This window comes from Wyeomyia smithii, chromosome 2, assembly GCF_029784165.1.
Source record: "Wyeomyia smithii strain HCP4-BCI-WySm-NY-G18 chromosome 2, ASM2978416v1, whole genome shotgun sequence".
NCBI classification, from domain to species: domain Eukaryota; kingdom Metazoa; phylum Arthropoda; class Insecta; order Diptera; family Culicidae; genus Wyeomyia; species Wyeomyia smithii.
Genome location: NC_073695.1, coordinates 175,701,054 through 175,989,411, shown reverse-complemented (window position 1 = coordinate 175,989,411; position 288,358 = coordinate 175,701,054). Strand labels below are relative to the sequence as shown.

The 288,358-nt window shown below is 38.2% G+C and overlaps 4 protein-coding genes and 1 long non-coding RNA gene across 8 annotated transcripts; 3 read left to right on the top strand and 2 right to left on the bottom strand.

The window, feature by feature from the left end:
- The first annotated feature begins 29,647 nt into the window (after positions 1–29,647).
- Positions 29,648–57,412, top strand: LOC129721875 (E3 ubiquitin-protein ligase ariadne-1). The gene is made up of 9 exons (XM_055674956.1): positions 29,648–30,542; positions 42,659–42,814; positions 42,936–42,992; positions 43,870–44,085; positions 44,148–44,423; positions 44,481–44,638; positions 44,699–44,822; positions 44,892–45,118; positions 55,716–57,412. Exons 1-9 carry the CDS (start codon positions 30,339–30,341, stop codon positions 55,795–55,797), a joined length of 1,500 nt encoding a protein of 499 aa, XP_055530931.1. The 5' UTR covers positions 29,648–30,338; the 3' UTR covers positions 55,798–57,412.
- A 27,180-nt stretch (positions 57,413–84,592) lies between these two features.
- Positions 84,593–170,914, top strand: LOC129722494 (synaptic vesicle glycoprotein 2C-like). Of its 4 annotated transcripts, none has more exons than XM_055675954.1 (6): positions 84,593–85,304; positions 168,160–168,277; positions 168,740–169,280; positions 169,337–169,485; positions 169,555–170,374; positions 170,437–170,914. In XM_055675954.1, the coding sequence occupies exons 2-6, from the start codon at positions 168,241–168,243 to the stop codon at positions 170,618–170,620; spliced, it is 1,731 nt and encodes a 576-aa protein (XP_055531929.1). In that variant the 5' UTR covers positions 84,593–85,304; positions 168,160–168,240; the 3' UTR covers positions 170,621–170,914. The 4 variants fall into 4 exon arrangements, with proteins under 4 accessions (XP_055531929.1, XP_055531924.1, XP_055531927.1 ...); XM_055675949.1 differs by lacking the exon at positions 84,593–85,304 and adding an exon at positions 123,609–123,758; XM_055675952.1 differs by lacking the exon at positions 84,593–85,304 and adding an exon at positions 151,325–151,965.
- LOC129722495 (uncharacterized) lies at positions 118,354–119,174 on the bottom strand. Its single transcript, XR_008727608.1, has 3 exons — positions 118,861–119,174; positions 118,692–118,806; positions 118,354–118,613 (listed from the first exon to the last, which is right to left on the bottom strand). It is a non-coding gene; the product is annotated as an uncharacterized LOC129722495 (long non-coding RNA).
- A 16,224-nt stretch (positions 170,915–187,138) lies between the features above and the next one.
- Positions 187,139–259,260, top strand: LOC129721818 (oxysterol-binding protein 1). Its single transcript, XM_055674831.1, has 11 exons — positions 187,139–187,602; positions 209,954–210,043; positions 221,866–221,964; positions 228,195–228,383; positions 228,467–228,725; positions 228,814–228,973; positions 256,189–256,379; positions 256,446–256,702; positions 256,769–256,979; positions 257,034–257,677; positions 257,838–259,260. The coding sequence occupies exons 1-11, from the start codon at positions 187,424–187,426 to the stop codon at positions 258,046–258,048; spliced, it is 2,490 nt and encodes an 829-aa protein (XP_055530806.1). The 5' UTR covers positions 187,139–187,423; the 3' UTR covers positions 258,049–259,260.
- Positions 259,261–272,852: 13,592 nt separating this feature from the next.
- Positions 272,853–275,530, bottom strand: LOC129721500 (signal recognition particle receptor subunit alpha homolog). The gene is made up of 5 exons (XM_055674154.1): positions 275,448–275,530; positions 275,201–275,389; positions 273,677–275,143; positions 273,372–273,539; positions 272,853–273,297 (listed from the first exon to the last, which is right to left on the bottom strand). Exons 2-5 carry the CDS (start codon positions 275,315–275,317, stop codon positions 273,172–273,174), a joined length of 1,878 nt encoding a protein of 625 aa, XP_055530129.1. The 5' UTR covers positions 275,318–275,389; positions 275,448–275,530; the 3' UTR covers positions 272,853–273,171.
- Between the last annotated feature and the right edge of the window lie 12,828 nt (positions 275,531–288,358).

Genomic DNA, 288,358 nt, shown 5'->3' with positions numbered 1-288,358 from the left:
TTTTTTAGCACGAGTTCATCTTGTCTGTATTGAGAGAAAAAAAAACGCAATAAAGCGTGGCTGGAGGACAAAGCTGACTAACGAGATGAAAAATTCACACACAACAGTAAAGAAATAAGGAAAGGCAACGAAAATCTCGTGAATCACAGCAGTAGTGCGGCTCAAGATATTTAATTGGCTATCCCGCATGCTAGGGCAAGAGATCAATAAATGGTATTGAAGGCTATATATATGCGCAATTGTCTGTCTATCTGGTGTTTTTGCTCACAGTATAACAAAAACGATAAAAAAATGCATACATGGATGCTGTTATATAAGATAAAATTGTAAAAATAACTTAATATTGTAAATTCTATTTTTTTTCAAACCCGAAAATGAATTTTTAATAAGTATTTATAATATAGATGTAAACACCATTGTATCGAGAAATGTGTTGCTATTGAAACAGTCTAATCATTCGTGTTTAATCCCAGCTCCCAGCTCAGTGCGGGTAAATGGCCGTCATGTGAAGGTTGGCAGCGTCAAAAGCTACTAGCTATAGAAAAAAGATCTATATACACAGTAAACTGTAGAGCGGTAGGTACCTATACCCGACCTGCAGCTATCAAGCGCGAATCTTTACGTACGGTGCGGTTCCGTTTGATGATAGACAAAAATTTTGTATGAAACCAAGGAAACCATGAACGGTCGTAGTAGTCTCGTAGCAAGAGTCAGGCTTCTAAAAATCAACTGACCACTGTACCCTTCAACTGGTGCAAATGTAAGCGATTGAAGCGAATGTACCTAAAGTAGATACATACATAATCATGTCGTATTTATTAGCATCTCTACTCATATTTTTTATGGTATTTAATTTAGCTATTCAAAGATTCGATTGAATATAAAGTTTCAATCTAAATTTTGATTTGTGTAATGGACGCTACGCTCAACAATTTGAATAGAAAAAAAACAGGTAATTGTATGTAGTAAAAATATTTTAAAGAGAAAACATGTCGTCGGTTTCGTGCAACACTGGCACAACTCAAAATTTTGCATTTTTGAGTTTTTGATGGCAAACGATGCGAAATATAGTTAAGTTTGAAACTTTACCCACGAAACCCGTTTCAAAATTCCCAAAAAATCTAGAGTTATTAGTAAAAGTGCCTTTGCTGCACAAATCAAAATTTCTTCCTAAAGTTAGTAAAAATACGGTTTTAACTTTGACAACGTGCTAATAATATGTGCGTAATATACCTAAAAGTGTTAAATGAGGATTGGTAATTTTAAACTTCAAAGTTTTCTTGAAAATCGAAAAATAAATTTTCGACGCAAATTTTTCTCGAAATTATGATTTTTTAGTTGTGCCAGTGTTGCACGAACCATGATGTAATCTTTGAATATTGCCTGGATATTTCTTGAAATTCAAGTACTATTTATCTTTCTATTTGGTTTCTAGGTACGATGTGGGTTAAACGGAGTCAGTCGCTTGATGTTCGAGTCCCGAATAGTAGGGGAAACTGTTAAGCCCTGGCCATAGTGGACACGAACAGCAGCGCGAAATGATTCGCCCTGCCGTAAGTTAATGTACAGCCGTAAGTAGAGCTGTACATTTGGGGTGTTACGGATATCCGCATCTGTTTGCACTGGAGCGGGACATGCTCATGCGAAATAAGCAAAATAAAACACAAAGGATGCTATGGATATCCGCATCTGCATCCGTAAATGCGAAAATTTCCGCATGGAAATTGACATCCGCATCTACATCTGCATCCGTAATCACATATCCGCATCTGCAGATCTCTGAAAATCACATCCGTAACATCCCTTCTGCACATTAACCTACGGCAGGGCGAATCGGTTCGCGTCCACTATGGCCAGGACCTTAGGGAGAGTAGGATCATAACGCTACCCGCGTAATCAATAACCATAAAATGTCCCCAACATGTGTCCCCAATAATAAACACAAGTTTTGCCATAGAGCTCACACTAGAAAAAGAAAGATTAGAGCTTTTCAACCATTCCTGTGAATGATGGTGTTGGAGTTTTCTCGTGAGTAAACGTAAAACGGACAAACCCAGCGGGAATTACGCTGCAGGTCTTCTGACGCACTTTGAAACAAACTACCTTTTTTCTTTTTGTTTTTCACAGGTAACATTTTTTGAAAGGACAAAATTATGATCTACAACTTTGCCAAAAACACTATGCCAATTAAACAAACCGTTTTGACCGTAAAAATATGTTTAATCATCAATGAGTGCTCTAATGATTTGAAACTTCTATGCAAAGTGTCAGCCAAATCAAAAATTGTCGATTGAGTTGTTGCCCGTTTTTTATAGAACTGAACTGCTGTCATTCAACAGTTTGGTAATTTTTGACGTAGTATTACGTCTTACGGCAACATTCTGGGATAGTGGTGCAAATTGAAATACCGAAAACATATCGAGCGCGTCGAAAATATTCAAATTCAAATTCTTATAATTCCGTCAGTCTTCAACGAATTTTTTTCATTTAATTTTAACCGTCCACCAAAATGCGGAAAATCGTATTTTTGAGATGCTAGCTATTGTACTGCTGAAAAATGTGGTGCCTTGTTTTGAATGCAAATCAATCAATCAGAGCTGGAAACAATGCCAAATACTGGCCATTATGGGTATTTTGGGAACCAGGATGATACCAATTACCAGATTGATGGGTTCTTATTTAAATTATTTAAAACAGTGTTGTTATCATTGTCTCGTATAGTGTTTAACCGGACCGAAACGAATCTTTGAATGCGAGTTCCAGTTTGGTCGAAAATGGGATCGATCCCGTTCCGATTCGTTTGGAGTTTATCCGATGGCTCCGCTCCGGTCCGGTTCAAAGTCAACGTCTGGGAACGAAAGTTTCGAAAAAGCATTGTTTAGTGAAAGAACCAATCACAACGTTTTTTATGCATGTTTTGAACTGTTTGAAATCGAGGCTAAAAAAGTTAGACACAAGACTATTTAGTATATTTTTTCAATATTAAATTTCAATTTCAATCAATAGTTCAACCGAAATCATTGCCGAATTCTAGCTCTGTTTAAGCGGATTCGTCGTTTAGTTCCTAATTGTCAATTTACGCAGTTATGATATATCTACCCTGAGTCAAAACCGTTGAGACTTCTCTATACATCACACACAATACTAATTTTCATCATTTCATCAATGGGTCACCCGAAAAAATGTTAAATGCTAAGATATGGGCGGTTGTTTTGGTGAATGACAAACTGTTTACATCTGCCGTGCTTGACAAGCATCTGCGGGATGTATTTTAACAGAATACACCTGCCAAAGACGTACGATACCCTCCATAATTTTTCCACATTTTTGCGAAGAGCTGAATGTGAAAAATGTTGAAAGTAACAGAGCTTCGATTGTCTTATTGATAACATTCCAGAAAATATTTTTCTTGTTGTTGCACCGTCACAGTGATTATTGTGATTTAATTTATTTTAAACTGGTCTTTTCCGGATTCCGGAAGCACTACCCAGTTCGGTTAGCTTTATTGTGGTCAGTTCTGAAAAAAGTCGGACTTTGAAGATTCCGATCCGATTTGAGCTCGGACTGGACTTTCTGGACTCTCGGCCCTATGTCGAATATCAAATTCTGAATAAACGACGATATAACCGTTCGACTGCATTTCAACATTGTTGAGTGTTGTGTCAGACAGTAAATTTTCTCAAGGCGGAGCAAGTGCGAAACTAAAAAAGCTTTCGCTCTTTTCAACTTTTCACTAATTTACTATTGCCGTTATAATAAATTCGAACATTCGTTCATTCGGAAATAAGAATAGCATTTTTCAATTCGTTCGAATCAATTTGCTTTTTCTTATCTGTTGTACGAGAGTCTGCTTTTAACCGGGTTGCCAGTTTTCCCGGAAAAAACTTAGCATTAAACATTTGAAAAATAGATACTTTCAATTTGAGATTCTCAGCATCCAATGACGTTTTTTGATAATTTTGGTTAAATTATAAATGTGTCTACAGAGCATTTTATTATTTTAAATATATAGGATGTCACGTCGTTATTGCAAGTTCAAGTAGCAACACTCAACTCAACACACTTACTCAAACTTCTTCTCTGTCAAAAATCGGATTATTTTTCAAATTCCTAATCAATTCAATTTGAATACAATTCGTCAATTTGAATTTATACTATACACACTACGATATGATTGGGATGCGTTCCAAATTTGTATGGGACTGCGTAGAAAGACTTTTTTGAGTTGACAGTATAATGAAAATGGTCCTAAAATGCCTAAACTCATTCGAATATATTAGTGGTCAATCTAAAGATCAAAATTCAGTATGTACTATAAATTTTCTTTGAATTTGTATGGAGTTTTTGATATTGATATTGATGATTCAAGGTATCCGGAACATCAAAAAAAATTCATTCCGGATAATCGAAACATAGAAAAAATATTCAAATTTGCTATTAACGAACATAAAATAAATATTTCTTTTTATTTTATTTTACTCGTATGATGCAGTGGCGTAACCAGAAATTATTTCTGAGGCGAAAAGGGTAAAATCTTGAGAAGCAAAAAAAATTGAACATTGATTATTTTCACTTAATTCGAACATGTCCCAAACATGCCGAAAGTGACATAAATGGTCACAAATATGCCAGAAGGGATGGTAAAGGTAAAATTTCGGAATAAAAATTAAAAACGAACACCAAAAAAATAAAATTACGGATAATCGAGTCTAAAATTCCGGATAATCAAGTTTCCGGATAATCGAGTCCGACCTGTATTAAATTTTACCTAAATGATGACTTCCGTACAGGTACTCGAGGTACGTACTACGGGTGTTAAATTTTATGTTTAGGTTTACATACAAAAGGTTTGTGAACTACCAATTGAAAATCACTGTGATAAAGCAATTTTGGAGCATTCTCAATTCATTGTTTAGTCATAGAACACGAAAAACGCGTGAAAATAAAAATATCCTTCATTGTACCTGATTGCAATACCTCTCGATGTGTTACCTTTTTTATTCATTTGGATCGGATTTTGACAAGTCCGTTTGGCTCACAACATTTTCTTCGCATATCTCTCCCTGCTAGGTAGAACTACGCCGCATATCACCTGATTTCGCCAGATGATATCGGATATCACTTTGGGTGTTCTCACTACAGTGAGATGATATGGTTTGACATTTGTTTCGTTTGATTTGGTAATTGAAATAGGAAGAAAACAAAAACAGGTCAAAGCAAAAACAAGCGATATCATGTAGCCGAGGTGATATGTGATGACAGCTCGGCTGTATGGATATGGTTGGTGATATGGCCTCCATAGCACGAATCACCTGATATCAGGTGATATGCGTTGTAGTGTGAACGGGGTATTAAAAACAATAATTTTGTGAAAAAATAAACAAAACAGAGGGCTATGATTTGACGACAAACCTATACCGATGAAAATGTTGGAACATATACATGAATGAATGTATAGACCAAGGCAAATAAACCACATCTTCTAACTTAATGTATTACCAACCACTAGGGACGGGTCGGTTTGAAAATTTTTGAAAGTGTCGGGTACGGGTCGGGTTCGGGCTTGGTGGAAAAAAATCAGGTTCGGGTCGGGCTGGGTTTGAAGATGTCTGGTTTTGGTTTGAAAACTCGAAACTTGGATATAACAAATAAGCATATTTAAAAGATAATGACGTCTAATTTCATGCAACTGTAAAAATCACTAACATTTTAATACTCAAGGCTTCAGGGCAGCCTCAAATTGGTTTAAAAAACCGACCTCCGAAAAATCTCGGATTTGGGTCGGGCTCGGGTTTTACAGCTTCGGGTTTCCCAGGAATAAAATCTTCGGGTTCGGGTCGGGTTCTGGTTTGATTGAAAAAAAAAGTTTCGGATTCGAGTCGGGTTCAGGTTTCAACCGAAAAAAAAATCGGGTACGGGTTTGAAAAAAGCCAAACCCGACCATCTCTACCAACCACATTGCATTTCCTAATGTCATATCTACTGGGCGATGAGGATAGAACATGACCGTTCACCATAGTTTGGATTTAGCTTTTAACACGAAGAAGCAGCATCACAAATGGTACACAACAAGTTTTTACCTAACCCTCCTAACATTTTCAGTATCCTATAAGTCTAGCTGATCTGTAATCGCTGTCGTCGAATGTCAATTATCTCCCTCTCCACTCTGCAATTTGTGCATAGGACCCATAGAAGCAAAGTAATAATGCTCTATTGGAAAAAAAGAGAAAAGTCAGATATCGAGTGTGTTCAGCATGTCAAGAAAAGCGACAGTCAGGCTGCATGAAATCTGGAACGTGCAATGACCGCCAAACATGTACCAACCAACCAACCAAGCCGATTTGAACAAAACCAGCCCCAGCCGAACCAAGTCGCATCACATCATGAAACATTCAAGCATTATTCCCTATATATCGGAGGCCTCACGAGCGAGACTATCCAGACCCGACCTCCTCCGGCGATTGCACACTAGCGTCACTGGCGTTCGGTTTAGCAGCTCCGTCTTTTCCGCCGGGTATAGCGTCGCTCGCATGATTCGTCATCATCGCAACTTCGGCGGGTTTTCGCCACATGTATGAAAAAAAAGAAAAACCTTTGGTGAAAACCCCACTCCAAGGGTGAGTTGGCATTAGCTGTACTTTGACAAACGGTTGCCCCAAAACGAAACCGAGTATAAGCAGCATTGCGGGTCTGACTGTTGGTATCACTTTGGTTTATTTTTGGACGGGTTTCAACCAATAAAATAATAAAACATAACATACATTATTTATTTGGACCATACAGACTATTTTAAAAATTAACACATTTTCTTCACTCATTTACATTGTGAATCTATGAGAACAAAACATTCTGTATTGTTCTTAATTGCGATTTATAAGTTTAATACTTTTTTATATAACAATGTTTATACTCATGAACTTTAGGTTTTCAAGTATCGTCGATAGTCCATACACACTTAATTGCGTAATGTTTTCTCGGCAAAGTAAAATACCGAACTACTTGAAAACATTTTAATTCACCGTTGTTCGGTAAGAACATTACTGAGAAATCGAAAACCTTACGTGTTTACCGGAATAACATAAATTTTTTTACCGAAAAAATCCGTAAAACTGAAAATTTCCGAGTTCAGTTAATTAAAATACCGAATCTCGGAAACATGTTTTGAGCGCTGAATATCGCATTAAATTTTTTTCAGCTTCGTATGTGTGTGTGTGTGTGCGTGTGTGTGTGCGTGTGTGTGTGTGTGTGTTTACAATTCTGTTCCCACTTGCCGGCAGTGCTTTTATGGAAAAACCGAAATTAATCCACCTTTCTCATTCAAACTTATTATTTGTAAAAATAGATTTAAATGAATGCTTATATCCAGGTTCATTAAGCAGACAGTATGTGAAGTAAAGAGAGCGAAAAATAAGCGAACTGGAAATATGATACAGATTTGGAAAAATATACCGCATCCCGACGGGACTTGAACCCGCAATATCCCTGTCTCCAGCATGGTGTTTTGACCAATTAAACTACGGGGGACGGTGGTACTGTTCTACAATAAAATATGAAATTTGACGTAATGTTAGTGCTTACGAAATAGCGAAATAAAAGAAATGGCTCTTAATTTCGAACAATTCAATCACGAGCGATACCGGGAACGTTCAAATAGTACGATACCACATTTAAATCATGTTGAGGCCATATATATTGATCAAAGCAGGTATAGTTTTGAATAGTCTTTGAATTTCTTTTCGTTCCAAAACTTTTGAACCACATATCAAATTGTTATGAAGTTTGTTATTTGTAAGTTTGAGAGATGACTCGTTTGTATGACACTAGTTATATTCAAATAAGTCGTGTAATCTTTGAGAAAATAGACTTTCGTTGTTTTAACAATTTAATACATAACGGTTGCTTAAGTTCAATTATAATCAAATGAAAAGGGAACGTATAGGGCAGCCAACATTTGAAACCACGTGTTCACGTGTAATTCATCCGTTAACCCTTAACTAGCCCGTTCATCTTATTGTTCAAATTTATTGTATTATTGTTCAAATCGGTTGTGTAGTTTCTAAGATAATGAAGTTTCGTGATTTTCACATTTCGATACATTACAGACGAAGTTACAGTCCAATTACAGCAAAATTCAATAGGGTGTTATGAGGCAGCTAGACCTTTCATTTGACATTAATTTTGTGAAAATCGGTTCAACCATCTCTGAGAAAAGTAAGTGAGTTTATGGAGTCTTTGGAATATGTTTCTTTTCATACCTGGATTTCACATTTTGAAACATAACAGGCAATAGTCCGATTACAAAAAAATCAATATGGTCTTATGGGGCAGCAAGACTTTCCATATGACACTGATTTTATGAAAATCGGTCCAGCCATCTGTAAGAAACACGAGTGAGATTAAATAGTCTCCAGAACACGTTTATTTCCATAAATTCTGAACCACAGGTTCAATCTTCATAAAATTCAAAAGTTAAGGGTTTTTCAGGTAGCCCGTTCTTTTGAAATTAATTTTGTTCAAATCGGTTATGTAGTTTCTGAGATATTGATGTTTCGTGATTTTCACATTTTGATACATAACCTCGAAAGCAAAAATCCGATTACAATAAAATTCAATAGGGTCTTATGGGGCAATTAGACCTTTCATTTGCAATTAATTCCATTGAAATCGGTCCAGCCATCTCTGAGAAAATCGAGTGAGATTGGGAGAGCGTTACATACACACACATACAGAAAATGCTCAGCATCCGGCCCTTCTGAGCACTTTTATACCTTTAGTTTTTGCAGTGATTGCTATACCTTTCTAGGAGAAAGGCAAAACCTATCTGCATCCATTTCTATTTGAAGCTGGTATATATTTTATTTTTTAATATATTTCATAATATATGGATGCAAATAGAGCGGGGGCCTAGTGTGGTTGGTAACGTCTCCGCCAACCACGCTCGACGCCTGGGTTCGAATCCCACCGCCGACATAGGTGTCGATGGTTGTGAGGTGGCGTGATCCACTCACAACCAACCCAACTGGTCTAGATTCAATCCTAGCCGACACCGGGAGATTTTCTGAGGCGAAAAATCTCTGGGATCACGCCTTCCATCGCATGAGGAAGTAAAGCCGTTGGCGCCGGTCCGTTAATAAACGGCTCGTGAGTTAGGGTCCTGGGTGTGGAGTCGCCTCCCTGGGCGTCGGTGATTGGCCACAACAGTGGCGGAACTAGACCGACGGAAAATAAGCGAGAATAAAAAAAAAAATGGATGCAAATATTTTTAGCCCTGGAGATGAAAGGTGACAGCTCTAGTGTTCATCCAACGACCCATTTCAAGAATGCCTGATAATACGCGTACATTCCGAGATCGCCTCCATAAACACTAAAGGCCCAAACACAATGGGTACGTTTGCGTTGCATTGACATTAATTTGACAGAATATGTATGCACTAACGTATGCTAATTCGTTTATCCGCCAGTGAACGAAACGAAAACACACCACATGCCTTGATCATCCTCCAGTCCGCGTCCCTTAACACGCCTTCTAGGTGGGCGAATGAGAAAACCCCTAAATTGGTCTCGAAGATGTTCCGATGCTAAACGCTTCACTTTTAGTAAAGCAGAGCCCTGCACATAGGAGTATTTGAGCCAAAAAGCTGGCCAAAAGTCCAAGTCGCTCTATTTTGGTAGTAATTGGATAGATTTACATTAAAAACGTGTTATTTTCGTATAATCAACACAAAAAAGGTGACATCCATTAAAAACGACACCCAATATGTAAAATATTACTTTGAATTCGCTTACTCTATTTTTTAGTGCCTTTTTACACATGATGTAAAACAAAGATTAAGAAATTTCCATATAAATCTTCATTTAATAAAATGTCAATGAAATAAAAAAGAGGAACCAGGAGGAAGATTTTTCTTTTCGTATATTTTCAGAAGGCTTTGACCTTTCTGTCAGTGAATAAAGCTTCGAGGGGACCTTCCCGGAAGGTTACTAAATTATAAAATTAATTTCACAATATTATGGATTTTTCGCGGTCGGTTTTCACGATCACTTATTTCGTTAACAATCCATGATTATTTTATGCATTCAACGTTTTAAATATTTCAAAACATTTTACTTATCTTGTAGATTATGTCCTGTGAGAGAGAAAAACTATTTGACAAAATTTTTCATTTTTTTACGCCACCCCAGCAGTAGCACGAATTTTTCAAACTGATCAATTTACTGTGGAATAACTTTGAAATATAACAGTTTGGTTTATGTGATAAGACACCAATGGGTTCTGGGATGGCATGAGGGTATGTTTTAACTGAAATCAATTAAAAATAATGAAAATCGTGTATTCTGTATGTCGGACTTTTGACCAACTTTTTGGGTCAAATACTCCTATGTGCCCTGGTTCAAAAGTCTACACCTAATTCACAATAACTATAACGAAATTTTAATGACGTCCAGGAGCTAGTTGGACCAGCACTAGTTTTCAATTTTTCTTAATTATTTAATAAATTCTCTTTTGCACAATTAACCACATTTTAACCGAGAAAATGCACTAAATTGACTCAATTACATTTAATTTCGATTACGTACACTCCTCAAAACCATAAAAATATATTCTGTTCCGAAATATCACGCGAGTGAAAAATCTTTTTTTTTTTCAGCTTCGCGTATCAAAACTTTGTGTATCAAAAAACGCAAACTCGTGTATCAACGACCGGGAAATTTAATAAGGAAAATTTAAAAGAAAAAGGTGAAGAAAATCGGTTCAGTAGTTTTACCGCAATCGTAAGCACGGCAGTCATATTTTGTGAAACACCATTCCGAGATAAACGCGCATAAAGTTCCAAGTTTAGCTTATGCCTCGTTCAGACTACGACGCATACCACCTGATATCGCCAGATGATATCGGATATCACCTCGGGTGTTCACACTACAGTCAGATGGTTTGGTTTGACACTTGATTTGGTAATTGAAAAGAGCAGAAAACAAAATCAGGTCAGGCCAAAAACAAGACAACAAGAGCAATGTTATAAGGATACAGATGTCAGCTAGTTGGCTCGCACCAACGCGATTGTCAAAATGTGCGGGATGACAAAAACAAAAATATTTCATTCCTTCTTTTTCGCATGCAACGCGAATTTCGAAATTCGTAGGGTTGCGTCAAATGTCTTTTGATAGTGATGCCAACTGCTGTAAATCTGGTTTTTATTGGTTTTCGAACATGATATCCGCGATATCACGTAGCCGAGGTGATATCCGATGACAGCTCGAGTGTATGGGATATCAGGTAATATGGATGGTGATATGGCCTCGATAGCACGAATCGCCTGATATCAGGTGATATGCGGGGTAGTGTGAACGGGATATTATGCGACCGTGACGAGGCGCGCTTTAAATTGCTTTAACTTTCTCCCTATCGCTCAGATGTTCATTCATGGAAATGTTCTCAAGAAGTTGTACTTCAAGAAAATGCAATAAAATTTTTTTCGATTTTGGCACCCCTTCGACCCCTTAACGTTGAAAACCAAAATGAATATTCCACACTGAAAATAAAGCACGCTTATCCCTAATACTCTTTACTTATGAATGTCAATAAATGAACCTAATCATTATATTATGTCGACCCATATCGATTTTTATTGGAATCTACGGTATTTTAACGTGTTTTGGCATTTGACGTGTGTAACCATTGAAATCTGAGTGTAAAATGATTGATTTTGGTATGAATGACATGGCGAACCGAAGTGTAAGACACTTGATTTTGTGCTGTGAACTGAAACTCAAGTGTATTCCACGTGAATATGAAATGTTTCATCTATTAGCACAGAAGTAAGTGGAATCCACTTGGCAGTAACGTGTCGATTTTTCACAGTGCGGTATACGGGTGAGTGTACTTATTAAAAATAATACTAATTTGAAAATACATTTTTTTGTATTGCGATAACGCAGACAGTTCGAACTATACCCCGAATAGGCTGGGAAGCATTTTTTCCTTCACCTAACATTCATTTAATATGGCACAAACACAATTTGGATTTTTTGGTCTGTGATACAGATATACCTACAGATATTTTTGAAAAAAATATTCATAAATAAATATGGTGACCCTGGTGTAAAGTTGTTTGCGAGTTCACGGCTAAAAAAGCCTTCCTGTGCCAATAAACAATGCGGAATACAATATTTTAAATGACATTTGCTTATTTTTGGAGATCTACGTTACCACCCAAAAGCACGTGATTTTTGCCTATTTTTCGCTACTAATATAGACAAATGCCTTCTTCTTCCGCACCTATATACACTAAGGTCACTTTTTACGCGGATTCCGGAACCTACCCGGTTTTTTAAGCGGATTCCGAAATTTACGGTATTTTCCGGGTACGGTTTCTCTTCACTCGAATTGCAGAATTAACGTGTTTTTTTACGCAGATTCCGGAATATACGCGGTTTTTTTTGTACGCGGATTCAGGAATTTACGCGGTTTTTTTACGCGGCACGTATTTCCTGCGTAAAAAGCGACTTTAGTGTATACCTAATATACAGGGTGACAAAAAAGTCCGGTCACACCGGAAAATCTGAATATTTCAAAGAATAAGAAGAAAATCTGAATCTGGCTTTCATAGCTTTATTCAGTAACTCATAAAGATACTTCACAGACGATATCTCGGAATTACACCACCTTTCTCTGATCGAACCAGCTTCAGACGTCTCGGAAAGTCGTCGCAAGCGGCGCGCACGTGCTCCATCGGCATCTCGTCCCAGATTTTCGTAATAACTCACTTGAATTGCTCCAAATTTGTTATTTTATAGTCGTTCAGCTTCGACATCATGTATCCCCACACGAAATAATCCAGTGGATTCAGATCCGGAGACGACGGAGGCCATTCATTCTTCGAAATGAAATCGGTCAAGTTTTCCTCACACCACGCCTGAACAACCTTTGCGGTGTGGGATTGGGCGCCATCTTGCTGGAAGCAGTAGTAATCGTCTTCAAACAATAGTTCAGCTTGAGGTAGAACATTTTTATTCAAAACCGTGTCCAGGTAGTACGCTGCCTTGATTTTAACCCCTTTATCGATGAAAATAAGAGGCAGTTTACATCTCTTGCAAATGGCTCCCCAAACCATCACTGACGTCTTATTTTGGAACCGGGAAACGTTCAGCTTGTCCGCAGGAGCTTGCTGGAGGCTCACACTCCAAACTCGATCATTTTGGCGATTGACTGTTTGCTCCAAAACGAACAGCTTCTCGTCCGAAAAAATAATCTCGTCATCTGCGCGCCAACCGAGCAACTCCCGCGACCGTTGGTACCTCTTGTCCTTTGTAGCTTTGGTAACCCCATGAACCACCTGTTTTTTGTACGGTGTAAGTTTTAAATCCTTGCGCAGAAGCAGGCGGATTGATTCTCGGTTCATTTTAAGGTTCCTGGCCGGCTTCCGTGCAGCTTGGGCGGGATTCCGGCGAATCTGGTCTCGTATAATCTTTTTCAGCCTTGGAGTTCTCACAGACCTCGGTCGTCCAGATCGTGCCTTGTCCTCGGTGCCTCCGGTCTCTAGGTACCGATTTATGGTCCGGTACACGAATTTCCGGTTGATTCCGAGCGGTTTCAGGCGTTTGAATATGTGTCCGGGTTTGTACCCTTTCACATATTCAGCGATAACAGCTGCTCTTAGCTCTGCCATGGCTCACAACTCAATGTAAACAAACTGCACAGAAACGAAACTCTGCCACTTTGGGCAGCAAAGTTATCCCTTTCATTTGACATATAGATGGCACCAGAGAGATGCAACGTGTAGGCTACAGGCGACCCCAAAAAGTGTGACCGGACTTTTTTGTCACCGTGTACATTGGAAAGACAAAATTTACAACTTTGCAGAAGACGTTATACCAAGCAAACAAACCGATCTGGTTTTGATTTTCTTTTATTTTTTCGAAAAGTTTAACTTTTTAATTTTTTATTTTTTCATGATCAGCTTACCAACCATGTTTAGCTATTTTTTGTAGTTAAACTTGAGCTTGTTGAAAAAAAACAAACAGTTTCAAATAATATAGTTTCGTTTTTTTGTTGGTAAATAAAGATTTTTTTCACGGTGAATATTTTTTCAGAGAAATGAAAAAAATAAAAAAAAAATAAAACGAATTAAAAAAATTCAAATTTATCAATATGGAAATGTTTAAAAACGATGTTTTTATATTTTATATTTTTTAGTGGAATTAGTGAATAGTATAATTCTTTGTATATATTCGTAAAACAACAAAGCATTTATGTAAAATAAATATTTTTTTGATTATAAATCCCTATAAAAACTATAACTTTGAAAAAAAAACGAACAGTAATCGAGTCCGATCTAGCCCGTACCAAAGATGACTAGACCAAGATACCTGACTGTTGCAGAATTCATCGGACATGATTGTCGCTGCGCGTGAGCAAAAGTCGAACTAATTTATACACTGTTAATATGATGTATACTTAACGTCAAAATCAACTGACGACAAGGCCAAGACATGACTGCTGAAAGGTGAAACAATTTTTTCAGTATCCATGTGGACGACTGTACGGTGCTGCCTTCCGAAAAATGATAATAATGTGTACGAATGTTTAGTCTACAAACATGAAACTTTCCGGAAGAATCAAGAATTATCGGCGCATCATTTAAGATTGAGCATACCATCAGCACTTTCAGCTTAACCGCTATGAGCACTCTCTACAGCCAAATTTTCCACTCTTTCCGAGGTTAATTAAGCAAAAATCGGGTGCCTTGGTGAATCTGACCATATGCACAATGGTTCTGAGACCTGGCTTGCGACATATCAAACTTTAAGTTTTGGTAGAATGGTACCTGAAAATAAATATAATCCCTCAATATAAACCCCCACTCTGACAGTCAATTTCACACTTTTCTTTCGTACTTTGAAGTGCAAAAAATATGGCAATAGCATTAAGTGCAAAAAATGACAATATCATTAATCTGCATGTTATCTTAAGCGTCGAGCTGACCAAACTGCTACACCTTTTTCATATACATTCTCGAACAGCTAAACGATCGATGACGGACTATGCACGATAAAACGGTTTTGCTCATAGTAACAATTTTATGAGAATTTAAGTTATCAGATGGCAGCACTAACCGTCGGAAATCGGTCGTGTTCAAAATATATGGAAAATATGAAAGTTAGGTATCTTGTTCTAGTTATCTTTGCCCGTACCCTCTTTGTATAAACCCTTTTCAAAAATTAGTCGTAATTACCAACAGCACAAGATGACATCTTTAGCCCAAAATCTATAGAAAGATTCAGCCAAACAAAAATTGACAAATGATTTTTTCTTCAAATTGGGACTGTTTTTGTGGAATTGCTCTATAGATATGATCAACAGTTTCAAATAATATAGTTTCGTTGACTCAATTGCGACCGTTTTACCACCATTGTTCGTTCGAACAGTCACAAACCCAGAAAAAGTGGAAAAATCATGCTTATCGACGTAGCCCAATACCAATACATTCGCTGAAACGTCTTGGGGCCGGCGATAAAAAAATAATTGTAATATTAGCCTCGATTAAAGAGTTTTTGTTTTTTCTATGTGTTCGAAGTTAGAGGCAAAACGGTATGGTAATACTTAGCACACATTTTGTCCCAAAAAAATGTGGTAACTCACACGCATAAATGAAATTGGCAGAGTCGAATCACGCGAATTTAACGCATGATCTGTTTTACTTTGTTGAAATATTGACTGGGGTTGAAGCTTTTTCTATATAAATGACACCAAATAGCACTAAGATTTAATTCTCATGGGTGTGCTATAAAAGTAATCGTGCCTGTGTGTACAGTGTGCAGATGTGCGAGGGTCAAAAGTAAGCGCCTACAATTAAAAACACCCTGTCATGTTACAGCGAAAATAGAAACTCTCAAAACAGGAATAGTCTCTTCAACACGATAGGCTCCTACAGCGACAAATTTCAAAACAGCAGCAGCACACAAGTCAAACATCATGAAATAAGCTGGGTGTGGAGGAGTGTGAGAGAGTGGGTTGGTGAGCAAACATTCAAAAACGTCGAGAATGTGGTTGAACGGCATAAAGCGTTGGGGGTGGCAGGAGCAGTGGCAGCGGCAGTCTCTTCCAAACAAACTCAAATGCTCGAGCAGTTGCGTGAACTTCTCACTGTCGCTCGTCTCCAGTACCAGTAACAGGTGATTTTCCACGCCAATTTTGCGAGCACAGTAAATGCAGCTCCAAAACAAAGGCTATCCATCGAAACATAGAAACGATAGTACATAGGTTAGAAGCATGTAGCATTCAACGCGGGCTATGTAGACTGTTGCAACAGAAACAGCATCCAAAGCTTATGTGCTGTGCTGTGCTGCGCTGTTGGCAAAAGTAAGCATCTACTGGAGCGTTCCGAAGTATCAGTTTTGTCTCGCGCAAAAAAGTGATCTCATCGATGGTGATTGCATTTGCACGTTTCTTTTGATGATATTCAAAGCTCGCAGAGATGAGATACAACATTTACGTTATTCACCGTATTTATATTATATGCCAAGATATACATGGTACTTTACAAAAATACAACTAAATGCTGAATGCATGTTGTACGTGGGCTGATAAGATATCGATGTTTCTGAAAGTGTTGGAAACCAATAAAAAACAACGATATCTTAGTTTTCCAAGTTCTACATTTCTTTTGTAATGACAGACTTCATTCTTAATCCAAAATAATGTCAATCCAGTTTGCAATAACGAAAAACTCACGAGGAAAACATTTTGAATTGAACGAAAAGCTTCCCGGAATTTTTTGGCAAAAATGCTCACAACGTAAATATTACTCTATCCCATAATCGTGATTATGCTTGCCACCTGACCCAAATCCTTCTCCCGAAGATTTTCGTCTTGGTGGGGGTTGGGTTGGCGTAGTAAATGAGGTCTATCGAATTGCTTATAAAAGATAAGAAGTAATATATGGTTTTTTTTCTGTACTAAATCTACAAATTAAGTCTTAGTCTGAATTGTATGAAGCATAATTGTTCTCTGAGTCAAAACTGTGGATACATTCTAAATATGAACGATCAAAATTTATTATGCAGAGATATGGCTGTGCGAGATTTTGAATGATTTCGTATAATATCGCAAAGCTCGAAATTTAAGTTTCGCGGAATTGCAGAAAATGTCTTAAAATTTCGCCTAATTCCGCCTAAAGTTTCGAAAAATTAAAATTTCAACCTCGACGATTTTCAACAACCTACATATTACATTATTTTCTGGTTTGCACCAAAAGTGTCTAAACAGATATTGTCTCCACAAACAAAAGTCAGAGTTAGAAAAATAAACTTTCAACTGGCATTGTTTGTTCTTAAAGACTTGACCGATATCATTTTGTGTGGATTAAAGCCAAATTTAACGTAGGTATTTCAATGTCAATGGCATTCTATGGCTCAAAAATATTGTGAATTTTCGAGTGTTTTAGAGTTTTTCACGAGGTTTACGACCGGAGAAAGCCTAGAATAGAGTGCGATATATTGGTGCTTAGCATGACAATATCTTTGCATTTTCTGCTGGTGAAAGTATCTTTACTCCTCAGTGTAACTAGTGGACCCTACAAACTTTTAAAAATTAGTAGGTATCTACCCATAGTTAGAGAATGGGCTAATACGACATAGACATGCAATAAAAAACGCACTTTAAAGGTTTTCGTCAGTACAAAAAGGTTTGAACGTCCATAATAACTTTTTTAGGAGTATGTATGCAGAAACCTTGCGGTTGAGTTACAAGCGAGCGCCATATGAGCCGTTGAGGAACAGAGTGGTTTAAGACCATTTTTTCCGAAAATGAGTTTTTTTTGCATTAACCGCATCTACTCAAGAAACTGAAGTCGGGAGATTAAGAAAATTTCGAAAAATCGAACTTTAAGGCTGATTTATACCGTGTTGAAATTTCGTCCGAAACAGAATGGTCATTCTGTTTCGGAACAGTGTGGTCTATGTACATAAATCGGTGTAATACTATCATGTAACACGTAACATCCCAGTCAACCTTTTCATACGTATAATAATGTTTCGATTCCAATATCCGCACTCATATGTATCATACAAACTCGTAATTGATGCACAAAAACAGCATATGCGTACTATTTTGGAGGCGATATACGTACTGAGGAATAATGCAATTTATTGATATACATTTTTAAATCTGATAATTTCCGATTGAAAGTGATTTGTTTCACACTATCTTACAATTTTGATCCTACAATCGTAAATCGGTTAGATTCCGCCATGATATACAATTAAATCTGAATTTCTGCGCATGATAATAAGCGTGGTATACGATTTCGACTTCGTTTAGATATATTTGCGATGATTTTCACACATTGATATACGATTTGTGGTTGACTGGGATGTAGCATATTACATGTGATAAGTAGCATGTCACTTGTTCTGTACATGTCACACGTAATATGTAACATGTTACACGCAATGTAACACGAAGAATGTAACATGTAAAATATTATGTAATATGTAACATTTTGTGTTACATGTAATGTTACACGTGACATCTTACATGTGACATGCTATATGTACCATATAACATGTGAAACTAGCCATTTAATACGAGTTACCATCATTTTCTTTGTCTTCACCTGGTTTGTGTACATAGACCACTCTGTTCCGAATCGATTCGAGGATTCCAGTGAATATATATATGAAGTCAGAGTGGTCTATGTACATTGGTGAGATAAAATCACCGATTTCACAAAAAAACTGTTAATTTTATGTGTCCCCATGTTAAACCACTTCATAACCTTTATATTAGAACATTTTGTTTGAAAGAATCCTCTGAACAGAATTTTATTGAGAGATTTTTCGAAAATTGCTTCTCCTGAACAATTTGCTCGATGGCACATAGACCACTCTGTTCCGCAACGGCTCATATAGCGGAAGCATTACCAGCTACGCTTGGACAACGGTTACACATCCTTTGAAAATAAGATAAACGTCTGTTTTCTGTGGCCAAATTATACCATCAATTCTCGCGTAATTTTTCAAAGGGACCTAAGTAACAATGACAGATTCTCTCATCTCTCACTTTGTTTCGTTAATTACGTCGTCATTAACGTCTAAGCTTTCTTCCCCTTAATCGAGAAATAGTAATACTGTCTTGCTTACTATGCATTGAGTTTTATGAAATATGAAAAAAAAACATTATTATTGATCAAAGAAAAAGTAAACAAAGAGAGTCTCTCAATGTTAGATAGGTCGCTTCGAAAAATTACACGAGAATTATTTTAACACATTAGGCATTTTTTCATTCGTAAACGCAAGGACCGTGCTCGGTTTGTGATCAAAATTGAAGTTTCAAGTTTCAAGTAAACAGTATGAAAGTACAAGTGAGGACAAGAAGGACGTCGAATCAAATGATCCGTGCATCCCGATCAAACCATTGCGAAATCCTGGTACTTTCCTACCAGAGATCACTTGAGCAAGATTCAATCGGCTGATTCCGACATATCATCAACAGTGAAATTCCGAATTTTGCCGAATGGAGTTGAATTCACACACAAACAAGGTATAATTCAAAAAGTTGTACCGTTCTTACCTTTCAGAAATAATGTATAGGTATACACTTCCAACACATGAGGATGGACCTAATAAGAAACCATAATATTGTATTTTATGTCTATCTTAAGGGTAATTTGAATAATTTGAATAACACACATGGTGTACATGCGGGTTGAAAACATCTTGGATATTACCCAAATTGTTTCACTGTTGCTACCTTTACAAATGCATTTTTGCAATGGTAGAGACGTTGTTGGGGGTGTTCACTATCTTGAGAAAATGTTTTCTCAATTTTGGAAAAATGACATACTAGCCTATTGACCTCTCCAATCGTGCATGTATTGGTGCACTTTACACCGTGTAGTCGGTTGGAAAATGAGGCAAACAAAGTGCTGTCAAAATGCCTGCATTGATTGCGAAACGTTTATTTCTTTCACTGGTTTGGAAGTTAATTTATTCCTGCGCGAACTGTGTAATTTGTTTACGGATAATATATTTTCAAATCAAGGATGACGGATAGATTTTTTTTCAGATTACATGCAGATTTTTCTGGTTTTTTGAGCAGTTGCAGACATTTTTCAAAAACATCTGGCATCTTTGTTATTAGTAGTGTGTGGTGCTTAAATATTAAAGGATTACTGTAAGTGTTCTGAAGGGTAGTATATTCTACCAATAATAATAATAGTAATAATTCTACATCCAAACGATGATTTTATAGAAAAAAATTGTTCAAAGTGTTATTTCTGTTAGTCTGTGGTATAGTCATTACTTGGTAACAGCATTGTTATAACCACAGTAGCCACCTTGTTGATTATACTGATTATACACGAGCTATCCAAATAATCGTGAGGTAAGACGTGTTACTATACTAGTGCTACATGAGCTGGGTGATTCCTCTATAAAAGTATGCAGTTTTCACAAGCCGGTACCTTTGGCCGTGCTGCAAAAACTGTCGATAATTTTGGTTTACACTTTCTGCTTACAACTTTTCGAAATACGAAATTTCATTCGCTGACTTGAAAATGCTTCTATTGGTACGCGGATTGTGTGATTTGTTCACGGATAGTATCTTAGGAACCATTCAAATATTACATAACGCGGAATTTGGCAATTTTCAATTCCCCCCCCCCCCTCTCCAAAGCAATTCTACATGTTTGCCACATGCAATATAACGCTTCGCTGAATAACCCCCCACCCCTGAGCACGTTATGTATTATTTGAATGATCCCTTACGAAGTTATCAATTAATTTCCAGGACCGAGCAACTCAGAAAAGAATATATTTTTCCTTTTGTTTTACCCCGGTAGAGTAAAGCAAAAGTCAATTATGAGGCAAACAACCTGAATTTAGTGTGCGTGACTGAGTTGTCAGAAAGCTCTATAGACCTTTTTACGTACGAATGTGTTAGTGCCACTAGTTGAGGAAAGTATTTACAAATAGCTGTTTTGTTTGCAATGCTATGTTTTTAACAGCTGGACAAATATTCAGTTGAACACTCGTGATATGTTTTGAACTTGATACTGAATTCATTTTTTCATTCGTGATCAGGAATCGGAAGAAGCTGCTGAACATAATCGACCAAAAATGGTAAAAAGTGATAAAAGTCGAAGCAACGAGATGCGATGATTTTCAGTTAGGTAGAAACAAAAGCAACTGCTCCGACTTTTATCACTTTTCATTTTTGGTCGATTATGTTCAGCAGCTTCTTCCGATTTCTGATCACGAATGAAAAAATTTATTCAAAAAACAAGTTTAAAACATATAATGAGTGATCAACTGAACATTTCTCCAGCTGCTAAAAACATAGCATTGCAAACAAAACAGCTATTGGTAAATATTTTCCTCAACTAGTTGCACTAACACATTCGTACGTAGAAAAATCTATAGACCTTTTAACGTACGAATGTGTTAGTGCCACTCATGAGGAAAATATTTACAAATCGCTCTTTTGTTTGCAATGCTATGTTTCCAGCAGATGGACAGATAATTAGTTAAACACTTATTATAAGTTCTAAACTCGTTTCTGAATAAATTCAGGGTGGCCACTCTACCGGGAAAAACGGGAGAAGCGGGAAAAAGACGGGAATTTCAATTCACCGGGAAAAAAAGACAGGAAAACCGGGAAATCGGGCTCCACACCGGGAAAATCATCTTCCTGTTTGTCATCCGCTTTATTTGTTCAACTATTTCTGAGAAAATACCAAAGTGAAAATCTGAAACTTTTTGCATGACGACCTAATTGCCTTGATTCTGCTGGTTGCAAGAAAGCTGATTGTGGTTTTCTGCCGAAGCCAGAAGCGTTTTCATAACAAAATCTAGATTCAATTATATGAAGCTCGATCAGGCGGATAAACATATTTTGCTGTTTTGTAATATATCTTGTCATGTTTTCGAACAAAAATGTTCAAACGGTCTCTCCTTACGTATCCAACGGCCTTTTCACGTGAACGAGGATTGTACAGCTTTGAACGAAATGGAAGAAACGTTGATTGCCCAAAACATCGTATAGGAGGCTATCAGCGTCGCGGAAGGCGTATTGAATGTTCTTGTGAATAGTGTTCGACATCGGACCGGGTAATGTACGAAAAGTCCGCCGAAAAAGCAGGCAGGACCGAACTTTAAAGTGTAGATTTCGGTTTGTTTTTTTCGGCCGGATCGAGTAATGCTGAAAAAGTCCGGTTTTGTTATTCTGTGTTTGTCCTTTTGATTACTAAATCTTGTTAAGGAAAGACGTCACCTTGAAGAATTATTTGGAAGTGATTTCTCAGATTTTTCAGATTTTTTTTACATCGAAAACAAACTAACACAAAAGGGAGAAAACTATTCAAGTGCCTTCAAATTAAAATGTCATTGAGGTATGGAAAAAAAGACTTTTCGAAACCGTGAATGTAGTGTTCTACAGAAAAATTTTTAAAACGTAACAATTTCTATTTTTATTTATAAATGAAACACATCAAGTAGTTTGCATTTCAAATGAAAGACAAAACATGAGTATTTTTGATTTGAATGAAACTTTGCATTTGCTCTCAACTAGATGACTTTTTCACAGATATTTGGACGATTTTGACTTAAGCAATATATTTTAAAAGGGGGTTTCGGTTCTAGTAGATAAAATCATTGAAAAATCTCAGAAATCTCAGAGATTTCTACTATGCATCATCAAAAATTCATAAATTTTTATACATCGACGAGTAGTAAAATTACTAGACTTAGAAAAAATGTACTATAATAAAGATTCAAAAATATTTAATCACAAAATACCAAAAAAAAAATTCTCTTAAACATAAAATTAAATCATCCACTTTTTGCAATAGTACTATTGTTTTTTTTTCTTTCAAATTTTAACGATGTAGATGTCATTTAAAAACTTGTAAACTGGTGGAAATTTTTTTTTAAATTTTTTGACAAATTATTTTTGACATATTTCAGAATTTTCAAGACGATTTTGTTAGGATGTGTTGTATACTGTTTTAAAAAAGAAGCACACATTTACCGAATTCCTAAAAAAACTGGCATGATTTCTTTTGAAATTATAGGTTAAATTGCTTTTTATACAGTTTTGGCGTGGTTTTTACGCGTCTTTTCAATGCGAATTTCAGAATTTTTGAGGATTTCCAGGATTTCCAGGAAAAGTTGGATTCAACTGTGATTAATTCGAATATTTTTTTCAAGTCGTTCATTAAAAGTTACAGAATTTGTCATATATTCCATTGGCCCCAGTTCGACAATTCTGTAAGTCTCAGGAAAGTCGAGGTTTTCAAAAAAAAAAAATGTTTTGATATAACAACAGACGTTGCATTTCTAAGACATTCGGCATTTTTGTGAACAAAAAAAAAGACATCTGGCATCAACAAAAAAATTCAATTTTCATGTGCATTTTTTCATTGGTCAGAAAAGTAAAATTTTGATAACTTTGAAGCTTTTCTTCCCTAAGTCTATTTGAGATCAAATTTAGCATCAGGCCTTTTTTTGAGAAGACAAAACTCCTAAGCCCTAATGCAAAGCGAAGTTCTATGGTTAACTTTTTTCCATACATTCTATTGGCACTCTAATAGAGAAGCATTGGAAGCCCACAGTGAAATAGCAAAAGGAAGGAAAAAAGCACCAACGATTTGTAAACAAAAAGAGCGAAAATTGTACATCACTAAAGATGGAAGTACAAAATTAGCATTTGTCAAAACTTTCCATGCACGAAGCATTTAATTGTCATCTAATTGTATCGAAAGGTTTCTGCTCGTTGTCAGAGAAAAATATTTGAAAAAATCGGAACCTAAATCAATAAAATTATGATGAAAACAATAAAATCAACATGAAATCCAGGGTTTACCGAGAAGATCTACTAAACAAAGAATTGGCGGAGTAATAAATTCGCCATTATGGCATTCAATGAGCATCGAATAAGCACTGAATTTTCATGCTATGATCTATTTGTTCTGCTGACTTAGTACTCCCAGCTTTAGTGACGTGAAAATCGACGAAAAGCTAAAAGCGATGAAAATGAAATATTTTCCATAGGGTATTACAACTGTTTATGTAAATTGATGTTTTTCTCATAACTTTTCAAAATAAAACACCATGAATCATGAATCGGAAGAAGTTGCTAAACATAACCGACCAAAAATGGTAAAAAGTGGTAAAAAGTCGAAGCAACGAGATGTGATGATTTACAGTTTGGAGGAAACAAAAGCAACTCTACACGGGTTTACACCAGAGATGCCAGATGTTTTTGAAAAATGTCTACAACTGCTCGAAAAACCGGAAAAATGTGCTCGAAATCTAAAAAAAAATCTATCCGTGACCCGAAAAAATTTCGCACGAGCAGGCAAAGGTCTGTGAAAATCTGCAAACATTTTAAGAAAATCTGCGCAAATATAAGGAGACTCTGGCAAAAATCTGCTGAAACCGTGGAAAAACTGCAAATATCTGCAAATCAATAAATATCTGCACATGGACTCCAAAAATCTGCGTTTTGCAGACAAATCTGCACATTTGGTATCCCTGGTTTACACGTTCACTAGTGTGCGTAGGTGAAAAGTCACTTATCTCTATGGGCAAACCGGGCAAACTGTCATTGAATGGATTTCGGGTTGTTTTTTTTTTATTTTTTATTTAAAAATCGAAGGACAACGATAAACATTATTTTAAAATCACGTTCTGCTCAGAAAACGCATCTTCTTCAAATGATATATGAAAACAGATATAGCTTTTCAACTCAATTTCGTTTCTTTTCTAGAAATCTAAATCTACCTTGATTTTGTTTCGGCTAGTTCTTGTTCTTTGATTTGGACCACTGCGACCATTGTTTTAATCTTTTGTGGTTCAAAAGTGGTATAAGGCCAATGAGGTATATACAGGTGAGTCATTTGTCATTTGTGTCGTCATTTGTCTGTATTAGTAACAAAAAAGGGGCAAAACACGTACATTTGGGACATGACGTAGATCTTGGTCAACGAGCAAATGCCATTTGAAACGATATTTCGCATTGTTAGTAAAAAAGGCATTTTCAGCTCAAAACTTGTGAAAAAATCTTGAAAAAATCTAACGAACAATATTTATTTCACAATGTTTTTGGAGTTCTACTTCATCACTGTTAACAAAAAAGAGCCCCTAAACCTGAGATTCGAACCATCTCCGTACCTTTATACATTTCATTGGTATAAAACAATCCATCACTCGAAATATTCTTCACGTTACACTGAAAAAACTGGGCACAAGTGTTTCATCAATTGGATATGAAAATGACTCTGCATTGTTATTTGTAGAATTTCTTTCATCGAATTCAATGATTTTTCACTTTCGTTTCAAGTTGTCGCACACATCAACTTACATCCATGAGCCGCACTCCACTAACGTATGATTCCAACATCCCTTTCAGGTGAATTGCACTTGAATCTGCCCCACTGTTTCATCACAGAGATTATCATGTGCGAAACACTTTCATTTACGTATGATTCCAACATCCCTTTCAAGTGAATTGCACATGAATCTGCCCCACTGTTTCATTACAGTGATTATCATGTGCGAAACACTTTCAGTTGATTTGTTTTGTTTTTATATGTCAAATGATGTGCCGTTTGGGCTGAAAAGTAGAAAAATGGAGACAGATGAAAAGTAAACGAGTATCATACGGCTCAGAAGTTTATCAGAAGTAAATTTTTGGAAGGTAAGTGATTTATGTCACGTAAAAGAATCGAATTCTAATCTTTTTTCGTCCTTCCAGCACAAGATCACAGAGATTCTGATGAAAACATCTTTACGCTAGAGGCAAGTATTTGTTTACTGAAACATCGATTATTTATATTAAACTAATTTGAATCTTTGTTTGCTTTGCAGGCTTCTTCAACAGAAAAGGATAGTTGATAAGTTTTTTAGTGAAATTTTAATTTTATAAATAAAAAATATTATATGCAATCATATCCATATAAAACTGTTTTCATTTTTAAATCGAATAAAAATCATTCGAAGCTCGGTAAACATTTATTTGAGATTCAAAATCCAAACACTTTATGTCTATATGTCATAACACCAGAACTTAAAGTGTTTTCCTTTTGAAAATGAGATGTTGCACGATGAATAATTCTAAAGTGTTTCGCATATGAATTCTATATGTTTTGACCAGTAGGGCGAATTCAAGTGCAAAACACTTTATAATGTCGTGTCGATTTCTTTCAGTGTATTGTTACGTGAAATTTCCTATACTTGCTCATTTTCTGTCATTTTGCATGATTTATGTGACAAACATAGCATCGACGTGAAAATCACATGCATACTATGTTTTATCATGTAGCATCTACGTCAACTTGGCAACGTCGAACAGAATGAAGTATCGCGTGAACTCTCCGTGCAAAAAATTCATAGAAATCAAAATAACGAAGCTGTTGCCTGATTCAGTCATTGAACATAAAAAGGAATTTATCGATGACTTGCCAATCAGTGAGCTTTAAGAAAACCATAAGAATCCGACATCGAGTCTTGAGCTTACAGATTTTACACAGATTCTGTTCAAATGGCAAGGACTTACCTGAACATAAATAGTTGCCGCTAACAGTAATCATCGCCGGCGAATCTCGCAATATCATTTTGTCATTTCATTTACGAATTGGCGATTTTACATGCCCGTGCGACTTATCAAGCAACATATTTGGATAATGTCTATAAACTATTTCCAGTCTCTCAAAAATTTGACAAACCTCAATTGGAAATTATACGTTTTATAAAACGTGGTAGCTATCAAACAATTAAATGCTTTTCACTTTACCGGTAGTTGATTTCTACGTGAAACTCACATGAAATGCAAATGTGTGCTGAATGAGATTCACAGGATAAATCATATCACCAGTTCATGATGAACCCAAATGACAATCACGTAAAATCTACGCGAAAATGACTGTGGAAAATATTCACATAACTTTTCCAGTAATTATAACGTGAAAAATATGTTGAGTGATGGGTGAAGTTGCACGGGTTTCACGGTGTGGAGGTTTGTTATGGTTGTTGTTTTTCAAGTTCCAAAACCAAAACATAACCAAATACGAAAGCTTTGGCACTCGCGATACTGGAGCATCCGATCGGACAACAATTGTTTTTTACGATTTTCCATCCGGATTGTGTCCAAGATGCGATCGTTCAAACATTCCAGTGGCTGTCAAAAGTTGAAAACAAACTGAAATCAGCTGATTGCAACTGTTTCGTGGAATTCACGTTGACGACGTTGAAAGAAATTCCAAAGGCTGCTCGCATCTATGCGAACTATGTGATTGTCACAATGTGCGGGATGACGAAAGTAATAATATTTTCTCCCTTCTTCTTTGCATGCTAAAACCAAACAAATAACAACAACACTGTCAACGCGAATGCCTTTTTGCTAAAACATACATAGAATTGCGGCATACTCAATTCTCATTTTTTATCATTTTTTACTCATTTTTTATTATCACATGTAGCTCTTAACAAAATAAATTAATTGAAAAAAAGGAAATGAGTTAAATTTTTCGCGTAATGAGAACATCATTCCAGGGAAACAATGAACAATTTTCAAGTTTACACATGTTGCTTCCGCGACTCGTTTCACTCACAATTTGTTTAAATGAAATATAACACCTTCATCCTAGACTTTTTAGATTAAATGAAACATCATTTGAAAATTGGCCGCTATTTTGATCCACGAAAAAAAATCGTGGTACGTCTGCTCATCTGTGGTGAAAACCTCATACAAAATGTTGATTTTTTCACACCCGTGAAAAATGCAACCTGCAAAAATTTCACATCGCTTGGAACTGTAAACAACTTCGATCCAGCAAAATCGAAGATTATGGATCGCATCTTTTTCACTTGGCCTTCTTTTTTCACGCATGCACACATTAGCAAAAAGAAGCAACTAGCGAAAGCTTGACATTCTAGCGGATTTATATTCTGTCACACCGTTTCACTTGGCAAATTTTTCGCTTCGCTTGGAACTGCAAACAATGCTTAATGCAGAGACAAACAGACGTGCCTCTTCGAACAAAAATCCTGAAAAATCTTCGTCCTTATTCGAAACGTTACACTCATGCGCCACCATGTGAGTTTATTGCCTACTAACTTGTTTTCGTAAAACGGTTTTTATCTTTGCTAATGGGTGTGCACACTTGCTTAAATCAACACAAGCTGCACTACTGATGATTTTTATCTTTGATAATAAAACGGCACGCTTGCTTATAGCGACACTAGCAGCATTGTTGTCCACTAAGCAAAATTTTAAAATTATCGTTATTTTTCTGGTCGATGAAATCGTCATCGAGTGGCACGTCTGTTCGTCTATGCTCAATGTGTGGATGCGAGTAAAAGTAAGCCAAAGTAAAAAAGATGCGATCCACAACCTTTGATTTCGCTGCATCGAATCTGTTTATAGTTCTAAGCGAATTGAATCTTTTGCGGGTTGCATTTTTCACGCGCGTGAAAAACTGAACATTTTGTATGAGATTTTAACTTTGCTTGAAATCTGAACACGGCTTCACCTTGTATGAATCAGCAAAAACCGCAAAAACATACATTCTATTTTACTTTAAATGTTGCTTTTTGGACATCGAGGTTGGTCCAATCTTTGAGTGTATCACATAGAGATTAACACCGTAGCTTCTCTTCACGGTAAGGCCTCTGCCATGCTAAACGCCAACGCGAGCGATTGGGCGAGATTCTTGCCGTAGATTAATGAACAGTTCTAAATACTTATGCCTACCCATGATTGGATTTTCCTTTCTTACCGTGTTGGTAAAACATCTGCTATGTTTTATTCATTAAAAACGCGTCCGGTTCCCTCGTTCGAAAAAATGTCGAATAATAACATCGCACGGCTGACTTCCCGTCCGTCAAAACTGCTCGTTGCGATCTTTATTCCCGTACTACCGCCAAGTATAGATGACAGTTCTAAAAGGTATGCTATTCACGTCAATGCATTAGTATTAGTGATCGTTATGAACTTTTTCCAATTTTGTATGAAATTTGAAATGATTTTGCATTTTAAACTAAAATTATGAAACATACTTTCCTGAAAAGTTATAGACATGATGTTGAAACATGTTTTAATTGTGGGGAATACATAAACATGCTGCGGTTTAGGTAAAATATGCTGTTTTTCATCAATTTGCCGGTAACCTTTTCGCACTTTTCGTTTTTTCTTGTACTCTAATAGCGCTTCTAAATAGAGTCGCTTATATTTCATACAGTAACAAAAGTCATGAGCTATGACAATGACTAAGATTATGCTCCAACTTTTAGAAATATAGCATTTTTATATATTTTATTTCGACATATTGTCGCAATTTTTCACACTAAATCTTAATTAATATCAATTTCTAGTGTGTTTCAACTGGAAAATCACTCTCCAACCAAAAAAAATCAGATATAAAACAACATAAAACGAGAAATTTCCAAAAATGTTCTGAATTCCATACAAAACACGAAATTTTTCAAAACGAGATTTGTTTGTGTGCGTGGATAGACAAAAATGTAGCATACCTTGTAGAACTGTCATCTATACTTGGGTCCTTCCGAACTGTCAAAGTAAGGCAAAACAGCTTGTGTTTGTATTGTAGCAATCCCAATCGTAGTGAAGCAATCAATTCGTTTTTGGCTTGGTATTAGTTGTTTTGGGTCGTGGAGTCGATGGGTGGTGGAGCATTGCAATCTTTTTTCTACGCTGTAGGTAGCCTGTGGAAGGTCTAATTGTACTACTACACTACAGAAGCTTTCAAGCACACCACTACCACAATACACCACGGGTAGCGATATTCGCTGCTGTACAGATATGAACTGAACAAGCAAGGAAGAGTGTGAAAAGAAAGAAGGCTGCGAAAAGTTTTTTACCCTTCGGATATTCGTTTTGAAGAAGTTTTCTCTACGACTGTGAATAGTTTTCGAACGTGAAAAACCCGTGAATACGTTGGAAAATGACGTGTTCATAGTAAATTTCCAGTACGAAGAAATCAAGTGCAGACGAGGTCAATTTGGTGTTTGAGAAAAAAAAGATTCAAGTGAGAAAATAAGAAGGCCAAGTTTTTCCTGCTGCCACAAATTGCAATCTTCGTCGACGTTGTTGTTTTTTCCCCTGCTGCAATCTGGTGCCTGGTGACGATCAAGTGAACTGTGCTGAATTTGGATTAATAGAACAACAGTGTGTGGATTGGATATTACGTTTCTGATTTCGTTGTTCGATTCGAAAAGCTGCGAAGCGCAGTGGGAAGTGAGAAACAGTTGTAAACTGCGAACAAAACAAGTCTGCGAAGTTTGAAAAACGCAGGGAGACAAGAGCAGACGAAAAAATAAAGATGGATTCCGATGATGAGAGTTTTGGTGAGCACGATTCCGGAAACGTTTCCAGCGGAGATGATGATTTTGCGATGGATGTGGACATCAACAATCCACGGGACCGTGGCCAGCAGGAGGAAGACTACCCGTACGAGGTTCTTACGACGGAGGAAATAGTTCAGCATATGGTCGATTGCATCAAAGACGTCAACACTGTGGTAGAGGTGAGTCATATATATTTTTGTAAGATATCTGAAAGTTTGTGATGGATTTTTCAGGCGTTTTGTTAATACACAATTATTGCTTTAACTGTTAATGTGCAAGACTTCACGATGTTTTGTGATGGCGTTTTTTGGTTTAGACTTTTGTTTTTGTTTATGTAACCATGTTACAGTTAAATGTTAGGGTTAAATTGAATTAAATCACAGAACTGCACCTAATGTTTATGAAACTGTTGTACGAACTTATCAATATTTACTAATTTGAAATTGTTAATAATTGGGGAACATTTATTGTTTCCGAGATTTTACTAATTATTTAGACGAATTTTTCATTCGTTGAGAATGAGTCATCAAAATCGTAAATTTGTTCACTTGCAACAATCAGTTTATAAATTATGTATTGTTTTCAAAATCGGATTATAAACATCGAAAATCAGAAATTGAAGCATTTTCATTTACATCATTGTAGAAAGATTTCTTTTTTCGGTAATATAGAAAACTCAGAAAAAATGTGTAGTACATACATGCATCTTTGAAACGACATAAGTTAAGTTACTGATTTTTTCAGTACTTTATTCTTCAATTCGAATTCTTCAATCTTCAGCACAGCTTGCCATGCTTTAAACACTAGGTACCTGGAACAATGCGGTTGCATTTCAAAAGAAATTTCCGTTCTAACATGACAGTTTATAATTCTCCACATTCTGGCGTGTTAGATGCTCATCACGATGCAGAGAATATACGACCCGCGCAATAGCGGGGCAACCAAAGAAGGCGGAAGGGAAGTTAACCTTGTAGAGCCTACAAACCTTGAAATGCCTACAAACCTTGAAATGCATACAAGCCGTGAAATGCCTAAAAACGATAACAGTGTCCCAGTACCCGATATCCTTAAGATCAAAAGAGAAATTAGGTCACTAAAGAACAATCGAGCAGCAGGTAAGGACAGACTACCGTCAGAGCTCTATAAACACGACAAAGAGGCACTAGTAGCGGCCAATCCAATGTGTAATTTCTAGGATTTGAGAAGAACAGAGATTACCGGACGAATTAATAGATGGAGTTGTATGCCCATCTACAAAAAGGTTATTGTCTACAACGAGCATTTTCCATGGCATAACGTCGCTTGCAAAGTCCCCTCTCAGATTCTGCTACACCGTATTTCTTCTCTATCAAAAAGATTCGTATGGCAGTACCGAGCGGGCTTTACGCAAGCACGCGCTACTGTGGATCAAATCTTCACTCTCTGGCAGATCCTTCAGAAATGCCGGAAGTACAACGGGCCCAGACATCACATCTTCGTGAATTTCAAGGTAGCGTATGATACAGATGTTTACCGAAGCGAAACGTACTTCGGATTGGGCGCAGTACAGAGAGCACTTACTGAATACAATAAAAAAATAAATTCCAAGAGGAGAGCTTAGATTCAAACGTGTAAAAGTATAGACAATACACCTACGGTTGCTAGACTACACAAAACGCTTGCCAAGAATCACACTATTGAACTTGGTAGCCTGAAGCATCAGAATGGAGCTTCCACGAAGGCACCCGCTGACATGCCTAATCTGATGATGGAAACCCATTTTCCGGGCTCGGCTGTTTGCGTCTCAACTTCTATCATACTTTACGAAATTTTCACGTAGACCACAGTGGAAAATGCTGTGAGATCTTTCCAGTCTTTCAAGTCTGCAGGTGTTGACGGAGTCGGAAACCTTGCCTTAAAAAGGTGAGGCAACCCTGATACCGTTACTAACACAGAATTTCAAGGTCTTTTAAACTACATTTCGTCAAAACGGAAGGCAGTGCGGGTTATCTTTATACCAAAAACGATCAATAGAGTAGAAATAACCCCAAATCTTTTAGACCCATAAGCTCGTCTTCGATCAATGATCGAGACAATGGAAAAGGTACTAAAGGAGTATTGAAATGCAACTTACATGCCTGGATGACCTTATGCCTGGATGACCTTAATCTAAATTTTAATTTGCATATCAAACAGATGCCAGGTGACAAAAATTGAAAGATCCCTTCCAGTGAGGGACCATACTTAAATGACGTAGCATTTATGGGAAGAGGGGGGATATCATCGTTTTGTGACAAGCTGTGACAAGGGGGGGGGAGATTGGAATAAAATCGACGTAGCATTTATTTTGAAAGACCGATTTTTTTACTGGAGAAATGTATACTAAAGTACACTAAGAATTCCGGAACACTTTCTGTGTTTTCTACAGACATAGATCACGCGAAGTTGTATAAACATCTTTCGTTCTCGTACCAAAACACAAACCCTTCGAAGCAGAAGACATTAATCCAGAGCGAAGTTAATGAAAATCATATGAAATGCTATCACGAGTGTATGAGTGATAAATAAATTGAACTAGACATGGTGATTGTTTTTCAAGTATTTTTTGTAGTATATACGTTACCACTTGTATTTTCGTACATTTTTCTCAGAGCCGGAGGGGGGGGGGGGTTAAAGTTTTGTGACCAAATGCTACGAGGGGGGAGGGAGGGTTTGAAAGTCACGAAAAAAATGCTACGTCATTTAAGTATGTTCCCTATAAGAAATTGCACTATGCTCTTTGTTGACTATTGAAGGTGCTTTCGATAACACGACCTATTCTTCTATGGCGAATGCGATGAAGAAGAAGATGTTTAACACATGCATAGTTAACTGGATTCATGCCATGCTTGCACAAAGAATAATCCCTTCGGAGCTTGGGGGAACATCCAAAACTGTAAGAGCTACGAAAAGATGCTCTCAAGGCGGAGTACTTTTACCACTGCTGTGGACATTAATTTTGGATGACTTCAAAAGCTTAGAAGATAAATGTTTTGAAGTTGTAGGTTTCGCAGACGACATTGTCATTATGGTAAGAGAAAAGTTTGACAATGTAGTCTCGGAAAGAATGCAGCTTGCTAAAAACGTAACCCATCTCTGGTGTAAAAAAGAGGGTACGAACATCGACCCGGCAAAAGTTACAGTAGTACCTTTCACTAAAAGGAGAAAACTTAACCTAATATCTCTTATGCTCAAGGGAAGTTCTATCCAGTTTAGCGAAAGAGGTAAATTTCTAGGATTAACTCTAGATGCGAAACTTAACTTAAACGCCAATCTAGACGGTACAGTAAGCAAAGCGGTCAGTGCGTTTTGGTTATGTTCCAAAACGGTTGGTAGAAAATTGTCAGAATACCAGAAAAGGTCAGATAGATCTACACACAAACCATAATCTTAAAAAAAACATACGTTTCCTTAGTGCGGTGACCTAAAATAAAAGAGGCTACTGCGAGGACAAAGTCAGCAATGCTTCGGCGACTTGCGTGTATTGCCATGACTGGAGCAATGCCCAGCACACCATCGAAAGCGTTGGATGCAATCCTTCATCTGCTCTCTCTCTGCATTAATTTGTCAATTAAAGCAGAAAGACGTGCGCTGCGGCTCAAATCTCTTAAAGAGGTCTTACCTGGTGATCTTGATGGTCATCTGGGTATTCTGCAATATTTTAAAATCGAGTATGTGCGGAGACTCGATGAAACCTTCGGACAACATACCACATTTTCTACAAGGTGTGAGGAATATCGCGCTTCGACTGGAAGCGCGGAGTTAATATGGTTCGTCAGGGGTCAACGGTATTCTTCACGGTCGACTCAAAACTGGTTCGAAAACTGGTGCGGGAATCTTCAGTCCTGATGTACAGATATCGATGGTAATGGGCAACTGGCCTACGGTATTCCAAACAGAGATTTACGCTATAATCGAATGTGTCAACGTTTGCCTGAAGAGAAATTATAAACATGCGAATATTTGCTTTTTCTGATAGTCAAGTCTGGAAGTGTGTTCTCGCACTGCGAAAGCTGTGTCGTATGAACTCTGTCAATTTAGACTGGGTTCCAGGGCACTGCGGCATAGATGGCAATGAAAAGGCAGACCAACTGGCCAAACAAAGCTCCAACTCGAAATTTGTTGGTCTGGAACCCTTTTTCGGTATCTCAAATCGCACAATAAAAATGGAACTTGAATACTGGGAAGAACAACAAGTGACAGCCAACTGGAAGGCTGTCAGAGGATGTCACCAGTCAAAATTTACTAAAAAGCTCCTAGAGCTCAACAAGTGGACTAATAACTAGGCGCTGCCCGAGTAACTATTGCTTAAAGAAGTTGGTCGAGTTCAGGATGACACTTGTCGCTTCTGTAACATGGAATGCGAAGCCTCGGAACATCTGTTATGCAGCTGTGGTGCATTATACATGAACAGAATCAAATTTCTTAGCAAGGCTGCTTGCAACCAAGTGAGATTTGTTCTGCTGATCCTGGAAAGATAGTTTGATTTATAAACCACATTCTACCAGACTGAGAGCGTGTTGAGGCAACCAGCCATTTACTCAATCAGTAGAGGGGGACTGATTATCCTAAATATTACGTACAGTAATGGGGATATACTACCATAGAGATAAGTGACTTTTCACCTACGCACACTAGTAAACGTGTGAACCCGTGTAAAGTTGCTTTTGTTTCTTCCAACCTGTAAATCATCGCATCTCGTTGCTTCGACTTTTATCACTTTTTCACCATTTTTGGTCGATTATATTTAGCGCCTTCTTCCGAATTCTGATTACGAATGAGAAAATTAATTCAGAAACAAGTTTAAAACATATAATGAGTGTTCAACTGAATTTTTGTCCAGCTGCCAAAAACATAGCATTGCAAACAAAACAGCTATTTATAAATATTTTCCCCAACTAGTGGCACTAACACATTCGTACGTAAAAAGGTCTATAGTTCTAATTATTAAAAGCAGTAGTTTAATTCCACTAAAAAATAAAAACATGATACAGACACCCTCAAATCTCTCAAAGTTCGTATACTTGGGATATCTGATAACTGCCGACAATAACAGAAGTAGGGAGATCCAACGACGTATTGAAGCTGGTAGTCAGGCCTACTTTGGTCTTCGAGGGACACTTCGATTTACTAGCATACGGCGCCGTACGAAACTGACGATGTACAGAAGCCTAGTAGTTCTATATACGAGCACTGGCCGCATTTGAGTCGAAAGTGTTGCGGACAATATTTGGTGGAGTACAACTCGAAAGCGGAGAATGGTGCAGGCGTATGAATGATGAGCTGCAGGCACTACTTGGAGATATTCCCATTGTGCACCTGACGAAGATCGGGAAGTCGCGATGGGTCATGGTAAGCATCTCCAAACCATGTAAAACGGACTTGTAATACCGTGGATTATAAATATCGATCATCTAATTTGTTTTATATTATCGGAATCAAATACTTGGAACTTGAACTCATCGTAATCGGAGCTTCGTAACAATCCAGTTTAAATGGTTTAAAAGGGGGAATTGAACTTTAGCCATACTCGATCAATTCATCAAGTTTGCAAATCAAGAAACTGTCGAATTTGTCGACGTGATGAGTAATAACAATCACTATGTTTAAAATCGTGACAGTTGCTTGATTGCTTTATCGCAAATTTTTTATCGCCTAATTTGGATCAGTGCTATTTGTGAATTTTCCCGAGTGTGACTCTTTAAAAAAGTATATGATTGCTTGTAACTTGTCAATACTTGCGGCTGGAGTTATATCTCATTGGCTGAGAGTAGCTACTACTATCCTGTTGTTTAACCCTCTAGCGCCTAAATTAATTTTTAGACGGACTTCGAAAAAATCACTATGTATCTTCATAAAAATTTTTTGAGTTATTATTAAAAATTTTTAGAGGTTCAATTGAAGACTGCCTAAAGGCGGTACTGGGCAAGAGTTAATTTATGCCCGGCACTGTAGAGCCTAAATGAAAAATATTTATTTAATGAATACATATTTGGAAAGAGTACTGTGTTAAGTTTTAAAAGGGAATTCGGATGTTTGCAATGAAAAAAATTAATTGGTTTCATAACATACGCAAATGAAAAATTATTAAAAATCATTTAATAAAAATTTATAAATCGACCTACCGTGAAGGTGCCATATTCTGCGCAGTTAAACCAATTTCAAAAGTTCAACCCTAGTTCGCAGATTTTTTACATGCATTCAAACAAATAATAGGTCCCACATGTTGTATGACTTTCGAAAACACAGAAAAAAAAGTTAGACACATGTACAGTCGAAAACAACAGTATGAGAAGAAAATTTTGCATTTATGTTTGGTGCCTAATTCTGCGCACTTGCTTGAGCATGTTCCTAATTCTGCGCAGTTTTGTTCCTAATTCTGCGCAGCCAAAAAATTACATTGATTGTTTTAACAAAATTGTTTATTTAAAAGGAAAGTAATTTAAACATTTTCTATAGAAGTTTTTCCATCATTTGAAGCCTTCGTTATTGTTTTTTTTTGGCGCTTCTCTTGTACTAACTGCTTTTTATTTTCACGGGCTACTTTTCACCTTGCAAAACTTAGTGGTCTGAAGAGAAACGTGCGATTTACGGCCATCTTTGAAAAGTAAAATGGGAAGAGCTACCTTGTATCGCAGTAGCCATGGGTGGAGAACATTTTTTAAATATTCATAAAAAATCTCATGCCACTGATACATTTTTCTCAATAGACCAACCATCCGGAGTACTATTGACGATTTCTGCCGGCAGACGAGTTCCAACGAAACTAGGTCGCCCAATCGATTTGAGGTAATGTGCCACAGATGTCTTTAGCCTCTGAGAATCCACCCGAAATCCAGCTCTCGCTATCTGAATAATCCAATCGACAATCCGGCCTTCCTCTTGCGTTGTGAACGCTTTTGGCCTCCCGGAACGCGTCGCAGAGTTCAACTAAACACCAGCTGAAAACTTTGCACGAAGTGTGCTTTCGAGAATCCCATATTTCCTTGCGGCTCGGCGTATGGAAAAGCCTATTCTTACCTTGTCCACATTCGCAAGCATTTTGTTCTTATCATATTGCATGTGCTTCCGCCTAATTTTTCCAGAATTCATCTCTGTGAAACTGCGCATAGTTAGGAACACAAAAAACAAATTTGGTGCGTAAATCTGCGCATTATTTTTTTGCACTTTTTCAGCACTATGCGCTACTTAGCGTAAGCTAATATTTCATTTTACCTAAATCATGACTAATACTAACTTTTATTACCAACTACGATGTTTGTTTATATCGTTGCACTCGTTTTAAGAGGAAATGAATAAAACTATTTCCTGCCGTTTTCTTTTCGTTACTACGAACAAAGGTGTTTGCGACGTTGATCGTATTGACAATTCAGATTTTTTTTCTTCTATTCGCATGTATTCTTGATATTATTGTGACCACTGACACAGAATCAATAATTCTATTTAAGAAAAATAAAATATGCTTATAGTTACAAAAAATATAATAAGACATAAGTATAACAAAAATTGCGCAGAATTAGGAACTGCGCAGAATTAGGCACGGTAACGGTAGTTAAAGTTGACAAATGAGCCGTTGAGAGCAAAAGTGGTACATGTGCCATTTTTTCACTTTTTGTTTTTTTTTTAATTAAAGAACGCCAGGTCTAAATTGATAGCTTCCCTGCAGGCCGAGGGTAGACAGCCGGCTGTTTCTGTTCGTGATGTCTTGGCGAGCCTTGACCTTCCCTACATGTCCTCCATATACATTTTCCTAAAATCCATCCATGCACCAGTCTAGCCCCACTCCTTTCCTTCTACATCCAACTTAACCGCAGGTACACGTTTGGACCCCCGATCCAGAACCAGCAACTAGACCCTGCACGATACCAGCAACTAGAGGCCCGAAAAAGTCCATTTTCCAGTTCGTGTCTTGGTTTAGCAGAACATAACAAATAAGCTGCTCATTGTTTTTGGCTGTTTGAAGAACATCATGACGCCTCAACAACAAATCATATTTAAAACGCATTTAATTTTAGTTTTAATCTTAGATTTAATTTCAACTCGTAGTCGGCAGCGAGGATAAAAAATTTGTCTTTAGTTTTTAAGATACTTTATGAAGTAAAATTCTAGAAATAATTGGCTCCGTAAAACATTAACTTGTATTGTGCCGTATCAAATAAACGTTGATTAAAAAAACGCAATAATATACCATAATATTAAAGAAAAGCCGAGATCTGATATCTTATACCAGGGTTAGAATCAAAATAGTTTTCATTTTTCCTCTTCTACGGTATTTCTAGATCCGGAGGGCAACCGGTAATCTACCGAAAGTTGAACCGTGTAGTTATTATCAGCCAAATAACAATCCTAAAGTACCAGGGTGTTCTCCTTTGAATTGGCCCCAGTCGATCTAGATTATGTAAAATTTCTTCTGTTACCAAATTCCTTAACAAACAGATCATTCGTGTATAGTACTCAATCACTAGTAGAGTAGAGTTGTCCATACTGAAGACTTGAATGTTCTATGTCCTAAGATTAGCGAGCTATAATGCATCCTTCATGCTTAGACTAGACATGTACCACTGTTGCTCTTAACGTTTTCTGATTGTCATTTTTTTACCTATAGAACAAATGTGGTACATGTTTTTCCACTGAAGTTTGTATAAGTTTCTCAACCAAAACTCGTTCTGCTTTCATGTATCGTCTTTTGAAACCTTTCTAGCAATGATTTAGTGCAGTTATGTTTGAAAATAAAATTACTACTAATTACTAGTGTTTACGTTTATCGCGTCTCCTGAAAAATTTACTTATTGGCACATGTACCACTTTTGCTCTCAACGGCTCAAAAAATGGTGGTAACCTGAGAATGGTAACATTTTTTCATATCAATTTACCTCATTTTCGAAATGCTCTGAGTGGGCAAAATTACAAATGACCAACTAAATCAAATGTCTAAAACGGGTAATGTCAACAACGCACAGTGGTCTGGAACTGTAAGAAAAAAGTCAATTTTTCAACTTAAGGGGTTATATACCTTTTTTAGTTTTCAAAAAACCGAAAAAAATTTTATTGCATTATCTTCAAATACAACATCTTGAGAACATTTTCACAAATTTTCATTAAGATCTGAGCAATAGGAAGAAAGTTAGAGCGATTTGCAGCGCGCCTCGCCACGGCCGCATAAGCTAAACACGAAATTTACACGCGATTATCTCGGAATAGTGTTTTCCGAAAAATTACTTTGCCGTAATCCTGATTGCGGAAAAACTACCGAACCAATTTCCTTCATCTTTTTTTTTTAAATTTTCGTTATTGAATTCGCCGGTCCTTGAACGATCGCTTTTCGAAACATAAAGTTACATTTTTCCGCAAAAATTTTTTTAATGAAATTTTTAGCGCTCAAAACGTGCATATTTTGGGAAAAACGTTCCCGTTTGCAATGAAAACAAAATACTCATAAAAGCGATCGTTCAAGGACACGGCACACTTCTAAACTAATGAAATAATATGAGTTTTTCGATTCCGGTTGACCCGCTGAGTCTCTATCAGGATCACCGCTAGCCTCTGCAAAAAAATAGCGTTCCGGGGAAACGGCCATTACTCCAGTAATAATTGGCATATCTCAAAATCGAACGTATTTTGTTGTTGTTGATGAACTGTACTTTCCTACTTTTAACTGTACTTGCCTCCCCAGCTGATCTCGAGGTACGATGCTGGCCTAACAAGCCAGTCGTCGTAGGTTCGAGTCTTGACGCGAGAGAGATTGTTAGTGTCAGTAGGATCGTAGCGCTAGCCCCGCAATTGTCCTGTACACTTAACGGTTGGCTACGAACTCTGTGTATAGTAAACAGAAGGTCGAGTTCCGAATCGGAATGTAGAACTAAGGCTTTGCTTTTTTTAAACTGTACTTTCAGAAAAATACCACTTTGATGCAATGAAAATGGTACTATGCACTTAAAAATAAATTCAAACTTTCCTCATTTATCTCGTCAAAAAGGTATATAACCCCTTAATGCATCGAGCAGGTACTCTTCGGGAATCATTTTTGCAAGGCTTAAATTATGTGAAAATGCATCAAAATGTTCGGATTATTAATGCTGTCATACAAATAACTTCGTTGTGAAAGTAGGCTTATTATTATCTTATTTTCACATTGTTTACCCAGGTGGTTTATTACAAAATGCAGAAGTACTGAACTGCCGCTATTTGCATAATAGTCCTATGTAAAAGTTGCGAATCCTATGTAAATTTTGCGAAAATGGATCCATTTTGGCATGTTTTTTAAGAATAACCATTAGAAAAGTGAGGTTTGATTCCCACAACCTCGAATTTAATGTCTACTCTTGTAGAGCATGCCAGAATGGAACCATATCCGCAAAAAATAAGAAAACATAGGACTTCTACATAGGACTGTTATGCGAATAGCGGCAGTGAACCTCTCAGATAGCCTCGAGGTACGATGCTGGTCTATCAAGCCAGTCGTCGTAGGTTCGAGTCTCGACTCGGGAGAGGCTGTTTGTGTCAGTAGGATCGTAGCGCTAGCCCCGCAATTGTCCTGTACCTGTACACTAAACAGTCGGCTGCGAAGTCTGTGTATAAATAAACAGACGGTCTAGTTCCGAATCGGAATGTAGCACCAAGGCTTTGCTTTGCTTAGAAGTACTAGAGAATGTAACAATGGTGTCAAATTAATAAATATGGTCTTACTCTAGCATTCTAACAACTTCAGATATCCTTTTTTGAGTTGTTTTTTGGAAATAAGCCATCCACAAAAAAAAGTATAATAAAATAATTGCACTCCAAATTTATGTTGAGTTTTAAATGGTATCCCCGCTAGTACCCGCGGTCATTCAAAGACTAGAATATTCCCCCGTGTTCATAGAGACAGGAACATGAAAGTTTTCTGGGCAATTTTCGCCTAAACATTCACAATATCAAACACAAGAACGAGCGTGCGATGCGCAAGCGGCCATTCTTTATCAAGCAATTTTAGCTTAGAGCACCACTCATAAAATTAAAATTCGAACTTCCAAAATCTTAATCGCCGTTACATATGCCTAAACTTTATTTGATATATCTGGCTCGTGAAATCCGTATTTTTTGGGGCTTTATTTTTCGACATATTAGAGGTAGCCGTAAACCATGGTTTATCAGACTCATTGCTAAATTTCTCAAAAAATAGTTTCTCAAAATACTATTCTCTGAAAACTACTTTTAGACATTATCCTTCTATTTTGCTTTCTTGAGAAATTAGCAACAGCGCTACCCTAGCGGTGAAGTTTTGAACTACATAGCCATTACCAAAAGTTGGCCAAAAGATTAAGAATCAGCATGCGAAAAGACATCGTCCATCTAGAAAGCAACCATTAGGAGTTATTATTTTGCCCTGATTTCAGTCCTTTCCGACCACTGTGCAACGCATTGCACAAAATTTGTGATTGGTCTTGAAAAAAGGCACGTTTACTGACAAAACTGCAGGACCTTATTTCAAGAAGATTCTTGGAATTGAACGAATCCATAGATTTTTTAATTTCAAATGCCACCAAAATTCCACAATCATTTATCTACTATTCAAAAAAAACAGTGTCCCCTGCAGTTAACCCGTTAATCTCAAAAACAATTGTGACAAAATAAGTAACTTGAATAGTAAAAGCAGAGTTTTAAAAAGACGTTTTAAAATCGCGGTTTGTTTATATAAAAATAATCTTAATTTAAATCTAATAATAAAATTAAAAAGTTCAAGGGTGGAATTCTGTTTCTTTTTTGTAATGGTAGCTTAGCTAGATTTGATCCTACACTGTAAAAAATCGACACGCTACTGCCAAGTGGATTCCACTTACTTCTGTGCTAATAGATGAATCATTTCATATTTACGTGAAATACACTTGCGTTTCAGTTCACAGCACAAAATCAAGTGTTTTACACTTCGGTTTACCATGTCATGCATACCAAAACCCCGGTCCTTGAACCCCGGTCATTTTACACTCAGATTTCAATGCTTACACACGTCAAATGCCAAAACACGTTTGTGGATTCCAAAAAAAATCGATATGGGCGACATAATTGAATGATGATTGGGTTTGTTTATTGATATTCATATGTATAGAGCATTAGGGATTAGCGTGCGATTTATTTTCAGTGTATTATAAGAACTGTTATGGAACAGATGCTGGGCACTCGTCGACCATTGGCTTGAAGTTGTCCAAACTTGTTGCTGATTTTGTTATGAATAGACATACATACTTCTGAAATAAACGTTATAACTGAAATATAATCTACCAATCTATTCTTTTCTCAGATACCTGCGACGATCACTCGGATCCTGTTGAATCATTTCAAATGGGACAAAGAAAAGCTGATGGAGCGCTATTACGATGGTGATCAGGAAAAATTATTCAAGGACGCGCATGTTATTAACCCTTTTCGAAAACCGAGCACAGTCAGTAAGCCAAAGGTAATAATATAACAGCGACCGGCGAAACGCACACTGCTACGGCATTCTCAGCAAAATTTAATGCGTTCGACGAAACAAAGGATTTGTGCTCGACCTAATTCCAAGTTCTCTCACTTTGTAGATCAAAAAATCTGGAACAGAGGATTGCGAGATTTGCTATTCGTCATTTCCCCCTAGTGTAAGTATACCTATTGCTTACCTCTTTGTTTATATTCCGCCTAAACATTTATCAAAGTAAAAGACGTTAGTTGTTTCTTAGTGATTGTTCTTGAAAAAAAAAATTATTGCATTTGATAACCCTCAGAATTTGTTTTGCAAACTACTTTGTTTCAATCAGACTGTTTTAAATTTAAAAAAAATGATAAATTGCATACTAAAACATTAGCCGCTGCAATTAGAACGCACAATTTAAACGCACACAGCACATGTCTAGTAGATCGCAATAAATGAAAACAAAGGCAGAGCCAAATATCTGCTCCAAGGTCAAAACGAAAACAGGAATCAGCAAGTGTTTGCCAACAATTACACTCGTCTCTGCGATCGTCTCGTTTGATCGGGATGCAGATGCATTTACTCTGGTTGTTGTGTTGATAAGAAATTAATTCACTTTCGGATTTGATGGCGCGTGGAACACTTTATTTAGAGTGTTGTTACTATTCCTGCCAAAAATGTGCCAGGTGTGGGACCTTTCCTGAAATATATGCAGATGCGTTTTACGTTTACACTTGTTGGTGTTTTGCACAGTGAGAAAAATATTTCCCAAGTTTTTAAAGAATACAGTTTTTATTAAGCTTCCAAAATTACAATTGAAAACATTATTGAAATATCAGTTTTAATTCAAAACATGAATGCTTACTTATAGCTTATGTGCGATATGTCAATATTGCTTTTATTACAGAAAGGAAAATCATAGTCACTCAATGAACTCTAGTTCAAAAACAATTGCTATTACAATACTATTTTACAAAAAAGAACAATGACAACAATAACTATAGCGAAAAAAGGTGTTGAAGCCTATCAAGTAAATCTTAACTCATCAAAATTCTCTCTCGCAGATGATGACTGGGTTGGAATGTGGTCACCGTTTCTGCACGCAATGCTGGCAAGAGTACCTGACCACCAAGATCGTCGAAGAGGGATTAGGCCAATCAATCGCCTGCGCGGCGCATGGATGCGACATCTTGGTGGACGATGTAACCGTAATGCGGCTGGTGCAGGACTCACGCGTCAAGCTCAAGTACCAGCATCTGATCACAAATAGCTTTGTAGAGGTATGCGTCGTTATGAAGCAAAGAATAAGTTGGTACCATCTGATTGAACATTCCTTTTTCAGTGCAATCGTCTACTTCGCTGGTGTCCATCGGTGGACTGCAACTACGCGATCAAGGTACAGTACGTCGACCCGCGGCCAGTCGTTTGCAAATGCAACCACGTGTTCTGCTTCGAATGTGGTGAAAACTGGCACGACCCGGTACAGTGCCGTCTGTTGAAAAAATGGATAAAGAAGTGCGACGATGATTCCGAGACGTCGAATTGGATTGCAGCAAACACCAAGGAGTGTCCGAAATGTAACGTCACGATTGAGAAAGATGGTGGTTGCAATCACATGGTAAGTGTTTTTACAATTTTTCACCAAAATAGAAATGTAATGACGGTTTTATTCAAGGTTTGCAAAAATCAAAACTGTAAGTACGATTTCTGCTGGGTTTGTTTGGGATCTTGGGAACCGCATGGTTCGTCTTGGTATAACTGCAACCGATATGATGAAGATGAAGCTCGTGCTGCACGTGATGCTCAGGAAAAGTTTAGATCATCGTTGGCAAGGTAAAATATTGTCCAACGAATTGTTTCGGTCTCAAATTTTTCTTTGTATTGTATTTTTAGATACCTGCATTATTATAACCGTTACATGAACCACATGCAATCGTTGAAATTTGAACACAAACTGTACGCCTCGGTTAAAGCCAAAATGGAAGAAATGCAGCAGCATAACATGTCCTGGATTGAGGTAATTTGAGTTGTCCTGAATTGGCGGAAGATATTTAAAAAAAAAACCTATTGTTATACCATGCATTAGGTCCAATTTCTGAAGAAAGCTGTAGATATCCTTTGCCAGTGCCGTCAAACTCTAATGTGCACCTACGTGTTCGCGTACTACCTACGTAAAAATAATCAGTCGCTCATCTTTGAGGATAATCAGAAGGATTTGGAGACAGCTACGGAGAAGCTTTCCGAGTTCTTGGAACGTGATATTACGTCGGAAAACCTGGCCGACATAAAACAGAAAGTACAAGATAAGTATCGGTAAGTGTCAATTACCTTGTTGTTAATAATATTCGCATAGGCACCTCCTTCAGTCGTTTACATTCTATCTCAGTATTCTAAGAGCTGTTCTCTTAGTAGCTCTTAGAAGCTGTGCCATAATCATCATAGAGGCTGGAATTTAGGGGTTATATACCTTTTTGCTCGAGAAAAATGAGGAAAGTTTGGAAATTTTTTAGGCGTGTAGCACTTTTTTATTGCATAAAAATAGTAATTTTCTGAAAATTCAGTGAATCAACAACAAAAAAACACATTTGTTTATAAGAAATACCAATTGTGGAGTAATGGCCTTTTCCCCGAAACGCTTTTTATTTGCAGAGGTTTACGGTGTTTACGATAGAGACCCACCAGATCAACTGAAATCAATAAACTCATTATATCATTAGATTAGAAGTATGCCGGGTATCTTAACGATCATTTTCATAATTATTAAAAAAAAATTTCGGCATTCGTAAGTCAAAAGTCAAAAAACGTAACGTAAGTCAAAAGTCAAAAAACGACCGGGGAATTCAATAAGGAACATTGAAAAAAAAGGTGAAGAAAATCGGTTCAGTAGTTTTGCCGCAATCGTAAACACGGCAAAATCATTTTTTAGTAACACCATCCCGAGATAAACGCGTATAAAGATTCAAGTTTAGCTCATGCGGCCATGGCGAGGCGCGTTTCAAATCGCTCTAACTTTCTTCCTATTGCTCAGAACTTTATGAAAATCTGTGAAAATGTTCTTTACTTAAAGATAATGCAATAAGAAAATTTCGATTTTTTAAACTAAAAAGGTATATAATCCCTTAAAAGAATGATGATACATATCAATGAGAATTCAATTTTTGCAAATGAGCAGTTTGGTTTTCGCCATGGGCATTCGACTACTCATCAGTTACTTAGAGTAACTAATAGGTATAATTCGTACTAATAAATCTGAAGGTCACTGGAGCTGCTCTTCTAGACATAGAAAAGGTATTCGACAGCGTTTGGCAATAGCTAAAATGTCCAATTTCCGTTTTCCTCTTTACATCACAAAAGTCATACAAAGTTACTTGACTGACCGCATTAGCCAGGCTAACTATTTAAATGGTAAATCTGATAGATGGCCTGTTAAAGCTTGTGTACCTCAAGAAAGTATCTCGGGCCTAATTTTAAAGAATATTTATACTTCTGATCTTCCTGATTTACCACAATGATGTGAGAAATCTCTGTTTTGTGACGACACAATCATTGCCGTTAAAGTAAAAAGCCTTCGTGTCATATGGAAGCGGCCGCAACAAAGTCTAGATATATTTTCACCATACTTGCAGAAATGGAAGATTTCTCCTAATGCATCAAAAACACAATTATTTTTCCTCATAAACCAAGAGTCTTTTTTCCCAAACCCACTAATAATCATGTTGTTAAGATGAACGGTGCAATCTTAAATTGGTCTGATCAAGTTAAATACTTAGGGCTAATTTATGTTGAAAATCTTACTTTCAAGGAAAAATATATAAAATGTTTTTATCCTCTTATCAACAGAAATTCTAGACTTCGTTTAAAAAAAACTGTTAATTTACAAACAAATATTTAGACCATCAATGTTATATGCAGTCCTACAACAATTATATTTCCTATTTCCTACAATTATATTCACTCAACTGCGAAAGCAATTACAATCTAATAATAAAATAAAATTTAAAATATATGTAATAGTGTTGATATGTAAGCGTTCGTGGCAGACCACACAAAATAAATTCCAGATAAATATTGTGAATAATCAAAAAAAGAAGATGCTCAATCCTAAGCGTTGAAATAAGAAATGTATGACTGTTTATACACGTAAAGATCAACAGGGAGAACTATTGAAATCAAGAAATTTGAAGTCAACTAGTTCAAATTTTTGGGAATCTTCATCACAACAATCCAAAACCGATGATTCATTCGCTTTTTAAGTTGATGTTCTACTCTTTTTTGGAACGCTTTCAACAATTACCATAATGAGTCGTGTGATGCGTTCATTTCAAATATTAGAAAGGTGGATGGGTTTTTACGAGCAATTAAAATGCATGCTGCAAAAATTGTAATTCTCCTGGAACTGCAAACAGATTCCAGCAAAATCAATTTTTTCCCGATTTATTGTTTTCAACCTCACAGAGCAATCAGCCGTGAATCGAAGAGAGCTGGCAACAAGGCCAACTTAGTGCTGTGCGTGTACAGCCTTTATGTGAAACTTAAAAAAAGGCGGTTTCCCGCTTAAAAGAATGGTGTAATTAGTGAAATCGTGAAGTTCATGTTCCCCTGTTATCTAGAATAGCGAATGCGTGAATTTGAGTTTACGTTACTTTTTGGTACATATGAGAGAGTTACTTAACCGTGTCCTCTAGTATTTAAACAAATATTGTGAAATGTTCACATTTTTGCCTCTCTCCTAGAAAGGTATAGCAATCACTTGCAAAACCGAAAGTATACATGCTCCAAAGGGCCAAATGGCATATATCACTCGACTCAGCTCGACGAGCTGAGCATTTTCTGTATGTATATGTGTGTGTATGTGTGTGTATGTGCAGATTTTTATTCTCACTCACTTTTCTCAGAGATGGCTGGACAAAATGAAAGGTCTTGTTGTCCCATAAGACCTTATTAAATTTTATTGTAATCGGATTTTCAGTTCAGAGGTTATGTATCAAAATGTAAAAATCATGAAACATCATTATCTCGAAAACTACACAACCGATTTGAACAAAATTGATTTCAAATGAACGGGCTACCTGGAAAACCCTTAACTTTTGAGTTCTATAAAGATTGAACTTGTGGTTCAAAAGTTATCAAAAGAAATCAATCTGAAGACTGTTTAATCCCACTCATGTTTCTCAGAGATGGCTGAACCGATTTCCACAAAATTAGTGTCAAATGAAAAGTCTAGCTGCTTCATAACACCCTATTGAATTTTACTGTAATCGAACTGTAACTTCGTGTGTAATGTACCGAAATGTGAAAATCACGAAACTTCATTATCGCAGAAACTACACAACCGATTTGATCAATATTATTATCAGATGAGCGGACTAGTTAAGCGTTAACTGATGAATTATGATTGAACATGTGGTTTCAAAATTTGGCTGCCTTATACGTTCCCATTTTATTTGATTATAATCGAACTTAAGCAACCGTTATGTATTAAATTGTTAATAAAACAACGTAAGTCTATTATCTCAAAGATTACATGACTTATTTGAACATAACTAGTGTCATACGAAGGAGTCATCTCTCAAACTTACTAATAACAAACCTCATAATTTGATGTGTGGCTCAAATGTTATGGAAAGAAAAGAAATTCAGAGACTATTTGAAACTATACTCGCTTTGATCGATATATGTGGCCTCAACATAATTTATATGTAGTGTTGTACTATTTGAACGTTCCAAATGCATTGATTCCTTGCGATGTGTTTAAAGTCTGCAAATGCGCGACGAATCGGCCATAGGATATGATCAAAGTCAAATAACAAATCGTTTGAAATGATTGGTTTTATCGAAATGACAACATCCTCGGCTTTGGGCTTCTGTACATCGCCTTAGTTCTGAATATATTCATATTGGGTGGTATTCGGTCATTTTCAGTAGATTTGGCATCAATATGACACCGGAAATACCCATTTTGGGAGGTATTTAGTTCGCGAGATGTGCAGAAATTTGTACAGAAACATGTGCTTCCAGAAGAGAGAGGGGCGGCGAACCATTATGGACATATCTTTTACCTCTAAAAACATTCTCATACCAAATTTGGTTGTATTTTCTTGATTGGTTATTGAGCTGTGCGAAAATTGTAGTACATTTGCATGGGACCCCTCCCTTATAGAAAAGGGAGGGGTGTCAAACCATTATGCACATATTTGTTACTTTTAAAAATATTCACCTGTCAAATTTGGTTCCATTCAGTTGGTTAGTTTTCAGGATGTGCAGAAATCTGTGTTTCATTTGTATGGCACCCCTCCCTTCCAAAAAAGGAGGGGTGTCAAAACATTATGGACATATTTTTTACCACTAAAAACATTTATCTGCCAAATTTGGTTCCATTTAGTTGATTAGTTCTCGAGATGTGCAGAAATTTGTGTTACATATAAATTTTCACGTCGATCGGTTCGGTAGTTTTAGAGCCTATATGAATCAGACAGCCAGACAGACAGACAGACCGGACTGCATTTTTATATGTATAGATTACAACATCAATTTATTAGAACCTTAAGAGTGAATATACATTTATTGGATTGAAGCGTTAATGTAAATCTATTTTTACAAATAATAAGTTTGAATGAGAAAGGCTGGGTCTGACCGCTAGGTGGATTAATTTAGGTTTTTAATTGATCATGTTGACAACGTGGAAAACTACTCATATAAATTCTCAAAATTTTGTATGAACCGTAGACATTACACATGACCCCTCCCCCCCTCATCACCCTTGAAAGGACGCGACTTTTGACGAAAAAACATTATCGATGTCTCGAACAAGTGAAGAGTTATCAACGTTTTTATTTCATTGATAAAAAATTGATATCTCTGTTTGGGGCAAACATAAAAAATACCATTTGAAAGAACATATATTGTACTTTATTGTGAAAAAATATTCAAGATATACTATCTTTAAAACAGTATAAATCATTCGAAATTGTTCACTTTTCAATAATTTTTCTAGCAAATTGCCTCTGGCCACTGTAAAAATGCGTCAACTTACGGCAAAGTGTCGCATAGTAAGAGGACACCCGAAAAAATGTTCAATGCTACGAGATGGTGCTTTAGTGGTAGTGGTAGTAAAATCGAAATTTCCACGAGCATTTTGCTTAATGACCGGAAAAACTGCTATTAGTCACCCTTTTTATATTATTCTAACTTTCTAGTATTTACTTCTACTCTACGCAATCTATTTTTATAGAAAACTTGATTTTCCTATACAACTGCATTGAGTCAATGGAGTTGTGTAGGAAAATCAAGTTTTTTGATAAAAATAGATTGCATATTAGGGTGGGGAATCGTTATATAAAAAAACGAAACTTGATAGCAGATAGCCAGAACCAAGTTTTTTTTTGTTCTATTTGGGGCCCCAAACAATCCTAAATTTATCGGAAATCGATTGGTTTGGTCTCCGCTTGGCGCATTGCATTTCAAATTTATATGGAGATTTGTTCTAAAGAGCTTAAAATGGCTCAAATCATAGATTTCATGACTTCAAATGGTAGGTTTTTTGAGGAACGATTGACCACCGATCGAAAGCCCAGAAGTGGAGGAAAAAGTATTCCGTACAACACCAAAAATCACAACCGCGTAGTTGGGGCCTTTAACCGAAACCCGAACGCCTCCGTTCGGGATGTGGCTAAGAAGCTGCACCTAAGCCAAAGTTTTGTCCAGAAGGCCAGAACTAAGGCTGGACTTCGAACGTTCAAGGTACAATAGGCTCCTAATCGCGACGAGAAGCAGAACAAGTCCGCCAAAACCCGTGCCAGGAAGTTGTACCTCAACATGCTGACGAAAGCTGAATGCTGCATCATGGACGACGAAACATATGTGAAGGCCGACTTCAAATAGATCCCCGGCAACCTGTTTTTCACGACCAAGGATAAGTTCAGCGTTCCGGTGCATGTCCGCACTCAAAAGATGTCCAAATTTGCGAAGAAATTCCTGGTTTGGCAAGCCATCTGCACGTGCGGGAAGCGGAGTGCACCTTTCGTGACCCAGGACACGATGAACGGACAGGTGTACATGAAAGAGTGCCTCCAGAAGCGGCTGCTTCCTCTCCTGAAGGCCCACAACGTCCCAACAATCTTCTGGCCGGATTTGGCCTCATGCCACTACTCCAAGGACGTGCTGAAGTGGTATGCGGACAATAAGGTCAATTTCGTGCCGAAAATGTTCAACCCTCTCAACACTCCGGAGCTCCGCCCCATCGAAAAGTACTGGGCGATTATGAAGCAGCACCTTCTTAACCAACCTAAGGTAGTGAAGACAGTCGAGGAACTGAAGAAGTATGGGTTTACATGCAAAAAAAACGGTTGATTCACAGGTTGTGCACAATCTTATGGCCGGGGTTAGGGCCAAGGTGCGGGCATTTGCGTATAGACTGTAAATAAAATACGAGTAAAATGGTAAAATGAAGTTTAGTTATTTTTCAATCCCTGAAAATTTGATGGCAATCGGATGAAAACTCGAATTTTGCGAATCAATTTTGTGTGTGGCAATTTCATCGTGGACACCCTTTATCCAGCTGAGTGTACAAAATCGTAATGACAGGTCGCTTCTGATGGGAATCCTACTGATGCCGGTACATTGGTAATGTTGACAGAAAACAAGATTTTTTGTATTTAAATCGACATACTCAACTTTGAACAGATATAGCTCTTCTTAGGGACATTCTAGCTCTTCAGTGTCCTCTGCAAAGTTGTTAGGCATCTGAAATACTATACTTTAACATAATGTATTTTATTATTAGAGCATTATTGAGCTCTCTAGCAAAGGTAAATACAAAAAAGTAGGTTTTCCCATATAAATTTTCATACAAATTTGTAATGCAGTGCGCCGAGCGGAGACAAAACCAATCGACTTCAGGTAAGTTTAGGGTTGTTTGGGGCCCCAAAAGAAATAAAAAAAACTTGGTTCTGGAAAATTGATCACTTTTCCCCACCCTATTGCTTATAGTAAAAGTACTAGAAAGTTAGAATAATATAAAAACACGGTAACTAATAGCAGTTAAATAGCAAAATGCTCGAGGAAATTTCGATTTTACTACCACTATCACTATAGCGCCATCTCTTAGCATTGAACATTTTTTCGGGTGTCCCATTGCTTGCCAGGTTCGCTATAAGCTCTTAATTTTTCCAGTTTGAGCTTTAGGGTCACACCTGTGTTACCAACGCGCTACAGTTTTCGGTATAGAAAGGACCACTTCACAAGGAAATAATAGGAGTAGCGAGGCGTTAACGTGGATACATTTTTCGTAGCTTTCGCAAGGCTAGTAGCAAGTCACTTTTTAGTGTTTTTTTAACTATTTTGAGCCTGGTCTCTATCTTACAGCAGAATGGAGTGGAGAAAACCTGGAAAATCAGGGAGTGTCAGGGAATTCATTTTTCGATCAGAGAAATCAGGGAATTTCAGGGAAAACAAAATAATACTCAGGAAAAAAAATTTAACCGGGGAGAGTTTCTTTTTCAAACGATTTTTGCGTAAAAACTGATTTTTATAGCAAAGAAGGCCAATTCGGGACCTCTAGGGTTCGGGTTCATATCCGATTGAATACTTTTTTCACTGGGATTACAGAGTTGCGTTCATCTACGTTGCATTTTTTGTGCCGAATGCTGAAAAATATCAGGGAAAACAATGTTATATTTCAGGAAAAATCAGGGAATTTGATTTTGAAAACTTTTTCGTCAATGCTTTGTCTTATGTATATTTGTCTTATGGTCTTAAATTATCTCTTATTCTAGTGTTAAAAGTAGTTTTAGACATTCCAAACTCATGGACACTACAGAGGTCATTGAATGCCCTAAGACAGGAGTCGTAAGGGCTATTACGTCCGTAATTTGTTCTGTGAAACGGTACATTAATGACAGGAAAACTACGAAGAGCACGCTGGGGCACGTTGAAGTTAATTTGTTGTAACAGTTCAGGACAGTCGATATTTCCTTCTATGATGTCGAACACGAACATTCGTTGCAGTTTGAGACGACGAGCTGTTAATGTTTCCATGCTAATGAGCATGCAACGGGAAGGGTAGTCAGGCAGATTGACGGGATCATTCCATGGTAGTTGTCGTAGGGCATACCGAATAAATAGCTTCTGTGTCCGCTCTAGTTTTAAAGTATGCACAAGCTGGTACGGTGCCCAGATGGGAACAGCGTATTCAAGGATGCTACGAACTAAGGAGCAGAATAGCGTTTTCAGTGTATACACGTCCGTAAAATGAAGTGTTAATCTTCGAATAAAGCCAAGCACCGCATAAGCCTTGGCTACTGTGATTGAAATATGCACGTTGAAGCGCAGTTTAGCGTCGATAGTTACTTCCAAATCTCGAATAGTATCGACACGTTCGAGCGCGTTGTCACCGATACAATACGGGTGATGTATTGCATTCTGGTGAATGAAATCACTCTGCATTTTGTGGCATTGATTCTCATGCCATTCTCATTGCACCACGATAAAATTTCGTTTACATCGTCTTGGAGCGCGAGACAGTCCACAGGGGAAGTAATAATTCTGTACAATTTGAGGTCATCGGCAAACATTTGTTTGGCAGATTTCAGTCGGGAGTACACGTCATTCACAAACATGCTTTGGAGAAGTCGACATAGATTGAGTCAACCTGGTGTTTATTCTCGATTTCCTTGAACAGGAGGTTTGTGTAACACATTAAATTTGTCGTCGTTGATCTACGTTGTACAAAACCATGTTGGTACCCCGATATCAATGGATGTGCAGCTCTGTTAACTATTGCTTGGACCATAGACTCGAAAACCTTGCCGAGCGTATATAAAATCGATATTCCACGGTAATTTTCAACACGGTGGGTACTGCCTGATTTGTGTATCGGTATAATTCTGGCAGATTTCCAAATCGCTGGGAAAGTCCTTTCTGAGAGCGATTGGTAAAAGGGGCAAGCAACGGGAAAGGAGAGTGAAGAAGCACAATGACTCAGGAACAATGGTGGTAGGCCGTCGACGCCAGCTCCTTTGGCAACGGAAACTTCTTCGAGCTCTTTTTGATCTTCGGTATTTGAGAACATGATTTGAGGTAGATTCATTTCGTACGTTGATACACGGTGGAAACAACCCGGAAACAACGAGGGCGTCGTTGTGGTGTAGACGGTCTGAAAAAACTCGGCAAATAGATTGGCCGCTTCGGTTGTTGAACTTGAAAATTTTCCATTAAATTTCATTTTATAGCGGCCGGATTTTGCTTTAAACTCTCTTGAACGTTTTGTGTGTACGACCTATAGGTTTCAGCAAGAAAATTTTTGTACGCAGTTTCCATGCTTCGGAGGAAGTGGAGATCGACCGTGGATTTCGACTTGAAGTACCGTTTTCTTATTTTGCGGAGAGAATTCCTCCTTTTAGCTTTAAATGAGCAAACAAACTATTTCTGTATAAAAAGAAACATTAAAAATAGCGCTTCTCATTCACCGAATATTCGGACAGTTTGGTTCGTTAGGCTTTTTCATTGACTTTTCCATCATTTTCTAATCTCTCATTGGAGTGATCAGTGCAGCATGTATACGAACAAACTGTCTGAGAACTGCCAATGTAAAGGCTTATTCCAAAAGCTGTCCGCGACTTTAATCAGTGTTGTGCGGATTGGCTGTGGTCTGGCGACGCACTCGCGACGGCTGTGATCAAGTTTTGTGATAATCTGCTAGATATTAGAGGAATTGATAAACTTGTGGTAGAGTGAGACGTTGGGTGATGTTGGAAACTAGTCCTTCTTGCGTTCAAGAACGATTCATTGATTTAAAAAAATCTTCATAATCCAAAAACTTTTTTGGACTTTGAGTAGGTTGTCAAAAAAAAAGCAAAGCCATGGTACTACATTCCGTATCGGAAACTGACCTTCTGATTATTATACACAGACTTCGCAGCTCACTGTTAGTAGTGTACAGGATAATTGATGGGTTAGCTGCTAGCGCTATAATCCTCGACTCGAACATAGGACGACTGGTTTGTTAGGCCAGCATCGTACCTCGAGACCTGTAACGAAGTTGCAATAAAATAATAGCCTATCTCAATAATAATGGAGGTTTTTGAATTAAAGTCCTCATCTACAGTTTACCTGAGTATGTGTGTCTATTTTTGTGCAATTTTTAATCTGTACGATTGTTTTTACGTAATTTTTAGAGCGATGCATGAACAAACGAACTCATTTGTCAGATTTGTCGGAAATTTGGTTTTTCGACTCTTGAATAAATAATACATCGATGAATCCGATATATGAGTGTTACATCAGCCAATTCCAGTTTAAATCTGTTCAAAATAGTCCAACACTCTATCTATTTTGATTGTAAAGCGCGTAAATGACTGCGCCCAAAAAACGGGAAAACCTACCCATTCACTATCATTTCCTTATCAGCGTGTGAAGTCTACTGTATTTTGGGCGGCATTGTATTTTGAGTTCAATTTGTCTAGGGAAAAAAAACAGCATTCTAGACAAAGCGATTTCTGTCGATAATGTGCCATTCATACTGCTGAGATTTCAAAAGATTATCGATGCTGATGTCTGACTGTCTTGTCAAGTGTCAACAGGTAGACGGTGTTAATGTTTACAAGAACGAAATCCGCAACTAATGATGTGTCGCGCAGTTTTCCACAAGAAGTGACTGGGCACTTTCAGATTGTCTGATGCAACTCATGATTTACAATTCATGCAAATGGTTTAGCCTGATTCTAATGAAAATGCAACGAATAGAAATTTACGAACATACAATGTAATAAACAGGGGATATCCAAACTAGTTCGGCTAACGGTATTTGCACAAGGATAAAAAAATGCTTTTGTGCGAATTTGATCAATATTTTACCTTCGACGATTAATAGTAGATTTAAAAAAATTGCAATAAATTTTATTTCTCACTACAGGTACTGCGAAAAACGTCGAAAAGTGTTACTGGATCACGTGCATGAAGGCTATGAAAAAGATTGGTGGGACTATACCGATTGATAAGATATTCTCGGCCACAACAGAATAGGGATTTCGCTCCGAGTGAAAGCACCGGAAAAAACGAGTAATCCCTTTTGGTGCACTCAAAATCGAATGAGTGTGTTAGATGGTGAGTCCTAGCAGCAAACGTAAATATAATAATAGAAGAAATCAAATATTTGCGATCCGAAAGCATTCAGCATACTAGCTTATCGAGAGAAATAGCAAAACATGAAAACAAAGAAAAATCTTCAAAGTATTTAACGTGTAAGGCGTACTTTTATTTTCGCCGCAGCCCAAAATCCGATTTTCAGATTATGTAGGAAAAACGCGAAAGACGAATGTATTTGTAAAAAAAGCTACAATAATTAAGAAATACTGTTGTTATTTGACTGTTCTTTCTTGTTCTTTTTATTATTTGCTTGAATTAAATTCGTTCACTTTGAAGACGAAAGGCATAAACAACGGATACGGAGTACAATAAATTGGCGTTTTGTGTAGTTTGACTATCTAGTTTAAAACTGTAGAAAAAGGGTGTATAAACGGTTGTACACACAATGCATAAGCTTTCAAATTAGTCATCACACTGCAAAAAGAAATTCCGGAGTCGAACCGTCATGTTACTTGCGACTTCGAACTACACTCTGCTATGTTCAACAACTCTTGTTTCTATTTATTACATTTCAAAACTTCTTTCCTCATACTATTTTATTCTTGATCTTCCAAAAAACGTGTCCAAGCTTAGCTATACAAACTATAACGCAACAGATTGAGAAGTTATTGATTTATCTATTTCATAGAAAAAGAAACAAGCAGAATCATGTCAACTTCAAAGTGTTGTATATGTGGAACACTATAAAACATACTGATTACAAATCCCGACTATCTTAGACTACATGATATCGAAATCCCGACATAACCCACTACATATTTTGTTGACTCCAATACTACTTACTCTTTTATAATTTAGCTTGACGATTCTAAATTTAGTTGGTAAGACGCGAACTCATGCACTCGATACTTGCTGTAATAGTCTGGCCCTTCTCTAGATAGATTGCAAGCCGCTACTTTCGTGGGTGTAGGAGATAATTGCATCTCATTTCGTAGGTTCGAGTTCGGTTTCCGTCGGTACGTTCGTTTCACAATATGCAATTCGAAAACTTGTGCACCTTGTCTCTTTTCCTGTCTAGTCTGGAGCGTTTTTAAACAGTTTCTCGTATTTTTTTAGTATACACTCCACAAGCGAACAGCGCAGTAGTGTCCGCAACAATATCCTTGTTCACTTTTGCTAGCCTTCATTAGTAGGACGCTTAAAACGGATTTGTGCTAAAAAACCATATGAATTAAAGTTTTTGACAAAGTGATATAAAGTTTTAACGAAAAGAATAATGCAAAAAAAAAAGATTATATATAAAAAAGTGATGTGAAAGAGGTTTATAATAAAACTGAACATAACAAGAGAAAGTAAACAATTATATACGGATTATGAAGTGGATATGTTAGAATTTGTCATTTTCCATTTTGTTGATCTACAGCGGTAAATGAATAACTACAGACATGATAAATTACAATGTAAAATCCGATCGGATCGAAGAACAGAATAAACAAGAGATAAAATTAAAATAGTTTCCTAGTCGGTGGATGTTTTTGATTTATATTCCGAAAAGTTTCCCAAGTAAGAGTGTTAGGCTTACCCAACCTGTTATTATTGACAATTTATTGATTCACGAAATTCTCTATGTCGCAAATGACGAGCTTCACTCAGATTCCTGGACAGGAATATCATACTGCAACTGAAAAAATGGGCGAGATTCTGAGACACTTTGTGCTGTCGAAGTTCGCAAAGAAATATCTTGTGTGGCAATCCATCTATTCTTTCGGTTGGTAAGGCGACATTTTTATCGCGACCGGGACTATCAACCAGGAAATTTATGTGCAGGAGTACCTGAAAAAGTGTCCTCAACCAATACAATTATTTCGTGCTAAACACTTATGCTAGACTATAAAAACGGTTTTCTTATTGTTTGCCGAAAACCAAAATTACATTACAATCTACATTGCGCTACATCTCGAAGAATTTTTTAGCGCGGGGAAACTTTCAACTCAAAAGTAGGGTACTCGCTCCATTATTCATCTAAACAGCTTGGTGTACCTATATTCATCTTATTTCTCTTATTTATCCAATTTACCGTCAAATTTCTAAAAAATTTTGAAAGTAGATCTATTTGCTTCTCGATTTTCTTAAGTGGCTGAAAGTGTTACGTTGAAAATATGGTAAAATTTGACGAGAAATTGTTCAAAAAACGATGATGCGATGAATATAGGTACTGAGATGAATATAGGAGCGGTTACCCTATATTTTATGCAGAGTGTCGTAGTATACTATGATAAACTAGGTAACAGGGTATGTATGTTTTTGATAAAATTAAAAAATTATGAAATTTATGATTATTTTTTCGAGAAAGACCAACTATGTGTTTGTTAAGGCCTTTAAGATTTCAGGTAAGGCGTCGTACACAAATTACGTAACGCATGAAGGGGGGGGGGTCAAGTTTGCGTTACTTATTGTTACATAGGGGGGAGGGGGGGTAGTTGAGACCGTTACGTAACTGTGATGTTTGCTCAAAATTGCAAATTTGGATGGGGGGGCAGGTTGTCCAGCGTTACGTAATTTTAGGGTAAGGGGGGGGAATCATATCGAACGTTACTTATCGTTACATAGGGGGGGGGGGGGAGGGGTCTGAAATCTAAGTTTTTAGCGTTACGTAATTTGTGTACGACGCCTAATCACACTATAAAAAATCGATACGTTACTGCCAAGTGTATTCCACTTACTTCTGTGCTAATAGATGAAACATTTCATATCTAAGTGGAATACACTTGCGTTTCACTTCGCAGTACAAAATCAAGCTGAAAAAACAATGATATAGCGTGGTTTAACATGGATGGGAACGGAGGAGCTAATAAAAAAAATTAACTTAAAGTTTGATCCCTGGAGAATTTGTTTGAAATTTTAAAAGACAAATGTAGAAATGTTTAAAAAATGTGCATTTTTTATCAAAAACATCAGAAAACCTATAAAAAAGTTGGAAATATGCTATGTTCGGCAGAATGATGTATTTCTCAAATATGTAAAAATGTTCAGAATATAGTAAGCCTCTGAAATCACACCCAAAAAAAGTTGATTGGAATTTTTTGGTTTTCAAACATTTAAGGAATGTGTGTATAAAACTACCTGTTTGTGATCAATATTCAAGAGATAGAATCAAAGCGTCTTCAGCAAAATTTTTCTGCATAATATTACCTACAACTTTGCTAAAGACTTAACTTTTATTTGATAAGTTACTAAAAAAAAATAAATTCATTGCACTTTTAGGCAGATTAATCAAAAATCTATTTGCATCAAAAGTTTCCCCTTAAGATAAACAAAAACTTTGTCGAGTACACTATAGCATTTTCACTCTCAAAAGGTTGACGATCACCTTTTTCACGTTTTAAACCAGTGTGCAAAGTGCAACTTTAGGTCACCCAAGGGGCCGTTCAATAATTACGTAAGCATATTTTTCCACATTCTCAACCTCCCCTACCCCCTTGTAACACATCGTAAGATTTTTTGCACCTAAATTGTTTGACGACAATTTTATACAAGGTAAAAATAGACACAATATATAACTAGTAACAAAAATAAATATAAATAAATTAGGAGCACCGGCGGAAATTTACACCGATCACGGAACGAATTTTGTTGGTGCGAGCAGAGAACTAGCTTCTCAGATTGCTGCGATGAACCAAGAACTTTCAGCGACTTTCACGAACACCAATACACGTTGGATCTTCATTCCACCATCCTCCCCGCACATGGGCGGTGCGTGCGAAAGGATGGTACGATCGGTTAAAACAGCAATGAACTCCATACACCGTACCCAGGCGCCATCTGAAGAAGTGTTCCATACAGTGTTGTGCGAAGCGGAATCAATGGTCAATTCTAGGCCATTGATATATATGCCTTTGGAAACATCGGACCAGGAGGCATTGACTCCGAACCACTTCATCTTTCTGAGCTCGAACGGGGTTAAGCAGACGGAGAAAGCGCCAACTGCGGAAAATGAGACACTGCGGGGTGGATGGAATTTATGTCGACATATACTAGATTAATTCTGGATCAGATGAACTCGAGAATATCTACCCGATCTGACTAGGCGTACCAAGTGGCATCAGGACGTGAGGCCAGTTCAGGATGGGGACGTTGTATTCATTATGGGTGAGGTCATACGGAACCAGTGGATTCGTGGGAAGGTATTAAAGGTCATTACGGGGAAAGATGGTCGCATCCGGCAGGCCTATGTTCAGACTAGTACAGGAGTTCTACGACGTTCCGTAACAAAACTAGCTGCCCTCAATGTACTTTCGAGAGGTAATCCTGCAGTAACGGAGCAGAATTACGGAGAGGGGAATGTTGCGGGAGACGTTACGGCCGGTAACGGCTCAGGCAACGAATCTTTCACAGGGAATCCAGAATCTCGTTGACGTCTCTATTGTTTGAAGAAACCTCAACAAGCTGTAAGTAGATATGTGCGAGAGTAGGCTGTCATTTCACACGAAGAATGCTTATCATCAAAACAAATCCATGCGTGCAGTAAATCACTTATGTGCGGAAAATCTTTCCAATTAAACTTATAAATTATTATTTAGAATTAAATAATACGCGTAGTGTTTGAAAGATAAAGATTAAAAACGTGTAATTTTCTCTCAATTTCCCATATCGATTATATTGAGTGTATTCGGCTCATTGCTAAAATTAAAACAAAACTACGATTATAGGTTATTATTCCAACCAATCTCATCCTCGGTATTAAAATATTCAATCTTTTTAATACAAATGTTAGTAATGAAAGTAAATTTATTATATTCTAAGCTCGTGCATTACTCAAATTAAGAATTACTCAATTATGTTAGGTAATGCTACTTGCAAACTAAAATCACAGGCAAAATAGTCGTGGGATCTCATTGAAGAACCACCGAATTGTGAGAATTTCTCAAAAAACTTTTTCAATTATTAATGATTAAACAACTTTTATACAGTCCCCCCACGATTATGGGTCACTTAACAAGATGTATGAATGCAAAAAATCATTTCTAACCAATTTTATTGTTTAGAAGTAATCTATAAATGACCAGATAATACTAAGAATCTGGGCGGACGAATAAATGCCGAACGACTGGTTGGAAGGCCTCATATGCCCTATCTATAAGAAGGGCCATCGATTGAATTGTGGCAACTATCGAGGGATAAAGTTGCTCAACTCCGCATATAAAGTGCTCTCCCGTATCCTGTTCTTCAGATTGAGACCGTTAACGGAATCCTTTGTTGGCGAATACCAGGCTGGTTTTCGACAAGGGCGTTCCACGACGGATCAAATCTTCACCCTGCGACAGATCCTCGATAAGTTCCGGGAGTACAACTCACCGACTCACTGGACTTCAGGGCGGCATACGTCTCAGTGAAAAGAAACGAGCTGTGGCAGATCATGCTGGAACACGGTTTTCCTACGAAACTAATTAAGCTGAGTCGTATGACACTGGAGGGATCAAAATCGTGCGTGCGGATAGCTGGCGAGACATCAGCCGCGTTCGTAACGTTGGATGGACTGAAGCAGGGGGATGCGCTCTCCAACCTACTGTTTGACATCGCTCTTGAGGGTGCAGTACGAAGGGCAAACGTCGAAAAAAACGGTACGATCATCACGAAATCTCACATGCTTCTTGGTTTTGCGGACGACGTCGATATCATCGGTATCAACCGTAAGGCCGTGGAGGAGGCTTTCGTACCTTTTAAGAGAGAAGCAGCGAGATTGGGACTTGTCATTAACTCTGCCAAAACGAAGTACATGGTAGCTGGCATCGAGATGGAGTGTGGCGCAGACGCATGAATCACGAGTTGTACCAGGTATACAAACATGGTGATATAGTGAAGGTAATACAGCGGGGCAGGCTCCAGTGGGCTGGACATGTAGCCAGGATGCCTGACGAGAGAGCCGCCAAAACTAACTTCAGTAGAGAACCAGGAAGATGCCGTCGAAACCGTGGTAGGCCTCGCACGCGGTGGATGTGCGCGGTGGAAGAAGATGCACGATCTGCTGGGGTACGGGGAGACTGGAGAACGGCTGCCCAAGACAGAAGAAGCTGGACATCTCTAATTCGTTCGACCATAGACCGGTGAACGGTCCGTTAGCCAAAAAAGTAAAGTAAAGTAAGTAATCTATAAATGTTTTCAGTCACAGAAATATGTAATCTTCCACTTTATTGAGTATTTATTTCCATGTTTTGTGAATATTTCTCAGAAAATATTTTTATATCATAACTCAGCAAATACACAACTATGGATCACTTTTGAGAGCGGTTCTAATTATGAAACAATTCGCATCATGTTATGGATCAGTATAATGAAAACAGCTTTTGGCAACGAATTCATTCAAAAAACTTTATTCAAATTATGTAATTGGAAGAAATAACATATTTCAAATCGTATTAAATATCCCGCATGGCCTGGCCACATTTTATGTGGCTTTTGAGGTTGCAGTTAGATCGAGAGTCCAGGTCTGTCGCTCCCGAAGGTAGCAATGAAAATGAACCATTGTATAGTGTACATCATAACAGTTACCCGCTTTACGTAGTTTTCCTGTCCTTCGTGCCTTGGAAATAATATTTTTCAAAGGCTCAGCACTGTTTAGCTTCCGTTTAGAGCTCAATAGTAGTTGAGAGGGTGTTTTAATTGGTGAAAATCACATTTGATTTGAGTGATCCATATTTATAGAGAACTATCTTGTCTCGGTCCCTATTATGGAACACTTAGAACATAACCAGTTTTTACAGAAAAACGTTATCAACCATCAATATTTTGATAAATCGTGCAGAACCTACCTTGATCTTCGTGTATGCGTTAGTTTTTACACGAGAATTAGCGATTCTATCACATATGAACCTTATGAATGATGAGTGTGCTACTTACGCTGATTGAGAAAAACTACAAAAATTTTGATAGATTCTGGAAGACAATATTTCACGCTTATAGAAAACACATCAATCTAGGAATAAGAACGATGTTTTCTGTGTTCAAAGCTAGCAAATATGGCATATTTTACTGCAAAAATGTTACATGCCTTCGAACCGTTAGTTTAACTGAGTTAAATAACATGAGACACAAAAGTGATCCGTAATTGTGGGAGTTCCATAATTGTGGGGGGAGTGTATTTAGCTTTAGAGCTTTTGCGAATAAAGTGATTGCTACGGAACAGTGACTACGATTCTGCGATTTATGCTGTGAGAATACTTATCTTTATCTTGCTCGCCAGTAGGGCATTGAGCGATTGTATAACAATTCCTCGAAAACTATTCCCCAGAAAATAAAACGCCGAAGCTCTTTCCCCAGAAAACAAAATCCCAGAATGTACCAATCAACAGAAAACTGTTACCCAGAAAGTACTGATCCCCAGAAAGTTATTATCCGGAATGAACCAATGCCCAGAAAAAAACGTTTTCCAGAAAACTGTTATCCAAAAACGAAGAAATATGCATTTTTATTTTTTTAACATGGAAAATCTATTAAAAACTGAGTTTTTGTATATCTGAAATGTATAACGATTCTATCATTTGAATCAACTTATTGTCAACTAATACATTTGTTCTTTTATGTAATAAACAAGTGAGCGCTTGACACCAGGCCATAGTCATAAAATCAGAGAGCTTTCAGTAATCGTTTATGGCTGAATGAACATCACAAGTCGACCACAAAAACACAGTAGCGAATTGATTTCTGAGGCTTTTTGACCAAAAATCTAAAATACCCCTTCTTATCTTAATTCGGTTAATCTAGTTCACATGGGGGGCAGCCCCCCCTGCAGAAATTACCTCTGTAGAGGTTCGTTCGTTTACCTGGGTTGATGCAACAGCCGGAGCCTGTTGAGTATACGTTTGCATTGGCGTGCACACCGGAAACGGTAGCGCCTTTGTAATCATGGGAACATGAATCCTTTCTTCCGAGAAGCCAACAAGAGATATCGGAAGAGTTTTCTTTTCTGTTTAACAGTCATACTAGCCATGGAAGTCTTTCATAGAGAGATATGGTTGGACAGGCTAGTAGAGCATGGTATTAAATTGCTGTGTCGATATTCTCTTCTTGGACCTTGAAAATCGAAGACTGGGGCACGCAAACTCTCAACAGCTTGTACCGAATCCGCAGCAGGTCTCCAAGGTTTAGAGTCTCTAGTCGATAGATCAGTGTAGGTAAGGGAAGTGGACAAATTAGATCCGTAACTTCGGGATAAGGATTGGCTCTGAAGACTGGGATGACTCGGGCTACGGGGCTGCCGGGTCGCGGGTCTGCGGTCGTGCTCCTGCTTCGTGTCGCGCCGTGGGCCTGCCGGCGCTTCTGCCTCAACGCACTCCGGGGCGTCCGGCCGTGTGGTGGTGTGGGCCGCCCGTTCGTCCGCCTCACGCGGGCGTGCGGTGCGCTCGTATCCTGGTAACTAGTATATTCTGGGATTTGGTATTCTGGAGAATGGTTCATTCTGGGGAAAATCCTTCGACACTTTATTTTCTGGGGAATGGTTTTCTAGGAAAAGTCGGACAACCCATTGAGCAAAACATCTAGTCTAATACTACGTCTAATGCGTATCCTTAAAACAAATACAATATTGTATTCACACGATTTGAACTACACTTTTTGAGTTCTAGCCACCTCCCACCAATCTATTAAATTTTTTCGATTACCGGATTTTAAACACTTGTAATTTGCACAAATTTCAGCCAAACTTGTATTTGCTTTCTGTTTGCTCACCCGTAACACGCATAAATTTGCGCTAAGAAAAAAGGCGGCAACTCGTTCATGTGAATGACAGCTGTATTGCCGAAACACGGCAACGAGTAAAATTTGTGTCGAGATACCAGTTCCTAGTGTTTCTGCTGACCTCAGCATCAACAGTGTTTAATGATAAATTGGGCAAAAAATAAAGACGAGATTCGTCAAGCTTAGTTTTTTGGACAACCGGCATTTTTTTGCTGAAATATCGGTTGAAACCAAAGTTGCCGAGTGAACTCGGATGTTTTTTTGCCGAGCTCAAGATCCAGTTTTAAGTGTGTACATTAGCCAAACCCGGCGCAAGTTCAAAGTTCGTCTAAAAGAACATTAAAAAGCTGTAGCCAACAAACGAACCAACGACTCAAGTGTGGCAAGTCATGCTATCTCCCTCCAACACAATGCTGATTGGGACAACGCGAAAATTTAGAAAAGTGTTAGAAAATTGTCGCAACTTAATGCATGGGAGTCGATGCATATCAATGATATGATATCATAACATCGGAACAGCCGCTTATGAACGAGGATGATGCTCCCATATTATCGCCTCTCTTCCACCTCACCAAACTGAAACTGTAACTCTCTTCTATTAAACATTTTTTTTTTTGAATAAGGCTACAACTAAACTTCTATAACACTGTAAACATAGGTTTTGCCCAAACGCTCAAACTAAAAGAAACTGAGAGATAATAGCTTTTTTACCATTCCTCTGAATTTCGGTGCTCCTGACAAAGATTCCAGAGACTTAAATGAGTTTTTCCGTAAGTCAACGAACCCGGCGAGCAATTACTCTGCGGGTTTTTGATGCATTTCTAACCAAACTATGGGCACCAAATTTCACAGGAATGGGTAAATTGCTATAATCTTTTTAGGGCAACTTTTTTCGTTTTTGTCGACAGGCGTAATTAAACGTTCAATCATTTAATCAATCATCGTATTGTTCAAAATCCTCAAAATCCAACACAACGATTGATGCGTTGCTCTCTTGAAACACCTGAGATGAAGATACGGAAAACAATCAGAGGTAAGCAGGATTTTACCCATTCCCAGATTGTTAAAATTGTCTGAATAGGTTTTTTCTTGATGAAGATAATAGAGAAAAGAGATCTGATGGCATTGTCACATCAAAAGCGGCGCAGTTTTCGACGAGAAAAGAAGGCTTATCAATTAATGGGGGTGGAGTGTCTCTATGAATGAGTACAATCTTTTCAAGGGGGATTAACTTTTAGGTAAAAAACAGAATTACGGCGAAATGAAGTAAGACCATAGAAAAGTGTGTTTTGGAAAGCAAGAATATTTAGTAATGTTTCATAGAGGTTCTAAAAATTGTACTGCTCAATGCTCATCATAACAGGGTCTCCCTGTCATATCTGAACATTTGGTTAAGTATTAGAAAGTATTGTGTAAAAGTGTTTTTAGGATATCGTCCCGAGAAGCGCTGGATTACAAAATTAATACATTTGTTGTAAAGATAATTAAAACACGGGACTATTCGCCCGCGCCACCACGGATCAGATATTCGCGGTTCGGCAGGTTATGCAGAAATGCCGCGAATATAACGTGCCCACACATCATTTGTTCATCGATTTTAAATCGGCGTACGATACAATCGATCGGGACAAGCTATGGCAAATTATGCACGACTACGGATTTCCGGACAAACTGACGCGGTTGGTCAAAGAGACGATGGATCGAGTGATGAGTGTAGTTCGAGTTTCGGGGGCACTCTCGAGCCGCTTCGAAACCCGAAGAGGTCTAAGGCAAGGTGATGGTCTCTCGTGCCTACTGTTTAACATTGCCCCTACTGTTTAACATTGCCCTGGAAGGTGTCATTAGAAGAGCGGGGATTAAAACGAGTGGCACGATATTCCAAAAGTCGGTTCAACTGTTTGGTTTCGCCGACGATATCGACATTGTGGCTCGGACCTTTGTGAAGATGGCGGATACGTACGTCGTACTAAAGGCTGAAGCCAAACGGATTAGACTGGTCATCAATGCATCGAAGACGAAGTACATGAAAGGAAGGGGTTCACGAGAGGACAGTGCTAACCTCCCACCTCGAGTTCAAATTGGTGGTGATGAAATCGAGGTGGTTGATGAGTTCGTGTATCTGGGCTCACTGGTAACTGCCGACAACGATACCAGCAGAGATATTCAACGGCGCATTATGGTAGGAAATCGTGCATACTTTGGTCTCCGGAGGACGCTCCGATCGAGTAGAGCTCTTCGCCGCACCAAGTTAACCATTTACAAGACGCTGATCAGACCGGTAGTCCTCTACGGGCATGAGACATGGACTATGCTTGTGGAGGACCAACGCGCCCTTGCGGTTTTCGAGCGGAAGGCGTTGCGTACCATCTTCGGTGGACTGCAGATGGAAAACGGGGTGTGGAGAAGGCGAATGAACCACGAACTGCATGAGCTGCTTGGGGAGCCATCTATCGTCCACACCGCTAAGATAGGCAGGTTGCGGTGGGCTTGGTATGTTGTGAGGATGTCAGACGACAGCCCGGTAAAGATGGCTCTTGAAACCAATCCGTCAGGGACGAGACGGAGAGGTGCACAGCGGGCAAGGTGGATCGATTAGGTGGAAGACGACCTGCGGACCCTACGCAGACCGCAGAGCTGGCGAACTGCAGCCATGGACCGAGTGGAATGGAGACGACTCTCACGTACAGCAAAAGCCACACCACGGCTTGGGACTGTTTGGTGATGGTGGTATGTCTGTTATCAAAAATAAACCGGGCTAGAGTGATGCATAACATTAGCCTCAGCAATTAATGTTCGCATAGTGTTGTTCAATTACAAGTAAAGCTATGAAAAGTAATATTTTCTTGTTGATGCTAATGTAAAAAAAAATTAATTGAAAAATACAAATAAATGTCAGAACTCTAATACCAAGATGGAATGAATTTGGTTTTCCTCTATACCGCCACCGCGGGATGCAACTATATCAAACTTAATTCATTAAGCTAGCAAAATATAATAATCAGTACAGCTTATTTACCTACCTATTCAAAGATCTGTACGAAGGCTTTTGGTTTTCTATTGTCTCTTATTTATATTTATATTTATATTTATATTTATATTTATATTTATATTTATATTTATATTATTAAGTTATTTTAATAAATCTAAGAAAAACAGAGTGTAGAGTTCAAAAATAAGCAACGCATCTTATCTGTCCAATGCATCAAATTTGTACACACTTAATAAAAAAAAGTCGTTCGGTAATATTTTTTACAATAATCCATCGGTAAAGTGTAGTAATACCGGTATTCCTGCAAAAAAGCATGAAATTAACGACTGTTCTGTAAGATCTGTATGTTTTACCATAATTTTGTTAATTTTTACCGAAATATTTGCTTAATTTTACATTCACCGAAATCTGTATAACTTTTTTTCGAACAACCTGTAAAAATGCCAAATTGTGAATGTGGTGGCCATTTTTCTCTAACGTGCAACCGTGCAAGACGCGAATGTTTTCTACTGGTGCTGCTGATTTGTTTTAATTGTTGTTTTGTGTAAACAAAGGATATTTATAATTTGGAAAGTATTTATGGTGAATTACTGAAACAGGATGTACGAGTCGCTAACATTTTTCGTAAGTAATCTGGTTAATTTAGTTTGATTTTTCTGCCACCGGTACTTTTTACAGGTGCGTTCGGTATTTTTGTTCATTTTTAAAGTTTCTTTCGGTAAATTTTACTGGCTGCTCGGTTTGGAACATTACCAAAAAGCTGCGAAAATTACCGACCACTCGGTTGGTGGTTTCACAAACTGTTCGGTAATTTTCGGAAACACCGAAGATTTCACCGAACGTTCAGCTGTTGAGATTCTGGTAAAATTTTACCGAATTCGGTGTTTTATTTTAAGTGTGTATACCTCTTAAATTTATACGCCTCTACCGACACGTGCGGGCGGCGCAGCGTATTTTGCGGCAGCCGAATAATCATATTGAATACTGATATTTGCTACTATACGAAACAAGAAGAAGAAGACAATTCAAACGACAATTCGATTGTGTTCCAAATCACAACACGATACCTACGCGTTAACCCAACACGCCTCACTGTGCGTCGGCAGAGGCAATGTAGTCTTCATTTGGCTTGGCTGCATGCAAATAAACATCGAGTTTTGCACTGATGGACGACGAGTGACCAGCGCTCTATTCATTTATTGCTCGGTGCAGTACTGTTGCCTGTGTCAGCATGTTTTTCTTCAAGACATCAGTTTTAATTACCTTCCAACAGCAGATCGTTAAACTGTCTGATAAAGGAGGTTGTCATGAACTTTCCGAAAAAGCTTCACCTTCAAGACATCAAAACAGTCTAGGCTCATGGAAGCAAACATTATATAACCTATTGGGACGGGGAGATTCTGTCAATTTTTTTTTTGCCTCTGCTATACAGGATATCACAGCAGGCAGTTGGTGTCTACTCATGAAGTCTGTGCCAGACGTGCTCGCATGTGATTGGTATATTGTTTGTGAAAATTCGACCTTGAAACTTTTATGAAATTTTCACTGTTTAACAATGAAGTGATAATGATGACTAAAGAATCACAAAATTGTCCATCATTTTTTCCAATCCAACGACATATTGATTATTGTGATCCATCATGTGGTTACATCAGTATTAAGGTTTGAAATCTTTCATTCCGACGTTACACCTTGGATTTTATTTTTCGCAGAATGTATCTCGATATAGTGCGGTTAGACGTAGTCCTACGTCAAAACAGAACTGTATAGTTCTTGGCAACAAACGGCACAAAAACTGTGTTGCCGAAACGATAGATTTTCTCTTTGTGCGACTCTATATACTCTGCTCTATATAGACTCTGCTTCAAACCACTGCAATCATAAAGTATCAACTGGTGTTCAGCAGGCTGGTATTGTTGAAGAAGTGCAGCCAGCAATCAATACTAATAAGTAGGGTACTGACTAAATGAATGAAAATATTAACTGATCGATGCACTTTCATGATTCTGACCATTTACACAACATCAACGAATCATTAACAACTAATGAGCCATTTGATTCGTTCTCAACATTTTGCATTTAACTATGACTTTGGTTTTATTCTGGTTTTACGCATTCGGTTTTACGTTAAGGCCCAAACACAATGGATACGTTTACGTTTCGTTGACGTTAATTTGACAGAAAATGTATGGACTAACTGTCAAATTGCCGCAAACGCAGCCGCAACGTACCCATTGTGTTTAGGCCTTTACAGGCACCATTGTCGGTTAATTATGTGGCAAAAAACATCGTCAATGTCTGTTTTGACTGGAGACCGTGATTTTTGGGATGGCTCATCGCATTTCACACATTTTTTGTGCGAATTCAGAGCAATTATTGTGCGTTTAGAGAGGACACTTTACATTGGTTGATTAGGGCTTGAACTTTCACGTGTACATATTATTGCCACGCATCAAAATTGGATATCATAAGAAAATCAGGACAAATTCTAGAATATGAAAAAGAAATCAGGACGCTCAAATAGGATCTCAAAATCAGGACATGTCCTGCTTAATCAGGACGGATGGTATCGCTATCTTTTGAAAGCTTCACCGCGAACCAACATTGAGAAGTCAAAGTGAAATACTACAAGGTATACAGCCCTAGGGTTGTATGAAATGGTGACGTGGGACTAAACACTGTAATTATGGGATTTTTTGTTACAAAATATACAGAGTCTGCAGACAGAATTAATGTGTTTGCTCAGCGACTGTACATATTTTTATTTTTAGGCTCCCCTGAAAATCAATTTTTGAAATATATTCAACAACACTCGAAAGAATATCGTTCATATTTGGCAGTATTATGTCTGTAGTATTTTTTTGTGCAAACAACATGTATTTGACAAGGCACAAGCATATCGTGCTTGCTGAAGAAGCACCAAGAATTTATCGTAATGCGTCAAAGTCAGAATTAACTCTATATCCTCAAAAACCAAATCTAATAATACTTACGTTAACATAATGAATAATTTTGTCTTATTTAACTCAGATTAAATCAAATCTATAATATGGATCTTACTTTCAAAATAATATGGAAACCCTTACAAAGGTTCATTGATGGGCAAACATAAAAAGATATGTTGAACAAAATTTTTAACAAGTTCCAGCAAAAAATCGTAGCAGTCAACAATTCCATTTTTGTTTTTTGCTTGACAATTTTTTTTCATTTGCCTACAACTACATTCGCTGTATTACGAAGACAGCTAATATACGTTCATCATGTTGAAGCTTAGAATAATAATAAAACATCTTACAATTTTGAAATGTAAAACGAGATTCTGAATGAATCTTGATAGATAAAACAAAAACTCACAAGCATTCGCAGGCTCTTACTCTGCTATAAGAGGGTATATTTGGGAATTTACTCTTTCGATACTATCCGGTCACGATTATTTAGTAAATATCGAAGATAAAATAAATTAAATATTCGTTACAAAAATTTACAATTCTTGTTGAGTAATTTATGGTAATAATATTTTCGAGATAAACTTTCAATCACCATCAACAGCAGCATTGCAGTTTTTCCTCGTTTGCACACGAATAGAAATGTACCAACAAAAGTGTACCACTGCAATACGAATTGTACCGCTGCAGTACGAATAGAAGAGTAAGCAAAGCCTTGGTGCTACATTCCGATTCGGAACTTCTGTTCGGACCTTCTGTTTATTATACACAGACTTCGCAGCCAACTGTTAAGTGTACAGGACAATTGCGGGGCCAGGCGATACGATCCTACTAACACTAACAGTCTCTCCCGAGCCGAGACTCGAACCTACGACAACTGGCTTGTTAGGCCAGCATCGTACCTCGAGACCAGCTGGGAGGAATAGAAGAGTACCGCTGCAATAATAGACGACGAGAGATCTACGGTTCTTTACTCAACTGGAACTGTTGCTTTTACCGGCATGTTTTCTTTCAAGACATCAGTTTTTATTAGGTTCTGAAAGAAGGTTTAGAAATTGTTCAAGGATGGGGATTGTTTCAAACTTTTTGGAAAACTTTTACCTTCGAGACATCATATTAGTCTAAGCTCATGGAAGCAGTGTTTCTGCTTGACCTATTGGGACGGGGAGACTCTGTCCATTTTCATTTCGATATTGATACAGAAAATATCACAGGGAACGGATGGTGTCCATTCACGTCGCCTGTGCTAGGAATGCTCGCATGTAATTGGTTCATTATTCGCGTAAATTCGTTATTGAAGCTTTTAATCAATTTTACCGCTTAGCAATGAAATTAGAGTGATAACTAGCATATTACAAATTGTTATAAATTTTATCTATCCAACAACATATTGGTTATTGAAATCCATCATGTGGTTATGCTGTTATTAGCGTTTGAAATCTGACGCAACATTTGCCAGTTTCATTTTTAATTTTACAGAATGCATCCCAGTATAATAAACAAAGACGTAGTCCCACGTCAAAAGGTGTTTGTTTTCTGTGGTTTGATCTATTTATAATTCAGCTACAGAAACAGAATAGGCATGATTGTTGTTTCTGTCGTTAAAACTTAGCATCCATGGTAGCACTGACCATAAAAAATACTTAATAAAAGAACTTGGCAGAACGCCAAGCTGCTTATGTTAAAAATCAATCGTTGCTTCATTCTAGTAGATTATCATAAGTGTAAAAGTTGTAAAATTATGCTACAGTTGCACCTGAATAGCTCCTAGAAAATGATTTCTAAAACTCATTAACGCACCTATAATTTCAATAATAGCGCATAACCAATACACAATAATCCAAATTAGGCACATATTGCGTATATTAAATTTATTATCTTGTTAGGATTGGTATCGCAAGTATTAAAAGATACTTCGACATCGATTACGACTTCTAATTGAGAAAAATTTCATTATCAGCAATAAGTATCTTATCCGGAACTGAACCGTTTATTTGAATCGCCTAACTGGTTTCTGCGCCATTGTTGCTGAATCTTACTATGAATTATCGTTTGTTGCTAAGTCAAAATTAAACGTACGTGATGTCAGCGGTAAACTAACCTGAAACGTACAATAAATTATTCTACCATTTGTGTTGAAACATTCCAATTAAAAATCCATCAGATATGGATTTTATGGATGAGTTGTAGTCCTTCTTCCGGGTTTAGTATGTACATCAGTGAAATCGGAATAAAAAATCCATTATTTTGTTAACTGAAAACAAATTAGCTCTTAACGAAGCTCACTCATCTCTAAGGGGCACGTACACGTGAGGCAAAATAGTTCAAAAAATCCATATACTGTGCATAACAAAAATTTACTTTTTCAATCAGAAAAATTTAATAAACTTTTCTAAGCTTTCTAAGAGTCACATTCTAAAGTAATATTATAACAAAACCGGATAGTATGTAAAATTTTCAGCAATTTTTGGCAGGTTATGATAATATGCCATGTTCCCAAAATAAACTAAAAATTCACAAAAATCATGATAAAAATTACAACACGTAAATAAAAGGAGAAAGTTTCACCCATTCACCTTCTGAATTCAATATTTCTAAGAAGGAACTTTCAACGTTAAAGTTTTTTTTGTTGGGTACATTTTCCACTGCGACCAGTGATGTAAGCCTCATCAGGGTGTCCTACCACTATTTGATTGAGTGGTTTCCACTTGCTGATTATAGGCATCGTTCCAATAGGGTATTATTGAACGAATAAAGTTCACTGCCTTATTTGGAGAAGTCATCCAAACATCTTATGGTTGTAATAAGTTTTTATCAAAAAATTGCTTCCTCTTTTATAAGAGTGCTTCGCAGTCACATAGTAAATGTTCCGAGGTTTCTCTATCTAGGTTACAGAAGCGACAAGCATCATCTTGCACCTTACCTATCTGCTTTAAGTAATATCTGCTTAAGCAGTGACCCATCACAAGGCCACTGAAGGTACAAAGATCTTTTTTGGAGATATTGAGTAGTTTTTGAGTTACTGTTTTGTTGGGTGATATAAATCTCCTCGATTGTCGAGCTGTTTCATTGTTTTTCCAGATGTTATCTATTATTGATTTTTCCCACTTCTTGAGTTCCATTTTGAGAAACATTCTGAGATCCCACCAAATGGTTCTGGTCCTATGAATGCGTTGCGTTGATCCATTTCTCGCCAACAGATCAGCTCTTTCATTCCCTTCAACACCACAATGTCCAGGTACCCGCAATAGGTTCACTTTACTATTTCTAGCTGCCTGTTGTAGTAATTGAAAACAATTCCAAACCAATTTTGAAGTACAGGAAGGGGATTTCAGTGTTTTTAGAGCAGCTTGACTATCCGAAAAAATACATATATTTGCATGTCTATAGTTGCGTCGTAAATAAACTATAGCGCATTCAATTATTGCCTGTATTTCTGCTTGAAACACAGTTGGCCATTCACCCATCGGTATAGATACGTTGACTCCAAGACCTGTTACCCCAGCCCCAACTCTATTGTTCAGCCTGGAACCATCCGTGTAGAAAACTATTGAGCCTGGTTGAATACTGGGCCCTCCTGATTCCCATTCAGTACGACTTGGCTCAGTCACTTGGAATAGTCGTTCAAAGTTATACTGCCTATCCATCCAGTCTTCCTGAGTTAACAGCGCATTGATCTTGAAGTTTTTAAGAATACTAAGGTGTCCCCTAAGGTCTCCTTCAGAGAACTTTTCTGTCCTTTGTAGCCTTAGTGCGTTTTTCTCAGCTTCCAATTGTACCTACAAATAAATACAATGGAAGTATACTTAACATAGCATCTAATGCTTTCTTCAATAAGTAAACTGTTTGAGAGAATTATTCCTAACAGAATGATGTCACACATCAACGAAAATTTAATTTTTGCAAATGAACAGTTTGGATTTCGCCATGGGCATTCCACAACTCATCAATTGCTCAGAGTTACTAATATGATACGAGCTAACAAATCTGAAGGTTATTCCACTGGAGCTGCTCTTTTAGACATAGAAAAAGCATTCGACAGTGTTTGGCATAAAGGTTTGATTGCGAAATTGCAAACTTTTAATTTTCCAATTTTCCTAATCAAAATTTTAAAAAATTATCTTACTGATCGAACTCTGCAGGTTGTCTATCAGAATTCAAAATCTGATAGATTTCCTGTCAGAGCAGGTGTACCTCAAGGTTCAGTCTTGGGCCCAGTCCTGTACAACATATTCACTTCAGATCTTCCTGATTTGCCTCCAGGATGCACAAAGTCATTGTTCTGCGATGACACAAGCATTTCCGCAAAAGGAAAAAGTCTTCGTGTCATATGCAGTCGATTGCAGAAAAGTTTAGATATTTTTTCTTCCTACTTGCAAAAGTGGAAAATCTCTCCCAATGCTTCTAAAACTCAAATGATAATTTTTCCGCATAAGCCTAGGGCTTCTTTCCTCAAGCCAAACAATAATCACGTTGTCAAGATGAATGGGGTTATTTTAAGTTGGTCCGACAAGGTTAAGTACTTGGGACTAATTTATGATAAAAAACTTATTTTCAAAGAGCACATTGAGAGTATACAAGCCAAGTGCATCAAATATACGAGATGTTTATATCCTCTCATTAACAGGAATTCTAAACTTTGTTTAAAGAACAAACTTTTGATTTACAAACAAATTTTTAGACCAGCAATGCTTTATGCTGTACCGATCTGGTCAAGTTGCTGTTCAACAAGGAAGAAAACGCTCCAAAGGATTCAGAATAAAATTCTGAAAATGATTTTGAAGCGTCCTCCTTGGTTTGGTACACTCGAATTACATAGACTTACTGGTGTTGAACCATTAGAAGCTATGTCAAATAAAATTATTAACAATTTTCGACAAAAATCGTTGCAATCTTCAATTGCTACGATAAGCTCTCTTTATAGCCAATAAGTTAGCAATTAAGTTAGTTGTAAGTTTACTTCCCCTTTCCTGACAAGTAGGTTTAAATCCCTGATAAGTCCTAATTGCGAAAGCAAACAAATCCTAACAATTAAAATTACAAATTTCTAACAGTGTTGAGAAGTCACCATTTGTGATTGGACACACATACTCATTATATACTAATATTTATCATAAATACTTAAGCTACTAACAAATCCCCCCTAAAAAAAAAAAATAGCATCTAATGCTTTCGAAGGCGTACTTCGAGTTGCTCCCGTGATGGAAATCGTAGCAAGTCTTTGCAACTTTTCCAACTTTTTCTGAGCATATTTTACATTTGTCTTAGGCCACCACACTAGAAAGGCATATGTTATTCTGGGTCTTACGATAGCCGTATAGATCCAGTGAATCATTTTCGGCTTTAATCCCCATTTATTACCAAAAGTTTTTTTACTAATCCATTAGGCACTTGTAGCCTTGCTCATCACTTTGTCTATGTGTAAGTTCCAATTTAATTTGCTATCTAGGGTTACTCCTAAGTACTTGATCTCTAGAGAAAGCTCTAATTTCGTTCCATTGACATACAAATCAGGGCTTTTAAGTTTTTTCCTGCGTGTGAATGGAATAATATTAGTTTTCTTCGGATATATCGATAGTCCCTCTTTTTCCACCACATTGTGGTTAGATTAAGAGCACATTGAAGTCTATCTCTGATTACGTGCTCAAAATTTCCACGAACTATAACTACAGTCGTTGTTCGATAACAGCAACATGTTTACATTGCAGTTATCGAATGCCGTTCGATAACTGCAACACTTGACACATGCCTAAATTTAGAGGGGGTCCGTCACTACCATTTTTGTTTTCAATGATTTCGATATGTATTTTTTTAATATAATAGTTGCAAAAAATAGCAGAAAACTAAAATAGGCAAGCTTTTCGATTAATCAATTTGATATTCATTAGGGTGGGGAAAAGTTATCGATTTTCCAGAACCAAGCTTTTTTAGTTCCTTTTAGAGTCCCAAACAACCCTAAACTTACCTGAAGTCGATTAGTTTTGTCTCCGCTTGGCGCATTGCATTTCAAATTTGTATGAAAATTCATATAGGAAAACCTATTTCTTTGCATTTACCTTTCTAGAGAGCTCAATAATGCTCTAATAATGCACTACATTATGTTAAAGTATAGTATTTTAGATGCCTAACAACTTTGCAGAAGACACTAAAGAGCTAGAATGTCCCTAAAAAGAACTATAGCTGTTCAATGTTGAGTATGTCGATTTCAATGCAGAAAATCTTGTTTTCTGCCAACATTACCAATGTACCGGCGTCAGTAGGATTCCCATCAGAAGTAACCTGTCGTAACGAGTTTATACACTCAGCTGGACCAAGCAAATAAATTTAGTTCAATATACTAGGCGTAAATAGAATCTACAACGTGTTTCAGAGGTTACTTCTGATGGAAATCTTACTGACGCCGGTACACTGGCAGTGTTGGCAGAAAAAATGATTTGCAACATGAATTTCGACATACTCAACTTTTAACAGCTCTAGTATTTTTTGGCACACCCTAGCTCTTTAGTGTCTTCGGTCAAGTTGTTAGGCATCAAAAAACCTACCATTTGAAGTCATGAAACCTATGGTTTGAGCCATTTGAGCTCTTTAGAATGAAAAATGGAAAAAAGTTGGTTCTTCCATACAAATCTCCATATAAATTTAAAATGCAATGCGCCAAGACAAAACCAATCGACTTCCAATAAATTTAGGATTGTTTGGGGCCCACAATGGAACAAAAAAACTTGGTTCTGGCTTTCTGCTATCAAGTTTCGTTTTTTACATATAACGATTCCCCACCCTAATATTCATATTTCCGCATCATAATGTATTGCTACTTTTCATAACCAATATGTAGGCGAAGATAAAGTTCATCACTACAATAGACCATTTTACGAGACGTTTCTGAACTCAATTCATGAATGAAATTTTGAAGTAAAAGCAACATCAATGTCAGCAGGATCCGTGACACCTGTCAGTTCGTAAAATAGTCTATTTACGCTAGGTCACAAAATATTGTTTGTGATCTATTATGCACTGTCTCGCTGAGTAGTGAGAGCTAGCCAAACAATGCACAAGGGATTTTTTTTCTTTTATAATAATTACGGAAAGTGAACCACATAACATGGTGATTTTGCCTTATTGATTAATAGTGGAGATCTATAATCTCCCACCTAGAATGAAGAGACAACAAGTAAACGAAATCGAAAACAGAAATCGAGAGAAATGAAAGAGGTCCTTTTGAAATGTTTCTAGAGATTCAACAATTTTCATTTTCGAATGCATTTAGAATCCCCCCGCGAGATCTGTCACTTCAATGTCAAATATGACTTTGACAACAGATTTGACGATTTGCGGTCCGATAACTGCAAAGTTGTTGCAGTTATCGGTCTTGCAGTTAAAAGTCTTGCAGTTATCGAACGGCGACTGTACTATATCGTCCTCAAAACCAATTACAAAACCTTGTGATTCTAGTTGCGTCAACAGCTCATCAACCACTAATGACCACAATAAGGGTGAGAGAACCCCCAAGCAGCAAAATTTGTTTCGATTATGAACTTTGTGCATCACTGCAACAAATTCTTATGCGAAACTAAGTTGCAGCTACATCTCAGGTTCTTATACAATGACAAAAAAAGCGCAGGAGGCGGAGCCAATTGCAACATTTTCGTTGTTTCATCACAAGTTTCAAGAATGAAACAGCAATGTGTATGAACTTATGCGTGGAATTTGATAACAACATGGTAAATGCTGCACGGTCAAATTTCAGCAACGAGGATGTATCGTGGCAGCAACTTGGGTGAAATAGCAACTACATGGTGTTGTAATAAGATTGTAAAATGGCAAATGGTCAGAATGGAAAATAATTGTCTGTATAGCTATCTAGCGATTGATCCAGTTATCAATTTCTATTCAATTTTCTCGTTTTTGCTAATTACGTCATTTGCTGTAGCACTTGCTAGTTTATGGCTCAGTTTTTAATTTTGCCTCCCTTATCATGCTCATGCTCATTCTCAGTTTTTAATTTTGCTTTTTAATTCATTAGCACCTCAGCGTGATAATTAAATTCAAAGCAATTAATTTCATTTCGTTTTAGAAACCCACACTGTTTGGACGACTTCCAATCTAAGTATCCAAAAGTTACAACGCAGTAAATTACCTCATCTCAAAAACAAATATAAGGCAAACGATCGAACAAAAGTTGCTGTTACATAGCTTGAGAACATTACAGCAACTTTTAGAAGTATTCTTGTGTGTTTGTTTTGTGTATCTAGCAAGCATCACGTTGGCAACATATATGCTCCTCCCACTAGATCTCCATGATTGCAAGTTATTTTTCTTTTTTGTAACAGTTCAAATATCCAATCGACGATTGTTATGTCGAAGTTACGTTTTCTCATTAAATCTTTCATTGAGTTATGAGATGCATTATCAAATGCGCCTTCGATGTCTAGAAACGCAGATAACATAATCTCTTTGACTTCAATTGTTTTTTCAATTTTCGTTACTAGCGCATGGAGCGCTGTCACTGTTGATTTGCCACTTTGGTAAGCAAATTGATATTTATTAAGAGGTTTTAGTATTAGATATTCTAACTTTATATAATTATCAATAAGTTTTTCCAATAGTTTCAACATAAACGACGAAAGACTAATTGGTCCAAACGATTTTGGGCTCGTTTTATCTTTTTCCATTAGCTGTGGGAATGAAGACAACACGAACTTGTCGCAAACTTTTTGGAATATACTTTGGTCTCAAGCTTGCTTTACGTTAAAGTTACTTATCAAATTGGCCGTAAAAGTAAATGTCACTTACTGGCCGAAACATACAGGGATTGGAATCAGTATTTAACTAAAAAAATAGCATATTTTTTTTACATACGACACCAAGAACGCCAATCCGTTCATCGTCGTTCTAAAAGGCCAAACTATTGATGAGACCAGAATTACTTTGACAGAATTACTTGGCATAGCTCCTGTCCAAGTAATTCTTATGAAGTTATATAGGAAATTTCGAGGAGGTGAAAAGCATATCGCATTAATTCAAACGGCAGACTCTTGGATCTCGCTTTCGTCAACCAGCCAGATCATCTCGACCTCGTTTCGCCTTCGATTCCGTTGCTTTCAGTTGATACTCATCACGCACCTTTTATTTTATTGATTGACGAGGATAACGACGCTCCCATCTTTTTAGAAGACGAGGACGATTGCCTGATGTATGACTATCGGACATGTGACTTTGAGTCAATAAACGACGCACTTACAGACATCAACTGGGAGACTATACTGGGTATAGGCTCTGTCGATGACTGGCTTCGCAGATTTTACAGTGAGCTTCAGAGGATTCTTAGCGATATTGTGGTAAAGAAAAGACGAATATTCAGCACTAATTCAAAAAATCCATGATGGACTTACGAGCTGCGCAATCTTCGTAATATTCTCAGGAAGACCCGGAAACGCTTTTTTCTCTCAAAGTCAAACCGCGATCGCATCAATCTGTATGAAGTAAAGGCGGCATATAAAGCTCTGCTAACATCTACCTACGGTGACTTTATCGCCAAAATCCAGTTGAGCATCAATAGCAATATCCCAAACGATTTTGGGACTTGATCAGACAGCAAAAATCAAACAACTGTATTCCGAATATCATGAACCTCGACGGTGTGAAAATTCGGACTAGCAGTACAACCGCCAATCTCTTCGCGACCTTTTTCGAAAACGTGTTCAGCAAAGTGTCACCAGTTCAAAATTATAATGCATTCGCTCACGTCCCAGTGTATGGCCTGAATCTGCCCACCATCCGGTTTTCCACGAACGACGTACGAAAGTCTCTGGAAGATTTAGATGTCAATGAAGGTTTAGGCGTTGACGACCCCCACTACTACTGAAAAACTGTGCTGTTGCTCTCGCGACACCAATCGCTCTAATTTTCAATAGCTCGCTAAGAGATCGAGTCTTCCCAACGGATTGGAAATCAGCGTACATTATTCCTGTTTATACACGCAAAAGTTGGATGGTGCGAAACCAGTACAAAATTGTGCGTTTTTAGCGCAATTGTTGATGTTATTTGGAACCAGTACAATGATTGCGTGTTAGGCATAACGCAATTAATGCTCTAGCGTTTTTGACGTGAGACTACGTCTTTCTTCACTATACTAAGGTACATTCTGTGAAAACTGGATTGAACATGTAACGTTTTTGGTTGGCGGAATGGAAGATTTTAGATGCTAATAGCGCTCAAACAACTGTTCCGATTTCAATAGTTAATATACCGTTGGAAAGCTAAAATATACAAGATTTGTAGAACATGATAATTTTAGTTACCATTTTCTTATTACTCCGTGACAATTGCGGAAAAGTTTGTAGGTCGAATATCAACATACATTTTTCATACGATTGGTATATGTCCCTAACGCAGACTTCAAAAACATAGACGAAATGATTTCACGCATTAAGTCATTGGCTAGCAATGCCAGCCAATTGGCATCGCATTCATCACCTAACGTAAGCGACGAAGAAAGAAAGCAGAGATGCTTCCACGTGATTGGTTCTTCCCCCAATCACCCAAGTGCCCCACACTGAGGGACGCTATAAAAGGACATTCCGTGTTGAGAGAAAATCATTCCCTGGTCGATCGTCAAGGCGAACATTTCGGCTTCCCTTCGATCTGAGTTGGACCCCCACCAGTGGTAATCTAATTCAGATATCGTTGTTGGAATACAGCTCGAAATTGGACATGAACTGGGAACCATTGGAAGCCGTTGGAGAGGACCATTGGGTGACTTGGAAGCCGTTTGGGTGCTGCCAATAGTGTAGGTATAGTGTGTCGTATATCAAGCGTGTGTGTCTGAGTAGCGTGTGGGTTTGTGAATAGCGTGTGTGTATGTGTGAGTGGCGTGTGCGTGTATGTGTATGTGTGAGTGGCGTGTGCGTGTATGTGTATGTGTGAGTGGCGTGTGCGTGTATGTGTGAGTGGCGTGTGTGTCTATGTGTGCGTGTCTGTGTCTATGTGTGCGTGTCTGTGTGTATGTGTGCGTGTGTGTATGTGTATGTGTGTGTATGTGTGTGTATGTGTGTGTGTGTATGTGTGTGGGTATGCGTGTGTATATGTGTGTGTGTTTTTGTGTATTTCGTGTATGTGTGTATAACATGTGTGCGCAAATATGCATTTATCCGAGGTAAATATATTTATGACAGAATACTTGTATAGGCAACAAGTTAATTATTTTTCCTATTAGTACTTCAATTGGTATTTCCATGATAGTGACCATAATTTTAAGCTAGTTATTTTTCGCACTGAGCTTGTTTGTAACATTGGACGGACTGACCAAAATTCATATTTTTTAATCAATTTAGCAAAAAAGCTTTTTCTTGCGATTTTTTAAGAGCACCGGGTATGTGAAGAAGTTGGGACTGTTATGCATTTATGGGCAGTTCATGTGGGTATTGGTATTCGTATGCTGTGGTTTATGACAGGTGTATGTGGTTTTTTTGTGAAATGTTCATGGATTATTCTGTATGGTATTTGTACGTTTGGTGTGTGTTATATACTATGGCTATGACGGAATTTAATCTTTACACCCACCATAGTCCCACGGCAAGCCTACGTTTGCGCACTCAAGCACATACTCTTTAACTTTTTTCAATGTATTTGGCAGCTCCAAACTACTACACTTTTTGTAGAATTCGTTTTCGCGGTGTAGCTACACTTTCCCGGACTACACTTTGCAGCTTCAAGAAAAACATTTTCAGTGTAGTTGCATTGGTATGCGTACACGCAAAAGTTGGATGGTGCGAAACCAGTACAAAATTGTGCGTTTTTAGCGCAATTGTTGATGTAATTCGGAACCAGTACAATGATTGCGTGTTGGGCATAACGCAATTAATGCTCTAGCGTTTCTCCAATGTATTTGGCAGCTCCAAACTACTACACCTAAACAGTTTCAACTGGTATCAAGCAGCATTGCAAAGCGAGCGAGAAGCAAAACCATTCTCCTCCTTTCTGCTTGAGGACGAGACATATGCTACGCTTTTCAAGTCTTTTGCACACACGCTTTCGAGATACTTTTTCTTCTTCATGCATTCCTCTGAATAGCAGCAAGCACGCACCGACAGTATGAGTGAGACTAATAACACTATGGTATCAAGTATGTACAGCATGGGTGTCTCGCTCATTTCGTGAAGCAACGAAATATCGCCTTGCGCGTCGCAATCCGAACCGAAAGAGAAGCGAAAGAGCAACCTGCAAATTGTATGTGATGTGTCTAGTCTAGTCACTAATACACTCGACGTGAGAAATAAAGTGTCGGTATATGATACATATTCTGATTTCATTCTATGTCAATGTATTCGCAGTACAACTGTTGCGTTATGCGTTTCACACATTTATTGTGCGATTTCTGTGCAACATTTGTGCGAATCGGGAAGACACAATGATTGTACAAGACTCCAACTTTTGCGTGTAATAATAGGGATAACTGTCAATTTGTTTTGTTTTGGTCATTATCTCCATCGTCATTTTGTTTCGTTTTCATTTCATATGTCTATCTCGCAATTGCGCTGAAAAAAAGTTCCTTGACACTTTACCACGTGAAACGAAAACCAAAACAAACCAGTTTTGACACAAACGTGTGAATGTGTTAGTAACTCGTTACAGTACACTCTGCTTTTTTCGGGTGTAGTCCGGGACAGAAAAAGGGTAGTCAGAGACAGAAAAAGTGTAGTCCGGAAAGTCAAATAAAACATTTACGGTGTCAAAAGTGTAGTCCGAGTGTAGGTACACCACGAAAACGAAAACGACATAAATGAACATAGCTTTAGGATAGATGTTATTTTAACGAATCGGATTAAGTTTTCAGCCGGCCTAGGAACGAAGTCCTATCGGACCGACAATGGACTTTAGGCGCCGTTTCGATTTTCGACCAGAGCTCGGACTCTACTTTTCGGGCCAATGTGTAGGGGGTCGTAGATTTCTGGAATTTAGTTTTGTTTTATCTTAAGTTCGATCTTATAGATTTTTTTTGTAGATGAATAACAAAACATTGCCTCGCATTTCTGCACGTAGATAGCTTTTCAAATTTACTTCCGATGTAAAAAAATCGTCATTTCTCTGTCAAGAAGACAAATCATGAAAGTAGCATTATAAGGTACTATTATTAAAGGCGTTAATCAAGCTTCGCGGTGCTACATGAATGAAAATAACATAAATAGCAGTTATCCCCCAGACAAGGCTAAAATGCCAATAACCTTTCGGTGCATACACTGCAAAAACTTCTGCTGTTTACTTAGTCCATTGAGGTTTCCACATTCGATCAATCGTGAAAACATGATCACGATCACCCTGTCTTGTGTGTAGAACAGTTCTATTCCTGCTATACATAGCATTTGGCTGTCTCATATATTTATATCTTCTCATACATTTAATCCCATGCTGTTAGAGATTTACAATGAGCGAACGAACGACACTCGAAGAATCATTCGAATAAGGCACTACCACTCGCGAGAGGAGAAGGGAAGTAAATCAAATGTATTATAAAAAGTACAACAATAGCATAACGACCGCGAAATACTGAATGCTGATTTTTTGAAGGATGCCTATTATCATGTATACAAACCGTCATTAGGGTGCTTCAAATTTTTGTCTTGTTTAGCCGTGGCACTCGACGCGCTAAGCTCATTGAGTATTGGAAATTAAGCTTAACTTGTCATACGTAACTATTTTGAGATTGCATTTAACCAAATACAACTATTTTGAGACTAACCTAGTGACCCTTATACCTCTAAATGGAATTTTCGAAAATTATTCTCAATCCGTCTCACACTTGAAGCACTCTATAACTCATATATCTAGTTATTCACTTGTATAGTCCATCATCATCATCACTGTCCACTCTGCTGTCCACCCAAATAAAGGTGATATGGCCGGAAGAGAAAGGCAAGAGAGCAAGATACGATTCGAAGGTGGCAACAGATCGGCAGCCGGACAGGGTAATTCTCGATACTATTAGGTATGTAGTATGTGGATCAGTACCCGTTTTAGTGTATCATTTGCCTGGGTCAGTTGATAAAACGATACGGCGCGATCAAGTCGATGGCTACTCGGATCTTTCGGATGAAACTACTGGTGATTTGCAACACATCTCGTAGCATACTTCGACCTACGGCACAAAACCTGATCCGAATCAGCTGAGTAATTCCCGCGCGAATCGATAACAGCCGGATTGGAAGCTAGTTTGAATATGCTGTACCTTCAGTATTAAATGGCTATGTCGGTAAAAGTTAGTCACATGCCACATTTGTAGACATATGAGTTGAAATTTTCTTATGGGGCGTTAAACGGTAGAATCAAATTACGTGATTTGTAAGAAAATATTTAGGTTTTTTTTCGTGTGAATCTTCATCCACTTTGAAGAAAAAATTATCAAAAACACGTTTCGCGTTGTTCGTCGTCTCTCGTTAGTAAGCTTAATGTAACTTCTTTCTATGTGATTTCAAACGGTAGTCTGGTACAACTACAGTATTCGTTGGTGGCTACAAAGTATAGTGTGAAAAGCTATTGTTATAGTTTTCCTATTAAATTTATAGTTTAACGATCAACCGCCATCCACTGGAACGCAATGAAATTTTGCACTTATTAAGTATATTCAAATTAGGTTGACGATAGTGTTGCTGCGCAAACGAGGTGCAACAATTAGTCGGAGGCAGTATTGCACCCACCACCACCTACCGTCTATGTGAACGCATGCTGTTTTCAAAACAAAACGCTCAGAAAGGTAAGTGCCATTTCAAACATACTCTCTTTGTGATCTTACCGGAAATAGTCCGTGTCAACAAATAATATATTGTTTTGGCAGCATCATAATTGACACCTAACAAGTTGACACATTCCATGGACAGGAATACTAAATAGTACTTCTAAAAACTTACTCCTGAGTTATAAAACATTAGCAGCTCGAATAGTAGATCTGTTTGTCTTGACTATTTTTGTTTAAAATGAAATAATTTATATCTTTCCAAAACTGTGTCCGTTTTGCTAGCAATAAAGCGATATAAGGAATGAAAATAATTTCTGTCAGAGGCAACTCATCGATTTTTTTCGAAACATTGTTAGTAAAACGAATAATCAACACTTTGATCATTAAAACTTTTTTCATATTCAATCATTCGCAAATAAGTATGTTGTGTTTTCCATTCTGATTTGTGTTCTCCATTTAAATCTAGTTTTTTAAAAATCTTAAAACTTCAAGTAATTTACATCTTATTTTGGTATCCACTATTTCTGTTTCAAAGTACTAATATTACACAATACATAATTTATTTGAAATATGTGTAGGTGAAAATCATCATAGTTGCAGCTGTTTTGAAGGTTGCCAACAGTTTTCACTTCACTAATCTATTAGAGATTGGAATTAAATCGTAAAAAATAGATTGAATAATGTTTGTCAACATAAAGGTTTTTCGTCGCAAATCTTTATCCACTCGATCGATATCTTTTAGTTTCTTAAATTGATATTTATTCCTTTCTTAGCGCTTGTGAAAAATGCGTAACTTACCTCATCTCGTCAAACAAAAATTCAGTACCTTCGTTTTAATCTTCATCATTTCAGAATCTGTCAGTGCATAGTGTTTTATTTTACGTGCTCTAAATTAATAGCGTCCTCACATTTGATTTTACCCATATACGTTATTTGTGCAAGTTTCTGTGTATTTTTTAGCGGTGAGACCCAGCCTTTCTCATTCAAACTTACTACTTATTTAAATCGATTTACAAAAACAATTCAATTTTCATAAAAAAACATCTCAATTATATTTGCTGGATTCATCCACCACTCTAAATATAAAATTTTTGATAGCCAGCAGTGAAAGCAGTCAAACACATATGAACATACACATGAAATAAATATGTTTCAAATATATGACGCGAATTTTTTTTTTATCGTGGTTTAATCGAAACGTCACTGTATTCATGTTTAGGTTTGACTCGATTATATATAGACTCGATTATATATCATTCGATAAAATATCATTTTAGATTTGATTATTTATAAATTTTCCTATTTCAGATATAACTTTCTTTTCACAGCTTTTGAACCACTTGTTCAATCATTATAAAATTCATCAGTTAACCCTTAACTACCGTTCATCTGATATCACTATTGTTCAAATCGGTTGTGTGTGTAGTCTCTGAGATAATGAAGTTTCGTGATTTTCACATTTTGATACAATACAGACGAACTTGCAGTCCGATTACAGTAAAATTCAATAGGGTGTTATGAGGCTACTAGACTTTTCATTCGACACTTATTTTGTGGAAATCGGTTCAGTCATCTCTGAGAGGAGTGAGTGAGTTTAAGTAGTCTTCGGAATATGTTTCTTTTCATAGCTGGATTTCACATTTTTAAACATATCAATCAAAGTAAAAGTCCGATTGCAAAAAAATCAATAGGGTCTCATGGGGCAACTTGACCTTTCATTTGACACTAATTTTATGAAAATCGGTTCAGCCATAGCTGAGAAACATGAGTGAGATTAAACAGTCAGAACACGTTTCTTTCCATAACTTTTAAAAAATATGTCCAATCTTTATAAAATTTTAAAGTTAAGGGTATTTTAGGTAGCCCCTAGCCTTGGTGCTACATTCTGATTCGGAACTTGGCCCTGTTTACTATACACAGACTTCGCAGCCAACCGTTAAGAGTACAGGACAATTGCGGGGCTAGCGCTACGATCCTACTGACACTAACAGTCTCTCCCGAGTCAAGACTCGAACCTACGACGACTGGCTTGTTGGGCCAGCATCGTGCCTCGAGACCAGCTAGGAATAAGTAAGGTAGGTTAGGTAGCCCCTAACTAAATTAAAAAGCCGATTACAATATAATTTAATGGGGTTTTATGGGGCAACTAGACCTTTCATTTGAGAATAATTTTATGAAAATCGGCTCAGCTATCTCTGAGAAAATCGAAAGAGATTGAAAAGTTGCACATACACACAACACACACACACACACATACTGAAAATGCTCAGCTCGTCGAACTAAGTCGAGTGTTATATGCCATTCGGCCCTTTGGAGTACTTTTACACCTTCGGTTTTGCCAGTGATTGCTATTCCTTTCTGGTAGAAAGGCAAAAATATATAAATAGTTTTATATGGAAAGCTTCCTAAAATCATAATTTTCAACTTAACTTTTTTTTCAATGTTAAAAATCATATTTTTTTTCTTCTACATAGTTATTAGCCATACAAAAAAAAAACATGTTCTTGCTGAATATTTCACGTCACTACAACAACAATAACATTACGAAGTTATTTAACCATTATCAGTTTTTCAATGGTTAATATAACTTTAAATTACTCATTCGTACGCAGAAATACACAGATAACTTATTGATATTCTGAAAAAGAACACAACTTGCAGATACATTTGTATTTGTATTTGTATTTGTATTTTGGTCGATTCATCTGACAACTTTGATGTTATCTACATGAAAATCTTAAATCTAAAACTATTGCAACATCCCAGACCTTGAGATTATTTTGCCAAAAGCACGTGAGGAAACATTTCCGAAATCGAATAAATCTTCGACCAACGAGAAGGTACGGATGCATGGCGTCAGTGGTTCAAAAAAGCCGTACAAGGTCCGATGAGGCCTAGTTGTCAGTAAGTTTGACGAACGAAGCAGTCTACTTGATGCTCGAAAATCAAGGTGAAAAAGCAAAACCGGGGCATCAAGTTCATTGTTCAGCAGCTTGGCTACGAAGGCTGCTTGTTGAATCTTCCGCCGACTCTCCAGTGTATCCAAATCCAACAGCTTACAACGGTCTTCGTAGCAGGGAAGATTATTGGGTCTACTCCAGGGTAAATGTCTTAGAGCGATACGAACAAACCTTCGTTGAACGCGTTCTATGCTGTTTTTCCAGCACAGGTCATAAGGATTCTAGATGATGCAGGCATTTTCAAGGATTGGCCGAACTAATGCACAATATAATGCTTTCAAGCAGTATGGATCTGTAAAGTCTCGAGCAATTTTTGTGATTAAAACAAGTTGTTTCGAGGCTTTGGATATGACAGCAGTATAATGTTGATTGAAAGTGAGCTTATGATCCAACAAAACTCCAAGATCGTTGATCTGATCTACGCGTTCGAGAACACATCCATTTATCTGGTAATTAAAAGAAATGGGCACATGACAACGATGGAATGTTATAACCATACATTTAGCGATGCTTATTGTGAGCTTGTTTCTGTTACACCATTCAGCAAACGTGTCCAACAGTGCTTGCAGGCGTTGGCAGTCCTGGACAGAATTCACAACAAGGTAGATCTTCAGATCGTCGGCATATACCAATACGCACCCGGCTCCTAGCAAAATGGCAATGTCATTGAAGTATAAAGCAAACAGCAGTGGACCAAGATTACTGCCCTAAGGGACTCCGGAAGTGTTGCTAAATGTCCGTGAAACTGCGGAATCCAGCTTAATACTCAAGGTGCGGCCTAAAAGATACGAGCTCAGCCAAGAGGTTAGTCTCTCAGACATACCGAGTTTAGAAAGCTTATGTAAAAGTATTCGATGATCTACTGTGTCAAAAGCGGCCTTAATATCTGTATAAACAGCGTCAATTTGCGATCCAGCTTCCATCTGTGAGATACAGGTGCTTGTGAATTCGCTCAAGTTGGTCGACACTGAACGACCCGGCATAAAACCATGCTGATCAACTGAAATATAGCTTCTAGTGCAGTTTAGAATAACACTGTGGACGATGATTTCGAAGAGCTTAGATCCGGCAGAAAGGCTGGTTATTCCTCTATAGTTCCTTACGTCACGTTTGTCTCCCTTCTTGTGTATCGGAAACATGAAAGATTGTTTCCACAGCGCTGGAAACTTTTGTTGTTCAAACGATTTAGTAAAAATCCGACTGAGGGGCACGGCAAGAGCAGTAGCGCAGCGACAGAAAATAAAAGCTGGAACGCCGTCGGGACCGAGAGAGTAGGAGCTTTTCAACTTCTTAGCACCAGCAATGACCATATCAGGGGTAATTTCTAAAATATCCATGTCAACAGCACCAACAGGTACACCAACTGCAGCTAATTCAGCTTCAAACTGCGTTGTACAGCCATTGGCAAACACAGAAGAAAAGTGATCAGCAAACAATTCGCAAAATTCCGTGACAGTCGAAGAGTCTGTGCCGCCCAAGAACACACTAGAAGGAATTGAAGAGCTTTTCCTCTTTGAGTTCACAAATGTCCAAAAGCTTTTAGGGTTAGATCGCAAACTAAATTGCGTCCGCAATACATAGGATTTGTAGAGAGAACTATTCAGCCTACGGTACGCATCACTTGCATATTTAAAAGCACGTCTATTAAGAGTGTTCGTTGTTTGCGGAGCAGTCTCTGTCTTGCGTTACGATATCGTTTCAACCTTCGCAGTTCACCATTACCCCAAGCAGGAACTTTAGGAGGTCTAGTTCTGGGCAGATTATCGTCTAAACAACATAGCATCGCAAAAACGCAATGTCATACCATCAACGTCCAATTCGTCCAACAAGGCTACCCAATCCAATGCAGAAAGATATACAGCAAGTGCATCAAAGTTGATTCGACGATAGTCAAGAGGTGCCATACCAACAGAAGCCGCAAGAACATCAACGGAACAAGCCGGTATTGGTAGAAGTAACTCCAGTGGCGGGTGGGGAGGATCAACGGGAAGCAGCGGAGCAAAAGCTAAATGCACCGAGATTTCTTGTTCTGGCAGGCAGTAAACAAGGTCGAGTATACGCCCCAGATTATTACGCAGTGTATTGACTTGTTTCAAGTTCAGGAATTCGAATCCATCGATGACGGCAGCACTAGCAACATGAAGCGGAAGAGAACTATCACATTGCACTCCATTCTCTCCATTAAACCAGGAAATTTGCGGCTGGTTGTAATCACCGCAAATGAGAACTCTGTGGTTCAGAGAACCTTTGTCACATAATTCGCACATCGAAAAAATATGCTCGTCAATAAACCTAACAATTTCGCTTCTATCGGGAGGGATGTAGACTGCAGTAGGCAAGAACTTCGTGCCTTTAATAACAGCAGAAACACAGACTTGTTCAAGACAACTACCACGGCTAAAATTTATCGCCGAACTACAGAACTTTTGAGCAACGGCAATCAGTACTCCATCGAAACTACTTTTGTTGCTATTACTCGCGCTACGATCACACCGATAGACGTTATAAGCAGATCCGAACAGTTGGAGGGAATCGATACAGTAATCTAAACCGGTTTCTGTTAGCATGATTATATCATAATTGCAGTCAGTAGATACAAGCAACAGGTCGTCTAGTTTAGTTCTCAAACCTCGCACGTTCTGGTAGTAGGCGTGAATAACATTCGCGTCAATGTCGTGTGTAGTAAGTTTCGGTATTGAATGATTCTGACAGGAGCTATCGGGCTCAAGAACACTGGTGATAGTTGGTTCGTCGCTGCTAAAACGTGAAAAAGAATCAGGCAGATGGACTGTACTAGGGAGCGCATACTTGCCTGAGAAAGGTCCACGGGAGATCCCATCGCCAACCACAACCGAAGGACCAGGACGACTCTGTTGGCAGGAACGATCTGGAGCTGAGCGAACACGTCGACAAAATGTATCGGGGAGCAGAACTTGGTTGGGTGGCTCAGGGACTCCCTTAGTACTATGGGCAGTGCGTCCTGGTGGATGAGCTACGCGAACTAACTCTACTGAGTGAAACACCTCCTCCGAGATGGCAGCGGGTCTAGTTAATTGCTAGACGGAATAGTCGATCCGTTGTCTGGCATTATTTGCGCGTTTCTGATAAATTGGACAATTTGAGCTCCATGCTGAATGATCAATGTCAAAAATTTCATCACGAGGGACTTTTTTCCCTGTTTCTTTGATCACAATTTACGCACTTCTCGAAATCGGCTTCACATTCATTTGCTTTGTGATCACCAGCGCATTTTGGGCAGCACGGAGGTTTATCACATGTGGACGCTTTCTGTCCGTAAGCAGAGCAATTGTAGCATCGGTTAACATTCACATCTTCCTGTACTCAGCAGCGATTACAGTCTACATACACTCGTTGAAGTTTCATCAGGCATTCAAATAATCGAGCATCAACTTCCAGCAGAACACTAGTCGTTTGTCGGTGTTCGTTTTTTTGTAACCGAATCACTTTCGCGTCGCATGGATTAGGAAGGTTGTTCTGTTTCTTTAGATAGCTGATATGGTAATTTCATCTTGACTTAACTCGCTGGAGACACCACTAATCCTTACTCTTGGTTTCATAGGCTTCAATATCGAGATATCATATTTATCAGACAATGCCGAGGTAGCAGCAACCAATTTCATAGCATAGTCCATATTTTCACATCTAACCATACCCTCGCCGTTTTGTTTGAAGAATGAATGCTTGACAGCGAATGTTACAGGGTTTATCTGACTACGGATTTCTGTTCTCGTCGCGTCGGATGATTGAACCTGCTTGGGTATGAAAACAACTGTTTTTTTTTTCATTTTTTCGATTGTACCGGACTTTCTAGGGGTAGCGGAAGGTAAAGAGCGAGAGAGCGTGGGGGTAGTCATAGATGATGCAGCATTAGCAAGGATTGCGCTGTTATCACGCTGAACGATCGGTGTTGCGTCGTCTTGCAGTGGACTGTATGATTTTGCAGGCTGCCTTGCATGTAGAGATATGCAAATTCCCCAGTGGAATCTGCCCAAGCCATGGTTACCAATCCGTGAACGAAAGCTGCCTTCATGGTTTAGTGTAGCACCAACCAATAAAATTCAATTCAAAAATTCAATAAACTCCTCAGGCCCTAATAAGGACCGATTGTGATCTTCAATAAAAATGTGACCGAACGAGGGAATCTTCTTGCTGGAAACGAAACATCACACACGAACACGTTTCAACTAGTTCATTATATTTGCTCTTCGGTTGTAGGTACAAAAACAAAGGTATTTTTCTTCTTGGCCGTTTTTCGGCTATAGCGTCTTTCTCCATACAAGGGTTTTCTGCTACTACTGCTTTCTCTGCTGCTTCCGCTCGTTCCAAAGATTATCAAAAAACTCACCTGACGCGCGTTTGGTTCGCCTTATTTATACGCGCTGCTGTGGCGTTTCCCCTACTTTCTTCTCATCGTTCGCGTGCTGCTATTGGCTGACGCAATGTTCTTCAGTTCGTTGCGTTGCAGACTGAACATACTCCCGCCGAAAGATGGATGGCCTCGTTGATTCTATGAAATATTCTGCAGTATGACATGTGCTGGTAGTGTTGTTATCGATGATCGGCAAAGGAGCTAACTTATGAATTGGTCGTCGAAATGTGTTGTTTCCGACGCGAACATCCACGGCCCGCGTCATTCCATCGGATCCAGGATATGTTTTTAAAACTCTGCCCAATTTCCAATGTTGCGGTGGCAAATTATCTTCCTTCAGCAAAACTATTGTATCGGAAGTTACATTAACGTGCTTTTTTGTCCATTTTGATCGGCCTTGGAGCTCTACCAAATATTCTTTCGACCAGCGTTGCCAAAAATGCTGTCGAAGCTTTTGAATATGTTGCCATTTTGACAGTCGATTGATGGGAATGTCTTGATAAGAGGGCTCAGGGATAGCAGTCAACGGTCTATCGATCATTAAGTGGCCAGGGGTCAGAACTTCTGGGTCATTGGCAGACTTCCTGAAATCTCGCTCGTACAAAAAAGAGACAATGCGCTTTGCGCTACAAGTCTCTTTTCTCATTCAGTCGTTTTGTGCTGTGCGTCACATGCGAGCGAGAGAACTTGTAATACGTACGAGCCATGTCTCGTCGCATGGAATTTCTTTTGCGACGTACACGAAGATATCTCGTCTCTCAACGTAACGAGCGCGGTGCATGGGCGTTGCGCACACGAGACAGCTTGCGCGCAAGTTCTCGTGAGCTCGTCTCGCGAGCTAGTTTCACATATTGCTCCAGACTCACAGACTCCAGAGGGATGAAGGCAGGAGATTTTATGTAATTTATTATTTACGGTGTTGTAGGAGCTTGCGTCAGAGCACCGTTTGAATAATGAATGGTGTGTAAACTAATTCATTCGTTTATCAATTCATATGTTGATTAATCCGACTTTTGTTAACAATAATGAAGAACGTTTTGTTTCCATATTTATTTATTATTATTTTCTTTGCGAACGGTATAAAAATGCATGGTATTTTTAACTGAAACAAATATATTAGATGCAGAGTGTTATGTTGGTTAACATGGAGATGCTGTGAGTTTCTGTCGTCGTTTAAGATTTCATTGACTCTTATATAATAGAAACCATTCCAAAGAAAATCATATTCAGTTTTATACTTATAAGATTAGATGTGATTTTTAATTCGAGTACAAGCCTTTCGGGAGTTAAAAATAACAGAACCACTAAACGAATATAATCAATTTTATATTTTTCAATTCATGTTGGGGGTAAAGGTGTTGGATAGAATCTTCAAATAAGGTATAGATATTGCAAATCAGATATATGATTTTAAAGCCACATTAACTCTAGTGCGACTATATATACTCGTATTTATAGTAATCTTTTTTTTTGCTGTTAGGGGAATATTACCTTATGCAACGATGTGAACTTTTGTAATAATCTTAGTAACATTGTTTTATGAAATTTTCCAACTAATGCACCTCCAGAAGTGTCTGAGGGCTCATACTGTATCGAAGACACAAATCTTTGAGTATCTGTGGGAGACGCGTTGCTCGAATCATGTCGCTGATACATGATGCTTTCGATACCGGAGACGAAAATGCAATTCAATGCTACGGTGTTATATTATCTAGTAAATATATGTTTTATAATGTGCAACATGGAATTTATGAATGAATTTCAACCATTTCAACGTTCGATTCGTCAAATGCGGAGTGTTAATCCTAGAAAGATAGTCTGCGTCAATTTGAGTCCTGAGTGTTATCATGCCAAATGTCCTACTATCATCGAATATCTACCATTTTTTATTTGGCTGAATCTCAGCACACGTACCTGACTTAACAAACTGAATATTTTTCGCGGGCGGGCAATTTTTTCAGACTCAAGAGAATTTTTTTCAAAGAACATAAGTATTTTGGTATATGTTTGATTCAAAGCATTGTAGCTCAGAATCCTTCAGTTGTACAAAATAAACTGTCTGAGAATGAATTGCAGGGAACTAATAATGCCTAAAAAAAATACGCCGCAAAAAAAACATTTTTGGTCAAAATAAGTTATAAACAAACATCTTATCTTAATTGACAAACAAAAATTGAGAGGTAATTTTTTTCTCATTTTCTTTTCGAAGAATTTCGAAGAAATTCAGGATGGTGAAATGAAATGTAAATTTTTTTATTGAAGGTAAAGTTTTATAAAAAAAAATCAAATTAAACATTTTGCAAACCATTCATGCTCTCATGATTTTGGGTGGAGGCGGGCATCGCACTTTTTGGACTAAAATTTCTATCTAAATAACTTATTTTGAGAAAAGAAGAACTGAGAAATCCGATTTTGTAACCCTTTTCCGTTCACATGATTTATAAATACTTTCGGGTTAATTTAAGCAAAATACTTTGTAGACCAATTAAAGTGAGTGTAAAATATTGCATTTTGAAGAAAACAGTTAAATTTGAAATGGTGCTTCAAAGCATCTTTAAGCACAGCAGGGACTTTTTAATTCATGACTCAAAATTTTATCCCTAATATTTAACTATTTGAAGTATTTATTAAAAATGATTTAAAAACGGAAGAAAACCAGATGTAATTTTCCAAGAAAAAAATAATGTTTATGATTTTAAGAGGTTTTAGTAAACATTTTCAATCAAAAAGTTCGACTAGCTTTTGTTGTCAAAGCATTTGTTTATAAGGTTTAGCAGAATGAACAAAATCTTAGAACATCTTAGAATCGTCGAAACATTACAGAAAAAGTAATGGACAAAAAACTAATTTTGAGGGGTGTTTTCCTTTCATTCAGTACTCGGTTGGATACAACTAGAAACAGTTGAACTCTTATGAGTAATACATTTCTTTTGACAAACTTTCAAATGCATACTGTCTGGTTTGCTACCATCTGCAACCTCCGCAGAAATATGGACTCAAAATATGGTTATTTTCAGCAAAAAAACTAGAAATATCTTTACAACAAATAAAAATAGCAAACCAATATATTCTACAAAAATGCAAGCTTTAGCAGAATGAACAAAATCTTAGAACATTTTAAATTGTTTCGACGATTACAGAAAAAGTTATGGCCGAAAAATTAATTTTGAGGAGTGTTCCTCGTAAAACTCTGCTTCGTCATATCAGACGTACAGTTAGAAGATTACAGTGTACAGCAATTTTTTTTTCTTATATATTTTCCTACATTTTTGCTGAAGAAAGCAATCTGGTATTTTGAAAATTAGAAAAAATAGTTTTTATATCTAACTACTAGGGGGATTGATAAAAAAACCGAAAATACCAAAAGAAAGGCCTTGTTATATGGAATAAACTTGCTGAAGACACTGGGTACATACAATCAATATTGCACAGTCGAATCTAAAACGATCACGGTTTTTCGATTTTAGACCACTGTGGGTTGCTTTGAAAAAAATTTACTATTTAACTTTATTTTTTGCTAATCAAGATCTAGAGTTCATTAACAATTCACTCTGGCCCAAAAAGTTTAAAAAAATACACAGTTTGCCAAGTCAAACACGAGTGCAAAGTTCCATTAAATCGAATAAAATTGACTTTCCCTAACAGAACAGCACAAAATAAGTATTACTTTGAGCCTGGTACACAAGAAAGTCTCACGAGCTCTGGCGCACGAGCTGTATCATGTATGTACAGTACAGGCGTCTCGCTCAATTCGTAGTGCGACGAAACATCGCTTGCGCATCGCAATCCGAACCGAAAGAGAAGCGAAAGAGCAACCTGCAAATCGCATGTGACGTTGTCTCGTCTCGTCGCACGTACATGGAAGTTCTACGAGCGAGAGAAAGATTTCTCTCGTCGCTTGAGAAAAAAGCACGTGCACAGGAAGTCTGGTCATTAGGATCAGGAGAATGAACAAAAAGGGGTCTTGAATTTAGAATAGCCTCGATTTGACATAGCAAAGTCGCAAATTCCATAATTGTTAGGGAAGCAGATTTATAAGTTTTCTTCAACACACTTTTGACGCTTTTTACACCCGCCTCCCATAAGCCTCCAAAGTGAGGCGCGTTTGGCGGAATGGTTATCCACTTTATTTCTTTAGTTTGACAAAACACTGATAGTTTCTCCACCGTGTAATCAGATTTAAAAAGCTGATATAGCTCGCGAAGCTCGGATCTTGCACCAATGAAGTTAGTGCCATTATCGCTATGCACTTCCTCGGGTACTCCTCTTCTAGACACAAATCGGCTGAAAGCGGATAAAAATGCCTCTGTTGACAAGTTTTCCACTGCCTCTAGGTGTATTGCCTTCGTTATCATACAAACAAACACACAAATGTATCCTTTAACAGGGGACGACTTTCTAGCAGTTTGCTTGATGTATATCGGTCCCGCGAAATCGATGCCAACTTTCAAAAACGTGGGCGCCATATGCGTTCTATATGAAGGCAGGTCTCCCATAAGTTGATTAGCTAATCTTGGATTCGTTTTGAAGCAAGTAACACAATTTCTGGTTACCTTTCGTACTGTAGATTTTGCGTGTAATATCCAGTATCGTTCTCTGAGGGCAGCAATCACACTATTCGGACCGGCATGCAGGTTTTCTCGATGGACGTCAGCGATCAATCTTCTTGTTACGATATGTTTGTCTGGCATTATCAATTGATGTTTTGTTTGATATGGCAAATTAGAATGACGAATCCTTCCCCCAACACGTAACAATCCATTGTCCAGAAACGGATTAAGATTACCAATCTTCTTGCAAGGCTCTCCATCTTGAACACGTTCAATTTCGTCGGCTAGATCTTGTCTTTGAATAGCCTGAATAATTTTTTCTGTAGCCCTTTTCAACTCAGGAATGGTAGGAAAGAGTGTAATTGTGCGTTTTTCTACTTTGAGACGGCAATTTGAAATAAATCTTAAAACATAGGCGATATTCCGTTGAGTTTTACGAAAAGATTCAAACTTGGTTAGCACAGGAAGTTCCTGGAACTCGATAGTTATGTTTACTACTGCCTCAGATTTCAATTCGGGAATTTCACTGTCATTCAATGCTGCTGGCGATGGTCTGGAAAGATGGTCCATTCCACCATAAATTGTTTCTTGAAAGAGCTTTGGCTGACATGCCACGCGAAACAATATCAGCTGGGTTGTCGAATGAACGGACATATTTCCACTCGAAGTTATCTGTAGCTACAATTTCGGCAACTCGATTCCTAACAAATATTTGTAGTTTTTCCAGTGGCTCGCTGAGCCACGCTAATACCACCTGACTGTCGGACCAAAGTATTACTGGAACACCTTTCAATTCCATTGCGTCGATGACTTTCTTTACCAAACGATACAGGAGGCGCGCTGCTAGTAGTTCCTTTCTTGGAATGGACAGCGGGGGAATGGGGCAAACCTTGGACTTACTTGTTACTAACTGCAAACTGGCAAAGTTTTCGTTGTATATTGAGCGTAAATACACACATGCCCCGTAGGCTATTTGAGAAGCATCTGCAAAACCGTGTATTTCAATTTGTTTTGCTTCGTTCGGAACTACTTGTCGGACTACACGAAATTCTTCATTGAGAGGTAATGCACCAAGAAAGTTTCTCCAATCATTTAAAAGCTCGCCATCAATGGGATCATCCCACTTAAGTTTATTTTTCCACAATCTTTGCATCAATGCCTTTGCCAAAACTATAACAGGTGAAAACAAACCTAACGGGTCATAAAGTCTCGCTATTGTGGATAGTACCTGTCGCTTCGTTGGTGTTGAGTTGCTACAGTCCGGTTGGGCAAGGAAAATAAATTCGTCCTTTACAGGATCCCACATCAACCCAAGAGTTTTGATTGCTTCGTTAGCACTAAATTCTTCTATTCTCACCATCTCGTCTCGATCTTCTGCAGGAATAGCGTCCAGAAGTCGCACATCGTTAGCTGCCCACTTATGCAAATGAAAACCACCACGATTTAGTAAAGAAATCAGTTCTTGCTGAAGCTTTATAACTTCATTCAAATCATTTCCACCAAATAATGCATTGTCGACATAGAACATTTTTTTTACTATATTTGCCGCCATGGGATGTGAGTGTTGCTCATCTATCACCAAATGATACAGCGCCCGAATAGCCAAAAACGGCGCTGCCGCTGTCCCGTAGGTAACGGTTTTTAATTCGAGTACTTTAATGGGATCTGTGGGGTTTTTCCTGTAGAAAATTCTTTGAAGTGGGGTGTGACATTCATTTTTCAGGACTTGCCTGTACATTTTAGCAATATCAGCACTTAAAACATAACGGTATAATCGAAATTTCAATATGGTAGTTAATAAATCTGGTTGAATAGTAGGACCAATCATCATTACATCATTTAGCGAAATCCCACCTACTTTCGCTGAAGCGTCGAATACCACACGACATTTTGTTGTAGAACTAGTAGGTTTTAGAACTGCGTGGTGTGGCAAGTACCACTTCTTTATACCTTCGGGATCATCTTCTTCATTCACCTCCTTGCAATGCCCTAACTGCTCATATTCTTCCATGAACTCGTCGTACTGCTTCTTAATTTCTGGATTCCTCAGTAACCTATATTCGAGAGCGTAGAATCTCTTGAGTGCCATAGATCTTGAATTTCCAAGTTGATTGAAAGATTCTTTGAGTGGAAACTGGACAATATATCGTCCTTCCTCATTCCGTTTGAATGTTGATTGAAAGTGTAGTTCGCACTGTTCAGCCTCTGATGCAACACTTTCTTCGTTGTGTACACTCTCTATTTCCCAGAACCGTTGTATTTGTTCGCTTAACTCACTTGTAGATACTGCGACGTGAAAACATTGGCCTATCGAATTCATAGAATTTTCCACATTTACACATTTTCCACCAACTAACCATCCAAATTGCGAGTTCTGTAGCGTAGGTAAATCATCCGACAACTTTAATCGGCTAGGTTTTAATATATCGTCGAGCCATTCCATTCCGATCAATAAATCCACTTCTCTTGGTTGGTAACACATTGGATCCGCAAGTACTATTCCCGTTGGTATATTCCATTTGGCTGTATCAACCGCAATAGTAGGCAGCATTCCTGTCACCGAACCCGAAACTAAGCAATCTATCTCAATCTTGAGTCGTTTTGTCTTGAAAGTACTTGTACTTTGACTCGTTGTCGTATGTTGGATTTCAGACTATTAACGCCGGTTATAGGAATATTAACCGCTTCGCGTTCTGTTTGAATCTTCTGATGCATTGCCTTTGAAATAAAATTAACCTGCGATCCGCTATCTAAAAGCGCTCGACATGTATGCTGTTGTTCATGTTTATCTAAGATGACAACCGTTGCCGTTAGCAAAAATATTTGAGAAGTTGGTACTTCACCCATGTTCGAAGCTGCTGTAGTAGATACATGCTCAGGTGCAGAGTTGGTATCTGAAGGTTGCACAGCAGCCGATGACTGCGATACTGGCTGTCCGATCGCTTTGGAGGCGCTCGAATCGGTGCCTTGTGCAGGTCCTCCTTCTGCATGTAGCAAAGTGTGGTGTCTTCTTTTACATTCTGAGCATGTCTTAGTAGATTTGCATTCAGCTCCTCGATGACCACGTCGTAAACAGTTAAAACATACTTGTTTCTCACGCACTAGCTTAAGTCGGATTTCCACTGAAAAATCATTAAATGTTGAACACTTGAACGCAACATGTTCACCAGTACAGAATTCGCAACTGATAGAAGTAGCGACATTCGATTTTACATTTGACATATTTTGACCCAGTTTTGCAGTGACACGGGAGGAATGTTTGACTTTGCTATCAGTTGTGGACTTTTGACATCGTTCTAATATGGAAATACGACCATTTGGAAAATTGACTGTGTTATCATATTGAGGCATTTCTCCACGTAAAACTGTGGCTTCCCAAAGTTTTTTCGTTTCATCATCGAGTGAATTTGTGAGAAGATAGGTAACAATCATCTCTGATACCCCAGAAAATTCTTGACCCAAATATTTCAAGTTTTCGACATGGCCTATGCATGAATCTAAAAGTGTTCTTAGCTCGGAAAACTTTCATGCGTCATTTTTCTTAATTTCAACAATCCTGATATATGATGATCAACTAGTCGTCTTTTATCTTCGAATCTTTCTGTTAATATTTCCCAAGCGTGGTCATAATTGCCATCTGAAATGGTTTTTGCATCAATTATACCGGCTGCATCCCCAATCAGAGCCTTTTCTAAATGGTAGAGCTTAATACGAGGCAAGTCGTTTGATCGATCTACAACGTCTCGAAACATAACTTCAAACTTTTCCCACTGATCGAAACGACCATCAAACTGTGGGATTGCACGTGGAAGAGATTGTTGAACTATCAATTGCTGATTTGGAATTGCTAGAGCGTTTACAGGGGCTTGAAATAATCCTTCGCTCAGCGTTTCAACCGTTAATGACACATTATCATAGAGAGATTCAAATTCGAAGTACTTACAATCCTGATACTTCCTTTTGTTGGCAGGAGTAATTGCCATGATGCGCTCATGACAAGCATTGAATTCACTGTATGCCGCTTCTATCTTCTTACCGAGCACTTTTACCTTGGGCAGCGTCATCTCTTCACCAGCAACTTGTTCCAACATGTTCTTAACGCGAGTGAGTTTGCCTTTTGCAAGCCCACGCATATGGGCAAGCGCGTCGAGATCATTCGCTTCTTCTTCGTGGCGGCCACCAACACTACTGTTGCCACCACCGCCAGCAGCGCCTTCATTTTTAACGGTGTTCGTCTCATAGCAAAACTTTTGTTTTACACAAATGCACTTAGTCAACTGATTGTTCGTAATCAAACTTTTTCAAATGTTCACTTTTGCTTCGTTCTTATTAAAATGTTCACAAGCACTTTCTATTTGTTTCGTGTGTGTGTGTGTGTGTGTGTTCCGTCTCCAAGCAATTAATTCCCCCAGATACAGCCAAGCTTTACTGCTCTAAGCAGGCGAATTTTCCAAATCCAAGGGCTATCCGGCTCGAAGGACCAAAAATGTTGCGTCGTCTTGCAGTGGACTGTATGATTTTGCAGGCTGTCTGCATGTAGAGATATGCAAATTCCCCAGTGGAATCTGCCCAAGCCATGATTACCAATCCGTGAACGAAAGCTGCCTTCATGCAGGTTTAGTGTAGCACCAACCAATAAAATTCAATTCAAAAATTCAATATATTCTTGGTGTCTGGCTCGACTCTAAAGGCACCTGGGGTTGTCACGTGAGGTATCTGATGAAAAAATGTCAACAAAGAGTGAATTTTCTCCGTACAATAACCGGACAATGGTGGGGAGCCCATCCAGGAGACCTTATTAGGCTTTACCAAACAACGATATTGTCTGTTATTGAGTACGGGTGTTTCTGCTTTCGCTCCGCAGCAAACACACATTTGATCAAACTGGAGCGAATACAATATCGTTGTTTGCGTATCGCCTTGGGTTGCATGCAATCGACCCATACGATGAGTTTGGAGGTCTTAGCTGGAGTACTACCATTGAAAAACCGCTTCTGGAGCCTGTCTTCTCGCATTCTTATCAAATGTGAGGTCTCGAACCGTCCTGTGATTGAAAATTTTGAAAGGTTAATCGAACTTAACTCTCAAACCCGTTTTATGACATTGTATTTCAATCACATGTCCCAAAATATTAACCCTTCTTCGAATATTCCAAATCGTGTCAACTTGTCAAATACTTCGGATTCCACTGTGTTTTTCGATACATCCATGATAGAAGAAACTCGTGGAATCCCGGATCATTTACGCGTGCAGCAGATCCCCAAAATTTTTTCCAATAAATATCGAAACATCAACTGCGACAATATATTCTACACTGACGGATCACTTCTTGATGGGTCCACTGGCTTCGGTATTTTCAATAACAATTTAACCGTCTCCCATAAGCTCGATAATCCTGCTTCTGTTTACGTCGCAGAATTGGCTGCAATTCAGTACACCCTAGGGATTATCGAAAAAATGCCCACGGACCATTATTTCATCTTTACGGACAGTCTCAGTTCCATTGAGGCTCTCCGATCGATGAAAGATGTTAAGCACTCTCCGTATTTCCTGGGGAAAATACGGGAACATCTGAGTGCTTTATCCGAAAAATCGTATCAGATTACCTTAGCGTGGGTCCCTTCTCACTGCTCGATACCGGGCAATGAGAAAGCGGACTCTTTGGCTAAGGTGGGCGCAACAAACGGTGGAATTTATGAAAGACCAATTGCCTTTAATGAATTTTTCTCATTTGTACGTCAGAATACGATCATCAGTTGGCAAAATGCTTGGACCAGAGGGAAACTGGGAAGGTAGTTACATTCCATAATCCCCAAGGTGTCGACGAATCCGTGGTTCAAGGGGTTGGATGTAGGTCGGGATTTCATTTGCGTGATGTCCCGGCTTATGTCCAATCACTATAGATTTGACGCGCATCTCCGTCGTGTTGGGCTCGAAGAGAGTGGTGTCTGTGCCTGTGGTGAAGGTTATCACGACATAGAGCACGTTGTTTGGTCATGCCCTGTACAGCGTGACGCCAGGTCTAAATTAATAGCTTCCCTGCAGGCCGAAGGTAGGCAGCCGGCTGTTCCTGTTCGTGATGTCTTGGCGAGCCGTGACCTATCCTACATGTCCCTTATATACGTTTTCCTGAAATCCATCCACGTTCCAGTTTAGTCCTATCCCCTTCCGCCTACATCCAACCTAACGACAAGAACACGTTAAGACCCCGTATCCGGAAACAGCAATCAGACCCGCACGATACTCTCAAGGCCCGAGGGAGACAACCCAATATGCCAGTCCGTAATGTCTTGGTCCAGCAGCGGAACAAATTTAATATGCTGCTTACCCATGGCAATGAAAACCATCATACAGTAAACCAGTGCTTTAAATGCAAAATATTATAGCTTTAAGTTAGATTTAGTTTCAGCTCGTAGTCGGCAGCGAGGATAAAAAATTTGCTTTTAGTCATTAAGATACTTTAGAAAGTAAGCTACCAGATATATTTGGCGCCGTTAAACATTAAATTGTATTTGTGCCGTGTCAAATAAATTATATATGAACAAAAAAAAAATTCAATAAACTCCTCAGGCCCTAATAAGGACCGATTGTGATCTTCAATAAAAATGTGACCGAACGAGGGAATCTTCTTGCTGGAAACGAAACATCACACACGAACACGTTTCAACTAGTTCATTATATTTGCTCTTCGGTTGTAGGTACAAAAACAAAGGTATTTTTCTTCTTGGCCGTTTTCCGGCTATAGCGTCTTTCTCCAGACAAGCGTTTTCTGCTACTACTGCTTTCTCTGCTGCTTCCGCTCGTTCCAAAGGTTATCAAAAAACTCACCTGACGCGCGTTTGGTTCGCCTCATTTATACGCGCTGCTGTGGCGTTTCCCCTACTTTCTCCTCATCGTTCGCGTGCTGCTATTGGCTGACGCAATGTTCTTCAGTTCGTTGCGTTGCGGACTGAACAATCGGAATACGACGTTTTCCAGATCTCAGCAATCCACCTTCATCAGGAGTAAGCACATTAGGAGCATCCGTATTTCCATTGATTATAGCATATCCACCTTGCGAGCTTGCTGCACTCTTATTAGAGTTTTTTGCTGACGATGTTCCTGTGGAACAAGATGCAATAGAAGCATAAGAGTCACGCAAAGTTTGCGATTGTGTAGAACTGTTCTGAGCTGATTTTTTTTTCTCGCCGATGGCTGTAAGTATGCGTGGGAGTAAGCGCTCTTCAATTTTGGTGCAAAAATTATTACCAAAATCCTGAAAGGCGGCTTTATGTTTCACAACAAGCTCGCCGATAGTGTTCATTCGTTCCATCAGCTCAGTACATTTTTTCTGTATATCGTAAACACATGAAAGCTCTTTACGTCATTCGAAGCAGAGATATTTGAGGGCTATATTCTCTCGCATGGCAGCGGCGCCAGCAGAACTGATCTCAGAGCAACGAACGTGGAGAATTTGCTCGCAGCCTCCAAAGCAATACACTCGGTCGTTCTCAGAGACAATTTTTTGGACACAAACATTGCACGTAATCGTCATTGTCATTGCGGTGAGAAGGTATCCCCTCCCGGGCGCCCCCGCATCGTGAAGCCAAACCTGCTTTTGTAAACGATCGCTATGCCGTTGGTGGGTGCCAAAAGTTCACGCAAAGTTTTCACTTTAGATGGTACACTATTTAACAAACAAACGAGTAGTCCCGACAGTCCGTTTCAAGAACTTAACATTGATGTAGCATACATAATCTGTTTATTAACTTTAAGGCGGTGTACGATACAGTGAAACGCAACGAGCTTTGGCAAATAATGCTAGAACATGGTTTCCCAACAAAACTAATTAAACTGTTACGTGCGACGCTTGGCGGTTACACATCATGCGTCAGGACAGCGGGCGAATTTTCCGACCGTTTGTGACATTATATGGTCTGGATCAAGGTGACGGGCTCTCGAACTTGCTGTTCAACATAGCTTTAGAAGGTGCAATACGAAGGGCAGGTGTGCAGAGGAGCGGCACCATCACCACGAAGTCTGGACTGGAAGACTGGAGAAGAGCAGACCAAGACCGAGTTTTGTGTAGACGTATTCTGGATTTGGCATTTTGTAAAATTTGGACCACTGCACAGTGGGGAATCGCTGGCCATCAGCCAAAAAAATTTTATCGTTAGCTGTTTCATAATATTTTTCCTTTATTGCTATAACATTCAAGTGTCTAAATCCAAAATTTGGGCGCAATATCATGAAATCAGAATTTTTTATGACTTTTCAAAGCGACGTTTTTTGTCTTTTTTTTTTTAAAGTACATTATTTTGAAACGCTCTGTAGCTTCAATGATAGCTTGGATTTTTTTGACTTCAAAGGAAAAGTTGTTGTAAATATTGTGCAAAACAAACCCTTTTCATTAGATATTGTAAAATTTGGTTATAGTAGGCTTGACACTAAAAAAAATTAAAAAAAAACGTGATTTTTTGTAGAAAAGTAGCTTAAAAGTTTAGTTGCCGCATTTTGCCACGGTTGTGACTACATTCAAAATTTAGGTAAAAACGTAAGCTTTCATATGCATACTGTCCGCTGTAGCGCAAAACTGCGCAAATTGTCACTTTAGTGAAAAAAGCGGTAGCAGTTTTTTATAGTTTTTATTTTTGAAGTTGAAATTTCATCCAGGATTAATTTCAATCATAACCATGATACCCCATTAATGAAAATTTATGATATCGTACTCAATCCGTAAGGATAAAATATAAATTTGAGCAAAAATCACAAAATTTATCAATGAAATACATAAAACAAGTGTTAAACAAGAATTAATCATGTCAAACTTTATCACTTTCTGCAAATTTAAAACAATGTTAAAAACATTCAGCCCTTTTCAATTTATGATCATGAAATTCGCTAAACTGATTGAAGTGTCAAATACCAGCAGCAAATTCATACCGTTAAACTCCGGCTAACAATATCCCGTTTGAAGATTGCTTTTGCTTCGCACTCGTTTGCATACAAAAGTAAAGCACACACTTCACTTTATGAAAAAAAAAGCAAAGAACAGTCGCCGCCCTCCGCATCTTTTCGTATTCATTTAGAACGCTGTGTCATTCCAGTGTCTTGGTTTTTAAATTCATAAATTCGTTGAATTTTATTATGGAGCCTTCAACTTCAGCGGCACCACCTAATTCAATGTCAAGTAAGTTGTCAATTCATGGTGTTATACATGTATTTAAATGTCCTCTTTCAACCATGGGAACCGGATTAGGAAGATAACATATATATGAAACAATGAAACATCGAAAATCACTAGAAGAAATGAAAATTGCAGCGAAAGACATTTTTCCTACTGATAAGTATAATGAACTTCAAATTTTCTGGAAACGATTCAACACAAGATTTAAGCGATCACAGCGGAAGATGATGATGATGATGATGACTTTTTCAATTTGTAATAAGTTTGTATTACTTATGTTGTTTTAGTTTATTTAAAAAAAAAACATATATTAATGCAAAATTTGTTTTGTTCAAGGGGTCGTCCATAAATTACGTTTTTTTTTTCAATGGGGAGGACGCCCGGTGGCACTACTTGTGGTCAAAGATCATATAATTCTATAAAAAAGGAAAAAAAGTGCTAAAAAATATTAAAAATTGAGTTTATGGACGGCCCCAAACAAAAAATGGATGCCAAATTCGTGTTCAGTGCCCCAAAATTATGTGAATACCAAGTTTTTGTCTCATTAATCGACACTTTTTTTTTCTTGGCCAGCCTTTGTATGGAGTCGCCCCACTGTGCACTGCGACCATTGTTTTGATCTTTTGTGGTAAATTGTGGTGTGGGATTTGGCATAGGATCTCAACGATCTGCCGTCATAAAAGTAAATAATTCTGAAAGGAAATCTGTTCTATTTCAAAAGAAGTATAAAATCATTTCTCTAATAAAGTTTTTTCTTATGTTTCAATAAACAAAATTCTTTTGTATGAAAATTCGTGTTTTTTTTAATTACTTTGTTATTTTTGAAAACAGCGTTTTACAATCTTCAGCAAAAATATGGGTCCATAAAAATCGCACAATTTTGTAGAGAGATTGAAAATGTTTTATCCATTCTGATTTAAGGGTTATTTTTGGAAACGGCGTATTTGTATTATCAGATGAAGATCTTGGCGGTGAAATACAAAAAAAAACATGTAAAAAGATGTCAATGAAATGTTTTCTTGAAAAATCGCGAAAACAATTACACTGCAAAAGAGTTCCAAAAACTCTGATTTAACTGATTCTAGAAATAACGTATGATGAAAAAAATCCTAACAAACTTTCAATTTCAAATTAAAATCTTGCGCTACTTATTTTTCTATACTTTGTTTGTTTTTTCAAGTAATGTAACTCAGTAACAAACCTCATAGGAAAAACTCAGCTCCACATCGCGCTGATTTCCTGATCCTCTAGGGTACTTGCTCAATACCTTCCTGAATTCCGGATGTTTCAGTTGTTTTCAGCTCCTACTTGATTTTTCTATCAAACAATCGACGTTTTTTGCTCTGTAATCTTTATGGTAGACCATTCGCATAAAATTTGCTCAGTAAGTTTCAATAGGCTGCAGCTGTGGCCAGGGTTGATATTTGTTGAGACTCTTGAGTGAAAGTGAAAAAAAGCATCCATAAACGTTATTTTTTACAATCCTTTAAGAGTTCTCCCTTCCCGCTTTTTGCATGGAAGTGAACTGTCAAAGCACCTCATTATATTTCATGAGATGGAAGCAAGACAACAAAATCAGTTTATCAGTTACCGAAGATTGTCAAGGCATCGGTCAGTGCCAGTGAAAAAGTGTTTCGGTGAGGTTAACTTTGGTTGAGTGGACTGTTTGTTTTTCTTTTTCGCTTTGAAGTGGAGATCATTTGGTTGGATTTGTCGTCAAATTTTATTCCGTAACCGTGAACGATGCGCGCGATCTATTTCATCTGAGTATAACAGCACGTTACTAGGACGAAAATCTAGTGTATCTGAAAAAGTGCAGCGATCATTGGAAGTGAAAATTTAAAATAATTGGCTGTAATTTTCGAAGAATTTTGCTGGGGAAAATGACTTTTATCAGCACTGGCTGTGGCACATTGTGAGGATTGTATCCTTTCGGAATAAACCCGATATTGCCTTGAGGACCATCCACATTCCACGTGGACAGATTTATAACGATTTTGACACCCCCCCTCCCCTTCCGTTGACAACTGCCCATATAAATTCTAAATATTTTGGACCGTGAACATTAAACAACCCCCCCACCCCAAAGCTATCCACGTGGAATGTGAGGCCCCATTGCCGCAAATCCGCTAAAGTTGCATTAGCATAGTGTGGCAATGCAACGTCTGGCCAAAACACTACTTTTTCATTTTTATGGTACTTATATTCTAAGTTTTAAACCCATTTCATACATTTTCTCCTTTTATGGATCAATCTGATATTTATTGCACAGCTCACGATACGATTTCGCCGACCGACCAGGCGTTTCCGCGCTCAATTTCGCTCGAACTTTGCTCTCTTGCAAAGTGCACTTTCGTCCGAAACTAGATTTTCCTTTGAAGGTATTTCATTCTCGTTTTTTTTTTATTTTCAAGATCTTTAAAATAGTCGAACTCTCCACTGTTAGTTTTTTCTTTATTTCGCTCATAAAAATTGAAAATCAATTTACGACGGTATTCTTCCGACAACGCCTTTTACTCAACTAACCGTCACTTGACAGAATTGACTGGTCGTGTTATCAGTTATGTAAAAGTGGATCTTCATTTTTTGGAGAAGGATTTTTCGATTTGTGCAGCTCTTCGAAATCGTAGACCAATTTAAAAGTTGTTCGGATTTTTTTCCTCACAAGTTATACCTATTGCTTAAAATTTTTGCGTGCGTTACGTCTTCACGTTAAGTGATTGTAATGTAGTGGGTAATGTGAATTTGGTTGTAATTATCATAGACTACAATTTTGCAAAATGACGTGTTGTGATGTTTAAATGTAACAAATAAAACTATCAGGAAAATGATACGTAGGAAAACTACGGACGGTGTAAAAAATGCCTTGCCCCACCCAAAGTTGGCGCCTACGCAAGGTATCAAAAGATACGGATCTTACAACATTACAAACATAACTGTGTATCTTCTCTTTCTCGTCAATGGAGCTCAGTATATTTTCGGCTGGGTATTTGTATACGAGCTCTACATAAATCCCACTAATGTTTACGTGTCATCGAATACAACTTTTACGAGATTCACGTACCTGTCACATTTAACACAAGTTGCCATGGGCATGGATTTCATGGATGATCAATCACCTCGATTAATATCATCAAACTTTAAAGAATTCGCGGACTTATTTTAAAAGTAAACGATGAAAATTTCACTCATAGTCATAGCGGTTTTCTTGGGCATATACAAGTACTCGTTTTAAATAAAAACTGCTTCGAAGAAAAACAATATAAACTCGAACAATATGAACTTGGAAAATATTGTGAAACGTGATCAATTTTACCCCAGTCTTTGTACATTTCTATTTCGCGTGGAAATGCACTACTGATTTAATTTTATTCAAAAACTCAAATAATTTATCTCTAAATCTTTCAGCACATGGTGCGTGACGAATTTTTGCAGTAAACGACTTGTTTTTGTTTTGTTTTATAAAATTTACACCAGTTAAACATATATGCGAAAAATGTTATGTGATTTATTTTCTTCCATAACATATAAGAGTTGTTAACCGACAGTTAACCGGAACATTCGCCATGGCGGGCAAAAACATACGTGTAGGCATGTTTTTGAGTTCTTTCTTCGTTTTATTTATCAATTCCTCCTCAGTTTTCGCAACAAACTTGTTGGAGTAGGTCTTACGCTTCATGATTACCTAGAAATTCTCGATTATCGTCCATCTCCACCGCCACGTCGCGATTCGCCATGACCATCTTATTCAGCCACTGTCGATGTGTTATTGCCTGCAGCTCCAAGAACAGTGGACGGGACTGCCTCTTTCTGACATGTATGTTAATGTTTGCCAGGTACTTTTTCACTGTTTGGCCGGTTTCATCGACCTCTTGACCAAGCGCACGCAGCGATGTTGCCACTTTTCTGTTGGTCTCCCTCTTCAGCATTCTTTGGAGCTTCTTGTCGCTCAAGGTCGTCGGCCGTCCGGAACTGAGCTTTCTTCCGATGCTCTGATTGTTGTCCAATAGTGCCAGGATGTTGTAGATGCCGGCACGGGCACACCTGCGGTCCACAAAGGGCCGCACGATATCCGTTTTCGACGTGGCGGGGTACAGTTCTTTGAAAGCGCACACTTCTGAACAGAGTAGCTCCATTATTTTCGCCATAACGGTGAGAGTTCGACTGATTGAGCTGTCAATTTTTTCTGCTCACTCATGGGTTACTACGATTGATGCTCAATGGGTGTTCTATCGATATTCCGCTCGACGACACCACATACAAAATAATCCAAAGAAATGAAATCGGGATTGTTGTCGGGTCAAATTTTTTTTTCCCAGAACTCCGGAACATTTTCAGCAAGCCATCATCTGTCATCATCGAATTTAAAGAACCGACCATGTACTTTTTATTTAATTGTCCGAAAAAAAACTTAGCTCAATCGGACATGATTCAAAAAGCAAAGCCTTAGTGATACATTCCGTATCAGAACTCGACCACAGGACAGGACAATTGCGGGGCTAGCGCTACAATCCTACTGACACTAACAGTGTCTCCCAGGCCGAGACTCAAATATACGACGACTGGCTTGTTAGGCCAGCATCGTACCTCGAGATGATAAATTTGTGTATCATCATTCAATCATATATTATAGCAAGAAATGCTGTTGGTATTGGTATGTATTTATTACAATTACGGGCATTTGTATCTACTATGTGGAAATATGTTGTTGAATAAAAACACGAGCTAATTCACCTTGCGGTGTGACCTGGCCATTCACCTAAAATAACTGTTTTTTTTCAAATACTCTCCAATTCTCATCAACAAAGAAACATAACAGGCTGCTAATAGCTAAGCTTTTCTGTTCAAAATAATAATTTCTTGGCAACCCTGGCCTGGAAATGAAAAATTTGGTGCCGTAATTGATTTTATTAATATTGTTCTGTTCTGTTCTCTGTAACTTTGTAATCTTCGTGAATTTCATTAGTTGAGGGTTTGAGAGGCAGCCCGTTTTTTTTACAATAATTTTATCCAAATCGGTTACGTAGTTATGAAATAGAAAAGCCAAATGGTATTGGAGCCACAAATGGCCGACTCCGAGCTACCACTTCGAATTTTCAGAAGCACAAGACTCGGAAATAGATAATGCGTTCCCTGAGTAAACCCTATTTTATGTTTGCTGCGGTGAAGCAAACCTAAAATAGGGTTTTCTCAGGGAACACGATATCTTTTTCCGAGTCTTGTGCCTTTGACAAATCGAAGCGGTAGCTCGAAATCAGTCGTCTGTCGCTTTGATACCGTTTCACCTTAAATTTTTGTGTTTTCCTTGTTTTGGACCCTTCATTTGAAACTAAGATTGTGACAATCGGTCCAGCTATCTCTGATAAAAGTGAGTGAGTTTGAAAAGTTTTACATACATACACACACATAAAGCAAACGCGCAGCTCGTCGAACTGAGTCGAGTGGTATATGTCATTCGGCCCTTTAGATCACTTTTGCTTTTGTGGTTTTGCGAGTGATTGCTATACCTTTCTAGAATAAAGGTAAAAATCCAAACCACACGAATGTAGCCAGAACGGATATTGCGATATTTTAATAACGTGCATTAGTAACACGCCGATACGCATTACTGCTGTCCGGCAAGACACAATGGCGACACATCGAGATGCCGCCACCACCGAGGCACAAATGTTTTCTACGCTGACGCTTCGCCATCGAAAACATGATTCGCGCACAGGTCTAATCAGTAAACCTCGTTGCTGGAAATGTCCTCAGATTCTTGCATACACCCAAAAATACACATGTGACACATTCTACCGTGACGTTACAACGTTTTGACTATTCTGTTGGCATCATTTTAATTCTAACTTGTATTTTTTTCATGAAACCCTTTGATATTATTACAGATTCGGAAAGTAGACAAAATTTCCTATAAGAATGATGTATGAGATATTTGTTTACTTTGTTTATATTACCTTGGGGAGTGAAAATGTAGCGTGACGTTACAACGCGCGAGAAATTGAGGTGTCGGGACTTTTCTTACAAAAGTCAAAAACTCTGCTCTGTTTGGAATTTTATAACAATTTCTTCTTTCACGATTTGATAACAAATAATAATCGAACATTTTGCCATGTTTAGAGTGCCAATAACTGGTAACATCTATATTTGAGAAGCTTTTATATTACGTGACGTTACAACGCTCATTTTTCAGCAAGGGGTATTCTCACTCCGTTGTAACGTCGCGAAAATATGAATCAGTCGATATCCTTTATTTATCACATATTTCTTAGACATTTTCATGAGAAATAGTTCAATATCTGATTTTATATATTTCTACTTCTACTTTATGTACTTGGTTTGTGAGGTTATCCATAAACTACGTAACGAATTTACTTTGTCGTTTAATGTTTGGGAATGCAGAACCAAACTTGAATTTGGAGATTTTTAGTGAAGGAATGTGAGTTATGATAAAATCATTTCTTTTCATAAGTGACATATGTATCATAAATATTCTCAAATGTGTCTTATCTGACATTATGTGTAAAACATATTAAATTTATTTTTACTATAGTTTTTTCACAGTGTCTGAGTACGTTAACAATTTATTCAGCATTTATATGAAAAACAAGTTTACAAATGTGTCCTTAATTCCAATAAATACAAGAAACCTTTCAAAAATTATTATAATAACGCAAAAACCCCGCTCTTTAACTTTTTTCGCTCCCGTAATATTTCCTTGATTTTTTAAAACTCACACTTCTTATTCAAGAAAATTCGAGTGCATTTTTGCCTCTGAAGAATTTTTCATCTAGACTTGCCCCAAAATAAATAGCTGGCTTATTCCACGATATGGTGTTGGTCGTTCAAAAATGTTCTTCTCATCGTTAAATGTGGTGATGTCACGTCCCGTAATTGCGATAACCATCACATTCGGAAGATTGGCTTGGTATTTCATTAATACGGTTACCTTGCGTCAATAAGGCAATCCACGAGACAGTTGCGATCAGCTGATTTAAGTCTGTTTACAATTTTTGACACCTTCACGTATGTACGAACGGTTATAACGTGAACACAAAATAAAAAGTTTGATTGTTTTTCGTTAGTCAGTTAGTAAGTTTCGTGAGGTTTTAATAGTTTTCACAAGTTTGGATCAGTTTACGTGAATAAATTGGGATGCCACAAAAAAAACAAGCTCTAGCTAGACAGCTGAAAACACCAGCAAGTTTGGTTACAAGTGGTATGTTTTGCATTCAATATGTTTTCAATTTCAAACAATGGTGTCTTTACAGGAACCGCTTCTCTTAGCGTGTATGCTTCGGAACTAACAGGATCTCAGGCAGAACGATATTTGAACATATATGCTATCATTGGGAGCAGAGATCCATATCTGTTGAATATGAGCACCAGCCAGCTTCCAGTTATATATTTCTACGAGTCAATAATTGACTACGTCCTTCACAGGTAATCTACCTACAGCGGCGCCGGTTTTCATTGATTCAAAGCTGTTGAAGCAAAAAAACGTTTTGAGACCGGTATGGTCAAATTAGCAGTGATGGAAATGAAACGAATATGATGCAATCGTCGTTTATTCATCATATGTGCACTTCACGAAGTGTACAGGCCGGGACTTAACTCAAATCCTTTCAACCCATAATGAAATGATGATAGGGTGCATAGGTTTCTGGGAGAAACAAACACATGACTAGACTACATCAGCTCTGAGAAGCGATTCGATCGTTGCGTTTGTCTCTCCATAGGCCGGTAGTTACGGGAAGAAAGGATAGCAACAGGAGAAAATCATGTCGCCTGAACAGCAGCAGAGGTGTGGTGCGGTGAGAGGGAATGCGTGGGGAAAGGAACTACTTCGGCAGCGGTTGAGTTTAAGCGAGAGTAGGAGAGCATACACTGTCATTTTCTTTCTTTTTCTGGCAAAAAATCATATTCATGAGTCAAAAGAATAAGGATATAACAAGTTCTGATCGCTCTCTGTAACAGAGACGAATGACTTCATATACCGAGTTGTGCACATTGAGAACCACGTATTGTGGTGTACACTAATGAATAGAAATATATCGTAAAGAGGAAGGCAAAAAGAGTGCACCAGCACCGATACTTTGTTTTTCGCATACTGACGACGATGTCAACGCATCCTAGGCTTGTTTTATATGTATTCATTAATCGCTAGAGGTGATTTTTTTCCTTCGCTGCAAATTAGTAGAAGGTGTAGGGGAAAGTAGCTAAAGACGGACACCCTAAGGTTTAATCTAAATAATTACTTAGGTATTGCTATTTAGATCGCAGTAGTCATACAAATTGAAACTTAAGGTCATTTGTTTTCATAATCATTTTTGGTATTAGTGAACTTCCTTCAAGTTTTATGTGTTTTGGGTCTTCAAAAATAAGACTACAAATTGCTGTTTTTTGACATGGTTGGGAAAGACGGACACTTGGGGTGGGTAAGATGGACACTACGAAGGTAAATGTGGACACTCACAAAAAAAGATGTACGTTAAGTATTCTTTTGATTTATGTGTTAAGTGATGGCCATTCATTACTCTACGTTACTAGAGTCCATCTATACATCACGTGAACAGTTTGAGAGGATGGGTTTCGATGAAGGCGAAAATTCTCCGCCTATATGGCCTGTTCTAACTGCCAAGTGATTAATATCTGCTGGTTTCTCTCGCGGGCGTACTTTGTGAACATCTGTAGTACACAACAGATGCTACATGAAAATTCTTGGAAAATCCGTGTGTCCATCTTTCCCTACCTTAGTGTGTCCGTCTTGTCCGACCTGGTTGTAAATTTTTCAAACGATCGTAGCTCTTCATCGGAACATCGAAATTCTGCTGGATTTTCACTAGAAAACCGAGGAAGGACTAAATAATCACTTTACTATTGCGAAGAAATGAAAACACTTAAGTTTCACGAGTTTTTCACTATTTTCCGTGGGATAAAAATTACATCAAATTGCGCGTTCACGAAAATATTCTTTGTTTTACTTACAAATTTGGCAGTTTGCTTGCTGAAAACCGATAATGCAACTCAAAAGCATTAACACACTATAAAGAAGGTATTCGCATCACTCAACTATCATGATACATTCTAGTTTGTGAAATATTAAAAGTGTCCATCATACCCGCAGTGTCCGTCTTTACCTACTTTCCCCTACAGCTGGACGATATAAATGTTGTACGCGGAAAGGTAGATATGTTAGCTTTAGTGTACTCAATAGGGTGGTCTAAAACTAGTGTACAAACCGAATTTGCGAAGCAAGATCAATTCAGTGTAGTTACCGCAAAAACTTGCAGCTTGCACGTCGCGGCACTTTGTAGCTATTCTTAAAGTTAACGTTAGGCCGCGAACATAAACTTTTAAAATTGAATAATAATTTTTACCACATATGTACATGTTTCAAGACAAAATATTTTTTTTTAGGTAATGGTAATGGTAATGGGTTACAGGACTTATTACTCAATACATTGTACGGCGAAAGCTATAGAGAAAAAGCATTGAAGAGTTGAGGTACATAGCTTTGTCAATTTACGAGTCGAAGAACAAACAAATTGATGAAAAAGTGCGGCAGCAGGTGAGCAATTCTATAAAAATGTCCTAATTTCATTTATTTTAATTGTTATTTTTGATTCGGTTGAAAATTTGCACAGATGTTTCTATGAGCTAGAAATGTCATTTTGTGTTATTATCTAATTACGACTCATTTTTGAGAAAGGTTTACGTAGAAATTGTAATATTGAGAACAAATATGTTTAGAGCCAGAACGGTTTGCCCGATCGGTGTGACGTCTTCGGCTCAGTTGCAGATAATAATTTTGCTCCTGAAATAAATATCAATGACTCAGCCGGATCAAAAATGATCGATTAAAATAATTATCCTGTTTATGAAATTGCACAGGTGGAAGAAAATACACGAGGTCAAGCAAAGGATGCGTTGTGGAAGCTGTTGCGCATTGGAAGGATTACAGCATCGACACTTAAAAGTGTTCTGAGCACTAATATAATGAAGCCTTCTGTTTCACTTTTAAAAACTATCTGCTATCCTGATATGTCATATTTTTCTACTCAGGCTACAAGGTATGGCAAAAAAATGGAAAAGGTCGCACTTGGACAGCTTACTAGTGTTTTAATAAAATGTCATTGGGAAGCAAAAGTTTATGAATAAGGTTTAATACTTCATAAAAATTTCCAAGAACTTGCAGCTTCTCCTGATGCTATACTTCAATGTGCCTGTTGCGGCAACGTGCCTATCGAAATCAAATGCCCTTTCATTTTTAGAAATGAAAAAGATGTTTTCAGTAGATTAGTTAATTCTAAGTCGCCCTACTTTGTAAGAACACAACATGCATATGAATTAGTTTCGAACCATAAATACTATGCCCAAGTTCAAATGCAGATTGCAGTCACAGAATCAGAATACGGGTACTTTTATGTTTGGACCAAAAAAGAAAATGTATTAATTAGAATAGAGAAAAATGAACAGTTTTGGAGAGAGTCTCAGCAAAAAGCTTCTTCTTTTTTCATCGCTGTTATTTTACCTGAATTGCTTTGCAAATATTATACCTCAAAATAAAAAACTAATAACATATGATAATCGAATTTGTCTACTTAAAAATGAACAAAGAAATGAAAAATAAATATCAACTAGCATTGTATTTTATTCACATATGTCATCAGTTGACAATCGGTTTGCACAAATTTACCAAGATAGCTGAAACATGAACGATCATATCCATTAAAGGAACATTATTATGTCGTCTTGTGATCATAGTCATTGATACATGCTTTTTAACATGAATCCGAACTGTCGCTATCTTCCTTGTTCTCTCAATGTCCATTGCTGAAAGTTGTCCTCCTTGTTTCCGAAACGCTGGAATGTTTAATAAAGCCTTCCTTTGATTCACGTCTTCTTCGATGAGAAATCCACGATCTGCCAATATGACATCATCCTCTTTCACGTTGTACAGAAAGCCTGACGTCTGTGTTATGATTTTATCAGAAGCTCTACCACCTAGCAATAAGGGGCCATCCACATACCACGTGGACAGATTTTTAACAATTTTGACCCCCCCCCCTCCCCCTCCGTGGACAACTGTCCATATATATTCTAGAAAAAATGTATGGACCGTGGACATTACCCAATCCCCCCCCCCCCCCCCCCAATGCTGTCCACGTGGTATGTGGATGGCCCCTAAGCAAAAAGGTTAAACTTGATATCTCAAATAATATAAATTTTATAATAATATTAAGCTCTGGTATGTAAAGCAGTATAGTCTTTCCGACTGAGCCCACACAATTGTGTAGGTAAAAAATGACGGATAACAAAACCTAAATCGAAGCAATTGCTATATTGGAACACTTGCTTGCTCCGGTTTTTTATTTTTCGTAGCAGCGATGTTGACACTAGCGTTGTGAGCAATAAAACAATGAATAGAACCTTCCAAAAACGAGAGAGAAGGCTTTGTTCAAGTCACCTTCTACCTACGCAATTATATGGGCCCGGTCGAAAAGGGATAGTATAGTAATCTTCAAATTAAAAAAAAGAACAGCTAATAGATTTATGGTGCTAGATTAAGAAATCACTGAGGTAATAAAAATGTATACCTTAATTTCAAAGCAATCTATGATTACTGTGACTTTATCTCCGAATGCGTCCCTGAAACATTGAGGAGTATGTTTTCGAAGAACTTCTCTTTCAGGCCAGTATACCAACTTATGAAATGCGGTGTACAATGTGTATGGTATGTGATGGTAGAACAAAAATATTGCGATGCAGTTGTTTGACAGACTTCATAAGGAATGCGAAGGGTTTTAAAATAATAATCGAATCTTAGTTTCTGAAGTGTCATTATAAACATCTGCTCCTTACTGAGGTTGATTGGAGCCAACAAATATGGTTCGATTACATTGAAAAGCATTTGAACAGTTTTGTAGTCATTCAATCCAGTAAACAGTTTTACTTTATTGGGATGTTCCCGAAGAGTTTGCATATCCACTTTAGTCAGCCTTTGTACTCTCTTTAGGTTGTATATTTCATCATTTTTCACCTTAATTACATTTTGCAAGTTATCAATCTCAGCCTTTTGTTGATCGATAGTTTTTTCATGATCAAGTTTTTCAGTTTGTGTGGAATGACATCTGACGGGAACAGACACTTGAACTTTTACTGATTTTCGCCGAATATGTTCACGCACTCGTACTTCCCTCAAGCTTCCAGTTTCTGACGCTGAATCGGTGTCAGACGGTAAACAAACAGAGTGTGCAAAATCTGGAACCAGAATTAAAAAAACTGGTTTGAAACTCACGCATTTGTTGCCCTTAAACTGATTTATTGAAATTTATTTACCTGTATTTTAACTGTTAAATAACCATCAGTCATTTCAATAGTGTTTATTGAATTGGGTAAATAAGATTTGGGATCCAGTCCACACCGCTTTTATCCGTCAGCTTAGCCGGCTTGCCTTTCAAAAAGCACAACAATTATCTCATGAATAAAACACTAAGATTAAAATCACCTGATACGAAATGTCTACCACATATTCTCGAATTTTTTGGTGGCTTTTCCGCCTGCGACAAAACTTTGCGCCACGCAGTCGAACGAATTTTTGCCAAATGACGAAGATGAGGTGTTAGATTTTTGTCCGGATCGGGAAAGCATGAAAATCTAATGTTGTCCGACCGGTTGCTCCAGTACCGCGAATGACAATCCTTCACACAACAATAAAAGACCACTTTTGATTTTTTCACCGACATATTAAAAGATTTCGTGTTTTGTTTTGGTTTTAACCTCCAATAATAACAACAATAACAAACGTACTAGGAAACATTCGCATGTTACGTAACGCGGAAGTTGACAATTTTCAATCCCCCCTCACGCAATGCATTGTAATATAATATAATAGAATAATATTAGAATTTACGTTACTCATGGATGACCCACAGTTTAATAATTAAAAACATTAATCCATTTTACAAAATTTATTCTCTATTAAATGACAGATGTAACGTGAACTAATTTAGGCGCATCAAGTATGTTTTTAAACATAGACGAATATTATATAAGGGGAGAAAAAAAATTTCGTTACGTTACACGCAAACTAAACCCGGTTGTAACTCAAGTTGTATTCAACCTAGCTGCGATCTTTTAGTATCAAATTAAAGGTATTTTTGAGTATAAAGAGAAACAAAATATTTCTTTGATTAAATGTAAGGAGTTCCCATGAAGTAAAAAACTGTACCTTTTTCGTGACGTTACAACGCTAAATTACCCCTGTTTTCATATAGGCCTAAGATCAACATATTTGAAATTTCACTTCAAAACCCTTTGGGCATCTGAAACTTATGTCACAGTCATATAACATAAAAAATGTATTATAAATACATACTCCTGATCATTTGTAACCATTTCAAAAATATGTAGCCAAAATCGCTTGTTTTTTGTTAATTTTACTTGAACTTTGCAATTAGTTTTCTACAGTTTCTTAAACACTATAAATTGGACATTTACGTTTTTGGAAGGTTCAAACACTTCAGAATCTAGGAAAAATATTTACATAGCTAAAATATGCATTTCAAAAATTGGTTTGTTGGTGTAGCTTCGCAGAGAATGTGTCATGTGTTCTTTCGAACTAGCAAATCTGCATCGAATAGCAGATGATAGTCAGGCATGTTATACCGTGACAAACACATAATACTTCTACAGGCTTGTTGGGGTCTAATGGGCCAATATTATGACTACCGTATATTATGGCTATCACACATTATGGCTTCAGTTAGATTCGCATCAATTAGTTTTATAGGATTCGTTTTACAGATAGCTCTTAATATGTTTCCCACGATTCAGATTGTCTTGGCATCGAGTATGAGAGTTTTATGATAACTATAGGTATTGTCTGAAATGGATTAAACTGAACCAAAAGTTCTAGATTTGATGCTTCTTACAGAACACTAAAACATCTTTTCAACAACTAATTTTAATACTAGTTTGTGCTGTAACTCCATTTCAGATAAGAATTTTTTATCCACAATTAGGATACTTAGTGCTTTCTTGGTTCATTGTTGTTCAGTCTGATTTTCAGTTGGTTCGGAAGAAACAAGTTTACTAAGAGAGTAAATATAGTATTTTATTTAATAGAGTGACAATGGAAAATGTCTAGGAATCATCTCCCGTAATAGGTCTCATAATTTCATAACTTGTTGACACCACCGTTTTCACTCAACACACATCAATTGCTGACGTGTAGTTAAGATTGCTTCCTGCATGGAGATAAATTATCTCAACTTTTTTCTTCATCGCTGCGATAAGAATCGTCATCTCTTTACGTATTAGTCAGCCTTACATGAGATAAGTATTCGTACACAGAGCTATTGAGCGTAAATTTAAAAAAATAATAAAAAAACGGTCCAAATTGATTATTTTTAGACTTGATCGTACTAGAGTGTGTGTTTCATTAAACTACGAGCCTCATAAAAAAGGGGAATTCATCACCAAAAATTTTGATTCGTTTTTATTTCAATTGTTTGTTTCGCTTCTTCAGTGTTATTTTTTTCAGAAAACATTACCGGAAAACAACCAAATCCGATTGTTACTTGAATAGATTTTTGTAACCTACATTTTAACGTCAAAGATAGATCAAACATCGCACTGTCAGATAAATAACCAAGCACCATTACCGATGGAGAAGAATTCATGAAATGTATAGCCAGACTGATTCAAACGTTATTGACTGTAGTTTGGAAATAAAGTTTCTTGTATTTGTCATCCTTAAAATTTTTGTGCTGAAATTTTCATTTATTTCAGATTCTCAAAAAGTCAAGTAAGCAAAATTATGCAGCTGATAAATAAGCAAAACTGTATTGTGACAGAAGCTCACCGAATGCATGCTAATTGTTAATATTATATCAATTTAAAAACGTCTTGGTATTTCATTTGTTTAACATGTAGCAACCCACCTTTGACGGTTTGTCACTTTTATAACATTTATCATATTTTTGCAGTTTCCTGAATTAGATTCCATTCAAGAATAAAGCTATGACAGTTCTTGTGCATGAGAGTCGACATCAATGCGAAGTTTTTGAGAAATAAGAAATACACACAGTTAAAACAAGCAACCCAAATTTCATCAAACTACTAAAGGATGTTATTGAAGTTTCCGCTTATTCATTTAAGACAACCGTTTGTTAATATAAAAATTAACCAAAGAGATTTATTGGTGCTAAAATCGAGTTTTGCTCGTGCGTGAAGTCTCTGACTCACTCTGTCACGATCGTCTAACATGATGAATGCTTGTTCCAATAAAAACGAGTTTAATATGTGCTTCACTACGCACATGTGTTTTGAACATATCTTCCTCGAGCTAGAATGGGTATGGTTTGGGTTCAAAATGATTTTTCAGTAAATTAATGCAACATAAAATAAAATTTCAGAAAAAATGAAATCAACTTCTATAGATATGTAGAGAATAAATCGAGAGTACTTATTTTGGAACTATTAAAACTGAGCTCATTATAAAACGCGCCTAAATATTCACTGACGCTCTATTTAGTCAAAATGCGACTTATTATCTTACGCTAGACTTCTATTCAATTACTGATAAGACGAAAGGACACTCACTACATTCGTAAGTTCGACTAAAATTATTATCCCGTAATATTGCGAACAAGAGTAGATAATATATCTTCGAATGAACGTGTCATGAGTTCCAGCTTCCAGCGCTATCAAAACATGTGACGGTGTTGCTAATCAAGCAAAACGTGCTCTCGTGCTAACCGAAGTCGCTGCTGCTGGCTGATGCATCTTGAATGTGGCCGGTGGAGAACCCAAACGCTCACCCTCAACACACTTACGAACGACCGTGTACCTTCGGATGAATCCAATCTTATCAAATAAATTGCGATCCTTACAGCAATTGAGTTCAATTGAATTAAAACCTCATGACAAATTTAGATGACCGACTACTACATGCACAAGCTTGATTCGATTAGGTGGATTTACGAGCCGTTAAACAATGCAAATCAAGACTGACACGGTGATGGGATTCGGGAAGGATAGTGCTATAAACAATGTTATCAAAGAAGACAAAACTGCCATTTGGTCTCGTAGAAAACTATCTCTAGATAATAGCGCAAAAGAAAAGTTCATTTGAAACGCACGTGCTGTCTAGTAACGAACAGCAATTGGAACAATTTACATCCAGCCGTATGTGGTTAAAAATGTTTCTGTGCAGTAGCATGACCGACAGGATTAACAACCACTATCATACGCAGAATCACGTTCAAGATAAGCTTCTCGTCATGCATTTTATCTTAGGCTTTTTTGGGTTTATAAATAAATTATATCATTAAGCTGTTGCGCGATACGAACAAGTGTCTACTTACAAAAGCATCTTGTTGTTTCAAACGAAAAATGTCTAAATGATATATAAACTATACCTTTACCCTGTACTGCCCATTTGTCTTTCAGTATTGCATGGCAAGTTTGACAACGCAACAATTCTCTTGCGTGGTAAAACACATTGAGAATCAAAATTCAAGCAATATTGTTGATCAATAGAACTGATAATAATGGTATATAATATCTGTAGAAAAAGAAAGTCTACGTCTAATTTCGAAAAACAATATATTTTGGCTGTGGATAATTATTTTAGGGTTTTTTTGGTTCAACTTGTCGGGAAACTCCTAATACCAAAGCAAGCAAGTTCCTGCGTCTGGCATGGATTCTCATCGAGCAATCCCTCCAGTTCAGTGTCTTCGATGATTTTTGGCCTTCCTTCATGCGGACAGTCATCAACATCGAAATTATTGTCTTTAAAGTGACTGAGCCAATCACGACACGTTGCTTTGCTTAGAACAACATTTCTGTAAACTTTTGTACAACTCTCGCACCAGCCACAATTTTTTGTGAATAAAATGAGAAACATAAAACTTCCCGCAAATAACGATTATTTGGTACATAATTAGACATTTTTACACAGCTAAAAGTATATGACGCTACAAAAAAAAAATACTAATCAAGTTTTAGATATATCAAAATCGACCAGCACTTACTGCTTAGTTAGACAAAGCTAAGAAAAGAAGCAAAACGTCCCTGGAATTGAGAAAGATAAATTTAACAGGTTAAAAGTCGGACCAGTAAAGGGTTATCTATTTCCACTCCGCAGCATCCTCTATTATTAAACGATCATCCTTTCAGTAAGTTTGCATAATGATAAATCCGCACCTGTTTATCGTAGCGGCCTACAGACAGTGATGATAGCCACCTATAAAAACGAATTACCCTCGGGCTACCGTGTTACTTTTGTGGTTTGCTCGCAAACCTCAACCCCAAGTGGTTCCCGAGTTGAGTGAAAATTTTTCTAGTGTTTCTGTTGTAGTAGGAGTAGTGATAATCTGCCATAACCAGTGGACAAACCGGGTGAGTTTTAGAGTGTTGAAATTTGATTTTTTTTAAACGGAGCACATAGGAGTACGTAGAACAAAAACCTGGCCAAAATTATTTTAATGAGTTTTCAGATAACAAATGTGTCTTAACCTGGTTTTATCACTATTAAGCTTCATACTTAGACATAAAAACTTATCATTAACAAGATTTCATCAAGATCTAATCACCTAGCAGTGATATATCAACTTTCCTCTGCTTTTACTCTGCAATTCTCAAAAAGTACAAATATAGTAAAAGCTTGTTCAGGTGAATACTATTTTGTCATTAATATCTGTTAGGGTAATCGCTCCATTATTCATCTCAACAGCTAGGTGCACCTTTATTCATCTTTTTTTCTCCAATGTACCATCAAATCTCTACAAATTTTGAAAGTAAATCTATTTGCTTCTCAATTTTGTCAAGTGGTTGAAAGTTTCACGTTGAAAATATGGTAAAATTTGACGATAAATTGATCAAAAAGACGTGATAAGATGAATATAGGAGCGATTACCCTATCTGCCACTTTTGGTCTTAATAATGTTGGAAACCGCAGTGCTCCCACTATATCATTGAGTCATGGGAACTGCGTAACTCAACTTATCCAATGGTAATATTTCTCTTAGCATTTGCGATTTGCGTCTCTTGCTTCCATCACTGCCATCAATCCTTTGCTTGGACGACATAAATGCGAAGCTTCCGACCAACTTCAACATCATGGTTATTCTATACCAATTTTGTTATATTTTGAAGCTGTCAATTTTACATAAACTAACTTTTGAAGCGACTTTGTTGACAACTTAAGATCCAGTGCTTCTTGGAGGACATTTGGGGTTTTTTTGTAAGACTTTTACCACTCGATCATTGTTTTGATCTTTTGTGGTAACATTTGAAGGTTTCTTCAAGTTTTTCCTCCAGAATCAGGAACTTTTTATTAATCGAATGTTCATAGCATTGCGCAATCAACCCGAATAGGGTATTTCTCGGCAAGTTATCACAAAATCTGAAGAAACTAATAAAATTTTCACAATCGATGTATGACAAAGGCATGATAAATGCACTCATTCGATAAAAACAAAAATTCAGCAAATCTGAATGCTCCAACTTCGCATTGATCGCAATTACGAATGGGTGAGCATGGGGTAGATTGTCTTTCTGGTACTTATTGAGAAACACATAACCTTTTTAATGGTGGGTGAATTTTTGCTGGGACTTGCTGGGAACCCAAACAAATATCCTTTTTTTGTAAAAAATTTGTTGATCAAAAAAAACTTTAAAACACATATATGGCAATGCCTTGTTTTGAACAAGAACAACTTACACAACACATTACCGATACAAATTTACTCAACATATCTTTGTTGTTACCGCCCATATTAAATTTACACTCAAGAATCACTTTAAAGTTATAATAACATGAGTGGAAGTTCATAGTTTTCGTACAACAATTTGTGACTTATTCATGAGCTCTAACTAATATCACGGTTATGATAGTTACTGTGGTTTGTAAACAACTCAGATAATTTAAATTTGGCCTGCAGACAGAGTAGTAAGTATCAGAGAATCCAAAAAGGATCAATAGCACGAGGAACACTTGAATTATTTTTTTCGTATTTTGGCCAGGTTTTTGACTGAAATACTCCTATGTGCGGAGGCCAGCACAATATACTCTGTAATATTGTATTACGTTTAAACTTTTAGGTTTATAAGCTTAAGAATCGGCATAAATTAATTTAAACGGTTGCGTAAGATCGTTTTTATGTAACGGTATGAAGCTCTAATTGAAGAATACCGAATTCCATTGAGATTCAATTTTATGAAAAAATCACTTTCATAATTAATTTCACGTATAAACAAATTTATAACAAATACTACAAAATAATCGACATTTTCAATTGGCTTTTTACTTCAATTGTTCACGAAAACTGTTAGTTAATTCAAACAAAGGAAAAACTTTGTCTACAAATTTTAAATTAAATAATAGCAGACAGTATCACATCACACAAAACATGATAATCCGTTTGGTTTTGGCACAGTTATTAATGCGAAACCCTTACATAAACGCTTCATGCAAGATAAATTTTCAGCTGTACTTTTAATGTCAAACATGTCACATACGCTAAAGGAGAAAATTATAATCCCCAAAAAGCATTGGGATTGTCACTTCTGTGCCCTTTTTCGTTTCGCGACCAATTCTGTACGTACTCTAGGGTATGACACGCGCCGAGATTAATACGCGTTTGCTCTCGAACTGTGTCAACCGAATAGAGTTGATTACAACCATCACTCATTCCAGAATGATTAAAGCAAAATGAAAACTATTGTCAGCACGTTTCAAGCAAAACAAATCTATCATGGCGGTTGTATCTGGATTACTCTTGAGCCGACCTGTTCAGTGCAGTAAGATAAACGCCATGTCTCTAGGGTAGAAGTTGATGTTTTCGGTTCACGTAGCAGCAAAGTTGTGTTGTTTAATGTCGTCTGTTAAAAAACATACTCTCTAGAGTTTTATGTACGCATATGCTAAACAATATCTCTCCTTTGTTATGTTCATAAATATTTTCAGCAAAAAAATATTGCATTGACTGAAAATTGGTCTATTACCGTACATGTTTAGTCTGCACCGGCACAAGCCGAACGCAGTCTTGAGCTTTGATACTAATGTAGAATTATAAATCACAATGGCTTGCTGATATATACAACTCGCGCCATCAACATACTGCAATATACAACATCCAGCTATAACTTTGTTTGAATAAATTAATAATGAGTGGTTTGGAAGGCTTATTGACGTAAACCAATTGTATTATATTACTATTATAGGTTGTTTTGACAACTTTTTGCTCGGAATTTCTGGTGGTATCTAATTTGAACATCGGTAGATATATATTTAAATTATCCGGAAACTCGAGAATATATAAATAAAAGGCAAACAAATTTGACATTATGGTGCAATCAAAAGATAGCTGCCGTAGACTGGCGTTTCTGCAACCACTGTTATTACACGCAGAAGTTCGAGCTTTAATCACTGCGTTCTTTTTCGTCCACTTAAGTTTTTATGTGATTGTGCATAAATTAATGCAAACAATATGCAATGATTATTCAGTGATAATGATTAACTAGCTAAAGCAGATTTAAAAGTTTTGATAAATATTTTACAAATACAATTACAAACATGCAAGACGATACCATTAATCAAAACATAAAAATAAAATATCATTATACTCTTGCTCGACAAAAGCTGCGTTATAGTTTAGTTGAGACACGTTCGTAATTCAGTTTCCAAACATCATCAACATTGTAGTAATTTCTCTCAACATTGTTGGTGGTTTCACACCACCCAACTTTTGCGTGTAGGTTATTACCCCCAGGCCAGAAATCAAGCGACAGTTTTGGCACGCTGTCTTTTGACAAAATGTGGAACTGACGCATGTTAGTGTGTATGCTGGCGATGTGAATGCAATCTGAACACACAGACAGGATCATCACACATGCACACAATGTCTTCGTAGCGATGTAATTACAACTACCGTTTTCATAACAAGCATTAACCTTTAATAGATAGAGTGCGCTGTTTGATTTGATGCTTGTCATTTGTATGGGGTCGATCCAAAGTTGCCAGTCTTCTTGATATGATGTTTTCGTTATTAACGATTTAAAGACTTTAGTTTAGAGCCAAGGACGAAGACAAAGATGTACTAATAGGCATAAAAAGATAATGACCAGAAGTGCAATTGACCAGGAAAGAAATCTCTCATCGACTCTTCTCATTCACACGGGTAACCCTGATTCATCACTCTTATACAACCGTAAATAAGAATTGTTTGAAATTCCTACAAACATTATCACCATCAGCAATCAAATCCACCACAATGCACGGTACTTCTGATGGCGCTAATCCAATTGTGTGCTGAGACAACTGTGAAGCTAAAGGGCGGTCTAATGCGCTATATGCGTCTTCGGTTGTAAAGTATGTTAGAGGGGCGTAGGCTTTTATCATATCAAGAAATGATTTAATGTGATTAATTATCAGTATTGCTTACTATTTGCATAATGACACGTTTAGTTTTTGTTGGGAATACGGGGTTAAATAAGTCTTTAGAAGTTGAACTTCATAAAAAAGTAACATAACAATCCAGTAATAAATAAATAAAAATCGAAAAAAAAACTATCAGACAAAATGTAATAAAAATCTATCAGCATTTTTATCCAGTACAAAGCTTATACGACAATCCATATTAAATATTATCCATCCAGTTGAAGTTCTCAACCAGCGACATTCGATTTTTCTCTTATGCCTAACGTCGGAAGCAGTACGCTGTATAACAAACATTACAAACGATAATTGCGGGCATTTGATATTTTTCTGGAAGTCATTTCAAGAATGCCATTTTGCATTCGAAAATGAGTTTAATTTATCTGAAGCGAACAGTAAGTTAGAGAGCGCATTCCCCTGCTTTAGTCCATCTTACGTTACGATCGCGGCTATCGGTCTCGCCAGGAATCCGCACGCATGATTTCGATCCCTCCAGCGTCATACGAATCAGCCTAATTAGTTTCGGGAAACCGTGTTCCAGCATGATCTGCCACAGCTCGTTTCTTTTCACTGAATCGTATGCCGCTTTGAAATCCACAAACAGATGGTGCGACTCCCGGAACTTATCGAGGATCTGTCGCAGGGTGAAGATTTGATCTGTCGTGGAACGCCCCTGTCAAAAACCAGCCTGGTATTCGCCAACAAAGGATTCCGTTACTTACTTTACTTTACTTACTTTTTTGGCTAACGGACCGCTCACCGGTCTAGGGCCGAACGAATTAGAGATGTCCAACTTTTTCTGTCTTGAGCAGCCGCTCTCCAGTCTCCTCGTACACCAGCAGATCGTGCATCTTCTTTCACCGCGCACATCCACCGCGTGTGAGGCCTACCGGGGATTCGACGGCCTCTTCCTGGTTCTCTACTGAAGATAGTTTTGGCGGCTCTCTCGTCAGGCAGCCTGGCTACATGTACAGCCCACTGAAGCCTGCCCCGCTGTATTACCTTCACTATATCAGCATGTTTGTATACCTGGTACAACTCGTGGTTCATGCGTCTGCGCCACACTCCATCTTCTAGTTTACCACCAAGTATCGATCGCAGAACTTTACGCTCAAAAACTCCGAGCACTCTTCGATCAGCTTCCATCAGCGTCCATGCTTCATGTCCGTAAATGACCACCGGGAGTATCAGCGTCCTATACAGCACTAGTTTTGTGCGAGTTTGCAAACTGCGGGACCTTAGCTAGTTACGCAGTCCGTAGAAAGCTCTGTTCGCAGCTGCAACTCGTCGTTTCACTTCACGGCTCATATCATTGTCACATGTCACAAGCGTACCAAGATAAACGAATTCGTCAACCACTTCAAATCGTTCCTCATCTATCTCCAGCTCAGCACCAACACCACGGGGACTCCCACGCTCTCTGCCAGCTACCATATACTTCGTTTTGGCAGAGTTAATGACTAGTCCCAATCTCGCTGCTTCTCTCTTAAAAGGTACGAAGGCCTCCTCCACGGCCTTACGGTTGATACCGATGATATCGATGTCGTCCGCAAAGCCAAGAAGCATGTGAGATTTCGTGATGATCGTACCGTGTCTTTCTACATTTGCTCTTCGTACTGCACCCTCAAGAGCGATGTTAAACAGTAAGTTGGAGAGCGCATCCTCCTGCTTCAGTCCATCCAACGTTACGAACGCGGCTGATGTCTCACCAACTATCCGCACGCACGATTGTGATCCCTCCAGTGTCATACGACTCAGCTTAATTAGTTTCGTAGGGAAACCATGTTCCAGCATGATCTGCCACAGCTCGTTTCGTTTCACTGAGTCGTATGCCGCCCTGAAGTCCACAAACATGCGGAGTTGAGCAACGTTATGCCTCGATAGTTGCCACAATCCAATCGATGGCCCTTCTTATAGATAGGGCACATGAGGCCTTCCAACCAGTCGTTCGGCGTTTGTTCATCCGCCCAGATCCTTAGTATTATCTGGTGGATCGCATAGTATAGCCGCTCGCTTCCCGCATTTAGAAGTTCGGCCGGGATACCGTCCTTCCCAGCGGCCTTGCCGTTTTTCAGCCCACTTATCGCCTTTTTCACCTCCTCCTGTGTTGGTGGCTCCACAGCTTGTTCGTCACTCATAATCGTCATCCTGTTCCTGCTCTGCTCATCCGGCTCCTCACCGTTCAATAGCGCCTGAAAATGCTCCTTCCACCTGGCTGCAACCGTCGGTTTATCAGTAAGCAGGTTGCCGTCCTTGGCATTGCACATGACCGGCACAGGAAAATTCTTGCTTCTGACTCTGTTGACAGTTCTATAGAATCTCCGCATGTTGTTTTGAGCATGGCTGTCCTCTGCGCTGGCGAGCACCTGCTCCTCGTACTCGCGCTTCTTCCGACGGTGGGTTCTATTTTCGGCAGCTCTTGCCACCCTGTACCTCTCTCTGTTCTGACGCGTAGCCGCAGTGAGCATGCGGCTCCTGGCACGGTTCTTCTCATCTGTCGCTCTCTGGCACTCGGCATCGAACCAGCCATTAGGCTGTCTTCCACGCGTCGTACCTACCACCTCTCTCGCAGTCGTTTCGATGGCGCCGTGGATACTGCTCCACAGCCCATTTATGTCTTCCACTCCTTCCTCCTGCTGTTCTGCGATCCGTTGATCCAGCTCTCTGGCGTATTCAGTTGCCACGCCATCAGCTTTCAACCGCTGAATGTTAAAACGCGTCGTCCTCTCCGTGCGAGATTTCAGTACGTTCGACAACCGTTCGCGGATCTTACAAACGACAAGATAATGGTCAAAGTCAATGTTTGGTCCTCGAAAAGACCTAACATCAGTAACATCCGAAAAGTGCCGACCGTCAATCAGTACGTGATCGATCTGGAAGCAGGCTTCTCCATTTGGATGCCTCCAGATGTGTTTCCGAATATTCCGAATATTATATAGAAAATAGGAGCTACATATGGCCATTCCTCTGGCCGCGGCAAAGTTTATCATCAGCCCTTAGGCCGTTTTCATGGGTTGACGAGTGGAGGCTATGCCTTCCAATGACCGGACGGAAGAATTCCTCCCTCCCCACCTGTGCGTTTGCGTCTCCCATGACGACTTTTACGTCGTGTTTTGGGCACTCGTCATAGATTCGCTCAAGCTTGTCATAGAACTCATCTTTGACTTCATCGGATTTGTCGTTTGTCGGTGCATAGGTGTTGATTAAACTGTAGTTGAAGAATTTGCCCTTAATCCTCAACACGCATATACGGTCATCTACGGGCCTCCACCGAATGACTCTTGTTTCCTGATTTCCCAACACTACGAAACCGACGCCCCGTTCCGCTGCTTTGCCGCCACTGTAGTAGATATGGTACTTGAAAGAAGTGCGTGCAATAGGGTCTACTGCACGGAATTTCCTTTTGGCCACCGAACCTCCTGAATCGCTGCGATTTCGACTCCCTGCCGCTGTAGTTCTCTGTAGTTAGGTGTAACTGGTGGGATACAGCTTTCCATGGTTCAGCCGCCCGCTCCGGGTCAGACGCTGTTGTACGCTGCCCCTAATATGGGGACACGGCCGCGTACGAGCCCCTTCCCAGTCAGCATATGACCATAGTTTTCACCAGGGGGTTGGTTACCGATCTCCGCTAAGGTAACTCGTATACCGGTCGGCACCTCGTGGAGGTTGGGATAAGAGTTGCTGGACAGAGGTGAATGACCACATTTGCCAACCAGCCAACCAACAACAAAATAATAAGTCTCTTTGAAACTAAAATATGAACTACTATCAGTTTTTAATGAAAATCTCGATGTAGATTGAACTGTTAAATGTTTACAAGAATTTCGATAGCCAGTGGTGGGCATATTCCGGCTTAGCAGTTCAGCCATTCCGCTAATTTACTAAATTCTGAAATCCGCACCAAAAAACGACATAAAATCTAAAAATCACAAAAAAAATCTGTTCGTGTTAAATTTTTTGAATGATCTCTGCTAAATAATGTGGAGTCATTTACACCTGCGAATCATGATGAAAGTCAAGAGAGCAAAAGTTCTGAAATCCCCGTGAAAAAAAAACGCTTACAAAACCGCTAAAACCATGTGAAAAGTTTAAAAATTATGTGCAATATGATTTAAAATTGCGTGGAAAGTCATGGAATTTTCGATCATAAGCGAAAGAGGCAATTCTTTATATGCGGTTCAACATAAATTTTGTCACTTTTCTCTAGCTGTGTACATAATAGTAATAATTATCGAGCTAAATTCGCCAGTTAACGGATTAGCGATCAGCGTCGCTAAATTTTTCGTTAACGGTTACTAACCACTTCTAGAACAACATATTAAATGGTCGTATATGCAAACATAAGAGAAACACCTCTCTTTCTCTCTCCCAGTTACGAGAAAAAAAAATTAATTTTTAACTTACGTGAAAAATATCAGTATTATTAGTGTTTTGTGCATTCAATTCGTCATCAATATCGTGATGATTAATTTGAACTGCAACTTATATCATATGAACATGGCAATTCAGTAAATCTAATTGACGCAGACTATACCGTCATCTACGTGATATGTCGAAAACGAATCACGTGCCTTTTGTACGTTTTCTCCAGCAGCTATTAAACGCCACCAAGGGTCACTTACGGACTACCTGTTGTTGTTATTGCTTCGTAATAGTAAATTATGCGTGTTTCTTTTTCGACACACAAACCAGTTGTTTTTCGTACGTTAGGCAGAGATGATTATAATACGGTTTATCCGAAGTAACATTATTCCAACTAATGAATTATCACGAGAATACTTTCCCATTCATTTCACCAACACAAATCTAATTTGTATTAATCTCGGTAAAGTGTGATTCCTGTTCTCATTTTGTTTGTAGAAAATTGAATTCGTTCGCTTTTCTATCCACTTTATCAAATGAAAGTAAACTATCAATAAAAATCTGATATAGATATAGATTTTATATAACCTTACCCGTTATAACCTTAAATCCCCTATGGCCACAGAATAGAATAAATTAAAAATTTATATCATGCCTCCAGAGAATGCTGTTTGATATTCTATGATTGCATTGGGTAATTGGGCAAACTTAGTACAGCGTGTTTACCAGAGAATTACGTTCCGACACTTCCCTTCAATTGCGATTTATTACACTCGCTTTACGTAAGGTTTAGCATATGTAAACTATCGTATAAATGAAAAAAACAGGATGCTGTCCTAGTCACCACATTACAGCACACGTGAACTGTTCATTTTCGGTGGATAAAGCCATAGCGAGGTTTCTTTTTTGCTATGACTAATATAAATCCAGCCGAAGATGGCACACAACTGTTCGCGATTCATTCACATAATGGGCCCATTCCGGTCGACCTTAAAAGGTGTTTAACACGTCGTGTGTATCTTGGCCTAGCGATTGATTGGAATGAGTTTATAGTCGATAAATTTGGAATCGCTGAAACTTCCGACCCATCCTTGTAAATTATTTCCGCAAAATTTGTTTCAGAGCTAGGATTTAAATATCAAATTATTTGTATTGTTGTTATTATAGACAATTATGAGGACCTTGAATAGTTAAGCTTTTCTATTTTTTTTTTTCATATAGACAGGCCCACCACTAATCTACATGCAACAAAAACCGTCCGATACACATTAACAGCTGCGAGTTTGTCAAAATGAGTAATCAATTGTTTTCGTTTGCCGAGCAAATTAAATACAATTTGTACAATATACTGAATTACCTCGACAAATACTGCCATTCTCAGACCAACGGCAACACTTCGTCATGGCAAATATACAATCAAGTCAATACAAACATACGAAGACGGCTTAGCTATATTTTTATTTATTCCTAATTACAGTAACTACATGTTGGTAAAACATTGACGGAGGAGTTTTCACGTGACTCGGTTTTCCTTTTGTAGGTGATTGGGCAGACACGTTTTTGGTTTGTAATGTTTTGGGCTGGGGATTTTCTTTGTAGTTTTACGTCACTTACTCACGAGGTTACTCAAATACCAAACAACACTCCTCCGTAAGACGATCTGGGGGACTTGATTTTGTTTATCTCCGCTTGTGCATTATCCTACAGTTTAAACCAGGCCTATTGAAAGACGCCATGTTTTTCTCGAACCTTTGTTTTTTTGTTTGTCTTATTTTTTAAATTAAAGACGAAAAAATTCTACTATAGTATTTTATACGATGCGCTCAGTTGGTGCTTTCATTGTTTTGAAAACGGGGGCCTCGAAATGAAAACGGGCCCGGAATTTATGTCACATACAAACCCAGTCCAATAGCACTGGCGCGTCTTAGGCCTGGTTTGAACGCAGTTTGTGGTGATGGGTTTGTGTACTCGTATGTGTGTGATAATTGGTGATTCCAAACCACCTTTCTCGAAATAGTGTCAGCAAATGTTTGGAGAAGTCCGGCCTTAAATCAAAAATAGTTATTGACTCGTGATGCAACTTTGTGGTTTACCTTGAAGTGAGTCATTTTGTGGAAACTCCACCTAGAACCAATCTTCCTTCACTCTAACCGCCTTCGATTTTAACACATACCCTTCTGATCGACTACGAAGTTTATTTTTCTTTACTTTGTATTCAGATATTTAGAGTGGTAAAATAGGATTTTTTCTATGAGTTTTGAATTATAAAATGTTGAGAATTTAACGAATGTTGAGTTTAAAAACTTACGTTCTAGCAGCTCTGCAGAACAATATTCACCAGAAATCTTTGGCAATATAGACCATTTTACGAACTGACAGGTGTCACAAATCCTGCTGATGATGCTTTTACGTGCGTTATGTCAGTGGCTCCAAGCTTTCTGTCAAAATTTCATTCACAAATTAAGTTCAGAAACGTCTCGTAAAATGGTCTATTGTCCTTATTGACACGTATATTGTCAAAATGGAGTAACAAGATGACAAGTAAAAAGACTGTACACTAAAAAAATAACAAAGAACTCACCGTTATAGTAACTGTCACGCCGAAACGGGAGCGCCCATGCAAAAGCATACATTACTACCGTTTTGATACGCCATTTACACTAACTTACACTTATGGTAAGCGCCTTGTCATTTCGTAAGTCTACAGTTTCTCAATGCGAAATAAGAAGGCGTGGAAGTAAAAAAAGGTTCGTCAACATATGACAGCAAATTCTCATCGAAGCATCGTACACAAAATACGTAACGCCTAATCTATTCTAGATTTTAGACCCCCTCAACCCTATGTATCAATAAGTAACGTTTGATATAACTCCGCCCTAAAATAACGTAACGCAGAACAACCTGCCGCCCTCCAAATTTTCAGTTTCGAGCAAACACCACAGTTACGTAACTGTCTTTTTTTTTTTTTTTTTTTTTTTTTAAAGGTGGCGGGGAAATCTGCAAACAGACACCTGAGAAGAGAACTCAGGGTGTGGGGATGAGACTAGGGGAGAGATGCTGGGGTAGTTACACTCCCCCAGACACCTACTTATCCCTGTCCCGACCCACTAAAACCCCTCCAGTCTCCAGCCCTGGTCTTCCCGGAACGACGGTTAAGTATTACGTCGGGAAGTGGCTTTTGTGCATGATGCACCCTCTTTACTCTTAATCCTCCTAGCTAACTACCTGGAGACTGGTAATTAGCTACCACTGGCGTGTTGGTGGTTGACCCGCCACACACGTTGCAGCTCCAGAACAATCTGAGAGGCGGCCGCACAGACCGCGTTCCAGATGTCCGGGTCGTCGCACATCCTCCGGACTAGATTGTCCGGAGTAGTGCCAGGCCCGCTCACAGCCATCATGTTGCTCCTCGCTCTTACGAAACGGGGGCATACGAAGAAGACGTGCTCAGCAGTCTCCTCCTCCTCCACGCACTCGGGACACATGGGGGACACCGCGTGTCCGAACCTGTGCAGATATTGCCTGAAACAACCATGGCCTGACAGGATTTGTGTCAGGTGGAAGTTCACTTCGCCATGTCGTCTCCCGACCCAGCCGGATATCTCCGGTATGAGTCGGTGCGTCCATCTGCCCTTAGTGGAATTAGACCATTCCCTCTGCCAACGGAGCATCGAGAATGACCTTCTGGTACCTCGTATGCCCCTTGTGTCACGTTGGTCGAAACACTCTCTGTCCTCCTTGATGGCGATGCTGATAGGCATCATGCCGGACAAGACACATATTGCATCGTATGACACCGTACGATACGCACTCGCAACTCTCAGGCACATGAGCCTGTAGGTACTTTCCAGTTTGCCACGGTAACTGTTAGTACCTAGCGCTCTGGACCACACTGGCCCACCATACCTAAGTATGGACGAAACCACGCTGGCACGAAGTCTTCGCTTGCTGCCATAAACCGCTGAGCTATTGGACATCATACGAGATAGTGCTGCAATAGCCGATGAGGCCCTCTTACAGGCATAGTCGACGTGACTCCCGAACGTGAGCTTGTCGTCCACCATAACCCCCAAGAGCTTCAGGGATCGCTTCGAGGTGATGGTGCAGTCTCCGACTCTGACCACCGCCTGTTGCTCCGATTTACGGTTGTTCAAAACCGTGACCTCCGTCCTATGATGCGCGAGCTCCAGTTTCCTGGAGCGCATCCAGTCCTCGACCTTGCGTATACAGTGCGCGGCCGTCAACTCGACCTCCTCGATAGACTCGCCGTAAACCTCCAGCGTTATGTCGTCTGCAAAGCCGACGATCACAACCCCTACAGGGAACTTGAGTTTTAACACTCCGTCATACATGACATTCCACAACACCGGGCCCAGGATAGAACCTTGCGGAACTCCTGCGGTAATTGGGACGCACTTCTGACCCTCCTCTGTGTCGTAAACAAGTACTCGATTCTGGAAATAATTTTCCAGAATCTTGTACAGCGACACCGGTACATGAATGCTCCTGAGCGCGAGCGCTATGGAGTCCCAACTGGCACTATTGAACGCATTCTTCACGTCGAGCGTGACGATTGCGCAGTAGCGTATTCCCCTTCTCTTGCGCTGGATTGCTACCTCCGCCGTCTTGATGACGGAAGAGATTGCGTCCAGCGTGGACCTGCCCTTCCGGAAGCCGAACTGGTTACTTGCCAGACCGTGTACACCCTCCGTGTACCTCACCAGTCTGTTGAGGATGATCCTCTCAAGCACCTTGCCCGCGGTGTCCAGCAGGCAGATAGGCCTATATGCCGATGGGTCCCCTGGCGGTTTCCCAGCCTTCGGCAATAAGACCAATCTCTGCCGCTTCCACCTGTCCGGAAACAGACAGTCATCCAGGCACCTCTGCATGACTGCCCTGAACAGCCCGGGGGCCGTTTTAATCGCCAGCCTGATCGCCAGGTTAGGGATACCATCCGGTCCCGGTGCCTTGCTCACCTTTAGGGATTTGGCGATCACGATGAGTTCCTCATTCGTAACCCATGCCTCCTCCCCTGCCTCGACACGGCTGTCGTCGCTCACGGATTGGATGCTCGGCAGGTTGGCCGACCATCTCTGGTCTATGTCTGAGATACTGGAACGTCGGACGTGAGACTCGACCGCCGGAGGCCAAGGACTTGGCTCGTGGCGTGGAAAGAGTCCCTCGATGATACGCTCCAGCATCGCTGGTGATCGCTCTGCAGGCGCCAGCGCGCCTTTAGTCTTGGTCATTACGATCCTGTAGGCGTCACCCCACGGATTTGTATTGGCACTCGCACATAGCCTATCGAAGCAGGCCCTCTTGCTGGCCTTTATCGCACTCTTTAGCATCGATCTTGCCGAACTGAATGCTGCGCGGCGCTCTGTCCTCTCTTCTTCGTTTCGCGCACGCTGCATCCTCCGTCTTGCACGGAGGCACGCACTGCGAAGGTCGGCAATCGCGTCCGTCCACCAGTAAGCCGGTGGCTTTCCATTCCTAGGTTGGCGAGTCCTAGGCATGGTGGCGTCGCACGCCCGCGATAGCATAGCAACTAGTTGGTCAGCAGTCGGGCGGAGCCAACTGCCCCCCTCGCGCTCCCTTCTCATTGCCTCTTCTAATACCTCGGCATCAAAGTGCGATGTCTTCCACCCGCGAACGGTCGGAGTGTTGGCTCTACCCGTCGCTTGCCGCCTCTCGTTGTTGTCTACACTAAAACAGACCGCCTGGTGGTCGCTATTAGTGTAGCCATCGTCTACCCTCCAGTTCTTGATCAGTCCTGGGCTGGAGAACGTCACGTCGATGATCGACTCCGCACCATTTCTGCTAAATGTACTTTTGTTCCCAACGTTGGCCAGATCTAGGTTGAGCTTTGCAAAAGCCTCCAACAGGATCTGGCCCCTCTGGTTCGTGAAGCAACTTCCCCACTCAACAGCCCAAGCGTTGAAGTCGCCCGTCACCACCAACGGCGTTAGGCCCGTTAGCTCCATGGATAGGAGGTCGACCATCTGGGTGAACCTTTCGGTAGACCAACGTGGCGGAGCATAGCAACTGCATTAGAACACTCCGTTCACCTAAGCAACTACGTACCCTTCTTCTGAGGTTGAGACAACCTCCTGAACCGGGAACTTGCTCGTCGTACATATGGCCGCCAATCTGGACTTATCCGCAACCCAGTTACCGTTTCCGGGAGGGATGCGGTAGGGGTCCGATATGACGGCGATGTCCGACAACGACTCAGTGGCTGCTTGGTGTAGCAGCTGCTGAGCCGCGAAGCAATGGTTCAGGTTCAGTTGCGTCACCCTTACGCCCGTGGTTTCGCAGCCGGCTTACCGGCTGGGCACCTGGGGCCTCCCATAAAGTGTTTGGCGTCCCGTTTCCGGAACATACCATGCACTTGGAAGACTCCCCACAGTCCTTTGCTTTATGGCCTGCACCTCCACATCGCCTGCACAGCTGGCTCCTATCGGGCCCCTTGCAGGTCCAGGACTTATGTCCGCCCTCGAAGCACCGGAAGCAAATGTCTGGTTGCTGTAGTATGCCCAGAGGACATACCGACCAGCCGACCTTCAACTTGCCCTCTTTCAGGGCCAGTTTAGCGTCCGCCGACGGTAGTCGGAAGGTAGCTACCTGGGTTCCCGCCGGACCTTTGCGGAGGCGGATTGACTCCTTAGCCACCTCCACCCCGCACTTCGCTTTAAGGGCTTGTGCAATGTCGCACCCCTCAGTGATTTCGTCCAGGTTTTTAAGCTGGAGAGTCACTTCTGAGGTGAGTGCCCGCACTTGCACCTCCTTCCCTAGGACCTTTTCGGCTACCGTTTTGTAGGTAGCCCCCTTGTTCTTGGCGTCCTTCCGGAGCTCAAGTATCATCTCGCCAGTGCGAGATCGGCGGATACTCCGCACATCCGCCCCCAGATCCTTGAGCTGGGTTTCCCCCCTCATCTTCTTCAAGACTTCTGAGTACTTCGACCCATCCGTCTTGAGTATGAGGGCATCACCCCTACTCCGCGCCTTTTTGACCTTTTTTGGTCCTCTGGCTGCTCCGCCATCATGACGCGTCGCACCTTCCCGACGCTTCCTACCCTCTACGGTAGTCCAAGGGTTGCCCGTAGCCTCCACCTGTGCCTTTTCCGCGGTGGACCTTGAACCGGTTGGCGTGTGTTCCCGTGGGAGTAGCACGACCAATCGTTTCTTGGTGTTCCCGGGGGCCGTATCCCCCGGGGACTGCCTCGTTCGCTTAGCGACCTGCCCCGTGGAGCAGACCGACGCGAACGAGGGGGCGTCTGTCTGCACCTCTTTAGATGCAGTCGCCCTCCCGGTCCTGGCCGCTTTCTCGGCCGCCTTCACCCGAGCTACGAGTTCTTCGTGCTCCTTTCTGGCTTCATCAATGGTGCTCCGAAGCAGGAGGAGGCTCTGCTTCAGGTCGCCAGCGATGTTTCGCCTGTTCGCCGAGAACTCGATTATGGCATCGAGTTGTTCAGACAGCGCCGCCACTCTTGGCCGCGTGTCCATACACCTTTCGACGGCCTTGACTAGCAAGGGACCGTCCACCGAGATGTCTGGTGTGGACACCGACGGATTCGCCGTTTTTCCACCTCCAGACTTCGCCGCATCCGTCTCCGCCTTCTTCTGCGGAGACCGCTGGATGCCACCTCGTGCGAAGAGATTTGGTAACCCCTCCGCACCCGTCTCTTTTTGGTTCTTCGAGCTCATTTTTGTTAATTGGGTCCCCCTTCCAGCCGCTATCCTTGTCCATAGATGAGAAGTCGCTTGTATGGTCCCATGGTAATCTATGCCGAAGCAGTGAGGCCATGGGTAAGGGGGGTCGCCATAGTACCTTATGAGCACTATGACGCCCCCGCCCGCGTAAGTCAGGAAAGGGGCATCTTGTCCTAGGACTAGTTCCCCCCCATCTGATCCTTCTCTGCCTGATTCCCACCAGGCAATGGACGCGGAACGTACTGGGAGGCCTGCCAGGTTTTACGGGACGGAGACCCCTGCACCGGGTACCATCTCGCCGTTTCAAGCCGCTGTCACGCGACTTTACTAAGGGAGCTCGATGCAGGTGCCAGCCCTTGGTCGTGGTTCCTTAGCGTATCCGACTCGAATCCGTTTCGTTCGCTGCCAGTTGCCATAATTGGGACCTTACTGGTGTCGGCCCCAATGGACGAGGGAGTGCATTTGGTTGATGGGAGCGGCACTACTCACTCCGTCAGAGATGCTTCCGGGTAATTGTGGCATTTACGAGGAGTCGACGGCCCAGTGGCCGACCCTCACCACCCCTAAGCAATCTCCCGCTGCTGGTCCAGGGCTGTTAGGTACTGTCAGCGGTCGCCCTCATATAACGTGACCTCGGCAGTCGCCACGCGCCGACCCGTGGTGGCATGCAGCTCTGCCTGTAACTGTCTCAACTACCTCAACTGTCTCCCTATGTAACAATAAGTTACGCCGATTCAAACCACTGAGATAAAAAGCAATTATTTTTTATTTAGTTCCGCAGTATTCAACCAATCATCAGCTCGCTTCTATAGCTGATAACAGGATGATATAGTGCGAAATCGTACATGCCATGTGCCGTTTCAAATGCCTGCTTTGTTACTTACACTAAACAGATCACAAACACTAACGTTTTGATCAATACCGTAAAACAGGGTGAATAAAAACAGTGGGGTGAATAGAAACAAAACTTCTGAGTTTGAAAAATGTCATTCCAACCACTCCTTCAAACTTATTTATAGGTTAGAATCACAACTATCAGTTAGATAAAAAAAATACAAAATGGAGGCTCAAGCCGAAAAACTTATGTTCTACTTTGAGCTAAGTTGGTAGTAACGCATTTCAAGTTTTTACAGTTAGTTTGAGGATTACTGCAAGGTGGTTATGAACATTTTACTTATGTTCCATGGAAAACTCCCGGCACGCAAATTTACAGGGCAATAAGAAATAACGCCATAGCGAATATTTTTACACAAAAACGAGTAGTTTTGAAAAAATGCAATCATATTTTTTATGTGATATGATACCAAATGATAACAAAAAACAGGAGGGTTGTGTGCAAAGCCACGACCGCAAGGTTGAAGTAGAATACTTTTACAAGAAAGATAACCCGGCTGCTTGCGTGTCAGTCATTTTTTCTAGTAAATAAACGTTGATTAATCAGATCAATCAAATTTTGCGCTTCAACAAGGATTGACCATTTTCAATAATATAGTAAGTTGCTTGTCATGGTTGGGGCTTGACAATTTTTAAATTTTGAGATGAAATTTTTTCGGATGTCGTGCTCATAACTGAAGGAAAAGATAATTCAGTACGTTCTGAGACACGAAAATAAAGTAAAATTTATAACTTTTACAAATGGTCGGCGTGCGACCAGACCGAACCAAGCGCCATTTTTTTGAAAATTGAGTTTTTAACACCAATGGATGCGAAAATTAATAATCTATTTTTTATAAACAAATGAAATGATTTGAACAGTTTATAATAACATTATAACAAAAATTTCCTGCAGCAGCTTATAGAAAACATACGGGGTGGTAAAACTTTCAACGCCGATTACTCGAAAGAATGTTTTTGGCGCTTGGTTCGGTCTGGTCGCATGCTGACCAAATTTAAAAATGTAAATTAACTCAAGAGAAAACATTAATTCTAGTAACAATATGAGTTTTATCAAAGTTTTATAGCGCTCAATAAAGCCAAAATAGCGCTATAAAACTCTAATAAAACCCGTTTTGTTACTTGGGAACGCTTTAATTATCAGGTTTTTATTTCATCCTGAAAAGGACAATTTGTTGTTCAATTTAGTATCGGATAAGATGCCGATTACATCTTTGCCACTGACAGTGGGAACAAGGTATTCGTTGTGATAAAGTAAACAGTGAAATGCTGATTTAACACTCAAAACTAGACGGCTCACGTGTTGTCAAAATGAGTCAACTTTTCATTGAATGCATTTACTAGTGCCCACTATCGCAGAGCGACTGCATTTCACTATAGTGCCTCACTGCATCAGCCGCTATCGATGCTGAGATCCGCTGCAACTAGTGCGCTACCCATAGCCATGCCACAGTTGTGGCCACTATATGCTGCCATTGGTATCCACTGTCCCTGCATCAGCTGTTATCGATTCTGGAATCCGCTGCAACTAGTGCGCTATCCATTGCTACGCCACAGCTGTGGCCGCTTTCCGCCATCGCTGGTATCCACTGCACTGCTAGTGCTGCTGCTAAGGGAGGACGACTGCTGTTGTCGCTGTCTACAACTATTATGAGCGACTTCGGCTGAAACAGGCTCTTTTATAGGCCAAATAGCATGTTTAAAATTGCAAGGTATATGATTCTGTCGACCGTGCTTGGGAAGCAATCATATAACGACCAATCCGAGGTCGAATTTTTCGTTTTGACAAGGCTTGACTATTTTCAATAGTACAATAGTGTGAATAATAAAATTACAATTATCTTCTTTTGGGAAGAATCTTAGAAGATTTTCCAATCTATCGCTGCAAGAACGAAGGAAATCCATCGAATACTAACCGATTTATTAGCATTTGAAATTGGACATATTTCTCACACTTTTAGGTTTTAGATTTTCATTTCACATACCTATGTAGCCGAACTTCCTGAGAGAAGTATTCTACTTCAAAAATTGCGTCATTTCTGCATGCTCTCTTTGTTGAAACCGAACTTTTGTGGGAAATAGGATATACGCAAACTTTTGTTTGAAATAGGATATATGTATGAACTGCCTATAATAGCATGTCAGTCCCATCTGGAAAATCATCAAGTTGAGAAAACAGCGCTTGAAGATATTTTTCTTGTTTTGGGTATTTCTCCTGTTTGGGGTGGGTTATTCTAATGTTTTCGTCATAATGTAACGAAATAGACCTCAATCATAACTTCTTGATTGAAGAATTGCCTTTGTCATGAAAATTACAATGAAAAATTAGGAAGAGACTAATATGCGATTATTTAGGCCATCGAGTAGCGAAATAATCGCATACCAGTCTCACTTTCCACCACTCGGTGTAGGAGTAGTTATATTTTTCTCAAGTATTTTGAATATGGGCAGACGTTTATAGCCGCAGACAGCTTGTAAATCTTCTGCATGGAGAATGGCAGAGACATCCACCCATTACTTACCCGGACTTTAAGGTCGTTGTTGAAAAAGCAAAATATAAGGTTGAAGTCTTGGATATGCTAGTGAATAATATCCTTTCTGATGTCTTCAGTGTTTCGCAATACTTGCTGAACAAAATTATTCCGCATTAGCTCGTGCATTTAGCATATTGGAAAAGTGGTATTGAGAAGAAGAAGTTTCCAATTTCATTACAACAGTGACTTGACGGAAGACGATGAAAAGAGGTACAAGCTGTTTTTAGCTAAGCAACTAAAAACGATTTCTTCTGAGTTCTTACAATTTCAACCTGAATAATTATTATAAGTGAGCAGATCATCCACAGGAAATTAACCCCGTGCAGAAAGCAACATTGTTCAAGGCTATTATCCTTCTGATTGACGAAACCAATGACCTTTCGGGAACGAACTTTCAGGAAATAAAACTTTTTTTTTTCAAATAAAACATACTTTTTTGTTTCTTTAATCGATAGTAGAGCAAGAAACAGATGGAATCTGATATTTAACTCAAAAACGAGGAAAATCCATATGGGACTGGTATGCGATTATAGGCAGTATACCGCTGTTTATGTACAGTAATAATGAGTTGTGGTGAACATCAGACTACTGAGTATCGGATTTTGATCAGAGTTGCAATTTGATAAAAGTCATTCAATAATATCTTCTAGATATATGTAATAACCTCGAAAGAAACCGATGCATGCGATGTCTTGTATGGTTAATGATAATATCATCTCGCTTCGCGATTTTACTTTTAGACCTATGTTGTAAGTGGCTCCGCCTTTTTTTCAAGTTATGTCTTTTTCCCAGTTTAGCAAGATCCAAAGAGATTTCATCTCGTATTCAGTATGAATGGACAAGAATTGAATCTCATTTCGTGTTGACAAACAGTGAAAACGGACCAATGGAACACTCAGCTACGCAACAAAACAACACTTTGTATCGGCTGCGCCGCTGAAGGAAGATAATCGATGTCTTCTCGTGTCTGATGGAAGTAGATAGCAAGAGGGCAAAATTCTGAGCCACGCAACTACTGTCGCGCTGTGGCGCTATAAGGCAATCCACGAGACAGTTGCGATCAGCTGATTTCAGTCTGTTTTCAACTTATGACAGCTTTATGTATGTTCGATCCGTTCGATCGGTTTCAACTTGGATGCAATCCGGATCCAGAAGCGTGAAAAACAAATGTTATCCGATCGGTAGCTCTAGTATCGCGAGTGCCAATCCTAAATACAATAATATAAAATCACTTTTGATATTATTGCCGACATTAAAAGATTTCGGTTTTGGTCGTGTTTTGATTTTGCAGCTTAAAAAACAGCAACAATAACAAACGTACAAGCAAAAAAACGTCACCCGTGGATTGCCTTATCCTATGGCTGCAGCTGGGGGATAACAAAACGTTTCCTTCTGAGTTCAAAATTTCACACATTGCAACATTTAAAAATAAAACATTCCAAATCCAGTCAGCATTTTTTAAAGTGAGTGACCATTGGTTATGGATGTATCCATTACCATTTTTGTACATGTGGCAAAATTAATATAAAACGAAATAGTTTGATAAATAATAATTTACTAGGACTACGTCTTGGATACCATCGTCTATATATTATTTTTCCAAAAACCAAAAAAATCACATCTGCTTAAGATCACAAATCAATCAATTTTCCTGACTTATTCCTTCTTCGTGGAATCATTTCACTGTTCAAAATGGTCGTGAAATAATTCCACGCGAAACGTCGCTTATTCCGTTTCCACTTCAATGATATGACACTCATAATAACCCAGCTTTCACGGCAGACGTCACTTTGCGGCGTTTTTATCACTTACGTGAGTCCCGTAATAGGACTTTATTCACTTCACTCTGATTTCACCGTGAAGTGACTCCCGTAATAAGCACCAATATGAGACACGTGAAAAGTCAGAATTAATCCTAATAAAGTTGTATTTTTTGTCATAAATTTGATCGCTTGATTGGGTAAACAGTTACTACATTACTAATCGTTCGAAAATTTTGGATATAAATGACAGAAGAGTTGTACCCCGATTCACGTCGTATATCAGACTTCAAACAGAACAAGAACAAGAAAAGAAATGATTAAATGATATTTTGATAACTCTCCTGATTCCAGTGAAAAAAGAATTCTGTCGGCTTCTGAACTCTTGGTTCTATCGGAATATTTGGAAATGGTTACAGATTTAAAGTTTGTCTAAACAAATAAATGCTCAAATGTTCTTGCACACTAAAATTTGTGTTAATGTGTTTCATTATTATTGATTTATTATTGACAGAAGCTTTTAGGACTTTTGTTCAAAAATTTTCATCTGCCGTAAAAATGATTATGTTGTAAGTTTTCTAGTTGTATGAGTGACTGATAAATGTTATTTAAAAGCTATCATAAATAGGCCGAATTTCATCTATGATTTGAGCATATTTACCTTCTCTCAATCTTAATAATTTCATCAAGAAAATTTGTGAAAAGTCAACAGAACTTTTGAATTCAATTGTAGAAATTCACTCTCACAGTTCCATTTTTAAATAAAATAAAAGCAATGCTAAAACCGGCAGACAATACATACCACCTGACGAAGCCGTCGGGTGATACCATAACTTTTTTTAAATTTATTTTGTTTACTTAGTTTTCGCTCATAAATCTGTAACCTTTAAAAAAAATAATTAGTTCTTATATTAATTTACCATTTTTTACAATAATTAACAATACTTTTTAAATAATTATTTTGAAAATCTCATGAATTCCGTTTGTACAAAAAAATAGCGCAAAAGATAATTATTAACCTTCTTAATTATTAACTTGAATAATCGCGTATACTATTGATGCAACCTTAGAAAATTAGAGGCTTACATATGATTATTGTTTGCTTTTTACTGTCAAATAATTTTTCTGATAGAACAAGTTGTGACAATGTTCGTCAGTGTTAACTGTTCATTTATTAGTATGGTGAACAAAGTTTTCCCAAAAAAAATTAGAGCGAAGAGATAAACGCAATATTTACAACATACATACGATTTACATCCTGTATGAAGAATGCACATTTTCATTATACCTAATTCAGATCGGGTTCGTCACTTCTGGAGTCTAATGCGTTCCATGCAACTAACCAAGGAGAGTTGGTTTTGCGTGTAATCAATGAACGATCACACTGCCAATCGGATCCATCTTTTGTTCTATCGCAGCCGAGCATCGACTTCCGTTCGGGAAACTCAAGCCCTCATTGATTCCTGCAATCGCGTGCCACTTCTAACACCTTCCGTTTGAGATGATGAAATTTTCACAGCCTGATTCATCTCTCGCACACAGCTGTTGTTATTATACCTATCTGTTCACTACTGCTCTCGATCGTCATCTCTCACCTATCGGTGGTGACTGATGGCTAAGCTCTCACCTTTATCTACCCGCCGCTCTCGACGCGCTCGTCGATGCTGCAGCTTTCCGTCTGTCTGAGCCATGATCGAAGACTGTGGGCTACTGAAGCAATACGCTATCGGTGGCAGCAGCGTATATGTTTATGATAATGTGGTAATAAATAGCAAAAAAATAAACAGTCAGGAGAGAATGCCGATTCATATGTTTGTTGTTGTTATTGATTCAGTTCAGTCCAGTAGATTCATTAATCGGGACAACATCTCTCTCCTTAGCAGAAACAGCTAAGATTGTCAGTGATCTTGAGTGTTTGAATTGTCAGAAAAGAATTAGATTGTAGCTTTGATTTAGTTGATTTTAGAAGTGAAGCGTGTCTTACGGAATTTGATTTTGGAAAAAAAATATGGTTTAATTTTGTGCAACTCAACCGAACCACGCCGGCGAAAAAATCAAGCAAGTACAGTTCTGATGAAAAATAAGCACGTCGTTTCAGTCAGCCACAGCTGATCGATTAGAAAGAAGCTCATGTGAGACACGTTGTATACCACAGGACAATATTTACCTCGGTGGTCCAGTTAACGACCAATAACCTAAATCACAGTGTTAATGTTATCGTTCAAAACTTGCCTCGGATCAGCAGTCGAAATTAGCGCTCAACGGACCTTAGTCAGTGATTTTAAGGCTGTTTTTGCAGTACAAACGAGGACGAAACATTACAGCTAGCGCTACGTTAGTGAAAGTTTAGTGTAAACGAAAAAAAAAATACTTCAAAGAGGAAACAACCCAACTCAAAAGTGTCAAAGGTGCTAACTCAACTGACCGTACCACTCAACCGCTGTTGCCTCAAAGCCTCCATCGTACAATTCGCAACAGTAGGTGATAAATTTTTGTGCGACTATCTATATTTAGTTATTTATTGTTTCTAGTACTATGAAAATGATTCGTAAGTCTAAGCCATTTCCGATCGATTCCAAGTGATATTTGGCGTTCAGTTTGAATAAAGTCAACTCTCTTTTTGCACTGTTCGTACACTTATTACGAGCAACAACATGCTACAAAAAAAATGCTACATATCCCAATGTGGAATTAACGTGAAAAAAAACGCAAAAAAGTGTCCAAAAGTATAAGTATTATTATAAGTGAGCAGATCATCCACAGGAAATTAACCCCGTGCAGAAAGCAACATTGTTCAAGGCTATTATCCTTCTGATTGACGAAACCAATAACCTTTCGTGAACGAACTTTCAGGAATAGTTGCAGTTTCAGTGTCTACTTAAAATTATCTTGTGTGTGGAATTTATTTGAAATAACCTTGCAATCATTAATTATTTGATGATTTTTTAACAGTAAAAAGCTTGAAAAATAGCACCAAGTATTTAATATATGGATTGAAGAAAAAAATATGGACATACTCAGGAAAAACATTTGGTGGGACTGATATGCGATTATTTTTAAGATAGAACAATTTGACCTCACATTTTTTACTGACTTTTTTCAAATAAAACATACTTTTTTGTTTCTTTAATCGATAGTAGAGCAAGAAACAGATGGAATCTGATATTTAACTCAAAAACGAGGAAAATCCATATGGGACTGGTATGCGATTATAGGCAGTATACCGCTGTTTATGTACAGTAATAATGAGTTGTGGTGAACATCAGACTACTGAGTATCGGATTTTGATCAGAGTTGCAATTTGATAAAAGTCATTCAATAATATCTTCTAGATATGTGTAATAATCTCGGAAGAAACCGATGGATGCAATTGCAAATTTCATTCAGTTATCGCATAAATGTGTCCTGTTCACACCGCGTCCTATGTCTTGTATGGTTAATGATAATATCATCTCGCTTCGCGATTTTACTTTGAGACCTATGTTGTAAGTGGCTCCGCCTTTTTTTTTCAAGTTATGTCTTTTTCCCAGTTTAGCAAGATCCAAAGAGATTTCATCTCGTATTCAGTATGAATGGACATTTCGTGTTGACAAACAGTGAAAACGGACCAATGGAACACTCAGCTACGCAACAAAACAACACTTTGTATCGGCTGCGCCGCTGAAGGAAAATAATCGATGTCTTCTCGTGTCTGGTGGAAGTAGATAGCAAGAGGGCAAAATTCTGAGCCACGCAACTACTGTCGCGCTGTGGCGCTATAAGGCAATCCACGAGACAGTTGCGATCAGCTGATTTCAGTCTGTTTTCAACTTATGACAGCTTTATGTATGTTCGATCCGTTCGATCGGTTTCAACTTGGATGCAATCCGGATCCAGAAGCGTGAAAAACAAATGTTATCCGATCGGTAGCTCTAGTATCGCGAGTGCCAATCCTAAATACAATAATATAAAATCACTTTTGATATTATTGCCGACATTAAAAGATTTCGGTTTTGGTCGTGTTTTGATTTTGCAGCTTAAAAAACAGCAACAATAACAAACGTACAAGCAAAAAAACGTCACCCGTGGATTGCCTTATCCTATGGCTGCAGCTGGGGGATAACAAAACGTTTCCATCTGAGTTCGAAATTTCACACATTGCAACATTTAAAAATAAAACATTCCAAATCCAGTCAGCATTTTTTACAGTGAGTGACCATTGGTTATGGATGTATCCATTACTATTTTTGTACATGTGGCAAAATTAATATATAACGAAATAGTTTGATAAATAATAATTTACTAGGACTACGTCTCACGTCACAAATCAATCAATTTTCCTGACTTATTCCTTCTTCGTGGAATCATTTCACCGTTCAAAATGGTCGTGAAATAATTCCACGCGAAACGTCGCTTATTCCGTTTCCACTTCAATGATATGACACTCATAATAACCCAGATTTCACGGCAGACGTCACTTTGCGGCGTTTTTCTCACTTACGTGAGTCCCGTAATAGGACTTTATTCACTTCACTCTGATTTCTCCGTGAAGTGACTCCCGTAATAAGCACCAATATGAGACACGTGAAAAGTCAGAATTAATCCTAATAAAGTTGTATTTTTTGTCATAAATTTGATCGCTTGATTGGGTAAACAGTTACTACATTACTAATCGTTCGAAAATTTTGGATATAAATGACAGAAGAGTTGTACCCCGATTCACGTCGTATATCAGACTTCAAACAGAACAAGAACAAGAAAAGAAATGATTAAATGATATTTTGATAACTCTCCTGATTCCAGTGAAAAAAAGAATTCTGTCGGCTTCTGAACTCTTGGTGCTATCGGAATATTTGGAAATGGTTACAGATTTAAAGTTTGTCTAAACAAATAAATGCTCAAATGTTCTTGCACACTAAAATTTGTGTTAATGTGTTTCATTATTATTGATTTATTATTGACAGAAGCTTTTAGGACTTTTGTTCAAAAATTTTCATCTGCCGTAAAAATGATTATGTTGTAAGTTTTCTAGTTGTATGAGTGAATGATAAATGTTATTTAAAAGCTATCATAAATAGGCAGAATTTCATCTATTATTTGAACATATTTACCTTCTCTCAATCTTAATAATTTCATCAAGAAAATTTGTGAAAAGTCAACAGAACTTTTGAATTCAATTGTAGAAATTCACTCTCACAGTTCCATTTTTAAATAAAATAAAAGCAATGCTAAAACCGGCAGACAATACATACCACCTGACGAAGCCGTCGGGTGATACTATAACTTTTTTTAAATTTATTTTGTTTACTTAGTTTTCGCTCATAAATCTGTAACCTTTAAAAAAAATAATTAGTTCTTATATTAATTTACCATTTTTTACAATAATTAACAATACTTTTTAAATAATTATTTTAAAAATCTCATGAATTCCGTTTGTACAAAAAAATAGCGCAAAAGATAATTATTAACCTTCTTAATTATTAACTTGAATAATCGCGTATACTATTGATGCAACCATAGAAAATTAGAGGCTTACATATGATTATTGTTTGCTTTTTACTGTCAAATAATTTTTCTGATAGAACAAGTTGTGACAATGTTCGTCAGTGTTAACTGTTCATTTATTAGTATGGTGAACAAAGTTTTCCCAAAAAAATTAAAGCGAAGAGATAAACGCAATATTTACAACATACATACGATTTACATCCTGTATGAAGAATGCACATTTTCATTATACCTAATTCAGATCGGGTTCGTCACTTCTGGAGTCTAATGCGTTCCATGCAACTAACCAAGGAGAGTTGGTTTTGCGTGTAATCAATGAACGATCACACTGCCAATCGGATCCATCTTTTGTTCTATCGCAACCGAGCATCGACTTCCGTTCGGGAAACTCAAGCCCTCATTGATTCCTGCAATCGCGTGCCACTTCTAACACCTTCCGTTTGAGATGATGAAATTTTCACAGCCTGATTCATCTCTCGCACACAGCTGTTGTTATTATACCTATCTGTTCACTACTGCTCTCGATCGTCATCTCTCGCCTATCGGTGGTGACTGATGGCTAAGCTCTCACCTTTATCTACCCGCCGCTCTCGACGCGCTCGTCGATGCTGCAGCTTTCCGTCTGTCTGAGCCATGATCGAAGACAGTGGGCTACTGAAGCAATACGCTATCGGTGGCAGCAGCGTATATGTTTATGATAATGTGATAATAAATAGCAAAAAAATAAACAGTCAGGAGAGAATGCCGATTCATATGTTTGTTGTTGTTATTGATTCAGTTCAGTCCAGTAGATTCATTCATCGGGACAACATCTCTCTCCTTAGCAGAAACAGCTAAGATTGTCAGTGATCTTGAGTGTTTGAATTGTCAGAAAAGAATTAGATTGTAGCTTTGATTTAGTTGATTTTAGAAGTGAAGCGTGTCTTACGGAATTTGATTTTGGAAAAAAAATATGGTTTAATTTTGTGCAACTCAACCGAACCACGCCGGCGAAAAAATCAAACAAGTACAGTTCTGATGAAAAATAAGCACGTCGTTTCAGTCAGCCACAGCTGATCGATTAGGAAGAAGCTCATGTGAGACACGTTGTATACCACAGGACAATATTTACCTCGGTGGTCCAGTTAACGACCAATAACCTAAATCACAGTGTTAATGTTATCGTTCAAAACTTGCCTCGGATCAGCAGTCGAAATTAGCGCTCAACGGACCTTAGTCAGTGATTTTAAGGCTGTTTTTGCAGTACAAACGAGGACAAAACATTACAGCTAGCGCTACGTTAGTGAAAGTTTAGTGTAAACGAAAAAAAAAATACTTCAAAGAGGAAACAACCCAACTCAAAAGTGTCAAAGGTGCTAACTCAACTGACCGTACCACTCAACCGCTGTTGCCTCAAAGCCTCCATCGTACAATTCGCAACAGTAGGTGATAAATTTTTGTGCGACTATCTATATTTAGTTATTTATTGTTTCTAGTACTATGAAAATGATTCGTAAGTCTAAGCCATTTCCGATCGATTCCAAGTGATATTTGGCGTTCAGTTTGAATAAAGTCAACTCTCTTTTTGCACTGTTCGTACACTTATTACGAGCAACAACATGCTACAAAAAAAAATGCTACATATCCCAATGTGGAATTAACGTGAAAAAAACGCAAAAAAGTGTCCAAAAGTATAACTAATAATATTTTTTGAAATGAGTGACACATCAGATGACACAGTTTCTTTCTGTATAGTGCGAAAAGCTGATTTTTGTACAGTAACTTGCCGGTTTCAGTTATCGAGAATGTTTCTGGAGCCAATAGGGCTGGTTTCTTTTTATTCACGAAGGGTCCGTCCAAACGTGTAAAATATTGATGCTGCTAGAACCTGTACATAAATAATAGTGAATGGTTTATCATAAATTACTGACTATCAGGGGAATCTTGAGGCCAGAAACTTTGTTCTGTGGGGTTGGGATTTGTGCAGCACATAGTGTTATCTCTCGTTTTAAAACCAAAGATTACTTCCTACTTACTACAAGATAATGATGAACAGGGATTCGATCAATAAAAAGGCAAAAACGTTTATGCTCTAATAGACTAATACGAATTACAAGTTAAAACTTCGTTTCGTTTTTTGTTTCGCCATAACATTAGGCTTTCAGTTAAAATAAAAAAAGAAACAGAAACACTGAATGTCAATTATGCAGTAAAGATTAGCGTTCAAGATCAGTTTGTGTATCTAAAGCGCACAAACTTGTTCAATTTTTGCTTTTTTGAGTTGTAGCCTTCAATGCTTAAACATGTTCAACTTTAACAAATTATAACTGATGAATTCAAATGAAAGTTACATACAGTTGTTATATTCAATTATACTGATAAAACATCAAAACTTTACTTCAATGCTTTTATTTTGTTGTTTTTCGATTTTATAGAACGTTTTTAATAGTTTTGACAATAATTTCTATGAAGTAACATGTTTGGGAATACAAAATCGAAAATAATATTATTTGTCAGACATTTTTAAGAAAACAAAATCAACTGAACATTTAATGAGAATGAAACTTTGGAAGTTTTATAATTTATTTCAATATTTTATCAACTAAACTTATATCATACCCTAACAGGGTTTTCTTATTTTCCCTCCTAAACTGCCTAAGTACTTTTGATCATAAGGTAAAACTCCGATTCTTCAATTATTATTGATTCAATTTCCACAGAAACAAAACTAATTTATGAAACCAACTCTTCAACAAACACTTTGAAATGAATTTCTGGCTGTATTGCTCTCTATTCATTGGGGAAAATGGATAGAGCAAACATTGTATAGGCGATAATTGTATATTTTGACTTGGAAAGAATACAGCTAATGAAGCGAAGAGATGGTTAGGCATTCATATGGATGAAAAGAAGAAGGGAACTGTATCCAGTGCAAACACACGGCTTACGAAGCAGTGGGAGAAAAGATAACTTTTTAAATAAGATTTTCAAATACTCAAAAACATTAGTGCTTTTAAAAATTATGATACATATTTGCATGAGAGAAACAGTATAAAATTAACATATTAACATTCACAATGTTGTGCAGAATATGACTAGATAACAAGCATACGTAAATCTGGGAAAACTTTCGACTATTTTTCAAATTTCTTCCAAATTTTAAAGTTTGTCTGTTTTTCTGGCACGTGATAATAAATCTGACAAAATCCAGATTTATCTGGCATAATGGCAACATTTTGTTATTGCAGTGGCGTTTGCCGATCAAAACAAAAAAAAGTATGATTACAGGGTGCGGCAGGAAAAAATGCGAAAATATATGGTACTTCTTCAAATACCATTTTCAACTACTTTAAGCATTTATATCAAAATGTTCATGGCGCTACTTGTAGAAGAATGTGTTAAACTTAAGAAAATATTGGTTTTTATTCAGGGAGGCACTTTTTCTTTAAAATAACTATATACACTACAATATTGGTTTCAACACCAGCATCGATGACAACAGGCGGCATTTTAGGAACCTAAACGTAAACTCTTCAAAAGAGTCACTGGTAGATGATCCTTAACCCGCCCCATAATATAGTGGTGTTTCGTTCTAGCCCTGGAAGCATGATGTGTTTTATAATGATTTTACGCATCGATTTGTTGATTTGTTGATGTATCGGGCTACGAAGAATCTTCGCACAAACCAATTTGATCAAGTTCAGCATCCGTGTAAGTCGCGAACTTACTTTCCGGGCTCCGCTGCTCAGGATCAACCTGTAGAAGCTTTTTAATACAATAAACTATGTCCTACCACGCTTGAAAACTCATTCGGCATCTCCTGGCCGAGCAGCAAACTCGTAATAAATTTTCACAAATTTGCAACAAAATAATTTTGATGTTCTAGTGCATCACTTGCAAGTAAACGTAAATACACTGTAAACAGTGATATGTCATAATTAAAACAAAAAAAAAAGAAAACAATATTATAGCATGAACATTTTCACATTTTTTCCTGCCGCACCTTGTAAAACCCGAACAAAATAAGTACCATGTAGTTTGCGGTGAGAACAATGAATTGAGACAATATTTTTCTTTGAAATCATAAAAACCATAGTATTTTTACGGTGAGCGGCATGTTTTTTTGTTCGTTGCGATGTTTAGGACCGTTTTTGCAGTTGAACCTACCACCGACAATACTTGTACCATGAAAAACATTGTCAGTGGCTTCAATTTTTTTTTTTTAATTAAAGAGGGGTTTGTTAGTAGCTAAAGTATTTATGATAAATATTAGTAAATAATGAGTATGTGTGTCCAATCAAAAATGGTGACTTCTCAACACTGTTAGAAAAATTTTAATTTTAACCGTTAAGATTTGTTTGCTTTCGCAGTTAGGACTTATCATTCGTAGGGATATAAACCTACTAGTCAAAAAGGGGAAGTAAACTTACAACTAACTTAATTGCTAACTTATTGGCTATAAAGAGAGCTTATCGTAGCAACTGAGGATTGCAACGATTTTTGTCGAAAACTGTTAATAATTTTATCAACACCAGTAAGTTTATGTAATCCCAGTGTACCAAACCAAGAAGAACGCTTCAAAATCATTTTAGGAATTTGATTCTGAATCCTTTGGAGCGTTTCCTTCCTTGTTTAATAGCAACTTGACCAGATCGGTACAGCATAAAGCATTGCTAGTCTAAAAATTTGTTTGTAAATCAAATGTTTATTCTTTTAACAAAGTTTGGAATTTCAATTAATGAGAGGATATAAACATTTCTTATATTTGATGCACTTCACTTCTAAACTCTGAATGTGCTCTTTGAAAGTAAGTTTTTTATCGTAAATTAGTCCCAAGTACTTAAACTTGCCAGACCAACTTAAAATAACCCAATTCATCTTGACAACGTGATTATTGTTTGGCTTGAGGAAAAAAGACCTAGCCTTATGGGGAAAAATATCATTTGAGTTTTAGAAACATTGAGAGAGAATTCCCACTTTTGCAAGTAGGAAGAAAAAATATCTAAACTTTTCTGCAATCGACTGCATATGACACGAAGACTTCTTCTTTTACGGAAATGCTTGTGTCATCGCAGAACATTGACTTTGTGCATCCTGGAAGCAAATCAGGAAGATCTGAAGTAAATATGTTGTACAGAACTGGACCCAAGACTGAACCTTAAGGCACACCTGCCCTGACAGGAAATCTATCAGATTTGAATTATGATAGACAACCTGCAGAGTTCGATCAGTAAGATAATTTTTTAAAATTTTGATTAAAAAAATTGGAAAACTAAAAGTTTAAATGCTTTTTCTGTGACTAAAAAAAGAGGCTCCAGTGGAATAACCTTCAGATTTGTTGGCTCGCATCATATTAGTAACTATGAGCAATTGATGAGTAGTGGAATGCCCATGGCGAAATCCAAACTGTTCATCTGAAAAAATTGAATTTTCATTGATGTGTGACATCATCCTGTTAAGAATAACTCTCTCAATCAGTTTACTTATTGAAGAAAGCAAACTGATTAGTCGATAACTTGAAACCTCAGCTGGATTCTTATCTGGCTTTAAAATTGGAGTAAATTTTGCATTTTTCCAAAATTTGGAAAAATATGCAATTTTGAAGCAGCAATTGAAAATTTTCGCCAAAAATTCCATTGTGCTCTCAGGGAAATGTTTGATTAGTATATTAAAGATTCCATCGTCACCAGGTGCTTTCATATTGTTGAAATTTTTAATAATTGATTTAATCTCATTCAAGTTAGTTTCAATTATTTCTGCAGGTAAAAAATTCTGGGAAGAAATTAAATCAAATTGACGTGTGACTTCATTTTCAATTGGACTCACGAATTTCAAATTTGAGTTATGAACACTCTCAAACTGCTGAGCAAGTCTTTGAGCCTTTTGTTCATTGGATACAAGAAAACGTTCACCATCTTTTAAAACTGGAATAGGCTTTGAAGGTTTTTTGAGAATCTTCGACAGCTTCCAAAAGGGTTTTGAATATGGTTTCAATTTTTCAACTTCAGTCTCAAAATTTTGATTTCTCAGAAGAGTAAATCTATGTTAAGTCTCTTTCTGTGAATCTTTATAAATGGTTTTAAAAACAGGAGCACGAGAAAGTTGATATTAACGTCTGTGGATATTTTTTAAACGAATTAGAAGTTGAAGATTTCGTCAATTATTGGTGAATCAAATTTCAGTTGAGCTTATGGAACAGAATAATTCCTGGCATCAATAATTGCACATTTTAAGACTTCCAAAGCGGAATCAATATTCACTTCGTTTAGCAAATCCAGTTCATTACTGAAATAACGCTCAATCTGAGTTTTATATCTTTCCCAATTGGCCTTGTGATAATAAAAAATCACAGGAGGGTTGTGTGCAAAGCCACGACCACTAGGTTGAAGTAGAATACTTTTACACAGCTCTACTTACGGCTGTACATTAACCTACGGCTGGGCGAATCGGTTCGCGCCGCTTTTCGCGTTTAGCCTGGCAGAGGCCTAATGCGCAGCGCCAACACGATAGAAAGGTGTTTTCACAATGAACATACGACACGGCTTTACTGGAGTAAGTGTTAGCAAATGCATCTACCGCTAATACCGCCGCTATTGTACGAAAGCGCGTCGTTTCATGTGGGGAATAATATCAACAACGAAAAATGACGCGCGTCTGAGCACACCCGAACTGTTTCGCCGTGCCGCTTCCATTTACTTCTTATAACATCGGCCTCAAGGAAGTACCGGCTGCACCTACCACTGAGGCTGTTACCATACTGCTACTGGTACCCAAAGCTATTAACTCTTCAAATTAAGTGTTTTATTTGTCCTCAAAAGAACAATTGTTCAATTCCATATCGGATATAATGCAATCGCATCTCTGTAATATTACCGACAGTAATATTCTTCTAAACAAAATGATCCAACTTTTCCATAAGATGTACGGAAAAATCTCGCCCGATCACTCGCGTTGGCGTTCAGCCTGACAGAGGCCTGAGACGTGGTGACCAACCACAGGGCAAGTGATTTGTGCTATCCTCTGTTACTGTTGAGTGCTGATATCTGCTGCTACTGCTGTCAACGTTGTGGACGGTCCATCCAGTTCACCTTCCGACTAATGAATGTAGCGTGGTGACCAACCACAGGGCTAGTGCTGCCGCTAAGGAAGGATGACTGCTGTTGTCGCTGTCTAGAACTATTATGAGCGGCTCCGGCTGAAACAGGCTCTTATATAGGCCAAATAGCATGTTTTCAATTGCAAGGTATATGATCCTGTCGACCGTGCTTGGGAAGCAAGCATATAACGACCAATCAGAGGTCGAATTTTTCGTTTTGACAAGGCTTGACTATTTTCAATAGTACAATAGTGTGAATAATAAAATTACAATTATCTTATTTTGGTAAGAACATTAGAAGATTTTCCAATCCATTGCTGCAAGAAAGAAGGAAATCCATCGAATACTAACCAATTTATTAGCATTTGAAATTGGACATATTTTTCACTTTTTTAGGTTTTAGATTTTCATTTCACATCCCTATGTAGTCGAACTTTCTGAGAGAAGTATTCTACTTCAAAACAGAGCTCATAGGGTTTACAACTGATTAATGTGATATAGAAAAAGTTATTGGAAGATGGTCAGAATCAAAATCAGCATGTGCGATCAATTCACTACATACATGACTTTGGTCTGTAAGTAGTCAGTGGCTTCTAAATACCTGAAAAATTACTGTTATACACATAACAATCCTTAGAGAAAACTGTATATAAGAGAAATGACAAGACACTCATCATTATGGCAACTGTCTTGCATTGCCGTTATTCGGTTTTGCTGTAACAGTTTTCATTATGGTAAGCACCTTGTCATTTATCTTATAAACCCCCTCCATCCCTTTTATTCGAAAACTAAAAAGGTACTGCATAACCTCTTAAAAATGATAGATGGTCGTTTTTCGAGTAAAAAGCATACAAAAAAAGAAGGCAAATTCCAGATTAATCTGGCTTTACGGCAATATCTAAGACCGGTCTTCAAGGAGAGATGTCAAACTGTTATAATAATTACGACCTTGTCACCAATCATTTTAGATTTGACTAGTTACCTCCCAACCCACTTATCACTAGGATTAGTGAACTGAATCATGCCCAGTGATTACTAACGATTGAGTTGAATTAAGAATGGAAAGGTTGTTATAACTAGTTCGACAAATTAAATTACACCAGGTTGTGGACCAATTTTCCCGTTGCTTCGCCATACCATTTGAGCTATATAGAATGCAACTGGAGAAAAGAGATCAACTATTTACGTCAATGGCCGAACGAGTTGGCTTTCACGCCATCATGTCAAATAACGTCACTCCAATAACATCAAATAACAAACCAGAACTATAAATACCACAACACTCTCACGAGTGAGTGTTGAAACCTTGTTAACCAGTGTAATTTCATTATCCCAGTAGATTGTCTATAAACCAGTTATTGCAACATTTTAGTACAATTCGCACCATTTTATGTGAGCTGTGTTGCGTATTCCTGTAAACTGTGGTCGCACTTTCATTCTACCATTCTATACAAACCTAATCTGGAGTGGATAATATTTATAAAATGTTTTTTATGCATAAATTAACTCAAGCAAACCGACCAAAGCACAATATATCTATATATCGCAACATAGTTTAGTAAGCTTTATTCTATCCAATCAAATGCAAATATGGCGACCAAAGTCTACCGATGATAATTTTTTCTCACATTCATATTCATATAAGCAATCAACGTATCTAGAACAGGGCGTTTCCGGAATTACGTTCCAGCAATGCTAATTCGTCCGGCGCCTTTGTGCATGTTTCACGTAATGCCTTCATTAGTCTGCCCAAAAACTGGTTCACTATCGCAATTGTTTACGTCAGCTAATGCCACCGTATGCCGTTATTGCATTGAGTGCCGGTTTAACAATCATAAGCTGAGATATCACATCTCCGTCCGAAATGCTTGCCATAGGCAATTCTATGGTTTTCCAGCTAGAGCTTCTCTTTTCACTGCTTGCGGGCGACCTTGTCTCTGTATTGTGCCTAGACCTAGACCGCCGCCTAAACTTTGCCGGTCATTGAAATCTACCGGTTTGTGCTTCCGATGTACACTTTGTACACTACACGGCTACCGGCTACTACGCACAATTCCAGTTTGGCGCACTACTTGATAAGACGTCGTAAACTAATTATAATTGCTAAATCATAGTCTAATTAAACCATCATTCAATTTCACGAATTACCCAACCTTTGAAGCTCGGAAACATGCACGCTAGCAAAGATCTCGGCTGCTGCGAACAGAACACAGAGAACACCTTGTTACTCCGCACCGGTTGTTACTCTCTAGCAAACAAACAAATGTACGCGAGATTACCGGAAGTGATAATTGACCGTATTCGATAAATAAGAACTAACTGAAATCCTTTGCGAAACTAAGCCCGACATGTGCATATCAACGTTGAAGCCGGAGAGGATGGCACTTGCGATGCTCGCATAGATAGAGCAAAGGCGGAGCTTCTGTCTAGAACTTTTCGTGTGAATTTCAGCTCTCAGCCGTTTTGGTAGCAGTAGTTACGAAGACTCAGCTACTATCGGCATGTTGAATTTTCAGGCATAAGTTGAAAATATTTATCAATGCAAAACCCTTCTTTTCTAAGTGGGTCAACTGACGTGAGTTCGGAAATCTTATTATGACAAAGTTAGGTACTTTTTCAATACTTACCTAGTATTGATATTTTGTTAAAATACATTGCAGGGTTAGAATCAAAAATTTAAATTATGCACATCCATTAAAAAAACGTGTTCGAATTTATTTTTTTGAAACGCATTTTTTAACGATCTCAACGCTTAAAATCTGAGCTAAAAACTGTGGGCTCGACCGTGATATTCTTCCAATTTCAACCTCTCCTTCTTTTGTTCTTTAATCATTGGTAAAAATTTTTTTCTATTCTTGTACCATCCAAAAGATGCATGAATATTTAGATTTAATTGGTATTAATTATATAAATTGTTCGATATAAATAGCGGGCACGCTGCTTGTTGATCTATTTACCGTCTATGTTGGATTGTTAATCAATACTGCATTTCACGCGCAGATTTTATGTAAATTAAGCGGCTTCGCTCGTGGAATTTATGGTTAGCAATTATCATTAGATTCTATGTGTCGTCAAAGATGATTTTAGCGTAAACTTTTGTGAGTTTTTTCTTGAATACAACTTGTTCCATTGGACCTTATTTTGTATATGAATCAACAAAGTAAGTAGAACCTTCAATTATACATAATTTGTTTGAATTTTTCATGTCTTACAATTCCTATGTTTTCAAATTATCGTCGAACGATTTCAGTAAAAAGCATTTTATATGGATAAAATGTATGCTATCTTTTTTCGTAGAGTGCAAATAAAAATCAAATATGGAGAATAGAAAAAAAAAAATATTATTTTTTACAAAATGCCGGCTGTGCAGCGATTGCTGTGAACCGCTTTTTTTTCCGCGGCGGGCAGTAGAATTCGTGCCCAACTCCACCTATAACCCTAACAATTTTTTTTTTATTATCTACGTAAGTGTCGCTAGTGAAGTACACATGATTATATTTTTGGAATTTTTCTTCGCAAAATGGCAACGGTTTGGAAAAAAATTCTTTTTCGACAAAAAAAAATCGACTTAAATTGTTCATTACTTTTGTTGTTGTTAATCAATCGCTAAAATCGTGTGTACTTCACTAGATAATGTAATGAAGAAGCTACAGGTAAAATTTCGAGTTTTTTTCAGTTCTACCGATTTTGTGAAAATTGTTTTGGGAAAAACGCGTTTAAAGTTTCAATATGCTATGAAGCTTAAGAATCGCAATAATAAAACCCCTAATACTTTTTTTACCTTCAGTCAGCTATCCCTGCGCCGTAACGATGTCCTTCCTGGGCCTTATTTTCCTCTCCTTCCTTTGTTTTGTCTGATGTAAGGCTGCGCCTAGCCGCTTTCGCGATATCAGACATGCGATGCTCAGCGACTTTGACGCGGTTGGTGTCCGATCCCACGCAAAGCTCAAACTTTTCACTTATATTTAAGTACCTACTTCTGATTACAACTAACAGTTACAAATGACGTATACAACGAGAACGGCTGATCGACTAAAGAAAGGGAAATTGTAAGTAAACACGTGCTATAGAAACGCTGTAACGGTCGAAACTTGATGCAGCGACCTCTATGTTTCAAATTTGAATTACGATATCGATCATATGTAACTTCTACTAGTTTACAAAGCCTCGAAATTAAAAAAACAAGCATCGCCAAATAAACAAAAAATGTGATTTTGGAGCATGAAAGTTGTTCGGAAAAATTGATTCAACCGAATTTTGAATTTAGATCAGTACTTGGGCGATGTAGATTTTGATTCTAGGATAGTTTTAGCATGTTTAAGCCAATAAAAAATTTACCAAGAAAATTTTTTTGGTGAATATTACCCCTTAATATTTTTTGTCAACACAAAATCATGCATAAAATGCTGAATTATTTCGGCATTATTACAGATCGTTGCTGCATATAATTGTTTTTTATTTCTATAAATTATAAACCAACCTCATTATTTTTGTACTGCAAACAAGTAATGAAGTGTAGTGTCTACTTAAAAAGTTGATAAGCGCTCATAGAGAAGACGTGAAGACATTCCTTGTTTGTTAACTTTTGTCTGAGTTTGCCAAACTCAAAGTCATCCTAGAGGCGGATCAAAGGAACCGAAAATTGGTGTTTCCATGACACGCTTCACTTGAATGTAGTTGAGTTTCATCTGTAGCGATGCTCTCACGAAATGGCTAATAAACCTACAGAATAGCCAAATCAGTTTGCATTGGACTTAGAGCGGTTGAAATCCTTTAATTTGTTTGGCTGAAGTAAACGATAGCTGTAATGTTAAAGGCTCTAGGAGAAACTTTTTTGAAAAAAATCCGTTTCAAATCAAGCGCTGCTAAGAAAGCAGTTAGCACAGTTACGAAAAAATGAAGGAATCTCCATGCGAGCTCATTTTGTTGCAATTGATGCAACCCCGGCAATTCAACACCGCAGCATTGAAAATGGAAGATGGTGACTTGATAGCTCTAACCATACGTGAGATCCAGAATCTAGAGAAGAAGGACGATCAGGCAGCGGCTGTTGACTGAAGAGAGCAATGGACAGACCGCCAGAATTAGTGGAGTAATGCAGAGTTCGTCGGAGGTTTGAAGAAGCAGTAGAATAAGTTTTCCGGCAAGTGTCACAGCGGGGGGGGGCACATGCAGGAGAACTATCGTTTGAAGAAATCGGGAAGAAGTGCTATAGATGCAGTCATAAGAAGTCGCGGTCATAGTAAATAATGACCAGAAAAAATCTGAAACCGGGAATATCCAGTTCTGCCTAGACTCAGGATGCAGTGATCATCTGGTGAAGGATGCAACTCATACGTGATCCATGCGAAAGCTGAAAGACCCTTTCATAATTGATGTGGCCAAGAATGCCGTAGCACTGGTCGAAAAATATGGTGGAGCAATCAAAGGTATGTCTTACAAAGGAGGCTAGATTCGATTGGATCAAAGGTATGTCTTACAAAGGAGGCTAGATTCGATTGGATTCTACGAAATTGTTTTATGACGAAGCATTGCCGGTAGCCATTTAATGGTTTTAGAGAATATGTCACACGCCCGGCGGAGAGTGTCTACTCAGATCACTGAGATGTATCACGTTATTTTATATCGTTCACGATTGGACGCGTTTTGCTGTAATCTGCACCATCAAGCGCAAGTCGAAAGTGTTCCGATGTTTCAAGAATCATAAAGCAATAGCTATAACTCAGTGGCAGATAGAAGTCTCACCGTGGACCTATGCCGCGAAATTTTTTAAGTAACCACCTACTACGAGAGTCGAGGATATTCACTGCAAAACGGGGTAACTAAACGCCTGGTTGAAAAGCTAAGATCAATTCTCCTTCATTTAAAAGATGTTGTGGTTTGAAGCAGCCTTACAGCAACATACCTCCTGAAGAGTTGCCCTACGGTGACGTTGGCTGGAAACGTAACCCCTGCAGATAAATGCATAAACGTAAAACCAGGCCTTGACAAGATACGGATTTCCGGATGTAATACTATGACATGGATCCCGAGCCAACAGAGAAACAAAATTAAACGCCAAAAGCCAGAAAATGGTAATGATTGGCCACGCTTCGAATAGATACCAGCTTTAGGACAAATTAGCTAGCAAAATCGTTATTGCAATAGACGTTAAGTTCAACGAAGGTTGCTTCCCTCACACTGAGGCGGAAACAGTGGTTCGCAAATCAGTAAGTGGTTTCTTGTTTGAAGTCTACGGCCACAGTCTCGAGATAAAGCAAGATGTCCGTGGCATTGAATGCTGATGTGGCTGGAGTGATTTGGCGAGCCAGTTTGCTGCATGATGTTGGTGTTAAGATTACGCAACCGGTAACGATCTGTAAGAACAACCATAGTTGCATAGGAATTGTCCAAAACCTGACATCAAACACTATCTTATACGCGACCACATCGCAGCTGAAGGCATACAAGTGGAACCTATTTGAATCAACATGCAGTTGACGGCATCTTCGCCAAGGCGCTGGACGTTGCATGATTCAAACACCTACGGCGAACAATTAGGCTCCATAATCAAAAGAAGTGGCGAGGAGGCCTCGAGAAGTGGACAAGCGTACATGGAGAAGATTTTCAGTCAATTCCAATCAAGATCGTTCTTCGATGAACTGTTTTTCATTCGTCAAAGTCCGATATTATTTAACATTTTTTCATTTACCTGATAATTTTGAGAAATAGCAGTCTATAGAAAGACAGTCAACTAAAACTGCCGAGCGTTTAGGTTATCTTTATGTTTGGAGTTTTATTTAAATTTTTCGCCAACTCATTTGGCGCCCATCGCATCAATCCGCCCCTGCAAATACCCAAAGCAACTACACAACATTTCCTCTCTCAAAAATATTTTTAACAACTGTTAAACTGGTAATTCAAAAAATCAATACAACTGAGTTGTTGCAGCCAGTTGTTGCTCATAATCGACTTTTATTTATTATCGCATTTCATGTGGAACCATTTCAAATATTGCGGTTCCGCTCGTGAACCTAGAAATAGACGCTGGGCGCTAACTTAATTTTATCAATCAACAATAAAATTGTTCAGATAAACTGCTTCAAAACATAATCGGTGTTGCCAGAAATGTAAAAACCAGTTGTAATTTGACCTGATCTCAAACGCATTCTGGTCTAATACACTAAAATCATTCGGTTGCTTACTTGTTTTGTTTCTCGATAACGGATCCGTCATAGAAGTTTCACAATGAGCCATTATTCGATACTGAGATAAAGCCAGATGAATGGTAAATAAAATATTGCAGTGGTAATAGGTATTCGAACCACATATTGCGCGTTCGTCGCGCTCGTAATACTCACAACCGGATTTTTAGCATTAATGACTGACAACGTGCAGGGTATGACAGCTGCTAGTCTCTGTCAACAACAAATGCAGTAGTTCGTGTAAGGTGGTTCAACCAATAATTGACTCCTTTTTACCAATACCAGACAAATGTCAAAACACAGAGTTCCCGTACTTCCAGTATCCTTCAGTGATAGCGTAGAAGGCTAAGGTTTGATAACCTATTATAATTCGTGCTATCGATTAGAATAAAATAACTGAACCAACTATAGCAATCTGCACCTCGTACCTACCTACAGCAAAACCGGCGTTCTAAAGCTCATTCATAGATTGGTTAGTGCTTGTTCGCACAACTGAACGCTAACGTGTTTACGATTAAGTCAGAATTGTAAAGCTTTCCACGCGCGGTCACTCAGCATTACTGGAAAACATTTTCCGATTTCTCAGCACAATTAAACACAGCTGTTGCTAGAATTCTTTAAACAAAACCATTCCGAGATAGCAAGTACTATCACGCGAAAACGGTTAGCATGGTCCCCCAAACCGCTAGTTACTATGTTGACTTGCGTTCAATGGTAAGGTTAGGGAAAACAACCTGAAAACAATTATTATCTTTTTGTTGTGTTACAGTGTAAGCATTAATGCATCCATCAATCAATGCTTGCGGAAAAAATTAAACATGAAACGGTTACACTAGTACCTAAATTGTATTGAAATACAGGGCGCATCAAATAAACCATGATAACTTCTGTACGACAATCAACGTTTAGGTTAGGTTATAGTGTCGCATGGTTTCTCGTATTAGTATTCTTTCACGCGTGCCGTTTAAACCAAGTGGCGATTGACTGTTTACTGATCGAGGTGTTATGGACGTGTCAACAACTTGAATTAACTTTTTTTTTTGTTAGGGAATTAGAATTACGTTGTCCATTGATGTTAACTTTTGTAATATATATCTCAGTCAATTGCTATACGTGTCCCCTTGCAAAATACAATGACCACTATTGTTGAGTGATCAGGTACCTGCACCGACACGCTCCCAGTCAGGTGAAATATGGTTTATGAAGCCAATCACCTTCCCAGGATTCAAAGACCAAATCTCTTTGGGCTGTAAACAGCCACTGCCAAGAAACCTTGATCTGCGTTTAAATAATGCACCACAACTGCACAGCAGATATTCCGATGTCTCGCTTTCCATATTACAAAAGCGACAGATATCATCCTGAACCCGGCCAATGTTCTTTAAATGATATCTACTCGGACAGTGCCCCGTTACTAGGCCGACGTATGTACAAAGAGCTCTTTTGTTGAGCTCTAGGAATTAACTTTACTTGTGATAGTATTCCAACAATAAATACTACAGAACATAGAAGCGACCAGAGATACACATGCTTGTTTTATAGCCTCTATAACACTAACCAAGCGGATTGGGGATCAAACCAAGCGACGGTAATCTATGCATTAAAACGGCATCCAATTATCGCCAGATAATTTAATGGCGACGACTGATACGAGCGTGGCAATTTTCCGTTCTTATTGAAATTCTAATCAAACTCCAAGCCCGTGTCGCGTGGCCACAATTTGTAACAACATTTTACATAACATTAATTTAATTTACAGGTTCTAACTCTTTTAACATATTCCGTAACAATGCCAATCAGCTCATACAGCTCACAGCATGTTGACTATCCTAAACTTCATGAATCAACAATCCACCGATTAACTGTTGTTTCTGCCGATAAAAACGATAGACGCGACTATATATCTTAAACGCTTGATAAAAAAAGCGTTATAGCTAAGACACATTAATTATCCAAAGTTATCCAAACTTCAAACCAAAATGAAAAACAGCGCTAAAAATTTTTTTTTTTTATTTGGCTTTTAAATTTGCCATGTTGTGTTTTTTCCTATAACATAAAACGAATTTCGTATCAGTCAAAGCGATAATTGCAAAGTAAAAAGTACTGCTAAACTTAAATCAAAAGTTTCGTCGAAGCTATTTGAGATTCCTTAAAAGTACACAAACTCAGACTGGGACATTTGAGATTTAGTCTTGGTATTGCTGGGATGACCATCAAATCAGTTATCAGATTTGAATAGTTGGTTGAAAATCACTATCCTTTCCTGTCAAGGTGACCCCGAAAATGATGGTCCTACTCTCTGAAAAATTATTTAGTAATTAACTTGCAAAATAAAGAGGAAATACTCTCTAAACTGATATATATAAGAATATTTTCAAAGACCTTAACAGGTTTCTAATTAAGAAGGGTTATAAAGAACCAACATTTGTGTACAGCTATATGATTATGTAACTAGCGGGCCGGTAGAGCCAGCAATGCTGAGACTCCCTTCTACACCGCCTCAGGGTCGGCTCTCGTGTGTTGGTCAAATTAAACACTTGAACTTCGTCTCAAACAACTCTTTTATTTAGTCTGTCACTCCCACTTCCTTAGTCTGTATCTCCTACCTTGTCTCTTCACTTTCTTAGCATTCGGGGCTCCTTTTTCGACGTCTGCTTACGTTCTCCTCCCTAGCTTTGCCACTGCCTGAAGTCCGTTGCCACTCGCTTTCCCGGTGTCCCAGTTTGTCGTGGTGCTCCGAGGAACTGGCTAACTCCAGTAGGGATAACTAGCCATGTTAAAGAGCTGGTTCGTAGCAGCTTAGTCCTGAGGACATAATGAGGGGGGGGGGGGGTATTACAAAATGGTGTTTGGGCGTCGGTTGGAGGCTGGTTTTCTTCTAGAAGTTACGCACCTGATTGTTTTCCACGATGCCTTCACTTCACTTCCCAACTTCTCTTTTTCCATTTTATCTCAGCTTTAAACTTTTTAACCTTTCAGCAAACAATAGTTGCACTGTCGATTAGAGAAATCCAAATGATGGTTGGCGGTTGATTTTTGGCGCTCTACACCGGTTCACTCATTGATTCTGCCCCCATTTCTAGAGGTTTTTTTGGCATCCGTGGTTGTTTTACGGAGTGTGTCTCCTGGTGGCGACTAGGTGCATCTCGTCGACGTCTGACTTCTGAGATTACCGCTTTTAACTAATTCAAGGTTTACTTGACTCTTCTCTCATCGTTTTAATATTTATTCGCGTAAATCGCGGCACTCTTGGCTTATCGGCATTTTCACCTATTACAGTTATTATTCGTAGCACAGCCACACAAAATACATCCAAAAATAATAAAACTTTTTCCAATCGTTTCTAACTTTTACAGATCAATAGTAGTAATTTTTACTGATTGCTGTATATTCTAATCGGAAGGGAAAGAAAACAAACATCTGCTCGTCTACATAGGATGGTAGAAGGTGAAAACGATTCCAGTAATTCAAAGTGTGAGTACCAACTGATTGTAGAAGCTGTATTAGAGTGTACTCTAAAATATATGGAGGAATGACTCTCGAAATTTGAACATTCATTCGTTGTAGATACTTTAAACAAATACAGTCGAATCCCTTTATAGCGACATCGCAAGGGACTGTCGTTATAGCGAAATGTCGCAATAATACGAAGAATGTTTGCATATGTAGAACAGAAGGTACCGTTGAGAATGTCGTTATAGATTCAGCAATGTCGTTATAGAGAGATTCGACTGTACTATTGTCGCAATAAAGAATGACAAGTATTAATTTTGGTATGCCGTTGTAGAGGAAGGTCGTGATAGCGGAATGTCGCAATAAAACGAAGAATTTAGTATAAAACATAAGGGACTGTTGAGAATGTCGCTATAGCGAGATTTGTCACTATAAAAAGTGTCGTTATAGAGGGATTTGACTGTAACTCATTAACCCTTGCAGATATCGATGTAAAGGACGACAGAGTAGCAAACGGCGTCGGTTCCAACGAGCATCCGCATAGCGTCGTAGTTCCGCTGGAGAAAATAAGCAAAGCGGATCACATCCACCAAACTGGACTTCAGATTGCCGCCTCGAAGCAACAGGACAAGTCGTCGCTCGATCCGGAGCGAGGCTACTCCGGCAAGGCTGACTTCGAGCAGGCGATAGAACTTACTGGTTATGGCAGATTTCACTACATCCTACTAGCAATATGTGGTCTCGTAAGTACCAGCGAGGAGATGGATGTCATCTCGATGTCCTTCATCCTACCATCGGCCCAGTGCGATCTCGACCTGAATACTCAGTCCAAAGGATGGCTCAATTCGATTATCTTCATTGGCATGATGGTTGGAGCCTATGTCTGGGGAAGCGTTGCCGACTCGCTGGGTAGAAAAAAAGTCCTGATCGTCATCTCGGTTATGAATGCACTTTGTATCGTAGCATCTTCCTTCTCGCAGACATACGAAGTATTTATGGTATTCCGTTTCCTCAATGGTGCAGCGTAAGTTACTGATTACATTTTCTGGGACAGTTTTATAAATTATTTTTATGTTACAGGCTGGGTGGCAGTGGACCGGTTATATGGTCCTACTTTGCAGAGTTCCAACCGAAAGCAAAACGAGGTTCCATGCTTAGTTTCATGGCTGCTTTCTGGACTATTGGAAATCTACTCGTTGCTGGTTTAGCTTGGCTTATTATCCCAACCAGTAAGTTTAGCTAAAAAAATACCGTTAGTTATATGCTCATTGATTTGATTCGTATTTTTTGTTATGTAGGTATCGGTATCTACACTCCTACCTTCACCTTCAACTCCTGGCGTATCTTCCTTATGGTGTGCTCTATTCCGTCATTCATTGTGGCAGCGCTTCTTCTTTATCTACCAGAATCTCCCAAGTTCCTTATTTCTCAGGGTAAAACAGATAAAGCTATGGCCATCTTCAGAGGCATCTACGTAACAAACACAGGAAAGTCACCTGACCTGTATCCCGTCAAAGAAATTCTCATTGACGAAAAGCTCAGAAATGAATTGGAAGAAGTGAAAAAACCTATCAAAAACAAGTACAAACGAATGCTGTATAACATCATGGACAACAGCAAACAGTTATTCGTCTCACCGATTCTCAAGTTTACCACAATCTCTATTACGATCAACTTCACGTTCCATATCGGTTACTATGGTCTTATGATGTGGTTCCCGGAGCTTTTCAATCGTTTCGATGAATACCTAAGAGCCCATCCAGATGTGGAAAGCGCCTCGGTGTGCCAAGTGACAGACTATGTTGTTCAAGAAGGATCACATTCCGATACTGGCGTTTGCTCAGCGTCCATCCCAAGTACGGTATTTATGGAGTCACTTATCACTGTCGCCGCAGCGCTTCCAGCCAACATAATCGCCGTTCTGGGCATGGATAAACTAGGCAGAAAGTTCTTCCTGGTATTCAGCACCATGGCAGCTGGTTTCTGTTCTGCCTCAATGTATTTCGTCACTAATAAGACCCAAAATCTAGCCGTATCGGCCGTTTTCAGTGGCGTCATTTCGATGGGTAATGCGTCATTGGACTGTTTAATAACTGAAGTCTTTCCAACGAATTTAAGGTAGGATTACAAAATATTGAATTTATTGTGATATCTCAGTACTCATACTTCTTTTATTTTAGAGCTACGGGTGTGGCTATATCAATGGTAGCAGCTCGGCTTGGCGGTATCATCGGCAACGTCGTAATTGCAACACTATTGGATATGTACTGTCCGGCTCCAACGTTTATCGTGGCTGCTTTGCTGGCTGGAGGCGGCCTGATGTGCCTGTTCTTGCCCAATACCACTAGGACCGCTTTGTCCTAAACATAAAACCCGCCATAGAAATGAAAATCAATCTTTCAAATAATTTGAAACACCCGATTATCTTGAAATAGCCTTATTAGAATTTGGTTATAATATCAAAGCCTTTTACAAGTTTTTCTACAAGAAAATATTTCAGTTAAACCTAACCTCAACCACTAGTTTCTACATGTTATTATGTAAAATATTTGTATCACTGTATAGTTATTAACATAGAGCAATATAACTTAACTTAAAAATGTTGAGAAATATTTTTAATTTACAAGAAAAATAAATGTTGCAATGTTTAAACTAGAATATTTTTTTCAAGAAATTTGTAATATTCGAGCTCCAAAACTAGCACACTATATTTTTTTTAAGAGGGGGATTTGTTAGTAGCTTAAGTATTTATGATAAATATTAGTAAATAATGAGTATGTGTGTCCAATCACAAATGGTGACTTCTCAACACTGTTAGTAATTTTTAATTTTAATTGTTAGGATTTGTTTGCTTTCGCAATTAGGACTTATCATTCGTAGGGATTTAAACCTACTTGTCAAGAAAGTAAGGAAACTTACAACTAACTTAAATGCTAACTTATTGGCTATAAAGAGAGCTTATCGTAGCAATTGAGGATTGCAACGATTTTTGTCGAAAATTGTTAATAATTTTATTTGACATAGCTTCTAATGGTTCAACACCAGTAAGTCTATGTAATTCGAGTGTACTAAACCAAGGAGGACGCTTCAAAATCATTTTCAGAATTTTATTCTGAATCCTTTAGAGGGTTTTCTTCCTTGTTGAACAGCAACTTGACCCGATCGGTACAGCATAAAGCATTGCTGGTCTAAAAATTTGTTTGTAAATCAAAAGTTTGTTCTTTAAACAAAGTTTAGAATTCCTGTTAATGAGAGGATATAAACATCTCGTATATTTGATGCACTTGGCTTGTATACTCTCAATGTGCTCTTCGAAAATAAGTTTTTTATCATAAATTAGTCCCAAGTACTTAACCTTGTCGGACCAACTTGAAATAACCCCATTCATCTTGACAACGTGATTATAGTTTGGCTTGAGGAAAGAAGCCCTAGGCTTATGAGGAAAAATTATCATTTGAGTTTTAGAAGCATTGGGAGAGATTTTCCACTTTTGCAAGTAGGAAGAAAAAATATCTAAACTTTTCTGCAATCGACTGCAAATGACACGAAGGCTTTTTCCTTTTACGGAAATGCTTGTGTCATCGCAGAACAATGATTTTGTGCATCCTGGAGGCAAATCAGGAAGATCTGAAGTGAATATGTTATACAGGACTGGGCCCAAGACAGAACCTTGAGGCACACCTGCTCTGACAGGAAATCTATCAGATTTTGAATTCTGATAGACAACCTGCAGAGTTCGATCAGTAAGATAATTTTTCAAAATTTTGATTAGGAAAATTGGAAAATGAAATGTTTGCCAAACCTTTATGCCAAACACTGTCGAATGCTTCTTCTATGTCTAGAAGAGCAGCTCCAGTGGAATAACCTTCAGATTTGTTAGCTTGTATCATATTAGTAACTCTGAGCAATTGATGAGTTGTGGAATGCCCATGGCGAAATCCAAACTGTTCACTTGCAAAAATTGAGTTTTCGTTGATGTGTGACATCATTCGGTTAAGAATAATTCTCTCAAACAGTTTACTTATTGAAGAAAGCAAACTGATTGGTCGGTAACTTGAAACTTCAGCTGGGTTCTTATCCGGTTTCAAAATTGGAGTAATTTTTGCATTTTTCCATAATTTTGGAAAATATGCAATTTTGAAGCAGCAATTGAAAATTTTCACTAAAAATTCCATTGTGCTCTCAGATAGATGTTTGATTAGTATATTAAAGATTCCATCGTCACCAGGTGCTTTCATATTTTTGAAATTTTTAATAATTGATTTAATCTCATTCAAGTTAGTTTCAATTAGTTCTGCAGGTAAAAAATTCTGGGAAGAAATTAAATCAAATTGACGTGTGACTTCATTTTCAATTGGACTCACAAATTTCGAGTTTGAGTTATGAACACTCTCAAACTGCTGAGCAAGTCTTTGAGCCTTTGGTCATTGGATACAAGAAAACGTTCACCATCTTTTAAAACTGGAATAGGCTTTGAAGGTTTCTTAAGAATCTTCGACAGCTTCCAAAATGGTTTTGAATATGGTTTCAATTTTTCAACTTGAGTCTCAAAATTTTGATTTCTCAGAAGAGTAAATCTATGTTTAATCTCTTTCTGTAAATCTTTATAAATAGTTTTGAAAACAGGGTCACGAGAACGTTGATATTGAAGTCTGCGGACATTTTTCAAACGAATTAGAAGTTGAAGATTTTCGTCAATTATTGGTGAATCAAATTTCACTTGAGCCTTTGAAACAGAATAATTCCTGGCATCAACAATTGCACATTTTAATGCTTCCAAAGCGGAATCAATATTCACTTCGTTTTGCAAATCAAGCTCATCATTGAAATTTCTCTCAATACGAGTTTTGTATCTTTCCCAATTAGCCTTGTTATAATTAAAAACAGAGCTCATAGGGTTTAAAACTGATTCATGTGATAAAGTAAAAGTTATTGGAAGATGGTCAGAATCGAAGTCAGCGTGTGTGATCAAATCACTACATACGTGACTTTGATCTGTTAGCACCAAATCAAATGTTGAAGGGTTTCTTACAGAAGAAAAGCATGTAGGACTATTCGGAGACAAAATAGAATAGTATCCTGAAGAACAATCATTGAATAAAATTTTGCCATTGGAATTACTTTGAGAATTATTCCATGATCGATGTTTAGCGTTAAAATCGCCGATTATAAAAAATGTCGAACTATTTCTGGTGAGTTTTTGTAAATCACCTTTAAAATAATTTTTGTGCTCGCGTGTGCATTGAAACGGTAAATATGCTGCGGCAATAAATAAAATTCCAATTTCAGTTTGAACTTCAATTCCCAAAGTTTCAATAACTTTCGTCTCAAAATGGGGAAGAGCACGATGTTTTATTCGGCGATGAATAACAATTGCAACTCCACCGCCGGAACCCTGAATCCTATCATATCTATGAACCACGTAACTGGGATCATATTTTAATTTTATGTTAGGTTTCAAAAATGTTTCAGTAACAATTGCAATATGAACATTATTTACTGTTGAAAAATTAAAAAGCTCATTCTCATTGGCCTTCAATGAGCGAGCATTCCAATTTAAAATTTTGATCGGTTTATTTAAAATCATTGCTAAATTTTAAATAAGAAACAATTTTAATTGTAAAATTTGTACTGCAACATGGCGTCATGAACGCCATCGAACATTGCCTGTTGCAGAAAAGAAAGTTTACCTGCCGTAATAGGCCCCAGGCAGTTGACATTAGAAAAAATATTTTCGGTAGTAATATTAGCTGGGGTAATAAGTGTACAACTATTTTCTAGCGTATTTTGCTTACCCATATTAACGGTCATTTTCGAACTACCAACATTAGGCGGTAGAATGTTCGAACTACCTGTAACCTGTGCATATGTTAAACGGGTATGCAAAGTAGGTAAACTATGCGTCACTGGTACGCTTGGAGAATTTTGTTTTGTAGTTTGTTTTGAATTTTGTTTACCTTGCCTTGCCTTAACAATTGCTAAACGGGCTGAGCATTGATAAAAATTCGACATATGGTTGCCGTTACAATTCGCACAGCGAAAATTTTTTACTCTCTTTCACAGGACATGTGTCCTTTTTGTGAGAAGAGTCTCCAAAAATGAGGCATTTTTGGTCCATGTTACAAAATTTTGAACCATGGCCATAACGTTGGCAAACACGGCATTGGGTGATATGCTTTTTACCTCCGCCAAACTTCCCATATAATTCCCATTTTACACGCACGTTATATAAAGCATGTGCTTTTTCAAAAAAATTTAAGTTATTAACCTCACTGCGGTTAAAATGAATTAAATAATTTACAAGGGAAATTCCAGTTCGATGACTGTTTTCGCCTCGTGATTTTTGTTTCATCAGAATTACTTGGGTAGGGGCTATGCCAAGTAATTCTGTTAAAGTTAGTTTGATCTCATCAACGGTTTGATCGTTGGTGAGACCTTTTAATACGACCTTGAACGGCTTGGCGCTCTTAGTGTCATATGTAAAAAATTTATACATCTTTTCAGTTAAATACTGAATAAGACGATTCCAATCTTTCAATGTTTGGGTCAGTAAACGGCATTCGCCTCTTCGGCCAATTTGATAAGTAACTTTGACGTCGGAGAGAAACGTAGAAAGTTCTCTTTCAAAAATATTAAATTCAGAAGCAATAGTTACCACAATAGGTGGAACTTTCTCCTTTTTACAGAAATTTCACTTTGAATAGTTTTACTTTCAAACATTTCAATTTCGCCGGCTTCTTGCTCAGGCAGAATATCATATAAATTTTCACTGCATAAGCTAGTATCAGAAAGAGATGCCTCTCTTTTCCTCCCCGTAGCGATGCGTGGTTTCTTTTTTCGTCCTGCCATTTCAGGTGATACGAAAAAAGTTCAAAAATAATATCAAATTGCAAGTATTGAGAAAGAAAGAAATAGGTAGTCTTGAGAAAGACTGATGTAAGTTAACTTCCAGGTAATCTTTAAAAGACACACTGACAAAACACAAACTTTGAAGTTATAGGCAGTCAAAGACCAGTCCACAAGCAACCGAAAACACGTCTGACCTGTAGGACAGTTCAAGACGCACTGACACACACACACACTATAACGTTTTCCATACAAGCAAGCGGACAATAATACAGTCAAATCCCTTTATAGCGACATCGCAAGGGACTGTCGTTATAGCGAAATGTCGCAATAATACGAAGAATGTTTGCGTATGTAGAACAGAACTTATAGAGAGATTCGACTGTACTATTGTCGCAATAAAGAATGACAAGTATTAGTTTTGGTATGCCGTTATAGAGGAAGGTCGTGACAGCGAAATGTCGCGATAAAATGAAGAATTTTAGTATAAAACAGAAGGGACTCTTGAGAATGTCGCTATAGCGAGATTTGTCACTATAAAAATATCATTATAGAGGGATTCGACTGTATTTACATCATATTTTTAATGCTTTTGATTTTTTTTTTTTACTTACTGTAATCAAACTTAGTTTGCTAAGCTAGATAGCATCGCAGGACTATACGCTCAAAAACTCCGAGCACTCATCGATCAGCCTACTTCAGCGTCCATGCTTCATGTCCGTAGAGGGTCACCGGGAAAATCAGTGCTCACCAGCTGTCCGAACCAGAGCTGCGGAAAGTCAATATCATACTACTGATATTACGCCAAAATGATGCAACACAAGAATCAGCCAACTACGATGCATGGTTCATTACAAAAGAGTTTGCGATGTTATAATGATTCTCTTAGCGTCAACTCTCACTCTCATTTTTTTCTTGCTATCTTTCTCGATCATTCGGGTATGGCTGTACTGAGATTGAACCAGCAGAAATATCAAGTTCATTTTGACAGCATGATGTTATGAGGAAAGCAAACATCAAATCAATGATTTTTCTTCAATTGATATGTATGATATTGATATATAGTCGGCGTGCGATCAAACCGAATTAAGCGCCGTTTTCTCAGATTGAGTTATTGACACCCAGTGGATATGAGAAGTAAGAATCTATCTATTATGAAGTAACGAAATCGTTTGAGCATTTGATAACGATATTATAACAAAAATTCTCTGTAACAGCTTGTACACAGCAATTGCGGCGGTAAATGTTTTTAGAAGCTTGGTTCGGGTTGACTGCACGCCGACTAAAAGCATTGTCAATAAACAACTATTACTTCGTTTTGTAACTGAGCGTATTTTAGTTTGGTGCTTTTTCATAACACCAATTGTTATAGAAAGAAATCTATTAATATTTTTCAAATGATCTCATATCTGAAAAATAATATTGCATTTTTATTTGTTTTTTGACAGCATGAGTTTATTAATTTGATTCTTGAATATTGTGCTTGTTGTAGGTTAAACTAAAGACAGTAGGGGTCTTCACATCGAGCTCGTATAAGAATACCCAGCCGTAAACTGTGTATCTTCCATTACTCGTCAATGGAGGTGAGTATTTTTACGGCTGGGTATTTGTTTACGAGCTCGACATGAATACCCATAGTGTTAGTTCGCGGCAAAAAATGAATCGCGGGTGGCAAAACAGAAAACTTTAAAATATGTATGGGTATGTATATTTATATACAGATCCTGTTAAATTTTGGCACGGTTCAACTTTGAAACTGTTCAATTTCGGTTCGGAACGGTTTTGCTTTTCTCCTAGTTTTCATTCATATTTTCTTGCAACGAAGAGGATGGCCGGAGTTAATCGACTGGTTTCGGATATATGGCCGGAATATGTTTCAGTAACATGGTAACGATGATCAAAGCAGTGCTTAGAAGTGCTTAAAATCCTACCATGCCTCTCATTGAAAAATGTAAAAATGCGGACCTGTTTGAAATTATAAACCTAGTTCATTGGTGGCCATATCTTGAGTTGGGATCGTCACGGACCGCAAAGCAGATCAAATTTAAAAAATCCTGATAGCAACAAACTTCAAGCTGGCACTGACATAATCACGCTACTGAAACGATTTTTGATATTCCAAAAATCACCTTGATTTGCATTGCAGTGACATTCCCGAGTGAACTCTGTATATTCACGACGATTGACAATGAGAACCCGAAAATGGCAACAAGAGAGACAAAATATTGAATCACTTGTCGGATCTCCACGCTTACTGTGATGGTTGCTGGCTATTCATGAGAGAAAGAAACGAGTGTGATGATATTTTCTCTCTCGTCATAGTCAGCATGTTGCTTGGATTAACCGCAGCTCTGGTCCGAACACATTATTCCGATCTCTCCAGTGTCATACGACTAACCTTAATTAGTTAGATGTTGGGTGTGTGTATGTTATACCCCGGAGCTTATCGGGGATCTTTCGAAAAGTGCACATTTGATTCCTCGTGGAACGCGCCTGTCTAAAATCAGCCTGGTATTCGATGACAAAGGATTCCGTTAACGGTCTCAATACCCTTCTCGTAAATTAAGCATAAAGGGCTATTCCCACTGCTTCCGTTCCGGGACCGGGCCGGGACCGGGCCGTGGCTGTTCCGCGTGTCGTCCGGGCTCGTTTGAGATTGATTGCATGCGTTCTTATGAACGCATTCACACCGACGCGCCGTGCCCAAACCGGGGCAGCGTTGAGTTGCCGTTGTGCTGCCGCAGTGCGAGAGAAAAACTATCGTTGCCGACGATACTTTTTGTTGGCCGGAGAGTGCACGGAAGCCACTCGGGTGGATGCGTGTATGTTGTAGTGACAAATTTCGCGCGGAGTGAGCTGCGGTATGAAAAAAAGAGAAAGACGTTCTTTCACATACACACATCAACATTTCTCAGCCAGAGCGCAGCGCAGGCACGGTTCAAGCACGGCGCAGTGTGAATGCATGAAAAGTCCCGGACGAGCCCGGTCCCGGCCCGGTCCCGGAACGGAAGCAGTGGGAATAGCCCTTAAGAGGCCTTCCAACCAGTCGTTCGGAATTCTCTTATACACCCATATCCTCAGAATAATCGCATAGTACAGACGCTCGCTTCCCGCGTCTAGAAGTTCGGCCGGGATACCATCCTTCCCAGGGGCCTGTGCTCCTACCTACGGTGGACTCTATTTTCGACAGCTCTTGCCTCCCTGTATCTCTCTAATCAGACACGTAACCGAAGTGAGCATATGGTTGGTATGGTTCTTCTCGTTCGTCGCTCTCTGGCAATCGGCATCAAACCAGCCGTTACGCTGTCTTCCGTGCGTCGTACCTACCACCTCCCTCACAGTCGTTATTATGGCACTGTGAATACTACCCCACAGCCCATTTATAACTTCCGCTCATTCCTACTGTTGTTTTGCGATCCGTTGATACATCTGGTGTATTGTTCTGCGTGATCGATCAGTTCAGTACGTGGTCGATCTGGGAGCAGGCTTCTCCATTTGAATCCCTTCTGGTGTATTTCCGAATATTCAAACATGGAAAAAAGAAGCACATATGGCCATTCCATGCCGACGATCCGTTCCGCTGCTTTGCCGCCACTGTAGTAGATGTGGTACTTGAAAAAAGTATGTGCAACTACTGTCGGAATTGCCTTTCTCCGAATTTGGCCACCGTACCTCCTGAATTTCTGCGATTTCGACTCCCTGCAGCTGTAGCTCTCGAGCAAGCAAACAAGCACGCGTCATTTCATTGAAAGAACAGACGTTACAAAAACCCAATTTTCAATCGTTTACCGTTTTCTGTTGGTTCGTAGCCTAGTTCTTCACCAATTCATCCGTTCCGTATTTTTAATTTCGTTGCGGGATACAGCATTACATTCTCATGGACCGCTCCGGGAGATCAGATGCACCGGGTTTTTTTGGGCTGAGATGCCAATGACGGCGTCGACTCGTTTTTATTTATTTATTTATTTATTTTTCTCCAATAATTTATCTGACCAGGGTCCTAATAAATATAACAATGTTCGAGTGTCAAGTTAATAAAATGTTCGCTCTTTTTACTTTCTGCACGAATTTATCCAAGGGTTCGTCGAAGTCGAATAGATGTTCAACACGAGTAAAAGTTCGAATACAGGCGGTTATGGGCTCATTATGGCCAAACGATGTACGATGGTATGGGGTCTGCAGAAATCCAATTGAACGCAAAGCGCATTGTGAAGCTCTAAAGTTCACAAGAGACAAAAGCTTCGGTGAGTCGATTTCTCCACAGAGCAGTTTGGCTATGAACACTGCTTGATGCAATCTCCGGCGGTGCTCGAGAGTATCCATACCAATCAAGCGGCAGCGGTCTAGATACGGTGGTAAGTTAGCGAAATCACGCCAAGGAAGCTCCCGTAATGCAATGCGGATGAATCGTTTCTGGATGCGCTCAATCCGCAGGTTCCAAGTTAGCTGATAGGGAAACCAAACCAGGTTACAATTCTCAATCAATGGACGTACTAATGAACAGTACAGGGCTTTTAAGCAGTGTGGATCTTTAAAATCGCGGGCGACTTTACAAATGATGCCGAGCTGGCGTGTAGCTTTGAAATCATCGTAGCGTGATGCAGGTGGAATGTAAGTCTACTGTCAAGTAGAACACCAAGGTCCTTTACATGATCGACCCTCTTCAGTTCCAAACCGTCGATGCGATAGTCGAAGAGAATCGGTTTTGGGATACGATGGAAAGTTATAACTTCGCATTTAGAAATACTAACCACGAGCCAGTTCTTTCGACACCAGAAGGAAAACACATCCAAAAATTCTTGCAAACGGCGGCAGTCTTCAATAGCCCGAACTTCCAAAAACAATTTCAAATCATCTGCATACACCAGCTTGCAACCGTCACCTAGCAGCAGTGTTACGTCATTGAAAAACAGTGCAAATAACAAGGGCCCCATGTTGCTTCCTTGAGGAACTCCTGACTTGTTGGTGAATTGCGATGATATACTTGAACCGAGTTTTACCCGTAGAACCCTTCCACGAAGATATGAGCTAAGCCATTCAACGAACTGATGCAAAGCACCTAAGCGCGAGATTTTACACAAGAGTATTGTATGATCCAAACGATCGAAAGCTGCTTTGATATCGGTGTAAATCGCGTCTACCTGAGCTTTCTGTTCCATCTGCGAAATACACGATGAAGTGAACTCTAAAAAATTGGTGCAAACAGAGCGGCCCGGCATAAATCCATGCTGAGTGGTGGAGATATAGTGCTTAGTGCGGGAATGGAGGAGTCATTAGGGAAAATAATAGTGTGGTAGCACACACTTAAAATAAAACACCGAATTCGGTAAAATTTTACCGGAATCTCAACAGCTGAACGTTCGGTGTTTCCGGAAATTACCGAACAGTTTGTGAAACCACCAACCGAGTGGTCGGAAATTTTCGCAGCTTCTTGGTAATGTTCCAAACCAAGCAGCCAGTAAAATTTACCGAAAAAAACTTTAAAAATGAACGAAAATACCAAACGCACCTGTAAAAAATACCGGTGGCAGAAAAGTCGGTTATAAATGAGCCTGCCGGTACCGTCTAAAATCAAACTAAATTAACCAGATTACTTACGAAAAAAGTTAGCGACTCGTACATCCATTAACACTTTCCTAATTATAAATATCCTATGTTTACACACAACAACAATTAAAACAAATCAGCAGCACCAGTAGAAAATATTCGCGTCTTGCACGGTTGCACGTATGAGAAAAATGGCCACCACATTCACAATTTGGCATTTTTACAGGTTGTTCGGTAAAAAGTTATACAAATTTCGGTGAATGTAAAATTAAGCAAATATTTCGGTAACAGTTAACAGAATTATGGTAAAACCTACAGATCTTACAGAACAGTCGTTGATTTTATGCTTTTTCGCAGGAATACCGGTATTATCACACTTTACCGATGCATTATTGTAAAAATCATATTGTCAATCTTTAATTCCACTTTGCATGCACATCCCTGAGACATCACAGCAACCGCATTCCTTGTGCGACACGAAGCATCGGCCTTTTCGTTGGCTGATAGTCAAAGAGGTAAGATGCACTTGGTAATCTCGGAGTATGTTGAGTGATTCCTCGACTTTGGATTCCGGATCATTCACAACCTCCGAACCCGGGCTATTCACATTGGCGGTCCTGCCAGACTGCTGATTTTTCAGCAGAGAACCTTTTTCAAACATTATCCTTTAACGAGGAATCAATCAACATGCAAAAAAGGGTTATTAGTGAAAGTTAACCCAGAATTGCGAGCTGCGCGAAAAAAAAGGAAAATGGCGGAAGTCGTGCCGTTTGTATTCGTCGGAAAGATATACGACAAGTTGAAGGGAAGAAACATGCTCGTGTGATACATCTGTCGGTTTGACAGAAAACCAAAACCATTTTTTTTTTTCATTTTTCAATTTAAAATTGAATCTTTGCGCTAGTTACGTTTGCTGGTTAGAAAGAAGAACACGATTGCCGGACGCGATTATCAACTGGGGAAAGGACCAGGACGGCCATACTTCATTGATCTGAAAGCGGATCGGGACGGCCGCGATTATGGATCTGGAAGCGGGTTGGAATAGTCACGATTGTTGTTCTAGAAACGGAATGGGATGGTCGCGATGGTTGATTAGAAAGCGGACGGGGACGGCCGCGATGGTTTATCTGGAAGCGGACCAGGATGGCCGCGAATGCTGTTTTATAATTAAAGGTGGAATGATTTATTGATCTAGACAACTAGAAATCTTGAGTACATTAAAATACGTAACATAATCTATCTTTCAGTAACTGGTAGTAGTAATTTACTGCTACTCTAATATGGACAAGAATGTTGCTCATACCATTTCTTACTGTATTACGGATTTGGTAGTTGTTGCTTTATTAAACCAAACGAAATGTCGACCGGTGGAAAATATGTTCTTGCCCCCAAATACCATAGCGATTCGGATGAGGTTGATTCCCACGAAGAATGACCATTGAATGAGACGAGCTGCGATAAGCAAGAGGTACAAAATAGCCCCAAAATCACGGATCACGGGACAAACACAACAATGACCATTGGTCTCCACAAGAACCAGCTGGCACCGCGACAAACGCGAAGCCTTAAGGGGGTTCCGCCGGTACCGTTTCTGCTTATGCTTCTTCTCGTGTCGCTGACTGCACAATAAATGCAGAGTCATATCCGAACATCCTTGCAGTTCTCGTCACCTCCCTATTCCGCATCCCTTTTAGCAACTGCATACGAACGAACCGATTTTCATTAGCAGAACTATACCGACAGAGGTGTACCCTCTCCATAAGCCGCGCAAGGAATGTTATTGTTGGTTCGTCGGCCCCTTGTTTATTGTTTGAGAACGTGTCGTGTTTATCGGTTAGGGCTGATATGAGCTCATATCCTTGGTTAAGTGATCCAATCTGCTCTGCATCTCCTCTTTTTTGCGTATGTATTCTCGATTTTCGTCGTGGTTTGATTGTCTCGCTTTCCTGCCTGCCGAGGCATTCTCACAGGTGTCTTCCTTCGCGTTTGTCGCAATGCCAGCTGCCTCTTTTGGGGACCAATGGTCAATGTTGTGCATCCCGTGATTCGTGATTTTGAGGATATCCTGTACCTCCTGCTTATTCTAACTCGTCTCATTCGATGGCCATTCTTCTTGGGAATCAACCTCGTCCGAATCGCTAATGTATTCGGAGGCAAGAACTTATTTTCCACCGGTCGACATTTTTTTTACTCAAATAACATTTTTTTGACACGGCACAATACATATATACATGTTTACATATATATATATATATATATATATATATATATATATATATATATATATATATATATATATATATATATATATATATATATATATATATATATATATATATATATATATATATATATATATATATATATATATATATATATATATATATATATATATATATATATATATATATATACAGGGCCGGATTTACGATTGTGGGGGCCCAGTTATAGTGGGGGGCCCAAAATAAAACAAAACTGTTTTTTATCGTACGAGTTAAAAGCATTTATTTGCTATTGAAAAATTACCAAAAATTTGTTAGAATTTTTTCTTAAGCTCTATTTAGAGCTCCAAGCGAAGTGAAAATCTCATACAACATGTTCATTTTTTCACGCTCGTGAAAAATGCAACCTGCAAAAAATTTCACTTTGCTTGGAACTGTAAACAAATTCGATCCAGCGAAATCGATGGTTGTGGTTCTCATCTTTTTCACTTGGGTTTATTTTTTTCACGCATGCAAGCGCTAGTGAAAAAAGGAGCAGCAAGCGAAAACTTGCGTGCGTTTCTATTCTGTCAGTTGCAGCCAATTTTCACTTCGCTCGGAGTGTAAACTCGTGAGTTTCACTTCACTTAAACTGTAAACTGCAGGGTGGTGAAATACCTGCGTGTTCCACAAAAGGGTTTTCACGACAGATTTCGCAAGCGAAAATTTACGCTTTTTCACTTGTCAAATTTTTCACTTCACTTGAAACTGTAAACTATGCTTTACGAGTTTTTTTGCAGAAAACTTGTTGATTAAATAATCAACATTCAACTTCTTCAGTATACTCGTACTCGAAACTTAATAATGCTAAGTTTGACTGCCTTTCATTCTTCACAGTCGCACGCAACCTATTTTTAATAAGTTTCATCTTCAAGTTTTTTTCTTGATACCTGAAAAAAAACTACCGCAATTTGAAAAAAATGCGATCCACAGGCAAAAATTTGCACACAATTTGAGAAAGACGGCGCAAATATAAGACGACTCTGGCAATAATAGAAACTACGAAAAAACTACACACATCTGCAGGTCAATAAAATCTGCACACGAGCTCAGAAAATCTGCATTTTGAAAAGCACATCTGGTATCCCTGATTCGGACAAGTAAGCAAAAGCAATGCATTAAAAAAACTTGTGGGTTATTTTCTTTCTTTGCTTTACCTCCCATGCGCGCTAAAGCTCTAGAGTTAAAGTTTGGCCGACTGTCACTGAAAAGTTCCAATCAAACAGTCAACAGTTTTTTCATCATAGTTTTAACATTGCTGATGTTCGATTGGAACGAGTTTTGACAGTTCGATTGGCGCTTTTAGTGACAGTCGGCTAAACTTTAACTCTAGGCGTTTAATGCGCGCTGGTTCGATTCAAATGGTGTGTTAATGTGTGTTATTCCAAGAGAATCCAAGGTGAACTCTTATGGATGTAGTTGTGATATTGGCGCTCGCGAAAAAATAACACTGAAGGAAAGTGTCAGATTGAAATGGTCTGTTCAAATTTTCTTACTGTAAATCGAACTTTTGATTAAATCTCATTTTTAAAGAGAAAAATCTTTTTGTCGATTTGTGGGGGCCCTAAAATTGTGGGGGCCCGGGGCCCGGGCCCCCTGGGCCCCCCCATAAATCCGGCTTTGTATATATATATATATATATATATATATATATATATATATATATATATATATATATATATATATATATATATATATATATATATATATATATATATATATATATATATATATATATATATATATATATATATATATATATATATATATATATATATATATATATATATATATATATATATATATATATATATATATATATATATATATATATATATATATATATATATATATATATATATATATATATATATATATATATATATATATATATATATATATATATATATATATATATGTTTTACGGAGCCAATTATTTCTAGTATCTTACTTTACAAAGTAACTTATAAACTAAGAGTAAATTTTTTACCCTCGCTGTCGACTACGAGCTGAATTAAATCTAATTAAAACTAACATGTTATTTCTGATCAGTAGTTCTATATTATTGTTCGTTGGTGTTCAAGTAGCCATATGGTGCCACTGAGCCAGAATATCACGAAAGCCTCGGGTTCTCGGTCTCGACGGATTCGTGTGGGGTCAAATGCTGATTCCAAAATCGAGGCATAAACGTGTTCTTGTCGTTTCGTTGAATGTAGGCGGAAGGGAGTAGGACTAGACTGGGACATGGCTTCGGTCGACTCGTTAAGCTCACTACGCTCTTCACGACCCTTACTAACTCCTGCTGCTTATTCGGTGGTGCTGATTGTAGTGGCACCTACGCTACAAATCTGGAGGGCGCATCGCTATCTGCAGCCTCGTCTGATTCCTTGCAGCTAAGCTGTGCATATTAAAACTCACATTTGAACAATGTAAGAAGAGAATTGAGTAAATTGATCTCTACGACACCCACATTGAACCCTGTGAGATTCACTATGCCACTCGGATTAAATTTTTGCATATTTTCATATCATTTGGCATAGAATTGCTCTGGGTGAAAAATCTGTCCTACAGTGTTAACAGCTTTTTGGAAATATATGTGTATGAGAATCCATTTCTGAATGTAATAAGCTAAAACATACTTTTTAATTACAAAATCTATTGCATTCACACATGATGTATATTTCCAATAAACTTCTCACCTATGATTTTTCATTTATATTTTCATACTGCAAAAATGTGTAAAAAAAGATAATTTGCCTGGATGTAGGCAAAGCTGCAGCCGATTGTTGATATCTGTGTTACGTAATGTATAAATGGTCTTTAACGAGAGGTAAAAACAACGAAATGAAAAAAAAACATACATGCATTTAGGCGCACAAAATGTACTGCAGTTGCACATAATGATAAAATGGGTAAGATAAACTCAACGATTCTCAGGTACAAAAACCTGATTGAAATATTGAATTAGTTTAGTTAGTTTAAGCATACATCGATAAACTTTGATTTAAATTAGTGAGAACAACACACACAAAACTTAAGATATAAACTTTATTTAAAACTTTAAGTTTTCACATATTGCACCCAATCTGTTAAAATATGTTATTGCGACTTTAACGCCAAATTGGACTACCCCGAAACACACGATTATCACAGTCGAATCTCGCACACGATTTCACAGTTTGGGTGATGGGTATCGATACTAGCGTTATCGAAACGCTTGACAGAAATATTTTATTATAAAGACAAGAAAATCTCTATCTAGACTGCTACCTTGGTAGGTTAATGAAAAATCACTCCAGCAATGATCAGTGCTTGATACCTATGTATATTAATAAAGTATACTTGAAACCGTGAGGTCTGATATCGATACAATGACAATTGAGAAAGTATCGATACTCAGTATCACCCAATCAATCATGTAACACTTAAGCCTGTAGTACACTCTTTGACCGAGCGTCAAATATTTGTCACTTTTTGACAGATAAAAATTTGGTCAAAGATAATTATTTGTCACTCTACAATTTTAACATGGGGCAACACGGGCAAACAACAACCATGATGTCAAATAAATTTGACTATTATGTCAGAAGGCCAAATATTTGATTATTAGACAAAGAGTGTACTACAGGCTTTAGGTTTGTTTCGATATTCAACTAAAGCTGCTCAAAAATAGATACTCAATGTTGCAAATGAAAAACAAAACAAACAATGAACCCAAAAAAACTGTCACTGCGCTACTGAGGTGTCAATTTGATAGAGCGAAATAAGAAATTGGGCAATGAATGATTATCACAGAAGTCCAGATAGTCATGCAAGGGGCAATAATACTTCAAATTTCTGAATGTATCTTGAAACCGTTCCTCAATTTGGGTTATTCGCGTTGAAAGAGATTTTGAAGGCTGTTCGCACCTACGTGAACGCAATTGTCAAAATGTGCGTGATGACAAAAACCAAAAATATTTCCTTCCTTCTTTTTCGCATGCAAAAACCAAACAAATATCAGTAACACCGTCAACGCGAATAAACATTGCCCAATAATAGCAATCTGAGAACTGCAATGTCTTTGTTGCGGCTTTCCTTACACGAGAGACGCAATTTAGTGTGAAATAAAAATAACATCGCATAGTTGACAGCAGCGCGAAGGATGATAAGAAGAAAAGAAGGAGAGTACACAAAAACACTACTGACAGTAATCTGAAACGAAAAGAGTACCTGTCAATGAATTTTTCTTTTCACATCTTATTCAAGGCGAAAAAATGGTGGACGTGGCTCGTGATTAAAGCGTATTTTCTCAGTTTTGTTAATAAATTTCATACTGATTTGGACTGCGTTCTGCCAGTTTGGATCTATAACTTACTGGTAAAAGCATTTTCCTGCTAAGTAGTGGTTTTACAGCTGCGAGTTGTGTTTATTCGTGTGTTATTTTTTGGGCAGATTGTAGCAAAAAAGTCAGTGTCGAAGTTATAAAGTTGCGAAATATTTAGCGGGCGAGAATCGTATAAAGTGGCTCGAAATGACAGAAGTGCTCGCCAGTAAAGGTGTTTTATCTTCGGTTAATTCTGCTGCAGGAAACACTGCGACGGGACAAGCCGATCCTGACATGAAAGGATGGCTGCTGAAGTGGACAAATTACCTGAAAGGCTACCAAAAACGGTGGTTCGTTCTATCCAAAGGAGTACTGTCTTATTACAGGTAAGGTCAACAAACAATTTTATGCATCCGATTAGTGTGTCATTCTAAATTTCCCTCTCATAATTCACTCGAAACACTACGACTCGCCAGTCGAATCTAGAAAAACAAAACCATTGTCCTCACATGTATACACTGTAAACCATTTTCAGATCCAACATCAGCTCACTTGTTATGGCCTGTTTTTCCTTTAGTATCACAAGCCTAGAATCATTTCCTCTTGGGGTTTGATCAAAAACGCCAGCACACGAACACTCTAACTGTTGTAGAAAAATTGCGACTGGGGACAACTAAATTTATATAATATTTGAATTTGAATTTATATAATATTTGAATAGTTATAAAAACAAACTAGTGGACTGTATATATTTTATAAGTGAAATTTTTATAACAATATATAGAGGACATTTTGATTATATTTTCAGTTATGCGACGTTATTTAGTACATAAACTGCAAATGATAACAATATTGACAAGATCAGATCATATAAATATAACCATGAGACTTTCTAAGCTTAATCACAAAACCAAACAAAAAGCTTCCTGACGAGTGGGAACGATAGATACTAGATAAGAACAAAGTATTCTCCTCACCGGTGATGAGAGAAAGACCGATAAAATAGTCATGAGATTTGGGAAACTTCAATTCAGACATTTATATTTGCTGACAATCATCGATTTTTTGACGTAGAACTACGTTTTTCTTTAGCCTACCACATAGGGATGTAAATAGGAAAACTATTACCGAAAAGGGGACGAAATATGTCCCTTTTTAAATGCTTATAAATCGGTTTGTTTCCAACCGATTTCCTTCATTTGTGCAGCAATTGTTTGGAAAATTATACACGCATCCACCCAAATGTAGAAAATTGTTGATTGATTATGCAAACTATTGTAATATTGATAATTGTCAAGCCTTCTTTAAACAAAAATTACGTCCTCTGATTGGTCGTTATATGATTGCTTCCCAAGCACGGTCGACAGAATCATATACCTTGCAATTGAAAACATGCTATTTGGCCTATATAAGAGTCTGTTTCAGCCGAAGCCGCTCATAATAGTTCTAGACAGCGACAACAGCAGTCGTCCTCCCGCAGCAGCAGCACTAGCCCTCTGGTTGGTCACCACGTCTCAGTAGCAGCGCGGTTCTTCTCAGCGTGCCTCGCCAGACTGCCATTATTCCCCCGTGTTAGGGCAGCATGAAGATCGTCATCACCAAATCCAATTTTGAACAACAAAATGCCTCTTTTCAAGGCAAATTAACAAGTCATTGAAAGTTAATAATTTTTGACAACGTAAGCAAGCATTCTGTGTGGATTGTAGCAGTTACATCTGTCGCGGCCGTCTAATTTACAGAAGGTTAAATAGCTTCCACAGTGCATGTTGTCCGTGTATCTTAACTCCCCCACTGTTGGGGCAGCACATAGGTTGCGATCAGCAACCAATTTTGAACAGCAAAATACCTTTTTTCAAGGCAAATAAACAAGTAATTGAAGGGTGAAAATTTCCTAGCATCAACACAAGCAAACAGTCTTCGCGGGATCCTAGCAATCAAATTCTGTTGTAGTTTATTTAGTTAATACCCCCACTGTTGGGACAGCACAAAGGCTGCGATCAACATAACCGATTTTGAATAACAAACTGCCCTGTTAGAACGCATTCACAAAGGCAGTTAATTCGAATATGCAGAGCTAATATGAAGTCGATTGAATCAATCAGCATTAACAGAATTTTGTCGTCTCCCAGCTGCCAAGTTGCAACTAGTGATGGGAAATATCGCCCGAAACGGACATCGATAACAATCGATAATTCCGGGGCTTTTATCGATATTATCAATAAGTATCGATAATTTGACAGCTAAAGTTTGCGTTAAATAAAATTTTTTTCAGATGGTGATGAAAAAAAAAACTATTTAGAACGGATAATTGAGTTGGATAAATTTGCCATGGAAGGTTATCATGTTAGCTTCCTCACAAAAAAATATTACGTCCTTGCGTGCAGCCTTCCGGCAGTTAACCGGAACATTCGCCATGGCGGACGAAAACATGCGTGCAGCCATGTTGTTAAGCTCTTTCTTCGTTTTTTTTTATTAATTCCTCCTCCGTTTTCGTGACAAAATTGTTGGAATAGATCTTGCGCTTCAAGTTTGCCCAGAAATTCTCGATGGGAAGCAGGTGGGGGGGCGGATTCGCCGATTTCGGTACCACATCGATATTCAGCCGCTCCATCTCCTCCAGCGATCGCTTCGAGTAGTTGGTCGACGTAAAATCTGGCCAGAACACTGTGTCTTCGCGCTTATGGTATTTCTTGATGAACTACGCAACTTCTGTCAGGCACTTCGTACCATAAATTTTACCGTTCACGGCCAGCCCGGAGCGAGAAAAGAGCAACTTTGACATGCCTTTTTCGCTGATTGTTAGCCACAGCCGCACCTTCTTGGGGAACTTGGTCTGTGAAATCAACTTTACCTTGGTGTTCACTTCCTTCGTGGGGGAGGTAAAATACGAAGAACTTTGCTAGTCGTTGCCATCCAGGGTGAGATAGGTCTAGTCGTCCAATACCACTGCCACGTCGCGATTTGCCGGGAAAATCGACTTGACCATCTTATTCAACCGCTGTCGCTGCGTCATTGCCTGCCGCTCCGAGACCAGTAAACGGGACTGCCTCTTCCTGCATGTATATCCATGTTCTCCAGATGCTTTTTCACTGTTTTAGAGCAAGCACCAACCTCTCGGCCAAGTGCACGCAGCAATTTAGCCCGGTCTTCCTCTTCAGCATCCTTTGAAGCTTCTTGTCGCTCAGGGTCGTTGGCCGCCCGGAACCAAGCTTTCTTTCGATGCTCTGATCGTTGTCCAATAGTGTCAAGATGTTGTAGATGCCAGAACCGGCATACCCGGCGTCCACAAAGTGCCGCACGATGTCCGTTTTTGACGCGGCGGGGTACCATTTTTTGCTAACTGCTAGTTTCGTCAATGCGATTAAAGGAAAACCCATGAAAAACCGGCAATTTTTGTCAATTTTTTTACCGCAAACGTTATTCGACAAATGCAATTTTGCTATATAAATTTGTTAAAAACAGAGACAGTGATGGCCCAAACAGAATGGATACGTTTGCGTTGCGTTGACGTCAATGTGACAGTAAATGTATGGGCTAACTGTCAAATTGCCGCAAACGCAGCCGCAACGTATCCATTGTGTTAAGGCCTTGAATGACAAATCTTACGATACTGCAAATGAAAATTCAAACAACCGTACGAGTTGAACAGTTTGTTTTGGAAAGTCTTCGGGTTTTACGCCAGGAGTGCTTTCTACAAGTAGTTTCAAGCCGAAGTTTATTTTGAAGGTTGTATAATAAGGGAAATAATTGATGCAGGCAAAAATCTGTCAATTTTTAAATGGCCAAAACTTGGAAGCGAAAACACACCAACACATGCATGTCCATCACATTATAAGAGTTGGCAAGCCAAAGAAAATGCATTTTATTACAATTTCGTATCATTGCTTTTTATGAGATGTTGCAAAAAGTTTGGATATTTTTTCAAAGTACTCCAGTACTAAGTTGTCGAACTCATCTGTTCTTAGGAAACTAAAAACTATAAATACTTTTTTAGTTACCATTATTTCTCAGAAACTCAGTGACACCCGGGGCGAACCTTTACACCACCCCCAACAATGCTAAATCTTGTCGAATAGCAGCACTCAACAAATACCTAGCGCAGGGGCGACTCGTGGCTGCTGAACCTACCTGTTCAACTATAAATTCTGAAAATCACAGTTTGGGGAAGTAATTACAATTTTATCCGCGAATAAAAGCAAGTAATTCCCTTTGTTATTATTCAAAAATAAAACTAAAAAATAAGAAAATAAGAGCATGAATTTGGATTTTAGATTCATTTTTTGCCTGAAGTCCCCATGTGCATTGCACAGGTTGCACCTATGGACGAGTCGCCCCTGACCTAGCGGCAAAAGCAACTCCTGGGGTAGGGTAGGTGAGGTCTCCTTCTTTTGGGTCTCCTCCAGTAGCCTACCGCACTGACTTGTGCTCACCCGTAAATATCGATAATTATCGTTAACGTCAAAAAATTAGCGATAATATCGATGACCAGCATTTATCGATATTATCGATAAGTATCGATAAGTTTTCCATCACTAGTTGCAACATGATGCAACACGCAACAGCGAGCAAACGAAATCGCTTGATGTTACAAACCGCAATAAGATACGGGTTAAAACCGTTGCGTGTGTGAGAGCACCATCGGTGTTTATTCGCTGGAAACAAATATCGAATGCGAATTGTGGAATAATTCGTCTAAAGAACATTAGGAAATGGTAAAACTGAAATGAAAGGCGTGGCCTATTACGTAGCACCCTTCTATAAAAGAGTGTTTCTGAGAAAACTAGCTACATTCATTAGTCGGAAGGTGAACTGGATGGACCGTCCACAACGTTGACAGCAGTAGCAGCAGATATCGGCTCTCAGCAGTTGCAGTAACAGACCATAGCAGCGGGTCGCGCCTGTGGCTGCCTTCAAATTAAGCACTTGCCCTGTGGTTGGTCACCATATCTCAGGAGCAGCGCGGTTCTTCTCGCTTCTCAGCGTGTGTCGTCAGCAGGGTTGATATTTGTTGACACTCTTGAGTGAAAGTGAAAAAAAGCATCCATAACCGTTATTTTTTTACAATACTTTCAGAGTTCTCCCTTCCCGCTTTTTGCATGGAAGTGAACTGCCAAAACACCTCATTATATTTCATGCGATGCAAGCAAGACGACAAAATCAGTTTATCAGTTAACGAAGATTGTCAAAGCATCGGTCAGTGTCAGTGAAAAAGTGTTTCGGTGAGGTTCATTTTGGTTGAGTGGACTGTTTGTTTTTCTTTTTCGCTTTGAAGTGAAGATCATTTGGTTGGATTTGTCGTAAAATTTTATTCCGTGACCGTGAACGATGCGCGCGATCTATTTCATCTGAGTATAACAGCACGTTACTAGGACGAAAATCTAGTGTATCTGAAAGAGTGCTGCGATCATTGGAAGTGAAAATTGAAAATGATTGGCTATAATTTTCGAAGAATTTTGCTAGGGAAAATGACTTTTATCAGCACTGGTCGTCAGACTGCCGTTATTGCCCCACTACTGAGGCAGCATAAAGGTTGCCATCAGCAAATCCAATTTTGAGCAGCATAATGCTTTTCTCAAGGCAAATAAACAAATACTTGAAGGTTAATAATTTTTTGACAACTCAAGCGAACAATCTGTGCTGGATAGTAGCAATTTAAATCTGTAGCAGCCGTCTAATTTACAGAATGTGAAACAGCTTTCACAGCTCGTGTTTTCAGTGTCTTTATTACCCCACTGTTGAGGCAGCACAAAGCAAGCATTAGTAGACTTTGACTCATTAATGAAACACCTACAACAATGCATTTGTTTATAGTGTGCGTAGTTCTACGTCAGTTATGCGGTCGTGTCTTGGATACAACCTCCTACTTTTTTCAAATTCGATCTTTTGACATCACATGAAATATAAGTAGTTATATTGATGTATTTTTGATACATTATAATGATTTTGCTTCGAATGTGGTATTTTACAAACACCATATTGAACTCGTTCACTGAAAATTCAACAAACAACATAATTCACATGTAACATTGAATGCTTGATGCGATGACATTCATTTCCTTTAACAAAAAATAAATTCATGTTAATTGAGGAAAAATTACTCCGCATGTCATTACGGCTCTCATATTTCAATTGTTTTGTACACGCCTTATCAGTTCTCATTATTGGTTGATTTCTTCCACCAGGTGTGTTACATATTTTACACTCGTCGTTTTAGTTGCTTGGTACTTTATTCGGTTGTAACCTGATTCATTCAATGGTGTCTAGTTGCTAATCTCTACCCGTCTGTAGACGTCGTTAAACTCTGCGGATGATGTTCCTAATCGATTTATCATCCCTTATCGCTTAATGGGAAACAAAAAGCAAAGATAACTTTGTCAATTGATTACAGGACTGCTTGCTTAAGTAGAAATCAAAAAGATTAAAGCTCTGTTGTAAGTTCGTTAGTTATACACAGTTATCTTCAGTTAACACAACAAATACAATTACGTACTTGTCGTAGAAAAGTAAAATCTGATACTATCAATCAAATCAGTCGAACATTTTCCAATTTAAGTCTATAGTTCAAAGAACTTTCATCTGATACTTATTGTTTCAAATTAGATTTTAAATCGTTACCAAAAAATCACGAACGTTAACAGAAAAAATGCAAGATTGGTAAAAAAGGCAGTTCCGGTTCTCACTCATGTCTTTCCATTTTACTTAAAGTCCACTAGAGAACGGCGAACAATAAAGTCATGTACTCCAACAGGCGATCAAGACTGTCGGAGCATTGCTATGATTTTCTTAAAAGACACAAATTATGTTTTGAACATTAATCAGCTTCAATCAATTCGTTTTCACGTTTTTTACGAGATGAGCGTAACATTGTCTGAAATATTTTACTTCATATTTGCATTTATTTCCGCCACAAATAGTTTGTTGGTGCAAGCGAATTTGAGAAGATTCTAGATCTTGATACACTGCAACTACTTACATATAATTGAATGGATACAATGTACAACAATTTTTTTGTGGACAGTGAAAAGGATAAGAAGTATCAAGAATGAATGTTCGCGTACGATGAACCGGTCTCGTATGAACACGACATGCACTGACGTCAAAAGTAAATGCTTTAGCTATCTGTGTTAGTGACGAATTCAACGGCACCTCCTCGTCCTGACAGGTCAGCTAATATTTGTTTTGATGAGCAACGAGGTGAAAGCTACTGGTTGGTCACGGGAGTTCTTTGTCGATGAGATGTTCAATTTAATCGCAAGCCTCTAAGCATGGAATTTATTGGAAAAGCATTTTTTATTTTCTTATTGAACTGGGAGAAATTCAAAAAAGTAAAACCATCTTAGCAGAAAATGTACTTATTCATATATCCATATTCTCTGAATTAGTAAACAAAAGAATAAAGTCGAGGATCCCTGATGCCTACGGTAAACGAATCAATATCATGGCTTTTACCAGTCTGATCTCGTAAACAATCTGAACGCCAGTTCCTAAGCTGTTCTTGTGAATTTCAGCAGAGTATATTTTGCGCTTGTGCAAGAGTTTGTTATCCTTTAACTGTTGAGGCTATAGACGAACTAACTTGAATATTCAGACGTAATAAAGCTACATGAGACGAAAGATGTATCGCATACACTTGAGACAAAGCTCGTGCCAAATTATTCTTACTCATCAGCAAGCACAATTGACCAGAGGCGTGTTTGCATATGGAATATCGCATATATTTTCCATCCGTTTCCAACATTTTAATAGTTAACATCTTCAATTACAACTATAATTGTGTCATCAAAGGAGTACCTTATCGATTTTTTTTATCCAAAATTTTGCACTTGATTTTGGGTAGTTCCATCTTCATTTGAAAACTTTGTACCACGTCCCAAGCTTGGGCGGGTTTAATTTCCGGCCGAAAGTCTCGAACATCCGCTTGTGATCGTGAACAATATATGGACGGTATTTGTTTATCCACATCGTTGCACGCGATTGATAATTAGATATTCTTCAAACCGAGAAACTGTACTTTTTCCGATAGCACCATGTGCAAGATTCTCATTCTCGAAGTACATTTACAGGGTGTTAGTTTTGTGGTATACAAATAAGAATCAAAAATGGCTTCAATGATTTTAAAGTTATGTAACATATCATGAGCCGTTGAGGACCAGAGTGGTTTATGTGCCATCAAGCAAAATGTTCAGGAGAAGCAATTTTCGAAAAATCTCTGAATAAAATTCTATTCAACGGATTCTTACAAACAAAATGTTCTAATATAAAGGGTCTGAAGTGGTTTAACATTAGGATACATAAAATTAACAGTTTCTTTGCGAAATCGGTGATTTTATCTTACCAAAATGTACATAGACCACTCTGACTTCATATATATATTCACTGGAATCCTCGAATCGTTTCGGAACAGAGTGGTCTATGTACACAAACCTTGTAAATGACAATGAAAACGGCGGTAAATCGTATAAAATGGCTAGTGTCACATGTTATATGATACATGTAGCATGTCACATGTAAGATGTCACGTGTTACATTACATGTAACACAAGATATTACATATTACATAATATTTTGCATGTTACATTTTTCGTGTTACATTACGTGTAACATGTTACATTTTACGTGTGACATGTACAAAACGAGTGGCATGTTCCTTATCACATGTTATATGCTATATGTTACGTGTTACATGATAGTATTACATCGATTTATGTACATAGACCACTCTGTTCCGAAACAAAACGGCCATTCTGTTACGGACGAATTTTCAACACGGGATAAATCAGCTTTAAAATTCGATTTTCCGAAATTTTCTTAATCTCCCAACTTCAGCTTCTTGAGTAGATGCGGTTTATGCAAAAAACTCATTTTCGAAAAAAATGGTCCTTAGACCACTCTGTTCCGCACAGGGGCGACTCGTGGCTTTGGAACCTGCCTGTTCAACTACAAATGCTGAAGATCGCAGTTAGAGGAATTAATCACAATCATGTCCGCTTAATCACACAAGTCATTCTATTTGTTACTATTTGAAAGTAAAACTAAAAACCAATAAAATATAAATATAAATTCGCATTCAAAATATATTTTTTGCCTGGCGTTCCCGTGTGCAATGCATAGGTTGCACCTATGGACGAGTCGCCCCTGGTTCCGCAACGGCTCATATATCCCTATACAATGTAATACAATGAATTGAGATCTAGGAATAAGACAGGCCATTCTTGTGATGATATAAAATTGGTTAATTTTAATGTAGCTTTCGTTCGATGAAAAGGAGCAGTAGTTTCTTACTGAGATGAAATTCGGAACATGGATCAACAAATGATTCATCAATGAATGTTCAATGTAGTAAATGGCTCATGAAACATTCGATGAAAACTTGCCCAATCTAAATAAAACTTCAGCCCAAACTACGCTTTTCGAAACATTTTAGAGCCGCTGCACGATAACTTCTCTTGCTAACTTGTTTTATCGTATTTTTGTTTCTAACTGATGATAGAAGTCTATATTTTTAGCATAATTTTCATTTACTTGTTCGATAAATGGCTGTGATAGTGATCATTTTCATGTAACCAATAATTGAAAAACTGACATCTTTTACAATTTAACCAAACTTATTAGAGCAATCCTCATGAGCTACTGCCAGTAACGCCGATTTCCTCTTGAATCTTGTTGATAATATCAGCCCTAATGGTGGGCACCGCTAACCGAAAAGTTGGACTATTACTTAGACTCACTACAAATACTGGTATTTATTCTAAAATGATGATGCTTCTTCAATAAATCTAGTTTGGAATCAAGATTCAACTATGACAATTCGACAATTCGATGCAGATGATCAACGCTAATTTGAATCTCAAACGTTAACCTTACTGTGAGAAACATTCTTCTTTCAGTTTATTTGAAAACGAATGAATATTTTGCCTCCCATACGGAACCACTGCACAGTACATTTTTCTATTATTTAACCATTTTCGAGAAAAAAAATTCTAATTATTTATTAATTTTCGTTTAAGCTGTATAATTTAAATAAGAGTTCAATTTTTCAATGGTATGATGTTATCTTTCAAGTAAAACTTACAAACTAAACAAAAACAAATGTGGTTAAGAAAAACATAACAATTTGCAAAATAGTTGTCTACGATAATGAACTACTCCAGAAATTATTCACTCGTGCAAAAGTTTGCCTCCGTACTTTATAATAGTCATGGCAAAGTCTAAAGTAACTGGGTACTGACGTCTTCTAAACATTATTGGGCAGTTCAAATCACTCTGTGATACTCCGGTATAACCACACACATTATCAATTTCGTGCAGGAAAAGCCTGTCCCCCGCGTTCCCTTGTTCCTGGTTTCAAACCTGAAATGTGTGGTGTAGGCCTTGAATGTGTATAAGGTGTTCAACGGGGAATACACTAAGGTCTTTTTACGCAGATTTCGAAATTAACGCGTTTTTTTTATGCGCATTTCGGATTCTACGCAGATTTTTCAGAATTGTCGTTTTTGTCGCGGCTTTTTTTGATGGTATTTCATTTTAAAATCGCTTATTTAGAATGTCTGAGGATCGTTCGTTTTACATTTTTCCTAGATGTTCAGCTCAGTTCGGAGGTGAAAATAATACAGCTGTTTATTTTTTTAAGAATTTAGCAGAAATGGTTAAAAACCTTTAGCAAATTAAGTTTTCTACGCGAATTTCGGAATTTAAGCGGTTTTCTACGCCGATTTTGGAATTTGTCTTGTTCTTTTTTTAAACAAATCAAATGCTTGGTTTTTGTAGGACAGTACCTATGTTGGATTTTAGAAAAATCGAAAACTACATGGCGATATTTCAAACATCGAAAATAAAAACCGTTAATCAAATTTGACATCATGTTTCAAAGTAATGACAAATAGTGTAAGCTTATACTGTATCTGTATTTATAAAGCAATGGCATAATATCTGGTGATATTTTTACATATCGGCGAATGAGTTATCGCTTTAACCATACAGTTTGAACGTCGGAGTATAGTTAAAGCATTACGTTGGAACTCTTGTTTTAAATAACCTACATGTACTTGACTTTTTCATAGTCGGGTACTGTCTTATGCCATCACTTAACAACCTAATTTTGATGAAGCTGTATGATGTTACAGGACTAATTGGATATGTTACTATAGATTGACGTTCATAATCAACTGATAGTGGTTTGGTTAATTTCAAATCTCTGGGACATGCTGAATATTTATGACACTACGTTCCTTTTACATCCCGAAATCATCTTCCTCTGTCTTCAGCGAAACATTATATTTTTGGCGGTTTTTGTCGATGCAACTGGATCAGAACATTTAGCCATGTGCGAATAATAACACGTGTGCCTCAGAAAGTTAAAACTCAGGTCACTCTGATTCCCTCACGCTTCAATGGGTCCGTATCAGGCGAGAGGAGGTGTGTAGAGGACTAAAGGCAATCAATGGTAACTTGTAGTTGCCACACATAAAAAAAATAACAAACTTTGGTGTACCTCAGGTTCATAGTTTGCTAGGAAAGAAGACAGTTTTAGTAACTTGCATTTGGCGTGTGCGTGACCACTGACAGCTTACGAAACTATATATATTCCGATGTGAATAGTCATTTCGCTATATTTATTGCTCGTGTTTTGTAAGATTTGGACCGCTTTGATCTTTTGTGGAAAAACAAACGAAAACAAATACGTTTGAGAGTTATTTACAATAAGAGGTTCACAATACGGTGTTCATACTTGATTTTGAAAACAAGAAGTAACAAAAGTTATTCAGCTCGCATTAAAAATAAACACCTTGGAATATTTTCATGAAAATTCAATTATTATCTGAATCGAAAAGGTAAAACCAAAGTTGTCATAATTTCAAGCCGAAATACAAAAGTTCTTGGTTGCCGAAAATTCAATCTAGACCTTGAGCTTGTTCTGAAAAATGCTCCTGTGGCTTGTACGATAACAGGAACTCCATTCTAGGGTAAAAAGACTGGCTTGTACTTGTGTCGTAAATAGTGGAACTCTAGACAATTGAGACAATTGAACGTTGTTTGAATGAAATATTCGTTCCAAATGTAACTTTCGCAGTAAGGTATGTTCATCATTCGTAGCAATTTACGTTTTACGTACGCCATCAGCAATTCACAGTTTTTCTAAATAGTTATATCGTCACTTCTCTACAAAATTTAGCGAATTAGCGATTAGCGTTTCGAAGGCCAAAATTTTAGCGACGCTAACAGTGTCGCTAACCAGCTCAAAAATTAGCGAAATCGCTAAACCGCTAACTAAATATTAGCGTCGCTAATTAGCGATTAGCGAATTAGCGGAATGGTGCCCATGTAATTGTGACGTAGGACTAAACAATGTTATATTTAACTATAATAGATCCTTTCCCTATGATGTATTCTATTGTATTCATTATTTCTTACAGTTTGGCTTGAAATGTTTATAAATGCCTTGTAATGTTTTTTGGTTTTTAGAAGAACCTACTTAATTTTAATAACTTGAGCCAGCCTGTTGAACCATAGGTCTCTTGACTGTAGTCAGGACCTCCACTGCACTTATAACCGATTAGTGATCCGCTCTCTACAGGGTGGCAACGTGAAAGTGATACACTTGATTTATGTCATAAAAGTCAAACCAGTTTTTATTTCTCTTCGGAATCGATTTCAACAACATCTATAAGTAGTAAAATTACAATGTACTTAGTTGAGTTCAAATCTTTCACCTTTGTGTTTGAAAACGGCCCGTAGACGCTTTTCGAAGTCATTGCAAGTCGCACGCACCAAATCTTCACCCAACCTTTTTCAATGTGTTCAAACTCAAATGCCTAACGTCGTTCAACTTTCCTAGCATGTGTCTCCAGCAGTGGTTAAAATTATCGAATGAGTTTCACAACATTGAAACTATGCTTTTTCGTCATGTAGGTGATACATATTACCATGACAATCGGTTTCACTATCCGATATGCGATGTAAACAAAAGTGTTCATCGTTACTTGACGTCTCAAAATTAATATAATACCCAACAAGAACGAAACAGAAGATATTCGGATTGGTTCATCTATCAATTCAAAAATAGCAACCGTGAAAATGAAACTCAAAGGCAAAAAAATCAATTTCGATTTGAGGTACTGATATTTTTTGAAGTGCAGCTACATTTTTTTTTATTTCGAAAATAATCTGAAATGGATAGCAATACCAACTGGAAGCTCTTCTCGTGATAACGATATTATCAAAACAAGAAAGCTTTATGCAGGTATGGTTATCGTCCATATGTTTTCAACGTGGTAAAAAGTGCTTCAACATTAAAAACCTGCTTTTAGGGAAGCGTACGCTACAGGAAGTTGCTTTACCGCTGATTGCACGTGGGCGATGTCAAATTGGTGTTGGGAGCGAATGCAAACATTCCTAAGTCGTTTTGGACGTCGGGAATATCATCCGGCATATCAGTACTAGTCATTCTTTTGAAGCGTATGAGCATGGTTTATTCAAAGATGATGAAATTACACAGAAGAAACCAACAATCATCACCAATAGACAGGTCGCTTTAGCTGATCAATTGCTCATGAGTTCAAATAATAAGTTTGTGATTATGATTGAACTTATTTATGAGAAATATCATTTATTAGAATAAACGTATTAAACCTTATAACTTAAATAAATTTAATGAATTATATACTATGATGGCTGCTGTGATTACGTATGAACTGGTCTAGGTCAGTCGGTTGCTTGTCGAATCCCAGAAATTTAGCATTGAATATTGCATCTGAGCTCAACGTAATACAAATATTCAGTACAAGTTATTGACACTGATATTCGTTCTCATTTCCGTGATGATGATAATGAATTTCAACTTTGACAATATAGAAACGAATGTGAACTTTGACTGAGGAATGAATACCAACAAACGTGTTCATCGAAAATCAACATTTCGATCTGTCTAGCTACAGTTTATGTTTGTGCATAGAAAAGATATTTGACACTAAGGTTGGCTTGATATCAGTCTGTTTGAATTTCTAGGCGGTGATTTTTCTCAGCACTGATCTCCAGATACTGTTCAAATCCGGTGACAATGCAGGCCATTCAGATGAACTGATGGAACAAAGCGAATTCTGCTTACACCATTTCTGAACGATCAATGCCTTATGCACTAGTGCTGAATCCCGTTAAAGGCAAAAACTGTCCTTCCCAAAAAGCATTTTAGCGCAAGGATCTTCGAAATAGCATTGGGCGTGAAACAATGAGACTTAAATTTTGAAATGGTGGTAAGAAAAGATCCGTATTCTTGGCTTCGTTCAAATCAGGACTCTCATACCAGCAGATGTTTGTCTCAACGGAACCGGTGGTGATAGTGTGGTGACCTTATCGGTTTACAACAAGATTGAACATTACACTTCACTATTTGAAAAGCATATTGAGGTTCTCGAACATACACACTGTACCATTGGGGATCAGGCTGTGATGGCAAAGCTGCTTCGTTATTACATTCCTTGTATTCCGCCAAAACCTCATAACCATCAATAACTAAACTGCCGTTCCAATCATAGTAGTCCCATGTTCTACACAAACCTTATGTACGCTGGGACAACTATGCTTGGAAGGGCAGTAAAGAACTCCACACATTTGGAAGAACTTCTCCTACATCTTTGAGGTTTTTCGCCTCAAAAGTAGCGTCTTGAGTCACACCCCTTCCGTTAAGGTGAGCCAATTGAGCGCTGAGAGGAGCCATCCGTCTTTCAACAAGGTTAAACGCACTCCTACCAGGAGCATTTGATACCAACAATAGAAAATTTTCATTTATATTAAAATCACAGTTAAAAATTGATCAACACCAACCTGAGATTCTCGTCAGGTCCTCCGTCTACTGAATCACAACAGGTTTCGCTAAATTTATTCTTGACATGTTGCTTACAAGTTTCTCGCTCAAGAATGGTATTGAATGTTTTTGGATTCTTACTGCAATATATGTGGGCCCCGAGTAGGTGACAGCATCTGGTGAACCAAGACCCTGCTCTTTAATTATCATGGTACTATAAATCGATTGAGTAAGCTTATGCTTGGGCGCAATAACCCAGTCGTGGTCTGGCAGTTTAACACGATATTCCAAGTGCATCATGAGAGGTGCCTGTGTATTCGCTGCAGTGAAACCTATCGGAACGCCCACCTTGTCGTCTTGACTCAAGAATATAACCTGGTCTGGGCCTAAAACAGCTGCTAACGATTCTACACTACGAATGGTTGACATACAAAAAACTCCATCAGCGTAAATCTTGTGTTCATCTGTTTGAGCTTTACACTGTTTAACCTGAAGAAACAACAAATATGGATATCATAACACTGCCGTTTACAAACGGAAATATGCCCTAGATAGGCTTACTGAAACAGTTTCACATGCCTTTTTCTTTCGGTTGTGGTTGTGGCACTGGATATTTCGAATCCTTCATCCAAAATGTGGTCCCCGTGGCTCTGTGGTTAGCGATGTCGATCGGCTAGCTTCTGTGATATCGGGCTCTATTCCCGATCAGGTAGAGGATCTTTTCAAGCTGGAAATTTTAAACTCAGCACTGGGGCACGATGTATCGTTGTACTTATCCTAAAACATGCAAAATGTGCCAGAAAAAAACAATATCGATAACGAATTCTTTCAACTAGTCTAGTTGATCGAGACCGCATTAGCCGCACAGGCTAGCGTGCCAAAATGATTGCAGATCAATAAGTGTCCGTTTAGTGCGTATCATTTCTGTTCTTCCATCAGCTGCACTTTTCTGTAGCACTAAGTCCACAAATTCCAGTTTCCAGAAGCATATCCTCATTTTCTATTCGAGGACGATCAAGACCACCCTTGAACATTGAACTGCAACAAGTTTCTTTATCGTTTCCTGTCGCTTGGCTCTGAACTTATTCTTGCACTCCGCGTTATCTCGCATTCGTTTTTAAGGTTGCTGTTTTAGCTCGATGTCCTTCTTCAGTTTTTAAATTTTTACATTCGATCCATCATTGAGGCCAGCGTCACGAACAGTAATCAAGGCATTTTGTTGTGTCATAAGCACCGCCACCTCGGATGCAAGCTTATCCTGTGATGGTGTGGGAAATTTCTGCGATGCGCTTCATCTGACTGTTGTCATTTGAAGTTTCAGTCACAGAATCTAGACCGAAAGGAGCTGATGCTATTTGTTCCACGGGAGATTGGACATTTGAAGATATTGAAGCAGCCTGATTGAAGGTAAACATTTAATATTTGGTTTCACCTGCCCAATGTTGTTACATATAAAAGAATACTTACGTTACTTAAAAAAGAGCATCTTTGCTGCGTTTTTTCAACTTCATTTCTTCAAATTGTTCAATTTGAATGTTGACTGCATTTTGTAATTCGTCAAAAGATTTCTTAGTTGCTCTGATTTCAAGCCAAATATCACTTGTTTGTTTTTGCGTAACAGCAGCTGTAAGTTCCGGGTGAGCTTCTTTAAAAACCCGGCGCAGCTTGATATATATGTAGATCACCTTGCTTAAACATATCGAATGCAAACGGTATAACGACAAAACTTTGTACAGAACCACACAAATCATAAAAATCGAAAACTTTTCATCACTCGAAAACAACTTGTAACTCTCAACGACAACAACGATACAATCGCTATCAATCTGTCAATTGGGTCCTAAAGGTATACCGGTTTTTATATATCATTTGAAAAAGCCGCGTTTTCTGAGCAAAACTTAATTTTTAAAAAACGTTTATCGTTTTCCTTCGATTTTTAAAAGAAGAATAAAAAAACTGCTCGAAAGGTCTTAGATGACGTTTCGCTCATGTACGGTATATGAGAGAACTGTCATTCATGGCATTTCGAGCAGATTTTTATCCTTCATTTAAAAATCAAAGAAAAATGATAAACATTTTATTAAAATGATGTTTTGCTCAGAAAATTGCACTCTTCCAGCTGATAGATAAAAATCAGAAAATCGTTCAAAACTTTAGGACCCCATTGCGAGCAAGGTTTAGGAAATCAGAATTCAGGTGAGACAAAAAAAACACTTTATGGTGGTGTCTTTATATGTTGATATTTTATATGGAGGAGTATTAGTGACAGAGAAGTGAGAACATGGTTATTTGAACAGCTGCATTAACAATGTTTTTCTTACCCATCCTCGTTGGATAACGTAAGAAGATTGCACACACCCCCTCCCCCAATATACGAGGACTACACTTTTGGCATAAGAAACTTTGATCAGGAGCGTGTCGCAAGTAGAGAAGAGAATGTCAAACAAGTAAAAACACTTTCGTGATTGAGCCGATCAGGGCGACTATGCTTAGCGCTAAGAAAAATGTTATTTTATTTGCAACTAGCTGACCCGGAAAACTTCGTCCCGCCTAGTGTTCAATTTAATAATTTTAAAAAATACAAATTCATTGATTTCTTGCGATTTGTTTATATCGTTTGAAATTATTGGTTTTATAGGAATGACAACATCCTCGTCTTTTGCCTTTAGTACATCACCTCTATTCCGGAAATATTCATATTGGGTGATAGTCAGTTAGTTTCGTTGGTTTTCAGAAACTAAAAGTGGTCATCTTCGAATTCAAGATGGTGTCCAGCGCCAATGCTTGGCTTCTATACATCATTTCGATTACGGAAATATTCGTATGTAGTAGTATTCGGCTGTTTCCCAGAAGTTACCATCTTACAATTCAAGATGATGTCTGAGGTCAAGTTTTAGCTTTATGCATCATTCTGGTTAAGGAAACGCTCATATTGGGTGGTATTTGGTCACTTTAGGCTATTTTCAGAAACTGGACGTCACCATCCTGGATTTTAAAATGGCATTTGGAGACAATTTCTGGCCCCTGAGCGTCATTCTGGTTTAAGAAACACCCATAATAGGTGTTATTTAGTCATTTTCGGCTGTTTTCCAAAAACCGAAAGTTACCATCTTAGAATTCAAAATGATGTCTGTGGTCGTTTCTAGCTCCTGTGTATCATTCTGGTATCGAAGCATCTCATATTGGATGGAAATCGGCCATTTTTAGGTGTTTTTCAGAAAGCGGAAGTCGCCATCTTGGATTTCAAAATGGTATTTGGAGACGATTTCTGGCTTCTGAGCGTCATTCTGGTTGAAAAAACACCCATATTGGGTGGTATTTGGTCATTTTCGGCAGTTTCCCATTCACCGGAAGTCGTCATTTTACAATTCATAATGTTGTCTGAGGTCGATTTGTGGCTTCAGTGCATCATAACAATCCCGGAAATACCCATATTGAGTGTTATTTAGTCATTTGCCACTGAAGTTTAGGAACCGGAAGTCGCCATATTGGATTTCAAAATGGCATTTGGAGACACTCTGAGCGTCATTCTGGTTAAAAACACCCATATTATGTGGTATTTGGTCATTTTCGGCAGTTTTCCAGTCACCGGAAGTCGCTATTTTACAACTCAAAATGTCGGAGGTCGATTTGTGGTTTCAGTGCACCATCACGATTTCGGAAATACCCATATTGGGTGGTATTTGGTCATATCCCGCTGTTTTTCAGAAACCGGATGTCACCATCTTGGATTTGAAAATGATGTTTGGAGATATTTTACGAATAGAAAATGGAAGTTTTCAACTTAAATTTAACAATAGCGTCTGTAGTCGAAAATTTTTCTTGCTCTCAGAAACCTCAACATTTCAAATTTGGTTCCATTTGCTTGATTATTTCTCGAGATGTGCAGAAATGTGTGGTGTGGAACCCCTCCTTTCAGAAGAAGGAGGGGTGTCGAAACATTATAGACATCTTTGTTACCCCTAAAAATATTCACCTGCCGAATTTGGTTCCATTTATTTGGTTTGTTCTCGAGATGTGCAGAAATTTGTGTTTCATTTGTTTGGAACGCCTCCCTCACATAAGAAGGAGGGGTGTCGGCCCATTATGGACATATTTGTTACCTCTAAAAACATTTACATGCCAAATTTGTTTCTATTTGGTGGATTGGTTCTCGAGCTATGCGAAATTTGTGTTTCTTTTTCCCTTTTAAAAGGGGGAGGGGCGTCAAACTGTTATGGATATATTTGATACCCCTATTAACATCCACCTGCCCGATTAGGTTCCATTTACTTGGTTAGTTTTCAAGATGTGCATGAATTTGTGTTTCATTTGTATGGGATCCCTCCCTTCCAGAAGAGGGAGGGGTCTCGTACTATCTTAGTCACCTTTCTCGGCCCCTTAAACCCCTATATACAAAATTTCACGCCGATCGGTTCAGTAATCACCAAGCCTATATGGAACAGACAGACAGACAGACAGACAGACAGAGCTGCATTTTTATATGTAAAGATGACAATTTGTACTTTTTCTAATGTAAAAATTAACTTTCGATTAAAATGTGAATCCAGGCCCGTAGGTACCGGGGGGGCTAGGGGGGGCTTAGCCCCCCCACGCGTTTGTTTTGCCCCACACGCAATTTTCTCATGTATGTGATTGATACTAGGTGAAAAAATCCAAAAGAAAAATCTGAAATACTAGCAATAAGAAATATTGAATAGTCACCAGTTTTTTTAATGTTAACGGTATCAGTCAATTTTTTGGTCGAGCAAATATGCCAAAAAGGATTAATTATTCAATTTTTTGGTAAGCAAGTATCCTAACTTCCTGCAATATGATCTTGTGATTCATGTCCATGTTCAGTTCAACACATTTTGGCCGGACTTTTCCACATCTCGGAAGCATAACCCAGACCGTTACTCGGCCCGGACAACTCTGTTCCGGTTTGGTTCGAAATAAAATCAGACTATGAAAATTGTAGTCTGACCGGACTTCGGACTAGGCATTCCACACTCTACTTGGTCTGATGGTGAACACTGATCAAACAAAGCCTATCGTAAAATTTAGAATTTGGGCTGACGGTTGAATCGCTCCATTCTCTCAGTATTTCTTCGCGAATAGATTCTCGTAGTATCGTTGGTTGACATCGATCGGCGACTCTCGAAGCTGCATTTATAACGCTGTAATTCCTTGAATGCATTTGTTGCTTCAGAGTAGGTAGAACTTTTAAAAACTCTCTTCTGTTCTTAGTTTTTCGATCGCACATGATCGCACCCTCAAGACATTTGAAAAATCAAGTGGAAAATACACAGTTTGGAAGTTGTGGGTTCAATCATATTTTCAGTTAGGTTTCTACCGTCATGACTACATTTACTCCTTGAACCAAAAGATACACAGCTACGCTCATCAATAGCGGTTTTCACGTCGAGTTCTAATACAAACATCTAGCCGTAACCTGTGTATTAGGGTGCCAATGAAAATCAATTTTTTGAATTTCGTTTAACGATAGGGCTCAAAAGTTTCGTCTTCTCGAAAAAAATCATCCAAAAAAAATTCGATATCGACGATTTCATGAACTTTTACCTGTGCATTTCATCAGTCGGAAAGTTGAAACATTGATCGCTTTGAGGGACGTGTTCCCAAAGGCCGATTTAGCTGAAATTTTGCATGGGGACTTTTGAACCCTACCGCTAAACGATATTCGAATGATCTTCTTTCATACATCTCACTGGCGCCCTACTGTATATCTTCCATTACTCGGCAATTGAGGTGAGTATTTTACGGCTGGGTATTTGAATACATGCTCGATATGAATACAAAGTAAATGTACGAAGCTCTTACTCAGTTAGAGTAAAGATAGCTGAGCCTGCGTACAAAATCCCCTCCCCTGAAACTCAATTACACAATGTAAACCTGCTCATTTAAGTTAGCAAACTCATTAAAATTTCGTTTTTTTTTCGGAATATAAACCCGAAAAACCGGATTTTCGGGAATAAGAAATATCTTACGGGACACCCTAACGCTTATTTGAAAATAAATCGAAATAGGACGAAAACTGCAAACGGTATAAGAATTTTAATTTGTGAATACCCGGGTACTCCGTTGGACGCCTAAATATCCTTTTTTTGTCGAGCACATAACGGTTTTAAACTGCTTACTCCACAAAACAATAACGTTTTATGAAATAAAAATTCTCTGCCCCCCCCCCCCCCCTAAAAAGGAGTAGCTACGGCTCTGTGTGAATCTCGGTGAAACCCAACTATGTAATCTTAAAAATGGTTTTGAAGCCAACCTGACTACCGTATATTGATTGTCTGTCTCATTTTAATCAATATAACACTAAGCCAGGTTTAACATATTAACATTTAAAACAGTAAAAATTACATTTGTTTTTGTGTTAAATATTGAGCACAAACACTATAACGAATGCCATAAAAATTAATTGATTTTCCACGAAAAACATGGCGACAATTTTCCGGGTACCGCTTGTATTTAACTACTTTCTGTGGTGGTTTCACGTCCTTCGGATTTTTTTTGTTACCAACAAACATGCACATAATGCACCCCAGATTATATCTCGTGCACACGAGCACAAGCTACCTAAAAACCGCATGCACCATCACTCTGCACTTAAGCGTGATTCAGATTGATGGTAGCTTCATAGAACTTGTTGAACGCTTGTGTTATTTCTTCTAGTACTTTCTCTCTGTATGCGTAGCGTAGCTAAATAGTCATTCAATGAGTAATTGACACTGGACTGCTAAGTGCACTAACAGAGTGCATGTCTGCTTTTTATCGAACATCTAACGAAAGGTGTTACTCCGCACAACCTGGCAATCGATTTCTTTATTGTTTGTTTTGCACTGATTTATGCGTACAAACAAGTCAATCTCAGTACGTGCTTGAGGTGCTGTATTTTTGCATAGAATTTATCCGTGGTTTGGGAAGCGCTGTTTGCATACTAGTTTGCGAAAATTTCGTATATTTGATTTTTTTATGTAAAATATTAGAATAGCTACCTAATGTTAATGTAAATAATGTTGGTTTAATGCACGGTAAACCCTCATATATTTCATATATGGATTATTATGTTTACAAATTCAATCCACATATCATAGTCATGGATAGTGTTTCGTTAAAATGTTGTTAGTTTTGAATAGTAGATAACCCACTATCAAATTGAAAGCATGTTCATTGATAATCGCATACTTTATCATACATCGCACTTATATTATCTGTAAATTTGATTGTTAGAGGTAGTGTACACATCTCTCAAATAGATATTGTTAACTTCCAAACAAATCGCTCTTAAGCCGTTAATATTTTACAAAAAGTGATAGATACAAACATACAGATTAACATGTAAACAACTATGTGCGTAAGGTACATTGGGTAGGTTACAGGCTTCTAGATATAACCAAATAGCTGAAAAGTACAGCACTCGCAAAACAAAACTCTTCTCTCTACAAAATAGTTTGCTATGAGAAATCAGGAGATATATTTAGAAGTTAATCAATTTTGTATTCCCAATTTTGAGGCAACCTCAAAATTGTGAATAAACTAAATTATTTATTTCCAATTGTATATGTAACACAAGCGCATGTATATTAATCATTTAATAACTGATTTTCATTAGTACCTGAAACAAACAACAGTTTGGTGTGAAATAATTTGCAACTTTGAAGCTCGAAAGTTGTCGCATTCGATTACCAGTCCTTTGATCATATGAGTGCGTGTGTTAGTGTCCCTGGCATCAATATGTTTTGTATATTTTTTTCTGTCTACCCTTACATCGCTGTCTACCTTTACATAACACCCTTGTTTTCCGCCTTTTTCATTCCATTTTCCAATAACTCAGTTCTTCATTTCATTTTCCATTTCTTTTCCATCTGTTTTCTCTGTACATGAATACCCAACACAACCAAATTGATTTGACTCTGGGGTTTGCTATTGAACAGGGCTGAGCACGGAGCCGGATCGCAGGCAGGGGGCCGGAGTGCCGGGGGCAAATTATCTATCCGGCGACGCAGGAAAGGCCCCCGAGCAGAGTGAGTAGAGCCCCAAAATTTAAAACGAACTAGAAAGATGTCATGTTTCTTTCAATATTTATTCCTCCATATTTCTTTCATTTTGTTTTACTTTATCTCTTTTTTCATCCGAGAAGTTCTCCACCAAGTATCCATCCTCATTTACAATAAGGACAAAAATTGCTCAATTAATATCATTGCTATGAAAAATGCCTATTGATCGTTGTGGCTACAAATGCTAAAAACTATCGAAAGCCTCTGATTTCTAGCTACACTTTCTGCAAATCATTCTCATTTATAGCATCAAGTAAATAATTTACGAAAACTGAATGCCTTGGACTGAATTGTATGCAACCCCCAGATTTACATCATTTAAGACTCAACTTAAGACATGTTTTCACATCTACTTGGGTATTTTAACAAACACTAACTACTTATCAGCTTACCTTTGTTTATTTTGTAGTATGCTATACTGTTATCTTAGTGCATTGCTGCATGTATAATTTCGCTTTCCTTATCGCTTTGCAACTAATGATGTGCTAATCCCGTTTTTAGGTAGTATACATATTTTAGAGAAAGCAATAATCGTTGCGTCTGGAGGGAGAATTCGTTCGAAATCACAAGTTATGTTCTGACGTTTGTGTCAAGTTTGCACAAATTCTATTTATTCGTAAAATTTAGAAGAATTGAACAAATTGAAGTTAAATATTACAACTATCACAAGAACACAGATTTTGCATTTCTTCTGCGGGAGGGGTCTGAGCGAGTGAAATAGAACAGAGAGCCGGACAGATTGAATGTTTTTTTTATTCGATAACGTATTGAAATAATGGCAAACGTCTACGTCAAACTGCAGTTTCTACTTCACGGTAAGTGTTGAATGCAGCTCCATTTGCCAGCGGGAGGATCCGCGTTCTTCACTGCACTAGTTTTGTGTGGATGTTAAAGAGACTACGTGCTACACTCTGTGAGCTGTCGTCTGTTTTACTGCACGTTTGCTCTTCGTATATGAATACTAACGTTAAGAGCGCAATATTTTACTTCAGCCCATCCATCCTTATGAAAGCTGACGAAACTGTACGCATGATTTTGATCTCTTGAGTATCACAAACAGATGATCAGTTTGCTGGTCGCTTTAGGAACTTTTTTAGAATCCCAAATAGATCCCAAAAAAAATCTGGTAGTGTTGGCGGCTTTTTAGTTTTAGTTCTTCAGTAAAGGACCGCTCTGATCATTATAGATCCACGGCAAATGATAACTACTTTTTTGGGCTCTGTGTTGTTATGGTCTTCCCGATGACAGAACGATTTCGACCTTCCAGTCCCCTATTTTTTTTTTTATTTTTTTCTTTATTTATTGATTTGTTTACATTCATCGGACAAACAGTCTGAATGAACACTTAGAAAATGATGACTAGAACTTTATCTGCACATAAAAGTTTGTAACACGATCACGAAAATCATTAGAGGAAACATGAAAGTCGAACAAATAATAATATCGATTGAATAAAGCGCACATAGTTCGAATAGGCTCGTTTTGTGAGTAGTCCGTCCTATGTTGTTGGAGCCTCAAAAGGCTTCGTTGACGCAGTGGACGTGGCAGCACGTTCACATCCATTTTATTGAGAATCCAGGGCGCGTTCGCGTATTTTTAAACGCGTAACCCGCGACTTCTAACCTGATTCTTCTCACCTGCTTTACTTTTGGTTCCCGAAGAGATTTCACACCGTCAAAGTCCAAAAAGTGCTGATCGTTAATCATAGATAGCATAATCGATCTGATGCCTTATTTGGATTTCTCCAGGTGCTTCCGCTGGGGTCTGCTACTGAATTCGTCTTTGTTGATATGGGATTTTTTTTCCTGTATGGACTTCCCCACTGCGACCAGAATCGTTGATCTATTGTGAGCTATGCCCGGGTGTCTGCTGTATCCCGCATTTCTATTATTAGCAATGCCGCTATTGAGAAGTGGCATGCTTATTATTATTTTTTATCAGTGCTTGTGTAATGTGCTACCCTTTCTTTTACACACTTACTGTTCTCCTATACCGAGCCTCGTTCCCTCTGCCAAATATCACCAATTATAATTTCCCTGGGTAAGTTTCGTCGTGCGTCCTTCTGGCCAGTTTTATTGATAAGAGGGACTTATTTTTATTCAGAGGAAGTCACGCAAAGATATCGTAGATTTCAGCGTAAAAGAAGGGTAACTGGTGGGAAGCCTGAGAATAAACCCATGCTTTTTGAGATCGAATAGCCTGATTTTAATAAGATTCGAGCCCACGACCATCGGCTTGACAAAGCAGACTCTGTAACCTTGCGGCCACGGAGCTCCGCTCCATTGCCTTGCTCCCACTGTAGTCAACTTGGTAATCGTGAAAAGCTCGTAAACGCATTCTCTTTGGAATTTGGAAACTCGTAAAATGCATTCTCTTTGGAATTTGGTCACCGAACTTTCTGGACCATTGCTATCTGAACTCATTACGATTATCGAGCAAACAAACTAGTTTGTTGCAGTTTATCATAAAGTATCAATCGATTTTGTGGACGCAGATTGATGCTTTGTGAAATTCTCGTTTTGCATAGTAGGTAAAAACATGCTGCGTTACCGAAGTCACGATAATTACATTGTACTCTATGCTATCTACTGAAGAATTGTATCCGTGGGTGTTTTTTGGCCTCGCGATCGTTTTTTTTTTTTTTGTGAGAAAGACTGCGAGGCCATGAAACATCCACGGATACTTACATCTCCTTGTTTTGGTTACCATCCTTGACATCAGTGATCATCAGCTTCAACATTTTTTATTAATCGCTCGCTTCGTGTCAGAAGCTGTTTGATTCGACTCTAAGCCAGGTTAGATACCTACTCAGTTTTGTAGTTCACTTGGCGTTACCCAGGATGCACCATTAAGAAGGAAACAGTCTTGCAGCCCGAGTGTAAATAGTTATTCAAGTATATATACACCAGATCGACTTGAACTGTCCTACAGTACGGTCGCATTTTACCAACAGCTCGAGGCTTAGTCTTAGACTACCGAGAGATATTAAAATTTTTTGCTTTTCGCTTTCAACAGGCAATCTTTTTAAAAGACTACCTGTTGAAACGTAAAGTAATAAATTTGTTTTTTTTTTTAACGTTAACGAGTGTTTAGTGAGTAAATTTGGTTTGAGATATTTCTACTTAAATTCTATAGTGAAGTGAAAGTGTAGTGAAGTTTTCCAGTTATGCCTGGAAAAAATAAAAAAGCTCGCTTTGATGCGGCTTCAAGGAAACGTGAGGCATCTCCTCCAAGTGACACTGAAATTTCGACTAACAGGTATGATATTCTTTCTTCCGTTGGGGATCAAGAAATCCAAACTTCTCATACTGAGCATAAAGCCGTTATGAAGAAGTTTAAAGTTCCAACTATTGTGGTATTTGTAGCAAATTTAAAAGCATTTCGATCAGAACTTTTATCATTCCTGTCGGATGTGAAAGTTAATTTTCAAATTGGCCGCCAAGACGAAATTCGTATTTTGGCCGAATCTCTTGCTGGCCATAAACATCTTTTACAGTATTTGACTGAAAAGATGTATAAATTTTATTCTTTTGATGCCAAAAACGAGAGACCGTTTAAGGCTGTTTTGAAAGGTCTTTCAAATGACCAAACTGTTGAGGAAATTAAAGATTGTTTGTCAGAATCACTTGGTTTTGCCCCCAACCAAGTAATTTTGATGAAATGAAAGGCAAATGCCAAAATTAATCAAACTGGAATACACCAGGAAAATTACTTAGTACATTTTGATCGTACCAAAGTACATAATTTGAAATGTTTGGAAAAAGCACGTGTTTTATTTGACGTGCGAATAAAATGGGAAAATTTCAAGAGACATGGAGGAATCCATAATCTTACTCAATGTCGGAATTGTCAAGCCTATGGTCATGGAACTCGAAACTGCCATATGGCAGCAAAATGTATGATTTGTGGTGACACTAGTCACACGAAAGATATCTGCCCCGTGAAAGAGACCACTAATAGTTTCAAATGTGTAAATTGTGGGGGAAATCACAAATCTAATTTTTTTAATTGTCCTGTAAGGTCAAAAATTATTGCTTCCAGACAACGTAGGAATTCTAAGCAACCTGTTGTCAATGTGGGTATACAAAAGACTTTCAATACTGTTCAGGCATCACCAGCACTTTCATTAGCAGGTGTGTCTGTAGGTAATAATTTGAATTCAGCTAACAAATTTCAGACAAAAAATCCTGTTCAGGCAACACCAGGCTGTTCATATGTCAGTGTCCTTACAGGTAATATTTGATATTCAAACAGTAAAAAACCATTCGTGTTTGGTGCTGAAAAGTCAGCCAGTATTGATTTAGGTAGTCCAACTCCCGAAAAGATTGAATACCTACAACAATCCATGCTGCAGCTAATGTCCGTTTTGTTGAACTGTAACTCGATGTACGAGGCTGTTCAAGAAGGTATAAAATTTACAACTAATATTGTTATGAAATTGAAATTCAGCAATGATTTTAAATAATGCTGTAAATTTTCTAAATTGGAATGCTCGCTCTTTAAAAGCGAAAGAGGATGAATTTTTCAATTTTTTAACAGTCCACGATGTGCATATTGCAGTTGTGACTAAAACGCTTTTAAAGCCAAATATTAAACTAAAAAAGAACCCAAATTAAATAGTTCATAGGTTTGATAGAATTGATGTTGCCGGTGGTGGAGTGGCAATAGTTAGCCACCGTCGAATAAAACATCGTGTTTTACCCCATCTTGAAACCAAAGTTATCGAGAGTTTGGGAATTGAAATTGAAACAAGTATTGGCATTTTATTTATAGCCGCAGTGTATTTGCCTTTTCAATGCACTGGTGAGCGAAAAAATTATTTCAAGGGAGATTTGCAAAAACTCAAAAGAAATAAATCTAAATTTTTAATCATCGGTGATTTTAATGCGAAACACCGATCTTGGAATAATGCTCAAAGCAATTCCAATGGAAAAATATTGTTTAATGATTGCTCGGCTGGATTTTATTCAATTTTATTTCCAAATGGTCCTACATGTTATTCTTCTATTAGGAATCCATCTACAATTGATTTGGTACTAACAAATCAAAGTCATTCATGCAGTGATTTATTAACTCATGCTGACTTTGATTCTGACCATCTTCCCATAACATTTTCTAATTCCCATGAAACTATTTTAAATCCCACTAGATCTGTGTTAAATTATCACAGGACTAATTGGGATAGATATCGTTCTACGATCGAAGAAAATTTGAATGATGATATTATTTTACAAAATAGTGCTGACATTGACAGAGTATTAGATAATTTTAGCAGCTTAATTCTCAATGCCCGGAATTTATCAGTTCCTAAGGCTCGAGTGAAATTTATTGCACCAATTATTGACAGTGAACTTCAACTACTTATACGTTTGAAGAACATACGGAGACGTCAATACCAAAGATCTCGTGATCCTGCTTTGAAAATTATTTTTCAAGAATTACAAAAGGAAATTAAACATAGATTCACTCTCTTGCGAAATGAGAATTTCATGAGGGAAGTTGAACAACTAAAACCTTCAATCAAAGAAATAGTTATCGGTTTCCGTTATACTCTACTAAATTTTTTGGAAATAAATATTGAAATTCAGTCCGCAAATATATATTTCGACTGTGACGTACAGTCTTCCTCAGTGCTTATAAGACCAGTCCACATAAGCACTGAGGAAGACTGTACGTCACAGTCGAAATATATATTTGCGGACTGAATTTCAATATTTATTTCCAAAAAATTTAGTAGAGTATAACGGAAACCGATAACTATTTCTTTGATTGATCTCAATCACTCTGCTAAGACGCTCGTTATAGATTTTATAGATTTAACTAAAACCTTTTTCAAAACCTTTCTGGAAGCTTTCGAAGGTTTTTAAGAAACCTTCGAGGCCCATTCCAGTCCTTTAAGATGGTGATTGCATTTTTCTAACGAATGAACAAAAATCTCAAAAACTTGCTCAGCAGTTTGAGAGTGTTCATAACTCCAATTTGAACGTAGTAAGTCCTATTGGAAATGAAGTAAACCAAAAGTATGATCAGATCACCACCCAAGAATTTCTTTCTGAAGAGGTATTGGAAACAAACTTGAATGAGGTGCGAACTATTTTCAAAAAATTCAAAAACATGAAAGCACCAGAAGATGATGGGATTTTCTATATCCTCATCAAAAGACTTCCCGAAAACTCTTTAAATTTCTTGGTAAAAATTTTTAACAGATGCTTTGCACTGGCACATTTTCCTACGAAATGGAAAAATGCCAAAGTCACTCCAATTTTAAAACCCGAAAAGAATCCAGCTGAGGCATCAAGTTATCGACCAATTAGTTTATTTTCCTCTATTAGCAAACTTTTTGAAAGAATAATTCTTAATAGAATGATAACACATATTAATGAGAACTCAATTTTTGCAAATGAGCAGTTTGGTTTTCGCCATGAGCATTCCACTACTCATCAGTTACTTAGAGTAACAAATATGATTCGAACTAATAAATCTGAAGGCTATTCGACTGGAGCTGCTCTTCTAGATATAGAAAAGGCATTCGACAGTGTTTGGCATAAAGGTTTAATAGCTAAAATGTCAAATTTTAGTTTTCCGCTTTACCTCACAAAAATGATACAAAGTTATTTAACTGACCGCACTCTTCAGGTTAACTTTCTAAATGGTAAATCTAATAGATTGCCTGTTAGAGCTGATGTGCCTCAGGGGAGTATCTAGGGCCCAATCTTATAAAACATTTTTACTTCTGATCTTCCTGATTTACCACCAGGTTGTGAGAAATCTCTGTTTTGTGACGATACAAGCATTTCCGCAAAAGGAAAAAGCCTTCGTGTTATATGCAGTCGGCTAAAAAAAAGTTTAGATACATTTTCTTCATACTTGCAGAAATGGAAGATTTCCTCATAAGCCAAGAGTTTCATTTCTCAAACCCACCCATAACCACGTTATTAAGATGAACGGTGTGGTCTTAAATTGGTCTGACCAAGTTAAATACTTAGGGCTAATTTATGATAAGAATCTTACTTTCAAGGAGCACATTGAAAATATCCAGTCAAAGTGCAATAAGTATATCAAATGTTTATATCCTCTTATCAACAGGAATTCTAGACTTGGTCTCAAGAATAAACTGTTAATTTACAAACAAATTTCTAGGCCAGCAATGTTATATGCAGTTCCCATCTGGACAAGTTGTTGTGCAACCAGGAAAAAGACACTTCAAAGGATTCAGAATAAACTTTTGAAAATTATTTTGAAGCGTCCTCCCTGGTTTAGCACGAACGAGCTACATAGGCTCACTAATGTAGAAACATTAGAAAATATGTCAAGCCAAATTATCAACAAATTCCGACAAAAATCGTTGCAATGCAACGATTAGCTCGCTTTTTAGTCAGTAAGATAGTTTTAAGTTTATTTTAAGTTTTGTTTTAATCCTTTTTTTGACAAGTAGGTTTAATAATTTTCCTACAATTACATTAACTTAACTGCGAAAGCTAATAACATTCAATAATATAAAAAGCGTACAAATATATGTATATAATAGTGTTGAAATGTCACCATTTGTGGCAGAACACACAATATTTATTCTGAATAGATATCAGTACATAAATAAATCATTGCAAACATTCCCCCCTATTAAAAAAAAGGTATATATACACTTCCTTTTTATACACTGCTTTTTTGCAAACTTCGTTTCGCCCATTTTTTCTTCATCCAAAAGATTTTAAACACTCTAAATTTATTTCAACTACCTCCAAAGATTTACCTTCCGATTTGTTTATAGTCTGCAAATGCATAGCGAATCGGACATTGAATACATTTAAATTCAAAAGAGAAATCGTTAGAAATGATTGGAATGAGAACATCCTTGCCTTTCAGCTTTTGTACATCACCTCGATTCAAAAAATACCCATATTGGACGACATTCGGTCATGTTCAGCTGATTTCCAAAAAAGGAAGCCGTCAGCTTGGGTTTCAATATGACGTGCGGATTCAATTTCTAGCCTCTGACCATCATTCCGATACCGGGAACACCGGGTAGTATTCAGTCATTTTTGGCTGTTTTCTGGCTGTTTTCTGGCTGGTTCTGTGCCAGTCACCGGAAGTCGTCATTTTGAATTTCAAAATGATATGTGAAATCAAAACCTAACCTCTAGGCGTCATTCTGGTTCCAGATATAGCCATATTGGGTGGTATTCGGCCATTTTTGGCTGTTTTCCGGAAACTGGAAGTCGCTATCTTGGATTTCAAAACAGCATGTGGAGTTTATTTCTGGCCTCTGAGCGTCATTCAGGTTTCGAAAATAACCATTTTGGGTTGCAATCGGTCTATTTGGGCCGTAGAATTCAAAATGGTGTCTGACCCATTTTAGATGGTATTTGGCCACTCTCGGCCATTTTCCAGACACCGGAAGTCGCCATCTTAGAATTCAAAATGGTATAAGAGGTTGAATTGTGGTGTTTATGCATTGTGACGATTACAGAAATAATTTTATTGGATGGTATTTGGTCACTCTCGGCTGTTTTCTAAAAAGCGGATGTCGCCATCTTATTATTCAAAATGATTTCCGGGGTAGATTTTTGCTTCTCTGCATCATTCTGGTTCCGCAAATATCCGTATTGCGTGGTAATCGGTAATTTTGAATTGTTCCTTAGACACGGGAAGTCGCTGTCTTAAAATTCAGAATGGTGCCTGAGGTCGATATTTGACTTCTATGCATCGTCACAATTACGGGAATAGCCATGTTGTGTAGTATTTGGTTGCTTTTGGTTTTGAGAAACCGTGAGTCGCCATCGTAGAATTCAAAATAGTATCTGAGGTTGATTTTTGGCTTCTGCCCATCATCACGATTCCGTGAATACCCATAGAAAAGCAAAGCAAAGCCTTGGTGTTACATTCCGATTCGGAACTTGACTTTCTGTTTACTATACACAGACTTCGCACCCAACCGTTAAGCGCACAGGACAATTGCGGGGCTAGCGCTACGATCCTACTGACACTAACAGTCTCTCCCGAGTCAAGACTCGAACCTACGATGACTGGCTTGTTAGGCCAGGATCGTACCTCGAGACCATCTGGCGAGGCCCATATTTGGTGATATTTGGTCATTCCGATTCGGAACTTGACTTTCTGTTTACTATACACAGACTTCGCACCCAACCGTTAAGCGCACAGGACAATTGCGGGGCTAGCGCTACGATCCTACTGACACTAACAGTCTCTCCCGAGTCAAGACTCGAACCTACGATGACTGGCTTGTTAGGCCAGGATCGTACCTCGAGACCATCTGGCGAGGCCCATATTTGGTGATATTTGGTCACTTTCCAGCTTTCCACTGTTTTCCAGCCCCTCCCCCCCCATCCCTTCCAAAGTAAGGAGGGGTGTCAAACCATCATACAAACATTTATCACCCCCAAAAACCTTCACATGCCAAATTTGTTTCCATTTGCTCGATTAGTTCTCGAGTTGTGAGGAAATTTGTGTTTCATAGAAATGGTGCCCCTCCCTTCCAGAAGAGGGAGGGGTGTCGAACCATCTTGAAAGTATTTTTGCCCCCGAAAATCTTCTCATGCCAAACTTGGTTCCATTTGCTTGATAAATTCTGGAGTCATGCAGAAATTTGTGTTTCATTTGTATAGAAACCCTCCTTTTCTGAGGTGGGAGGGGTGTCAAACTACCATACACAACCTCGCTTCTCAATACATTAACGTGCCAAGTTTGGCTTCATTTGCTCAATTAGTTCTCGAGTTATGTAAAATTTCGTGCTTCATTTGTATGGGGGCCTTCCCTTTCAGAGGAGGGAGGGGTCTCAAACTAGTATAAGAACCTTCCCCGGCCCCAATAACCCATGCATACAAATTTTCATGTTCGGTTCAGTAGCTTCCAAGTTTATCTGGATTAGACAGACCGAATTCCATTGTTATATGTAAAGATTACTCTCTCAACTTCTGCTAGGATTTTAAAATCAAGAGTTTACAAATTTTAAATCTTATTAATTCTCGTCAAATCATGTGGCTTAAACGCGTGAACCTCTATAGTATAACAAACATATGAAAATATGTTTCCAAGCGGTTGAATAGCTGCAGACTACATATCTACCCTGGTTTGAGAATGTTGATGCTACGGTAATAGTATGCATACCAACTGTACGATTTTTTTAGATAGTCCGAATTTTCAGGAGTGGTGTCCGAGTTAAATTTCTGTCCGGATTTTTCAAACTGTTCGGAAAACATACTAGAATTAACTATCAACTCTTGTTTAATCGGGTTCGAATGCATCTCCACTTTTGATAGGGATCTAACAGCAAAGAGTCGAGATTTCGTCTTTTAAGGACCCCACCAGATCTACTAAAGAAAATTGCATACCAAGAAAAATATACATTCAAGCAAGCAGATGAAAATCTTATGTAGTCTAGAAATAGGTTTCAATTTTTAATTTTTCAATTTTGTTGTTATCAAACTTTGAATAAAATATGTAACGTTTCACATAAATCAGGATTTTTTTGACTAACTATTCAATAAAGTTGAGTTTCGAAAAAATGGTCCGTTTTTTTAATTTAGGAGTTGGTATGCTTAGGTCTGAACAATCAGCAAAGAACAATGTTATACAGAACCTTTACTATGAAACTTAGATAGAAGTAATTCTACTGAAATAATGAAATACTACTCCAAAATAATACGCAAATCTGCTGCGATTTATCGGCATTGCGATTACTATCGGTTACTATACTCTCGTCGGTTTTTGCTAAACCGTTTTATCTAGCCACATTTTAAAACGAAAAAAGACCTCCTATGCGTTTAAAATGCGAATTAGGCATCATACAGATAACCTCCTGCGGAATGGCCATTCCGAAATTACTCTCGGTACTCAAAATGCAGTTCATGAACACATCGTCAGTTTCACTCACTATTCTCTAGTTTTCAAATATATTTTGCAAAAAAAAATAAAGTTTAAATTTTCTTAAAGCAAAGAATGCTGGTTCGAAGTTTACGGAATCAGAATCTTTCATACAAAACGCATCGTAAATTAATATAATATATTTGTTCTGAAACTGAAATAAAAAAAAATTAAAACGCGGGTCATCCCTTTGCATTTTCGAACTGCAGATAGTGATTTTGCGCTTATATTTACATAATAAAGTGCAACTCTGAAGGAAGCCATGTATTGAGCAATAACGCAGTAGAGAACGCCATTTCCAGCTTTTTTTCGATAAAACATTACTTCAAAATGCAAGTTAAATTTAAAGAGCTTTCAGAGAAGTTCTGATTTCTCCAAAAATAGATTACATTTTTCCCTTACCTTCAAAAGTTTGGGATATCTTTTCCTTCACGAAAAATAGTGAAATCAGAGACTTTGGCTTTTTAGTAAATGTTTTCAAAATAACGGCTGCGTTTACTTTTCACATTCGTAATAGGGATTTAACCAAGATGTCACAAATATGATATGTTTCAATAACGATACTTAAAACGAAGACTTATCCGACAATTTGCCAAAGATTTATTCCGACAATTTGCTAACAAGCTGCTGTTGAAGAATCTTTTACTTTATTTATAGAATAATGATCACTATTGCTAGAACTGGATAAATCCTTTACCTAACCAGCCTCATTCCGATCCACAGACTGGCACGGAACGCGCAGTTGACTATTTATCTATTGTAGCCTTGATATATTGAGCAATTTTTAGTTCCTATTCTGCTTATCTAGTTTCTCTTTAGGACGCAAAGCTGAATGCCTCACTAGACTTCTGTTTCGCTGACACAGCTCTGTACTCTATTTTTTAAACCTAGCATTAACCAATTTTCAGGAGCAAAGGATCCATGATGCAATGCATACGAGCGCCTCGCTCACCCACTAGGCTGGCTCTTCCACCTGCGCAAAGAAAAGCTAATAAGAAAAACAAAAAGTAATAGTATTAATCCTTGATTACAGAACAATCTGCTGAACTGATAACATTATTTGCATTGCTCACTAGACTAACACAACTATTAGTTTCATCGGCTGTTCACATTTAGCGATTGTAGAGGGGTCTGAACGTTAGTGCGACGAATATTCCTGTGTTTCTTTTTCTTGGTGGTGGTGTTACGAACAATGTAATAATTCAATAATTGTGTGCTGGTTGCAGAAGTCATTGCAACAAAATCATCATCGAAGTTAATATATTGTAGCTAATGTTTAGTGGCTAGCAAAAATAGCCATCCTTCCTATCCTTACTTTTGTACAAATAAATTTAAGTGATTTATAGATATAGATGTAGATATATATAGATGCCTAATCCTACAATTTAAAAAATCGTATCCGCTTGTCAGATACTAAAAAGTAAAACTTTACAAAATTTACAAAAATTAAGATGGGACGGTTTCCGGAAAACAGCTGACCAAATACCACCTAATATAATTGCTTTCGAAATCGAGATACTGCCCAGAGGCCTCAAAACGACCCTAGTGACCGTTTCTGACCATCTCAAATTGCAAAATGGCGTCTGGAGTTGATTTCCAGTCTCTGAGCATCATTTCGATGCCGTGAATACTCAAATTGGGTGGTATTCCGCCATTTTTGTTTCTCTTCCATAAACCGAAAGTTGTAATTTTTAAATTTAAAATGGCCTCTTGGGTCATTTTCAGGTCTCTTAACATCATCTCTATTTCGAAACTATAGCTTCGAAACTGGTAAATTAGAGCTGTTTTCCGGGAACCAGAGGTTACCATCTTAAATTTCGAAATGGCATCTGGAGTTGATTTTCGCACTCTGGGCATCATCCCGTTTCCGGAAATACCCATATTGGGTGGTATTCAACCTATTTTGGATGATATTCAAAATGGCCACCAGGGTCGTTTGAAGTCTCTGGACATCATCCCAATCCCGAAAGTACTTATATAAGGTATCAGTTGTAATTGTACCAATAATATTGTCAGATATTCATAAAATTCCTCAGATTCGGCAAATGTCCCCGGAAAACCCGATTTCCGAAAATGAAACTAAATTTCGGGACATTGCTGACACAGATTGCAAAGCAGATAAGTTGCTGAATATTTTAGTGCTGAAACTATTGAAATCAGATGAAAACTGACAAAATTACAATAATTTCAATTTGTGGGTACCCGGGTAACACGTCTGGCATGTAAGGGTGTTTTTTTTTGCCGACCACATAACGGTTAAATTGATCACCTTTTGTTCGCTCTTTTTGGCCAACTTGTACAACTGTTCATAGAAGTCCAGGGGATTAAAATCTGGGAGGCTAGGGAGTCACAAAGTCTTATCAAGAAAATCGGTCAAATTCTACCGACACCACGCTTGGACGATATTCGCCGTGTGGGCCGGAGCGCCGTCCTGTTGAAAGACCTTCCCGTGGGGTCCTGAAGTACCGGGGCCACAACCTTCTCCAGTTTCGTTACCCCGTGAACCTCGTATCCGTACGGCTTTTATCCCAGATCCTTCATCATGATGGTGTGGGCAGTCCCGGTCTCTGTACCATTCCTGAACCTTGCCTTTGTACCATTCCGATCCTTCCTTATTGAACCCCCTCTTCCCTCTTCTCAAACATATTCAGAATCGCTCCCGTAGCATCCCAGCCTCAAATATCATAATGTGATATCCCACTGTTTTGTTCGCTAGCTCACTTCACTGTTTACCACTTGTAAATGACAAGGTATTAGGGTAGGGAACGGCTTAAGCAGTAGCGCCTATTCTAATCAGTCGAAGAAAATAAGCCTCAAACTCCTGCATTTTGATCAATATCGACTATTTCAATGATGGAAACGAAAACTTTGATTGTCTAGCTGTCTTACGAATATAAGAAATACCGTTAATCACAAAGAAATCTGTGAACAATTGCAATTGAAACAAATCAACCTATATTGCAGCCATTCAGGAGCCACTTCGGATGCTGAAAAAAAAACGCCTGCAAAACAGATGGAAACTGCTTAAAATAGGTTCGGGGCTATTGGAATAGTGTCCCTCGATTGGTAACTTTGATTGATGATTGTTAAAGTTTGCTAACTTATTTAACAACCTGAAAACAAATTCTGACAGAGAAAACGATAGAGAACAGATTGATATACTACTGTTTGAGTTTCACCGAACACATTTCGAGTATTTCGTCTGAATACACAGGCGGTTCCTAAAGCTACTTAGAATATGTTCCCTACCCTATATTGCGACCAGAGTTGCTGGAGATGATTGCGAGGGAAACAATTCCAGAGAAGGAAACTATTTTTTTTTTTCAAACTCGTTTGGTTTCTATAAAGCGATGAGTCTGTGTTTTCAACATAACTTGCATCAGCGAATGTTTGTGTTTTTCTCTATCGCATAGAGTTTCCAGATCGTGATGTGACTTCAAGAAGCATATGATCGTTTCGAAATCATCTACATACCAGTCATACATTGGAAACAACAAATTTGGCAGCTCTTATTAACATGTGCAAAATATAAACAGTTTAAAAGTAGCAAATATTTCAAACTCATTATCGGCTCAAACGGCATTGGTCCCCGTAGTTCTGTAGTTAGCGATGTCGATCGGCTAACTGTCTCACACGGTTGTAATATCGGATTCGATTCCCGGTCAGGTCGAGGATCTTTTCGAGCTGTAAATTTTCTCCACTCAGTACTGGGGCACAGTGTATCGTTGTACTTATCCAGCACATGCGAAATGTTCCAAAAACGATATCGATAACGAATTCTCTCAGCTAACAATCGAGTTGATCGAGACCGCATTAGCCCCACAGGCTAGTGTGCAATATTGTATTGTAATCGGCTCAAACAAAATAGCGCTTGCACCATAATGTACCAAATACTTGGAATATCGAAATTTAGTGGTTCGAGATTTCATTTTTTCTGGGAAAATATAATTTAGCAGATATTATGTTTATGTCTTCTTTTTCTTCTGTTTTATTTGACTCAGACTTCGCATCCAACTGTTTTATTGAAAGGACAATGGCGAGGTTAGTGTAACGACGATCCAACTGACACTAGCTGTCTTCTCCCGACCTGAGACTCGAACATACGGTGACTGGCTTGTTAGACCAGCACCGTACCTTGGGACGAGCTAGGAGGTTATGTTTATGTATGTGAAACTATTCAAAGTTCTAGTAAATCTAGCAACAAACGTGTGATATTTCACCATATCTTGTTTTATATTTTAACAGGATATATGACAAATAACTTTCTTGAATGCAAATATATACTTCATCATTACTTCATATTATATAGTTTTATTCACTTAATTTTATTGAACATAGTACACTTACACGATAAATTTTAATCAATTTCAAAAATAATCACTTCAACTTGAGAGTAGTAAAAATATAAAAAAACACCCAATTTCATCACTTCACTGATCGATAGCCTCGATCCTACTGAGCAAGATCGCGCCAAATCACCGATGGTCGAATATCGACCATTTTTGATTTGAATGAAACTTTGCACACGTATTTGGCTTAGCAAACTGAGCATTTTCCACAGATGGAGCGATTTTTCACACCCATGAGTTACATTCTAAAAGGGCGTATGCCTTTTGGCATTGGTTTTATTCGCAGCATTGTAGCCCAGAAACTGTTGATTGTATGGAAAAACTGTCTGAGAATGAGTTGTAGGGAATTAAAAATGCACAATAAAAAAAATATACACTGTACAAAAAATTTTTTTTTTACCAAAAAAAATTAAAAATAAACATTAAATTTCAATTTAAAAAAAAACAGAGTTGAATTTTTTTTAAAGAAACTTGACGTTAATACGCAACTTTTAAAAAAAACTCCAGGATGGAGAAATGAAAAATATTTTTTTTATGGTGGATTAATTTTTTTATAAAAATTCTAATTTAAACATTTTCCAAAATATTTGTATTCTGATGACCTTAAAAGATGCAGAGAGTCATTCTGAATCAAAAAGCTCTTGGTAGTAAACATTCTAAAGGCATCGGTTTTCGAGTTATTTTAAATTTAAGCTCAATAAATTATTAATATTTCGGAAAATACACGTTTTTTTTAATTTGTCCTTGGTTCTCCAGCAAAAACCATACGTTCATTGAGAGCCTCATCAAAAATAAACAATTCATTCTTTGACAACAAAACGATTGGGCGAACGGTTCTCAAGAAAAGAGTTAAATGTTCTAAGTGATATATATATATATATATATATATATATATATATATATATATATATATATATATATATATATATATATAAGAATCAAATATTTGTTTTCGAGTTTTATTATCTTAGGAATATGTTTTTTTATGATATAGATACTTTACAGAACTAGTTTCACCTTATATTTTATATACATCATAAGTTTGTTCGGATGTTTTATAAAAATGTTTCATAAAATAATATGTTTGTCGTGCAACACTACCTACTTGTTTACTAATAATAACTGTTTGTGAAGTACGCAACCAATAACTACTGGGTCACCTATAATATCTGTTTTCGTATATAAATACGATTGCACTATTCCAGATGTGTTAGTAACAGTTTGCATTTTGTGAAGATGAATAAAGTGAAAATGGAATACACCAAGCCCAAATGCTGTTTTTTATAATTTTATAATTTTTCGAGCTTAAATAACTCGAAAACCAATGCCTTTAGAATGTTTACTACCAAGAGCTTTTTGGTTCAAAATGACTCTCTGCATCTTTAAAAATCATCAGAATACAAATATTTTGAAAAATGTTTAAATTAGAATTTTTATAAAAATATTAATCTACCATAAAAAAATTATTTTTCATTTCTCCATCCTGGATTTTTTTTTTAAAGTTGCGTATTAACGTCAAGTTTCTTTAAAAAAAAAAAAAAAAAAAATTCAACTCTTTTTTTTTTAAATTGAAATTTAATGTTTATTTTTATTTTTTTTTGGTCAAAAAAAAATTTTTTTGTACAGTGTAAATTTTTTTTATGGTGCATTTTCAATTCCCTACAACACATTCTCAGACAGTTTTTCTATATAATCAACGGTTTCTGGGCTACAATGCTTCGAATAAAACCTATGCCAAAACGCATACGCCCTTTTAGAATGTAACTCATGGGTGTAAAAAATCTCTCCACCTGTGAAAAATGCTCAGTTTGCTAAGCCAAATACGTGTGCAAAATTTCATTCAAATCAAAAATGGTCGATTAAATTTTCGCGTATTTCCAGGCGATTTGAAATGATTTTGCTCTACTGCTTCAATTCCCGCCTTAAACAGTAAGTTCTTTTTTACGCGGGTTGCTTTTCTCATAACTTGAAAACGGTACAAGATTTCGACCTCATTTCAATCAGGTTATTCGTTTCAGGCCAAGAGTAATCATACATCCGTTTTCAAAAAAAAAACTCAATTTATTGTGCGAATACTGAAAATTTAAAATATTGTATTTTGGCTACTGATTGGCCACTATCATATTCAAATAAGCTTCAAACAATTCAGGACGATTTTTTTCAATCTATTTTCAACTCAAAAAGTCGTTCTTACGCGATCCCATACAAATTTGGAACGCATCCCCCGCGTAAAAAAGACCTTAGTGTACTCAGTGTTGTTGCTAGTCTTACTCTGAAACGGTTATTGCTTGTATTTCTCAAATTCGTGTATATTGTCAATTTTAACGCCGTTTGTGGTGATTGTTTGCAAGTATCATCGGAATTTATCGCACGTCCATCGACTTGCACTCGCTGATTATCGAATTTTGCACTTTCTAGTACTGAGGTCAGCCGACAGATAATTGTGGTTCTGACTATTGGATGAAAGAGTTTTTGTGTCAGAACTTTTGGTATTTGCAAAATCGTCTATATTGGTCGTTATTGCAGACTGCTCGATATATAGTTAGTTGAGCTAAAATAAAAAGAATTATATTATCCTTGCCAGGTTCTGCTTGAAACATTCAACGAGTTTTTGTACAAAAATTCTGTTTTATAATAATTGTTCAAATAGTTTTGGATATGCTGAACAATACCGTCGTGTTGTATAGTTTTATTATCGTACTTGTTCGAAAGAATATACGAAATAACATGGTGGTTGGTCTATCCTACAGCTTGTTTTTTTCTTTCTTTATGTACTTCAATACGTTTGGAAGTGGTACCAGCAGGAGCCAAATGCTAATACAGCAAACATTCCTCTTTTTCCTTTTCTATCTATTTTGCATGTCGCTGCACTTCGACCGCTCTAACAGAAATCAGGCCGAGATGACACACACCTGTCGCGGTACGATATCCCTCCATGGAGCCCTTATTCACACCGTAGACTCGTGCACATTTGTGATATCAAACGGTGGAACTCAAACGTTTCACATCAAAGCTGCCAACGAAGTGGAACGGCAGTCCTGGGTGACAGCGCTGGAACTGGCCAAAGCGAAAGCAATGTAAGATAGCGTTGTTCGTTCATACCGAAATTGATTATCCCCAATCTTGACTGACTACCTTTGTATGTTTTTGTAACGCATAGACGGGCTATGGAGAGCGACGAGGAGGAAGAGGACACCGCAGCCAATACAATACCGAGCGAGGAACTCATTCTAGTAGTAAGGGAGTTAACTCTTAGATTAGAAAATTTGAAAACATGCTACGATCTGATTACGAAGCATGGGACAGCCCTTCAGCGGGCTCTTTCGGAGCTGGAATCCGGAGAAGATTTGCCTGGTAAAACAAAGATAGTCAGCGAGCGTGCAACACTGTTTCGAATATCATCCAATGCCATGATCAATGTAAGGCAAAGTTCAATTCTATTCGTACTTGAACATACTACTAAATATTTGGCTTTGTTTGGTTTTGTTTGTTTCCAATCACAAATAGGCCTGCTCGGATTATCTACAGACGGCGCAAACCCAGGGTCACAAATGGTCAAAAATGTTGCAGCACGAACGTGACCAAAAGGTGCATTTGGAGGAAATGGTCGAGCAACTGGCGAGGCAGCATTCGCATCTTGAGCAAGCAGCACATCGCCACAGACCGAGTGAGTACTATGAGATGTTCGCGATCGCTAGCATAATGTAATTTCCATCACACTGCACTGCAGTTTACAGTTCATGTTAAACGATATCTGCGAGTTTTCACTTTTAAGGAGATTGATTGAAATTGATTAAACCTGTCCAATAATAAACACACAGATACGTCAACTTTTTTAATGTTCTTGAATGTACGAACTAAAATGTGTGTGAAAAAATGAACACTTTGAATGGGAATTTTTTTCAAATGTTTCATATATACACTACTCGTCATAAGTTTGGAATCACTTTATTAAGTATTGCAACGCCCAGTTTGAATATTGCAACACCTCGAAAAGTTTAGCATCACTTGATATGGACAGATTAATGTAACTCTATCTCTTAATTCTGTAAACCTAGAGAGTTGTGATCTTCAGCAAAGTTGTTCAGGAGGACAAGGACTTATGATTGGAGGAGAATATAGTTCGGGATTCAGCCACAACGCAGCGCTAGTGTGCATGTAGTTTTGAGTGTTTTTAATGCTATTTAGCTCAATAATCCCACCATTTAGAGAGTTGCGATTTCCAGCAAAGTTACATAAGAGGCCAGGCTTGTATAGTGCGGAACTCAGCCGCAACGCAGCGCTGGTGTGTATGTAGTTTTGAGCGTTTCGAACTTAGTTTGGCTCACAATCACATTATTCACACTGATTGTTTACACATGATGAAGTAAAACAAAACCAATTTGAATATTGACAGTTTGATCATCTCACACAATACGTAAGCTAGTGTGTGCTTATTCTGAAGAAGTGCTTTTATTTGAGGAGGTTATAACATGTAGCATGCGACCGGTTGGTATGTTGACAGTTTGATCACCAACATTCGGCTTACATGCAAGCCGAGTGGTTATTACTTCAATCATCCCCATCCAACGAGCACCCGACACCCGAAATGTATACACGAAGTCAAAACACTCGCCCTGGTGGTTGCCGAAGTTGTCGAAGTCGTGATTTGTGTTAACACTGAATTGTAATGAAAATAGCCTCGATGGAATAGTTTGGAACACACATGCGTGCTCGACCGAAGCCGAAGACTGCAACTTTCTTGGTAGTAATATTCGCGCAATAGGTGAAGTCTGAATACGAAGAACTACATGCACCCTGGCACCGCATAGTGGGGTAATTCAGTACTAAATTGTCTACCATGTAGAAGCCTTTAGCATTCTGAACGAGTTTACTGAACATCGAAACTTTCTAGCAGGTCGGAGTCGTTAGATTAGTTAAGTTCAAAATACGACAAGTTGTGTGCCCACTAGCGCCACATAGCGGGAAAATTTCACACTGAATAGGCCACCATACAGTAGCCTTTGACTTTCTGAACAAGTTTGCTGAAAACCGCAACTCTCTAGGTTGTCAAAAACATGAAATATCCGCCTATTGCAGGTGATGCTAAACTTTTAGGGAGGTGTTGCAATATTCAAACCGGGTGTTGCAATACTCAGCGATTCCAAACTTATGACGGGTAGTGTATGACATAGGTAAATTCACTCCATTTTTTCAGTGATGCATGCATTCACCGTTTAGGTCAGCGGTTCTCAATCTTTTTTGTTCGCGTACCCCATGGCGATATTTTTCAAACCAATTGTACCCAATGGCTTGGAATGTTCTCGTAGAGTGGGAGAGAGCAGTGGTAGATCATTGTGTGGTAGTCTAGTTTAGGTTTTAAAATGAACTATGGTTTGTTTGATTGGTACAGTCACGCTTTAAGAGCAGGTTTGAACAACAAATGAAGTATTATGAAAAAAAAAACTGCTTTATCCGCCATTACTGATTTTTCATTCGCGTACCCCCTGGATGCTTACGCGTACCCCAGGTTGAGAACCGCTGGTTTAGGTGGATTGAGGTGGGTTATTTTCCGACTATATTTAAGACGGTGCGGGATGACATGGCTTTACTGTGCTTTATTGAAATTCAATTATCATCAATTGCGAACTCGCATCCGTCTTTGCATCTTTGCGTTGATTTGAGGTTTGTGACATACTGAAGTCCATAGGATCTCGTGTTAGTAAATATAGGTTGTAGCATATAGGCGATAAAAACAACCTTTCTGACATTGAAATGGTTGATATCATATTTTTCTATCTATTTTAAAAAGATTCATATGAATAATTTGCTTCAGTTGCTTCGAAATGAGGCACGGTTTGTTACTTTGTAATAAGAATTGACCTTTTCATATGTCTCAATCTTCAACGTTAGCTTCGTTTTTACTATAGCTACCTTCACGTTCTCCCACCATACAAGTACAGCAGCATCGAGCTGCATTGTTCTAATGTACCAAGAAATCAATTACGTTTAATTTATTTCCTGTGAAGAGAAATCCATTTTCACTTCAAACATTCTAACTCCCATCTCTCGTTAACCACAAACACAATTGATACAAACTGTGTTTTAAATTTTACATCGACAGCCGTTTCTATTTATTAATATTCCATCCAGGTGTCTAGTTTATGGATTTTTTGCGACCTTTCCTTCATACTAAGCAATATAACTCTTCAAGTTCGGCAACGAAACCTGAAATAATTCGTTTGGAAATTGGTGGATCCAGTTTTTTAATTCACTGTATGCATGTTAATAAGTAAAATCCCTTTCATAAAATAAATTGTTTCAGTTCCTTTCGTTGAAGAATCTGCTCTTAACTATCATTTTTTATGAAATTTTGTTCTTGCACAATCGTTTACGATAAGATATTGGACATACACATTTGCCAAAATGTGTATGTGTACACTAAAGTCGCTTTTTCAAACGCGTAAATTCCAGAATCCGCGTAAAAAAACGCGTAAATTCCGAAATCCGCGTAAAAAAAAACACGTAAATTCCGGAATCCGCGTAAAAAAACGCATAAATTCCGGAATCCGCGTAAAAAAAGCCGCGTAAAAAGAAACCCGCGTAAAAAGCGACCTTAGCGTATATTTAAACTTCATCGCATCACAATTAAGCGTGGAAAAAATGTAAGTAAATAAATATGGCAGATTCAATGAAGGCTGACCACCAATCATAATCATAATCACACAAATCATAATTATCAAGCAGAAATGTTTTCATGACATAAACGCTTTCATTTTTCCACACAAGGAGATTACAAACTAATTGACATATTGCACTGTTGCTCGTGAAAGTCTTTTCTAGTTTCAATTAGAGCTCATCGATTAAGGACAATCTTATAAAAGTTTTCTCCTAATTTGGTCAATAATGGAGCTCTTGGGAATGGAACAAGCGTCAAAACGACGCGCGTCATAATTATCTCAATAAATGGTTGATCGTTATAGAGCACTACTACTACAGTACTACGACGATTCAATTTATGTCCGCTTTTTGCACCTTTGTCGGCTAGCTGTTGACCTTCGCTTAGCCATAGACACCTTTTATTAGATCATTAAATTAGATTTTGTAAACAACTAGTCAACAGTATTAGTAAATGCGTACAATCTTCGCTGCCGCATACTGAAACTAGATAGTTAGAATGTGATTTTAATATGGAACCTGCTGAGTGCGCCACCATGACCACAGCTGTTTTCGGTTCATGTGTACTCTGGAATATGCCGCTACCAACCCTCATGTGATAAACAACCTTGCACACCACACATAAATCTATATAAAACGATAAAGCAATAAGCTTAACGAACCGGCACAACGGTGATTTTACACAGCGGCATCAAATTTACACTGTCGTTCCTGATAGATGTACTGCACCGAAAACGTTTGAGAAAAACACCCTGCCGTTACAATACAGTAGTTGTTAAAAACCTGTTGATGCTTGCGGTTGAAGGCCAAGTACACATCAAATCGCAATGATATTCAAACCTTCTGTGATTCTATCATGCCAATTGGCCCTGACACAAGTAAAAGAGATTTTTAAGGCTGTTCGCACCTACGCGATTTCTCATATGCAATTGTCAATTTATGTGTGAAAACAAAAGCAAAAATATTTCCCTCCTTCACTTTCGCAAGTAAAAACCAAATCAATATCAACAGAGTCGTCAGGGCCAATGTCAGTGAGCGGGCGACCTCCCAGTCCCGGTTTTAAGTGGCGACACCGACCACCACCATTTAGAACCATCATCACTGCCGTTCACGTCATCATTACCAAAACCATTATCATCATCAAAACCCAGTGATATCAGATGTTTTCCTCTTATTTCCGCTAGAACTGAAAAATGAATTATTTGTATCATTATTGGACACTATTAAAATTTAACTTATGATGAGAATATCGAAAAAAACTAATTTCGTTTTCCGGTTCCAACGATGGAACGAGCACTAGTTGATTGATTCAGTGGGGAATTGATTGATCTGGCACCAGTGCCAAGACTAACACAACAAAACAAACCTCAACCTACCGGTTTTGCAATAGGCGATTTCGCAGAATCAAAACGCGCTGCAGCATCAAACATTGCGGCGTGTAAATAACAAACTTTCAATGCAACATATACCTACAAATACAAAACAGCCAAAATCACTCTCACTGTCGACAGAATTTGATACAACATCGTTGTAGCCGTTGTAGTTTAGGGTATTTCAGGGTTAAATCAATGAATAATGTCGTTACAATTTTTCAACTTATGATCTTTTAGCGATCGAAATGGTGTAACTTAAAACAAGGATCTGGTTTCTTTTCCCATGGTTTTAATCTGATTCTCTCTGACATTAGCAACTTATAGCTCAGAGACCACCCAATGCGTGATTTTGATTGCAGAATTAAAGTTGCTATATAAATTCGTGCAAAAATATTATCTTAAATAAAAGAAATAGCTGATAGCTGATAGCAAAATTGCAAAGAAAAAACGGAAAAAAGATAACGTGACGAGAAAAATTCTAAAAATAATTTGCTTTATTCATATAGGGATTTTTACTCTTTTACTGTTAAAATTTTCAATAACAGTTCTTTATTTTTTGCTGCTTTTAGTAATTTATTATTTTTTCTAGTCCCATGATAATTTTATCAAATTTCGTTTTTTTTTTGTAAATAACTTAACATTATCTGTTAATTAGTAATTACATCTAAGAAATAAATTTCGCTAACTATAATTATTATAAAGTTTAAACATAATCTTCCAGTTGGTCTCGTTTGTCTGTGGTCGTATGTTCGAGTCTCGGCTCGGGAGACACTGTCAGTGTCAGTAGGATCGTAGCGCCCAGCCCCACAATTGTCCTGTACTTTAAACAGTTGGATGCGAGGTCTGTGTATAGACCATTTTACGAAGTGACAGGTGTCACGGATCCTGCTGATATTGATGCTGCTTTTACGTGCGTTATATCAGCTGTTCCGAGCTTTCTGTCAAAATTTCATTCATGAATTAAGTTAACAAACGTCTCGTAAAATGGTATATAATAGCGTAGCACCAAGGCTTTGCTTTGCCAGTTTAAAGGGTTATATACCTTTTTGCTCGAGAAAAAAGGGGAAAGTTTAAAATTCTTTTCAAGCTTGTAGCACCTTTTTTATTGCATGAAAGTAGTAATTTTCTGAAAGTTCAGTTATTCAACAACAAACAAACACGTTTGTTCATAAGAAATACCAATTTTGTGTGGAGTAATGGCCGTTTCCCCGAAACGCTTCTTTTTTGCAGAGACTTGCGATGTTTAAGATAGCGACCCAGCAGATCAACAGAAATAAAAAAACTCATTTTTTTATCAGTTTAGAAGTGTGCCGGGTATCTGAACGATCATTTTTGTAGATATTTTGTTTTCAGTGCAAACGGGAAGGTTTTTCCTGAAAAAAAAACATGTTTTGAGCGCTAAAAATGGCATTAAAAATATTTTCCGGAAAAGTAGAACTTCGTGTATCAAAACCGATCGTTCAACGACCGGGAATATTAATAACTAACATTTAAAAAAAAAAAGATGAAGAAAATATTTTACGGAAAAGTAGAACTTTGTGTATCAAAACCGATCGTTCAACGACCGGGAATATTAATAACTAACTTTAAAAAAAACATGAAGAAAATCGTAAACACGGCAAAGTCATTTTTTGAGAAACACCATTCTGAGATAAACGCGCATAAAGTTTCAAGTTTAGCTTATGCGGCCGTTGCGAGGCGCGCTTGAAATCGCTCTAACTTTCGCCCTATCGCTCAGATCTTTATGAAAATTTGTAGTAGTGTTCTCATGAAGTTGTACTTTAAGATAATGCAATAATTTTTTTTTCGATATTTTGAAAATTATAAAGATATAAAACCCCTTAAATATGAATACAGGCATACCTCGATATAAGGCAACCATGATATAACGTGACCTTTTTGGAAGTCTTAAAATCAAAGTGCAGCAATTGTTTTGTTCCGAATAAATATTTTTAGTAAGTTTTAGGGTAACATTGATCTTTTTTTTGTCAATGTTTTGTGATGTTTGTCTAAGAAAGTGGTCTTGAAGGAACATAAGAAAGGTTTATATCTACTGCTGAGTGATAGAAAATAGGTTTTTGCGCACCTTTGATAATCAACAATTTTGTATCAATAATAAAAATTGTGCTTCGATAAAACATAACTCAATGTAAAAAAGTTGCTTTAAATCGAGGTATGACTGTATAGTTAAAGAATAATTTTTAAATAAATTTTTTCACATATGGATTTTCCTGAGGATATAAAAGTAAAAGCTGTTATGTGTTATTCTTATTTCTATGGTAGTTAGGGACTCTCCATTTTTTACCTACTACTGTACTAGAATTGAGTTATTGCACGGGCTATAGGTATTTTAAAAATACGCTGTGCATGAGCTATACAAATGTTTATTTTAATTACTTCTAGAGATGAAGATATTTTATAAAATCTTACTGCATGCCAGTTCAAAAATGCTTGTTCGTTAATTTCGTTTCCGTAGCCTTTTACTTTTACCATACAACTGTCATGTGCACAGGGTAATCAACTGGTTTTACATTTATCACTAGAAAGCTGTTATTTTTTCGTTTGTCAAAAAAATCACGTTATATTCAAGTTTTTCAATTGATTGCATATGTATATTTTTTGACGTTGACTAACGTCTATATCGAAGTTAGGCATCTAAATTTGAAAATCTAGTAATTCAACCAGGGAAAAGTGGTCAGGTTTTGAGCGCTTATTTTGCAGTCATTTATAATGAGGTTTTCGAGGTTATGACATCAATCGATCAGAAATTCTTTTACGGTTAAATTTATGTAACAAAAACAAACTATTGTTCGAGATTCACTATTGAAAAATTGGTAATTAATATCGATTGTCTAAATCATACCGCGCAGCCAATCACTACCTCTCTTCCCAAGCACAGTCGACACTAACGGATACAATCGATCTAACTTTGTTGTTGTTGTTGTCACTTTCTGTTTCCGATGTTCATTTGCGTTCCTTTTCAATCCATTCTCTATGTAGCCCCTCCTTCTTTTTAACTAATTGACGAAGCCTTGGAATAAAACATACCTTTCGAACATTTCACCCCATCAGTTTCATGACTAAACCGTACCAATTACATACGGACGCTAGGAGTTAGCAGCTGAAAGGAGGAAAAACAAAATAGTACCGGTCATCTCGTGCCGGTTTCACCCGTAATGCTGGTGGCTGTAATTAATACATGGCTACTGCAAAATACTAAAATAACTGGAATTCTGGACGGACTAACCAGTAAACGAGAATAATCGGCAACTGGCACCTTTTGGTGCCTCGAAGTTTTATAATAGAAGCGGTTAATTGAATTTTCTGTTTTACAAAATGCTGCTGCTAGCGGGAAAAAACCTTGCAAAAATGCATTTTTGTGCTGGTGTTAATGTTACGACAGCGGCCGGCGCAGCTTTCAAGAAAAAAATTTTCTCTACCATTCCATCATCTACTAAGCTCCTCCTTCTTCCTAATTATCTGACGAAGCCTTGGTATAAAACGTACCGTTCGAACATTTCACCCCATCAGTTTCATTACTAAACCGTACCGGTTACATACGGACGCTAGGTGTTAGCAGCTGAAAGGAGGAAAAACAAAATAGTATCTCGTGCCGGTTTCACCCGTAATGCTGGTGGCTACTGCAAAAAACTAAAATGGCTGGAATTCTGGACGGAGTAACCAGTAAACAAGAATAATCGGCAACTGGCACCTTTTGGTGCCTTGAAGTTTTGTAAAAGAAGCGCTGCATTTCCCTCTACTATTTGTTTTAATGGAATATAAGAATACGGTAGTCAACGTCATGCGGTCGTGTCTTGAATACCACCCTCCTACTATTTTCCCTTGTTTATAACTAAGACCTATCAGTCCATAAAGCCATATAATATACAATGCTTTGTTTGTCTTTTGGAATGAAAACATCCTGTTTTTACAACCACAAATTACTCTGTAAACTAACATTTGCCTGCAGAGTTGGCCTCTAATAATGTATAAATGTGTAACGGAATCCAGCAGCTAGGCATTTTGCTTAAAGAAATTACCAGTATTTTTAGGTTGTTTTTTACTCCTTGAGATATCACTCAGTCAATTGTCTCATTCTCCGTAGACGGAAGTCATTTATTACTCGAAAACAAATTAGGGTGTGAAACGGCTCAATCAGTTGCGCTTATTTTTTACAATCGAGAAAACGAACCTCACACTCTTGAATTTTGATTAATGTCGACACTTTTAATTACGGAAACGAAAACTTTGATTATCTGATTAACTGTCTTACAAATACATAATATACCGTTCATCACAGAGAGATCTTTGAATAAACATCAATACTATCGCCATTCAGGCGCCATTCGGGTGCTGAAAAAAATTCTCTTGCAAAACAAGTGCACACAAGGGTGTCCCAAAAAAATTGATGTTGAAAAAGTCAAGGTCCTCAGCCCTAAATTGAAAGATAATGTTATTTATAGCATTTTTGTGGAACATTTCGACCTTATAAAATGTCGTTTTCAGGTTGCCCAAACGTGATTTATGAAAAAATGGCTTTTTCAAGCTACAAAACCACCCTTTTGCACTTTTTTCAAATCTGTTCGATTCCTACATTTTTCCATACATTTTTTTTATTTTTGTGGTGTTGTTTTTGAATATTTTGCATGGTTTGGTTCAGCATCGCATTCAATTATTTGACTCACAGAGTCCATTGAACATCATAAAAAAGTTAATTTTTCTCATAATTTTTAGATAAAACCCTTCAACTGAATTTTTTACTGCTAAGCGGGATTCAAGACGAAAATTTACATGAAAAAAGATCCTTGATATCTTATCGGGGGGCTGAGATATTCACGATTTAACATGTGACGGAAAACTATGCATTTTGTCAAAAATGCAACTAAAGCTCAATATCTCCATTGCACAGTGTTTTATTTTGCCGTTTGTGCGTATAATTTCCTAAATAGTGACTCAAATGTTGATTATAGTCATAAGGTTTATTTGGAGAAGTTCCAGGATATTCAAAAATGGATCTTTTAATGTAGAAAGATGGGTGATCAATCCACCAATGAGTGAGATAATAAATTTACTTTTTAATTAGAATGAGATAGACGCAAGGTGTCTTCGACAAAGTTTTAGGTTATCTTAAAACAAGAAATTTTACCGAAGACATCATGTTTCTATCTCTTACATATTACGAGCAACATTGAATTTCAAATAGAAGGCAATAAAAATCACAATTTTCGTTCTAACCTTTTTTCGCAGATTTTTCCGAATTTTTAAACCTTCTACTAAGTTATCAGCCATCCAAAAACGCATCTCATTTCTTAACATTGTTATTTTCTATCTTTTAAAATAAAACAGTTATTTAACATATTTGTTAAAATGCATAGTTTTCTGTCATATATAAAAATGCCAATATCTCAGCTCCCCGATAAGATATCAAGTATCTTTTTTCAAGTAAACTTTCGTCGTAAATACCGCTTTACAATGAAAATTTCAGTTCTTGATCAAAAATTTTTTTTATTTGTGTTTGAAGGGTTTTATCTAAAAATTATTAGAAAAATCATTTTTTCTGTGATGTTTAATGGGCTCTGGGAGTCAAAAAACTAAATGCAATGCTGAACTGAACCATGCGAAATATTCAAAAACAATCCCAAAAAAATATATATATATGAAAAAATTTAGGAATCGAATAGAATTGAAAAAAGTGCAAAAGAGTGGGTTTGTAGCTTGAAAAAGCCATTTTTTTATAAATCACGTTTGGGCAACCTGAAAACGACATTTTAAAAGGTCGAAATGTTATACAAAAATGCTAAAAATAACATTATCTTTCAATTTAGGGCTGAGGACCTTGACTTTTTCAACATCGATTTTTTTTGGGACACCCTAGTGCACACGTTGTATAGCGAATTTCTTTATTCACCTGGGTCAGGGCAAATCTATCGAGGAATAAAGAAACGATATCGCGATTTACGACGCCCAAATAATTGTTTACGAACTAAGCACGTGCGGTGGTGTGGTGGGTTGAAGCTGACAAATTTTACAGTGCGCTTCGGGCAGCTCGCCAAAATCGAGCGAAAAAAGAAGGGTTTTGACAGCAGTTAGGTTGCTTCCAGGTCAAAACGAGGTGAGCTGATGGAATATAGAAATTCGCTATTAGAATGTTCTTGGTGATTGAAATAATGTTCCTTGATTGGGAACTTCAATTGATTATTGTTAAAGTTTGCTTAGTCAGTTTTATATTTGTTCCTGAAATTTATATTTTTATATTTGTTCCTGAAATATTATTAAGAATTAATTGGTATCTTAGAAGTAGTTTATTCAAAGCTCCAAACTATAATTTTATTATAATTTTGTAGTTGTTCGTTATTATAAACACTAGTTCTAATATCTAAGGTTTTTTAAATGAGGGTAATGAAACGACCCCTAATTACTTTTTCTCATTATTCCTGGTATCTTTTATACAATATATCAACTAATTGTGAAGTTCCGTAGACACAAGGTCACACAGTCCGCTTCGACAAATGGGTAGTTGCGGATTCGATTCATAGTTGTAAAAGGACTTTATAATTGGTTTATTCTTAGGCTCACCCCCACTCACGCTGAATCCTACTGTACTTTTCTTTCAAAAAAATAAGTTCCTCTTACTATAAAACTGGCCAAAGATACGCATTCTCCTCATCAGGGAATTGCAATTATGGTGCGATATTGGCAGGATGATGGAGGTTGCGATAAGACTCCCTCCTCTTGACAAAATCAAAAAAGCAAAATACTGCTGCTACATTCCGTTATCGGAGCTTGCCCTTCTGTTTATCATACACAGACGACCAACTGATAGTATACACAGGACAGTTTCGGGGCTAGCGCTACGATCCCCCTGACACTGGCAATCTTGTCCGAGCCGAAATTTTGACTGGACCATCTGAGATTGGCAAAAAACGTCCTTCTTATGGTAAAACTGGCCGAACGTTTGTTGCTAATTCTCCCGGGAAATGTAGTTTGTAGATAAAGAGAAGAATAATAGTATAGCTGTAAGCTTAGAACGGAGAAGTAAAAACTAAAAAACAAGCACGGAACAATAGATCAAAGTCCACATAAAAAACGGATTTCAACTTAGGAAGTGTAAATGATTTCTTTCAGGTGAGGGTCGTTCAAGAAATGTTCAATAAGGCCTACAATGGCTACACTATTCTTATAACAAAATTTTTACAAATTATATTTTGTTCTGAAGTTAAGTTTTGTTAGTATTACTTATTATTAGTTTCACGGGAAAGTTACTGACACGCAACGTCCCTTACTGTAGGGCGTGGAGAGCGTGTAGTAATTCATCCCTCCGTTGAATAGCGATCATCGAATCCACATTTCTGTCTTTCTTTCATTCAAGTCATTCAAGAGTCATGAAGGTTACACATCAAACAAGCAAACCACAAATTAAATTCCACCTTATCTTGGGTCAACGTGGCTGTTAAGATTTGAAACTTGAGTCTTTAAACTATAGAAAACATTCAAGGCTCAGACATTCAAATATGCCGATAATATGTCTTGTTTGTAAATAACATTATTATTCACGTTTTCGTCGTTTCGGTTACGTTTGGGCTACTTGTATCCCAAACTCCCCTAGTAAGCAAAGCTTTTATTTATAACATGACTCATGAGGACGTGTACCGCGTGCTTGCCTACACAAACAAGCTCTGTGTGGATACCTACATGAGTTCACAGTATCAATTCCATCCATTATATTTCTTATTATACACAGTGCATTTCACAGTGCCGATACTTGCCAAACTCTGCTGTGTTTGTAACTGGCCTTCCGATGAAAACTATCGAACGCATCGTACGATTTGATGTTCCTGTATGTATTGTGTGGTTGTTCACTTCTTCACTGAATCGCACACATGCCATTCGGCGGCTAAGTTAATTCAATTTTTATCATCTCTCCCGGTTATCGTTTGCAAAATTTGCGGTCGTTAACTTGTACACTGTTTTATTTTTAACTTCAGCATTCAATGTCTGAATAAATTGAAGTGTTAGCTATTTGTGTTAATTGTCGTTATCGTACGCATTTATTGTTTGAAAGCACGTTTTGCATTGTCACTAGTGAAATTAATTTAAACTATGATGAAGCATTCTAATGGCTATTGTGGTGCACAGGCCGACGTCTGCAACCGCGAATACAACCCCTCCCCCAACCTCTCCAGTACCACACTAATCATCATCGTCATCAACAGAAGCCAGTGTCAGTAAACAATCAGCAACCTCACGGCAGGGTAATCAGTTGCTGTGGCTGGGAATATCTCAGTATACGAACGTGTATAGCGTAGACGGGTGTTGTCAGGTCAAACCGGTATCGTCGCAGTAACAATCCTGATTCTTTTTCTTGTTCTAACTTTTGTTTGATATTGTAAACCGTGTAGTTGTAGGTTATGCGCGGCATAAGTTTTATGTAACCTCTACCTCGTGAACTGTGACGTCATTGTGATACCAGCTGTTTAAACTGTGCCAAACACAAATAGCAAGAGGATAGTGTATGGTGGCTTCGGCGTACAATATGTCCTCAAATAGTAGTGGGAATAAAAATAAAGACGAATAACATCTTCCGGATAACCTGGGTGGGTGCATAAGAATTGTGGAGAGCAAAAATTTATAAATGGCGAAATAAGTTTTCCGTTCGCTTCGTTTGTGCAGCAAGAACTGGTCTGGCAGAAGCAATGTACAAAAAAATAAAAATATTTCTCATTCCGCGAATCAACTGTCAGTGTGGTACAGTAGCGTGATTCACCGATTTACAAATGTGAATATAGAGTAGGATGTGGTCAACACTCACTACACGAGGATAGATTGAACAAGTGTTAAAATTAAATAAAGCATTAACTAAACTATGCAAACAGAAGTGAAACACTTCTCTAACTGAACCAAAGTGTAACGCGAACCTGTGCTCCAATAGTTAACACTTGTAATATTCAGCAAAATGAACCAACGACATTGCACCTGAATCGGACGAAACAAAATGTTTAATTGTGTGCACGTGTTCGCATAATAGGTTCCTGGAGCACAGATAACATTGCTTCTTTGTTCTCATTACTTTGTTGACCCAATTGGTGTCGTCTATTGGATTATTCAACGATTGCAACACAAAACCAAGACTGAAAAAAGGCGCCCACTGTTGCTAGACCTGATTCTCTGTTGCTGTTCCACACTATCAAAGAGAACGTATGAGCAATACAACTTAGGTGAATCGGGACGTGGTCGCGATCAACTCGAATTTTGCAATCTAATTTGTTCTTGATTTATGAAGACTACGTACATGAAACTATGATCAATTGTTTTCACAACTGTTGCATGCCTGAAGTAACAATTTGAGTGCTGTTTATTTAGTGGAAGCCGAATTTTTTACGTTCAAAATACAGAAGTAAAAAGAACTCTAACCTCAAAATTGTATAGGAAAAGGCCACAATCCCGTTTCACCTTAAGTGACACACTCTCTGTTCCTTTTTTCTTTTTTCTTATGAGCAAAGTAGAAGAAAATACAATTGAATATGTTTAATTATAAGAAACAAGGGCATTACCGCTTGTACAGGAGTGACGGGTTTGCATAATTTTTTGTTTGTGATTTGAAAATTGAGAAATTACTGAGCATAATAATTTGCTGCTTTAAAAGCAATTAAAAATATAAAAACAAAAAAATTCTAGTGGAAGAGATTTTTCTGACCGATGTTTCGAATTTGTGACTTGTTGTGATTATTTAGTTTTTATTGGTAAGAACCAAAGATTTAGTTAAATTTCCGACTTATCGCCTTTTTACCTTTCGATTGGTTGCCTTTTCAATAGTTTTTCTATATTTCTAACTTTCTGCTACATAGTTAGTAGTGCATTACCAGTCGTTTCAGCACAGCAATTGCTTTGTATCTAAAGATTAGAAGAAGCCAACAGTTATAGAAATGCTCAACTCCGTTGTTTCGAACCCCAGTTTGTTCTGCCAGTAATAAGATTGAACGTTTTAATTTGATAAATTAATTATAAATAATTAATTATATTAATTATAAATGATAATTTGATAAATCGATCTAATACACTCTGGATTATGAATTAAGTGTGCTAAGTCAGCACAATAATGTTTATCGCCCACAAGATATAATCTAAGTAGCAGTAATCTCTCCAACGAGTTAGTCTCATTTTCCACAGAAACATCAGGATATGGAATTAGAACTTGTATCGTTGATCGCGACTTCTGACCAAGCCTTCCTCATTATCAACTGTTAGTGCAATGAATTTTTAGAAGGAAACAATCAACGTTTAGATTTTATAGGGGGTATAAATGAACAGTTAGGCAAGGTAAATTACTAAAGAATGATTCAACCTTGTAGAAATGCTAGTTAATAGGTAACACCGATCTATCACGACAGCCTGTACAAGTTGAACTGTTTTTTTTTTTTTTGTAAAATATTGCCATCGAAGACTAATACAACTCTAAACGCTGCTCAAGTAGCAATAGTGTGCATGCTTTGCGTGCTCGCAATTTAGGCATACAACAATACTTAACGTTATGATATATGATTAGCAGCTTTATACTTCCTAAGCATGCAGGTAATTTCCAATCGTTTTGAATATACACGGAAATTCAGTTGCTGTTTCTGTCACATAACCTGGTCACACCAAAGATAACTAGTTCAATCTCATTTGTTTTAGATTTATGCCAAACCCACCTGGGTTTGAGTTTGCTGATTCATTTTTCCAAAAAAAAATCACATCCATGTACTAATAAGCAGTGATTATTTCTACGCTTGGTGCATTTTAGTTAGCTATGACTATCAACCGAACTTCCTGGTCTATGTGACTAGCAATATTTGAAAACATTAAACGAATAGGTTTTATTTACTCTTCGTAGGCTAGCTGGCAGAGGCAGACAAAACAGTGGTTGAATAAAAAAAAATGCTGTCTTGCATGCAAAATATTCTTTATCATAGCTGTTCAATTAGGCGGCATCCATGAATTACGTAATGCTCATAGGAAGAAGAGGGGTACCCTTGAGCGGTACGAATTGGGAGGTAAGATCAGCGTTACGTAACGAAAAATCTCTGGACAGGTCGTAATTTTACTCGAAAAAGGAGCATTTTTATTAAGCAAATTTTTCTACTGCGATACGTAATTTCTCTGGCGGGGGTAGGTGGTGGCGTTACGTTCTGCTACACACGGGGAGTGAGGGTCAAAAATGTGGGTTTTTGTGCTACGTAGTTTACGGACGTCGCCTTAGTAAAAAGTCAGCAATAAAATTGAACGCATTTTGTACATGTTTTTAGAGCTTCTCAAACGCAGAATTAAGATAAATACACTAAAGGCCCCAAATAACTCTTGATTCATCGGGATTCGATTACAGTTTAAATCGTCAATCAGTGCGGACGTGTTTTCAAGTCGCTCCTGACCTCGCGCGCACTAAGCTATTCTTTGTTCATTATTGTTTGTTTGTTTGTATTTTTCTGTGTCGATTTTTGTGCCGGTTTTACGATTGTTGTGCAATTAACGTCAACATGAGCAAGGTCTGCGAAATTTGTGCCAAAAATTCGGATGTACCCGGAAGTTTCATGCAACGTGTGTTGGAATACCAGTGACCCGTAGCTCTGTCCGCATTAAAAAAGTCGACCAACTTACGGTAGATCCAACTTCGTTCTTGCTTCCGTGCTGCGAGGAATGCCAATCGTTAGTCTCTACGTCATTTGAGGTGAAAACGCTAGCGGAGCAACAAAAGGTGATTCTAAAGCAGCAAAAAGAATTGGTCGATGCCAACCAGCGCATTGCTGCTGACATAAACAAACTTAGTGTAATGGGTGCGTTGTTTTCCGATATGGAACAACAAATCAAAGAAACTGTGTCAGTGGTCAACCTCAACACAACAACAAAAATTGAAAATGCGGTGTCAACATTATCGCGGGACATCGGAGCCACTAACAATATGAAATCAAATAATCTCGTGGACATAAAAAACCATTTGACGACCCTCCTTAACATTTCTTCTGAGGCAACGAGGGTTCGTATTGATAAGTATGTAAAAGATCTTACAGACTACTTAGAAAGGGAGTTGAAGCGCATTGCTAAAGAAGTGCACGACCTGAGCTCTGTCGCAGTGAATATGGCAGCACACTGCACTGAACACAGCTCGGCTCTATCGCACACCGCAGAGGAAGCGTCTAATCTGTTAAAAGAGAATGTTTTATCTGAAGTGAAATCATGGGCGCAACTAAGGAAAATTTCTAGGGGGGGCTAGTTTTCATACACTTCATTAAAAAAAATAGAAAAAAGAATTACAATGCGCCTATTTGAAAGCGCATGAAATAGTGTCGTAACAGAAGACAAAATCACTTGAATCGGGAATAAATCTCCGAAGATGTATTGAATATCTTGACCATCTCTTTCAGATGACACTGATTCGACATTGAGGCGAACTAGGTTTGGTAAACGGCTGGGCAGTGCGTACCAGCAGTACACCCGTGCTAGTCGGCATAAAATAGATCCCAGTGTGGTCCAAGGCATAATGCCGTATTCTTAACTCCACGTGAAACCGACTGGAATACGAGCAACCAAGAGAAGATGGGGGAACCGGTGGGAACTTGGTCGTATGCTGGCAGGGAAGCGGTAGTTGTTCCCCTTGTCTGAGCGTCTGTTTTCCAGGATGGGGGCGGCTCGAACAGCGACTGATCCGAAGTGGACGGTGAACTATGAAATGCGGTGTTTCGCCTCTACACCCAAGACGGCGGCCCCGTCGCGAGACTAAAGCAGCATGCTAAAATAAACATACTACGAACAATCAAGAATTGAAAACGAACCGGAATTACCGGCAATGATCTAGCGACGAAATAAAGACGACTAGATGCTCGGTACATGTAACAGTAGATCGCCTAACGCTCCGGGTGCCGATCAGAATCGGCTGGATCAGCTAGAACAGCGGTTCCCAACCTTGGGTACGCGTACCCCTGGGGGTACTCAGAAGCCTTCACGGGGTACGTGAAAGAAAACTCAGCAATGGCGGATAAAGAATTTTTTTTTGTAATACTTCATTTGTCGTTCAATCTTGCTCTGAATCTGACTGTAGCAATCAAACATACGACGATAGTTGAATTTTAAACTTGAACTAGACTACCACGGCATGATCTAACAATACACTTTCCCACTCTGCGAGAACATTCCAAGCCAGAGGGTACAATCGATATGAAAAGTATCGCCAAGGGGTACGCGGACAAAAAAAGTTTGAGAACCGCTGAGCTAGAATTTCATCAGTTCGACATCGTTGCGCTTCAGGAGCTTTACAGGAAAGGGGAGAAGGTACGGCGAATTTGTGACCGCAGGGCACAATTTTACCAGAGCGGCGGTACAAACAATGAGCTGGGTACCGGTTTTATAGTGCTGGGCAGGATGCAGAGTCGTGCGATCAAGTGGCAGGCGTTCAGCGACACGTTGTGTTTGTTGAGAATAAAAGGCCGGTTCTACAACTACACCATCCTCAATGCCTACTGCCCTCACGAAGGACGTCCCGATATAGAGAAAGAAACGTTCTACGCACAGCTGGGGAAACTCTACGATAGCTGCTCGCGTAGAGACATCAAGATCGTCATTGGGGACATTAACCCTCAGATCGGTAGGGAAAACATATATAAGCCGGTGATTAATCCGCACAGCCTGCACACCGTCACGAACTACAACGGCCAGGGATGCGTCAACTTCACAGCTTCCCGCAGACTGGTAGTCCGAAGAACCTGCTTTCCCCAAAAAAACATCCACGAAACCACCTGGAGATCACCTGACCAACGTACAACAAACCAAATTGACGCACACACCAATTGTGGTGGGAGTAATGGCATGACCACTTCGATCGAGTCTAGTGCGACAGACAGACGACGGATAATGGCGACAGTGCATGAACCACGAGCTGCACGCGCTGCTTGGAGAGAACCCCGTTGCACACCTGGCGAAAGTTAATAGGTTGCGGTGGGCCGGTCGCGTCGTAAGGATGCCGGACGTTGATCCTGTGAAATCACTTCTCTTCAGCAGCCCTGTGGACTAGGGGGCGCAGCGTGTACGATGGCTCGACCAGATCGAAAGAGACTTGCGGGTGATGAGACGTCTGGGGAACTGGCGAAACACATCCCAAAACCGAGCAGCATGGCAACAACTCCTTGATACAGCACGAGCCACCACGGCGCTCGTCTTATTGGTAAGGTAAGTAAGAGAGCTAGGGTTGAGAATCGGTCCTGGGCACAGTACTAGTTCTAAGCCAATGAATGATGACTTCTCAATTTGTGTTGATTTTGATGCTCTGATAGGAAGTATGGAATGTATTTATATTGACTACAATTATTCTCTGGGGAATTCTAGAGGGGGCTTAAAACTTGCTAGGGGGGCTGTAGCCCCCCTTAGCCCCCCCGTAGTTGCGCCCGTGAGTGAAATCTCTCGGTAATGCGATATTGAATCTAGAGCACGAATTGAAAAGCGCTGTTAATCAGAATATTAAAGCTCCATCTGAAACACTTCTAAGTTTGCAAGCTGAACTTCATGCAGAAAATGCTGACAAATCAGGATGGCGCCTCATAGGCAGTAAAAGAATTTGGAAACCGGATTGGACCGACTATGACGAACGAAAAAAGCGTCGGATGCAGCAGCAAAAGAATGCAGAAGCAGCCAGGTAACGAAGGAACCGACGGAAACAGGCTTACCTTAACAATACCAATAACAATACTCACAACAATAACAACAACAATAACAACAACAACCGAAACAACAACAACCGCTACAACAACCGCAACACCAATAACAACAACTACAACAATAATCGCAACAAAAACAACAGCAACAATAACAACAACAACAATAACAACTACAACAATAATAATAACAACAATAGTAACTATAACAACAACCAGAATTACAATCGCAACCTCAATAAAAATTACAACCGACTACCGCCTGACCGTGTGCTTCTCGCTGCAGCGAAGGACCAGTTTTTCCGACCTCCACCCAATCTTCAGCTCATTCCTTTCCAACGTGGTGAAGAACTGAATCCGTACCCGGCAAGTTATGAATCATCCTCCTTCACACCTACTGCCTCAACGCGCCCGTTCAACATGATGATTCCTGGGACCTCTTCAGCTGTACCGTATCCTTACCATTTGGCTAGTGGCCACAACAATAACAACAATTTTAGGTCAATAAGTTTGCCGTGTGATGGATGTTATTGCAAGCATTCGTGTTTTCAAAATCAGTGACGCTCAGAGATAGAAAAAAACAACGCCAGTAGTCAGTGAAGTTTTGATTTATGCTCAAAATTTCAACAGGATGCGCAGTGCACTCAAAATCAATCACATTAATAACAGAATAAGTGGATGTTCATACTCAATCATCTTAGCAACGGAAACGAACTGGAACGAAGATATTAAAAGTGAAGAAGTTTTCAACAGTTCCTTTATTGTGTTCAGGAGCGATCGTGATTTATCAGTATCTGATGAGAAATCAGGTGGAGGAGTACTTGTGGCTGTTGGGGTTCAGCATGATTCTGAGTAAATCATAACCCAGAAACATGCCTAATTGGAAGAGTTCTGTTGAAGGGTGAAATCCATATTTTCGTATCTGTTTACTTTCCACCCCACTTTGCCAAAAAGCAATCATATGAAAAAATTTTAAGGACGGTAGAATTAGTGAATGATGAGTCCAACACTAACTCAAAAATTCATATATATGGAGATTTCAATCAAAATGATGCTGATTTTATTGTAAATTATGATAATGAATCGCTTTTACTTCCTGTAGTAGGAGAAAACGAAACTCTGCAATTTATTTTTGACGGATTTGGTCAACTTGGATTAAATCAGGTAAACTCAATCCGGAATGAGCAAAACTGTTTCTTAGACTTTTTATTCACCAATTGCACGGAAGATTTTAGTGTTGACAAAGCAGAATATCCCCTATGGAAAAATGAAAAATTTCATACTGCAATTGAGTACTCGCTAATGATTGATACCGAGAGATTACGACCCTCTGATCATGAGCCTGAATATAAATATGGCTTCACTAAAGCAAATTTTGAACTAATCAATCGTAAATTAACTGACATCGACTGGCAGTCATTTCTAAAAAATGAAACAGATATGAACAAATCGTTTGATAATTTTTTATCATCACTGTACGGAGTTTTAGACTCAACTGTACCAAAATCAAAAAAGAAAATGGCTAGCTCAAAAGATCCCATTTGGTTTACCAGAGAAATTAAAAATTTAAAGAATAGGAAACAAAAAGCTCATAAAACTTACAAAAAACTTAAAGACCAAGGAAATTTAGACAGATATCTGAACATATGTAATAAACTGAATACCAAAATATCTATAGCGTATGAGAATTACAACACAAGGGTAGAAAATAACATTAAATCAGACCCAAAACAGTTTTTTAAATTTGCAAACGATAAAATGAAGTCTAATAACTTCCCTTCTCGCATGCAATATGAAGACTTTGCCAGTACTGACTCAAAGCAAATCTGCAATAAGTTTGCGAGTTTTTTTCAAACCGTTTATAAAAATAGCGACGAAGTCAGGGACTTTGAGTACTTTTCGCACTTGCATGAACAAATAAATAACGTATCTGTTAAACAAATAACTGTTCAAGAAATCCTCGCAACACTAAAAGAACTGGATGCTTCAAAAGGTCCAGGACCAGATGGAATTCCACCCTCACTTATGAAAAATCTTGCTCCTGTTTTCGTAAAACCATTGTTTTGGCTTTTCAACTTATCCCTTACGTCCGGACAATTTCCATCAGTCTGGAAAAAATCTTCTCTTATGCCGATTTTCAAGTCAGGTAAGAGATTTGACATCAAAAATTCTCGTGGCATTGCAATAATATCATGTATCCCCAAACTTTTTGAAGCTATCGTAAACCAAAAAATATTTAATCAGGTAAAGAACCGCATAACGTGTAACCAACATGGTTTTTACAAAGGAAGGTCTACGGCTACCAACTTACTTGAATTTGTTGATTTCTCTCTTGCGTCTATGGACAGAGGCTACTTCGTGGAAACCCTATACACGGATTTTAGCAAAGCTTTTGACAGAGTAGATATTTCCATGCTTATGTTCAAATTAAAAAAACTGGGATTTAAAACAGAGCTACTTAGATGGATTGAATCTTATTTGACGAATAGGACACAAACGGTTAGGTTTAAGGGACACCTCTCTGTACCAGTAAAAGTGACATCTGGAGTTCCACAAGGCTCCCATTTAGGCCCTTTGCTCTTCATTTTATTTGTTAATGACGTTACCCTTGTGTTGAATCGTCTCAAAGTATTGATATATGCCGATGACATGAAATTGTACATGGAAATAAGAAACAAATCAGACATCCAACAATTCCAACAAGAGGTTGACATTTTCTACGTTTGGTGTAAAAAAAGTCTTCTTGATCTTAACGTAAAGAAATGCAATATTATATCCTACACAAGGAAGAGAAATCCTGAACATTCCAGTTGCACTCTTGGACATCAAATTGTAGAAAGGTGTTATCAAATTAGAGATTTAGGAGTGATTATGGATTCTAAGTTAACATTCATTGATCACTACAATACGATCATCAATAGAGCCAACAGTATGCTGAGTTTTATGAAAAAATTCAGTTATCATTTCGTAAACCCGTATACTATAAAAACTCTTTTTGTTACATATGTTAGATCTATTTTAGAATACTGTAGTGTTGTTTGGTCGCCTTATCAAGACGTTCATTCCAATAGAATCGAATCCGTACAAAAACAGTTTTTGTTATATGCACTAAGAAAACTAGGTTGGAACTCATTTCCTCTCCCTTGTTATGAATCGCGTTGCATGCTCATTAATATAGAAACGCTTGAAAAAAGAAGAGAAATTGCTTCGGTAACTCTTGTCAACGATTTAGTTTCACAACGCATATGTTCGGTAAATTTGCTAGGAAAACTAAACTTTTATGCTCCTACACGCTCATTAAGAACACGAAAAATTTTTGTATTAAATTCTTATAGAACAGAATATGCCATGGCCGGGCCAGTTAATAGTATGATGAGTCTATTTAATAAATATTGTGAAGTTATTGATTTAACGATGCCGAGAAATGCTCTTAGAAAAAAATGAACACTATAATTAGATAACTATATTTGTGATGTTAGCAATAGTTTTAAGATGTAGTCTACTATGATTGACGTAAATAAATAGAAAGTTTTTTCTGCGTTTGGCACATTGCATTTTGAATTTGTATGAATACACTATGGTCTTTTTTACGCGTGGGATGCGTTCCAAATTTGTATGGGCCCGCGTAGAGAAAGACCTTTTTAAGTCGAAAATATAACGAAATGTTTGAACCACCACAGTTCTGTTTTAAGTCAAATATATCGAATTAATTAATTGAATAAAGTTGGTAAGCATCCAAAATGGTATACTTTAACGAGACGTGCCTGCATTAAGGGGGGACCCTACTCTGGAAAGTCGAAAAATAATAAAATTTCGTATTTTTGTTTTCGGACGCTTAGAGTAGAGTGATGTGTTCGGATATTGTGGCTATTGATTAAGGTATATTTGAAGATATATTTTGCACGTTCTGGATACAAATATAGTGAGGATTACGCTGTAAGCAGCGTTTCTCTCGAAATGGTAAATTTTTCTCAGCATCTACTGAACCGATTTTGCTGAATTTTTTTTTAACATGTAAAAATGGATTATCTAACTTGTTACGTAGCCGTTTTTTGATATCTGAGTTTTTCAATGTTTTATGATATTTTAAATAGTGATTGAATAGTGAATGAAAAAAACAATTTTTTTACTAAAATGACCGCCATTTTGGCAATTTTTGGAATTTTCAAAAATGGCTACGTAACAAGATAGATAATATGTTTCTATATACTGAAAAAAAATTTCAGCCCGATCGGTCTACTAGAAGCTGAGAAAAACTTACCACCAGTTAGGTACTGATTTAGAGAGAGCATCCACGTTCCCAGCTGCCAACAGTGTAATACTCACTATATTTACATTCACGACATGGAGAATACATCTTCAAATATACCTTAATCAATAGCTAAAATAGCCAAACACTTTACTTTACTCTAGACAGCCAAAAAAAATATGAAAATTCATGATTTTTCGACCTTCTAGAGTAGGGTCCCCCCCCCCTCAATAAAGCATTGCTGAGCTCTCTAGAGAGAAAAATGCAAAAAATATTCCTACAAGTTTTAAATATAAGGCACCAATCGGACACAAAACCAATCGACTTCCTGCAAGTTTGGGATTGTTTGGGTCAGTAATGGAAACTTTTTTTTATAAATTTATTTAAATTATTCTATACATGATATGAAATTCATCGAATAAAATAAAATAAAAGAATAAAATCCAACATCAGTCACCATTTTAAATCCAGATGGCTACTTTCAGTTGTCTGAATACAACCCAAAATGGCAAAATATTGCCTTATACATATTATCAAAATTTAGGCGGCGACTTGCAGTTTCTGAGAAACAGTCTAGAGTGACCAAATATTATTCAATTTAAGTAAATAACACGGCTTATTTTCACGCGATTTGGAAGATTATTTTTACGCGGTATCAAATAAGTTTAGTATAAGTAAAAAATCTATCGTATGGTTCACACTTGACAATAAGATTTTCTGTTTTATCAATATAAATAATGCATATTTTTAATAAATTTGCTGTTATTATCAAATAATAGACCATTTCCGTAAATTCGGAAAAAAGCAACAAAAATACATTAATAATTGTATAACGATACGAGTTAGGGTTGTTGCGATTAACTTCCGATTAAGGAACGGAAGCTTAAAAATATGGCAAAATCACTATAAAAAAGTTATTGTCTTCACTTCACTTGAACTTTCATTTTGGAAGCACTATAAACTCATTTTCTGTGTGTTTTGGTACCATTTTTATATCATTTTTCAAGTTTATATTCACTCACGTGCTATTATTTTTAATCGGATCTTTTTATTGAATGGTGTTTTTACGCGATTTTTTCAAATTACGCGGTTTTTTATATGCGGATTTTTCTAACGCGGTACGACTAACCGCGTAAAATAAGACCCCAGTGTATTTCCAGAAGCAGGATGATTTCCAGATGCTTGAGTCCGACCACAGGCACCATTTTGGATTCCACGATGGCTACTTCCGGTTTCTGGAAAACAGTCAAAAAAGGTCAACTATTATGGTACTTCCCGGATCTGAATGATACCCAGAGGCCGGAAATCAACCACAGAGATCAACCGCGGGGTATACGTAGCACGTGAAAAACCACATAAATTCTGAAATTCGCGTAAAAACAGTTCATTTTCTAAAGGTTTTTAATCATTTCTGCTGAATGCTTTTGAAAAAGAATCAATATCAGTGTAATTTCCGCCTGCGAAACGAGCTGAAAATCAAAAAAAAAACTGAAAATCAAAAAAAAATTGGAAGTAATTTCCTTTAAAATATTCTTATCACATATTCTATATACATGTTCCTAAAATTTTTCGAATAGAATATTCCTTTTTTTAACACAAAAAGTTAATTTTTTTATTCTCAATATAGTAAACTAGGAACAACTTTCCGACACTTCGAGATTTTGCGGCGAATTCAAACAATTATTTCGAAGACATCATTAATCTAGGGCAAAGTAAAGGTACTAATGCATTAAGTTATACTTTTTGTCCTTTTGGACTACAATGCGTCGGCCACTTCCCCAGAGGTACGATTCTGGCCTAACAAGCCAGTCGTCGTAGGTTCGAGTCTCGGCTCGGGAGAGACTGTTAGTGTCAATAGGATCGTAGCGCTAGCCCCGCAATTGTCCTGTACACTAAACAATCGGCTGCGAAATCTGTGTATAAATAAACAAAAGGTCAAGTTCCGAATCGGAATGTAGCACCAAGGCTTTGCTTTGCGCCGGCCACTTTGGTCGGCAGGATCCGGTCAATGGCTACCTCAGTATTTTTGCGTTACTTCGGTTCTCTGCCCTCGCTCGGTTACGCGTCTGTATCAATTTTAAATAATCAAATGTACTACTTTTTCTAGTCATTTGAACGAGCTAGAAATCGCAGAAACTTTATTAGAGATAGATTTTCTACAATTGTTCGAATCCATCAAAATAAATAGATGTCGAATGACTTTGACCATCACTAGCTGTTTGTATTTTTTATCAATATAGCTGTCTGGTTTGGGAATTAATATTCATGCGGGCCGACTCGTGGACTATCCAAATGTGAAGCAACAATGAGACACGCGAATTAATTATTCTACTAACCAAAGCTCTCGTACCCACGAGACTAACAAATAGTCAGTCGATTAAACGCAGAGAAATGTACTAGGCAATCGATACACTTGAATACATAATGCATTGATTAAATAAACGCAATGCGACAATCGTTACGCTTACCTTTTCTCTTCAAATTAGCTCTGTAGCTAGAAATGTCAGCTTTCCAAAAATTTCAAGCAAGTATCATGAATTCAAGATTCTATAAATTTGCTTCGACGTTGAATGCCACGCTGTGGACAAGTTTTTTTTTGGTGAGTATACTATTCAAGTTTATTTGTATTATTAAAATATTCTTGATCAGTAGAAGTAGTTTACCTCCTTTTAATTCAAAAATTTTTGATTAAAAATCGAAATAAAACTAATTAGCCAAAAACAATAATAGCAAATTTCTTCTGAAACTGGTTGCTTCAAGGTATCAGCAGAAAGTCGAGATTCCCCAAATGGGTCTGTCATTTGTACTATTTCCAACAAAAATTTGTTCGTAAACCTGTGAAAAACAACTTCAACGATGTTTGTTCAAGTTTATCAAAGTTTTATAGCGCTTTATGCAGCCAAAACAGCGCTATAAAACTTCGATGAAACCAGTTTTGTTATTTGGGTTGTATCGTTACTAATTTTGTTACAAAGTTTAGTCTAATCTTTACTAGCCATTTGAAAAATCTGTACTTTATCACAAAAACTGTACAGTACAGAATCTGTACGCGTTGATGCATACAAATCACATGGATATGAAAGAAGCGTCCACATATCTAAGGCTGCTGAAACATAACCGAAGATATTAATTTCCTTTTTAAACCTTTTTGACCATATGTTTATTTGATACAAACTTCGCAGCCAACTTTGTTAAGGTACAAAACAATTGCGGGGCTAGCGCTAGATTCCAACTTACAACGACTGACTTGTTAGGTCGGTATTGAACCTCGAGACCTACTGGCAGGCACTTTGGGCAGGATATTCCCGGATTAATTTTTTTATAGGGGAGGGGGGTTGCTGTAACGTGACGTACTTCTCCTGGAGAGGTCGTAAATGGGTGAGGGGAGAGGGGGGGCACTTTAATCAATATTTGCGTGACGTACTTAATGGATGTCACCTAAAGTCATTGCAGTGGTTCCATTCGAGAACTTATGTGATGCAATTTAACTGTTTCATTGTGTAGACGTCGGCATATTCGCTATGTCTCAAGTTAAATAAACGTGATTTTCACGGCCTCGCCAGCTGCTAGGTGCACTGAGTGCAATCTGATTCATCATAGTCAGGGGCTCTAATAAATTGTCTCAACAGCGGAAGATTATCTCGTATACGAGTGATAAAAATATCGTTTTGTTTTAGTTTGCGGTTAGTTATTAGTAGACCTGAGAGTTTTGAATGCAATCTCTTATAGTGAGGTTCGTTATTCGCGCACGTGGCTGGTTGATAAAGAGCTTCAGATATTTAAAGTTTTTGTTTTATACTGCACTCTTATTATCCATGTGCTGCCATATTTATAAATTCTAACTCCCAGCAATTTTTAATCTATTCTACTCTATCTTTGTGTTGTTGAATACTCATTTAGTTTTGGTTTGTTGATTTTCTATTTGCAGACGCAACAATTTCAGCCTCCGACGACGAAGAGAATGAGTTCTATGATGCACAAGAAGAGGGTGGTTCCGTCGCTTCACAAGAGGAGAGTTCGTTCATACTAAAAATTCCGGTCGCTCACCATCGTCGTAATTCCAACGACGCTACGGGTAGTTCCTCGGAGGGCGAGGAAGGCAACAGTGAAACGCAGCAAGTACGTCATTGATTATGCTAAGCTTTCGAAGCGATGTTCTAATAGTCATTCCTTCTATCTGAGCAGGTATTAGTAGTCACCGATAACCTAGACAATATGGACGTGACGGATAGAATATCTGTAAATAGCAATCAAGCACTAACACCAACGCTTTCCAATAACAACCAGTCCACAAAAACAGTACGTAAACGACGGACCCGAGTCCCGGAAAAACCCAATTATCCACTGAATTTGTGGTCCATAATAAAGAACTGTATCGGTAAAGATCTGTCTAAAATTCCTATGCCAGTTAACTTTAACGAACCGTTATCGATGCTTCAAAGGTAAAATTTTCTTCCACTATTTCTGAAATGACTTTTTATACTGATAGTTTTTTTGTCCTTCTCTAGATTAACAGAAGATTTCGAGTATTCAGAAATCCTAGATAAAGCCGCCCAATGTAAGGACACATGTGAACAACTAGCGTACGTAACAGCATTTACAATTTCAAGCTATTCAACAACGAGTAATCGTACCGGCAAACCTTTCAATCCTCTGCTTGGGGAAACTTATGAATGCGACCGAACAGATGATCTCGGGTGGAGATGTATTAACGAACAGGTACATTCGATTCATATTTCTTCTACTGATTGGTACATTAGCTTCGTTTAATAGGTATCTCATCATCCACCAATGGCGGCGCAGTACTGCGAAGGCCGTGGATGGAGATGCTGGCAGGAATTCACAATGACCTCAAAGTTTCGTGGCAAATACATACAAATTGTTCCTCTTGGCTATGCTCACGTAGAATTTCTTAACACTGGTAACAAATTTACCTGGCGCAAGGTGACGACAACGGTGCATAACATCATAGTTGGAAAATTGTGGGTAGATAATCACGGTGACATGGAAATTTTTGGTGAGAAAAACGCGCGTGGAGTCAAATGCCACTTGAAGTACATCCCCTACTCGTACTTTACGCGAGATACGCAGCGTAGGGTCAAGGGAGTGGTGATGGACAATGCCAGTCAGGTTAAGTGGGTAATCAGCGGCACCTGGGATAGCAAAATAGAAATCGCGCCGGTAACATCAACCAGCGGATCGGTGGAAAATCCTGTCTACAAAACGGGCAATTTCAAGGCAGCATGGACTCGGCGATTGCCACCGAACGACTGTGAAAAAATCTACAATTTTACTTCGCTTGCCTGTCAGCTGAATGAGCCCGAACCAGACGTTGCTCCGACAGATTCTCGGCTGCGGCCAGATCAGCGACTGATGGAGGATGGCAAATGGAATGATAGTAACGAAGAAAAATTAAGGTACCTAACCATCTATCTAATTAGTTTTTATTACTTGAGTCTATATCATTTTTTTATGTTGTGTTAACTTATTTCTTAGCGGTTTTTGTAACAATAATTGTTTATCGAAAAATAAGTAACATATAACCTTTTTTTTATTTTTGCACTTGAAAACTTATAGACTGGAAGAAAAGCAACGAGCACGGAGACGTGAACGAGAAGCAGAGGCCGAACATGCAGCCGCAGCAGGACGTCCTTATCCGCCATACGAACCTATTTGGTTCAGCAAGCAGAAAGAGGAGGGTACCGATAATCTGGTGCACGTGTACAAAGGCACTTACTGGGACTGCAAAGCTAAGCAAGATTGGTCAAAGTGTCCGGATATTTTCTAGGTCTCTGCCAAGTACACTTAAGCTTTCGGTGGATCCAGTAAACTTTTACTTTCAGCTAGAGATATTTCAATCGTTCACTCAATCGTTGCAATCATTTTGTTTGAGTAAATAGGTGGGTGCGGTCGAAATCGAATGAACAAGTGAATAGTTATTTTATCCTCCTGTTAATGATGTTCAATTGATGTGAAACTCAGCATATTGCTTTAAAGGTTCGAATGGCAATAGGTTTATTAGTTCACTGCAAGTAAAAATAATGAAGAATGCGAATATTCAGTTGCATATATTTATTTTGTTTTTGTTTTTTGTTATTTTTTACCAAAAACTCGGTTTTACAGTCCTATAATAGTAACAATCAGAAATCTAGTTAGAAACCCATGTGCTACGGTAATCAAAGGATATAAGAAGCAACGCAAAATGTAGAAGGCGCATTGGAGACTCCTAACATGTGGTCTCCATTTATATGATAGCATCTATTTGATAATTGTGACACTCTCTTTGGGAACTAACCTATTAAATTTTGGGATAACTTTACCTGAAATATTACTATTGCTACTAGCAAAATACATTGGTAGTATACTATACAAAAAATAACTGCAAATTGAATCACAAATAGTTTTGGTAATCGTAGTAAAAAATGAGTTTTATAATAAGGTTTTAAATCGGTGCAAAGGCTGTAGTAAATACCTCGGTTTTTGGAAAATATTCAAATGTGATTGGAAATATATCTTATAATAAGTTATGTTTATTTAAAATCACAGTTAACATTAAATCACATTTTTGTATGGCCTATTGTTTCTAAGAAAAAAACCAACGCCGCTGACTTTTTTCGATTCATTCGATTTTTCAAAGAATTAGCTACCCGTTAGAAAGCTTATCAATCGTGAAATCTAAACAACTATTGCGCCAACCTAGATAAAATAGTTATGATAAAATTGATTTGACAAATTAACTACCGACATATACAACTTCACACACACAGAACGAACCACACTAAATCTCCGTTCGACTAAACATGTGAATTAAACGAAAATAGTAAATTATGGCTATTCTGATGGCAAACAATATAATTATACAGGCAAACTCGCTATAACTGTCAGAAAAGGAGAACATACACAGAGAAAATATAATAGGTTAAAGATTACTAGTTGTTACGCTTATGAAGCTATTGATTACGAAATTATTGAGTAAAGACAGCAAAATGTTTTAATTCAATTTGAGACTCGTTAATGCAGCTAATATCACTCTCACGTGTTGATGGTGCTTCCTATATACCGAAAAAATATTTCAAGCAATGACAAGTTTGCATCTCGTCATCTGCGTGAATTAATCCGCGTACGTGTTGTTTGTCGGAGTGAACATCGTCGGAGTAGATCAGCAGGGTTAGCTTTTTAGAATCGTTATATCAGGCTAACATGGAAACACGATTTTAACCCTCTCTTTACCATGGTTACTCTAGAGTACCACAGGTTTGCATGCAAAAAGTCTTTCGAAATATTTACCAATGCTACTCGGGAATAATCGGGAATACTGCCGTTCCAAGCATAGTTGTCCCAGCGTGCATAAGTTTTGTGTACAACATGGGACTACTATGATTGAAACGGCAGAATAGGTCTCAAAGAGTGAAGTGAGCGTGAAAGTGATTTTACCGTGAAGTGACTCCCGTTATAAGCACCTTTATCTTGAGAATGACAATATTTTATCTTTATCTTAGTTCAATTACGACTTTTCTTGACTCATCTAAATTTATTATAATTATGATTAAAACTACCCATATATATATGAACCATAATCATAATCATACTAACCTCTCGTCCATTCTTTTGTTTTTCCATACGACTCCAGAAATGTTTGCCCATACAATTGAGTTGTAACGCCAACCTGAAGAAGGATATCTTTGACGAAATAAAGAAGAACTACCAAAGAAAATGGTATTGTAGCGAACGTTTGGAAAAGGCGAGTGAGCAGCGGAACAGTAATCCCCTATTCGAGATATGAACCAAATTTTTATTTTTCATATTCACATTCATTGTAACATTGTAAATGTAATGTTGTAAGAGTAAATTGTCCACTTTTCTATACCTTCTGTCCTGTCCAGCAATGTTCCTGTATTTCTACGAATTTGCGTGGATATATATCATATATCATATGGTCGGCGTGCGGACAGACCGAACCAAGCGCCAAAAATATTATTTCGAGTGATCGGCGTTTAAAGTTCTATCACCCCATATGTTTTCTGCAAGCTGCTATATACAATTTTTGTTATAACATCATTTCAAACTGTTGAAATGATTTCGTTTTTTTTTCATGTAAGATTGATTATCAATTTTAACATCCACTGGTTTTAAAAACTCATTTTTTTCAAAAAATGGCGCTTGGTTCGGTCTATTCGCACGCCGACCATATATGAACCTGTCGTCGTGAAAGCATAACGATCTGTAGTTCTATGTACTGAGTTTCCAATCGTAGTTCTTATTTCGTCAACAAGGTCTGTACCGATTGTTCCAATCCGGTTTTACTTTTTCGATATTTGCAGCATTCAGGGTGGCCAGCGAACCGGGAAAACCTGGAAAACCGGGAAAAAGTCGGGAATTCGAAAATGAACCGGGAAAAAGCCGGAAATTTCAATACTAAACCGGGAAATTTGTCATGTTTTTTTTTTAAACATTATTTTCCATTCCCTACATGCTCGGATCTGTTGTATAAGTTCAACACGCTATACATTTTCTGCCATCTCACAAACACTGGAAGACTCAAGGAACCATTTAGTTGGTCACGGGGTAAGATGCTAGAGTAACAAGCCAGTCGTCATATGTTAGAATCTCGGCTGAGAGAGACGACCGTTAGAGTCAATAGGATCCTAGCGCTTGTCCCGCAATTGTTCTGTACACTAACTTTTCGCTGCGATTGTTTTTCTCTAATTTGGCTACCTTCTCGTTCGCACTGATTAGGGCTTCAACAGTAAGTGGCCATCAAACATCAGAACAATCATCACTTTACAGGATCAACGTCTAATGTCATTTATGTCTGAGTTTGTTTCAAAATTATGTACCGAACTATTCATAATTGATGTGAAAATATTCTTTAAAAAGAAGCAAGGTTCGAATCGTGGGTTACAAATCGCCAACAAAAACCTACAAAACCCAGGGAAGGTTAAAACTTCAAATTACTTAAAAATATTTTGAAGGCCCGAGAAGTCACGAATGATTCCAATTAGGCTTTATATTTTAACTTGAAATAGGCAAAAACTGAACTATGATAAAAAATATCTAAAACCCAAAACAAGTAACGCCTCCACCAACCACCAACGCCATAGGTGTCGATGGTTGTGTGGTGACGTTATCCACTCACACTCAACCAAAACTGATCTACATCAATCCTCCAGGGATTTTCTACGGCGAAAAATCTCTGGATTCTTCTATCGCATGGGAAATTGAAGCCATTGGTGCCGGTCCGTTAATCAACGGGCCGTTAGTTAAGATTCTAGTTGGAGTCGCCTCGTCGGGTGTCGGGGATTGACACAATAGTGTCGGAAATAGACTGACAGAAAATAGGCAAAAAAAAGAAATGATCGTAACCTAACCTATTCCCGGCGGGTGATGCCATATGGCATCACCTGACATTCAAACTTTGATTTGAGTTCAACAATTATACTTGAAAATTTGCACGACGATACTATTCAGCATTTTTAGGGAATAGATTGATGTTTAATATGCAATACAGTTTGTGTTAATTATGCATATAGTTGATTAGTAATAAAAGTTTAAAGTTCATTGCTTGAGGTAAAAACTGATTTTTCTCCACCGGAAATGGGAAAATAATTCAAAATTCAATTCAAAATTTATGAAATAGTATTGTAGAGGGTTAAAAATGCAGAGCCTGTCTTTGTTTTTTTTTCTCGTTTGCATACTCCTCTAAAATCAGAGAGATTTATTTTTCAAATAAAAAAATCAAAACTATAAGGGCCAATGCGAAAATTTTTCGCTTAAAATAAACCTGGAAAAATACCACGTAAGGATAACAATGGTATCAAATTAGTCCTTTATTGTCGAGGCAATGACTGAGCTTCAAGAGATCCTTAAGAAAGCGGAAGAAGTATTTTGAAATACACACAATTGTTCATAATTCAGCTCACAATTGCCATGAACCGTCTACAGAGACTAGAAAAAGATAAAAAATATGCTCAAATTTCTCTAAAGTTCTTCGATAAAAGTAAGCAATCAGATTTTAATTCAAAGTCAGAAATGCACCGAAAACATAAAAAATTCTGTTATAATATAAAAATAACATTTTGTTGAAAATTCGGAAATTTAGAACGCGGATTCAGATGTGCAAAAATCATGGGCGCAACTACGGGGGGGGGGGGGCTAAGGGGGGCTACAGCCCCCCCTAGCAAGTTTTAAGCCCCCCCCCCCCTAGAATTTCCAAGAGAATAACTGTAGTCAATATAAATACGTCCCCTATCAGAGCATCAAAATCAACACAAATTGAGAAGTCATCATTCATTGGCTGAGAACTTGTACTGTGCCCAGGATCGATTCTCAAACCTAACTCTCTTACTTACCTTATTAATAAGACGAGCGCCGTGGTGGCTCATGCTGTATCAAGGAGTTGTTGCCATGCTGCTCGATTTAGGGCTGTGTTTCGCCAGTTCCTCTGACGTCTCATCACCCGCAAGTCTCTTTCGATCTGGTCGAGCCATCGCGCACGCTGCGTCCCCTTGTCCACAGGGTTGCTGAAGAGAAGTGATTTCACAAAATCATCGTCCGGCATCCTTACGACGCGACCGGCCCACCGCAACCTATTGGCTTTCGCCAGCTGTGCAACGGGGTTCTCTCCAAGTAGCGCGTGCAGCTCATGGTTCATGCACTGTCGCCATTATCCGTCGTCTGTCTGTACTCCATAATAGATAGTCCGCAGCATCTTCTGTTCGAAAACTCCAAGCGTTGAGGCCAGAAGCGTTGATGTATCGATTCCGTAGAGAACTACCGGTCGTATCAGCTACATCGTCAACTTTTCACTTCGTCGCACTAGACTCGATCGAAGTGGTCATGCCAATATTCCCACCAGAGAGCCGTCGATGAGAACATGGTCAATTTGGTTTGTTGTACGTTGGTCAGGTGATCTCCAGGTGGTTTCGAGAATGTCTTTTTGGGGAAAGCGGGTTCTGCGGACTGCGTCTGCGGGAAGCTGCGAAGTTGACACATCCCTGGCCGTTGTCGTTCGTGACGGTGTGCAGGCTGTGCGGGCTAATCACCGGCTTATATATGTTTTCCCTACCGACCTGAGCGTTCATGTCCACAATGACGATCTTGATGTCTCTACGCGAGCAGCCACGCAGAGTTTCCCCAGCTGTGCGTAGAACGTTTCTTTCTCTATATCGGGACGTCCTTCGTGAGGGCAGTAGGCATTGAGGATGGTGTAGTTGTAGAGCCAGCCTTTTATTCTCAACAAACACAACGTGTCGCTGAACGCCTGCCACTTGATCGCACGACTCTGCATCCTGCCCAGCACTATAAAACCGGTACCCAGCTCATTGTTTGTGTCGTCGCTCTAGTAAAATTGTGCCCTGCGGCCACGAATTCGCCGTACCTTCTCTCCTTTTCGGTAAAGCTCCTGGAGCGCAACGATGCCGAACTGGTGAAGTTCTAGCTGATCCAGCAGAATCCGGTCGGCATCCGAGGCGTTAAGCGATCTACTGTTACATGTACCGTGCTTCTAATCGTCGACCTTATTTCGTCACTAGATCATTGCGGGTAATTCCGGTTCGTTTTCAATTCTTGATTGTTCGTAGTATGTTTATTTTAGCATGCTGCTTTACGAAGTTCCCACCGGTTCCCCAACCTTCTCATGGTTGCTCGTATTCCAGTCGGTTACACGTGGAGTTAAGTATATGGCATTATGCCTTGGACCACACTGGAATCTATTTTATGCCGACTAGCACGGGTGTACTGCTGGTACGCACTGCCCAGCCGTTTACTAAACCTAGTTTGCCTCAATATCGAATCAGTGTCATCTGAAAGAGATGATCAAGATATTCAATACATCTACGGAGATTTATTCCCGATCAAAGTGGTTTTGTCTTCTGTTACGACACTACTTTATGCGTTTTTAAATAGGCGCATTGTAACTCTTTTTCCTATTTTTTTAAATGAAGTGTATGAAAACTAGCCCCCCCCTAGAAATTTTCCTTAGTTGCGCCCATGGCAAAAATGTATTCTCAAACAAATTCAAAATTGCCAGAAACGGCTATCATTGCAGTTCCAGGCAAGGCGAAAAACTATCTCGATTCGGAGTCAATAAAATGTGCTCTAAATATTTTGAAAACTCTGAAAAATTACTAGAATGTTTTCTCTCATTCACTAAAAATGACTATTAAAAGTTATCAGAAAACAAGAAAAAAAATAATTTTTAAAGTCAATTCAATAAAAATTTAAAGTCAATTCAATTCAAAATTAAGTTTTAAAAGAGAAAATGATGTCAGAAATGGGAAATTTAGTTAAAAAATTTTATATTTTATTTTTAAATAAGCACTGAATAAGGCCAAAATCCGTAATAAAGCTTAAAAACAATTGATGAAATTTCTCAAGGCTTGAAATGATAGAAAATGATTTGCAGTTGCATTCCTCAGCAATAAAAATTCGAAAAATCAACAGCAAAAAGATGTTGGCCGAAGTAGTTATCCCTTTTGAGAGTTTTAAATGAAATAATAATACATATTAAAATCCAAATTCTCTCACAAATTTATTTTGTCAATGAATGAACGTGGTTGAACTTTATATGTATGCGTTTTAAAACCGGGAAAAACACCAATTTCTAACCGGGAAAATCGGGAAAAAACGGGAATTTGAAATTGGTAATCTGCTGGCCACCCTGAGCATTTGATATTTTGCGAGGTGGCTTGTTGGGTCTTCCCCAACTCCCTGTCTCTTCGAGGGATCATGGTCTCAGCTCTGTTTAATGTCCCACGCGCTCCTAACATGGAAATTAGACGCTGATTTGAGCCTCACCATCTCAGTGAACAAACGCTCGGGTCAGTGGCGTAGCTATGATTTGGTGGGCCTGGTGCGGTAACAAACATGTGGGCCCCCATGAAAATGACTGGGCAGTTTTTTCTTCCATTAAAGGAATTGCTACAAACAAAACAATTAGGTTTTTCTACTTATTTATTCCGTTTTCCGCAAAATAAAAAATTAGGTTAATTTAGATACTCACTTTCCGTGCTTTTTGATTGGCAAACTCAAAAATTACAGATTCAAAATCAATGGAATCAGTGATTTCACGTTAGATTGATAAAATGGCAAGGTTTGTTAATCTCAAGGTACTCATCGTTGACCTCAAATAGTTCTTGATCAACTTCAACTAATAGTTTATTTACGTCAATCATAGTAGACTACAACTTAAAAACTTTTGCTAACATCACAAACATAGTTATGTAATTCTAGTGTTCAATTTTTTTCCTAAGAGCATTTCGTGACATCGTTGAATCAATAACTTTACAATATTTATTAAAAAGACTCATGATACTATTAACTGGCCCAGCCATGGCATATTCTGTACTGTAAGAGTTTAATACAAAAATTTTTCGCGTTCTTAATGAGCGTGTAGTGTAAAAGTTGAGTTTTCCTAGCAAATTTTCCGAACTTATGCGTTGTGAAACTAAATCGTTGACCGTTAGAGTTACCGAAGCAATTTCTCTTCTTTTTTCAAGCGTTTCTATATTAATAAGCATGCAACGCAATTCATAACAAGGGAGAGGAAATGAATTCCAACCTAGTTTTCTTAGTGCATATAACAAAAACTGTTTTTGTACGGATTCTATTGGAACGGACGTCTTGATAAGGCGACCAAACAACACTACAGTATTCTTACTTAGAACTTAGAACTACTTACTACTAAGAACAGCCGTTATCAACCTTTTTTTGTCCGCGTTCTCCTTGGCGATATTCTCCAAAACAAAATCACGTGTTTACCTATATAGGTATATGTTTAGTAAAAAAATGGTTTCGTTTCATATATGACCTTTTTAGACCCTCTTCGCCGCCTCTAGACCTTGATGAAATTTAACCAATTTTTTATATGTTGCTTACTGAACCCCAAAAAGTTTTTTTTGCCTGGGAAAGCAGGTCCCGGAAACATTTCTGAAAATAAGCCCCACCCAAGTATCTGGTTTACTCTGTCCGTGTGGATCACGAGAGCAGAGTGGCGAGCACAAATACATGAGGTTGAGTTCAAATGAGCATGTTGACCGGTTCGGTGTTCGCAAGACTTTGGGGCCCCCTCGAGTGGTGGGCCTGATGCGGACCGCACCAACCACACCCCCTAGCTACGCTACTGGCTCGGGTTGGTGAAACGTTTCGGGTTGTTTGGCTTACTGTTAACATATTAGCTTTTCGGGCGAAAATTCTGCTGGTGTTTTTTTTCGTTTTGGGTATTTTCATCACTGCGACCAACTCTTTGATATTCTTCCCCCATAATCTTGCTAAGTCAGGATAACGTATCACTATTGGAAGTGATCGTTATAGCTGACCAAAAGCATTATTCCAGCCGGTATTACATGTCATATGAAGCGCACAACGGTACTGGGATACCGTCTTCTTTTTCTCTGCCACATGAGCGATATGTATCATCTTGTAGTTTTTTTCATTATCTTGAAATAAAAACAGCTTGTTCATTTGTGAATCATCTCTGTAAAAATAATTGATCTTGTTCATTTATGAATCATCTCTGTAAAAATAATTGATCCTGGACAGAGGTCGGAACCTCCGTGTTCCCAAACATCGCGCTCAGACTCAAGAATTCGGAATCATTTTTCAAAATTTGTACCTATCTTTTCTCCATCCAATATTTATTGTTGTCTACTAGGGGATTGATACGAGTAGCCTCGGTCTTCCTCTTCAGCATTCTTTGGAGCATCTTGTAGCTCAGGGTCGTCGGCTGTCCTGAACCGGGCTTTCTTTCGATGCTCTGATTGTTGTCCGTTTCACCGCGGCGGGGTACCGTTCTTTGAACGCGCGCACTTCTGAACGGAGTAGCTTCACTGTTTACGCCATCACGGTCAGAGTTCGACCGATAGAGCTGTCAATTTTTTTCTGCTGACTCATGAGTTACTATGATTGATGCTGCATGGGTAGTTTCGTCAGTGCATGTGAAGGTAAACCAACGAAAAACCGACCATTTTTCAATTTTTTTTATTGCAAACGTTATATCCGTGTTTGTGTGTGAGTTTTACCCTTCCGTTTCAAGCATACTGCTCTACTCCAAGTCTCTATCCATCCTACCACTATCGCCTAATTACAATGCCTCCAAGAAAACTTTCATACGTTACTCAGACTAGTAGAGTTCAGCTTTAAGGGTATGTTGTGGGGAGCCTGATAATGAACCCATGTTAAAGTCCTTTGACAACCAAATGGCCTGATTCTACTAAGATTCGAGCCGGCGACCACCTGCTTGTCAAAGCAGGCTCTGTAACCTTGCGGCTTCGCAGTTCCGTGATAGTAGAACCAGCGATGGCATAAACTCGTGCAAAGTTGAACTGAGTAACACTTTTCCAGATATTTTTTTTTTTTAATACTCTAATATTTATTTAGGCCCAACCGCAAAGCATAACGAGGCCGAATATCTTTTGGAGTAGGGAAAAGCCAGCTTGAGTAGAGTTTGTATCCCGACTACTCCTCCTCAAACAGGCATAAAAACCCTCTCATCTTTTCTCTTTTATAAATACAATTTAAAAATACATGTCATTAAAACCTACGGCTAACAATAACATTATTTTTCTCTGTATGGGTAATTATCAATTCTTAATACTATTCGTTGAGGTGTGATGGTTCCTTATCTCTTAGAAAGCAAAACTTATATCTATGTTCGATGGATCATGTCCCTCAGAAAGAAGCGATGATTCATGTGTCTCTAAAAAGATCAATGAAAGAAAGAAGAAAAAAAACAGAATTAGTGTGAAACTTTTTGATGGAGGTTGTGTTATAAAAATAAGAAGAAATAGCGAGGAGATAATCAAATTCGATACTTGATATCTCTTAAAAAGTCATAAATAGGTATTACAAGCGCGGGGTTGCGGCTAGCAAGCGCATCCCGTACTTGCATTGTGAACGTCACTTTCTGTTTCCGGAGAGAATCAATAAGCTTGGTCCTTGCTCTGAGGTACTTAGGGCATACGAAGACTATATGATCCATATCTTCGTACCCGCCACATTCGCACAGATTACTATCGACTAAGTTTATTCGACAAAGGTGTGCGTTTGCAACATAGTGATTGGACATTCACACTTAATTCATCTCGGCAAACTTCCTAACAGCTGATCGATCTCGGCGAACTTTTTAACAAATATCAGCAATATATTTCGACGAACATTCAGCAACTATATCGATTTACCGTGAACCAGCCAGTTATGACATCTCGTCTGCCGAAGTTCATGAAAATTCTACCGAAAACTTGTAAAACAGTTCGCTGAATTTATCAGCTGTTGAGTTCTCGGCAATAAAATCTAAGTGTGTTAGGCGCGAAATAACTCGAATGAAATCTCGAGTTAAATCTAACCCTTTGAACCAAGCTTTTGTAGACACTTTGGGCGAAATCGAATGCATCCATCGCCCAAGATCGTCTTTATCCCATTTTTCCTGCCAGTTTGCCAGGGCCAGTTGTCGAGGCAGGTGAAAATACTCGGTATAGGTGATCGGTCTATCAAATATATCTCCTTCTATGGCACCCCTTTTCGCTAATAAATCAGCTTCTTCATTGCCTGGGATTGAGCAATGAGAGGGGACCCACACAAAGCAGATAATGAAAGACCGATCAACCAGCACTTCTAATATCCGTCTAATTTCCGGAAGGAAATAGGACGGATGCTTGACCGGTTTGATCGATCGGAGAGCTTCGATAGAACTGAGGCTGTCCGAGAAGATGAAATAATTACCTGGTGTCTTGAGCTCGATAATTCGCAGCGAATTGTGTATGGCAGCTAATTCAGCTACGTATATGGAGCAAGGCTGTGCCAGTTTGCGGGATATGTGATGATCTGTGTTAAAAATGCCATATCCGGATTGTCCATCCATCACAGATCCGTCCGTGAAAAAGGAGTTCTGTTCTGGGAGATGGCCGAATTTTGCCGAATATATTGATGGCACAGCTGTTGGTTTGATGTGTTCGGGGATTCCCTGGATTTCTTGTTTCATCGTCAAATCAAATATAACAGAAGAATTGTTGAGCGATGGTGAAATCTCACAGTATGGAGCAACATCCGTAGGGTTTATCTCCATAGTCAAAAACTGCTGGTATACTGACATACAGGGTTTTTGAACAACTTCCAAACATTTCGTATAGTTCTCGATTATCATTTGGTTTGCTATCTCCGATCTGATGAGGAAACGAAGAGCCAACTCATATAGCCTCTCTTTGAGTGGTAGTACTCCCGCAATGACCTCTAGAGACATGGTATGTGTCGATTGCATGCAGCCTAGAGCGATACGCAAACAACGGTATTGTATCCTCTCTAGCTTCAGCATGTGTGAGGCTGCGACACCTCTTAAGCATATGCTGCCGTATTCTATTACGGGCAGAATCGTGGTTTGGTAGAGTCGTATCAAATCCTCTGGATGAGCTCCCCATGTGGTTCCTGTTACCATCCGAAGAAAATTAATTCTCGGTTGGCATCTTTGCTTCAGGTAATTGACATGTTTTTCCCATGTGCACTTAGAGTCATACCATACTCCTAGATACTTGAAGCTAGGTGACTGAGTGATGGGTCTTCCGGACAGAACTAGCTCGAAGCGAGGTGGTGGTCGCTTTTTCGAAAAAACTACCATCTCCGTTTTTTCAAGCGAGAACTCGATTCCAAGACAACTGGCCCAACCGGTCAGATTATCTGGCGTATTTTGCAGGCTGTTTTTCATGTCTACAGCTAGAGTCGCCGTGACTGATACAACGCAGTCGTCAGCTAACTGGCGCATTGTGCAGCCGTTCGTCAAGCATGTGTCGATGTCACTGATGTAGAAGTTGTACAACAGCGGACTCAGACAAGAGCCTTGGGGGAGACCCATGTAGCTTGTTCGTGTTATTGTTGAAGAACCGTGGTTGAAAAGTAAATGCTTTTCAGACAGCAGGTTGGTCAAAAAGTTTGTCAATACAGGGGAGAATCCTCTTTGATGCAGTTTCTCGGAAAGAATTTCGATTGAAACTGAATCAAATGCGCCTGTGATATCCAGGAAAACCGAGGTCATTTGTTGTTTGCTGCCAAGAGCCATTTCCGCTTCTGTGGCTAGCAATGCCAGGCAATCGTTAGGGCCCTTGCCCCTACGAAAGCCGAACTGGGTCTCTGAAAGTTGGTTAGTTGTTTCTGCCCAGTTTTCAAGTCTACGCAGGATCATTTTTTCAAGCAATTTGCGTATGCATGAGAGCATCGCAATCGGCCTGTACGAGCGGTGATCTGCGGCAGGTTTGTCTGGCTTTTTGGTTGCGATAATCTTAACCTGTCTTATTAAACAGTTTAAAAAATCGTAGCTTGGCCGAGTCCGGCAGGTTTTTCATCAAATTAAATTTGATCCTGTCCGGTCCTGGAGCCTTGTTCTTGCAAGACGCGAGGGCAATTGAAAACTCCAACATGGTAAATTCTGGTTCTTCAATAGCTGTTGTATCGCTAAATTTTTGCGGTGATGGGACAGCGTCTGGGCATACCTTTTTCGCGAAATCATAGATCCAACGTTCAGAGTATTCATTAGCCTCATTACTGTCCGACCTATTGCGCATTTTTCGAGCCGTATTCCAGAGATAGCTCATAGAAGCATCTCTGGGTAACGAGCTTATGAAATTTTGCCAGTATGATCTTTTTTTCAGTTTGTGTAGCTTAGACTGTTTTATTTCCAGCTCCCTAAACTGATCATAAAGCTCAATTGAACCACCATCCCTGAATGCTATGTATGATGCTTTTAGAGCTTTTTTCATCTCGGTGCATTCTTTGTCCCACCATTGCTTGTTGGGACGAATTTTCAACTTGTTCTCAGGGGCAGGTCTCTTCTGAGATTGCAACGCGCTATCTAGCACTAATGTTGCAAGGAAGTTGTATTCGTCGGATGGAGAAAGCTCATCCGTTGTTTCGAGACCCTGGGATATTGTGATCGAAAATTTTTCCCAATCAATATTCCGGGTAAGATCATACTCTACTTCGACTGTGGTAGCAGAATGGAGCCTGCTCTTAATCGAAATACTGATTGGCAAATGGTCGCTACCGTGGGGATCTTGAATAATCTCCCATTTGCAGTCCAAAGCCATTGAGGAGGAACACTTCGACAAGTCTAATGTGCTCTCTCGTATTGGAGGCCTTGCAATTCTCGTAGCTAACCCAGGTATGTTCAATAAGGTCATATCGAAGTCATCGAGAAAGCTTTCAATAAGAGCAGCGCGGCTATCATCCCTGGGTGCGCCCCACGCCGTACCGTGAGAATTGAAATCTCCCAGGATGAGGCGTGGAGACGGAAGCAGTTCCGTTATTTGTGACAGCTGCAACCGGTTAATAACCGCTCTAGGCGGAATGTAGACTGATGCGACAGTGAGGCCCTCCCCAGCAATTGTTGCTTTCCCAGATTTGACTACAACTTGAATCTGCCTCCTCTCGATAGTTTGAGTTTGCACCGCACACTATGATCGATTGAGTTCAAATGCGTGCAATGCATGCAGTGCACGATGTATCCAACGATGCAGGCGATAATGTGACGCGATGAGTTTTGTTTTTAGATCGAATTTATACTTTCAAAGGACGATGCAACAAACTGTTGCAGCAGACGCGGCGCGAATTTCATCGCAATTCGATTTTTATACAATTGTTGTTATGCAGGATTCAAACTCAAAACTAACTCAAGTGTAATTCACTGTTAGTAGGGTTTACGTGCGAACCGAAAATAAATGTGCAAGCAAGATTTGAAACTCACCTGGATACGAGTGCAAAGTCACACTGCCTACTCTGAGTAGAACAGTAGAGCTGTTGGTTAGGCATTCGTCAATGCCTTAGATTCGGGAACATAGAGGTGGATACATGCTTCAACCAATTCCCAAATTCCCGATTTTTTGTCGAAAGTTTGAAAAGTTAGTCTTTTCTATCAGTAGTTAGTAAAGGAACATAAACAGGAACATGAAAAGACCAACGCTTTTCTTTGAGCTGGCTATGGTCATTTAGCACGATTTCTCAATTTTTTTTTATATTTTCCAGCGTGACTAACTCGTTTGGCCTTCCTGAACGGTTATAGAGATACAGTCACGAAGGAATTTAGAAACGATTAATCAACCTGAACAGATGTTCCGTAACACTTATCAGGTTACGCTTTCTATGAACAGTATTTTTCCCATGCCGTATACCCTTATAACCAAGAGTAACGGTAAATGACACCCAACAACAAACCCTATGTTTGCTAGTGAATTAAAGTAGTTCGAAATAACCACCCCTCTTTTGTTCACGGTCGTATCCCAGCCAATGGGTATATGGCATATTCTAGTTTACGGCCGTATTCGACCTTCTTATGAAATAACTGGTTCGAACAATTTTGAAAAGCTATTTCCATTTTGTAGTGAAGGTGCAGGTGCGTTCAAACGTTCAAATTGATTCGACCGGAAAAATAACATGATAATTTCAGATACTTCCGTACGAATTTTAGCTTTTAAACTTTTTTCAATGAAATGGTTCTTGAGTTATTGTATACGCAAAGGTATTCTGCAAAAAATATTTTTTCAAATATCGCCGCGCGAGAGATTTCACAAGAAACAAATAAGGAATACCGTCATCAATAAAGTAGAAGAAAAAAAGTTATATAGCTTTCAAAAATTGTCTAATAGATTTTATCTCGACTCGACAAACAACATTTACCTGATCCACAATTACTCATACTAAACGATAGAATGTGAAACCAGTAGTGGTAAAACACGTTTTACATTGGAGAACGAGACATGCATTTTCAACAAAAAAAAAATCTTGCAATAAAACAGTGAGCTTAAATTTCTTTCCGTGACTAACCGTTGCTCCCTACATTGCATAAATGTAATAGTAATGCTCAATTATGGAAGTATCAAATCAGCACTAAAACAGTAACCAAATTCCCAATTCATTTTAATATAATCTGCAAAGTTCACTTCATTAACGCATGAACAACGGCTTTGGCATTCAATTTTTTCAGATCGGTATAAGTTTGTCCTGTTCCTACAAAAACAATCGGTTGACCTGTTATGTAAGTCATCGATATGGCAGCGCCGACCTTGAGTATGAAATAAAAAAATAAAACGTATCTGGTTAGCCGTCAACGAGAAAACAACTCTAGCATTTACATACCTTATCGTCAATGGTGTCAAATTTGGTCAAAACAATGCCATCGATAATGTGTGGATTTTCGTTTGCGGAATAGTCAGCTAGTGCTTGATTAAATTTTACCAACTGATCCACAGCTTCATTCCCAACCAAAGCTTCACCAACAAACAACACTAAATCGGGTTCGTTAACCTAAAAATAAAGAATTTGTAATTTGAAACAGGATAATGTGCAACAGTCTATCAACGAGAATGTCAACGCAACGCTAACGTTGTTGACCTATTGTTTGAGCAAACACGCAGGCTGTTTTGCCTTACAATAAGCTTTACCTTAATAAGTTTGGCCAGAGCTCTCATCAACGGTTCATTATCTTGCATGCGTCCGGCGGTATCAATCAATACAACGTCAATTGTAGACTCCTTAGCATAACGAATGGCCTCCATCGCTATACCAGCAGCGTCCTTCCCATACCCTTTCTCGTAAAGCTGCACCATTTCACGACCAGCGTGTTTTTCAGCCGGATGCAATGCATTTAAATGCCTCATATGAGTACGCAGCTGCTCTACAGCTCCAGCACGGAATGTATCGCAAGCGGCAATCAGAACGTTCAGATTGTTTTCGATCAACCAAAAGCAGATTTTAGCAAGATTCGTAGATTTTCCCACTCCGTTTACTCCACAAAAGCTCATCACATATGGTCTCTTACTTTTCTTCGCTTCCAAGCAATCACGGAGAATGTCTACACGACGCTTGGGTGAAAGAATCTGAACTAGCGCTTCCGTCAACGTGTTTTTCACCGTTGAAGTGATTGTGTCGAATGTTCCGAGAACTTTTCCCTCTAATTTAACTGCCACTGATTCGCACAGCTTCTGGGATATATCGGCAGCTACGTTCTTTGCAATCAGATGGTCCCGTAGCTTATCCAAAGCTGACTGCATGTCTCCACGCGTTAGATTCTTAGATCCGACAAGACCTCTGAACAAAGACAACATGCCACCTGATTTCTTTACAAAAGGAGCCGATTGACGACTCATGCTCTGAGCGATCATTTCCTCTTCATCGTCATCTTCCGAGTAGTCGCTATCACTTTCAACCTCCAGGTCCTGTATGCCGCCCTTCATGGTTCCAATCATTTCGTTACTCGGCGTGAAATCGCTTTTAATGTCTTCAGGCTTATCTTTACAACGATCCAAATTCGGAAGATCTTTTACATTACCACCTAAATCCCAAACACGCATTTGCTTGCCAGATTTTTGCGATGGTGACTTGGGTGATTTTGGTTTGTCACCTTTGCTTTTCTTGGTTAACTTTTCCATCATTTTCTTGCGATTTTCTAAAATAATGTCATCATTGCCATTCATACCGATTGAAGGAACCTCTTGCCCTTCTTTGCTTTTATTTTCAACTATTTTTACGGATTTCTTACCGCCACTGGAGGTGGACTTTTGTTCGCCCTTGCGTTCTATCATTGATGACACTGTTTTCTTCGATTTGTGTGACTCCTCGAAACTACGCATCTGCTTCGGAAGCGTTGCTTGAAGGCGTCCCCACTTTTCGGCTTGTTCCAGAAGCCTGTTGAACTCTTGCTGAAAATCGTAGTTGCTGTAGTTCCGATTCTCAACCCGTAAATCGTTTTTATATTTATCTCTAAACTCCAAATGTACATCGCTCAAAAATTTATCAATATACGACAACTGAAGTATTTTTTGGAATGCAACAACAAAAACAAGTTCAAATTCATTGTCCAGCTTAAACTGAAGCGACAGGCCGTCATGATCGTATGATCCGGAACGTTCCTAAAAAGGTTAAATGCTGTAAAAAATAAGCACCTTAGTAAGCTGCACAAGCATTACCTGCAGAATAACGCTTCGAATTAATGCATTAACTGGTGGTGCAAAAAACTGGTTTGTGCCTCGGAAGCACCAAAGCACTATTCCACCCTTGGTGAATATGGTGAATAAATCCAACATTTTGGACTGCCTATTCTATATCGTAGCTGCAAACAATTAACACTAATCTATTTGTCTTATACGTTTTCTTATCTGAAAGTTGATTAAAATAATCGAAGCCCGTTGCGTAGTAAAACTTAATGAAACGTACTCCACTGTTCGATATGATTTTTTTTTGAGGAACTGACTGACAACTCAGCACTTCGAACGTAAACACGTAGTAAGATAAATGTCATTTTGACAAATCAGATAGCTACAGCTAGAGGATATTCCAATATTACTCAACGGAATAGGGTAGACGGCAGGGATGGCAGATTTATCTGCAAAGCGTTAGTTTGGATCTTGCAAAATTTAAATTTAGCAACTTGGCGTACATTAGAGACTGTGTTATAAAGAGATAAGCAAAGAGAAAAGCGGTAAAAATGGCAACCCTTTGCGTATATTCTATTTTAAACAATTCTGGCAACTACATTTATTTTCGCATGACTGACTTTGCATACGCAATAGAAAGTGTGAAGAAATTTCGAAACATTGTAAGGATAGAGTGCCTATATATAACTAGAGTGGCGCCGTGTCATCCAAAATAACGCTGGAAACACTGGTAACACTGAACATCCTTTCTCTTTTCCCCACACTTGTTTAATAGGTTGTTTTCTCAATTGGAATGACACTGACTAATAATTTTCATTCCAATTTTGACAGTGTCGCCACTCTATATATTTACAGGCACTCTATTAGCGAATTTCTTTATTCCACCAGCTCACCTCGTTTTGACCTGAAAGCGCACTAACTGCCGTCAAAACCCTTCTTTATTCGCTCGATATTGACCCAGTTTTGACCTGGAAGCGCCTGCAAAACAGACAGGTTCGCACTGTGATTTTTGTCAGTTTTGCGAGTGGGTTCACCAATACTATTACATCGTATCTGTCAAAACGGTCAAAACACGCGGGTGATGCTGAAAACAAAAGAAAAATGTGTTGTCGTCTGTGCAGTGAAATCATGGAACGCAGAGAGAAATAATCGCTGCAGCAAAGGTATTTGTTATGGAATTAATAGAATCGGATTTAGATTTGGATTCCGATTCCAATTCCGAGTTCGAAAGTGCTTTAATCAGAATTTTCAGTAAGCCATCGAAAACAAGCAGGAGTCGGGTGGCGAATTTTGTCATCGACGTAGTGGAAAAATATACGGATGCGTTCGTTATTGTTGCTGTTTTTCAAGCTGCAAAACCAAAACACGACCAAACAGAAATCTTTTAATGTCGGCAATAATATCAAAAATGATTTGTTATTGTTGTATTAAGGATTGGCATCCGCAATACAAGAGCTACCGATCGGATAACGTTTATTTTCACGCTTCTGGATCCGAGTTGCATCCAACTTGCGACCGATCGAATATACGTAAAGCTGTCATAAGTTGAAAACAGACTGAAATCAGCTGATCGCAACTGTCTCGTGGATTGCCTTATTTATGTTTACATTGCACATGGTCTCACGCACACCAACGCAAGGTCTTAGATCGTAGATCGAGATCGTTTTTTTATTCCACCCGAAAGTTGGCACTAACCCCGTGGAATAAAGAAATTCGCTATATGTAAGGAAATACAGTCGTCGTTCGATAACTGCAACATGTTTACATTAGAGATACTCAGAGAGAGATAAGCGATGAAAAAAACCGCCTGTTTGACAACTAGGTTTTGCATGTCAGAGGTGGCAGATCTCTTCTCAAAGCGGAAAGTTGACTAACTTTTCCATTCGACTCGTATAACTGATGGTGACGGTGGAAGTCCTGGGGAATAATAAAGTGCACCACAAAAACCGTTAAAGTGTTGTATTTTATGTTTATGTTTAATTTTATATACTTTCACCATAGTTGATCATTATTTTGTTGACCATACAATAGGTCTTTGAACCACCAGTTAAAAATCACTATTATAAAGCAATTTTGAAGCATTCTCAATTCATTGTTTAGCAAAAGAACATGAAAAACGTGTAAAATAAATGTAACCTCTTTTGTACCTGATTGCAATACCTTTCAATGTGTCATTTTCTTTTTTGTTTAGCTCAGATTTTGACATGTTCGCTTGGCTCACAACATTCTCTTCGCATACATTGCAGTTATCGAATACCGTTCGATAACTGCAACACTTGACACAAAATTTAGAGGGGGGTCCGTCACTACCATTTTTGTTTTCAATGAGGTCGATATGTATTTTTTTAATGAAATAGTGGCAAAAAATGGCAGAAAATTAAAATAGGCAAGCTTTTCGAATAATCAATTTGATATTCATATTTCCGCATCATAATTTATTGCGTTTTAGTAACTACTTAACATAACCATAACCATGGGCGCAACTACGGGGGGGGGCTAAGGGGGGCTACAGCCCCCCCCTAGCAGGTTTTAAGCCCCCCCCTAGAATTTCCCAGAGAATAACTGTAGTCAATATAAATACGTCCCATACTTCCTATCAGAGCATCAAAATCAACACAAATTGAGAAGTCATCATTCATTGGCTGAGAACTAGTACTGTGCCCAGGATCGATTCTCAAACCTAACTCTCTTACTTACCTTATTAATTAGACGAGTGCCGTGGTGGCTCATGCTGTATCAAGGAGTTGTTGCCATGCTGCTCGGTTTAGGGCTGTGTTTCGCCAGTTCCTCTGACGTCTCATCACCCGCAATTCTCTTTCGATCTGGTCGAGCCATCGCGCACGCTGCGTCCCCTTGTCCACAGGGTTGCTGAAGAGAAGTGATTTCACAAAATCATCGTCCGGCATCCTTACGACGCGACCGGCCCACCGCAACCTATTGGCTTTCGCCAGCTGTGCAACGGGGTTCTCTCCAAGTAGCGCGTGCAGCTCATGGTTCATGCACTGTCGCCATTATCCGTCGTCTGTCTGTACTCCATAATAGATAGTCCGCAGCACCTTCTGTTCGAAAACTCCAAGCGTTGAGGCCAGAAGCGTTGATGTATCGATTCCGTAGAGAACTACCGGTCGTATCAGCTACATCGTCAACTTTTTACTTCGTCGCACTAGACTCGATCGAAGTGGTCATGCCAATATTCCCACCAGAGAGCCGTCGATGAGAACATGGTCAATTTGGTTTGTTGTACGTTGGTCAGGTGATCTCCAGGTGGTTTCGTGGATGTCTTTTTGGGGAAAGCGGGTTCTGCGGACTGCGTCTGCGGGAAGCTGCGAAGTTGACACATCCCTGGCCGTTGTCGTTCGTGACGGTGTGCAGGCTGTGCGGGCTAATCACCGCTTATATATGTTTTCCCTACCGACCTGAGCGTTCATGTCCACAATGACGATCTTGATGTCTCTACGCGAGCAGCCACGTAGAGTTTCCCCAGCTGTGCGTAGAACGTTTCTTTCTCTATATCGGGACGTCCTTCGAGAGGGCAGTAGGCATTGAGGATGGTGTAGTTGTAGAGCCAGCCTTTTATTCTCAACAAACACGTGTCGCTGAACGCCTGCCACTTGATCGCACGACTCTGCATCCTGCCCAGCACTATAAAACCGGTACCCAGCTCATTGTTTGTGCCGTCGCTCTGGTAAAATTGTGCCCTGCGGCCACGAATTCGCCGTACCTTCTCTCCTTTTCAGTAAAGCTCCTGGAGCGCAACGATGCCGAACTGGTGAAGTTCTAGCTGATCCAGCAGGATCCGGTCGGCATCCGAGGCGTTAAGCGATCTACTGTTACATGTACCGTGCTTCTAATCGTCGGCCTTATTTCGTCACTAGATCATTGCGGGTAATTCCGATTCGTTTTCAATTCTTGATTGTTCGTAGTATGTTTATTTTAGCATGCTGCTTTACTAAGTTCCCACCGGTTTCCCAACCTTCTCATGGTTGCTCGTATTCCAGTCGGTTACACGTGGAGTTAAGAATATGGCATTATGCCTTGGACCACACTGGGATCTATTTTATGCCGACTAGCACGGGTGTACTGCTGGTACGCACTGCCCAGTCGTTTACTAAACCTAGTTCGCCTCAATATCGAATCAGTGTCAGCTGAAAGAGATGATCAAGATATTCAATACATCTACGGAGATTTATTCCCGATTAAAGTGATTTTGTCTTCTGTTACGACACTACTTTATGCGTTTTAAATAGGCGCATTGTAACTCTTTTTCCTATTTTTTTAAATGTAGTGTATGAAAACTAGCCTCCCCTAGAAATTTTCCTTAGTTGCGCCCATGACCATAACCTTTACATAACCAACGAAGACTCAGGTGAAGATCAAGTTCATAACTACAATAGGGGGTTTCAATTCAAAAAATACCTGCTTTTCCTTATAGAGATAAGTGACTATTCACCTACGCACACTAATGAACGTGTAAACTCATGTTAAGTTGCTTTTGTTTCCTCCAAACTGTAGGTCATCGCATCTCGTTGCTCCGACTTTTTATCACTTTTTACCATTTTTGGTCGATAATGTTCAGCAGCTTCCCCCGATTCATGATCACGAATCAAAAATTCTTTCAGAAACGAGTTTAGAGCTAATAATAAGTATTCAACTGAATATTTGTCCAGCTGCCAAAAACATAGTATAGCAAACAAAAAGGCGATTTGTAAAATACTTTCCTCAACTAGGTGCACTAATACATTCGTACGTAAAAAGGTCTATACTAATCGATAACCGACCTTTCAGTAGGCATTACGTAATTTGTCTAAGATCTCTACGAGTTTTCTTTGATTTTAAAAATGAAAAATTAAATTATATTTGTTTTAAATTTTTACTAACTGACAAGTAGTGCACAGAGTGACATTGCTGTTGCTGGCTTGTGGAAAATATAACCCTGATTTACGTATCATGACAGGGATGCCAGATGTGAAGAAATGTCTTAATATTGATAAAATTTGAGCGCGTGTGAATAAGTGGAAGCTTAAAAAACGGGGACCATGTTTACAGATTTCCTATGTATAAAGACTTTGTTTTGCGGTGTGCACTGTGCAGTCTTGTCTACTTACTCATCTTTGTGCATTTATCAACACATAAATTGCATCACATCAGTTTTGACGTTGGACTAACGTCTATATCGAAGTTAGGCACCTGAATTTGAAAATCTAGTAATTCAACCGGGGAAAACCAGGGAAAAGTGGTCAGGTTTTGAGCGCTTATATATCAGTCATTTCTTTTCAGAATTTCGAGGTTTTGGCATCAACCGATCAGAAATTCTTTTACGGTTGAATTTATGTAACAAAAATAACCTATTGTTCGAGATACACTATGGAAAAATTGATAAATCACATCGATTGTCTAAATCATACCGAGCAACCAATCACCACCTCTCTTCACAAGCACAGTCGACACTAACGGATACAACCGATCTGACTTTGTAAACAGTCTCACAGCTTTCAACCAATAACGAGCTCGCTTTCGGTAGCTGCAACAGGTGTTTCAACACCGTTTTAAAATGCTTCTTTTATCATTACCACTGAACAGATTCTAAACACCAATGGCTTGATTGATAGGGGAAATATTGCGCAAGATTGTCATATAATAATTTAAATATGTTTTCGATACTAAACTAGTTAAAAGTTGTGTTAAAAGTCGTGCACATTCAACCAATCACAAGCTCGCTTCTTGTTTGCTCGCGGATGGATTTTTGCTTTGGGCTATATAATAGCCTGTGTCGTCTCATAGCAGTCATCAGTTAACAAGTGAAAGGCCACCAGGCCGGTCTTGTATAATCAGCAGCGGTGGCTGATTCCAGCGGCCAAACTGAGCTGCAGCAGAACCAGAGCGGTGGTATCAGGCAGCAGCGGCGGAGGTAGTGGGAAGCTGCATTTCTTCATTCAGTTCGGTGCTCCTTCGATCTGAGTTGGACCCCACCAGCGGTAATCCAATTCAGATATCGTTGGGTGAAAACGTTGGGTGTGTGTGCAGTGTGCACATATAGCGTATATGCATCTGTATTGCTATGACATTTGCGATGATAGGGATGGTGCTGTTGCGTGTGTATGGCTAGCTATAGCGTGTGTAAGACACTAGCATGTGTAGCATATTATGGCTATTGCGTGTATATCTTCAGCGTGTGTACGGATAGTTATAGCTTGTGTGTGGATAGCTGCTGCGTGTGTAATGATTAGTTATAGCGTATGTATGGATAGTAATAGCACATGGTTGGATAGCTTATGCGTGTGTATAGATAGGTGTATCGGATGTATGGAAAGGAATAGCGTGTGTATGGATAGCTATAGCTACAGCGTGTGTATGAATAGTTTTAACGCGTGTTTAGATAGTTATAGCATGTGTGTGAATAACTATAGCGGGTGTTTATCGAAGATTATTATTGTCATTGAAAATATTGAAACGTCTTAACGAACACAGTTGTGAATTTGATTTTACAGCAGCGATTTTAACTTCTTCAGCCAGGTTTTATTCATCGAGGAAAAATTACTACCTATGAATGATCAACACTTATTTACTAGAAATTTGATTTAGATCAAAACGGGTTCTTTTGAGTATCATAAGTTATTGGTAAAAAGAGTTGCAAGTTTTCTCAATGAGCATTCAATAAATTTTCGTTTTTGTTTCTCGGTGCGCGGTTTTGATTTTGTTTCTCGCACACAGAGAAAGAAACAAACTTGTCGCTATCGTGAAAAATAACAAAACAATTAGAAATGCTCTAAATCACAACTGAAGAAGTTAAGATATTTTCCTGTCACTCGCCCAAACCTTGATAACAACTACCGAAAAACGTGTGATTGAGCTCTTGCTATATTGAGTTATTGAACCAAACGTTTTTTTTTTGTTTTTTCAAATACATGAAGTTATATGCTGGGCTGGAACTAACCTAGCATGAGTTTTATCGATTAAATGTCAAACAATTTTCAAATTTTCGGTTGAATCGTTCTGGGCTCCAATTTCAGATAGTTTCGTAAAGTTTGCTTTTTGCTTAGATAGAAAAATTTTACCAATTCGCTCAATTAAATTATTGTCTTGGTAGTGCAGCAAACAAAAGGTTGATTCGAATATGTATGAAATGACAGCGATTAAATAAAAAATATCCATTCTTTTAGTATATATTATTATTTATAAAGTTTTAACGTCTCAGCATCCAGGAATGCACTGTTAGATAAAATTGCAGCAAATACTAGAGTTGCAATTCTCTCTATTATTTGTTTTAATGGAATATAAGAATACCGTATTCCAACGTCATGCGGTCGTGTCTTGAATACCACCCTCCTACTTTTTTAGTAGGCATTGTGATGAGCAAGAAAAAAAGCGCAACCTTATTGAGCGATGCCTTTGCGCGTAGGGAGTGTGGAATATAACTACTCACATGAGTAGGCGAGCCAAAGCTACGTGCTGTTGAGTAAATTTACTGTGTCTGGGCTAAATTTATAGACCTGCACCGTGATAGTATGGGTATTCATGTCGAGCTCGTAAACAAATACCCAGCCGTAAAAATACTCACCTCCATTGACGAGTAATGGAAGATACACAGTTTACGGCTGGGTATTCGTATACGAGCTCGATGTGAAGACCCCTAGTAAAAAAACTCAGTGAGCATAACACAGTGAGTATAGCGCAGAGCCCTACGTAAACGCTACAGAACAGGTTATTAACGAAACAGTCAGAAAAGTTTCCCCAGCTAGAATTTTCATCATAGTGCCCTTATCAATGTGCAATAAAAGTGCGCTATCTACATTTTATCAGTTGCAATCGAGAAAGTTTCTCTGCGGGAGCTTTATGCGCTTACTCTTTGCAATACAAGCTTTCTGATGTTGCGTATTTCGCTTTCTTCACACAGTGTGTATTTGCTTTTAGCGCGCGAAAAAAATAATCAACTCATCCGTTTTTTTCAACATGCTTCAGTGTTCTTTGCAAATTATATGAGTCTCTTTGTTACACACGATGAGTATGCCAAGATTGGCGGTGTGTGCAGATATTTGAAAAATTGAAAAATGACCTGGACTTCCTGTGTCATGATTTCTTGACGGTAGGGTATGTCTTAAAACCACTTACAGTTGTTAAAATTCGAAATCGATTTTTTCAATAGTTTGCTGTTCAAATTAAGAAAAGTCAGAAGATTATGTATTTCTTTTGAAATTTCTTATCAAAAGCCAAAATAATATACATACCCCTAAAACACCCTATTGACCATTTTACGAGACGTTTCTGAAATTCAATTCTTGAATGAAATTTTGACAGAAAGCTCGGAACCGCTGACATAACACAAGTAAAAGCAACATCAAAGACAGCAGGATTCGTGACATTTGTCAGTTCGTAATATGATCTATTTAACGCTAGGTCACAAAATATTGTTTGTGATCTACTATGTACTGCCTCGCTGAGTAGTGAAAGCTAGCCAAACAATGCACAAAGGATACTTTTTTTTCTTATAATAATAACGGAAAGTGAACCACATAACATAGTGATTTTGTTTTATTGATTATTAGTAGAGATCTAGAATCTCCCATCTAGAATGAAGAGACAACAAGTAAACGAAATTGAAAAAAAAATCTAGAGAAATTGAAGAGTCTTTTTGAAATGTTTCTAGAGATTCAACAATTTTCATTTTCGAAGGCATTTAGAATCCCCCCGCGAGATCTGTCGCTTCAATGTCAAATATGACTTTGACATCAAATTTGACGGATTGCGGTCCGATAACTGCAAAGTTGTTGCAGTTATCGGTCTTGCAGTTAAAAAGCGTTGCAGTTAAAAGTCTTGCAGTCATGAAACGGCGACTGTATTACTGAGATTCAATGCTTGTTCATACAATTATTTAATTTTCAATGCATCACTCCTAATATGAACATGACGAACACATTTTATGTTGACACCATAATTGCACGGGATTTACAGAATTTATACTGATTGCAACACGCATTCTGTACGAAAAGTAACACGCATGAATTTGTTTACTCGGCATACTTGAAGTCTCGATTTGATGGTTCACTTGGAGTTTTCGACCTCACTCTTTGCGTATCTGCTTAAAACACCGTCTGTAGCATACGTAGCAAGAGGTAAACAAGATGAACAAACAACAACTTTTCATTTCTATTATAATGTGACATGTAATGATGGCATGAATTTGACAAAATTGACGAAAACGAAAAAAAAACGAAATATTATTTTATGAGAACTTTTTGACTTGTGATTTTCAAGGCTCGAGTAGAGCTGAAATTAAAAAACGAGTTGTGTTTAATTTTTGTTGAATATAGTTTGAAAGGCGGCCTACCCTTTTTTAAATTCCTTATGAATAAGGATATCCCTCAGTTAATTTCAGTCATTATCGCTTCAAATGAGAGTTCAAAATTTCAAAAAAGCTTTATTCTCGAGATATCAAATTAGTATAGACTCATTTTGATTAAACATTATTTGATCTTTGGGACGAGAAGATGCTTTTTTTTATTTTGATACCGAGGATAGTACAATAAACTGTTTGTGTCTACACAAGACGGCTGTGCAAAACGTACTCGCAAGTAATAGGGTAACGACCCCAGAATTCGCCCACTCTATCCGAGTACCCAAAACAATTAGTTGATTAGTGGGTGGGCGAACTGTGGGGTCCTTATCCTACAACATACTAAAGATATCTATAACACTGCTGATTATTGGAACACAGAGTGGTAAATCACTCTAGTGAAAATATTGCGACTTTTACGCCAGTTTGGACTACTCCGAAATACACGATTATCACAGTCGAAACTTGCACATGATATCGCAGTTATGGGTGATGGGTATCGATACTAGCGATATCGAAACGCTTGACAGATTTTTTTTATATAGACAAAGATACTATATTATGGCTGCTACCTTGGTAGGTTAATAAGAAATCACTCCAGCAATGGTCAGTAGGGTGGGACAAAAAATAAATGTGAGCTCCCGTGCACTTATCGTGTTCCTTATGAGTCCCATAACAACTGTGTAACTTTTCAGATCGATTGGTGAAAGGCAGATTTGCGCCCGATTTTTAAAGTTTCCATACGATTTTATATGGGAAAATCCACTTTTTCAATACTTATTCTCTAGAGATGTCCAGTTGGCTGTTAAAAATATATAAATACATGTATACGATGAATACTGAAAATTGGCTAAGTGGCACAGTTTAAAACACACATGAGATGCTGTGCTGCGTTTGGATATGTCTAATTTTACCAAAAATTTGAGTGTTGTTGCAGTTGATGTGCGAAAAGTTTGCCATTTCATTCACCATCGCCGTAAAATATGTCAAAATTAGCTTTTTTCAAATTGGTAGATTGACACACATGTGCTTCTTCTAGTTTATTTTCAGTGCTTGATAGCCACCTGTTTCATACTATATTTTTACGAATATTTCTCAAAAGCTTGTAAGTCGGTTTTCTGTTGTGGAACCTCAAACGGTATACAACGAATAAGCAACAAGTCAAAAGATCGTAAGAGCAAACGTAAATAAAACAACTGAAGGATGTCCCCCCGAAAAGAGTATCATGTATTTTTCGGTGAGAATAGTGAATGGTCTAAGTTTTTCATTGTAAACAAGTCAACCCAGGTATTTTTAATGTAAGCTTGCAAACGGTTTTTGTCATTACCATGTTTGAACAATGTTTTTTGTTGTTGAATTCGCCGCCTACAGTAATTTTGCCACGAAAAACATTGTGCCATCTAAATACGTATATGGAAAGGCATTTTTCCAATACTGTTTATATACTGTCACCTCTTTTTCATGGTGAAAATGTTTGATGCAAAAATGATGTATTCATAATAAAAAAAAGAGTTAAATTATCATATAATTGGGCTCTTAAGCTATCTACGGATTTCTGATTTTTATATGTTAGCTAAAAGAGCGTAATTTCCTGAGCAAAACGTTATATTTTAAAATTTTATAACATTGTCCTTTTAAATGAAGAATAAAAATCGCCTTAAATCGCTTGTATGACAGTGGTACATGGGCGAAATTTCATTGTAGCGTTTTTAAGCAGTTTTTATTCGTGCTTTAAAATCTGAAGGACAACGATAGAAACTTTTCGAAAGTCACGTTTTGTTTAGAAAATACAGCTCTCTCAGATGATATAAAAAACTGGTATACACACTTAACTGCATAATGTTTTCTCGGTAAAGTAAAATACCGAACTACTTGAAAACATTTTCGTTTACCGTTGTTCCGTAACAAAATTACTGAGAAATCGGAAACCGAATGTGTTTACCGGAAACCGCAAATTTGTTTGCCGAAAAAAACCGTAAAACAGCAAATTTCCGAGTTCAGTAAACTAAAATACCGAATCTCGGAAGCTTGACATCATTTAACCGAGATTTCGTTGAAGCAAAAAAGCTCTTACCGAGATTCCGAAAAATAGAACTGTCAAAATAACGAAAGCTTCACTATCAGTTTTGTTCGTGTTTCGGTTTGGATGTAAAAGGAACAGGTTTCGCGGTTAATCATCATTCTGGAGAAATCTGTAATATTCAGACTAACCTAAAATGTTGAGTAAGTATACAATATTATGTCTCAGATCTTGTTTGTGTTTATTGCAAACATAATACTAAAAGAAAACAATTAATTCTTTTTAGTAAAGCGGGCAATGTATGCAGTTTGCGAGGATGCGAAAATGAACGGGAATAGAAGGTGTGACTTTTAGGCTTAGAAAATTTTTTCCCTCGTCCAGACGGGACTCGAACCCGCAATCTCCGTTGTCTCCGGCAAGGTGTTTTGGCCAATTAAACTACTGGGAAAGGTATAAATAGATCTAAACCAAAGTCGAATCACCCTCTACTATTGTGTTCCCGTATCTCAGCACGCCAACGATGAACTGCACACACTGCCCGGTGGGAGTTTATTTTTTATAACTGAGAGAGTGATCTCTTCACGCACACAGTGTATAATACTATTTACTGTATTTACTAAAAAAAAACTTAAAATGTAAGTCATATGACGAAAATGAAATTAGTTCGTAAAGTAAATCTAGCCAACGGAGCTCTTCCGTGATACGCGTTCGGAGTCTAGCCACCGACTGAGGTGTCTCATCGCTTGCGCCGCCGAGATATAATAAGTCATTATACACTGTGTGCGTGAAGAGATCACTCTCTCAGTTATAAAAAATAAACTCCCACCGGGCAGTGTGTGCAGTTCATCGTTGGCGTGCTGAGATACGGGAACACAATAGTAGAGGGTGATTCGACTTTGGTTTAGATCTATTTATACCTTTCCCAGTAGTTTAATTGGCCAAAACACCTTGCCGGAGACAACGGAGATTGCGGGTTCGAGTCCCGTCTGGACGAGGGAAAAATTTTTCTAAGCCTAAAAGTCACACCTTCTATTCCCGTTCATTTTCGCATCCTCGCAAACTGCATACATTGCCCGCTTTACTAAAAAAAAACTTAAAATGTAAGTCATATGACAAAAATGAAATTAGTTCGTAAAGTAAAAATTAATTCTTTCCTTACTTAATTTTGTAGGTTAATGACTCGCTTCGCAGGATGGAAGTTGCAGTGATGGATGTGGTTTTATTTCCAGGAAGCAACACAACTCTCCTGTTTCTACCAATGCTGTAATAAGTTGAATAATTTGACATAATAATTAATAACATTATACGGATAATTGATCGTTTCATCATTTCCTGGATTTATCTTAGAAATCGCAAAATGCGTACTTGAGTAATTTTTACCGAAATTTCCGTAATAATTCGACAGTCGAAATTTCCGAGTCCCGGTAAAATATTACCGAGAATCTCGTTGAAGTTTGACAAGTTGTCAATTGCTGATTTTACGGAATCTCGGTATTTTGATGTATTACCGAGATTTTTACCGAGATCTCAGCTGTTGAAATCTCGGTAATTCATTTTACCGTACTCGGTGATATTATCTAAGTGTGTAGCCCAATTAGGCTGATACAAATTTTTAACAGTTTTTATGTCCACGATTTTTGTAGTTAGCTAAGGGGAGGGTTAAAAAAAAATAACACTGAGAAGAAAAAAATGAAAAGCTTTCATAAAAAATTGTTTGCAAATTACGACGTTTATAACTCGCATGCAATAATTCAGCTCGACAATCGAAAAAATTTATCGCACCCCAAAAAACAGTAACCCAGCGGTTGCTCAGTATCTCAAAAAAAAAAAATGATTTACC

Bases quoted from the DNA above. Each gene is read 5' to 3' on its own strand.
- LOC129721875 (XM_055674956.1), top strand. From the start codon at position 30,339: ATGGATTCCGATGATGAGAGTTTTGGTGAGCACGATTCCGGAAACGTT. The intron at 44,086-44,147 runs GTATGCGTCGTT...TTCCTTTTTCAG, and splicing joins TCACAAATAGCTTTGTAGAG to TGCAATCGTCTACTTCGCTG. The intron at 44,639-44,698 runs GTAAAATATTGT...TTGTATTTTTAG, and splicing joins TTTAGATCATCGTTGGCAAG to ATACCTGCATTATTATAACC.
- LOC129722494 (XM_055675954.1), top strand. From the start codon at position 168,241: ATGGTAGAAGGTGAAAACGATTCCAGTAATTCAAAGT. The intron at 168,278-168,739 runs GTGAGTACCAAC...TAACCCTTGCAG, and splicing joins CGATTCCAGTAATTCAAAGT to ATATCGATGTAAAGGACGAC. The intron at 169,486-169,554 runs GTAAGTTTAGCT...TTTGTTATGTAG, and splicing joins TTGGCTTATTATCCCAACCA to GTATCGGTATCTACACTCCT.
- LOC129721818 (XM_055674831.1), top strand. From the start codon at position 187,424: ATGACAGAAGTGCTCGCCAGTAAAGGTGTTTTATCTTCGGTTAATTCT. The intron at 187,603-209,953 runs GTAAGGTCAACA...GCTATTGAACAG, and splicing joins GGAGTACTGTCTTATTACAG to GGCTGAGCACGGAGCCGGAT. The intron at 257,678-257,837 runs GTACCTAACCAT...GAAAACTTATAG, and splicing joins AGTAACGAAGAAAAATTAAG to ACTGGAAGAAAAGCAACGAG.
- LOC129721500 (XM_055674154.1), bottom strand. From the start codon at position 275,317: ATGTTGGATTTATTCACCATATTCACCAAGGGTGGAATAGTGCTTTGG. The intron at 273,540-273,676 runs GTAAAGCTTATT...CTTTATTTTTAG, and splicing joins CTCTGGCCAAACTTATTAAG to GTTAACGAACCCGATTTAGT. The intron at 273,298-273,371 runs GTATGTAAATGC...TTCATACTCAAG, and splicing joins TTGACACCATTGACGATAAG to GTCGGCGCTGCCATATCGAT.